The sequence below is a fragment of the Oscarella lobularis genome, chromosome 19 (genome assembly GCF_947507565.1).
Source record: "Oscarella lobularis chromosome 19, ooOscLobu1.1, whole genome shotgun sequence".
In the NCBI taxonomy this organism is placed as follows: Eukaryota; Metazoa; Porifera; class Homoscleromorpha; order Homosclerophorida; family Oscarellidae; genus Oscarella; species Oscarella lobularis.
Genome location: NC_089193.1, coordinates 63,721 through 327,989, shown reverse-complemented (window position 1 = coordinate 327,989; position 264,269 = coordinate 63,721). Strand labels below are relative to the sequence as shown.

Sequence of the window (264,269 nt, the reverse complement as noted above, 5' to 3'; positions counted from 1 at the left end):
CAACGACTGCTCAATCTAAGGATAGCCAATTGGAATATCCTTGAGCGGAATAACAATCGCGCGTCTGCGGGCCTTACGTGCCGTTTCGCAAGCGGAGAACTGTTCGTGAGACCCCTTAGGGAGCCTCACTTTTTCGTAATAGCTACAGCGCCTAGAATAGGTACTTTGAACAGCATTCCACTATAGCCGAAACGTGTCTTGAGAAAAAATTCAGTCAGAACGCTAACTTTTCGATGAAGCAGGTGTCACGTGATCGCACACCCGGATCAAAATCGACATGGACGTTCATCTCAACACGCTGTCCGATTGGGCCGTCAAAAGCCTGTGCGAAACGTTCTTTGTTCCTTGTTTGTCTTCACTGGGCGAAATGCCGGCTCTTCCTTTGCCCTCCGTCGCCGAGATTCTTCTCTGCCAGGGAGATCCCACGTGTTCCGCCTATTTGCCTTCGCCTGTCGCCAACCGCATTATCGACGGACTCGCTCGACGCGGAAAGCTGACAGCAAGCATTCTCGATATTCTACTCGATAGAAATCGCGTTCGTTTGACGACTTTGCCTCCTCTCTACTGCCTCGCCAATGTCGACCCAAACGCAATCGTCAGCAAAATAGGAGAGTTGGTCGACGTGACGAGCATTGACATATCGTTCAGTCCGTGTCTGGCAGATCTGTCGACTCCTTTTTTGAAAATCGTCGAGGACAAGTGCAAGAAGTCGTTGATCAGTTTCTCTACCCGTCATGTCATCGGCGATATCGGATTGGTCGAGCTCCCGCACTTTTCGAATCTGAAACATTTGGACGTTGGATTCACGTCTCTTTCTCGTGAAGAGTTGGGTACTGTCGTTTCGAGTCTGCCTCTATTGGAGCGTCTATGCATTTCTGGAATTTCTGTTTCGCTTTTTGAAGTTTTCTCCACGGCTGACTGTCTCGCATGTGTTGGTCTCAAGCATCTTGGCCTAAATTCGTTGAACTTTGTTCCTGTCACGGATTCGGAATTCACTCAGGCGTTGCATTCTAAGATTTCGGCATTCTTTTCCAAGCTTGCTTATTTGAACAGTGTCGATTTCTCTTATGTGTCTTGGTGCGGTGACAGAGAATCAGGTAGAGCACTCGTGAAACAAGCTCTTTACGAAATTGTAACCAGTACTCCTTCACTTACTTACCTTGACTCTTCAGGCACTCTCTCCCTTTATTGCGTGTGCGACGTTCTAAGAGCCACTAATCGATTCAGTCAACTCAAAGTTCTCGAGAATTTAACTGAATGGGATTACGATCTTGGCGCTGAGAATTGTCAAATTTCTATTGGGAAGAACGTTGATGATTATCGCAGCAAGCATGCCTTGCGTAATTACGCTTCTTTCTGTGATGCTCTTACTCGATATGACGACACGATATTGTGGCGCCGCCTGTTTCGCCGCCGCGAAGCGTTTCCTGCTCCACTTTCTTCAATGCTTTACGCTGGACTTCTTCGCATGCAGACTGAAAAGGATTTTAAGATGGCAAACATCATGACTAATTTCTTTGACGCCCTTGATAAAAAAATGGCATTAGATTATGAGAGAAACAGAGAACCAGTTTTTTTAAGCCGCCAAGCTTGCAGCCTGCTAGAATTTGCTTTTCAGCATCTTCTCAATCCAAATATTTTCTCTCTGATTCGGGACTATCGTGATGGTAGTAGAAGGGACAAGGACCGTTTTGTTAAAGCTCTGTTGTCTACTGCCTTTCATTTACCGACGTCTTTTTGTTCGAATCCTCTTCTTTTGCATTTAGCTCTGGCAGTCATTGACAGTGTTCCGGATGACTCGGCTCTGAAGTGTAACACTCTTAGGAAATTTTTTAGGAAACTGCCAGCCGCCAGTCGTCAGCATTTGGCTATAAATAAAAGCTATCTTTCTAAATTGTGCGACCGGCTAAGCTATTTCCTCGGTTGCTATTGTGAAATTGAAAGAATTCGATATAAGTGGTTTTGCCTCTACGACTTTGTCTTCGAAGCCTATGCAACTGTTCGTGCTCTTGGTGCACTGTGCCATGGAGTTCCGAATCTGTTTCGTCATTTCGTCGGAGTCCCCGAAGCTGTGGACAATTTGGCGGAAGTCGCTCTGAGAGGTTCGTATTATTATCTATATCGCGAGTATACGGATGTTCGTGTGGATGAGATTTACTGGGCGGCTATTGAATGCCTCTCCTACATCGCAGAAATTCGCGACTTGGCGCATTCAGTTTGCTCGCCAAAGGTCATCAAGGCCATTGTCGATTCAGCGTCCTGCTCGCCAACTGAAAGAATGCGTTTTTCGTCTTCGTATTTGGTCGGACTCCTTATTGTCAACGACGAACTTGACTCAATCTGGCCTCACGATGTCCAAGCAAGAAATGCTCTGGTTGCTAAGGTGTTCGATAACAGTGAAAATAAACAAGGCTTTTGTGAACGCACAACTGAATACTGTTGCTATCTTTACACGACACTTATGCCCTTAGTGAAACTTTGCAGCTGCTCTCAATTCCCCGTCGTCTCTACTTTTGGCTTGAACCATCTAGCATACTTTTGCAGCAGCGCCTTTGATCCTCAAGAGTATTTCGCTCAAACTGGTTTGTGTCCTTTGTGCCTTATGCGAAAAGAAGTCGGTGTCGATGTGGTTTCCGGGCTCTCAATTCCGGCGGAGTTGAAAGACCAGTTCGAGGCAGTAATGATGGCATGTCCGGTGCACAAAGAAGGCTGAACAGGACGAGGTCGAATGACTAAAATGAATCGCGTTGAGTGTTTTGACATTGTTCTGTGTTGTGGTGGTGTTTGGTTTTAATTAACCAAATCAAAGTAGTAATAGAGCTTTCAATAATGAAAATCAATTTTCTTAAGCGGTGCCAGGCGTAATCGTCGCGTTATATGAAACCTGTTTGAGAAGCATTCCAATAACTACCTTCTTTACCTCTTGATTAGTAAAAGTAAACACGATTAGGCTTCATTCTCTTGGGCAACTTAACAGTGGAAACGTGATCAAAGTATGACTTGAGATCAGACGCAGAAAATGAGTGCATTGTATGTAATTATGTATTCGTACGACGACTATACGTAATCTACGGCCAGAGGAGCCATCCCTTTTCCTCTCACCATGCATTGTAACTATAGAGCAAATTTGAATTTTCAGATAATGTTTTAATTAAGTACATTTTTTGGATGTTGCTCTCGCGATGATATCAGATATTGTCCGTGTACTGTACCTGCACTAATTCGACCTCACGTGATTTGCCCTACTCGGATATAAGTGAGCATATCTCGATAACTACATGACGGACGCCGCTCGCTCATGGTTTGATCGAAAGCTAATAACGTTGCAATTCAGTGAATTATCAAGCCGTTTGCGAAAATGTTGTAATCTGAGCGCAGTAGGTTAATTTTCCGGGAAGTTGCCATTGTGTCCGGGATTTACCTTCACGTGCGTACCCTAAGGGCGTTTCGCTTATTGAGATCGTTTCGTCGTTTCTCCGCGTTTCTCGGCTTGCGCGCCCTCCAAGTAGGTTGAGGAGAGCGTCATTTCGCCATGTTGTGCTACGCAAATAGTAATCTATCTCGATATAGAGCGTTTCGCTGCACGATCGCAAAACTCAAGGAACACAACAAATTCCGCCATTAATTAAATGGCCAGCGCCGCACTACCAGATTCTCGATTCGATCACGAAAGCGCGTTGATCGGCGACGACTTGTACGTCTTCGGCGGCAAGACGGCTGACAACGGATATTTTTTTCCCCGGGAGGAAATCTGGACTTGTAACGTTCGCGATAAGAAGTGGATGTGTCGGGTTGCCGAAGGAGACGACATTCCTCCGCCCTGCAATGGAGCACAATGCGTGGTCATCGATGGGATTATTTATTCGTACGGTGGTAGACTAAATAATTCAGGCGATGATCTTGAAGATGTGTTTGGATTGAATCCCCAAGAAATGAAATGGCTTCGAATAGCCACGCCGCCTGATGAGAAGAAACCGTGGAAACGTCACGAAGCCTGTTTGTGGGCAATTGGAGGACGATTCATTATGTTTGGAGGAGGTTGCGACCGTATTCCTCGAGATCATCTTCAATTAGGAGCCGAAAGCGACTGGGACGTGAATGATGAGCTTTATGAATTTATTTTTGAGAAGAATAGAGAATAAGGTAAATCGCAGGAGTTGAAACTCGGAAGTTTTTTTAAGCATTGAATACTAGGATACTGGTTGGATCTTCGACTAGACGGCCTTAAACCTAGCGGACGCCGCCGGGCTGCCACCGAAACGATAGATCGACATCGGGGCTTAATTCATGGAGGGTACCAAAAATATAAATATGTGACCGATTCGTTTGTCATTGATTTAAGAGCAAAGGTAAAATTACTCTTTCAAGGCTGAAGATTAATTTTGAAATCTTTTAGCAATGGATTCCAATCAGATTTAATCCAGCCCCGTCCTATCGATCACATCATAGAATTTGTCGATTGCCAGATCCGGGACTGAAAGAAAGAAATCGCTTCATTTTAGTTGGCGGGGAGATGAAAGAGAACCAGTCTGACCACGCCTTTGTTCTTGACTTCGACAGCAGAAAATCTTACGAAGTAAGGAATTGGCGAGAGATTCATGAGCAATAAACTGGTCTCTAGATTCATTTATGCTCGGACATAAAACCTATTTGGCTTCACACTCTTCATTCCGTAAGCCACGGAGACGGAATTTTTCAAGTCTTCGTTGTGGGCGGAAGAGAGTCTGGTGGAAAATTTATTGATCTTTTGATTGACTTCACTTTTCGTAATGACATCAAAGTTAAGTGCAGTAGCAGTTGGTCTAACATTTTTCCTAGGCATATCAGTTAAAAAGGAAAGGTTTGAATCAAAGTACGTTCTTCGCGATTTGCCTTTCTTACGTAGAAAAAAAAATTATATTTAGACTAGCGATATCAAAAGTTCCGAATGAGACGACAAGTGAACGGTAGATACAAAAGGAAGATCTTCTAATTAATTATTTGTATATATGCACACAATTTCTAGGTCACAGTTGGAAGAGCGGCTCCAAGTTTTGCAACAGGAGGCTGCAAAAGCTCAAAGAGAAAATGTGCAACTCAAAAGCAATTTGGCTGCGCAGCGGTGCAAAAACACTAGAACCAGATAATCTTTTATCATTGTTATTCCCGCTAAACTGTAAACTCGCCATTGAGAGAGATACTGCTCGAGATCTTAGAGACTCTAATAAGCGCCTCACAGAGGACCTGAACGAGCAGAAGTAATAGTAACACCTGCAAAGAATGTTTTTAGCAATCGATTGAACTTCTCCGATTTTCAGAACTTTACGTTTTGTTCTTGAAGAAGAAAAGGCGAAGCTAGCTGAAACTCTTGAGGAGTCGACTCGCCAAGCGAGTCGACGCGCCAAGCAGAAAAAGAGCGGTGTGTTCTTTGCAACGGCTAACTAATCGAAATAAGGACTTTCTATTTAGTTCCGAGATGGAAAGGCATCGCGAGTCCCTTCAGGCACAAGTGGAAAGTTGGAGGTATATGTCAGACCGAAAAGAAGTAATTTTAAATAAAACAGCAATAACTGTAGAAACGAATGTTGTCGTCTTGAAACCGAAAAGACGGAAAAAGATGATGAACTTCAAGCTGAAATGTAAACTTTAATTTATATAATTGTCTGAACGTTAAACTTCTTTTTAGGAGAACAGCCGAGGAATTTAAAAAAGACCTTCGCGAGTTTAAGGACGTACTTAGCATTACTGCAGACCAAGTTACCCTAACGGATGAAAAACTCGGCTCTGGAGCATATGCAGGTGGAACGAAATTATCATTATTACAAGCTTTATCGTACGAGTTACACGTTAGACGTCATTATCGGTCGCTGGCACGGGATTTCAATCGCTGTGAAGAAATTCCACGCTCTCATCACTACCCCAGCAACAATTCCGTTATTTCAGAGAGAAGTTCTTGTGGCGAGTCGACTCCACCATCTCAACATTATCCGTGTATGCGGTGCTGTGACGGATGAAAGAATCCCATTTCAAATTGTTTCTGAATTGCTCGAGGGATCGGTGTGCGAAGTGATCACTGCAGCTCACTTATCGACATCTTATCTCTCTTCTTTCGAGCAGCTTTCCATCGTCGTTCAGATAACGTCTGCAATTGCTTATCTTCACGGACTCAAGCCTCGTCCCTACGTTCATGCTGACATTCGTCCGACAAATGCATTGGTGACGAAGGATATGAAAGTGAAAATAGCTGACTTGGGAGCTGCTCATTTGCTGGAGAGCTCCAAATCAGCCGGGCCACTTAGTCCCCAGTATCTTGCGCCGGAACGAATGCCACCCCACTATGTGGCGGGAAGAGAGTTTGAGACGGCGGAGGAATCCGATGATTGGCTCAGCTATGCGATTGTACAAAAGAGTCAAGCCATTGAAAAGGAATCAGGAGTGCGATGATAAGCGCGAACACAATTATATTTAAATTTGGCTGGATCCCTAGTGTTTCTTCGTGAGTCGATATTTCGAACGACCTATCGTCAAACAGAAGACGTACGTTCTCTCTTCACATGGAGCCCATATTCTCTCTTTGAAAAGGTACATGTATAGACACTCAGTATGGGGAAAAAACTACGCGATATCACTTCAGTCAAGTAAATTTTAGTACGCAGGAAAAGCTCCTATTCAAGATGCTAACATGTCTGATCGGGCTTGGGAGCTGAAAGTGTTCAAAGAGATGTTGCTGCAAGTTATCGGTGGTTTCCCGTTGCACGTATATTCGTCAAATTGTTGCATGATACTGCCCTACGCCTAAAATTACTCTACGGAAAAGAATGAACAAAAGCATAAAAAAATTGCAAAGACACGCAGAGATAAAAAGTCATGCCTTCAGCTGACACCAGATTAGATGGCAAAACGAAGATCTTCGGCTTTGTGCGCCTCATCTAAAGAAACAAAGCCAGCATCTATTCAAAACAACGAAGAACATAACAAAAAACGCCACATGAAGCGCGTCTGTGTTTGCGTGACCCAGGTCGTACCACGTGGAGGTCCAGACGCTTCGCGACCCTCACCAACGGCATGAATTGGATCAGAACCCACCATAAGTGAGCCTCCGAGGTTCGTTGCCACCCCGGGAGACGGCTATCGCCACCGACGAAGAGGCCCGCTCATCGTGTGCTCGACGTGGAGGAGAGCCGGCGAACGCCGACGCTGTCCCGTGTAAGACGGAGCGTGTTTTCCCGATGCGAAAGCCCCTAGAGGTCTTAGGGATGTGCCTCTAATCACTTTCGCACCGTTGCTCCAGGACCTTGCGTGGGAATATCGCTCGCCCCTGTGGCTCCCTGTCTTCCAACGACTAACCAAGCGTACGAGCGAGCTCTCAAGCGACGGGATTACGTAAAGAGGGAGAGTGCCGTTCACGACTTTACGTACTCCCTCGCGAACGATGACGCCAACTTTTCTCTCATTGGACGTCGGGTGTGCGTAATTAACCGCAGCGATGTCACAAGAGAGAGCGTTGCTTTTTGCACCTCTACGCGCAACCAAATAAGGTAATGATTGGAGCGATCACGAGTGTTTCTCCCAAAAAAAGGAAACAAGAGACGAGCACGTGCACGCGTGCATGGACAAGATGTCGGATATGTGACGTCAACGTTTCGTTCACGATCTCAACGAAACGAGACGAAACGCGACGCAAAACGCTCAAATGCATTCGATCGAACTGTTCGCGTTCCGAAACAAACGTGGTGAAATCGATCGATCGATCGATCGGCTTTTAGTGAGAGAGAACTCGCGAAATCCAGCTGTAGATTCGTGCAATGTGAGTTTTAAGGCTTAGAGTCAAAGCAGGGTACAACAATTTCGCTGTATTTGCTCGTAGAACCGAGAGGGATGAGCTCGCTTACCTGAGTTTCGCTTCGAATGCGTACATGAGCTGTCCGAACCGCTTCGACGAGGATTCCGGCGAATTGCGGTTTGTCTATGGTTGCGCAAGGATAAGCGATCGCCTACATCGCATAAAATTCGTAAAGAAGAGAGAAAACAGTTTAGGTCGAGCACGCTAACTAAGCCAAGATGGCCGATAGAGGGCGACCGAAACGAATTCGACATTTCCCGGCGTTCTGCGCTCCAGGCGGAGTCGAGTTTCCAACTGTAGGACAATTGTGTCACTATCTCAACGCTCGATTTTGTTTCGACGTTGTAACTGGCCTCAAATGGAATCCGACGTCGCCCGCAACGTAAGAAACGCCTTCATAAAGGCTTTTTGGCTATATTTTGTGTTTTGGAAAGGTTTACAAGTCATTGCCGCTCAGTTGGCAGCTCGAGGTGAAGCAGAAGTCATTCCAGAAACGATCTCTATTTTCACCTCCGTTTCGATCTTCAGGTTCTTCATTGTGGGACTGAGTCAAACGTCGAGGGTAATTGAAAACTGAGCAAGGTCCGTCTCCTAAACTTAGATATTGTGGAGAAGTCGAATGATAGTGAAGAAAACAAGGTAGGCCAGAATTGAAAATTCATTACTTTCTTATGGATGCTATATTTGTTTGAAACCTGGAGAGTCCAGTGTCTAGAATCAAATGGCACGCGTTCCTAAAGGAGTACACGATTTAATAGACGTATTCCTATACTCTCGTTTGGACGATGGTAGGTCACATGTAGATTGATTCGGTTGATGTCGCCTATGATTGATACAAAGGCGGTACCACTTAGAGCGCGCTGGCCAATTTGTTTCTCTCATGATATGTTGCTCTAGCAACGAATCGGCCTTGGGCAAACTTCCGCAAAGACGACTTGTGCTGTTTACGCCCTAGCGTTGACTTGGAGAAGATGTCATATCCAATATTAGAACATGCTGCTTCTTTAATTAACCCGTACAGAGATCGCTCGTTCTTTTCGTTGACACAGATGGCTCACGCGGAAGCGAAGGAGGATGACCCGACGTTTCTCTTCAGACTTAAACATTCCTAGGGGGTAATAATGTCGTCATTGGCGTGCAGGGGAGTCTTCGCCTTGGGGGTCCGGCCAAGTACAAGAGATCTACCGCGCCGTAAAAGCTTCCAATTGGCTATCTGCTTAGTCTAGCTACGGCGCCGCCTGGGCTCCTGTTGCAATGGCGTCCTTCTTGCTTTACTCGCTTGTTTTTCTTTTCGATAGTGGGGTGTTTCACTTGTCGGCAAGTCATCCGCTCGAAGACTTTGGCGTGAAAGGTATTGGTTGCTAAAAACGTCGATGCCCGTCCCCTAGCTGAAGCTATACCTACCCCATGAAGCGTGACTTTCTCCCTGCCGGTGAGAGAACCGCTTCCTATGTGAAACTTGTAATGAATTGCTTTGGAGTAAATGGCAGGTTGGGACTTTTCTGAACGCAATAGATTAACGTCGGACCGGGAGGAAGGTAGAAAAGATATCGCGCTGAACGGCCTACCTGTTCGCTAACTAAGCTGTTCTGCTGCACGCCCACGAGTGGCTCATATCGCAGACAATCGGCATACCAGACCGTTATCCCTCCCAGTAGGGAAAAGGGCCTGGTACCACTCGAGTGCGTCATGGCCTTTTATAGCTGGGGTGTGGCAGGATGTGGCTTTGTCTGGCCCGATTAAAGTAACGTTTATCCACTCCCACTGGTAGCCCATGCAAAGAGGCCCTACCGGGTTCATCCGAGAACAAGAAGAGTCTGGTCGTGGCGACTATTCAAACCGATTGCTGCGCTTCCTCTCTTGTTATCTCCTAGGGTCCTTGACTACTTTCGTTATTTAACTAACTAGTATTACGTCGAAAGTTCGACACGTGGCCCTCCTAGTTGTTATTTCTTGCACGACGTCATTTCTTTTCTTGCGTACGTCTTTCGCGTATTTCTTCCTTTAAATCTTCTCACTTGGAGATCCTCTTTAGATCACGATCGGCAATTAATACAATTGAAAGTTGCTTGCTTTACGTAGAGTAAAGCTGCATCACTTTATACATAACCTAGGCAAAGGCAGTCTATAAAATTAGTTTGTTGCTTTAGTAGAGTAACCTTAAACGCGCTCTACCACTTGCCGTTTCAAAGAGAGCGTTCGACAAGATAGAGTAATATATACAAAGTTAATTCTAGGGGAAAAGGGAAAATTGTTTTTTCCTAGAGTACTTAGAGTAGTAATTGAGGCATTAAATATCTTGTGTTACTAATTAATATTGTTACTTTAGCTAAAGTGTCATCGTGCAGCTTCATTGCAAGCTTCATTTCCTGCAAAGCAGCGTTATCATCTGGCGAGCGCTGTTCTCTATCTCAATCCAGTTGCAATGTTTCCGGCTGCAATAGGTAATTTAATCTTTAACTAAATGTTAATGTCGTGGTTTAAAAGCAGTTCATTTTCATAGGAATGGCCCACTTTCCGCACCCGCTCTTCATCGATTTGAAGAGTGCTGTAAGTCCGGACATTCACCACTTTCAGAGCATCGCGAAGATCAGGTGAGCAACTGTCAATCTTTTCCTACTTTTTCACGTTAAAATTTAGTTTGCGCTATATTACCGAACTACAAGCGAAAAACACGACGGCGACGCCAAGTCCGCTTCCGATTTCTATGCGTATTGCGCTTTCGACGCGTCATTTCAAGGTTAGGACTTAGAAGTCTTTTTTCAGCCTTAATTCTAGCTTCTCATATTGGCATGTTTTGGGTTTAATTCGCCTCTGCAGAACCCTCTAATATTTACGTGACAAATAACTTTAGTAATAGTACATGCAGTAGTATTATTATTTGTGTGTCTTCTCTTGTAGGTTCTAATGACGATGCTCTTTCTCACGTGGCACCTACAGCGCCCGTTACCTTTGCTTTTCTTGTCTTCTTTCTACTTGTTTTCATTGTCGGTATGTTTTTCACCCGCAATAATCGTCAAGTGCATCTTCCGTCAGAGAGTCGTCAACCGAGTTATTCCGTTGGAAAAAGCGAATTTAGAAAACTTACAATTTTTCCGTTCGAGGGTGACCGATTACTCGTCGTTGCCTTCGTTGTTGCAGTCGTATTTACAAGCTCCACTCATGCAGTCGAATTCTCTCCTTCGTTTTGTAACGGTGAGAATTACCTGCTCTGACCCATATTTATAGTCTAGCAAGCCATGTTTGCGTCATTCCCAAGCCCGGCGTTAGTTGTTCTAATCAGGAAAGGAACGCCCTTTCCTGGAGACAGTGGCCACGCCCCTAACTTCCTCTGATGGCGGCGTTAATACTTCTCAAATTTAACATAAAGAATGCCAATAACGCGAATAATGAATACTAGCCGTTCCACGTAATCCTAAGATTTTTTTAGAGTGCAACCATGGCTGGATTTGTTATTTTTCTTCGTGCCTGAAAGTTTCGATACAGTCTTTGAGTTGGTCTGAAGCAGCTGAAATGTGCTCTGAACAAGAAGCCCATCTATGGTCAATTGATAAAGAGGATGTCGCACTCCGGGATTATTTAGATTATCACTATCGACACAGAGCATTTTTTGTCGGATTAGTTAGCTCGCCAATAACAAGAAGTGCCTACAGCTATCGGTGGTCGGACGAATCGCCGTTTGTCTACTCAAACTGGGAACTTTTGAACGCGCGCTGCGAAGACGATCTATGTACAACCATCGTTCCTAACCGGAAAATAACCGGTTCCATCATTAATTGGATCTCCGTTGCCTGTTCGTCTCCAAATGCATTCATCTGCGAGAAACCAAAAAGTGAGGCTGGATTCTTATCGCCGCTTTTGATGCATGTCGTTTCTCTATTCTCAGGACTGACAGCCGATGTGCGACTTGTCGACGGCGTTACATCCAATCGCGGTCGCCTTGAAATTTTTCTAGACGGTGTTTGGGGACGCGTGTGTATGGCGAAAAGCGGTGTCGATGTCAGTCAAACGGCGTTTGCAGTCTGTCGTCATTTGGGGTACCCTGATGTTTTCTTTGCGCGTGCTTTGAATTTCTCCGGAGAAGGCAACAAAGCAAATACTTCGTTTTTCGTCGACTGTATGTGGAATGAAAATGCTATAAGTTGTTTATACGAAAGAGCGACGTGCGATTTGGATTTATTTGTTTCTTGTCAATCCAGTAGAACGCATTCCGTTGGGTTGCGACTCGTGAATGGCTCATTGCCCAGCGAGGGTATTTTACAATTTTTGGTAGCTGGAATTTGGAAGGAAACTTGTACATCGAACCTCGCAGATTATTTTGTTAATTCCTCTTGCAAATACTTGGGCTACGCCAAAGGAATTCTATCTAGAGCATACCTAGAAAAGGTTTTTAAATCTTTTTTCTTTCCATCATGTTTTGGAAATCCACCGTTGCCCAAATGCTATTTCGCTGAAATATATTGCTTGAGTTCTTTTGCAATCAAGTGCTTCAATTCCGAGTGGCAAGTGCGACTGGTTAATACTGCTGATAAGACACACGAAACAGAGGGAAATGTTGAAGTCTTTCTTAACGAAACGTGGACCAGTATCTGCAGCAACGACGACAACAAATGGGAGTTAACAGGAGCTAACGTTGTCTGTCGCCAATTGGGTTTTACAAAGGCAGTCTTAGCGTACTCGGAGCGCCTACAATTAACTCCAAGAAGCCTAAATCAAAGTCATTCGTTTCTCACAGTTGCTTGCGATGGAAGCGAATCGTCGCTCCGACATTGTGAGCACATGTTAGCGCGAAATAAATCTTGCAGGAATGCCGTCGCAGTTTGCAAGAAAAATGAATGTGAACAGTGCGGTGTTATGATAACAGTATTAACTAAAATTATTCCCTGTTTTAGATTGTCCGTCAGGATGGCTTCTCTATGCAGACTATTGCTACGTTATTTCGAAGGAATCTTGGTACATGGATGAGACAGGCTTTGAAGAAGGTTTTTGCGGACCTACTAACAGCGCTAGCATCAGCAGTCCACACGAACAGGCATTCGTGTTTTCACTTCTTTCTGACTATCCGTGGGAGAAAGACGTTTGGATTGGATTGAGGCGAGAAGATTATGGTGCATTCGAGTGGATCAATGAAGAACCTCTGAGGTGTCTTTAATGGGGCTTGCAGTGGTTTATTCTATATTTCATGCGTTTTCAGGTACGTCTTGTGGGCTACTGAAGAACCAAAGACTATTTTTAAGTGCGTTGTGATGGACGTCCGTACTGGCTACTGGAAGACCGCCGATTGTTCTGACACTAGACGCGTTTTATGCAAGATTTCTCTCCGTAAGATAGCGCGATACTATTTTATGGAAGACGTCATCTTTTTGTTTTCTTCTTTCATCCTAGGGGATATAGAAAACAGATTTCGTCAGAAATCTGCTCCGTCACAAGATGATCGGTGTAGAAAGGACGAACTCTACTTCAAGAGCGCATGCTATTATATGTCCAAAGACGGAAATGAGCCGGTTTCACAAGACGTTGCTCAGAATGAAAAGTGCAGTAGTCGCGATGCTGCGCTAGTTTCAATAAGCACCGTGCGCGAAAACGCTTTTGTTGCAAAAGAAACGTCACCTGTTCAGGGATCACTCTATTGGACAGGCCTAGTTTACAATGATTCGTCTGCGCAGAAGGCTTTTACGTGGCTTGATACTTCTCCTGTCATTTTCACAAAGTGGGGAAAGTATGAGCCAGCGTACCCAAAGGGAATAAACCAACGCTGCGTTTTGTTTGGATCAGACGGGCATGAGTTCGTCTGGTCTGTTTCAAACTGCTCTGCTAGGGCTCAATACGTCTGTAAAAGTAATCTGATGGTGACGTATGGGAAATAAATAATTACTTATCTTCGTTAGGATTTCTGAATGAATCATCTAATGTTTTGGCATGGTGGTTATTTGAAACTTTTGTGCCAAATAGCTGTTAGTGCTTAAATCACTTTAAGATCCTTTTTCTGATTTTCATTTCTAGATGTCTATTCGTGTCCAAACGGTTGGACAGAGCTTGGCATTCGGTCTTGCTTCAAACGTGTATCTGACAGAAAAACATGGCACGATTCTTTGATGGACTGCGAAGGCATGGGGACGAGAAGCTCCCTTGCCAGAATTCTTTCGATTCAGGAGCAGAACGAGCTAAGTTTTTATCTTCTCAAAGAGGAGGATGAGGCTTGGATTGGACTCAATGATGTATCGATTGAGGGATTTTATGTTTGGTCTGACGGTTCACCTTTTGTCTATGTTAACTGGACTTTGTTTGAAGATGATACAAACTCGTCTTTACAGAACATACAAGATTGTGTGGCAGCGACGAAAAGTCTTTGGAAATCAGACATTTGTTCTAAGGAGAAGGCTAGTGTCTGCTTTACGCCAGCAACTCCAAGTACGTCAAGCAAGAGTTTAGCAAATTGTGATCTCTTTTGACGCTATTTCTTTAGATTTTGATGAATGCTCCAACAACGCTGATAACTGCCACGTCAACGCGACATGTGAAAATACAATTTTCTCGTACACTTGCACTTGCAAACCTGGATTTATAGGAAATGGCACTAACTGCGAAGGTAACTCAGATTTTTAATTTTAACTGATCATGGGGTTTACTGCTCAGGCAAGAATTTAGCAAGCTATAGAGTGTTCTCTTTAGATTACGATGAGTGCTCCAATGACGCTGATAACTGCCACGTCAACGCGACTTGTGAAAATACAATTTCTTCGTACACCTGCACTTGCAAACCTGGATTTATAGGAAATGGCACTTACTGCAAAGGTAACTCAGATTTTTTAATTTTAAGTGATCTTGGGTTTTACCGCTCAGGCGAGAGTTTAGCAAGGTATTGCGTATTTTCTTTAGATTACGATGAGTGCTCCAATAACGCTGATAACTGCCACGTCAACGCGATATGTGAAAATACAATTTCTTCATACACATGTACCTGCAAATCTGGATTTACAGGAAATGGAGCAAAGTGTGAAGGTAACTTAGATTTTGGTTATTCTAGTGATTAGGAGGGTATACTTCTGCGTTTCTGGGATTCAGATGTAGACGAATGTGAATACTTATGTAGAGAGGAGAATCAAAATTGTTCGAATACAATTGGATCGCACGAGTGCGGTTGCGTACGTGGCAGGACTAGGAATGGCAGTCGCTGCGTCGATATAAACGAATGCAATATATGTGATTCTCACGCAGTGTGCATAAATGAGCCTGGCTCTTATCAGTGTGAGTGCCTACATGGCTGGACGAGAAACGGTAAGATCTGCGTCGATGACAACGAGTGCGAGCTGAATAACAATAACTCATGCCATTTGGGAGCAAATTGTACGAATTATGAAGGAGGGTATAACTGTACGTGTCGAGAAGGCTGGATTGGGAACGGTAGTTATTGCGAAGACGTCAACGAGTGCGAGATGAACGACTCTTGCCATTCGCAAGCTTATTGTACAAATCAAAACGGCACCTACATCTGTACGTGTCTACCTGGCTGGAGCGGAAACGGAACCTCTTGCAGCGACACTGATGAATGTCAACAATCAGAAATCTGCCACCACTTGGCAGACTGTACAAACACTAACGGATCATATGAATGCGAGTGCCGCCGCGGCTATGCCGGCAATGGAACCTATTGCGAAGGTGGGACAAAGCTAAAAACCTTAGAAAATTTATACTTTTCTATATCTTTTCTTAACTTCTTTCAGTTTCAGCAGCCCAGTCAAGCTCTCAATTGAAAATTGTCATTTCAGTCGCTTGCTCGTTTACTTTCGTCGCTTTTGTTTTTATCGGTATTGTTGTTTATGCCCGCCGCAATAACGGTTTTGGATCAGACTTCGCCGAACCGTCAGACGAATGGGAAGTTAACTCTGGTGACATGACTCTTCTCGAAAAGCTGGGCGGCGGTTTTTTCGGCGTTGTGTACAAGGCATATCTTTACCATAGTCCATCTGGACGTATGTCGATGCTAGCTCGAAAAGAAAGAAGTTCCTTCGGCGATGAGAAGTCTGTGGTCGCATGTAAAATGCTCAAAGGTGCGTTGTGAGCGTGTGCTCTCGCGCTCCTGTCTCTTTTTTTTTTCTTTAAGTATGCCAAATTATATAAATAATTTCGATTATTTTAGAATCGCATCTGGAAGAAGAAGAGTTATTGGAGGAAATAAAATTGATGAAACGCATCGGGCAGCATCCACACATCGTTGGCCTGTTAGGATGCATCACAACATCTAAGCCCTTCTGCCTCATTGTTGAATACTGCATGAATGGCGATTTACTCAACTATCTCAGAAAAGGAAAAATCAAGGTTTGTTAGCTATCATCTTTAGATGGACGCACCCACATGTCATAACGCATAGAGTCGTGCCGCATAGAGTAGGGCATTTTTTTTTAATTTTAGTGTGCAGATGATGCTGAGCAGCATTCAAATGAAAGCGTTTTGAAGGGTGAAAGCTTAAGCGAGGCGTGTGATTTTTCGTATATCTTATTTAGTCACGTAACCTTTGTTGTTCTAGGATGACCCTCCAACGCCGTCGCCTAGTTTTAGCGCACATAACCATCAGTGGCGGGAGATAAATGAGGAAGATTCGAGTGAAGTGAAAAACGTCGTTGATGGTAAGGATTTTGAGTAATATATGAGTCAAAAGAAAGCAGTTAATTAAATATACAGATGAAGAAGGTGAGGAGAAGAAAGGTGAGCAGAAATTTAGTGCTCGCGAGATCATGTCGTTCGTTTGGCAAATTGCATCCGGAATGGTATAAAATTGCTTGTGTAGTTAGTCGCGCTACTTAATTTCTGTTTAATACCCCTACTCTTAGGAATATTTGTCTGGAAAAGGTTTGGTTCATCGCGACTTGGCCTGTCGGAACGTTCTCGTTTGCGATAATAAACTACTCAAAGTGTCTGACTTTGGTCTAACGAGATCAGTCTATCACGACGGCGCTTATCGACAAAAGACCACAAGACGTCTCCCACTGCGTTGGATGTCTATTGAAGCCATTACGCAACGTCTCTTCTCCGAACAAAGCGATGTGTAAAATTAGTATTCATTCTACTATTAAAATTAAAGTCTTCCACGTTTCAGATGGTCTTTCGGAGTTGTTATGTGGGAAATATGTACTCTTGGTGAGCTTAACTCTGCAGTTTTCTATCTTCCACACTTCTGTCTTTTAGGTTCTTTCCCCTATCCTTGCATTTCGAGCGGAAAGCTTTTGTCGCATTTGCGTACTGGCAATCGATTAACCTGCCCAGAGAACTGCTCCGCTCAGCTGTTAGTACTTGTGATAATAAGAATGATTTTTGCAGATTTCTCTCAGGTACAAGATAATGTCTTCGTGTTGGCGCGCCGATCCGGAGAATCGCCCTGTGTTCAGCCGTCTTACACAGCTACTGGGCAAAATGCTTGAAGCCGAAAATCATAGCCAATATATCGATTTTGATGCTACCGGTTCACTTTTTTCTTACGACACGGAATCACGTTACGGAAGGGAGGAGTCGGAAAGCGGTGATGAGGATTGGTGTCTCGATAGTATGACACAGGTAATGGCCTGTGGCGAAGGCGATGAAGTCAGCTATGTTGTTGGTTCCGCTACTTCGTCAGTTGCGGAGGAAATCGTGTGAGACCCATAATTTTCTTTATGGTTGGTGATACATAGGTGATGATGTTGCATGGCTGGATTACTGTTTGTTGTTCTTGCATTTATAGCTAATTTTTGTCTTTTTCGTTGTTGTTTTCGTGTTTTTTTCTTGCGTTTGTTCATAGATCTTAGGTGAACGTTCTAAGTGATGCAGAGGGAATCAGATCGACGAATGACGTGTTGAAGGATTAAATTATTACCGGCTGGTAAGGAATAACACTCCTTCGTATATAGGCGGTAAAAAGTTCTTTTTAACTAATCGATTGCGCTTGGGTCGCCAGACTAGTCAATGATGAAGACTGAAGTAAGGAGTTCACAATATACATATAATGTAAAACAGATGTAAAACAAATTGAAAAAACTTTAAGCACATCAATTAAGAGACGGAACAAATTTCTGAACTACGTTTGGATCAGTGAACTCGATTTTGGTTACGGGTGAAGTCTATCTCTACATAGGAAGTCTGAAATTGATATCTGAATAGAAAATCTGGATTGATCTGTGATGGATGAGATCGATCTCTGCAATGAAAATCTGGGCGAGATTGATGTTCATATCAGTTAGTTTGCGTATATGGCAATCGATTTGAAGCACTATTTCAATCAAGGATCTGTGTGATTCAAGATATGCAAAGTCATACTAGAAGCTAACAATCTTTATAGTTATTAGTAATTTTGTCTTTTTCCCTTGTACGGTTTCCTGGAAGATCGGCCCATGCGCTTAAGGATTTCCGTATTACAAATGAAACTGTGAACTGAACTGAACTGAATATGGTACTACGTACGTATTGATTTATTTGCAAATGCCTTTGCTCGTTATATTCTGTTTCACAGCGTTGCATGAACAAGTGACACATTTAAGTACCTTGAGCTGCGAGCCGGATAGTGCAAAGATGTTTGTCACGGATTAGACGTGCCTGAAAGATGATCCGCAAAAACTCTTTTGAAGACGCGATGGCGACGTTCTGCTCATACGTGTTATATATTCCCGAAGACTTCCGAGGCCAACGACGTGAAAGAGGCCATAACCTCTGTAGCAAGGGCCGATAGAGTTGGCTTCCCCGCGAGACACGGTGGGGAACAATAGCGTTCACGTGTCTAATAAAGCTTAAGAATGCGCAAAGATATTTCACTTCCACGCTATACGTCGTTCCCGGCTGCATGTTTATATATCAATTCTTTCGTTACTACCACTATACGCCTAAAACCTATTGAAACTACAGTACGGAAAGACATAAAAACAAAAAACGCAAGTGCAGTGTGAGTCGAAGCAAGAGGTAGTGAAAAAAATTAGAGAGAAAATGTCACACCTCCAACTGACACCGTATCGGATAGCAAAACGAAGTTCTTCGTCGAAGCCTTTTCTCGAGCCGAAATCTAGAAAAACAAAGCCAGGATCCGTATAAAATAACTACGTACCTACCAAAAAAGCCGAAATGAAGCGCGTCTGTGTTTGCGTGACTCAGGTCGCACCACGTGGAGGTCCAGACGCTTCGCAACCCAGCCGACCCTCACCAAAGGCATGAATTGGATAAGAAACCACCATAAGTGAGCCTCCGAGGTTCGTTGCCACCCCGGGAGACGGCTATCGCCACCGCCGAAGAGGCCCGCTCATCGTGTGCTCGACGTGGAGGAGAGCCGGCGAACGCCGACGCTGTCCCGTGTAAGACGGAGCGTGTTTTCCCGATGCGAAAGCCCCTAGAGGTCTTAGGGATGTGCCTCTAATCACTTTCGCACCGTTGCTCCAGGACGTTGCCTCGGAATATCGCTCGCCCCTCTGGCTCCCTGTCTTCCAACGACTTACCAAGCGTACGAGCGAGTTCTCAAGCGACGGGGTTACGTAAAGAGGGAGAGCGCCGTGAACGACTTTATGTACTCCCTCGCGAACGATGACGCCAACTTTTCTCTCATTGGACGTCGGGTGTGCGTAAATAACCGCAGCGATGTCACGAGAGACAGCGTTGCTTTTTGCACTTCTGCGCGCAAGGAAATATTTGGAACGATCACGCGCGTGCAGCGTTTCTCCCAAAAAAGAACAGGAGACGAGCACGTGCACGCGTGCATGGCCAAGATGTCGGACATGAGACGTCAGCGTTCGGCTCACGATCTCGACGAAACGCGACGAAAACGCAATGAAAGGCGACAAGAAACGAACCTACTTATTTGATCGAGTTTGCGTTTCGATAGGAACGCGGCGAACTCGATGTAATCGTTGTATAAAATAGAGGACTGGCGATATATCCAGTCGTAGATTCGTGTAATATCAGTTTAGGGCCCTAGAGTCGAAGCAGAGAGCAACAGTTTCTTAGTATTTGCTCGTAGAATTGAGAGGGACGCTCTCGCTTACCTGAGCTTCGCTTCGAATGCGCAAACAAGCTGTCTGAACCGCTTCGACGCCGATTCTGTCGCTTTTTGATAATTCTTTGGTTGCGTAGGGACAATCGATCGACTAAATCGCACAAAAATCTGAGACAAGCGAGAGAACATTTTACATCGAGCACGTACGCTAAACAAAGATGGAGGTCGAAACCTAACGAGTTCGAGCTTTCGCGCGATCGCGATGTTCGGCGCACCAGGCAGCGTCGAGCTTTCACCTGCAAGTCGGCGTTTCGACCTCATCAACGCTGGACTCCTTTACGATGATGTTGCGTAAGGCGATTTCCTCGTAAACGTAAGAAACGTCATAGGAAAGCGTTAGAGCTACGTTTTGTGTTCTGAAAATTTTTTCTAGTATATTTAGTGCACTCAAAAGACAGCAAAAACAGGGGATGTCATTCGATGTGCAATCTCTACATGAATTTCACCTCATGCAGCCATAGATAGAAAAGAGATGATGATGCAGATTTTTCAGGCACTTGGGAATCAGTCAGAAATTTAACTGAACAGAGTAGGACAGGTAGGGAAATACTAAATTTATACATTAGGGTGCATGATTTGAAAGGACTCTATTCGTTCTTTCATTTGGATGATGCACCAATGCCGTGCCAAGGTCTCAGGACTCTCACAATGATTGTTATATATATATATATATATATATATATCTTTAGTCAAGGTACGCGCGACGCTGCGAGATTTAATAGCATTCTGGAATGACATACATAGTCATGGAGAGATCTGAAGTTCTGTGCAAAATGCGTCTGTCTCACACAAAATGTATTATTCCCCCCGACCACACAGAAATACCGGTATGGAAAGGTCTCTCAAGCGGAGCGTCATTTTGGGTTGTTGCTTTTGTCGACGCTCACGTCAGATCCCGTACGTACACGCATACACCTACACAGATGCGTAGGTATGACTTGGCACAATCCAGTTCATTCACATGTACACATGAACGCTAATACAAATACATACACAGATAAACATAAAGGCAGAAGCACATAACATAAAACAGTTAGGTCGCAGTTCTACGTCAGGCGGGTTCGATTGATATCCGTTTTACTTTCGAAATACTTTCCTGAGATATTCGTTGAAAAATATTCCGTCCGGATCTGCCTTAGAGTCTTTCAGCTGACGCAAAAACTTCTCCATATTCTCTTTGTTGTTATCCCAAAGGTATTCCACAAGCTTTGCTGTGGATCCCAATTCAGCCGCTTTGCCCCAGTGAGGTAAAGGCTTGACGCCCGGAGTATTCATCCATTTCTAAAGCAGTGGTTGAGTCACATTATAATTAGAGAATTCAGGCATTCATTCTCACGTCAGCTACTTCTTGCGCAAATTTTGTCCAAGTATCAATGCTGTCTTTGCTTGCAAGAGCCAATATTCCAATGTAAGCCACTTTTAGCTCCTTGTCCCTGTCCTTCGAATTCCCCACAACTGCCGGGCACAGAAAACTGTTACTGTCAGACATAAACCTCATATCGAAACACATGGACATGGGATATTCGGATTCTCTATGAAACTTCTTGACAACATCAACAACGTCCTATAAAAGCATGCACCGGACAAAATATATATAAATGTCACTGTGAGGTTGTCATTAGTCAACGAGTTACCTGGCAAGCCTTAGCAATATTCTCGTAGTCATCATCAATCGCGAAGGCAAACTCTAGACTAAAAACGGGGAATCCTTCAGTGACCCAAAGTTTGTAATGGATTGCGTGAGGCAGTTCTTGGACAACCCTAAAATTGGCTGATGACTACTACTGAAACTTAACTGTTATGAATCACTTTTTAGGCTCTCCAATTTCAAATCCACCTATTTTGAAAGAGCTCATACAGTAGTGTGCCAAAGTGGTGAAAAGTGGAGTGAATTCCGGAAATGCAGCTATCCTTTCTGGAACTTCTTTAAAGAGAGTTGCCTGAAGAAATTCTTTAGCAATTTTTTTCCCATAATATAAAGGGCCTTTTAAATCCATTCCTTCTGCTCAAAAGACAATTTACGACAAAAACAGAGTTTTTTTAAAAGCAAACCTTCGTGTGTTGCGTTTCGAACTGTTTTAACAAAGAGTTTGTCGTTTTCTGGAACCCAACGCGAGAAAGCACCGGGAGAATTTTTGCAACAAGGAGACTGATCCATGAGATGTTGAAGAAAGATTTTTATTGGAAGTATGCAGTCCAGGCCTGAATCGGTGTTCTTCATGGCTCCGATTGCATTGCTGTTGTACGGAAACCACAATACTTCAGTCGAGTAGTTGTCTTTCTTTTCCGCTAAAGCCTAAGCAGTTTTGAGTTTTAGGAATTGGATGACTATAAATACAGTATTTACGTGTTACTATGCAACGAAATTGTACACGTACGCATAGATCATAATTACTATTCTTTGCTCAATACGTAGATAAAACTCCAAGCACTTGCAGGGAATATTTAAACTAACTACTAACCTTTAGAGCTGAAGCAGAAGTCAGTGTGTCGCGCACCGTATAGGATTCGTTGTCATTTTCCGTTACAACAATTCTCTGCTTCGATAAAACGCGGAATGTAATTGTGCAGATGAAGCCAAATAGACCCATGCTGGTTGTAACGGCTTTCAGCCGTTCTTCGTTTTCCGATTTTGTGTACGTAACCTCGTCTCCATTACCGTCAATAAGTGTTATTTCTTCGACCAAGTCAGGATGAGCTTGGCAACCCTTCCCAACACCCTGTATACAAAGATGTGTACACCAAAACTATATAGATATGCACTGACTATTTTTACATGACAACCGGTTCCAATGATTCCACCATAGGTTACTCCTCCAAGAACAACCGTGTTAAAGGGAAAGTTGAAATTTCCTAGTAGCTGGTAAAATAGGCATTCAGCCGTGGTCACGCTGCAAACGATAGTGACAAGAACACTTTCCTCACTCTTATCTTTGAGAGTAATTCGAGGAGGAAATTTCATAAAGTGTTCCGTTCGGATAAGTATTTGATTGGGATCGGGGTAGAGATTGGTCCAGCTGTGAGTTGTACCGCACACGCGAACTTTCATTGAGGCTTTCTTAACGTTTTTGATAATTTTCTTCACATGGCTGCGATTCCTTGGATAGAAGGCACGGACGCTCACTTCACTGACGTTTCCTCCCCAGTTTGAAAACGATTCCAGAATTCCTGAAATGAAAAGCGGTGTATAAATAAATGTACGTAGTCAAAGATGACAACTTCTTACCGCATTTCTCTAAAGCTTTCTTCGCTTCTTCAGCTGTTGCAGGATCGTCACTCATGTCTGAAAGGTCTCCCTGCTTGCTGGACAGGGGTATATCTTCAAAACGTTCGCCTTTGGTTAAACGCGACAGTTGCGAATCGGGTATAACTATAAGTGCAAATGACGTTGCCTCATTCCTCACTCGACGGAGAGCATATATATATATATATATAAATACGTACTCTTTCGATCAAGGAAAGAACGGGACTGCCGGCAATCGTCTTTGCTGTGAGAGAACCAATCGTTGCAAGGAAAGTGGTAAGCCCTTTTGGAAGACGTGTCTTCAATTGTAATAGATTCCAGGCGCCAACTCCGATCAAGCAGAGGATTGACGTTATGATCGACCTGCACCAAGTTGATATATCCAACACTCTTCTCGTTTTCAACTTCAAAAACATTCTCCTAACAATAAAATCCGTTCATCTGTCACACACTTCAGGATGAACGAGCACCAGTTACACTGTACCGACTGAGAAAGAAAAAGGCTGACGCTGCCATCCACTGCATGACTTTTTCGTGGATAGAATTTGAAAGAACCGTTTTCTCCAACGATTTTCACGGAGACATCCGTGTCTTCGCATTCTTCGCACTCTCCGGTGTGAATACGAATACGATATATGACCTTGTCTGCAGCACTGCTCATGCCTATATATGAAAGCTGAGTTTAGTTCTATTAGTCGGATAAATACACAGATAGTAAATATTTGCGTCGCACAAACATCCTAGCTCCATACGAGTTTCCATTCTAATGCAAGACTAGTGTGTACACTATACGTCCGATATCTATGGTCCGAGCTTTGCTTTGCCAAAATATTTACTATCACGATCGAATAACCTCTTCTAGCTGAAACAATGACCTTCGAGAAGATTGACTCTCTCAATCAACAGAAGACTACCGAGACAAAGTCTAGCTGTGTCGCGGTTAATAATTAGATTATCTTCGAAACGAACCTCTGCGGTACGTATACAAGCTTGCAGGTATGAGTTGTCGTTACCGACCGGCTTTTACGAAGTACCCCATGCCAAACTTCATGCAAATATAGTGCATGTATGACGGGTCGAAACGTTGGAATCCGGAGCGCTATTCCCGGGTTACACATGATGATCTCATGCAGTTCTTACTCTTTCTCGCCATCAAATGCTCGCAAGAAAACCTTATTTATCCTTCCGCAGAAATAAATTCTCTCAACTGCAGGCATAGAACAGATTATGAAAGACGAAGAAGACCGTTTCTTTTTATACTGTTAGCCCCAATTGGTTGCTCGAATCTTTGACCATACATGGTCTACCTAAGCGGTTTTCTACGAGGCGCCGCCGTTTGACCATACATGGTCTACCTAAGCGGTTTTCTACGAAGCGCCGCCGTTCCTAGTCTCGTCCCCAGCCCCTCCCCCTCCGTTAATATCACTACGGGGAGGGTCTGGGACTACAGCTTCAGTTGGCCTCCGGATGTTATTATTAGATGAGCGTAATTGTTTGCATACCCGTCAATCACTGCGTCCGTCGTACATATCAATTTAAGATGGGTGAGCGATGTTCTTGGAAGAGGCCTGGCTAGTATCCATGCCCGTCGATATTAAGTAAACTGTAGCTGGACGTTTGCCATTGTGAAGGCAACGGAATGTGTCAATCGTATTAATAACTTCCTATTGCAAACAGGTGTTTGCAGTCAGCAAACAGGTGTTCGCAGTCAGCGTAACTTTGAACTTCATCGGAAGCGATAGCTGCATGCCGCGACTGCCCAAGATCTTCGTTTGCTTCTCTCTCGTGAACTTCGTTAGCTGGTGACTAACGCAGTTTGTGGGAAGCCTGCGTGGGTAACGAAGTTGATTTCGTGTTATGTTTGTGTGAGTGGCGTGACTCGATCGGCCCCAGGCCCCAGGCCTCTCCCAGCTAACGAAGTTTGCGGTAAACGCCTGGCTTCGTTCAAACGTGCAAGTGATTAGGCTCTTTTATAATTGACGAGTTTGCCGCTAATAGATGAGGAAGCTATAATGAACGCTATTTGAGAACAAGCTAAAAACATTACGCTCAGATGGAAGCGAAGCTAGTTAGGTCATCAATTCGTATAGGACTCGTACGAAAAGAGCTGTGGTCTACGAGGCGACGACGATCTTTGTGCATTATTGGCTCAGCTAGTGCAGCGTCCTGTGAGTCCTCTTAAGTACAAGGGTCACTGCCTCAGCTAAAAAGATTTTATTCAATCGGTGACAACCTCATCCGGCCGATTCAATGACGTTCTTCTTGCGTTGGTCTCTACTGTTTTATTTTCCACAATGGGGTCTTTCAACTGGCAGAAAGTTTTTCGAAGGAATACGTTCACGGTACCCTAGTACATGTAGCTTAGAACGTCTTTATCGATTATCGCGCAAAGTGTAGTTTTTAAAACGGTACTATCCCAAGACAGAACAAGAACACTTAGTTGTGACGATGAAACTAAAGGTGTCACTCTGGCTATTCTGTCCTCAGGCGGAGTCGCATCACTTTACAGAAACTTGCGTTAATTAGATCTTAGCCTCAAAACACGGCTTTTGTCTTTTACCTTCTGTGCATGATTAGTTTTTGAGCTCGAGGTGTACGTTCATCAATAAAGCATCGAATGTTTTGGATTCTTTGACCAATTCTACAGTCACAAGCTCTTTCCATTGACAAATTCTGAGTGTACTGCTATTATTTTTTAATGCGACGCCACCTGACTAGGAGAGGAAGCGACGGTTTCGACTGTTGAAGCCATTTATCCGTTACTTTCACCTCAACATTTGAATATATTCATGTACTGATATTGCTTCTACCTTCGTCTGCAGTGCGCCAATAGTGCGTCTATGGAGAGTAAAGGCAATGAAGATGCTCATAATAGACTTCTTTAAATTTTGGAAAATCACAGTTTCTTTTGCATGCATGGTCGCATGGTCATCTGTATAGGGCAAAATTTCCACATACAAAATGAGATAAGTTTCACAAACTGACTCGATGTAATATAGAAACAACCTGTCTTTAATCCTCGATGCATTACTGAAGGCATAGAAATGAGCAAAAGAAATCTCTCTGAAACTCTATTTGAAATTATTAATGTGCCATTTAGTTGATGCGCCAAACAAAACGAACGAATACTCTTTCAACGCTAAGCCCCTGCCTGATAATTCTACCTTTAGCCTCTTCGTCGAGTTCACAGTGGAACTTTTCTACAACGACGATCTGAAAGTTACAATCGATGTTGCTGTGCTGGAGGAGAACGCAAACGTCTACCGGGCGTTTGCTGTCGTTCCCTCGCAGGGACTATATGAGGTGCTGAACGAGTACGAGTTTGAATGAGTTCATACCGAGAATCTGTCTTCGTCATGTTTCCGTCTGCTTTTATGGTACGTACTCACTATTTGGGTTTGTTTGTTTGTTTGTTTGTTTGTTTTGTCTCTCTCAAACAGTATAGGTCTTCATGGTGTTTATGTTTTCTTCTTTGATGCATGCACATAAAAAGAATTTTGACGTATGTGCGTCCGGACGATAGCAGGTCGTTCATTCGCGCGACTGCATATGTATGATACGGGACATCTATTGGTAAAAGCTCCGTTATTTGCCTTTCCGAGCCGTTGATGCACTCTTTTCCCGTCTAAGCGTGAAGAAACTCGCAATTAGAAGGTATTCGCCAGCTGAGAACACCAACGATCGCCGCGATGCGAGTGGATTCGGACGAAATAGGAGAGCTTGTTGTTGGGATGTGAGCCAAAGGTGAGGCTTTCTTTATTCTCTTAGCGTGCTCTAACCTAACTGCCCTTTCGTGCGCATACGTGTGAATAATGGGGGCCGCTTCGACGAAAGAAGAGAAGAACGCCGTGGATCCGCCTCTTGTAAGAAGCCGCGGTGGACTATCAAATAGAAGAATAGTCGTTTCGAAGACGAACTTCTTTTTGTCGCGAAACTAAGTCGTTATTCATTGAATATGTCTGACAGACGCCGATCCCGATCGATCGATTGACGACGATAATTGAGAAGGAAATGCTCGCTGATTTAGCGATTTTTCTGTCTACGGAAAAAGGATTTCGGTCTGAGCAGGTATGGAATGGATGCGTTTTTCGTTGCTGCAAACAATTGCATTCTCATTTTCGTTAGAACGAGTCTCATTTGTCATTAGTTCACTATGTGGCGGGACGAGTGTTTGAGTCGGCGGAAGAAGCCGATAAATGGCTCAGTTACGCGCTTTTGCAAAAGAATCAACACATTGAAGCGAAATCAAGAGGGGTATGAATACGTTATGAATTGGTAAAATAATTAATTATTTTATTGATGCGCGGTTGCAGTTTCAAGTTCGCCCACTTCACTGTGCGTGCAAGTGGGGAAATATTTTTGGCGTTGAATGGCTCGTCAGTCACGGTGCATATGTCAACGTGAAAGACGGCACATCAGTACGACTTGGAATTGATTTCAGATGATTGCACTAATCACTTCCCTTTTTTTAGAATGGACGTACGCCATATTTTCATGCCTGTCGAAGTTCCGTTGACGGAATGCAGAAAATGCTCTATCTCGAAGAGCATGGCTACATTTTGTCAGCAGATGATATTGTAGCAGAATTAATATCATCACTCTGGCAAAAATAATTTTGATTTATAGGTTTGGGCAGCTGGAAATCAATTTTTGTCATCAGGAAAAGCAGACGAGATTTTAAATTATCTTGTGAATGAAAAGAAATTGAGTGTAAACGCTATTGATAAGGTGAAATATTATGTGCTGTTGTTTGCTACATTTGGAATATATGTAATAGTTTGGGAACACTCCCCTGCATCGTGCCTGCGAGTATGGAACCTTTTTTGGAACGAAATGGCTTTTACAACACAACGCTGATATCAATAACGTCAATAAGGTTGGAGAATTTCACTTGTGGTTTCTTTTTTTTCTTATTTCATCTCCAGAGGGGCATAACGCCTTTTATGATGGCGTGTGAAAGTTTCATTGATCGTTCAGCAAAAGTTCGCTACTTGAGTGAAAAAGGAGGTGACTGTCGTGCGAAAGATCACGTGAGATATCCTTTATTTGCTAAAAAGTCAATCAACATATTGGCGTCTTTTTTATTCAGTTTGGGAAGACGGCTTTGTTTTATGCGACCAATCTCACACAGTGGGGAGATGACGTGAAAGATGTTCTTCAATATCTTGTTATTGAGAAAGGCGTTGATATCGAGTGTGTTGATGAGGTTCTATTCTTTCGATATTTATCATTTTTATCTGCTATTCTATATTTAGGTGGGAAGGACGCCCTTATTGTACGCATGTGATGAACATCTTTCTTTCACCGTCATTCAGACTCTCATTGAATTAGGAGCTAATCTTTTTGCTAGAGACAAGGTTAGTAAAATATCTTATTTCTCTCAGTCAATTTCTTATCAGATATTGTAGAGAAAGCGAAATGCTTTGCATATGGCTGCAAATCATTATTTAAACCAGACAATAATTATAGATCTATTGATTAAGAACGGTGTTGACGTCATGTGTCACGATGAGGTGACAATTTATTCTAGTGAATTCATTAGAATCTATAGATGTTAACTCCAGGACGGAAAAAAGCCTCATGAAGTTGCGCATAAAGGTGAAACAAGAGCTCTCCTTCGACGACATTACGTACGTCATCGTTGTGATTCAGTTTCACTATGTATGTACTGTATGTAATAGGACGGCGTCCGATTTTCCGTTCTTCAACGAGAAATGGTTCGACCGGATTCGATAAAAGTCTGCATAGTTGGGTACGAAAGGGCCGGAAAGACGACGTTGGTGAATTCTCTTCTTCAACTCAATCAACCCCCGCCCAAAGAAGAAGATCGCACACCCGGTGTCGATATCCATAATTGCGAGAAAGAGGACGTTGGCAAAGGATCGTGGTGGGACTTTGGTGCTCAACCGACATTCCACAGTGCACACGGTCTCTTCTTTCAAAAATCAAATACAATATTCATTCTTGTCCTACCAATTCGAGAAAAAATTTCATCAGAATGCGTTTGTCGTCTTTTAGAAGAAGGACAATTTTGGTGTGCGTTCGTCAAGGCTTCATTGCGGACGCTTCCTACTGACTTGAAATCGCGCATTCGTCTCGTCGTCATCTTCAATCTATTTGCTTTAAAAGAAGAGGCGGGAGTCGAAGTACGCTTCGAACTGGAACAAGTCGCAGAGCGTCTTCAGAAAAAATTCGAAAACACGTTTGAAATTTCCCACGTTATCGAAATGGATTGCAGCACGAGCCAATCAGATCGCATGAAAGACTGCCGAGAAAAAATGAAGCGAATTCGTGAAGAAATGCTCAAGGTAAATGACAGCTAGAGAAGTCTCTTTTTCACTTGAGCAATATTTTCTGTCCCCAGACAGCGGATGATGTTCCCAAACTGTGCCACGCCATTGAACGGTATCTCTCTCTTCCTGACGAGAAGAGAGAAAGTCAATTGGCGCATTTTCTTACGAGAGACGAATTTGAGAAGTGGGTCGCTGAAGACGTCGGCCTAACTTTAAATGAAGACGAGAAAAAAGTCGCCGTTGAATATCTCGAGTCATCTGGAATAGTAAGTAAATACTTATCGGTTAATAATTTTAATTATTTTGACGTAGATAATTAATTTGGGTCGTCGTATTTGCATTCGACCCGTCTGGCTTTGTCGCAACGTCATTGGTCCTCTTCTTGCTCCTCACTATTTCCTCTTCGGCATGCCACGTGAAAAATTCGGCAAAGCGTCAAAGGAAGACATCGAATCAGCTCTAAGAGCATTCGAATGTTATCTGAGTAAGAAAGGCACGCCCTCTCCATTCGTCGTGGCAGCCGATGAAGCAATTGAAGTTCTTCTCTTTCTCGAACTGTGCCTTTCCCTCGAAGGAGGAATGTATCAGATAATCGCTCTTCTTAACGACAAAATACCCTACGTCACTTGGATTGAAGATTCGACGTTTGACGTATATCGTGGCCAACGATACGAGTGCACTGAGTCTGTCGACATAATCTCGCCCTCGTCATTCGTCATTCTCCAGTCTCGCTGCTCTCGCATGGCTAACGTCAGCCATATCGTGTGGAAAGACGGCATCAGATTGATAAAGATTGTCGGTAGCAAAGTGATCCAGTGTCTCATCACAATGGGCATAAAGAAAGGGCATCACTGCATTGACTTAGTCCTCCGCTGGTCGAGCAAAGACGACTGTGAAGCCGTGGCGAAGGAATTCGTCCACGAGCTCCAGTCCAAGATCGCTACAGTGTGCGACAAACGAAGTCCGGGAGTCATTCTCAACTGGTTCTATTTGGACAGTTATCATCTAAAGCAACTAAATGCAGACCCGGCTCTGTATTCATCAAGTGAAGTCGATCAGAAAGTCGGTAGCAGCTCTCTCGATCACAAGATATTTTCCATTCGACCAGAAGGAGATAACGTTTGTTGCGTCCGAGACTTAGTAATCCTTGCCGCTGAATTGGAGTTTCCTTCAGGTCTTCGTCCTTTTGAAAAAGAAAGGAAATTAATATTCTTTATTTAGGCTCTTTTCCCGCCAATGACGAGCCGGTGTCGGATGGGTTACTAAAGGCTTGCGCTGTTGTCGACGATACAGATCTGGGTGAGATCTGTCTACATTTTCATATCAGCGGGAATGAGCGTAGTAACATTTGCGAAGAGACAAAGGACGTTGCTGATCGGCGATTTAGAGCGCTGAGGTTGTGGAAGAAGAGGCGAGAAGAAGAACCAAAAGTAAGTCTACTTCTGGGGTTGTTTGGTCAAATGAACGTCGGGCGATATATTATTCAAAAGAAGTATGAAGAACTGTGTCCACGTATGTAGACAGTCTTTTTTTAAATTTTAGTATTTTCATTTGTTTCTCACAAGCTAAGCAAACTGTGAGATTTCTATGGGGTTCTCATAACATTCTTTTTAGAAGTATTTGGCAAAATTTACTTCTCTACGTTTTGGTAATTTAATAATAAAAGTTTAAAAGGCATTTTCATTACCGCAGTGACCCGTATGTCTGGGTAGAGTAAACGGTTTTTCTCGTTTTTTTCTTGAAAAGTGGCTTACCCTACCCGGACATACGGGCTCCCAACATAAGGCAATGCACGTATTCTCCTAGTAATAAGTTCAATTTATTGGGAAATTATAAAAATTGGCCAAAAAAACCTTTAAAAAAAGAAGACGTTCGAAACAGACGAGAAAATAATTTTTTGTCAATAACGTATCACAGAAAATAAACTTCCGTGGTAAAACAGCATTCATCAACAAAAACAAACCCAAAAAGTACAGGTAAGAAGAAGACTCATCAAACATGTGCCAAAGTACCAACATAAAATGCTAGAGAATTAGTTGCACGCGATACGTGATTCCCGGCTGCATGTTTATATAGCAACATGTTCTTCACTAATACTATACGCCTAAAACCTATCAAAACTACAGTATGGAAAGACAAAAACAAAAAAACGCAATTGCAGTGTGAGTCGAAGCATGAGGTAGTGAAAAAATAAGAGATAAAACGTCACACCTCCAACTAACACCGTATCGGATAGCAAAACGACCTTCTTCGTCGAAGCCTTTTCGCGAGCTGAAATCTAGACAAACAAAGCCAGTATCCGTACAAAATAACTACGTACTTACCAAAAAAGGCTAAATGAAGCGCGTCTGTGTTTGACCCAGGTCGCACCACGTGGAGGTCCAGACGCTTCGCAACCCAGCCGACCCTCACCTACGGCATGAATTAGATCAGAACCCACCATAAGTGAGCCTCCGAGGTTCGTTGCCACCCCGGGAGACGGCTATCGCCACCGCCGAAGAGGCCCGCTCATCGTGTGCTCGACGTGGAGGAGAGCCGGCGAACGCCGACGCTGTCCCGTGTAAGACGGAGCGTGTTTTCCCGGTGCGAAAGCCCCTAGAGGTCTTAGAGATGTGCCTCTAATCACTTTCGCACCGTTGCTCCAGGACGATGCGTCGGAATATCGCTCGCCCCTATGGCTCCCTGTCTTCCAACGACTAACCAAGCGTACGAGCGAGTTCTCAAGCGACGGGGTTACGTAAAGGGGGAGAGCGCCGTGCACGACTTTATGTACTCCCTCGCGAACGATGACGCAAACTTTTCTCTCATTGGACGTCGGGTGTGCGTAATTAACCGCAGCGATGTCACGAGAGAGAGCGCTGCTGTTTGCACCTCTGCGCGTAACCAAATAAGGAAAGATTTGGAACGATCACGCGCGTGCAGCGTTTGTCCCAAAAAATAAAGGAAACAAGAGACGAGCACGTGCACGCGTGCATGGGCAAGATGTCGGACATGTGACGTCAGCGTTTGGCTCACGATCTCGATGCAACGCGAAGAAAACGCGTTGAAAGGCGACAAGAAACATTCCTCCTTATTCGATCGAGAACGCGTTTCGAAAGGAACGCGGCGAACTGGATGGAATCGTTGTAAAATAGAGGACTCGCGATATCGAGTCGTAGATTCGTGTAATATCAGTTTAGGGCCTTAGAGTCGAAGCAGAGAGCCACTCTTACATTGTTTTCGCTCGTAGAATCAAGAGGAACGCGCTCGTTTACCTGCGTTTCGCTTCGAATGCTGTCTGAACCGCTTTGACGCCGGTTCCGTCGGTTTTCCATCAATATTTAGTTGTGTTTAGGGACAATCGATCGCCTTAATCGCAGAATCGTCGGAGACTAGCGAGAAAACATTTTACGTCGAGCACGCTAAACAAAGATGGACGTCGAAACCAAACGTGTCCGAGCTTTCTTGATGTTTGGCGCACCGGGCAGCGTCGAGCTTCCAACTGCAAGACAGCGTTTCGACCTCCTCAACGCTGGATTGCTTTACGATGATGTTGCGTTAGGCGATTTCCTCGTAAACGTAAGAAACGTCTTAGGAAAGCGTTAGAGCTACGTTTTTTGTTCTGAAAATTTTTTCTAGTATATTAAGTGCACTCAATAGACAGCAAAAGGCAGGAGATGTCATTCGATGTACAATCTCTACATGAATTTCACCTCATGCAGCTTTTTCAGGCACTTGGGAATCAGTCAGAGGTTTAACTGAACAGAGTAGGACGGATAGAGAAATACTAAATTTATACATTAGGGTGCATGATCTGAAAGGACTCTAGTCATTTGGATGGATGCACCAATGCCGTGCCAAGGCCTTAGGAGTCACACTCTAACCAAGATTATTTAACAACATTCAAATCGACGTACATCATCCCACAATTCAGTAGGTCTGTATGTCTAGATTAATTAAGGAGCTACTGTATGGAGTAAAATAGACCGTTACTTAAGGAGCCGTTTTTCTATGACGTAAGAGCAGCATACAGAAGAATTTTTTGCTGTCCTTGAGGCTGTTGCACCCCCCATTTCTAAATTCTCTATCTAACTGTGTATATCAAATTTTCTCCCTAACATTCTTTCACTAGTCTATATGAAAGACCAACCCTTAGGCCTATCGCTATCAAAAACAGAGATAGTTCCTCTGAAATGAATGTGGCTGTGGGGGTGTGGTAAGGGCGTGGCAGACGTTGCTAGGGAAAGGCGTTCCTTCAGTGATTAGAGTTCGATACGTAAGAATGACGTAAACCATCCTGTGCGATAGGCCTTTTAGAGACCTCTGCCGCTGGTATCTATCGAAACCAGCGACAAAGCCGCCTTTCGCGGCTTACGCTCGCAAATTTTCTTTTCCACGAGTCCCGAAAGCGCGGCGATCGTTCGAGATCCCTATCATCTCTCGAAGCAACTACGGGAGCTTTTGTCGTTTCGTTTCGAAATCTCTGAAATACGGCTCCGTTTTCGGTCGCGAGGGCCGAAATCTGGCGTAAAATGGCGATATCTTCGTAAGGAATTAGAGACCGCTCGACAAAAGCTCTCGTAGTTTGTTCGAGTAATGATGCGGGATCGCGAACGTTTGCCGCTTTCGGGTGTCGAAGAAAATCTATCCTACGAACATCAGCCGCGAAGGCGGTTTTGTATAGCTATAGTTTCGATATCGGCAGCGGCCGATCGAAGTCTTACGGCACTTTCGAACGCGTCGCGGTTCCTTCGATCGGAAGCGCGGATCGGGTTGTAGACCTGCGTTCCTTCACACGTCTCGAGCTCTATAGAGACAAACGCGTGCATTTTCTGAATCGCAGAAACGCCCTTCCACTCCAGATTTGTCCGTCACCGTTGCTTAGGTAATAGGAAACAAAACAGTCCACCGCGAAGAAGATCAACAGGACCTGGATGTGACCGTGTTTGTATACGAATAGTAAGTTCCTATTCGATTACGTTTCCTAAGCGACCGCAGGAACTTGCAGATCCCTGGAGTAAGACTAGCTCAGTACAGAGCTATCAGCTAGCCGAAATGAAGTGCGTAATCTGCAACGGACATGCATGGTGTACGCCACACGTTGCCCCAATGGCTATCTAGCTGTGGACGACCGGACTCGACAAATTGTGTCCACGGGAAAGAACTGCCCGCCGCAGAGAGAGACGCGCCAACGTGCCCGACTGTTAGTCCATACAAGATACTGTTTGTTTCTAAACCGCGGTTTTGCAGGTCTGCAAATCACGATGGTGGACTCTGTCAGTGCTATCAAACTTAGTCGAGCCCTTGGCGACGACGTTGACCCTACCGCCACGGGCGGTCCGCCAAGTCCGAACGCGTGGACAAGAAACATCACGAATCAAATAGGAAGGCTGCTTTCGCGTTCTGGGCGACGCAAACGTTACCCATTCTCTCCCTGCACGTGTCCTTGCTCGGAAGGCGCCAGTCCGGTCGAACGCGTTTTGGTTGTCGTAGTCGACAGCTCTTGCAGCATATCTGCCGACGAGTCTAACAAAGCTGTTGACGCTATGGTCAAGTTGCTCTTACATCTATGTCATTTCAGCAGCCCTTGCAATGGGAACGACATTACCAGGCTGGCTTCTCTTCAGGAGTACAAGTCGTTGTTGACTTGAATGCGTTTGAGAAAAATTATAAGGACGTGAACAAGCTTGAAGATCTATTACGATGTTTACCGCACATACGCGGAGGAGCAGCAACAGGTGAAGCCCTCGAAATGGTCAGAGATCAAATTCTGAAGGTGAACGCGGGCATGCGCTTGAATAGTCAAAAACCAATAATTGTTCTTAATTACTGGTGGACAAAGATATTGGAACTCTAGACCAGGACCGGTCGCGGACAGCATTGCTGAAGCAATTCCTGGGATTAAAATAATAGCACTTGGCATAGGCTCGGGGGTAAACAATGACGAGCTTGAAAGCATGACTGAACACACGATATAAAAATCTTTTTTTTAAGGTGCCACATGACTATATCAGTATTAATTTCAACCGAAGAGGAATATAGCCTAAGACGTTTCACTCACAGAGAGAGGAACTGTTTGTTTTCCCTTTATACACTCTTATAATGCCGCCTTCGACTAATTTATTTCGATACTCTTCTTCTTCTTTCAGCGGGTGGAAACTGACGATTTTCAGCGCTCTCTCTGGAGCAATTTCTCTGTCATAATGCGAATACAAACCCTTTTCATTTCGACCAAACCCAAAAACGTTTACCTGGATAGAACGAGAACAGTACATGTAGAGCAGGTACACGGCAGCTGTTATGGAGCTAAGCTCACTTCATTGCAAAGGTGAACAGCCAAGGTAAGAAGAAGGGCACCTGATGTAATTGTGGCCTTCTTTTCTCCAAGTACTTCCATTGTCACTGCACGGACAAACGCTGGATGCACTAAATACACCTAGAGACTTGAGATTAATATGAATTGCTTTCAGTATATCGGTTTTCAGGAAAGTATATACGTCAGACGGTGTCAAGTGAAGATTTCCTGCGGCACGTGCAGCCCATCTGAGTTCTTTAGTATGCACAGATACAAGAAGCACTTTGTTAGGCTTTTTATATTCCTTTTCTATTCGCTGATAAAGCGACTGAAATGTCGTCCTGCTGCCTACATCCTTTTCGTAACCCTTGGTTGCAGCCGCGTTCATTCTAAGTTAGAAGATTACTATAGATAACAAAAAGATGCACGCAGAGTTGCCTTATCACTACGTCGTTCTGATCAATGACAGGACCGCACCGCGAATTGAGTAGATTAGCGGAATTACCGACGACTGCACAAGTCAGTTTTTCTCTTGTCCGTCTCAATTGATCAAAGATGTTTTCATTAGAAACGGTACTCGCAGCAGCCGCTGCTGCTGCTTTGGCAGCAAGCGACGTTGAGCCTTTCCTCTACAAACATAGTCATATTTCGATGCAACAGACAAACAATGCGATTATACTGCAATGAAACTGGCTGTTTCGCTTGATATAGGCGGATCACCCGGGGTAAGGAATATCTTTATTTTACTCGTTCTGTTCATATAGATGTCACAAAACCACTTGGATTTTGTTGGCACGCCCACTCGATCTGCCAATCGATTACCGGAGGAAAGAAAAAATAAGGGAACAACTCTTTACTCATAGGAACTTTTAGCTGCGGGTTGAAACTACATGCAGTGCATGGAGTAATAATAATTGAGCGTACAACCCTTACTTAGCCTCGGTTCCAGACCCTCTCTCCCCCGGATGTTACCGATCCTTGGAGAGAGGGTCTGGTACGGTCCCGTCCCTAACCCCGCCTATTATGACGTGGGGGAACAGTATGTTGTAACCGACCTGTAAATCCTCCGTTCGCACCCATTTCGCCCTCAGAAGCTATCTCTGATCTTCCGATCTGTGTTGAAAGGGGCCTCGATCGGATAGAAGTGGCTTTTACTACGAAGTGTAAGCGGCCAACACAGATCGGATAGCTTCTGAGGGCGAAAATGGGTGCGAACGGAGGATTTACAGGTCGGTTACACCATCGTTACCATACAGTTCCCTCACGTCATAATAGGCGGGGTTAGAGGCGGGACCGTACCAGACTCCAAGGATCGGACGTACCAGACTCCAAGGATCGGTAACATCCGGGGGAGAGAGGGTCTGGAACCGAGGCTAACGCTTAGTGCGTGTCTTATAAAAACGTAAGCTTAGGTAGAATTGCAGGCAACCGTATATCTACTTGCTTTTATAGAAAGCATTCTCAGAAATTGCTTTGTGCCCGTTCTGGCATGGGAAGAGCCAGGCACTCTGCTTTACAGAGGAAGGACTGTACTTACAGCAAAGCGCTTCGTTACTTGACTGCGTCGAACTAACGGACGTGCAGTCGCCATCAGTGGGAACCCATTTTGCTATCAATCGACTACGATACAGCATTGCGTTGAGGATAACAGAAAGGATGACGGCGTAAGCGAAAAGGAACGAAAGCCTGGTTGCCATCTACATATATATGGCGAACACGCCTCCGGGGACTCGACGGGGGGGTACCCGGATACCCTGCGTGTCGCCATCTTGATTGCGTCATCGAAAGGGGCGTCGTCGATCGGACATCGCGAAGGAGACGTCGCGACGAGCTCGCCCACCGCGTTCCAATTGCGCGATCGTCGATCGGACCTCGCGAAGGTCGACGAGCTCGACCGCGTTCCAATTGCGTCATCGACAATTGCGTCGTCGATCGGCGCATGCGCATTGTCTTCGCTCTGTAGCTAGCCGCAATCTTTGAGCGGAGGTGTTACTGTTATAATCTCGGGAATGCGCATTGTCTTCGCTTTGTAGCTAGCCGCAATATACCCGTTCTTCGAACGGGTGCTTTTCGATATAAGTGTACTGTATGTATGTCGAGAGAGAGGTTTGAGGTGTAAGTGTTATATAACCTCGGGAATGCGCATTGTTTTCGCTTTGTAGCTAGCCGCAATATCCGTTTGAGGTGTTACTGTTATAACCTCGGGTACGCGCATTGTCTTCGCTTTGTAGCTAGCCGCAATATCCGTTCTTCGAACGGGTGCGTTTGAATATATGTATACCACATGTCGAGAGAGAGGTTTGAGGTGTAAGTGTTATATAACCTCGGGAATGCGCATTGTCTTCGCTTTGTAGCTAGCCGCAATATACCCGTTCTTCGAACGGGTGCTTTTGAATATAAGTGCATATCGAGAGAGAGGTTTGAGGTGCTACTGTTATAACTTCGGGAATGCGCATTGTCTTCGCTTTGTAGCTAGCCGCAATATCCGTTCTTCGAACGGGTGCTTTTGAATATATGTATATGTCGAGAGAGAGGTTTGAGGTGTAAGTTTTATATAACCTCGGGAATGCGCATTGTCTTCGCTTTGTAGCTAGCCGCAATATACCCGTTCTTCGAACGGGTGCTTTTGAATACACGTGTATATCGAGAGAGAGAGGTTTGAGGTGTTACTGTTATAACCTCGGGAATGCGCATTGTCTTCGCTTTGTAGCTAGCCGCAATATCCGTTCTTCGAACGGGTGCTTTTGAATATAGGTATATATCGAGAGAGCTAGAGGTTTGAGGTGTTACTGTTATAACAGTTGTACCAGACATCTCTGTGGTCACAGGTATACCAGAGAACAGTGGGGCCACAGTCACAGGTGTATACCAGATACCTCTAACTACAGGTATACCTCTGTTCGCTGTGTTCACAGATGTACCTGTGATCACTGTGGCCACAAGTGTACTTGCACTTGGGCCACAGGTGTACACAGGATCACTTTGGCCACAGTTGTACCCGTGATCACTGCATGTGGCCAGAGGTCCACCACTACAGTGATCACACGTACACCTGTGACCACAGTGATCGAAGGTACACCTGTGGCCAAAGAAATCTCTGGTACACCTATTTCACTATAAACCTTACACCTCCAACAATTGTACAGAAACATTTTGTGGTTATCCTCATCCTCGCGGTGCGATCTGGGTATCTCCGGTGCGGGTACCCATGCCAAACCAGCGGAGAGGTTCTCTCCGCTGATGTGGTCTGGGGATATTACAAAACGCGCGCAGTACTTCAATTGCTGCGTGAACACATTCATATACCCGTCCAAGACGGGTATACACTCATTCGCTATGACGATCAATAAATCGCAAGGCTAAACCCTACGCACATGTGGCTTAGACCTCCAAGAACCGTGCTTTTCTCAGGGACAGTTTTACGTTGAGTGGTCACGTGTATCGACTCCGGGAAACCTTTTCATTTTAGCAGACACTACAACTAAAAACATTGTTTATCCCGAGGTTATAACAATAAATGAATAACTCTTCAAACCTCTCTCTCGATATATACTTATATTCAAAAGCACCCGTTCGAAGAACGGGTATTGCAGCTAGTACAAGATATAGAGAGGAGAGGGATGTCCCCCTTATCACGTGACTTTCCTGGTCAGAGGAATGAAGCCGTCCCGTATAACCTTGTACAAGCGCCTCATTTCGTCTATTTCTGTTGCAGTCAGTAGGAGAATTATTTTCAAAAACTGATACTTTGGATATAAACTGACGCTTATATGACCGTTCATAAGTGTTCGGTCTCCGCATAAGGCACCAAACACCTGCCCGGTGCATAAATTTTACTTTGCACCCTCTCGCTTTTTGCCTTTGTGAATTTTTCCAAACCAATGGGTCTACTAAATTGCCAAGACGTTCCGCTATCGAATGCAGGAGATAGTTTGCGAAATTAAGCTGCCGTTCCGACGTAATTCGCTAAAAGGCGCCTTCCTGGGCGTGTCTTCATGGTCGCGTTTTGCACCCTCCCACACTCTAACGAAAACTCCGATTGCCATACAATTTGGTTTGTTTGAGAGCGCATCGCTTTACGGAGCGAACGGTGTTGTGGTCGGCCATCGCCGTGTTTCAATGTCGTCATAAGATCGCATTTTGTACAACCAGTGACGACGGAAAAAAAATCGTAAGCAAGGTCAAACAGAGGTTTTCTGGGCACCCTATTGTCATACGGAGATAGCACAGCAGCCAGGCAAAGGAGAGAAGCAAGTATCAACCGCTGCAACGATCTCGCTATACGCCTAGTGGCAGCCTTTTCAATTGAGGAATTAGATTCTACGCATTGATCCTTCTATATTTCCTACAGTTGCAAGTAAAAACCCTCGCGCCTTGTACAGCGGCGCGAACATCCTGCGATCGAAAGGGCTTCAATCCTGTGACCAGAAAAAGTCACGTGATAAGGGGGAGTTTCACATCCCTCTCCTTCTCTATCTCTCATTGGTAATGCAATTATCAAGCGCCTGCGCAGTACCTACGCTCTGAGATTCTGTATAGCTTCTTCAGAAGGACTACAATCCAGCCTCCTTTGCTGTATAGTCTGATGCGTCTGAAACAAAGAAGGGCATTTGCAGTTGGCTTCGGTCACTCTAAGTCAGGATCTACACAGACGTCATCGAAGGCCCTTATATCCATGCCAGTGCAAGCAGAGAGGTCTTCTCAACACAATGAGCTGACGCAAGACTGTCAATAGACAGCAACTCGTACAGAGAGTCGGAGTCAAGCAGCATGTGGCTCACAAATAAATACAGGAAGTATAGAGAGTGGGAGACGAGCAGCCTGTGACTCATATTTAAAAAAAAAGGGAGTGGGAGACGAGTGGTCTGTGACTCAAAATTAAATAAAGGAAGTATAGTGAGTGGGAGTCGAGCAAACTGTCATTCATAAATAAAAACAAGAATTATGGGGAGTGGGAGTCGAGCAGCCTGTGTCTCATAAATAAATACAGGAAGTGTAGGGAGTGATAGTTGAGCAGCCTGTCACTCATAACAAATATATAGGAAGTATAGGGAGTGAGAGTGGAGCTGCCTGTGACTGATAATTAAATAGAGGGAGTGGGAGTGGAGCAGCCTATGACTCATAAAAAATATAGAAAGTACAGGGAGTTGGAGTGCAGAAGCCTACATGTATGACTCATAACAAAATATAGGAAGTATAGAACACTTGCACGGTGACATCACGTGCAAGTGGTCTATAGGGAGTGGGATTGGAGCAGCCCATGACTAATAACAAAAAAATAGGAAGTATAGAGAATGAGAGTGGAGCTGCCTGTAACTGATAATTAAACACAGGAAGTATAGGGAGTGGGAGTGCAGAAGCCTGTGAATGATATTTGATACAGGAGTGGGAGTGGAGCAGCCTATGACTCGTAAAAAAATATAGAAACTACAGGGAGTGGGAGATGAACCCCTGTGACTCATATAATCATAAAGAGACGATGATGGCCATCGATCTCATAAAAAGAGACGAACGTTTTAAAGTGGAAGTAAAGAGCCCCAATAACAACGCCTGCACGTTTGGATGCACCTGCGGACCGAGGCTTCTCCCATGAACCTTGCTAGCTGAGAGCGGCCTGGATCCGAGGCTAGGCTTCTCCCAAGAAATTCATTTCATTACCTATGCAGACGCGTCCCACGATTGAAATCGGTTAGCTGCCCGCTAACGACGTTTTTGGGTGAGAGGTGCATGATTACGAGACGTACCTGTGATCAAATGCTTCAACTGAGGACGATCGACGTAAGCCAGTCTCTGGTTAGTCTCCAGGGAGGAAAGTACATATAACGCGCGCATCGTCTTTAGTCACGTGGTGTTTCAAATAGCCTTCTTTCTCAACCGAATGCGGCAATCCACGTCTCGTTTCTTATAGAGGGTGAGCGAAATACAATTATTGTTTTTTCAATTTTCTCTGACGTTTATCAACGCGTAGTCAGAAATCAGTCATTTTCAACTTCATCATTTCGAAAAAAATACTTTTTTGTGGTGTTTAGCGCTTTGATCACACCAAAGCCAAACTGCTTCAGTTATACACTGAAATAGCTACACATTGATATACGACCTTTCATAGCCTCTTACCCAGACGCTTTCTCGGATGCCTCGCAACAACAGTCGACGGTTGCGGAGCATCCGGGACCGAGAAAGTGTCTTAAAAGCATGGCATGAGTCTCATGAGCCAAGCAAACATTTTTCTTTATGGAGCCACGCCTACCTACGCTACCCTACCCTTCTCTGACGAATCACTCATAAACAAGACACACTACTATCCGTCCTTCAAGCAGAGCAGCAACGACCGAACCTATGACATGACACTCGACGTCACTGTGCATGGACAGAATCGGACAGATTCGAGCAAATTCGTCTCTTCACTTGGCTCTCTCATGATGTTTCGTCGGTGTTTGATCGAAGTCGAGCAGCGCTTCAGTCTTCGAAGGCTGCGCGAGTACTCTCTCGCCGCGGACGGTCGCCTCGAGCTCGCCGCAGACCGTCGCCTCGGTAAAAGAAAAGAAGGCGGTGATCCATTCGAATTCGTTTCGAGCCACCTGTATTGCCACGCCTCTTGATAATCAAATTGTATTGTTAGTGCACAAAACATAGACAAGACACATAAACAAAGAAAAGACGAGCGTGGAAGAAATCGCGTCTTCTCTTACACTGGCATCACCAATAGTCTCCTCTCAACCGAGCACTTCCCAGTGACTTCAGCCCAATGGCGTCACAATTGGGATAATCACCGCGGGCTTTTACCGCAGATAGCCCTGTAAAGAAAGGTTCGGTGAAAAATTCGTACGGCCTGTACAAAGTGTTAACGATTGCCGAAGAAGCAGTTTCTTTCATCGAATAGCCAAACATCACTCTGTCAAAGGGACAGTCTTCGTTGAATTGGCACGATTCGCCTCCGTAGTTTTGCTTCTCGAACACTATCAGCGACGCAGAGACTTCTCGCATTGACTTGACGCTATATTCGACTTCGCCAGACGTCTCGTCGATGATGCGGTGATTCGAGGCGTCGTCTGATCCTTCGTCTTGGTTGAATCGCCGATATCGGTAAAGAATCCATCGTTTACGTCCTATGACTTGAAATGCTTTTATGCCATCTGGTAGATCGTCCCTCATGGAGTTGACAGTGTCTGAGCTGATAACGTCTGAGCGGCCGCTATGGAAGATGAACCTAACTTGATCATAATCCGTCATTGTGTTGAACCCGTGGAATGAGTCGGTTGGAAGTCGTTTGCGGCGAAGTTGCTCTCCTTTTATAGGTATCCACCGTATCCCTAGCCCCTTGCGCTTGCGCTCTGCGATCGCTTCCTGCATTTGTCTATTCATCACTTTATGGAAATTCTTAACCAAAGCTACGCGCCACGGACGAATATAGAACTTAAATCAACGAAGCTCTATCTGGAATGGAAGCCCCATGCGCATATACATCGTTACAAAAGCATTTTACGCGACATCACAACGCTGTGCGCGAGTAACGGAAAACTCTGCCTTTTGAGAAGAAGGGTTTTCCGATAGACACCTCGGCGTTCTCACGTATAAGCGTCGCTTTAGGGAAATTCTAGCCACTGTGAAGCACGCCGCGGATGTGTACTCAAGAGAAGCTGCACTTAGAACATTTCTCATGGGATGTCATAGAAAGTCTCTCTACGAGCCTAACGACTTTTTTTCAAAGGCGAGAGTGTCTCAAATAAAAACATCGATCGCCTCTACTACCTGGCGGCTATACCATCCGGCGCCTCCCCCTGTCTTGTCCTCTCCCCTCTCTCTCTCCCCCCTGCTCGAAAACATTACGTTAGACATTCGTGGAACGTGCGATTACTGAAATATTCGATTAGGTGGCGCACTTACCTAAGAGATACGAATATAGCCACCCACGTCAGCGAAACCAACAATTGACACGACGTTTTTTTTAAACGCAAAGGTGACGACAACCTGCCTGATGCGACCGGTTCAGGAATTTTCGGTAGAGTGCTAATGGCCTGTGGTAATAGCGCTAAAACAAATAAAGAGCCATTTCTCAGTAGTACCAGTCAGAGACGAAGCGAGTGCGCCGAGTGCATGTTCCGCGGGCCGCTTCTATTTTCTGTCGTCTCCTGAAGATGGCAATTGTGAATGCTCTCCCTGAAATGCTTTTAGATAAGCGATTCGTCTCGCCGCAACGCTAATTTACATATATTTATATTACTGTATGCGGTCACTTCCTTGTTTTACGCCACAATCATGCACTGCATGAACCACGCAGGCTTTCGCCTGGCTTCCTCACTGAAAGGTAATTGTTCTATATAATTAAATTAAATGCGTTGTGGCTGTCTTATCCACGACCTCAGGCTCTGACACGGCCTTTTTACATCTTCTCGTTTGGGCTTTGCCCGCATGGTCTCACTAGTGAACTATCCATTGGAATTTTTGTCTACTTGCTGCGATGGCTAGCCGTGCAAAAGGTGCGCATCAACAATGATGATCCTCTAGACGGGTTAAACAGCGTGTTCATGAACGCCAATCGAGTCATTTTCCTTCGCTTTAAAGCCTTTCGCTTTCTTGAACATGCTGATTAACACTACGCCGACGTATATACTCCTGCGAGTCTGCAGATCCGCCGAGTCTGATCGGAGGCGTCATCTACGGCGTCTTCGTCGTGACGTCGCTTACAAAACCGTCAATAAATTACCGGCTCTTCTAACCGTACAAGCGAGTCTACCACGAAAAAAGATCTAGGGACGAGGCTAGATTAAAGCAGCACAAAGCGAAATAGAGATAAAAGAACTTTTCTATACAAGAAATACAGGGAGTGGGAGTGGAGAAGCCCGTGACTCATAGAAAGTATAGGGAGTGGGAGTATGACTAATAAAGAAGTAAAGGGAGTGGAAGTGGGAGTGGAAGAGCCTGCGAGTGAAAATTAAATACAGGAAGTATAGGGAGTGGAGGTGGAGGAGCCCAGGCCCTACGCGCGTGACCTGGTGGGCGTAACCACCGCTCACGTCCCGGGTTTATCCGGGATAAGAGGTGAAGGGCCCGCACGCGAGACTGGTAATTAAATAGAGAAAGTCTGGGGAGTGGGAGTCGAGCAGCCTGCGACTGATAATAAAATATAGGAAGTAAAGGAAGTGGGAGAGGAGCAGACTCATAACTATATATAGGAGAAATAGCGAGCGAGAGTGGAGCTGCCTGTGACTTATACTCAAATACAGAAAGTATAGGGAAAGGGAGTGGAGCAGCCTGGAGCAGCCTAAGACTCATAAAAAATATAGAAAGTACTGGGAGTGGGACATGTATGACAACAAGAAGTGGGAATGGAGCAGCCTATGACTCATAGGAAAATATAGGAAGACTAGGTAGTCAGAATGGAGCTGCCTCTGACTGATACATAAATAGAGAAAGTATATGGAGTGGAAGTGGAGGAGCCTGCGACTGATAATTAAATACATGAAGTATAGGGAGTGGGAGTGGAGCAGCCTGTCACTGATAATTAAATACAGGAAGTATAGGGAGTGGGAGTGAAGCAACCTGTTACTAATAATTAAATACAGAAGTGAAGGGAGTGGGAAAGGAGCAGCCTATCACTCGTAACAAAAAATTACAGTAAAATTACAATGGACTGGCCAACTGTTCTCTCCTGTAATTAATTACGTATATCCTTGTTGTTCTCAATCGTTTGACTGCTCTATCTCACTGAGTATGCCAATACCCTTTCCCTCAGACCCTGTGATTTTTAGACAGGAAAAAGGTCTGGCAACGCGAGACTACTCGACGTGGCTCTAACATTATTTAAATGATACAGGACATGGACACGGCTCGCGACACGAAGTACCAACGTTTGAGGTCTATACGTGACGCCACGGTTAATTTATCATACGCAAATTGTACGTGTCTGGTATGGGCAATTTTCCTAAGAGTGACTACAGACTTGCCGCGATACGCTATGTGTTCGTTAATGCATAAGCGTGGGCCGATGTTGGCTCACCTGACCAACATGCAAAGCGCTATGGGCACTGTCTGGCCTACTTTAGTTGCTTTCCGCGATATCGATCTAAGCATAATCGTTACCTACTTTTTGGTCACCAAAGACTTCTCGTTGTCCGAGCAACGTCTACTTCTCGTCGTGAGGGTCTTCACCTAAGAACGTCGATTAGGACGCGAATTCGAACTGAAACGGGACACAGCGTAAGGACGGGGTAAATTTCTTGTAGATATGCTGCGATTGCGAGTCTGCAGAGTGGCTTGACGATGAGACAATCGGCGTTAATGCGTCCCAAATACGGGCTTCAAGAATATTCCGTAAATCACGGGATTCACCTCGTTTCGCGGCGAATAGACGCTGCCTATCTCACGCAGGACATAGTCTGGCTATGTGACAGCTCCGAACGACGAAGGATCGCTTCGCAAAAAAGAGATTCTGGCGACTCTACAGTGTGAACCTGTAAATGCAGTCCCGGATGCTAAAGAAACTCAAGAGGATAGAACCATAGATGTAAGAGAAGGATAGAACCACTGCGATCCCCCATAGATTCTAATAGAGAACCACTGCGATCCCCCATAGATTTCAATAGTGAACCACTGCGATCTCCCATAGATTCTAATAGTGAACCACTGCGATCCACCATGCATCCGTTCTTTTAATTGAAATATTATGAAATACAGTCCTGATTTGACGTAAATTATACCCATATGAAATATAGACATTGACCGGTTTGACCTTCGACTTTTAAGAGATTTTTCTCTACAGAAAATTTATGAAGACAAAATAAACGATCGATCGAATGTTAGAGAATTATGATCCATACTTAATCGAATTTAACGCGCGCGTCTTTAATCAAATTAATTTGAACAGGCAACGGTGAAAGGTCGTACTCAGGTCTGAGGAATGCCTTGCTGTACCAGCAAAATCGCTTGCGTTTTCTTCTGGCTATGCTTTGCATTGGCCGTCCTTACAGGTTAGAGTAGGTCGAAATTAACGCGAGTCCACATATAGCGTGCCTACAGCCGCGCTGCCATTTTTTTCATTGCCTAATTAACCTAAGATTTGTATCTACGCACTGCACAAGCATGAATAAAGCTGCCCGCTGTATTAACGAAACACTTCAGCGCTAAGTTGAAGCGTCACGCTCTGTATGCTTGACCACGCCCGACGTCGCTTCGAGACTAAGCTTGCCTGAAACTCCCAGAAAGAGCCTTTTCGAAAGAATTTTGCTTTATACTCAGCCAATGCCGGTTGAAAGCAATATTCGACGCTCAATTTTCTCGTACAGCAAAGTCTAGAAATAAACAATAAACTGATATCAACTAAAATACCTTGTAGTTGGTCTAGTGTAGACTTTTTGTAGACTTTTCCAAATTTTAGGCATAGGTAGCTGGCTTTTTAACGCAGTTACAGAGATGTCCCTCTCCCCTTCCTCCGTCCCATCCCCCCACTCAAGGTCAAGCGTGGGCGAACCGGAAATAGCTCCGCCTGCCAGATTCCTAAGCTTAACAACTGCGCACGAAGGCGGTAATAGCCAAGCAACGTCCTATTTTTAGAGAAAATTCTCTTTCCGTTCATATAATGTTGCCTACTTTTGAAAACGCTTTTAGGAAGTGAGGAATCGTCTAATCTGATCTATGATAATAAGCAAAGGGAGTTAGACAGTGCCTTTCGCTCAATATAATAGTTCAGCCGACTAATCGAGAAGAAATAGACTATGACTTTTATACGGCCAAGCAGCGGAGCCGACCCGGTTTTAAATTGCTCTAGCTAATCTCCTACCTATATATTTTGCTCGTTATTTGTTGAATTCTTGGTAAAATAAAAACATTAAAGAACAGTAAATGATTGAATAGAACAGTAGAATGAAATTTGCCTCTATTTATACTTTGAAACATTTTTGGGTAAGCTAGGTCTATCAAAGCTCACTCACTGCATGGATACGCCACTGGCAACGCGAGAGCTTAATAACTATTTTTTATGCATTAAGAGTAGTAGCATTTACGCTAATGCAACGCTGAAATAAAATGTGTCGCTTTCACAAGTTAACACTATTTTCTCGGGGTCACTTGCCGCTCAATGATAACCGTATATGACAACTTTCTATGACTGTCTTTGAGTGACGTCTCAACGGAGAACGCTAGGGATGTAGAAACTAAGGGGCAATTGCTCTTGCGCTTAAGTAGAGACAAGAGCTGTGTAACGTTAATTATTACTAAGAAAAGAACCAGCGTGGCAGCACAGTGCAATTATAGCAGAGCGCGCATATAGCCGACGATTAAGTAACATTGCCTTGATTTTCTGTGTAGGATTTGGGCTTATTACTTATGGTGTTGTCTTTGATTTTATTGGTTCCGAAAAATTCAATAGTGAAACCGAAACAGTCTATTATGTTTACATCGCACCTATTGTTTCTGACACGTTAGCGGTTTTATTTGCTTTCTTTTATCTGCGGGATTCCAAAATCTTCAAAGATAAAAATTCTCAGAAATGTCTTGTGCACCCTAAAGAAAATGAAAAAACAGTCTCTCAGAATAGAAGTTGTTCAAAAATGACTGGATTCTTGGTGTCAGTGTTTGTAGTACTCCTTTCCTTTACTTTTGGTAAAATTTGAAGTTAGAATTTGTTGAAAACTAATTAATTTTATCTTATTATTCTTTAGCATGCTACGGAATTACCGCCTACTTACATGTTGCTTCAAGTAGCTCAGACAGGCACTTTGAAGCGTCGGAGTATCGCCGAATACTGCTATCTTTCTTTGCTTCTATCGTTTCTTTTGCGTTTGCACTACCATGCCTAGGATACATTATTCACCTTGTTTCAGGGAGAGAGGAGCCAGTAGATAAGTTGCTTTTGACATTGCTTGGAGTTTCAAACCCTAAATTAACGGGCGAAGAAGGAAGGAGAAGAGGCAGATACTATTTTTGGTCTACTGAAACAAATCTTTTTATTTCAAATCAGAAAATTGAAGAAAATACCACGTATCAACTTAGAGCGTCAATCAACAAAGGAAAAAGCAGTTGTAAAGTTCGCACTGTTCGTGTTTGCATATGGATAATGTTTTTGTTTATTCTGAGTGGAGTTGCTTTTCAACTGTTGTACTACGGGTTAGCCGAAGTCAAGTTCAATGCTCCTGCAGGCAGTTGCGAGGAAGAATTTGACTGTTTTCACTCTTACCGTGATATTCTTACCGCAAAAAACGAAATAGGAGAGCGTTGTACTGACTCGCTTTATGATGAACCTGTTGTCTGTATTCGTCTCCTTACAAGCAATTTTGGCTTTAGCGGAATACTCTGGAAAGGAATGGCCATTGCGTACGCTTTATATTTGCTTATTACCAGAATGTATAATGTTGTGTTCAAAGTTGGCTCATTTTTTTGTTTTTATTTTAGCAAAACCAGCAAAAGCAGCGAAGGCGATAGCAGTGGCTGCTGCAAAAAAATGAAGTCAACAACCATTCTGGCCATCATCATTTTTATACTTACGGTATTATGTACCAGTCTGTACATTTTTACTGCCGTCGAAAGTTATCAAGGAAAGTTTCTTGGCAGTCAATTTGTTCCTCTTGTAGTGTTTGGTGCACTGTTTCTTTTCGCTTGCTTTGCGCTTTCGTTGACATTTTGCCTTGCTGATTTTGAAGACGAAAATGAACATCTAAAAAGCGAAGACGAAAATGAAAATCTTAAAAGCGAATGCACGTGCGGAGGAGAAAGAGGATCAAAATATGAAACGCATGAAATGCGCAGAATGGAAGTTGCTTCAACAGAGCAGTAACCTAACGCGCAAAGAAATTCACAATGATCATCAAAAGATAGTGAGTGAAAAAATGCTCGTGTTACATTTAAATGTTTTGGCTTGCTTTATCTTGGGCATGTGCTGACTATAGTAGCCGTTGTGTCTAAATGTTTTACAGCTGGTACAACTTGTTGTTTTTGGTCTCATTTTTAAACGTTTTGTCCTGCAATTATTTGAGCATTTGTGCGTGCTTTTTTTAACTTGTTGTGTATTTTTATGTCGTGTATGCAGCTTATGCAACTTCATACATTTATGCACATTTTTATGTTCTTTTGCCTCTTACGCATTTCTTACTTTTCAAAGCAGCCGCTTATTTATCATCGGTGTAGAAGTCAGTGTGCAATAGTAAAATAGATCCACCGCAAGATAGGAATCGAAAACTGTACCAGTTGCCCGAGTTATCACTTCTACCGGTCGAAGAGTACCAACTTGCGGCTTCCATGCCTTTCAGACAGAATTTGTACGAGCCAACTGCCAAGACTTCAAACATTTTTTGACTCAAGAATCACAGCAAGACTAGGCAGAGAACCTTCTAAGATACTTGAATACTACCAGATATTGGGCAACGACTTCGAATTCTGAAAGAAGGAAATGACTTCTTCGTCAGTGTCGTAAATGTGTAGCAGCAGGTGTTTCTATACAAACTAATCGTCTGAACCATTGAATAGCACCAAAGCGATTATTAGTTAATTCTTTGTGCAATGCAGTCGAGGCTACCCAACTTCCGGCGTGGGCTACAAGTCTAAATCGCATTTACAGCATGACTGGCATCTTCGACAGAACGAGCAGCAATAAAATGATCAAGACCAATAAAAGACATTTGTAATGGACAGAACAGAATCAGTACATCATTTGCTAAACCCAGCAGGGATGAAGAGTTTTCAAGAAATGAACAAGTTTTTGAAATCTTGACGATTTCTCGACCTGCGGCCAAACGACTGATATTCACTCCCGTAATCGTATAGAAATTCCCGAATTTCTTCTGGAGTTGCATTGCTGTTGACCTTCTCGTCGATGATGTCGACCTTCTCGTCGATGATGTCGTCATATCCATCCTCATAGACGTTTTTCATGGGTACGTACATGGGACAATTGCCGCCCGGACCGTGGTCAGAAAATGCCTTTAACAGCACGACGGTGTGATAATAGCCATAGGGAAAACCAATGCGTCAGCGGATGCACGGAGAGCTACGCCAACAAGAAACTTTTTCCCTAGGCCTTCCATTGACCGCAAGGCCGTTCTGCCATTAGATACGAAACATCATTATCTGCAGGAATAAAGTAGTATGGTAGTCTGGAAGCCTGAACGAACATCTGCAAGCTGACAAAGCTATTGACACCAGCTTAAATTTCTGACTGATTCCCAAGAGTCTGAAAAAGCTGAGGTAAAATACATGTAGCTATTGTATATGGAATGACTTCTCCTGCCTTTTGCTGCCTTTTGACTGCACCGAATACACGAGAAAAATATTTTCAGAAAACAAAACGTAGCGCTAACGCTTTCCTAAGACGTTTCTTACGTTTACGAGGAAATCACCTTACGCAACATCATCGTAAAGAAATCCAGCGTTGAGGAAGTCGAAAAACTTCTTGCAGTTGGAAGCTCGACGCTGCCCGGTGCGTCAAACGTCGCGAAGGCTCGGATACGTTTCCTTTACGAGGGGCTAGGGACCGAGACATGTGATTCTGCGCAGTAGACGCACGTGACGTAAACCCCACTTGTCTCTCGTTCTCTGTACAGAAGCAAGTGTGGAAGCTCGCATATGATGAAAAAAATCCCAATAATAGTTGTTAGAAACCCGTTTCTACTTTTTCAGGGATTCGTGTTTGCAATTAGGGGAAGGGTTCCTAAGTCCCGGACAAACTGCACCGACCGCAAACATCGTCGGTTTTTGTCCAGCAAGCTGGTTTCGACTTTCCTCTTTTTGGCCTCGCTAAACCGGCAGAGTCAGCGCTTTCGAATGCACCTAGCCTTGACCGCGTGCGTTGCTCTGACGATTTTTAGGAGCCCTTCGAATTCGATTACAGGAAATCACGTGCGATCAACAAGGTCTCCTAAATACCGGACACGTAATATCTCCCGAAATAAGAGGCTACTAAATACAACCAAACACTTACTTGGGGTGAAATTTATCGCTGAATCCATTGGTGCTAATGGTTCTTCTCTCAGACGCATTTTTACTGCTCAAAAGGGACTCAAAAGGCGAGGTCCTTCATCCAAGCAAAAACCTTTCCAACATCGCTGTTTTTGTTCAGAACAGTACCAGATCGTCTCTAAATCTGTAAGAACTGTTCGCGAAGGTATTGGCGGTAAAACCATAGCTGGAATACCTCATTTTCGCATCCAAAACGACTTTTTGCGAATCGTCATTAAAATCCTGAAATCGAGCTAAGCAAATATTACAGCAGAGCAATACACCATGCGTCTACGCTTGTTTTCTTGACAATTTTGTGTTACTTTCAGATGATTTTGTCAAGGTTTGGTATGCAATGACGAAAAAAACAGTGCTGGCTCGTCTTGCTGAAGCAAAGCACCCTGCATACCAAACCATGACAAAATCATCTGAAAGTAACACAAAATTGTCCAGAAAACAAGCGTAGACGCATGGCGTATTGCTCTGCTGTAATATTTGCTTAGCTCGATTTCAGGATTTTAATGACGATTCGCAAAAAGTCGTGTTGGATGCGAAAACGAGGTATTCCAGCTATGGTTTTACCGCCAATACCTTCGCGAACGGTTCTTACAGATTTATGGACGATCTGGTACTGTTCTGAACAAGAACAGCGATGTTGGAAAGGTTTTCGCTTGGATGAAGGACCTCGCCTTTTGAGTCCCTTTTGAGCAGTAAAAATGCGTCTGAGAGAAGAACCATTAGCACCAATGGATTCAGCGATAAATTTTACCCCAGGTAAGTGTTTGGTTGTATTTAGTAGCCTCTTATTTCGGGAGATATTACGTGTCCGGTATTTAGGAGACCTTGTTGATCGCACGTGATTTCCTGTAATCGAATTCGAAGGGCTCCTAAAAATCGTCAGAGCAACGCACGCGGTCAAGGCTAGGTGCATTTGAAAGCGCTGACTCTGCCGGTTTAGCGAGGCCAAAAAGAGGAAAGTCGAAACCAGCTTGCTGGACAAAAACCGACGATGTTTGCGGTCGGTGCAGTTTGTCCGGGACTTAGGAACCCTTCCCCTACCGTCGCCGTTTCAAAGCGACGACTATTATCGTTTCGACGATAACCAGAAAGCGCTCGAAAATGTTTCTGGCACATTCTAGGGTATCATTTACCTACATATACAAGGTTTCGGTTGAATTTCAGCATTTGAAGGAGGCTATAGACAAAGAAGAACAGTCTCTTTTTCATGTAATATGCTGAGAAACCTTTGTATGTAGGTACATGTTACTCTAAAATGTTCTAGAAAATTTTTAAAAGGTTTCTAGATTTTTGGAAATTTTTTCTTCGATTTGCGAGCTTCCACCCTAACACACAAACGAGACAAGTGGGGTTTTACGTCACGTGCGTCTACTGCGCAGAATCACATGTCTCGGTCCCTAGCCCCTCGTGATTCCTTTCGACGTCCATCTTTGTTTAGCGTGCTCGACGTAAAATGTTTTCTCGCTGGTCTCCGAATTTTGTGCGATTTAGGCGATCGATTTTCCCTATACACAACTAAAGATTGATCGAAAACCGACGGAATCGGCGCCAAAGCGGTTCAGACAGCTCGCGTTTAAGCATTCGAAGCAAAACGCAGGTAAACGAGCGCGTTCCTCTTGATTCTACGAGCGAAAACAATATAAGCGTGGCTCTCTGCTTCGACTCTAGAGCCCTAAAGTGAAACTACGACTCGATATCGCGAGTCCTCTATTTTACAACGATTCCATCGAGTTCGCCGCGTTCTTTTCGCAAGGCGAACTCGATCGAATAAGTAGGTTCATTTCTTGTCGCCTTTCAACGCGTTTTCGTCGCGTTTCGTCGAGATCGTGAGCCAAACGTTGACGTCACATGTCCAACATCTTGGCCATGCACGCGTGCACGTGCTCGTCTCTTGTTCCCCCTTTTTTTTGGGACAAACGCTGCACGCGCGTGATCGTTCCAAATATTTCCTTATTTGGTTGCGCGCAGAGGTGCAAAAAGCAACGCTCTCTCTCGTGACATCGCTGCGGTTAGTTACGCGCACCCGACGTCCAATGCGAGAAAAGTTGGCGTCATCGTTCGCGAGGGAGTACATAAAGTCGTGCACGGCGCTCTCCCTCTTTACGTAACCCCGTCGCTTGAGAACTCGCTCGTACGCTTGGTTAGTCGTTGGAAGACAGGGAGCCAGAGGGGCGAGCGATATTCCGACGCAATGTCCTGGAGCAACGGTGCGAAAGTGATTAGAGGCACATCCCTAAGACCTCTAGGGGCTTTCGCATCGGGAAAACACGCTTCGTCTTACACGGGACAGCGTGGGCGTTCGCCGGCTCTCCTCCACGTCGAGCACACGATGAGCGAGCCTCTTCGGCGGTGGCGATAGCCGTCTCCCGGGGTGGCAACGAACCTCGGAGGCTCACTTATGGTGGGTTCTGATCTAATTCATGCCGTTGGTGAGGGTCGGCTGGGTTGCGAAGCGTCTGGACCTCCACGTGGTGCGACCTGGGTCACTCAAACACAGACGCGCTTCTTTTTGTGTCCTTTTGGTATGTACGTAGTTGTTTTGTACGGATGCTGGCTTTGTTTTTCTAGATTGCGGCTCGCGAAAAGGCTTCGACGAAGAACTTCGTTTTGCTATCGGATACGGTGTCAGTTGGAGATGTGATATTTTATCTCCTCTTTTTTTACTACCTCTTGCTTTGTCTCACACTGCAATGGGGTTTTTAGTTTTTGCCCATTCTCAAGCCTTCTTAGACACGTGAACCTTTTCGGGAAGAGCTTTTTCTGTGTACTACAATAACGCCGTCGGAATTCAAACTCCTGCATGCTGCTTGGGGTTCATGACCCGCACTTAATTAGAATGAGTGACCAAATTTTAAGAAAAATTGAGGCTCCTTAAAGGGTATCACGAGCAGTTCTCCGCTTCTGAAACGGAACGTAAGGCTCGTAAATGCGAGATTTTTTGCTCAACGATACTCTAATGCATGGTCTATCCTTTGTTGGAGCAGTCGACGCGTCTATGCGGTTTCCGGTGGCCCAAGACGCGTGTTTATCCTTGTCTCTTTCGAAGCTCGTCTCTCCTTAGCCGTAAATTGATCTGTTCCCTCCGTTGTCTTCAGAGAAGCTAATAGGTTGCTCTTCTTCCTGGGTTAAAGTATAGAAGCTTGCGCTTTTCACAGCGGCCGCTGCGAGCACTAGTTCAGTGGCCCGCACACAACAGCAACCCAGTTACAATACATGGCTCGCTTAGACGCTCTTCTGGCACCATTCAAATCTCCTCTATCTATCCGACTTCGAACCTATGAAACGGTAGTCTTCATTACAAATTAAATTGAAGACGAGAGCTCTTTTTATTAGAATATGCCAAGCGAACCTGTTTGGAGTACGACAAGGCGATAAGACCAATAGGCCAAAAGCAGCACAGAAGGGTGAAAATCGTTAAACTACGATAGTCGTTGTAAAGTCCCTGATAATACGAGCATTTTAATTAAAGAATAGAAAGTGGTCATATAGCTGAGAAGACTCCGGGTCATACACAGTTTTCTAATTAGGCAGCATTTGAAATACAGTTCTTTTAAGGAAAAACGCAAACACTACATGTTTACCATGTCCAGACATAAATCTGATGTTATCACACGATAAAATCTAAACCCAGTACTTACTGAGTAGACGTTAGGGGAACTTTTATCGCCGCCAATGGCGACCACAGTAGTTGCTTCCGTCCCTTGCTTCATTTGATTGGATTCTGCAGGAAAATCAGAGGATGCTTTAGTAAAGGAAAACGGAACAAAGTCATGCGAGGTGAGAAGGACCATGAGTGCGATCAGGGCGCAGGGCGACGGACCAAGATCCTTCTTTATGTATATATTCCTATTGTTTACTCAAAACCAAGTGACATTTAGAGATAGGAGTTAGACGCTTTTCAATCAAAAGTCTACAGCATCAGCATACGCCTGTGCCAGTGTCCGCACTACTGTGGCACATTTCACAAGGCGACGCGAAAGCGGACAAGTTCTGACGCGATGAAATGAATAACGTCGGTATGGATATTCCTAAGGATCACACGGCGCACTCAGCTTTACGTCGCAAATGGTAAGAAGAGCAAACCATCATTGTCCTAACCTGACGGGATGAATTGCGGAGAACTGATTTCTGACTGCATAAACGGTCGAGGGATCAAAATCGGAGATGAAAATGACGCACAGGCAGATGAGGCAGCTGCCTATACAATGCGAAAATGTGCAAACTCGGGTTCTAGCGGAGGATGGGCCTGTAGACTGGACTATGAAGTTCAAAGTAAATGACGCACGGAGAAGCCAGGTGAATGCTGCTATAAAGGGAGTAGTAGGCCTGTCCCAGTTGAAGTTCTACCGTTACCTGCATGGCATAAACAGTCGCACAACGACCAGCGCCGAAGGTTCAGCTCGAGTAGCACCAAGAGTAGTCCCAAAATATTTACTACAGGTGCATTTAATACAGGTGCGTAAAATACCGTGTCGCTGATGCTGGTTATTATTTGCGTCGATCGCTCTATTACCACTTTCTCTAGATTATCTAGTTTGCCCCCAACCAAGTTGAAGTTCAATGCCTTTGAAGCGCTTCTTTTCAAAATATTGAGCAGCTCTCTGTTCTGCGACTTCCAAATTTTTACCTCTTCGTCACAGTCTCTTTTCACCACATAGAAGATGCTCTCCTTATCTGCAAAGATAGTTCTAACTACTTGTTCTTCAGTTTCACACTATGTAATCACATGTCAAAGAAAAATTTTATTGCGACATTTTTTTGGTTCCCAAAGCTCCGGAGCCTCACCCATTTGAAAGGATGCAAACGCCAGGAAAAAGATCGGTTTCAGAAATCCCTATTATGAAAAGATAGATCTACCCCTTCCCTTAACATCAATTAAAAAATTCGAACTATAGGGTACGCTGACATAGAAAAATCGCGAAAACGAGGAGGACCTAATTGGAGAAAAATTGCCCTTCCGAGAGAACGATCGCATCAATCGCAAATCGTAATTACGAAAATATAAATAGCAAATACAGAAAACAATAGGCGGGGTTTGGCGCAATGCTCATAGAAAGCCAAAAAGTTGCAAAATTCAAAACGACTCGCAAACTCAGAAATCATCTTTTTTCTGACGAATGGGAGAAGCGATTTAATTCGCTTTTCTACTAAAATGCTTGCGTGAAGTGTCTTTTTTTTAATAACGGGTAACAAAACCCAGAAGTTAAAAAAATTTAATTTTCGGGAGGATTAGCGCGAGATGGTCATTTTGGAAGTTTAGTGACTCGGTAACGGTCGCCCGGATATATGTCGACAAGACGTACGTCACTCGACATCAGCGACGCGGATTTTCTAGCCGAAATGAGCTCATGCCGCTCTCCGAACTTGCTGTTCGTGAGTCGAATTCGGTAATGACATGACTCGATAAAAAGTGAGGTCCCCTAAGAGGTCTCACGAGCAGTTTTTCGAGTGGCAAAACGGAAGGAGAGGCTGGAAGACGCGAGTTGATCGATCAGTTTAAAGGTACTGGTACAGGCTACACTGCACAGTCGCAGTCGACGCGTCTCAACCGTTTCCCATCGCGAAAGAGCCTAATTTAATTAAGCTTGACTCTTTCGACGCTCGTCTCTCCTCCTTTGTCAGTCGAATGCTTTTCTCCGACGACTGAGGGAAAGCTTAGGGATGTTTCATTTCGGCTAGAGTATATTCGCGCGGGCAATACTCTCAGGGGCCGGTGCGAGCAAAAGTTTAGTGTCCCGGGCGGTACTGATCCCTCAAAAGGGGCCTCACCTACTGTCGGGGTCTGAGGGAAAGGGTATGGGCATACTAGGTGAGATAGAGCAGGCAAACGATTGAAAACAACAAGGAGATACGGAATCAAACAATCGCCTATGATCATCTCTCCGTTTATAATATGATCACGGTCGGTTCCTAAACGCCTAATGGACAGATCACGCTCTCACGTGTTCGTTGCCCAATGAAAACTTCGGGCTCAAATGTGATACGCGTGAGGCATTGGTACCAAGCGGAGCGATTGCCTCTGTTTACTCACCGAGTAGGGCTATCGCACTCGCGCATTGGAATAGTCAAAGCGATCGAAGGAAGTTAGCAGAGGATCGAGAAGATGGAATTTTCTTGTCGTTGGCGAGCCTTTGCCACTCTCTTCGCTCTCTTTTGGGCAAACAGTAAGAAATCAAAACCCGTGTGTTTTTGGCGAAATTGAACTGTCTGATTTTTAATACCTGGTTACCTGTGTGATAGATGAGAAACGTTTTTCAGGGGCTTATGTATAGTATAACGGCGAGTGGAATACGCTAGTTAGAGCTAGAGGGTGGGGCAGTGCCTGAGGCGAAATGCGGCGAGCGTTGGTCGTAGTAGTGTGATTCGCCTATATAATGGCACGCGATCGCAAGCCAATAGAAGCGCGAATTCAAAGGCCACTCTTCGCGGCCAGATGGTACATGGCCGGAGGAGTTTTGAAACCCGATACACACAACTCTAATTAGTGCTCCTGTGATTGGCTTTTGATCACGTGTGTGTGTTCCTTCGGTCTTTTTCCGGCCATCTTTGTTAGCGTGCTAGACGTCAAATGTGTTCTTTTCTGCGATGTAGACGAACGATTCTTCCTAAAGGCGACCGCAAATGGATGGAATTAGTATGAAATCGACGTCAAAGCTGTTCAAACAGTGTCTGCTCACTCAAAGAGTAAAACGCACAGGTGAGAGAGCGAGTTTCTCTCCATTCCCGCTATTAAATGCAGCAAAAACTTACCCCAAACATCATATTGCACATATCTATCTGCCTTCAGTGAAGCTTTGCAGGTGCTCTGAGAGCTAGGTTCGTTATCTTTCATTCTTGGGTACGCAATAGATATATTAGAAAGCTGTTTATCATTGATTCTAGGCACGCACTTGCTTGTATTGGAGAGCTGAACCTCAGCGACCGCTCTGATAAAAAGTCCCACGGCCCGGGTGTAATGAACTCTCAAAGAGGGCCCCATCTATTTTGTCGACTATTGTTCTTTGAGAAAAGAAATGCGATCTTTGCCTGTCAATTTAAACGGCGCTGTGAAGAATCAATTACGGCTCCCTCAAGGAACGGCACGTCACTAACTTATGACGTCACGTACGAGAAAGAATCCCGCAGTGTGCGTCAGATATATTAATTTTCTCTGAGCGTGCAAGCTTCTTCATACATCCAGTATCCAATGGACCATGTGTTATGATGTGGAAATCTGAAAGTCGAATGTCGTTCTTATTTGGATCAAGTGAGATTCTGTACTACTCATTCCGTTGTGGTTCACCGGTTTCTCATACTAATGTATATTGCCGTTCAGGAGCAAGTGACCGGTGGTTGCTGTTCATTACCTGAAGTCGTCTCTCACGTTGTGCAGGTGTCTGATCCCATTTGACGGCACGATCAAGTCGAAACGCGATTGAGCGTGGAGAAAGTTGAACGACCGTCTTGCAGTTGGAGGCTCGTCGCTGCCGGGTACGCACAACGCCGCATTCTCCTCTAGCTCTGTCGTCATCAACGTTAGCGCGCTCGACTATGCTCTCTCTCATCGCAGATATAACTGAGCCCATTTCACGCGATGTAGACGATCGAATATCCCTACGCGACCGAAGATAGGTCGAAATGCGCTGGAATCGTCGTCAAAGCGGTCCTGACAGTTCTCATGGAAGCAAAACGCATGGTGAATCGCGAGCGCGTTCCTCTCGATTCTACATATGCAACGAAAAGGTTTCTCTGCTTCGACTCTAAGCTCCTTAAGCGTTTTTCGTTGCGTTTCGTCCCGGTTTTGTTGAGATACTGCAGATAGCGAACGAAAATTCCAAACGGTGACGTCATGCACATATTCGATATCTTGCTGTTTGTCTAGATCTTGTTCCTGTTTTTTCTTCCAATCGCTGCACGCGGAGCATTTTTTGGTGGTGCGCGTAGATCTTGCTTTTCAGTTCAAGGGGGGAGGGGGGGATTTTTAATTAAGCGATTTAGACGATCGATTCTCTCCGGAACCGAAAATAGATGGAAATAAGCTGTAATCGTCGTCGAAGCGTCTCGGACAGTGACTGCATTTGTCGTCATTCGAAAATCGAAACGCGCAGGTGAGCGAGCGCGTTTCTCGTTATTTCCTACATGCAAAAATGCAGCGAGCAGTTGCTCCATAATTTGACGCTGTTCCTAAAAATTCACATTGCACAAATGTACATGTTTCAAAATCTCGAGTCATATCTATCGCACTGCGATTAATTCGACCGATCGAGTTCGCTGCGTTCGTTTCGAAAGGTGAACTCGATTGAATGAGATTGAGCGTTTTTCCCTTCCCGTTTCGTTTCGTTTCGTCGATCGTGAACGAAACGTTGACGTCACGTCGAACATGGCGCACGTGCATGCAAGCGTGCACGTGTTCGTCTCTTGTTTCCCTTTTTTTGGGATAAACGCTGCACACACGTAATTTCTCCTTTTATGGTAGTGCGTAGAGCATCGCCGTCTCTTTTGACATCGTACGTCTAAACTAGCCCCGTACCCATGGAGGCCTCTCCCACGAACTTCGTTAGCTGGATTTTTCCAAAAACTCCGTTTGTTGGCAGCTAACCAAGTTCGTAAGCCTTGTCAAAGGGCCTGACCCTTCGCGAGACTTGTGAATCTGCGCAGTAAAGACACAAATGACGTACAACCTCACTTGTTTTCTTCTTATGTGGAAGCTCGAAATCGAAGAAAAAATAATTTACCATGAACCTGGTTGCACCTTTTCAGGTGTTTCTGTTTTGCAATTACTACTTTCGTTTTGAAAAAGTCTAGAAAACCTTCTAGAATTGTTCTAGTACATCCTATAGAGTAACATCTGCCTACATGGAAGAGTTTCTATGGAGTTTCAGCATATTAGCCCGTTGAAGAAAGGACTGATCTTCTTCTTCAACTGCTGAAATTCAACCGAAACCTTGTATGTAGACGAATGCTACCTTGGAACGTGCCAGAAAATTCTCGAAGGCTTTCTGGATTTTGTCAAACAAATATCGTTTTAGCTTTGAAAGGGCGACGGTATTTCCAAAACACAAAGGTGGGACCGGGTTTCTAACACCTAATTTTAAGATTTTTCTTCATCAATTGCGAGCTTCCACACACTTGCTTCTACAGAGAACGAGAGTCATGTGCATCTACTGTGCAGAATCGCACGTCTTGGTCCCTAGCCCTCGTCGCTAGGAGAGGGACGGTCTGATGAAACGCGCACCCTCTAAAGTGTCTCAGGGCGTGTCCAGCAGTGCTCAATGAGCGAGCTTCCTTGAGGTCACGTGCCCACGTAATTAATTTGCGGTCTTCATTGCGTTAGGATGTCGCGTTCGATTCTAGGGCGAGTCGCCTCGCTTGTGCGACAGTTCGTCTCCCGCACTCATTATTTTGTTGGATTCTACTGTAGGCGGGGTCGAGGATCTTTTGTGATTGGCTCACTGCAACGTATTAGGAGTCTTCACAATTTAGAAGTACACTGCCTTACCTTGAAAGCTTTTAGTCGATTGGCGCCATCCTCACCTGATACAATGTCGTCCTTCTTTCTTTGGTTTGTACTGTTTCTTTGCCACAGTGGGGTGTTTCACCCGGCAGAAAGTATCCCGAAGGATTACTTTGAAGTGAAAGGTACAGAAGTAGCGTAAGACGTCTTTATCGTTTAGCGCGCGGAATCTAGATTTCGAAACGGTACTTATCCCAAAACATAATGTGAGCATGTAGTTGCGGCTATGAAGCGAAAAGCTACACTATGTCTTTCCTGTCTTCTGGCAGAGTCACATCCCTAGCTGTACAGTTGCCTCGCAGGCCAGTCCCTTCACCTCTGATCTCGGATGTCACGGAGAGGAGAAGGGCCTGGCCAGGACACACTAGTCTACTAGTCTGGAATCTAGCTCTTTCACCACGTGGTTGTGGGGGAAAGGGTCTGGTACCACGGCCTATTCTTCAACCAATCCGTTATGCGCCTAATTGCATTATGCACGGTTACGTAGTAACAGGGCAGTGCAGATAATTACGGTGCATGGTTCCGCTCAGCACGGGGAGACGGATTCCCAAGTGCAAGGACCGTTTCCACATCCGACACGAAACGCTGAGTCATTGCTGGGATGGATGAGACGAGAAGAGGGTGTGCGTGTGACGTGTGCGTAGGCTGACGCCATCTATTTGCAACATCGATCTCTGATTGGTCCGCACGCACTTTGCAGTGCGGGACCACCAGCTACAAAACCCTTTCCCACAATTACGTGGCGAAGGGGCTGGACTCGAGACTACTCGTCTACGTCATTGACGAGTTGCGTGAAATTGGGTGCAGTGAGTGAGGTTCAAGCAGTTTCTAGTATGTCTCATCCTAAACTCTCAAACTGCTAAGTCGTGATATTTTTGATCATATAACGTTGTTTAGAGTGACATTTTTTGAAGAAAATAAGTTCTCGAACAAGCCTAGTCAAATTTTAAATTTTTTGCGAGAAATTTCCAAAAATTATACTAAACCAAGAGAAAAGAGATGTGGTTTATAGTACTTTCAGGTAGAAAAAACACATATTACCGTTATAGCTTGAAATTGTGCAACCGGATTGCTTTCTCATATCTCATGATCTTCAATGGCAAATTCCTTTTAGAAGTTGATAACTACCTAACGGTCGAATCTTAGAGATAGCAATGCAGGAAGACTGCATGCACGATTTGGTGGCGTTTGAAGGCGTAGAAACGGTTGGCTAAGAAAAAACGTGCGTTCCAATCTAGATCACGCTACCCTTCTGTACTCTACTGGCGATATCTCAGCGAGAATGCAATCTACGACAATCGCGTCAATTTAGCGAGATGGAGGAGGCTTTAAGCTTTCCAACGGTATATAGCACGTATCTGTGCGATAACGGATAACAGAGTTAGAGAGGCTGTTCCAAAGCCGATGGGTGTGTTCGAAAGACCGATCACGTGACTTCCTAACTGCGCTTACTCCCATACACCATAGATAGAGGAGAAGGAGGGATAGGAAACTCCCCTATCACGTGACCGTTTTTGTGTCCCCATGACTGATGCGGTCATAGTGACAATTGTCCCGTACATATTTGCCTTTTCCGCGGGTTTCTGAATCGGTTTGAATAGCGATCTTTACGAGAAATTTGCAAAATTTATAGCTCCGCTAAAGGTACTTTTAGTAGCCCTAAGCACTTGAAGCACGCGCCTGTAAGTGTAAGTTATTACGGTCGGCGTGACAGCTTGCACAATATCGCTATTAGCTTCGCCAGCTTGCCTTTTCCAAAGCATGTTTTGCTTCAAGTACACGTCTAAAGAGTAGGAGAAGTGACAGAGACGGCTCTTATTCTTGCCTGCGCTCCCTAACTTTCGCTATAGCCGAGATTTCAGCGATGGCGACGCGCGCTACTACCCCTTTTGTCAGAGAGTACACTCCGCACTCGAAGGGTTTTTTAGATTAGAACGTTTACTACCCTGCGGGAGAAAGGCAAAGCTAATGCCAGAGGGTAGCCACTTCCCAAAACTCTGTCTAGTATAAGGGCTAAATATCAATCCAGATTGAATGAAGTCGAGTCATTCGGAGACTTTCGAATGACGAAATGGCATCTTCTCGCCTTTTTGCGCTCGATCGAAACTTTTTTGTGCTGTTGAAGCAGCCGAGGATATCATTTGGAGCTCTTGGGGACCGATTTTCCAACGGATTCCTCCGAAATGCGCTGCAAAAATGTCTTCGCGTCTTCACGAAGAAGTTCAAGCCGCGGAACATCCCGATCGACAACCTTATCTGAAATAATCTGCTCTAAAGCGCTCCGAAACGGATCAATAACTTGTGCATCAGTCATGGGGACACGAAAACGGTCACGTGATAGGGGAGTTTCCTATCCCTCCTTCTCCTCTATCTATGCATACACAACTGGCACTGAGCACGTGAGTCACGTGCTATCATATGCATGTTGGCAGGGATGGCGCGCGCGCTAGACAGAACAACAGGCTGGACGAGCCTATCAGGCTGGACCGAGCCTGTATAGATATAGACTGTCGTCAGACTGACAGAGAAGATCTCGACACAATTCGGAGAGACGCTTCGCCCATGATGCTTCTCGAGAATGTCCCGGAAGTGGTGACTGAGCGTTTAGGCGCGAAGCTGTCAAATGAGCTCGTTCTGCTGCGCGACGGATCCAGGATAAATCGAGGAGTTATTTCTTTTCATTACATCATTAAAGCTTGAAATTTCAGGTAGTACATGAATCATTTCTTTTGTGTTCTAACGGCTACAACAAAAAATGCTGATTCTAATTAGGGGATCACGGACTAACAGGAGGGAGTGCGAAGAAAAGACGAACAAAAAGGCCTAGCAGAACCAACAGTCCACACACAAAAGCAATCCAGTTACAATACATGGCTCGCCTAGACGCTCTTCTGGCACCATTCAAATCTCCTTTATCTACCCGACTTCGAACCTATGAAACGGTAGTCTTTATTACAAATTAAATTGAAGACGAGGGCTCTTATTATTAGAATATGCCAAGCAAACCTGTTTGGAGAACGACAAGGCGATAAGACCAATAGGCCAAAAGCAGCACAGAAGAGTGAAAATCGTTAAACTACGATAGTCGTTGTAAAGTCCCTGAAAATACAAGCATTTTAAAGTGGTCATATAGCTGAGAAGACTCCGGGTCATACACAGTTTTCTAATTAGGCAGCATTAGAAATACACTTCGTTTAAGGAAAAACGCAAACGCTACATGTTTACCATGTCCAGACATAAATCTGATTTTATCACACGATAAAATCTAAACTCAGTACTTACTGAGTAGACGTTAGGGGAACTTTTATAGCTACCAGTGGCGAACACAGTAGTTGCTTCCGGCTCTTGCTTAATTTGATTGGATTCTGCAGAAAATCAGAGGATGCTTTATTACAGAAAAACGGAACAAAGTCATGCGAGGGTGAGAAGGACAATGAGTGTGATCAGGACGCAGGGCGACGGACAAAGATCATTCTTTATGTATATATTCCTATTGCTCACTCGAAACCAAGCGACATTTAGAGATAGGAGTTACACGCTTTTCAATGAAAAGTCTACAGCATCAGCATACGCCTGTGCCAGTGTACGTCCGCAATACCGTGGTTCATTTGACAAAGCGACGCGAAAGACGACAAGTTCTGACGCGACGAAATTAATAACGTAGGTATGGATATTACTAAGGATCACACGGCGCACTCAGCTTTACGTCGCATGATCATTGTCCTAACCTGACGGGATAGATTGCGGAAAACTGATTTCTGACTCCATAAACGGTCGAGGGATCGAAATCGGAGATGAAAATGACGCACAGGCATATGAGGCAGCTGCCTATACAATGCGAGAGTGTGAAAACTCGGGTTCTAGCGTAGGATAGGCGTTTAGACCGGACTATGAAGTTCAAAGGAAATGACGCACAGAGAAGCCAGGTGAATGCCGCTATAAAGGAACTAGTAGGCGTGTCCCAGTTGAAGTACGTTCTACCTGGCATATGCAATTATGGAGTTCATTTATATAGACAAAGTGCAGTTTAACTGAACGCAGGAACATCTCAAATATTTCGAGAATAATTTTCGATCTGTCAGTCTGTTTCGAAAACAAAGAATATTGCGATCGAGCCTCGGAGTCCCTAGCCTCGGGATCCCAGACTAGCCACATCCGAGGCGTGTGCTCGGGAGAGTTGGGGGTTTCTGTAAATAAGTCGGTACGTTTTATGCAATTAAGTGTAATTGTTGCACTAGGCGCTTCGCCAAGAGCTTCTCCGATGCAACATTTCTGCTCCGCGAACATGGTTACGCCGAAAGGTTTTCAATCCTTTCGTGGCGCTTTGTCGAAAGAAAGGCCCATTCTAGACAAAACGGCTCGCGGTCTTCAAGTAAGCGCTGTGAAGCTTAATCTTATTACTACGTCACTAATGTGATAGGGCAACCAAATACATTGCTCGTGTGTTCATTGGCCAATGACGCAGACAAGCGTACCGCCATTAGGCTCTCTACTCGAATCCGGCTCCGATATCGAACATCTGTTCACTCCCTCGAACGGCGAAGCGACGAGCGAACGAAACGCGAACGAAATATGGTTCGCGATCTGTTGCCCGAGAACGATTCGAACGTGTTCGCGCCGTCGCGACTCGCCACTCCGGAACGAGACGAGCCGTCGCCTCATCGCGACGCCGAAAGCTGAAAGTGTCTCGATGACGTCCCGGTTGTCGCAGCGGAAATCTTGGCGCTCGACGATTTCGTGCGTACAAGGTGAAAAACTGGTCGATCGCGTTTGATCGACTTTGCCCCGTCACAGTCGACGCGCGCTGTTATACGTCGATCCGCTCATCGATTTGATCCGTCGCAATCGGTTGCAGTATGAGACTCTCGACTTCGACTATCCCGTAGCGTCGTTGAACGCCTTTCTCGGTCGATCAGTTGCCGGCAATCCGTGCGGCGACGGCTGACGCCTGCGACGCGTGTCCGCCCTCTCCGTTACGCACTGGCTTCGATTGGACAACACTAGCTTGCTTAGCAGGGTTTGGCTCAAGGACTTTGTCAGTGAAATAAACGCTTCGAGTCGAAGTATATCCAAGTGCATGTTGCTAGGAGGATTCTTGGGCTTTCGGCGTGTTTTTCTGAGACTGGGCAGAATTCCTTTTTGTTACGCCCGCGGAATTTTCGTTTTCTCTTGCTCAACAAGTCGCACAGTGGATATAAAGCCCAAGAAGGTAAGCTTTGGAGTTCGTGTCGTTTTGGACAAACGCTGCACGCGCGTGATCGTTCCAAATCTTTCCTTATTTGGTTGCGCGTAGAGGTGCAAAAAGAAACGCTCTCTCTCATGATATCGTTGCGGTTAATTACGCACACCCGACGTCCAATAAGAGAAACTTCGGCGTCATCGTTCGCGAGGGAGTATACATTTTGTCGTGCACGGCGCTCTCCCTCTTCACGTGAGCCCGTCGCTTGAGAACTCGCTCCTACGCTTGGTTAGTCGTTGGAAGACAGGGAGCCAGAGGGTCGAGCGATATTCCGACGCATCGTCCTGGAGCAACGGTGCGAAAGTGATTAGAGGCACATCCCTAAGACCTCTAGGGGCTTTTGCACTAGGAAAACACGCTCCGCCTTACACGCGACAGCGTCGGCGTTCGCCGGCTCTCCTCCTCGTCGAGCAAACGATGAGCGGGTCTCTTCGGCGGTGGCGACAGCCGTCTCCCGGGGTAGGACGCTCACTTATGGTGGGTTCTAATCTAATTCATGCCGTTGGTGAGGTTCGGCTGGGTTGCGAAGCGTCTGGACCTCCACGTGGTGCGACCTGGGTTAAGCAAACACAGACGCGCTTCTTTTTTGCTTTTTTGGTATGTACGTAGTTGTTTTGTACGGATGCTGGCTTGGTTTGTCTAGATTTTGGCTCGCGAAAAGACTTCGACGAAGACCTTCGTTTTGTTATCGGATACGGTGTCAGTTGGAAATGAGATGTTTTATCTCTTTTTTTATAATCTCTTGCTTTGTCTCACACTGCAATTGCTTTTTTTGTTTTCATGACTTTTGGTATGGTACAGTAGTTTTGATAGGCTTTTAGGCGTATAGTAGTGGTGAAGAACATCTTGATATGTATAAACGCGCAGCCGGGAACTAAGTAAAATTTCTTTGCGCGTCAGTAACCGTCGCCCGGATGTTCGTCGCCAGACTTCACTCGTCATCAGCTCAGCAGGGGGGAATATCGTTGCGCATGCTCGCCGTTAGATGCGGTAACAATAGGTATCAGCCAATCAGAACGCAAAGATCCCTTTTTCCAAATATTTTTGTCTGGGCCAAGGTGTAGAGGCTTTAGGAACATACCACTATCACCTAATCGTGCGGGACAAAGCAAAAGCTTTCATTTGAGGACCCACGAATTTTTGATACATGCTCAGCGTTAGCAGATAATCGGCCGGTAAGACAAAAACCCGACCGCAGCCAGAGAAGACGGTCTTCTATCTTCGCGAATAATAGCTGAAATTTCACGTACGTTTAGGATGATGTTTACTATCGCCCGCCCAACTGGTTTGGCGCATCAATTCAGTAAAACAGGCCCTAAATGTCATTTTAGCGCGTTCGCGTTCTCCGCGGCTAACGCCGACAGTTCGCCGTCTTTAACCGCGAGACTCACACAGTATGTTTAGCATCAACGTGCACTACCGTGGACGGACAGCGGAGGACTCACATTGCCTGACTTGGGCACAGGGAAAGGAAACAGATTATTCAAGCCGGTAACGGCTGACTCTGTACATGTGAGTTCCTCCGCTGTCCGTCCACGGTAGTGCACGTTGATGCTAAACATACATGTGTGAGTCTCGCGGTTAGAGACGGCGAACTGTCGGCGTCAGCCGCGGAGAACGCAAACGCGCTAAAATGACATTAAGGGCCTGTTTTACTAAATTGATGCGCCAAACCAGTTGGGCGGGCGATAGCAAACATCATCCTAAACGTACGCAAAATTTCAGCTATTATTCGCGAAGATAGAGGACCGTCTTCTCTGGCTGCTGTCGGGCTTTTGTCTTACCGGCCGATTATCTGCTAACGCTGAGCATGTATCAAAATTCGTGGGTCCTCAAATCAAAGCTTTTGCTTTGTCCCGCATGATTAGGTGATAGTGGTATGTTCCTAAAGCCTCTACACCTTGGCCCAGACAAAAATATTTGGAAGAAGGGATCTTTGCGTTCTGATTGGCTAGTACGTATTGTTACCTCACCAACGGCGAGCATGCGCAACGATATTCCCCCCTGCTCATCAGCTCACGTAGCCGCCCACGTAGCCTCGGAAACCCAGACTGACTAACGCGCGTGCGGCGAAGCCGCCTAATTACGCGTTACGAAAGACCGCTTGGGCTGATAACCAAACCTACTTTGTTAGCGAAGATCTTGCTCTACTTTAGGCGCGAAACCGTCGCTCTAAACGAATCCTCGTACAGCCACGCGCTTCACGAGTCGAATCGCATCCGGGATGCCGCAACAACAGACGTGTGTACCAGAAAAAGTCACGTGATAGCGCGAGTTACACATCCCTCTCCTACTTAATCTCTGCTCTAACAGTAACCCTTTCTCGCCGCTTTAGCGCGCGCGAGAAGGGTCGATGGCTACAGCTCACGCTGATTTTCTAGCCGAAATCAGCTCATGCCGCTCTCCGAACTTGCTTCTATTTTCTGTTTGTAAGTCGAATTCGGTAATGACATGACTCGATAAAAAGTGAGGTCCCCTAGGAGGTCACGAGCAGTTTTTGCGTTGGCGAAACGGAAGGAGAGGCTGGAAGACGCATGTTTATCGATCAGTTTAAAGGTATTTGTACAGGCTACACTGCACGGTTGCAGTCGACGCGTCTCAACCGTTTCCCATCGCGAAAGAGCCAAATCTAAGCTTGGCTCTTTCGACGCTCGTCTCTCCTCCTTTTGTCAGTCGAATGCTTTCTCCGACGACTGAGAGAAAGCTTAGGGATGTTTTCACTTCGGCTAGAGTATATTCGCGCGGGCAATGCTCTCAGGGGCCGTTGCGAGCAAAAGTTTATTGGCACGGGCTGTACTGATCCCTCCAAAGGGGGCCTCACCTACTGTCTCGTTTTGGGTTCCGATTTGCTATCATCCTTGCTTTACTTCTTATGCTAACGATAATCAACGTAGCTTTCTAGTAGTCTCTCGCTGCCAGACCTTTCTCCGAACTGTCTAAAAATCACAGGGTCTGAGGGAAAGGGTATGGGCAGACTCGGTGAGATAGAGCAGGCAAATGATTGAAAACAACAAGGAGATACGGAATCAAACAATCGCCTATGATCATCTCTCTTTTAATAATATGATCACGTTCGGTTCGTAAACGCCTAAAGGCAGTCTGGACAGATCACGCTCTCACGTGTTCGTTGCCCAATGAAAACTTCGGGCTCAAATGTGATACGCGTGAGGCATTGGTACCAAGCGGAGCGATTTCCTCTGTTTACTCACCGAGTAGGGCTATCGTACTCGCGCATTGGAATAGTCAAAGGATCGAAGGAAGTTAACAGAGGAGAAGATGGAATTTACTTGTCGTTGGCGAGCCTTTGCCACTCTCTTCGCTCTCTTTTGGGCAAACAGTAAGAAATCAGAAACCCGTGTGTTTTTGGCGAAATTGAACAGTCTGATTTTTAATACCTGGTTACCTGTGTGATAGAGGAGAAACGTTTCTCAGGGAGTTATGTATATGTCAGAGTATAACGGCGAGTGGAATACGCTAGTTAGAGCTAGAGGGTGGGGCAGTGCCTGAGGCGAAATGCGGCGAGCGTTGGTCGTAGTAGTGTGATTCGCCTATATAATGGCAGGCGATCGCGAGCCAATATTAGCGCGAATTCAGAAGCCACTCTTCGCGGCCAGATGGTACATGGGCCCGGAGGAGTTTTGAAACCCGATACACACAACTCTAATTAGTGCTCATGTGATTGGCTTTTGATCACGTGTGTGTGTGTGTGTGTGTGGAGGGGGAAGGGGGAGGGGCAAAGCAATAATGAACCTACTTGGATTTCTTGCCAAAGTCTTGGGTCCTCCCTAAGCAGTTTTTCCTTGACGCATGCACTCACCCCCTACAATTCGTTAATAATGGGAAAAGATGCCTTCTTTCTTATTCTAATGTTCCTTAGGTCAAGCGGAAGTACGTGGTAAGAACATCACTTGTTGCGGCGGCAGCAAGGCGAAGAACCAACGAAGGGAGAATGTCAAACGATTTTAACGTTGGTCTTGATTGCACAGGTCCGGTTACTGGTGATTGCACTTTTGAAACTGGCTCTTGCTTCTGGAACAACGTCATTTGCGATGACGACGATTGGCTTATCAACAAAGGCTTGACTCCCTCGTTCAGTACGGGTCCCTCTGTGGATCACACGAAGAGTACCAAAAAAGGCAGGCTGCTTCAATCAATAAATCTATTGCAATTATTATATCTTTTTTCAGGTCACTACCTTTATTACGAAGCGGGACGTTTCTTCTCGCAGCTGAAGAAGGGACGAAGAGCTATACTCGAAAGTCCCAACATCAAAGCGACGCCGTCGTCGTGCATTATAAAACTTTGGTATCACATGTTCGGCAATCAGATGGGCTCTCTCCTCATTTATCTCAAGAGCGACACGGGTTTCCGACTTCTGACGAAGATCGTCGGTAATCAGGGCAACGTTTGGCAAATGACCAACCTGACGCTGATCAGTTTCACCGACTTCCGCGTTCACATTATCGCGAGTCGAGGCGAGGGCGAGAAAAGCGATATAGCGATCGACGATATCTCGTTCAGTGGATGCAGATTTGACAGTTCAACGTCGAACACCTATTGCTCGCAAGGTGCACAAAAAAAAATTATTACTAATTAAAGATTTTCTTTTAGTTCTTAAAACGGGTTGCGCTGACGGAAGTCGCGAAGGATTTTTCAGTCAGGCCAACGTTGCCGGTTGCCTCGGCGACTGGGACGGCTTAAAGAGTCTGCGCGATCGACCGACGCGCCGTCACTGTGGCAACCAATTCGACGACGGAACGAGCGTGGAATGCGTCGCTCCCGCCGACGTTTGCGATTCAGCTAACGGATGGCAAGTGTGCGGCTACGGCGGAATTGCCGGCGAAATTCCCGGGTTAATTAACAGTGCCGCATGCAAGACGGCCGGCTACGTACGCTTCAGTGCCGGAATCAATCACTGCAGCATGCGCCAAAATGTGTGCGAAAAGCCACGAGCTAACATAGACTACGGTTGCACGCATTATGACGTTGATTGCGACGAGCCGTTGTGCTGTGGGCTTTCATGCACCGATCAGTCGAAGGTTAGGTGTGATGGGGCTTTCTGGCCCGGCGCTACTTCGTACACGCATCTTTCCACTTTTTCCGGATGCTCGCGTTTGACGTCGAGCGACGCCGGTGGCGTCATGTGCTGCTGTAATTAAAGCGCACAGTATATTGTATTCGTAATTAATTATTGATTTTTTAGATAATAAGACGTTCGTTCCGCCGACGAAGTCTCCCGGTTTGTGCGCAACGTGTGCGTTCGATCACGACATGTGCGGTTTCTATGAAGAGAACGAGGACAATTTCAACTGACAGCGCAATAACGGGGGCACTCCCGGGTTCAATACTGGACCGGATAGCGATCACACTACCGGCACGTCATCTGGTGCGAGCATATAATCGATTTCATCATTTTGTGACGTTGATTTGCTGCGCGTAGGGTTTTACATGTACGTCCAAACGGGCTTCTTTGTCAGTGTTAATCCCAATGACGTGGCAATTCTAAGAAGTCCCGAGTACAATAAGACCGAATTGGCCTGCGAGGCATGCATGCTCGAATTCTGGTACCATATGTACGGATCAACAGTGGGATCTCTTGAAGTAAGTAACCTAACCTAAATATATGAATATATTATATGGGTGTCTTTGTTGCAGGTCTACGTTGAGGAGACTTTTGACAAAGGCGTCGTCTCTCGTTCTCCCGTCTGGAGTCTCTACGGTGACCAAGGCAACAGCTGGAAACTCGCCCAAATCTATCCAATGAACGTCACGTCGCCGACCTTCCACTTTCTCTTCCTCGCCCGAGCGACGGGCGGCATATACGGCGACACTGCCATCGATGACGTCACAATCAAATCGTGTCCATCGTCGCCGCCGCCGCCTCTGTCGTGTCCACCCAACGAGTGGCGTTGCGCAAACGGACGCGAATGCATTCCGATGATCCAGCGTTGCAACGGAACGAAGAACTGCAAGGACGGTTCGGACGAGCTCGGCTGCTTGACCGAGTGTCACGATCTCTTTTGCGTCAGCGGGGGAACGTGCTACATCCAATTTGGCGAAGCCTATTGCCATTGCCTTGTTGGAAAATACGAGGGACGACGATGCGAGAAGCCGATTCCAATGACGCCGGCTTTGACGATGAGGCCGATTCCAATGACGCCGGCTTCGACGATGCCTGTAACGACACGAGCACCGACTTTGGCGCCGACGGAGCCTGCCTGTATAATAAAAGCGTGTAATGCGGCGGCGAAAGATTGCTTCTGCAGCGTTCTCCGTGAACCGTCTTTGTGTCTAACGTGTGAGACAGATATATGTCGCCACTGCGTCTGTCAGGTGATAGTGCTTGGGAAATGGTGCAGCGTCACACAGATTCTCGTTAGCGGTCCAAATCCTTCTTCAAAGCCGAGACCTACGGAATTGGCAAGAAGCACCCATCACGGTATTCTCTGTGTAAACATTAATAATGATCGCTACTTTTTTCATTCTTTAATGTAGCTGGTATGTATGCTGCTATTGGAGTGATCATTGCCGTTGTGAGCATCATTGTTGTCCTTCTTATTATCTATCTTGTTTTGTCTAAGAAGTACGTCGTATATTTTCGCGCGATTTTTTGTCCTTGCCACTTTTAATTGGGCGTTTAATAGGTATCAGACTCAGAAGGACGTCGGCGCGAGCCGAACTTGTACCGGGGTTTTGCCTGAAGCGGCTTCCCGTACTGGTAATCCTATAAACGGCGCTGAGGACGGCGAAACGGACGGCATTGACGATAATGACTTAGTGAGTCTTGTTTGATGCTAATAGGGTTTGAAAATAGGCGTTTAATTAGGAGGCTAAAGCCAATCCTCATGCGAAAATGGATCAGTGACGTTGTTTATTCACGCACAGCCGTTTCGAGTTTTTGTGTTGGAGAACTTGTATGGTACTCGTATGCTGCGCCTTGTCGCTTTTATAATTTTTGGTTAGACGCCTATGCTGCTTATTTAGAACCTCCCATAATTGTAATTCGCCAGAACCTTGTGTGTTACGTTCTTCAATGGATATCGAAAACGAAAATACCAGTGTCAAGGTGAATTTCTTTTTTGAGATTTTTCATTCTGATATGCTTTTCAATTATCCTGACCCAAAGAGGCAGATCCTATACAAACCAGACTAATATCCTTATTTTTAGATGAGCTGTCTCTGTTTTTGATAGCGATAGGCCTAAGGGCTGGTGTTTCATAGACTAGAGTGGCAGAACGATAATGATCTCGCTGGAGAATATGAGTTGTGGATATGCACAGTTAGCGAGAGAGTTTGGAGACAAGGAGTGAATAGGCCTCTAGGCCAGCTAAAAAAGCCTTAAATATGCTGGTCTTACGCTATTGAAAAACGGCTCCTTAATTAATTGTCTATTTTACTCTATATCGCGTTGTCCGGGATATGATGATGTCAGGCCGAGATTAGATGACGCGAAAGAAAACAAACAAACCCTTCTTGCTCCTATGTGCGACACGATGGCTCCGCAACTGCTATGTGCCAGAGATGCTAATCACCTAAGCTTTGAAAATAACAGACGCGCGTTCGGCCCTGTCAAGCAGGGAACGCGGAAGCGGTTCGAAATTCGACTATTGATACGGGACTCTACTCGCGATGGATAATAATTAATTTCGAGACGTCACGGTCGTTTTCTACAGTGTGAGGTTTGGAGCTCAGTGCCGTGATATAGAGAAACAGCATTTGATCGTCGGAATCGAGAGAAACTCACTCGCGATCTTTGCGTTTCGATCGGGCTTCGAATGCGCAGACACTATCCGTACCGCTTCGACGACGATTCTCGGTTATTTCAATCCTATTTGCGGTCGCATAGGGAGAATCGATCGTCTACATCGCACAAAAAGCGCCCAGTAGAGAGAACACATTTTAGGTCGAGCACGCTAACAAGATGGTGGGCGACCGAACGGAGTTCGTTCCCTCTTTCTCGCGATCTGGCGCTCTTTCCACCGTCGTCTCCTGTATTGCACATTCTTAATTCTCTCTGACGGACGTCGATTCGCCTTCCTGCATATGCATGCTGCATAGTCTACGTGCCCGAGGCAAATTCGAAGACGTTCTCGACTTCGTCGTTGCCCGCGATCGGTAGGAAACCTTAGCAAAGACCTCTTATAAGCGAACCAGTGTGTCGCTTCGAAGCGAGGCCCCTCAAGGGGAAACATCTTTCGAAATAAACGGAGTCTTACGCGTCCGATCACTGGCATGCAGAGGATCGTTTGCAATTTCAACGCCACGCGAGTCCAAGTCTGAAGGGGCCATCTGTTGTTCATTTTCGAAGCCGCGCACGAGCGGATATTTTATAATATTTAATATACCGTGCGTCATCAAATTTGGAAGTTCCCTGGGGCGCTCTTCATTTCGTGCCAGGCAGCAAGAGCATATACGCAGAGTAAGTCAATTACGATCGTACTGCTCAGTGTCTCAATAACCGCGGTAACGAATATCAAAGAATCGCGGTATTCCAAGTCACTGTTGAGAAATCCGCTAAATAATCTACGCGTCCGCGATCACTGGCATGCAGAGGATCGTTCGCAGTTTCAACGTCACGTGAGTCTGAATCTGAATAAGCCATCTGTTGTTCATTCTCGAAGCCACGCACCAGCGGATAAGAATATTTCATTTGACGCGCGTTTTCATATTGGGAAGTTCCTTCGACCGCTCTTCATTTCGTGCTAGGCAGCGCCAGCATATACGCGGAGTAAGTCAATTACGATCGCTCTGCGCAGTGAGTGTCTCAATAACCGCGGTAACAAAAAATCAAAGAATCGCGGTACACCCCAAGGAGAAATCTTTTATATAGGCAAAGGAAGATGATTCTCCTGAACGTGTGCTTGGTGCTGTTTTCTCTGCTCTGCGTTGCCCTGTTCGCAGTTCTTGGTCAAGGCAAGTGTCGAATAATTTGCCTACTCGCGTCGACTAGCGCCCTAAGTTTCCCCGATAGACGACTTTCTCTATCGATCTCCCAGATTGTGTTAACTAGTGCACGTCTCCTTTTTGTGTTCAATTCCTTCTTTGGGGATGGGGTGGGGGTGGGGGTGGGGGTGGTAGTGGTGGGGATGGGGGGGGGAGTTAATTAAGTCTCATTGCGAGCTTGAGGGGAGAGTTAATTAAGTCTCATTGCGAGCTGGACTTCCATGCATGCGTGTATTTTTAGGTAGATTCCCAGCTGTTGTTTCGCAACATGCCTTGAAAGTGGTGTATTGAGGGCGTTCGTCTATCACATATCTTTTTTTGTGCACGCGCTGCTTAGCCGCTCCAAGTGCAGGGTGCGAACCACAATTCAGAATGAACAGACGCACGCGTGCATGTATTATTTGATCATTTCCTTTTCATATTATTTCCGCTCTCTCCGCCTTGCGTTTAGGAATTCGCACGGCTCCGGGGGATGGTTGGGAACTATTTTAGTCAAGATCGAATATTCATTTTCGTTATAGTACGGTCTCTTTCAGGAGATTCGAATCTTTATCCGTTTGGCTCAAGTCAAGGCGACATTCAAATGCGAAGAGTTGACGACGGTGTATCTTCTGTCATTTCTATACCAACCTGCTTTTACGTTGGGAGAACGCGCCATCGTGACGCTTACGTACTACCGGCATACTATAGTGGTCCATGCATTCTCTTGATTCGTTTTTCGGTTTGCATAGATTTCCAGCAATGGGCTTGTAGCGTTCGACGATGAGTTCAGAAGCTTTAGGTCAGTGTTATTTCCCGGGTCAGATCTCCCTTCCATTGTGGCGCCATTCTGGGACGACATTAATACGAATGACCGCGGCAGCATTTTCTATCAAGCCTACACCGACGTTTCGTCAGAAATATTGCAGCAAGCAAACAACGACGTGAAAAATTTCACCAGCACATCGTTCGACGCCACGTGGGGTCTTGTTGCGACGTGGGATCGCGTGTCACGCTTTGGCAATTCTTTACTGGTAAGCGTAAGGAGTATATTACTCTATGACATTAAACAATGCCTTTGCTTTATTTTCTTGTTCTAGGTCAATACGTTTCAAGTTGTGATAGTCTCAGACGAGCGTACGTCGTACGCATTGTTCAATTACCCGAACGCCGATCAATTTCAATGGAGCGGTTCGGCGGTGATCGGATACGTGGCGAGCGATTTGAGCACTTTCGAAAATCATGTTTTGTCTCATAATGACTCTATTATTTCGGTCGTCTCCTCGTCTAACGTCGGCGTTCCTGGTCGGTATCTTTATCGTGTCTCAGGAACCGTTGGATGTGAGAGTCGAAGAATTCATCATTTTGTTTGTGATTATTATTCTTTTAAGGTAATGACGAATGTGTGCGTTTGCAGTGTGAAAACGGTGGAACGTGCACTTCGGTCAATTTCCCGTGCAGCTGCCGTCCAGGCTATACTGGCACTTTCTGTGAAACTGGTGAGAATAGGCACTTGACTTATGTTTAATTAATAGGTTTGAATTGCAGAAATTGATAAATGTTATTCAAATCCGTGTCTGAATGGTGGAACATGTTCAGATCAAATCGCTAGTTTTACCTGCGACTGTCCACCAGATTTCAGCGGACTACGATGCCATATAGGTAAATGATCAAGACATTCATTTTGGTTTCGGTGCGATATAATGCCTTTCTTTATAGCCGAACCTCGCTGTTCGTCGCGCATTGAAAACTGCACCGATTTTGTTCAATGTGCAAAACGCGTCTTTCCTTGCGATTCACCCAATTATCTCGATACGTTCTTCTCACGCGCTTGTGGCACAAAGGGCAATAGCAGCTTCAACACGTGGTTGAGCGAAGTCTTAGTCTGTCTAGCGAATCTAACAAGCAACACCATTGCTGACGTGTACGGTCTGTATCGCAACGTTGCGCCGTTTGGCGAAGAATGCCGTCTTGTCGACCATCGTCTATTCAATGGCCTCGGTAACTGTGTGCGGAGAGACAATCTATGCAACGTTTCCTTCGATCGGGACGACGCTATATTTTTGCGAGACGTGTTGGAGTCATCATCGTCATCGTATCGAGATGTCAATTTCGATATAATGCTCGACGTCGTGCGATCTTGTCCCAGTCCAGCTACTAACGTTGATGAACTTAGATCTGTTTTGGAAGCGAGAGACTTCGTGATATGTGGGAGAATCGAAGAATCGTTTTCGTCTATTATTCAGTTGCTGAGAACTGTAATCGATGGTTTGATCAGCGGAACCGGTTCGTCTTTACGTCTAAGCGACGATGCGTTGCTCGAGTGCGAAAGTCGTTTAGTCAACAAAACGTCCGGTGTTTTTGGAGTTACTAGCAATGGTACCAATTCAACAAGTTTAGTCGATATCTGCCTAGCACTAAATAGCAGTGACAGTTCCAGTGACGTCGCGTTTGATTGTCCTCTTTGTGGCGATGGCATTGTCCAAGTTGATTCTGAAGAATGCGACGACGGCCGTAACGACGATGGAGACGGATGCTCAGCCGCTTGTTTGCTCGAAGATGGCTTTGGCTGCCGGGTTCCAGTGGAAAATCGAACGATCTGCTTTAATCAAACTTGCGGCGATGGGTTACGAGTTCCTGGCGAAGATTGCGATTCTGGTTCAAGCGGCTTTGGCTGCGATTTGCACAGCTGTCTGATACTCGACAGTTTTGAGTGTCCGGTCAACAACGAGTTCGACGGTCCGAGTCGGTGCTTTAATTGCGGGAATGGAATTCGAGAGTTCTTTGAAGAGTGCGACACGCCGAATGACGGTTGCAACAACACGTGTGGTATTGTCGACTTATTTGCGTGTGCGGGCGAGCTTGGAGAGGAAAGCGAATGCGAGCACGCCGCCGTCGATTTCGACTTCGCCGATAACACGACACTCAATCGTACGGTCGTTTACCGCAAGGCCGTTACGGTCGTTCTGTTGGCGCCCATGCAGAACAACTTAGACGCGTCCGCCTTTGGAGATCAGGTTTTTAGTTTCTCCTGAGAAAAAGATCTGAATAATTTTTTTTGAAGAGCTGGAGAGAAGTTGTTGTTGAATTGACAAACGCTTTGAATGGTCTAAGAGAAAGGGTGCGCTTGTTATATAGTGTAGTAAATTTCCTAATTGATTGCTCACAGGTGATTTTCAGCACGGACACTGCAGTATTGGCCAACAGACTGACTGTTGAGGAAAGCGCTAGAATTACCGGTATTTCTACGAGTCAGTTTTTAACTATTTCTGGCACGTAAGTGAAGCAAATTATTCTTCTTACTTTGGTTAAAATGACTGTTGTCTTCTAGTGAGGGGTTAAGAGTTTTACGCGGTTCAACTCCAGTCAATTTGTCTCACGTTCTTTTAAGCATCGGCTACTTTAGCTCAATCTCTACTCCTGATTTCAATCCGAGGTACGTTATGTGGTGTACTAAAGCTATATGAGCTAACCTCATCCTATTATATAGGCATCTTTTAATTAAAGTCATCGATTCGAATGGCTATCCAACTCCTGTTGTTGGTGTGACGGTTCAGTTTGTCGGGGAGAATGACAACGCTCCTGTCTTGACGATAGGAAGTGAGAACTGAAACGTTGTCAATATAAATTCCTATCTTTTCTTTTAGCCCCTGTCACAGAATACGAAGAAGGTCTTCGAACACCTATTGACGTCACAAGCAACTCTCTTAATCTTTCAGACTCAGATCATCAGTTGTAAGCATACGTTGCCTTAGCTGTGTACACCCATTGTTGCGATCTTTTTCAGCCATCTTCTTCGTTCGGCTACAGTGAAAATTTGTTCAGGTGGAAGTGGGTCATTAGCCGTCAAAAATTACCCAACTATCGTCGAGATAGAAGTAGGAGCTCTAATTAGGATCTAATTTCTAGCGTCAATTTTTTAATGTGCCAGGTCAAGAACACAGGAAAGGAAATTGTTCTCACAGGAAGCGCAACTACTGATGTTTACAAGGCACTTCTTAATAACGTCACCTACGTCAATTCGTAATTACGCAAAGTTCTAACGTTTTTTTCCAAAAAAGAAAAATTTAGTGAGCCCGATTTTGAAGGCCTGGCTGACGTCTTTATCGAATTTAACGTTTCGGATGGAAAATTTTGGACTATCAAACAAGTTCGGTGCGCCTCAACTATGCATTCCTGTTATATTTATTGGTTATCGTACTCTTTGCGCAGTGTCCGACTGATTGACTTTAACGTCGCTCCGCTTGTCAACTTTTTTCAATCTGATGAGGCTACAATTACTTACATCGAAGGACACCCACCCAGTTTCTTATCTGCCAGGGTAAACATAACGGACCTCAACGATGCGTCGATGGCGGGGTAAACTATTCTCTAAATAAACTGTTCTATTGACATGCTTATATCTCTCCACAGAGCAACGGTTTCTCTTCTAGACGGTCATGTTGGTGACGCTTTGGTTTTTGATAGTTCAATAGCTGAAAAATCAGGAGTAACAGTGCATAGTCGACAGAACCGTCAGAATGTCGTAGGTTTATATAGCGTTTTCATTAATTGACTTGCAGTTATTAGATGTTTTGCAGACACTGTCTGGTAGAGCAAACATCACCATTTACGAGATGATTTTGTCGTCGTTTGGCTTTGTCAATAATTACGGGCGGCCCGTGAATCTTTCATCGGACTCGAGGTAGAAACATATTTTTAGCTCGCCTTTAGCTACGCGCATTTTCTTGTAGAATTATTTACGTCGTTCTTTACGACGGCCAGAGTCGCAGTGTTCCGGCAAAAATTCGCGTTGTTGTTATTCCAGTTAATGACGAGCCTATTCTTCGATTTACGCCGACGGGTCAACCTGTGCGATTTGCTCCGCTTGCAAACAGATCTCATTCAATCACTTACACTGAGAACGGGTCGCCTGTAAAAATATTACCATCTCGTACCATTCTTGTCGATGTGGATAGTTTTTATGCTGGCAATGCGACGATTTTATTCAACGCTTCTCGCAGTGGGGACATCGTCTTGGTCAACATGAGCACTGCTGCTAGACACGGAGTCGTCGTTATAGGACAGGGCACGTCCAGTGTTCTGTTGAGCGGCATTGCGTCGCTTGACGCGTATCTAGAGGTAGAAATAGAGTTTTATCTGTTCTTTTGTTTTATTTGTTTACTCACAGATCTTATTCACCGCCACGTACAACAACACAGCTTCAGAGCCTGATCAAACTGTTTCTCAAGTTATCATTAGGGTGTGGGACGACGACGGGGCTTCGAGCTTACCAGTCTTCATATTCGTATTTACTGAATTCGTGAACGATGGTCCGAGCTTGGATTTGGGCGTCGGCGTAGGAAAGGACGATCGCATAAGATTTATTGAAAATCAAGAAGCTGGCCAGCGTATTGTAAGTCGGCCCCTCGACGTCTCTATCAGTGATTCGATTGAGGGCAACAGCATTGAGAGAATGACAGTTGAATTGACGTAAGAATACAACGTACATAGCAGATAAACTCTTAGTACAGTACATGTATTGTGTTTTCGCTTATTTCTGGGCAGCGCTGATTACCCCGACAAGCTTGATGACGCTGAGTACATCTACTTGCTAAGGCCTTGTGATGGCCTGTCTGTGAGTGAAAGCTATTCATGTTCTCTCGTTTCTTATCAATGTGTTTCAGTATCAACCGGATCCATCTGGCAAACTCTTAACTTTCACCGGCTTAAACGACGGCCAGGTTTATATAGAGCATTTTGGCAAGAATAGCACTGCAATTACTTGTACGTATAGCTCTATGCTTGCACCATCAGAGAAGTGTTCTACGCTTCTTCGGCTGACGAGCCAACAAATTTTCTTAACGGCACATCTAGGAGAACAATTGGTCGCAAGGTATACAGACATACAGGCTATGCGTTGCAGCGTTGTGAAATTTACTCTAAGATTGTGGTAACTGTTTTTGACAACGGGCATCCTTCTGCAAGCAGCAGTGCCGTATCTCATGTTGACGTCGTCAACGTCAATGACAATTCGCCTCAGATTGTTTTTCGAGGAGAGGGTAATTGCATTTCAGAGATGACAAGTCGTCGTCGTCGCCGTCGAGGCACAGAAGAAAAAGGGAAAATGGTAATACATGACGAGGAAAAAATGGAGATATATCACGAGGAAACGTTGGGTCGAAAGAAAATGGTTAGAATTGCCAGACAATTTTCAAATGTTCTTTATTTCTTTTTCGTTACTGCAGAGAGTCAATGTTACTTCGATTCAAGTCAAAGGAACGTCAAACGACAGACTGAACCCAGGAGCAACGATTTTCGTGAAATTTTCTCACGAAACAAACACGCCGCGAATACGGATGCCATCCAATCTGCTACGAATTGTCACATTTTCCCCTGAACACCTGAACAACGTTTCATCTATTGCATTGTGGGATGACAAACGCACTCTTGCTATTGTATTTCCAAATGGAGCCTATTACCCCAGAAGTACGACATCCTATCAAACTGACGACGTAAAACTCACTTTCAATAAATCTCCTCACAGTTAGTAAAGAGTACTTCGAGGCATTTACATAAAAGCTTTTTTAGTTGATCCTTGCAATGAAAGTCTGTCATGCGATGACGGCATTTGTCACTCGTCTGGAATTTCTTGCCGTGTTACTGGTACTTATGCTCTGACCTATGACGAAAAACCGTCGTCACCGTCGTCTTTTCCGACTCGTTTTTTGGCAATTGGAGTTGTCGTTGATGAAACGACAACCATCGTTAATTGGGCTGTTGTTGCTTTAGCGATCTTTACCGTTTTTGTCACGTCAGTGATCGTGGTGGCATTTGGCTGGCGTCACAAAAGGTTAGTCGATAGAACGCATCGTCATCCTCACTGCTGCTTTTCTCTTAGAACTCGTCGCACTTAAATGACAATGAACATCCCGATACAAGAGATGAAAAATGCAGCTGCTCTTAAGCTTCTTCAATTCTGTTTTCTCTTTCTCTTTCTATTGTCTGCATGCTTGCCTTAATTAAATTTCTGCTGTGTTATTGTTTGTAGAAAGGCTGCTAGCGATCTGCGGCAAATTACAAGCTATGGGGTATTCTTTACTTCTTCCACGTGGAAGAGTCGGTTCGCCAACGTCTGCTTTCTTCTACGAAAGTTTTGTGCGTGCGTCTACACTGTACCGAGCCCGCGCAGAAGAGGTTATATGTAGCAAACAGAGCAAACAGGTGGGCCTCTACGTCATTGACCTGTTACGTGAAATTGGGTGAGGTGAGTGCCAATTTTTGAATCGTAGCGGACGCTGAAACGCAGAAACGCAGGCACACTAACAGAGCAGAGATGTGTGGTCATTAGTTTCGTGGATCTGTCATTGCCTTTATCCTAGATGCGCCGAGATACCGCCCGGGTAGAGAATACACGTGTGTGGCTATCAATGTATTTATATCTGCGTTTTTGCGTAAGCTACGTTCCAAAAAAAAGGCCGACCACAGCAACCGACAATCACATGCACTACTTGGTCAATGACGTAACGAGTGCGCCCAGGCCCTTGTCCTCCCCGTGTGTTCACCTTCGATGAGTATACGAGTGCTTTGAAATCAGACACCTAGGGTAGTACTTTCGAAATAATTTCGGCCGTAAGTGAATTTTTAGGCGAAATTGAAGAAGATTCATCGTGCTTCCTTTCTTCCAAAGGAGCATTGATGCATGTATAGCGAACGCCGTTTTCTAGAACTCCTTTCTCAAAGTACTCTTTTTATCTGTGACTGCAACTATAGGTATCGTTTCTTTGTTCCTAAATTTAAGTTTATTACGGTAGGATTATGTACTTATGGAAATGAAAATAGAGCGCTTTCTGGACACGGGCCTCATAGACCTGATGGTAATGACTGCACTCACTTCGGACTCTTAGCAAAGGTCACACTATTAATTGGCATAAGATTTTAAGGCTTGTGGAGACTTATAATCGGCCTTCAAGTTGCGTAAGATGTCTCATCTTTTTTTGTAGGCATTTGGGAGGAATACCTATTAGGAAAAAAGTTCCTAAACGTTTTTTCTCTTTGGAACATATATACATACGTACATATACAAATCTTTCAAGGTTGTACGGGACATTTTTTTGTCGTTCGTCACGTGAAAAGGAATTTCTCTCAGCAAATGCGACGTTCTCGACTTCGTCGGGGCCTGCAATCGGTAAGCAGCGTTAGCAAAGACCTTTTTTAAGCGATTCAGTCGGTCGCATCGAAGCGAGGCCTCTCAAGACGAACTGAATCTTCTGGTGGCGATGAAAGCAAGATGTCTACGGTCACATACATGCGAAAACCCTTTTCTGAGTTACTTCGATTTTGGTTCGACGAGAGACGGATCACGAAAGAGATTCATTATTGTTTCTTCGACGAAAAGATCATACTGGCGTTGGAAATTCAGATCTTGCCTTCAAGTAAGCTCTTAATTAAGTACGCTACATCAATCGTCTCATTTTATATGAGATCAATGGTCTTATCCCATTCCTAATTAGTCATAGATGAGATTTTGCTCTGAATTTGTCGATCTAGTCTTCCTTTCCTAATGAGTCATAGATGAGATTTTGCTCTGACTTGTCCATGTAGTCTTCCTTTCCTAATGAGTCATAGATGAGATTTTGCTCTGAATTGTCCATGTAGTCTTCCTTTCCTAATGAGTCATAGATGAGATTTTGCTCTGAATGGTCGATCTAGTCTTCCATTCCTAATGAGTCGAAGATGAGACTGTGGGAGACATGTGGTCGATGTGTATCCATCGCTCTCTACTAAGCGGTAAACTGCTTTTGGAAAGGGTCTTTTTGCTTCAGAAGACTTCTCATTTCTTTGGGTATTAGTCGCTTCTGGAGTTTTCCGCCTCAAATATATGTTTGCTTTGATTTTTTTTATTTTTTATTTACAGCAGCACTCTGTAGCAGAGATCTCAAGCGGTAATTTCTCTAAAGTTCTGATAGACTTCTTTTGTCTCACTTTCTTATTTGTTTTGGTTTAGGAGAACGTCCTGAGCAAGACGTTATAAACTGCTCCTCCGGGGTCCTGAGCATGACCCCGTTACCAAAAACGGCTCCGGGGTCCTGGGCAAGACCCCCAGCGTATAAAAACTGCCTAAAACCGAAGAGGGGAGGGCTGTTGGTTTTTTTGTTTTATTCAAATAAAAATTGCTATACTTTATCCTTATCTCCATGACGGCGGCAGCACACGCGGGGGTGTGCCACCCCGCCGACGCCCTAACTAACATTAACCTAACTATTCCTCTAACGTACTCTACTGTATGCCTACTAGTAACCCTAAGCTCTCCTTCTAGAGCATGGAGAAGACACGTGTGTAAATCGTGTTGTGCGCCTAAGCAGATTCTAATCATGCATCTAACATACAAAAAAAACACACACACAAAAAATACAATTCGTTACGGTTTTCTTTATCTTCAAATTCGCTTCAGACATCATGCTCTTGCCAACCAACGTCCGCGGTTCCTGTGAACAGATAAATTGAGCCCTGCTATCCCTCTTAGACATGCCTATTACCTCGTGTCTCCTAAAGAATCTTGGGAAGAGTAGAAGTGAAAATAGGATTTCCATAACGAAATAAAAAATTACTTCAAAAAAATTAGATCACTCGCGCGTAAGTGTGCTTACAAATGAAATCGAATTATTTAAATAACATTCAATTTCCTTTCGTTCACGCAGCTTTCAGATCCGATCCAAGAAAAAGATTTTGATTTTTTGCACTCTTTATCATTGTCTTCAACTTTGATACCGCTTCATTAATTAAAACGAGTAAAATCATACGCGTGGTCGCCATTTTCTTTTCGGCGTGGATATTGGTCCGGCAGCCGGACCAATATAAATACGGCTACTGGTCCGGCAGGTAGCGTACGTGTCCCGCGCATGCCCTGGGCCACTTTTCTGGCACTTAGTCGCGGAGTCGTCTTTCGCGTAACCGGGAGATCTGAGAGAAAGTACTTACCCGGATGTTTCGCGCGAAGGAGTCTATTTCCTTCAGCGCAGGTGACAAATTTTCTTCGTATTCCGAGCTGGAAACGAGGATTCGGGCTTACGAAGCCGAGAATGCCGTCCAGCTCATCCGACGAGACTGCAGGCTCATGGAAGCGGCCCGGAAGCGAACGCCTAAGAGGGTGGAACAAGCGAACAAAGACCTGAAGTACTTTTCAATGCATTTTGCCTGCATTTTTGGCGGAAAAAAGTACACAGGGAAGGGAAAGGGTGTCCGGCCCAACCAAAGGTGCTACACTAGAAAAAAAATAAAATTTGTCTAAAATAGCATTTTACTCACCTAGTACTTTCAAGCAAGACTGTCCTGCACGAGTGAAATTCATTCTCTCAGAAGACGGACAGCATTTGGTCGTGAGCGAGTTCAACGATGATCATAATCATGTCGTTGATCGAGTAATTACACGACCTACTAAGGGCCCGGAACTAATATCTAATTTCTATTTTCTGATAAAAGGAGGTATACAATCATCTTCCTCGTCAGCGCAGGCTAAACGGCACCGAAAGAGAAGATGCCAAAGAGCTTTTGCAATTGAAAGCAAACAAAAAGCTGGTCCAAGGGCACATTGCAGCATTGACAGGCAAAACTGTCACCCTTCGCGACCTTAGCAATATACGTGGAAAGAAGAAGCAGTTTGATCTTACTCACTTAATCGAAAGGTTGAAAAGTATTGAAGGTAATACTGTATGGACTTAAAATTTATACATATGAAATACATACATTGTATATGTTGTATATGTATGTATGGATGGATGGATGTATGGATGTATGTATGTATGTATGTATAAGTGCATCTACACGTTGGTATCAAATATACATATACATACATATATAACTAGTTAGTTGCACGTACGGCGTTGAATAAAGCTTACAAGATTGTATGTAGCAATGATCGATTCTCTTACCTTTTATTTCCTAGGATCGATTGTTGAAGTATTCACCGACGGCGGAACAGAATTCAGCGGCTTGTTCTTTCAAGATTCTCTTATGGTATCTGCCTTTGCATCGTTCCCAGAAGTCCTCGCTCTCGATGCTACGTACAAGCTAAATAATTTGAGAATGCCTCTTTACGTTTTTCTCGCCGTTGATGGTGATGGCCAGAGTGAAATTGTCGCCATCTGCGTTACATCCAATGAAACACGGGCAGGCCTGAAAACAATCGTGGATAGTTTCAAGAAAAACAATCCCCATTGGGTCGATACGGGTGTCTTGATCACAGACAAGGACATCACCGAGCGAGAAGTTCTAAAGTACAAAGCTTTATATCAACTCTCATAATTGTAAGTTCGTCTCACTTTTAGAGAGTGCTTTCCTCAAGCACATCTCACTCTGTGTCTTTTTCATACTCTGCGTTCTTTCAAAAGAGAAATCACTACCGAAAAATTGAAAATCACAGCGGGGGAGCGAGATTTCGCTCTTGAGCTTATGACGAAATTAGCCTACGCACAGAGTGAAGAAGAATATCAGCAACACTATCAGCGACTAACTGAAACGAACTTGACATCACTGAAAGCCTACTTTGATGCAAACTGGCACGACATTCGTAATGAGTGGGTCGACGGGCTAAAGGGCGAGTCGTTTACGCTAGGTGAACGCACGAACAATCGACTAGAAAGTATGAACGCAAAAATCAAGAGCGTCTGCTCAGCTCACGCCGATTTGTCCACTTTCTTTGACGAATTTCTCAGCTTTCTGGCGACAATGAGGAATGAAAGAGACCACAACACGCTTATGACTATTGCTAAAAAGAGAGTATCATACGGAGATGAAGTTGTGCAAGAATTTGCGGCTTACCTCACGCCCTTTGCCTTCTCTCGCGTGTCGAAGCAGCATCGCCTTCTGACGAAAGTTTGTGTGCTGTCTACAGTTCCTCTTGGACAGCAAAGAATTATGCAGGTGCTGGGCGTCGGAGGCAACCTTTACAACGTTGAAGCTGAAAAAGGAGTTTGTGAATGCAAATTTAATCGAACACTTCGACTTCCCTGCTGCCATATATTTGCTGCGAAAGCCAAACTTGAACAGCCATTGTTTGGTACCACGGGCATCCCAGAACGTTGGACGATTGCGTACATGAAAGAGTACGTCTCTCAGCGAAAAGGAGAAATCGCGGAGTCGGCCTTCGACGTGAGTCATTATGCTTATTAATGCGGCCGTTATTAAAATTATTATTATAAGTAATATTATTTTGGTTACTTATCACTTACATAACGTTTACTTACGCAATTTTCTTACTTTATAGATAACAGAAGTGGATGGAACTGAAGACCATCCATTCAAGTTGCTGAGCCAACATGAAAAGTATCGACGAGCAGACAAAATCTCGAAGAAGCTGACTGAACTGTGCTCTGAGCCCGGCATGCAGGGATACATTGAACGTATCACAACTCTACAGCGTTTGGTTCAGCTCTGGTCTGCTGGACGGACGGCAATAGTATCTGAAGTCACTAATGACAGCAATGGAGAGGCTCCTGAAGAAAAAAGGTCCTCCTGTGACCAGAGCCCTGATCCTCCGGCATCTCCGGCATCGCACTCAGATGAAGAGGCCAATAAAGAAAATGAGTCAGAGGGCATAACTGAAGGTGCACTTTCAGTCATAAAGATAGGCACTCTGCAATGACAGGCGTTTAGGTCCCGCACAACCGGAAAAGCTGCTTACACTTCCACCAGTAATGAGAAAAAGAGGCCGTCCAAAAGGAATCGAAAAAACCGTGATTGGGCTCCCAAAGAAGAAGAGTCGACGAGACGGAAAACCCTTTCGGTTTGCTCTACTGGAAGGCAACGAAAAAGCTGCAGGTACGTTTGTTCTATTTCCTGCCAAATTTACATCTACATAGTTGTCTCAAAAGTGATGCTCCGCTGGTTCGTGGACGAGCAAGTCGTCCAAAAAGCCCTCAAAGGCAAAAAGATAGAAGAAAGGGAAATTGAGTCAAGGCCTGAGTACGTCTCACCCTCATGCCTCGACGACAATATATGCTTAGAAGAAGTACGAAGGTACTTCACTGAAGAAGGGTGGCTTCTTCTTCAAGACGTCGTCGCCGTACTGCAACAAAATCCTAAGTGGCACTGCGCAAGATGCCTCCGCGAAGCAAACGAAGGCACAATCTGTTGCGATTCGTGTCTTCAATGGTATCACTTCGAATGTGTGGGACTAAAAGACAGTTATAAATCTCGGCGTTGGTTCTGTCGACCGTGTCATTCGAGATAAGCTTCCTGAGACGGTGCGAAAAGTGTTGAACTGACCCTATTATAACCACGTTTGACAAGCTCGTTGTGCTAGTCTCGTTGTGCTAAGTAATGTTATAAAAAGTGGGACACGTACGCTAACTGCCGGACCAGTAGCCGTAATTATATTGGTCCGGCTGCCGGACCAATATCCACGCCGTTTTCTTTTTCTTTCTCTCACCGTCTGAAGCTTCGTGTAGAATATTGCTCGCCATTCGCAGCTTTTCGCTGTTTCTCTTTGCCTACAAGAGAAAACTGCGCTAAGATCGAGTTAGGAAAACGTTCGCGATGCCTCTAACTGACTGAGAGCGTGTCGGAATTCGCTTTCGAATCGTTTTTCACAAAATCGCGCCGTCTATTCGCTTCATCGAAGCTTCCAAACGCATCTCCTGTCCTAGATACACCCATTCGTACCATGTAATAGACGAAATCACTTCTCTACGCCGAGAAACGATGACAAAAACAGAAAGGAAGCCCGGATATAGAGATGACCAGGATGTGTACCTATGATGTCACCAGAGGACCAAGAGAGAGAAAAAGTTATTAGGAGTCGAACATTCAAAAGACAAACACGGAAGAGGAATACAGACAGAGACGAGAAAAAACGTCGTGCTAGCTACATTTCATTTGCGACCCCACTTGTTATCGCAAGTCCCAATTGAGCCATCGTCTAGTTCAAGGCAAACAGCCACTTGATGCGTCATCGCGTCGTTCCGCCGCAACGGTGCAATTTCTCAGCGGCTTCGTACCCAAATGAAGAAATTCATTCATCTCATTCGCTTTCTTTATCTCTCTTTCTCCCCAGCCATCATCAAACTCAATGCTTTAGGGCTCAAGTCACTGAAAGATTTACGTGGAATTTGCTCGAGTTCCTCGACGCTCAGCGACTGATAATCTCTGTGAACTTTGGCACCTTCTCTGTAGCAAATCTTTGTCCAAAATAGGAGAAGAATCTCTCAACCGATAGAGGGCCTTCGATAAGGTACATCTCCTTTATACGCAGAATTCGTTCTTTCCCAATCTTTCAGCAGTTTATCAATGAAGTCAGCGTGAAGCGAAAACTCCGGTGTACAGAAAGCGGAGTGAGAACATATTGTCCCTCCAATGAGACAGCGCACAGACCAGTCAAAATTGATGCGAAGACCAAGCTCCTAATCCTCGAACCTGTCAGCGAGCAGCGCAAGCAGACGAGCAATTTCGACCGGACCCGGAAACGTCCCGGAGAAGTTCCGCTCAACGCACCTTCCATAGCCAAACGAATAAATTTCGGCGCGAAAAGGTCCAGTTTGAACGCACGACGGTTTTCCCACGCCGTCGCCACCAAGCTGGTAATCTTCTCCGCCCCACACGGACGAGCTGTAAGGATCTTGACCCACGACGCTCCAGTCCCAGTAAGGTACTGTAACGCGGCAGTCGATTTTTCGTAGGAAGTCTTCGTATTTCGTGAGGAATCGACGCTGACTGAATAGAAATGTAAACTCGTAAAGACCTGGTAGGTAGCGTTCAAATATTTCATTAGTCGAATCTAGGTATTTGTTGAACGTTGGATCCGTTTTCGCGTTTAAAACTGTTTGAATATAGCGCCGTCTTTCCTTCACAGTCATCGACGTAAATTCCATGCGTTCGCGACAGCATGACAAACTGCTGTTTTAGCACGTGCACAGACGATTCCACTCGTCGCGTTTTGTCTCCCCTTCGCTGCAATTGGAAAGGATTTTTTACACGTTGCCATGGGACCGTTCCACGATCCATTAATGCAACGTCGAACGGGTTCGCCCACGATTTCGAAGCCGTCATAGCACGAGAATGTTTCTATGAATTTTAACGTTGGGCTTCTTTCAACGTTTCCGTAAGGAGAGACGTAATAGTCGTGAATGCATGACACTATAATCAAAGAGAGGCAAGCGTCAGGTGTGCTTAAGAAAAGTTATTGACTTTACATGGGACGCATCTTCGCTTTGATTCAGACTACTTCCTTGTTAGAGCATTGCAAGTAATCGCTACATCTCCTAACATGAAGAGTTTCCTATCACTGCAGGTGTACTCCGCCACGGATCCCAACTCTTCAACGAATTCGTTTGGCGAACGGGGCGGAGGCGGAAACACTAATAGGGGAAAAGCACAGCTTCCGTACTGATTCACAAATTCCATAATTTCTTGGAGTCGCATTGCCTTCGCCCTCCTTGATTGGGGTCTCGACGTATATCCTCCGATTGATCCTTGCAGTATTCACGTACCTGGGGATGTCGCCGCCCGGGCCGTGGTAGGCGAAACCCCTGAACAGGACAACGGCATGATTAATATAATAGCCGTGTGGCGTATTTAGGCGTCTGCGTAAGCACTGAGGAACGACGCCCATAAGGCGCTCGAGCGCAGAGTTCCCTGGCTTATCTTCGTTCATTGTCCGCAAGGCCGTTTCGACCATTACGCACGAACGATCATGATCTGCAAAAATAACGTTTACTGAATACTGTAATGTCTTTCACCTGTTCACCGTAATAACCGAGCAAAAAGAAACCAAACTAGCACTAGAACAGAACGCATGCCTTTTGCTTCGCTTGAATGCAAGCCTAGTAACCTACCTCAACGCATATGTGCGTATAAATGTAATAACGGATTTCCGTTCTACTTTCATAACGAAGCATGTGGGTCTGAAAAAGAAGGATGCTTCCTAAACAGGCTTTATAAAGCGACTCGTACGCTGGGTGCCGCTATAGAAGCGGAGTTAAAATGTTAGCGAAAATTGAGCTTCATCATTGAACATTTCATTACTATTTTGAGTTATAAAAAACGAGTAAGGTAATGTAGCGAGTAATCTTTACAAAAGAGAGAGCGTTATGATTGTTTGCTAACGAAATTCACGTGCAGTGACGGTACAGTAAGTATAATATGCTACATTCACCTACAGTGGACGAAAGAGTAAATAAGTCATTTCCTCTGTTGTGGTCAAATAAGTGAGGAAGTTTGTGTGGCGAAGCTCACAGATGCACTAAATACACGAGAAAAATATTTTCAGAAGACAAAACGTAGCGCTAACGCTTTCCTAAGACGTTTCTTACGTTTACGAGGAAATCGCCTTACGCAACATCATCGTAAAGCAATCCAGCGTTGAGAATGTCAAAACGCTGTCTCGCAGTTGGAAGCTCGACGCTACCCGGTGCGCCAAACGTCGCGAAAGCTCGGATACGTTTGGTTTCGACGTCCATCTTTGTTTAGCGTGCTCGACGTATAGAGCTTATGCAAAACGTCACAGACCAATGGTAGCGCGCGCAACTGAGTGGCAGAAGTGGCAGTAGCCTCGATACTCCAGACCCTCGCGCGTTAAGGGGGGTGTGGTTGGCGAGAGGGTCTGGAGTATCGAGGCTAAAGTGGCAGATGTTTTCTCGCTAGCCTCTGAATTTTGTGCGATTTAGGCGATCGATTGTCCCTACACACCTAAAGATTGATCGAAAACCGACGGAATTGGCGTCAAAGCGGTTCAGACAGCTCGTTTAAGCATTCGACGCGAAACGCAGGTAAACGAGCGAGTACGTTCGATCTTCTTGATTCTACGAGCGAAAACAATGTAAGTGTGGCTCTCTGCTTTGACTCTAGGGCCCTAAACTGATATTACACGAAGCTACGACTCGATATCGCGAGTCCTCTATTTTACAACGATTCAATCGACTTCGCCGCTTTCCTTTCGAAACCGGAACTCGATCGAATAAGTAGGTTCGTTTCTTGTCATCTTTCAACGCGTTTTCGTCGCGTTTCGTCGAGATCGTGAGCGAAACGATGACGTCACATGTCCGACATCTTGGCCATGCACGCGTGCACGTGCTCGTCTCTTGTTCTCCTTTTTTTGGGACAAACGCTGCACGCGCGTGATCGTTCCGAATATTTCCTTATTTGGTTGCGCGTAGAGGTGCAAAAAGCAACGCTCTCTCTCGTGACATCGCTGCGGTTAATTACTCACACCCGACGTCCAATGAGAGAAAAGTTGGCGTCATCGTTTGCGAGGGAGTACATAAAGTTGTGCAAGGCGCTCTCCCTCTTTACGTAACCCCGTCGCTTGAGAACTCGCTCGTACGCTTGGTTAGTCGTTGGAAGACAGGGAGCCAGAGGGGCGAGCGTTATTCCGACGCAACGTCCTGGAGCAACGGCGCGACAGTGATTAGAGGCACATCCCTAAGACCTCTAGGGGCTTTCGCGCCGGGAAAACACGCTCCGTCTGACCAAGGATTGTTTCTTTGGTCTTATACGGGACAGCGTCGGCGTTCGCCGGCTCTCCTCCACGTCGAGCACACGATGAGCGGGCCTCTTCGGCGGTGGCGATAGTCGTCTCCCGGGGTGGCAACGAACCTCGGAGGCTCACCCAAGGTGGGTTCTGATCCAATTCATGCCGTTTGGTGAGGGTCGACTGGGTTGCGAAGCGTCTGGACCTCCACGTGGTGCGACCTGGGTCACGCAAACACAGACGCGCTTCATTTCTACTTTTTTTGGTAAGTACTTAGTTGTTTTGAACGGATAATGGCTCTTTTTGTCTAGATTTCGGCTCGCGAAAAGTCTTCGACGAACTTCCCTTTTCCATCCGATACCGTGTCAATTGGGGGCGTGTCTTCGTGTTTTCTTTTTTCACTGCACTGCGTATCGGAACGTCATCAGCGCATTCGCGTGTAATTTTTCTGTTTGTTAGATAGGCCTTTTTTGCCGTCGTGAGAAAATAAAGATTGTTTAGCGATAAAATATGTAGCCGTTTCCAATCACGTGGAGCGAATATGTTGTTCGCAAATGGCTGCGAAGTTCACACAGGCTACTAACTGCTACACGTCATCTATCGCTTTTAGGTATCCCGATGAGTGGTCTTTGGTTTATTCGTACGAAGTCTTAAGTAATCTGCGGCCAGAGGAGCGATCCTCATTACTCTTACCATACGTAGAGCGATTTTGCATTAGATGTAAATGTAAATACCTTTTTTCATGTACAACATTGCCAGCGGTAGACCGAGCCAAAATTTTGGATTTATTAGGGTGAGAAACTGACGTTGGCGAAGCCATCCTTCTGATGAATTTACACGAGTACGTTGCCGTGTCATTTATTATGTGACCGTCGCCGTTTCGGGGAGGGCGTGGTCTGGAACATCATGTACGGAACATGAGATAACGTTGCAGGCTTTAGATCAGTTTGACGGCGTGTGAGATTAGGATGTACTCAGCGCCAGAGAACAGCCTATAAAGTAGCGGTGAGCATCAGGATAGGGATTAAAAGATGTCTATCTTGCACTCTTTGCCGTCTCGTTTTCTTCTCCGTCTTAAAACGCTATGAAAGTAAACAGAGAGAATTCAGGCCGTGAATAGGCTTCACTTCAGAACGATGCGATGATGTTCGAACTAATACTTCGTAGTTCTCACTAAGTCCTCCGGTTATTGTAAAGAAATGGTTACTTGATAGCATCTTTTTGTTTTTGATCGTCGTTTAAGCCTTCTACTTTCAATATTTATTTTTTCTTAAAATTTGAAGGTGAAGTTCATCGAGAGTTCAAATTGTATCTTGCTATGTCGCCAATATTTGTTGACAGGACTTTCACAATAGAATGCCTGTATATTGTAGGGTACGCTGGTTTTGGAGGAATAAGAGCGAAAAACCGTCTACCCTATAAAATACGGGACTTTCGGCGTCAAAGCTTTTGGCGTCGAAGGTAAAATTGAGAGCGCCAAAAGAGGAAGCGAACGATTCTTATGTCCGATATAACGCTCGATAAGGAGGACAACTGTCATGTGCTTTGCAAATGCAATTCTATTTAATATAAGGGTGACGTGCTAAAAACAATGCTGAAAATGACAAACTTCCCTTTCTCCTTTTACTTTGCGTCTTTTAGAAGTTCGATGAAACAAGACAATAGCTCAAAATAACATGAAAAAGCAAGAACATCAACACACGTACTCATCTAGCTATAAAGAATTATAGGCGCAAAGCTAATACATACATAGGCGACACGAGAAACAGTAATGCTGTAATGCACCTTAGGGGGAAATTTTGGCATCTCACAATTTGGTTTCCTTGACTGCTGAAGCAGAGGAACCGACCACATATCTGACTTCCTCGGCATCGTCTATCTGCGTGAAGGAATTGTGTTCACTATCCCAATTTTTGCAGTCTGACTCCCGTTTTCCGCTTCGCGATTCTATGCTGCAAGAAGAAAGTAAACTGATAGCATCAAAAACAATGTATTGGCTTTCATTTTCCGCTTCAAGCATTTGTCCCAGAAGCTGCGTAAGACGGCTGAACGTTGGCCGCTTTTCAGAATCGGAAGACCAGCATGCAGACATTATATTATACCTATAAGGAAAAACAGGAAAGAGCTAGCCGAAAAGCAAGATGATTGCGACCAATACTAACATCTCAGCGGAGCAGCTTTCGGGGCAGGCTAACCGGTTGCCGCTACGCAAATGAGACAGAAGTTTTCCAGTGGAAACGCAAGGATAAGGGAAAGAGCCTGCATGAAATTAAATCGTTTCGAACAGAGAAGACGGTAAAGATAAGCTAACCAAGAGTACATATTTCCCACAAAACAACTCCGAAAGACCATCTACATAGAAAAAGCGTTGAAGCACAAATTGCACCACCAGACTAAATTTTAATTTACACGTCGCTCTGCTCAGAAAAGAGACGGTGTGTTATGGCTTCGATAGACATCCAACGAAGTGGAAGACGTCTTGTGGTCTTTTGACTGTAGGAACCGTCGTGATAGACAGATCTTGTAAGTCCAAAGTCGGAAACTTTGAGTAGTTTATTTTCGCAAACGAGCAGGTTCCGACAGGCCAAGTCACGATGAACTAATCCTTTTCCAGACAGGTATTCCTAAAGGTTCGAATGTCACTAAAAAAGTATGACGTCTAATTTTCACACCATTTTTCACACCATTCCGGATGCAATTTGCCAAGCGAATGATAAAAGGTCACGAGCATTCAATTCGGGCTCACATCTCTTCTCCGCACCGCCCTCATCTATAAATATACAAAAACTGGCCTTCCGTCACTGCATGGATCACAAGCTCATACCACGATCAATGGCTTTCATATCACTAAAATCCTCATTCATCTCACGCCACTGATGCTTAAATGTGTCGCAATCAGGCGAGGGCGTGGGCGTACTAACCTGAATGCGACAAAGGCGAGTTATATTTTTTACAAAATTTGAAGAAATAACGTGCCTCGTTATCGCTTTCAACGTCTACGACCATTTCATTCAATTTCTGCTCAGTGAGGCAAACAATGAGGGGTATTAGTTGTTTGTCTGTTTGGATGCAATAGCTAAAACAACCTTATGATGTCCTTTTTTAAGATAGTTGAGCAAGTCGTCGTTCATGCAGTATTCGACTATGAGACAGAACGGCGTCGATACTGTTATGCATCCCAGAAAGTTGACAATATGTGGGTGCTGCCCGATGTTTTTCATGAGTTTGATTTCTTCCAGAAAGTCCATCTCCGCCAGATTCGATCCTACAAACATGAAAATTAGCAGAAAAAATTAGCGTCAATTCAAATAGACTGCAAATAAAGGTCGTCAAGAAACACGAGCGCGACGCACCTTTGAGCATTTTACAAGCGACCTCAGACCTATTGTCAAAAGAATTGCTCTCTTTTCGAGCTAGCCTCGACAAACTCCCAGATGGACGATGATAGAGATACGCCCTGTGCACAACGCCAAAAAATCCGTCGCCGAGCTTCTCTAGCAAAGTCATATCACCGGAATTTACTTCCCATTCGTCTGCCGGTTTGTCGAGGTCAGAGACGAAACCTTTTCTGCGTAAAACCCTGCGGCGACCATAAAAAACAAGAAAGATGGCAATAACCACCACAAAAACGAAGCTGATGACTGATATAATGATTTTCCAATGAGAGTTGGAGCTCGACTCGACTGTAATACCTGCACAAAAAACTCATAATTAGAAATTAGCATTTTCTCGGGAATTTACGTATATCAGCAACGCAGCAAGAAAACAGAAAACTCATTGCTTCTATCTATGTTACTTTACCTTCGCAATGGGTCCCATTGCCAACGTAGCCGCTGATGCACAAGCACTGAAATGATCCGTTTGTGTTTCTACAGTATTCCGAAGTTTGGCATGTTAGAGGCAGGAGGCATTCATCAATATCGCTGCACGAATATCCGTCGCCTGTCCAGCCTTGCGGACACCTACAAATAAAGGAGCCTTTCTGATTTGTGCAAATCGCTTCCGAATGGCACGGATTATCATTCTCGCACTCGTTGACGTCCAAGCAAAAAAATCCGTCCCCAGACCAACCTTCTCGACACGTACACTTGAACGTTCCTTGATGATTTGCGCAATTCGCTTCCGAATGACATGGGTTGTCATTAAAGCACTCATTAGTGTCTACGCAAAGAGTGCCGTTTCCAGACCAGCCTTCTAGACACGTGCACTCAAACGTTCCTAGATGATTCTCGCACTTGGCGTGCAAATGACACGCGTTAATCGTCTCGCACTCGTTCACATCCTCGCAAAAAGTACCATTTCCCTTCCAGCCTTTTTGACATCTACATTGATAAGAGCCGGGATAATTTAAGCAATTTGCATGAGAATGGCAGATGCTTGTCTCGTTGCACTCGTTCACATCGACGCAAACACTGCCATTTCCCGTCCATCCACTTCTGCAAGCGCACTCATAGTATCCAAATGTATTAGAACAATTTTGGCCCTCCTTGTTACAGGTATAGTTGCATTCATTTATATCTGAAACCAAGAAAATACACCATTGTTCAGTGCAATTACAGAAGATGCACGTTACCTTCGCACGAAGTTCCATTTCCGGTAAATCCTGGTTTGCAAGTGCAGTTGTACGAAGAGAGCGTATTTTTGCACGTTGCGTTTACGTGACAATCACTGAAATTGTTAAAGCATTCGTCAAAATCTGAAGAACTCACAACGTAAAAGATGAATCATCGTTAAAGTCGCTTGACATACCTGGAATTGCAAGCCTGAAGCAAAGGCTGGGCTTCATTTCAGAACAACCGAAAGACTGCCAAGAACTGTTCGTTGCAGCTACACAATCTTTCTCTCTTTGAAGGTAAGAGCTTGTTTCTACTTCTGACGAATTCCAGTTGATATAGATTAACTAAATTCTTCTTGGACTTTCTCTTTATAATTGTTATTTTTTGCGTTTGCCTTTGTCTGTAGAGAAGTTCAGATAGGTTTTTGGCGTAGTGTAGTGAAGATAAACGAACTACTAAATAAAGATTTGGCCGGGAACCAGAGCTCACGTGCAGTAATCTTTCTTGTTCGAAGTATATCAGAAACGTATAAACCTCTTGGTAAAAAGATTTCCTTGGTACTAGCGTTCAATACTACCTCGTTGTGCTGACTGAGTGTCCCTGTTATTGTAAAAAAAATTCATGCTTTTTGGCTTATTTTTTAAATAGTGACGAATGCTTGATCTCTTTTTTTGATTATTTTTCTGAATGTTTAAATGTGTTTTTTCTAAGAAATAGAATACTTTATCCTGCTCGGGCTCCAACATGTATTTAATTCCGTGCCGGAAGTTTTATATTGAATATGCCCGTATAGTGTGTAGGTGTGCTGGTTTTGGAGAAATAACGGAAAAAAACGTCTATCCGATGAAATACGGGACTTTTGTATTCGAAGATAAATAGCGCCAAAGTGGAAGCTTAGGATGCATGTCCAATAAAAAGCTCGATAAGGAGAATAACTGCAATGTGATTCGATAATGCAATTTCATCTAGCATAAGGATGCAGTGTAACGCGGTACAATAAAAGCTGAAAAATGACAGACTTCCTTTTCAAATTTTTTTGCGTTTCTTAGAACTCTCACCAGAAGTTTGACGGAACACGGCAATATAGCGCACAAAAAGCAAAAGAGAAAAACAGCACGTTACCTATCTATAGCTATACATCAACAGAAGCGAAAAGCTGAAACATACACTTTATATGAAGCACGTGAAGCGGTAATGCTCTAATGCACCGCGGGAGGAGAGTTTGCCATCTTACACGTTGCTTTCCTTGATTGCTGATGCTGCGGAACCGACCACATACCTGATTTCCTCGGCATCGTCTTTTTGCGTGAACGAATTTGTTCTAAGAGCTTCATTTTCGCTTTCTGACTCCATCGCTCGGCTTCTTGATTTTGTGCTGCCAGAAGGAAGTAAACTGATAGCATCAAAAACGATGTATTGGCTTTGATTTTCGGCTTCAAGCATTTGTCCCAGAAGCCGCGTAAGACGGTTGAACGTCGGTCGCTTCTCTGGATCGGCAGACCAGCATGAAGACATTATCTTGTATCTATAGAGGAAATAAGCCAAAAAAGCCTAAAAGGAAGTTCTTTGCGATTAATACTAACAGCTCAGTGGAGCAGCTTTCTGGGACTGATAAGCGGTTTCCACTACGCAAATGCGACAGAAGTTCTCTAGTGAAAACGCACGGATAAGGAAAAGAGCCTGAAATGCAATAGTCTCAAACTGAAAAGACGGTGAAGGTGAGCTTACCCAGAGTACATATTTCCCACATCACAACTCCAAAAGACCATCTACATAGAAACAGCGTTGAAGTATCAAGTACTCCAATCAACAGACTAAATTTTCATTTACACATCGCTTTGCTCAGAAAAGAGACGGTGCGTTATTGCCTCAATAGACATCCAACGAAGTGGAAGACGTCTTGTGGTCTTCTGACTGTAGGCGCCGTCTCCGTAGACGGCTCTTGTCAGTCCAAAGTCGGAAACTTTGAGTAGTTTATTTTCGCAAACGAGCACGTTCCGACAGGCCAAGTCACGATGAACTAAACCTTTTCCAATCAGATATTCCTATAGGTTCGAATATCAGTAAGAAAGTATGACGTCTAATTTTCACACCATTCCGGATGCAATTTGCCAAGCGAATGATAAGAGGTCGCGAGCATTCAATTCGGGCTCACATTTCTTCTCAGCACCCTCTTCATCTATAAAATAAAGCTCTTCTGTCATTGTATCATCTCAAGTACATACCATCAAAGAAGACTTTCAAATCCTCATTCATCTCACGCCACTGATGCGTAAATGTGTCACAAACAGGCGAAGACGCAGGAACACTACCCTAAATACAACCATTAACATTAAAGTGAATAGATTTATTCACGGAAGTTCAATTTATTTTAACGCACCTCGATTTCGCTTTCAAGGTCTGAGACGATTTCATTCAATTGCTGCTCAGTGAGGCAAAAAAACAGTTCTTAGATGTTTGTCTGTACAGATGTGATACGTAAAAACAACCTTATTGTGTCTTTTGTTAAGATAGTTGAGTAAGTCGCCGTTTTTGCAGTATTCGACTATGAGGCAGAATGGCGTCGATATTGTTATGCATCCCAGAAAGTTGACAATATGTGGGTGCTGCCCGATGTTTTTCATAAGTTTGATTTCTTCCAAAAAGTCTACCTCCGCGTTATTCGATCCTACAAACATGAAAATTAGTAGATGAAATTCGCATAAATGCAATAACACTGCAGATAAAATTAGACAATGAAACACGAGCGCGGCGTACCTTTGAGCATTTTACAAGCGACCTCAGACCTATTGCCAAACGAAAGGCTCTCTTTTAGAGCTAGATTCGAAACACTCCCAGATGGTCGATGATAAAGATACGCTCTGTGAACAACGCCAAAAAATCCGTCCCCCAGCTTCTCTAACAAAATCATATCACCACAATTTATTTCCCATTTGTCTGGCCGTTTGTCAAGGTTGTATACAAAACGTTTTTTGCGCAAAGCCCTGCGGCGCACATAAAAACCAAGAAAGATGACAAAAATCACAATAACGGAGCTTGTGACTGAGAAAATGATAATCGATTGGGAGTTGGATTTAAACTCTTCTGCAATACCTGCATAAAAGATTTATTAGGAAAACAAGTTAAAAATTAGCACTTTCATAGGATTTTGTGAATGTGCATGAGAAACGCAGCCTAACAAAGAACAGAATTTATTTTACCTTCGCAATGGCTTCCATTGCCCACGTAGCCGCTACTGCACAAGCACTGAAACGATCCGTTTGTGTTTCTACAATATTCCGAAGTTTGGCATGTTACAGGCAGGAGACATTCATTAATATCGTTGCACGAGAATCCGTCTCCTGTCCAGCCTTGCAGACACCTACAGATAAAGGAGCCGTTCTGATTTGTGCAAATTGCTTGGGAATGGCACGGATTATCATTCTCGCACTCGTTGACGTCAGAGCAAAAAGAACCATTTCCCTTCCAGCCTTTTTGACATCTACATTGATAAGAGCCGGGATAATTTAAGCAATTTGCATGAGAATGGCAGATGCTTGTCTCGTTGCACTCGTTCACATCGACGCAAACACTGCCATTTCCCGTCCATCCACTTCTGCAAGCGCACTCATAGGATCCAAATGTATTAGAACAATTTTGGCCTTCCTTGTTACAGGCATAGTTGCATTCATTTATATCTGAAACCAAGAAAGTATGCCATTGTTTAGTACAATTACAGAAGATGCACGTTACCTTCGCACGAAGTTCCATTTCCTGTAAATCCTGGTTTGCAAGTGCAGATGTACGAATAGAGTATATTTTCGCACGTTGCGTTTACGTGACAATCGCTGATATTGTTAGAGCATTCGTCAAAATCTGAAGAACTCACAACATTGAACATAAAACATCGTTAACGTCGCTTGACATACCGGGAATTGCAGGCATGAAGCAAAGGCTGGGCTTCATCTCAGAACAACTGATAGACTGCCAAGCCTTTTTTGTTGCAGCCACACAATCTTTCTCTCTTTGAAGGTAAGAGCTTGTTTCTACTTCAGACGAATTCCAGTTTACGTAGATTAAAGGCGATCCGTCAGCCCAAACATAATATCCCTCATCATTCATGTCGCTTAGTCCAATCCAAGCTTCTTCTTCGTTGAGAAGGATCAAACCTAGCTCCTTCTGCTCTTCAAGAGAAAGAATTCTCGCAAGAGACGCTCCTTCCCCCATTGACTCGCAGTTTGACAAAGAAAAATGCCAGGTCATTCTGGCAAAAAGTCGCTTGAAGCAGGACCAAGTGCCAATCTTCGACCAACCATCGGGACATGCGTAAACCTCTAGAAAGAAACGCAAAAATATTTGAAAAATAAAATTTTTGAAATACTCACCGCCAGTGGACAGAGATTCTCTTTCGTTATCAGAAGATCCACTTCCCAAATCATCTGAATATGATGTTATTTCATCTCCTAGAGAAAAGCGGTAAGTTTACATATCTTCACGTTTCTGCAACCGTACTTTTACAGACGTATCGAGCTTTAGCAGAGCAGTTTGAAACAGACCAAACAAACTCACGGCCGTCTGATCCAAACAAAACGCAGATGCTACTATCTTGCAGGTGTTTGGGCTCGTACATTCCCCACTTGGTGAATATGACAGGAGTCTCATCATGCCACCTGAAATTTCCATTGGCAAACGTTTCATTATAAACCAGGCCAGTCCAATAGAGAGATTCCTTTGAAGGAGAAGTCTCACTTGCAATGAATGCGTTTTCGTATGTGGTGCTTATTGAAGCTAGTGTGGCATTGCGACTTTTGCACTTTTCATTTTGTGCCTGCACTTGTGAAACAAGCTCATCGTCGTCTTTTGACAAATAATAGCAAGCTTCTTTGAAATAGAATTCGTCGCTCCTACACCGAATATTCGCTGCTGGAGCTGTTTCCTGACGCAGTTCGTTTGCTACATCTCCTAAATAAAGCAAAGAAAATAGAATTCTCTATTTGGGAGAGGGGAGCGCTTTCATACGAAGAGCAACTTTGCATAAAACCCCACTCCATTCTAAGCAATTTTTTGTCTTCCAGTAGCCAGCACGAGGATCCAGCGCAACGCATCTGTAGAAAGTCTTAGGTTCTCCAGGGGCCCACAAGACATACCTAGACAGACACGTAAAAAGATCAAATACAGCTACAAGCTTTATCATCGACACCTCAACGGATCCCCATTGATCCACTCGAACGCTTCATTTTCTTTTCGTCTCAATCCAATCCAAACGTCGGTTTTCAGGCTAGCAAGAAGAGATAGGACAAAAGCCTGTTCATGAGGACTGGTAATACTAGCACTGTTAGAAGCTCCACATCCACCATCGCCTAAGAATACGTCATCCATGATCGGTAAAGTGTCTGTAACAGTATAGCAATAGTCTGCGTAGAGAAACCAACCTAAGGGACAATCTAGAAAAAGAAGAAAATTATCTAACATCAATATTTCTTAATCGTTTTGTTCACATTCATTCATCTGGCAAACAGCTGCTGCAGTCGTGCAAGATTGATTGTGAATGACTTTATGTTGACACTCTCTAAGCGTCGTTTCGTTTCCGTTACATAGCACTTGCAACTGGGAATCCCTTTTGTCGCCTAACGCTGATTTAGATCGCGATAAATTTGCAGTTATTGCCTTTTTGAAGCCCAATTGGCGACAGGCAACTTGAGCCCCATTTATATCCCATTTGTCGTTGCAGACAACGGTCCACGCTTCGTTGAAAAAAACTTCAATAGTTCCTTCTCTTTCTTTTATTCTATCGGCAGTACTGTTCAATCGCACTTGCCATTGGGAATAAGAGCAATTAAGCCAGATAGAATGAAAACAATGCGAATTTTGATAAAAATAGCATCCGGCCAAAGTCAATGACTTTCTCAAACAATGAGTTGACACATACACAGAAGTCTTGAGATTTAAATCAAGTTCCCTAATAGCAGCTACTCCACCACCGTATCCCAAATGCCTACAATAAACAAGAGAATCACTATGCCTGCTGAAATAGCTGCCACAACCCTGTCTCGAAATTCCATTTACATCCTCAAATACTACAAACCCCTCGTTAGGAACATGGCTGTCCGTAAGCCGTATATCAAAGGAAAAGGTTCTACTGGACTGACATGAAACAAATAATTCCCAATTACACGCTGCTACTTCGTTTGCACAACCGCTGTTACCCGCTAACGCACAGCCGACAAAATCCGAAGTAATCTCAAAGTTTCCTTCTCTAGAGTGATTCAAAGCCGAAGCATAAAATACGTCAAGGTGACCCAAATGTCGACAGACTGCCGCCGCCGTTTGTTCAACATCGGAACCTGTTCCCGAAATGCAAACGCGTCTCCAATCACCGTCTAGAAAAATCTCGACGCGACCGCGGTTCGGTGTAACACCATCGACAAGCCGCACGTCGGCACTCTTAAGTTCTAAAAAAACAATCAATTTCAAAAGTTGCGATAAGGAAATGCGACTCGCTCACTTTTTGGTTTTTTGCAGATGAATATATTTTGTGACAAACAGGCAACGGGGTTCCAGTGAACGATGTAAGCTCCAGAAGAATAATCAGGAATGATGGTCGTACACAAATCCGCTTTGCAGTGGACATTCAAACGTTCCCAGTTTGAATAGACAAACGGTGATCCGTCTGACCACCGATATGTGTACAAGCCCTCTTCAGTAGACGAACCTAATAATCCGGTAAAAATTGGCTGCTGCCTATAACGTTCAAATAAGTATTGCCACAGATCTTTATCATCGTTTTCAATTGACAGTAGATGGGATCCATGATTAGAGCATGCTTCATCTGCTTGAGGCCAAGTCAAGGGTGTGTGCCACACTTTTAGGCACGAAGAATTGTAACAGAGCCAGCCATCATAGCAGTCTAAAAATTGCCAAAAGTTACATTGTCCGATGAGATCATTAATTCTTGAAACTCGTCATGTTTTGTACAGTTACGTATTTTGGATTGTGCAATAACGCGCATTATTGTACCGTGATGCATTATACTGTTCTGGTGTTTTTTGACGCGTTTGTTTCCGTTTAGCATGTATCTAAATGTGTAATTTTCGTCTTTAGGTAACACCTCCAATTATAACAATAGCAAGCATAAGCGAATGGTATTACTGTGGGGCAATGTGGAAGCATGGGAAGCCTCGACGCGAGGCGTCTGACAAACAAACACGTCAAGTAACAACAAGGTTGAAAAGAATCAGTTAATAGCACCATGCACCCTTGTGCATTTAAAGAAAGATACCTGAGTAGTAAAAAGTACATATAGGATTCTCACCTTCACAGGAGGGTACAGGGTATTCAGCATGAGTAGATGTTGCGAGGACAACAGCAACAAGAAAAAAGATTATAAGTACTCGGTCACCGTTAGGCGGCAAAATTACAACCCTTAGGTGTTCTCGTTTTCTGCACGAAGACGAGTTGATTCGTCTGCTTTTCAAGAAATGAAGCTCAAGAGAGAAAAGGTAGAAATAGCAGTAAGCGGAAATTAAGATCACAAGAAAGAAGACAGGTAGAACAAAGACGACCCAAAAGGTAGCTGAAAAAAAGACACGGCATATGGGTCAGAGAACACACCCAAGTAAATCGACTTTATGAGTCTTCACCTTGCAACGGTGTGCCCCAAATGATTAATTCTATATCATTGGCCTTAGCGTCGCCGATGTGTTCGCAATCGTTACGAAACTGTAAACACTGAGAATGGGAACTACAACGTAATGAAGATAATGAGTTGACATTGCTAAAACCTGTCCAGAGTGAGTGTACGCATAATCTTCGAGTCTATGCAACCGTTGTTCAGAAAGCGACTCATTTGCATTTCTGGAAAGCCTAAAATGTATTTTAATCAATTCTAATTTTATAAAGTACATCAACAATACCTATAATTGAAATCAAAGTTGCTACATAGCAACGCTCCTGTTGAAGAAGTGAGGCACGATAACTTCTGTTTAATTTCATCTAAATGAAAAATAATTACTAAAGAAATTATTTTGAAAAAACTACACTAAGAGTCTTTTTTCTTAGTTAATTCAAAGCGATCTCGCACACACTTGAAATGCAAAAGGTATAACAGCTCAAGATACAAAAGCTGAAACAAATGATAAAATTGAAGCCATTATATATGAAAATTTTGGCATGGTTAGGAATTGCCTCTTCCTTTATAAATAACTTTACACCATCTGCTGTAGTTTGCAATAAATGAACAACATAAGGTACTACACAGAATGACCCCCAAAACGGTCGGTTATGGATAAATAAGCAATTGAAATCAAAGCTTATATTTTAATTATTGTTGCCATCTAAGTTGAAAGAAAAGCTTGTCTGTTCTCATTTATTCATTTCATTTTATGAGCAAGCCTTTTTGGTACACCTTAGTAGGAATCGCTATATCTGTACGCGGAAGTATAGTAATTAATGCACGCGCAGGAAGTAAGAGACAGAAGCCTTGTCGAGGCTAAGATCTGATTAGCGCGAAGTCCCGTAAACGGATGCGACTGCCGCCAGACAATAGAAGAGAGTCAGAAGGCAGCATCTAGTCATGCTTCAGTTTCATCGCTACAACTAATAAGGGTGTCATTCCCTCCTAAAACTAGGATTAACAAACAAAAATGCAAAATATCGTAAGAACGTGTTCACATTCTGTCTTGGGCTAGGTACCGTTTTGGAAACTATACTTTGCACGCTAATCGATAGAGACGGTCTAAGCTACTTATGTACCTTTCAGTTCAGCGTATTCCTCCGGAAAACTTTCTGCCAGGTGGAAGACCCCACTGTGGAAAAGAAACAGAAGAGACCAAGGCAAGAAGAACGTCATATAATCAGATGAGGTTGGCGCCGATCGACTAAAAGCTTTTTAGGCGAGGCAGTGCCCTTGTACTTGAGAGAACTCACAGGATGTTGCACTGAGCGAATCACAAAGATCGTCAACGCCTCCAAGACCACAACTATTTTCTACGAATCCTAGGAAATGATAGGCCCGTCTAGCCTATTATTTGGGCGGCTCTTGCTGCGTGAGCCTGGATAACAGGCTGGAGACACTGCTTGTTTGTGAGGCGTAAACAACGCGTGGTTGGGCGTAGGTTGTTATGGCGTCGGCCAATAAGCAGCGAGCTTCGCCAAACTGGGATGCAGTCTCTGATTAGTCTCTTAGAGTAATGTGATCAATTGACGTCTTTCCCAACACTTACAATGACGTCTATTGATCACATGACTCTAAGTAACCAATCAGAGACTGCAGCCCAGTTTGACGAAGCCAGCTGCTAATTGGCTGACGCCATAGCAACCCACGCCCAACCACGCCTTATCCACGCCTCACAAACGAGCATGATATCCATGCTCACGCAGTCCGGATAATTAACAGGCTGGATACGGGCCTAAGGAAATGATGACCTAACGTCCTTCGCTTTTATCTGAGCGTAATGTGTTTAGCCCGTTACCGAATTGCGTCCAAGAGCGTCGGCGTGGGCTCGAGGCTACACAGAGACATCACTGTTTACGTCGAGTGGGCGTCTACGAAGAAAAGAATATCAATGAAAGGAAACGCATTGCTAGACGCTGCGTGCCATGACTAGACGAAAACTTAGTGCTCTCGTAAACGTGCCTCAGTGGTCCTAACGCAAATACATGTACCTTGCACCTAGATACTGAACGTACTATCCGTCAAGGTACTAAACGAAAAGACGAAAAAAAGAGATTTTTACGCGGTATAAAAATACCTCTGCTAAAAAGACAAATTGTAAAAGAAACACTGTAAAACTATTGGACAAAGCAATGGAATTCGAGGGAGGGGGAAGGGGAGGGGCATGAGATCACAGCCTCCTTTTCATTTGTGGCCGTGATTAAAAATTCTTTAATATATCATTTTGATTGTTAACGTATTAAATCGTAGTTGAACTGAGCTCTCCGTAAATCATGAAACTAAAGCTTTCCAAAGCCAACCAAATTTTTTTAACAGTGGTTCCTTTACGCAAAAAACTGAGAAGGAGAGGTGACTGTAAAAATGTTTTGACGCGGTTAGTGGCTCCTCCCACACCCTAGAGACTGTGAGCGGGCCTTGCGTTATATAGGCAAATATTATAGAGTATCAGCTGTCTGCACGTTTAGATACATACACATGTAATTATATATACCTGCATGAACGTCAACACGCTTTAGAGGCAAAGGCAAATCAATGTGATTGTCTCTGCACGCATATTAGGAACAATAAAATTATCTCATATGCTAATTAACGAAAAGGAGATTACCCAAGGAATAAACGACTTTCTTGAGAAACACGTGACAGGATCCTTAAGAACTCGAAAAAAGGCCTTTAGGATGAAGACGGTTTGACTTGAAGCGTTCTATTACCTGTACAAAACCACAAAAAGTACTTTATGGAACAAAGCGATGAGATATGACGGAGTAGAAAGCGGTCGATCTCTGACTTCTCCTGCCTTTTGCTGCCTTTCGAGTGCACTGAGTACACGAGGAAAATATTTTCAGAAGACAAAACGTAGCGCTAACGCTTTCCTAAGACGTTTCGTACTTTTACGAGGAAATCGCCTTACGCAACATCATCGTAAAGCAATCCAGCGTTGAGGAGGTCCAAACGCTGTCTTGCAGTTGGAAGCTCGACGCTGCCCGGTGCGCCAAACGTCGCGAAAGCTCGAATTCGTTTGGTTTCGACGTCCATCTTTGTTTAGCGTGCTCGACGTAAAATGAGTTCTCGCTAGTCTACGAAGTTTCTGCGATTTAGGCGATCGATTGTCTCTACACAACTAAAGATTGATCGAAAACCGATGGAATCGGCGTCAAAGCGATTCAGACAGCTCGTTTAAAAGACAGACGTAAGACAAAAAGCTATAGCAACAAAAACAGCACGTGCGCCCATATGGCAATCATGAGGAAGGTTCTCGAGAAAATACAGCCCTTTTCTGATTTCCTTCTACTTCCCATTCAACATATTGCCATGCGTCCGCGTCAGGTGAAGGTCCAACGGGCTTCTTTTTGACCGTTCTCGGCTGAACCGGGCGTCGGCTCAAATAGTGAATCACAGTCTCGAAGCGATGCCAAAGGCAAGTGAGGAACTGCACCCCTATAATGATCCCGTAAACGACTAGGAAAAGAAGACCCAAGACGTTGGTCCCGTCCACGTCGAGCACGGGGTGAATCTCAAGCAAGATCGTCGCTAGAATCCACAAGGAGTTGACGACAACGTAAACGACGACAACGTTGTTTCGAAGTTGAGTCAAGCTTTCTTCAGTTTGCATGTTGGTCGCCTATAGAAAAAAAGTTCAGGTTGAATTACAGTATTACATTTGTCTAATGCAAACCTTTGGAAATTGATCGGCATGAAGAGTTTCTTCACCGATTCGCTTCCAAAAAGTCAACTCTTCGCCTTCTTCGCCGTCTTCGCTAAGACGTCTTGAATTTCTGTTGTTCACATCCTGACAAACTCGGTACGTTTGCGTTTCCTGCTCATCCGTTCGCTGGATAGAGCTTTTGCCGCTTAGCAACTTTCTGACGTGACCTAAAGCAAGGGAGGCGCTGTTATTAAGCTTCTTCAAATCGTACATATAAGAACCTGGTTTTAGGACTTTAAGTTCATTCTTGAGTATGGTTTTGTTCAGATTAAGAAGGGCCCTGACGCCGTGTTCTGCAGGCGTTGTAACATAGCCAGCTTTTATGAAATCAGGCAAATAACACTTGAGATGGAGACCCTTCAACCAGTCTTCTACACTATTCTAAAAAACTCATTACATCAGAAAGGAATTCAAAGCAAGGAGGACAATTATCGCACAGGAATTGTACTAGGCACAAGCGTGCTGGGAATTTTCTTGCGGGCATTTTCAATTAGATCACAGCAGCCGCTAGATAATTTCAATTTCTCTAACATCTATATTAAAAACAAAGTTTAGAATCAGGTAGCTTAAAAACAGAAAAAGCAACGACTTTGCGGTCAATAAGGACGATGAACGACTCGTTATCGTATCCATATTTTTTCAATTTCTCCCCCACGGTTTTTGAAAGATCATTCTAAAAAAGAGTACACAAATAAAACTAAACGTAAATTTTCTAAAGAACTTACCGGAAGTCCGACAACATTTTTCAAAAAATCAAATGTGGAATTCCATTCAGCTACAAAAGAATTCGCACACTGCATTGACTCAAACAGAGTCTATTATAGATAAACTTACTTTTCTCCTCTGACTCTGCCACTGCCTCAGGCTCCGTATCAAGACCGTCCTCGGAATCGGGCTCAATCTCTGGCGTTACTTCGGTAGAAGACTTCTCTTCTTTATCAGGTGCACTGTTGAGTTCTTTCTCCAAGCGACAACAGGAACAGCAGTTGAAAAATCGGAGAACGCTCGAGTGAAGTTTTTTTGATAACTTTCCAATTGTCCATAAATTGGTTCCACCTCCTGCTGCCACTTCTCGCGTCCCCCAAGACTGGTTGGTCAGATTACACACAGAAAAAGTCGTCTGAAACACGTAACCAGCCGGCAATGCTGCCAAATACCAGATAAAGGAAAATATGCTAAGAAATTCAAGAGGATGAAGAACAGCAGCAACAGTAAAAACTCCGGAAAGAGCACCGATGTACCACGTGCTAATAGGAACCGTTTTCAGCCAAGAAGAAGAACTAGCACTATTTGAGGCAGTTCCATTATGTATAAGAGTCACTAATCCGTTCGGTTTTGCGGTACCAATAATTGACATAGGGACCCCTGGAGGCATTATTCTGAACGGTGCTTCAGTAGGCAGCTGAGGCTGTTCAAGACTAACGACAACTTGAACAATGACACCGATAATAACAGCAGTCATGATGAGGGCATAAATAAATGTCAATACTTTGGCGACGTCAAATTTCGTCTCTTCAGAGCAATAAACACAAACAAAACCGAAAAACACTGTGACAGCAATCGTGAGGATGAGAGAGGCATAAAATATAGACAAGCTCGCCTGCGGAGCAAGACCGTATTGAAGGCCAGCGGCCATAATAAGAATTACCGTTCCAGGATTAATGATTGTCGAAAAAAGCATGATGAACTGATATAGAAGAAAGAGAACTCCAACCGAGTTATTCTTGCTAATCACTTCACAGCCGTTTGAACAAAATTCGTACAAATTAGCCAAAGTCGACGGCACCCAGCGACGACGCTGCTTCCAGAACTCCTCAAACGTCGTTGGACAGTGCGTATAGCAGTCAGCGGCAGCGGCATATTCTAATCTCCAGCCAGCGTAGTTCAGGAGAGTCGACAGCCAACGATCTTCTCCCATGTCCTTCTTCAAAAATTCCGCGCCCGTGACGGCAGTCGACGAGTAGTCGTCTACGACGTCACGCAGAGCTCCAACACGATAAAGCGTAAAGCAGCCCGGACAGCAGAGAACCGAGCCGAGAACGTGTTCAGCAGCTTTCTGAAACCAGTGACCAACCAAGTAATCGAATGTCTGATACCAAACCAAAGGCCCACTTCCTAGGGTATGGGTTCGACCGCAGACGGCACCGACTCGGAGATCGCGTGCGAGGCGATCGATGAGTACGTCAACCGCGTCGTACGTAAACTCGACGTCGCCGTCGGTTGCCAGAATGTATGTGTCTTGATCAAACGCTTTTCGCTTTGCGTCTGCTTCATCTGCCGCAGCATTATTTACCAGCTGCTCGCGACGATAGTCGAGAACGTATTTCATGTACATGACTTGACTCCACCGTTTCTTCTTTTTGACTTTCGTCGGATCTTTCAGATGAACATAAATAGGTACGTCGCCAACAATTTTCCAACTCAACTGAATGCCATATGGTGTCAAGAGCTGCCTTCTTTCCTTCAGCTTCACGTTGAAAAGTTTTTCAAGCAGAGTGATGAGTTGCAGAGGAAATTTCGTAGCCAAATCGTTCTGAGCTCCATCGTCAAAACAAATATGAAATTCAAATTCTCTTCGGTAATTTGGATTTTCCAGCATTTTGGAATGATTGTTCGCAATGTCCTTAATAGAGCCTAATATGGACATCATCTCTTCAACCGTTTCATGATACATTGGAGTGCAAATGAAAATTCGCTTGTTGCGCGCTTTCAAGCACGGATCGCTAGCATAAAACTTCTCGTCGTCGACAACAGTACGCCGATTGAGCATGAGATACTGTTCAATAAACGGACCGTTGTACAGGGGCTGAATGAAGATGTGAGACTCCTGCATGAGAGGAGCCAGGCGCGTCCGGTAGACATAAAAGAGACAGCATAAGAGCTGAGCAAGCCAAAGCAAAACAACCGATAAAATCGTAAGAGCGTGTTTGTCGCCGCTGTCACTGCATGCTGGAACATAAATGTAGGGTAAAACGGAAAAACGTCTTGTTGACGCAAAGCATGGGATTAGCACTATGATCACAGACACGGGAGTCGCAAAAACTAACGGCCAAAAGAATCCTGCTTTGTGCATTTTGACAGTGCAGGCAAGCCAAGCGACCAAATAGGCGCCAAGCGTTGTAAAAATGTTGACGAGAAAGGGGACGTTGTAAACTTGATCGCGGCCCATGTACTTAAGACCATCGCCGAGCTTGTCAAAGTCGACCCTGCCTTCGACTTTTGCCCAGATTAGAGAGAAGACGACAGTGAAGACAAGGCGAAATAAATTTGTTATGATTCCCGCTTTTGTTCTTCTGTTTAATCGCAGTTCCTTGGGACTCTCGTCGTTTATGGACTCCTGAACGGGAGAGGTCCACACGATCGAAAGGACGAGAAGGACAATAAGAATCACTACGATGACAGCCACATTCGGTAAATTGCTGAAGGATTTTTCATAAACGTCCAAATCAATTAGAAATAGAGTTATTGCTGTGATTTCCATCAAAAACGCCAAAAAAGTAAAGAAAATCCTGGCCTTTCGACTGCGCACGACGTTGTCCCAGCATCGAGTAAAGGGAGTGAAAAACGATTGAATGCAGCTAAAACAAACTTGCAATAATCGGAAACAAGAGCAACAAGGCGGCCCACTGACAGATTTCGATGAATCAGCAATACCTGAAGGCGGTTGTGCATCGCATCCTTCTCTTCGTCCACATAAGCCAAGAACAAAAAAAAGATGATAAATAATTGTGAACGTGAAAACTCCACAGCACAAACACAAAATCAAAGCGCCGTTCGGAATTTTCGGTGTAATGAAGAAGACAAATGCCGTTATAGCAGCGCTTTCGAGCACCGTAGCCACCAATCCCTAAGAGAGAACGTGAGCACAGAGTGATCAGCACGTGATCGAAAGCAGAGAAACAAGGAAAAGGGCGTTACCCTCTCCCTTTTCCTGGTTCCTCATGTCTCGACTATACCTTTCCAATCGCTCGAAGCGAAGGCCACGGGTAGTTTTTGCAGCACGACTTTAAACATCGCAAAAATCCAAATAGATAAGGCACAATAATAACGAGAAGTAATCGCCAGAAATTGCTTTCGACGGCGGCAGAAACGGCCTCCTTAGGAAGGAGACTCTTCTCGTCGACAGACGTTGTAAAATTGTACGTCGTAGCCATAGTGACAAACGAAACTTTGCTGGCAACGAGACAGAGAAGCAGCATTGCAAAGAGAAGAAGGCGGAAAAAGCATTGCAAAACGTTGATAGCGTAGAACCGATAGAGGGAGGACATTTTCTCAGGCATTTCGGCCTCTCTGAGACTTGATTGCTTTTCCACCATCACGAATGACGAAGTCCTACTCCTACACTCATTTTGAACGCTTAGCAGAGGTTCGTTATCGCCCATAACGATATACCGACGGCGAGACCGCCTTACTAAGGTAATGAGCAGCAACACCGATCACGTGGTCCTGAACGGCAATATACATAAGTATGAGAAACCGGTGAACCACAACGGAATGGGTAGCACAGAATCTCATTTGATCCGAATAAAATGTATAGGAAAGGCATTCGACTTTGAGATTTCCACATCATAACACATGGATGCTGGATGCATAAAGAAGCTTGCCCGCTCAGAGAAAAATAATATTGGTGATGTACACTGCAGGATTCTTTCTCGTCCGTGACGTCATAAGTTAGTGACGTGCCGTTCATTGACGGAGCCGTAATTCCTTTGCGAGTCTTCACAGCACCGTTTAATAGACCAGGCAAAGGTCGCACTTCTTCTCTCAAAGGACAATAGTCGACAAAATAGATGAGGCCCTCTTTGAGGGTTCATTACGAGCCATGGGACATTTGATCAGAGCGCGTTGCAATTCTGTAGGAGAGAGAAATCCATCACTGACGTTTTCTTCAAGACAAAGATTAAATAGAGAACCTCATTGATGAGATCGTGGCATTGAGCGAAACACATCGTTCTAGTTTCGACAAACTGAGTGACGTCAGACGGTGGCGGTGGTGAACCGAGAAATCGACCGCGAGACGAAATGACGGTGAGTAGAGAGAGGCAAATGCCGAGAAGCAAAACTCGTAACATCCGACGATTCTACGAGCACCAACGAGTACGAGTAAGGAGAGACTGCGCAACAATTCCCATTCCCTAATAGGCTATTGTCTTAACCGGATGTGCACAATCTTTCTCGTCTCGAAGAACGTATTCACCACTGACCCTGATCAAGTTGGGCAAAAAAACGGGCCCGTTTATGCTACGGCAAATCTGAAATGAGAGTGAACGCATGGGTAAATAAATCGATACCGTATCTTATTAATTGAATGACCTCAGCTGCTATAAATAGCTTTCCGCCTATCAAAGAAGATAATGCACACGCATGTGTCTTCCAAAATGAAGCACTATTCACGTACAGGCTTCTTCTGCTTTCACCTAGGCTGTTTTGAAACACTTCACTGGATCACTAAAAACGAATAGAGACCTTTCAAATCATGCACCCATAGGACTCTTGAGCCTTCGGAAAAAGATGCGTCATTGAGAATTTGATTTCATAAATTTAGTATTTCTCTAACCGACCTACAATGTTTAGTTAAATTTCTGACTGATTCCCAAGAGTCTGAAAGGCTGAGGTGAAATACATGTAGCGATTGTATATGGAATGACTTCTCCTGCCTTTTACTGCATTTCGAGTGACCTGAATACACGAGAAAAATTTTCAGAAGACAAAACGTAGCGCTAACGCTTTCCTAAGATGTCTCTTACGTTTACGAGGAAATCGCCTTACGCAACATCATCGTAAAGCAATCCAGCGTTGAGGAGGTCAGAAATCTGTCTTGCAGTTGGAAGCTCGACGCTGTCCGCTGCGCCAAACGTCGCGAAAGCTCGAATTCGTTTTGTTTCGACGTCCATCTTTGTTTAGCGTGCTCGACGTAAAATGTTTTCTCGCTAGTCTCCGAAGTTTCTGCGATTTAGGCGATCGATTGTCCCTACACAACTAAAGAGTGATCGAAAACCGACGGAATCGGCGTCAAAGCGGTTCAGACAGCTCGTTCACGCATTCGAAGCGAAACGCAGGTAAACAAGAGCGTCCCTCTCCTGTTCTACGAGCAAATTCCAAGAAACTGTAGCTCCGAAGCTTTCAATGTAAGCCCTAAACTGATATTAGACGAATCTACGGCGCCACGGATAATAAAATAGATCCGTGACGGCGCCATATATCGCGAGTCCTCTATTTTCTACAACGATTCCATCGAGTTCGCCGCGTTCCTTTCGAAACGCGAACTCGATCGAATAAGTAGGTTCGTTTCTTGTCGCCTTTCAATGCGTTTTCGTCGCGTCGAGATCGTGAGCCAAACGCTGACGTCACATGTCTCCGACATCTTGGCCATGCAGGCGTGCACGTGCTCGTCTCTTGTTTCCTTTTTTTTTGGGAGAAACGCTGCACGCGCGTGATCGCTCCAATCATTGCCTTATTTGGTTGCGCGTAGAGGTGCAAAACGCAACGCTCTCTCTCGTGACATCGCTGCGGTTAATTACGCACACGCGACGTCCAATGAGAGAAAAGTTGGCGTCATCGTTCGCGAGGGAGTACATAAAGTCGTGCACGGCGCTCTCCCTCTTTACGTAACCCCGTCGCTTGAGAACTCGCTCGTACGCTTGGTTAGTCGTTGGAAGACTGGGAGCCAGAGGGGCGAGCGATATTCCGACGCATCGTCCTGGAGCAACGGTGCGAAAGTGATTAGAGGCACATCCCTAAGACCTCTAGGGGCTTTCTCACTGGGAAAACACGCTCCGTCTGACCAACGATTGTTTCTTTGGCCTTACACGGGACAGCGTCGGCGTTCGCCGGCTCTCCTCCACGTCGAGCACACGATGAGCGGGCCTCTTCGGCGGTGGCGATAGCCGTCTCCCCGGGGTGGCAACGAACCTCGGAGGCTCACTTATGGTGGGTTCTGATCTAATTCATGCCGTTGGTGAGGGTCGGCTGGGTTGCGAAGCGTCTGGACCTCCACGTGGTGCGACCTGGGTCACGCAAACACAGACGCGCTTCAGTTCGGCTTTTTTGGTATGTACGTAGTTGTTTTGTGCCGATACTGGCTTTGTTTCTCTAGATTTCGGCTCGCGAAAAGGCTTTGATGAAGGACTTCGTTTTGCTATCCGATACGGTGAGAGTTGGAGGTGTGACATTTTATCTCCTCCTTTTTTACTACCTCTTGCTTCGACTCATACTGCAATTGCGTTTTTTTGTTTTCATGTCTTTCCGTGCAGTAGTTTTGATAGCTTATAGTAGTAATGAAGAGCAAGTTGATATATAAACATGTAGCCGGGAACCACGTATCGCGTGCGTGTAAAATTTCTTTGCGCATTCCCAAGCTTTATTAGGAACCTCTTAGGGAAGAGCTTTTTCTGTTTACTACAAAAACGCCCACGGAATTCCAACTCCTGCATGCTGTGTGCGGTTCATGCCCCGCACTTGAAAGACAGACTTAAAGTAACCAAAGTAGAAGGAAGAGTTACCGGATTAAAAGAGGTTTTATCTCTTTCATGAGCGTTCAAAGAGTCAGCAAAAATCAAGCGCAGTGCAGAAAAAGAATGCAGACGGACGTGAGCAAAAAACATGGAAACATCATGCTAGTAGCTACATTGCAGTTGCGACCCCATTTGTTATCTCAAACAAGTCCCAATTGAGCCATCGTCTCATTCAAAGGCAAACAGCCCTTCGATTCGTCAGAGCGTCGCTTCGTCGCACCGGTGCAATTTCTCATCGGTGTCGTACCTAAATGAAGAAATTCATTCATCTCATTTGCTTTCTTCATCTCCTCCTCTCCAGACTTCATCAAGCTCAATGCTTCAGAGCTCAAGTCACTGAAAGATTTACGTGGAATTCTCTCGAGTTCCTCGACGCTCAGCGACTTCAAAACTCTGTGAACTTTAGCTCCTTCTCTGTAGCAAATCTTTGTCAAAGAGTCAGACACTATTAAAGAAGAATTTCCTAACTGATAGACAGCAATTTGAAACGGTTCATCTCCTTGATACAGAGAATTGTTTCTTTCCCAATCTCTCAGCAATTTGTCGATGAAGGCAGCGTGAAGCGCAAACTCCGGTGTATAAAAAGCGGAGTGAGAACACATTGTTCCTCCAATAAGACAGCGCACAGATAAGTCAAAATTGATGCGAAGGCCAAGCTCCAAATCCCCGAACCTGTCAGCGGGCAGCGCAAGCAGACGAGCAATTTCGACCGGACCCGGAAACGTTCCGGAGAAGTTCCGTTCAACGCACCTTCCATGGCCAAACGAATAATTATCGGCACGAAAAGGTCCAGTTTGAACGCACGACGATTTTTCTACGCCGTTGCCACCAAGCTGGTAATCTTCTCCGCCCCACACGGACGAGCTGTAAGGATCTTGACCCACGACGCTCCAGTCCCAATAAGGTACTGTAACGCGGCAGTCGATTTTTCGTAGGAAGTCTTCGTATTCCGTGAGGAATTGACGCTGACTGAATAGAAATGTAAATGGGCTAAACAGGTTAAGACCTGGGAGGTCGCGTTCAAATTTTTCTTTAGTCGCCTTCAGGAAGTTGTTGAACTTTGGATTCGTTGTCGCGTTTAGAACCGTTTGAATATAGCGCCGCCTTTCCTTCACAGTCATCGACGTAAATTCCATGCGCTCGCGACAGCATGACCAACTGCTGTTTTTGCACGTGCACAGACGATTGCACTCGTCGCGTTTTGTCGCCCCTTCGCTGCAGTTGGAAAGGATTTGTTTACACGTTGGCAAGGGACCGTTCCACAATCCATTAATGCAATGTCGAACGGGTTCGCCCACGATTTCGAAGCCGTCAATGCACGAGAATGTTTCTATGAACGTTGGGTTTAGGCTTCTTTCAACTTTTCCGTAAGGAGGGACGTTATTGTCCCAAAGGCATGACACTATAATCAAAGAGAGACAAGCGTCAGGTATGCTTAAGAAAAGTTATTGACTTTACATGGGACGCAACTTCGCTTTGATTCAGACCACTTCCTTGTTAGAGCATTGCAAGTAATCGTTGCATTTCCAAACATGAAGAGTTCCCAATCACTGCAGATGTACGTCGCCCGGGATCCCAACTCTTGAACGATTTCGTTTGGCAAACGAGGCGGAGGCGGACACACTATTAGAGCACAATTTAGTTTAAGCATAGCCACAACCCTATTTTTAATTCAAGCAAACCTGAACAGAACGGTACTGGCGCAAGCCATTCGCCGTCCGAGCAATAGTTATCGGATATTCCGACCAATCGGTAGCCGTCATTGCAGGCATACTTCACCCCTAAACTAAAAGGAAAGGATTCGCCTAGGATTTCGACCCGACCGTTCACCAGGTCAGGTGGCGCGGAACAGCCTTAAAACAAACTTAGACAATAGCTATAGTAACTTGGGATGATTCTTACTCGTCGGATGACTCATACTCGTCGGATAATTCTCCCTCAAGCAAACAGGAGACTCGCCTATCCACTGCCGCGTGACCTTTGAACACAGCCGCTCCTTGTTTCCGTATAGTATAAACGGAGCATGGCACGAGTATACTGCTCGCGATCCATTGACCAGAACTTCTCCATTTCGCGGATTTGAGAGAGACGGGCACGCTGCGGCAAAGTGGTTCAACTTAATCTATGATCGATAAGCGTATACCTACTTGATAAGCACGATGGTTCGAACGATGGTAACCAGTAATTCAATGAAGAACTGCACTCTTGTGTATTACGCGTTTCTTTCAATCTGAAGCCGCTGTCGCAGATGTATTTTGCCACGCGTACGCCTTTTCGTGGAGATGTTAGGACTACCGATCCATTAGGTGGTTTAGGAGGAGAGCAGCATGTTAAGTAGAAGTCTTCTTCAGACGCGTCACCTGGGCCATCTTCTACAAAGCCACTCTATAATATGTTATTTCACAATTATCAAATACCAGAGGAATTAGAGCAAACAGGTGGACATCCACTCCATTCTCCGGAATATTTGCCGCACGTTCTAGTTCGACTTCCATCAAGTCTGAAACCGACGTTGCAAGAATACGTAGCACTGACGCCATCCTGAACCACGTTGCCGTTGTCAAGTTCCAAAATAGGGCAGCCTACAAAAAGATGCCATTTGATACGTGACTAAATCGACTGCAAGATGAGATTCGCACGTGAACATGTAGGCAATTGAACGTCAAAGTTTGAACCACGCCACCGCGTGTCGTTCCCCTTGCAGAACTTCTTTTCATCTCCAAATAAATTCTGACCATATCGACATGTGAACGTCGCTATCCAAGTTCCATTAAACTCTGAGTAGGCTACTTGCTGAGTATAATCTCTTTTTACTAAACCGCACTCTAAAATATTAATTAACAGACAATAACGTGATCTTGATTTTACAATAAAAATTTACTTGGCTTCTTGCAAACAGGAGCAGGAGCCGACCACTTTCCTGATTCAGTGCAGGTGAGAGTTTCTGCGCCGAGCAAAGCAAATTTATAATCGCAATCGTACGTAGCTTCATTTTCTCTTTCCGTTACGCGTCCATAATTAGGTGCAACCGGTTTTAGGCAGCCTAATGTATAACAAATTAAAAGTAACTTGCAAAGCTCTATAAATCGCTAAACACGTACGAGTGCACCAAGGCTCGCGTAAAGAATCCCAGTAAAAAGAATCTCTCCAGGAAATCTTTTTACAGTGTCGTTTGCTTTCCTTTGCGAGCCTGTAGCCAGATTTGCAGCTGTACACTGCAACCGACCCGTTGATGTAGACATTGCCGTTCTCTATACTAAGATCAGTTGAGCAACCTATGCAAGTTATACTGTAAGCATGTAACATCGCAAATCTATCTTCCTTTACCTTACCTAGAACACAACAGGGAGGATCAGACACCCATCTTCCTGATACACATCGTATTGATGATGGCCCAACAAGTCGGTGTCCAGAAATGCATGAATAGTTGGCAAAGAAACCGTCAATCAAAACTGATCCCTGACGCGGAGAATTCGGTTGACGACAGACTAGTTGAATTAATAAAAAAGAGACATCACTAGTTATGTTAGAAGTACTTATGCCCTCACAATGCTTGCAACGTGGAGGCGAATTAGACCAACGGTGCGTGCGTAGATTGCATCGCCGATTTGTACGCCCTTTCAAATTGTAACCATGATCGCAGGTGTAGTTCGCACGATTCCCTGAAACTGTCACGCGACCATTTCTCAGAGGCTCGCTTATGGGAGGACAAGCTAGACACTCACAATAAAAGCTACTCAATTAAACTGTTATCTTCACACGCACGAATGCATTTTGCGGTAGAGCCTGACCACTTTTGCTGATAGCTTATGCAAACTCTTTTTTCGTTTCCATGACGGAAAAAGCCAGGATTGCAGGTGTACGTCGCTTTGAGTTTAGTATAGCTGACTTTGTCGAAAGACACTTGCCCATGAAGAGGATGTTCCAAAACACCGCAGTGTTTGAAGCGCCTCATACTTGTAGCTATAAAAAGAAGTACAGTTGGGTTCTAAGTAAGAATTTTCTGTACCGTCTGATGTGGTGCATGAACGCCTCGATCCTGACCATTTGCCCGTTGTCTCATTGCAAGATCGGTACGGAGAGCCAAACAAAAGATATCCCCGGTTGCAAGTGTAGTGCACCTGCGATAACTTCTTGTTATAGTGCGCAACACCGTTTAAAGGATGATGCAGATTAGGGCAAACTAACGAAATAAACGATGTAGCACTTAGATGAAAGTCTTCAAAGGAGAACTTACCTGTCTTCACACACGTTGGAGGAGACGCCCATATATTCGATGACGCATTACACAATGTTGTCGAATTTCCTATCATAGAGTGACGACGCTTGCATGCGTACTTTGCCGTCAGCACGTCCTCCTCAACCAAAAAACCACGTTTCACCGCCGGAGGAGCAGGGCAAGCTGAGGGTAAAAATCATAACACTTAACTAAGGATATTAATTAAAAGCCTTACGCGAACACCAAACAGGCGAACCAGACCAATGCGCAGCGCTAGTTCCATTATGTAGGCAAGTTCGATTTCTGCTTCCTACCAGCCTAAAGCCGTCCTGACATCGAAAAAACGCTAAGTGACGCGTCAAGTTCAAACATCCGTTCTCTGGTTCAAGCAGACGAGCGCAATATCCTAATTAAACAACACTCTAGAGCTGCGAGGTACATTCTTATTGTTCAACCCATACGTTTTCTGCACTTGGGGACTTTGCTTGACCAGGTAAATCCATACCACGAGCCCGGTTGACAAACTGACGTTGGCGAACCCGAGAGAACGTAACCTTCTGACGATTTACACGAGAACGTCGCCGTATCATTGACAACGTGAACGTCGCCGTTTCGGGGAGGACGTGGTCTGAAACATCCTGCATGGAACAAAAGATAACGCTGCAGGTTACAGATAAGATTAACTGGGTGTGAGAAAGGATGTACTCAGTGCCAGAGAACCGCCCAAAGTAGCGGTGAGCATCAGAACGAGACAGAAAAGATGCATCCTTTGTCGTTACTTATTCTTCTCCGTCTTAAATCGCTACAAAGATAAACAGAGAGAAAGATTTCAGGCCCAAGCACGATGCGATTGATTCATTCAGCGTTTCATATAGTCAGTGTCGTATCACAAAACGTACCTATACGTTGTCGCACCTCAAATGTAGAACTCTAAAGTCGAGACTCGAGGTTGGATTGAGAACTTCAATTTGACTGTGCTGATCGATGTACGTGCTTCAACCCGATAAGACTGTTTGAAGCCAAGTAAGGATCTCTGATATATACCAGCCCGCATGCGTGTTGAGCACTTTTTGCTAAATTTCTCCTGGCGCCATGCATGTAGATAAAAATAGCTGAAAGAATGAATAGAAGCATTGTAATAGGTGTCCGATCATTCGTCGACGAAATGAGCCCTATAAAGCGTAAGTCACACGAATTTTGTCAAACTGCTATCGCCCTACTTCCAAGAGAACGGGTAACCGCAACAGCAGAAGGCTAACCATGAAGAGTTAGGATTTAGAGAAAGCAGCGCCTAGAAAATTAAAATAGGAAGATGTATCGGTCTGCAGACACAGCTACATATGCTGACAGCGCGCTCTCGTGAAAAATATTTATATACAAGCATCTCTGCATTTGTCTCAATGCGCAGTTGCCTTTCAGGTTGGCTCCCTAGCTGAGTAGTATATAGTAAGCGCCTCATTGAACACGACTTCGAAAGGGTCGCGATCGTCGATGCGACGAGTTTCTGCAAGCCCTGTACGAAGTGCAATCGAGTTATAATGCACATCTCGTTGCGAAATTGGTGATGAGGTGGGGTTTGGCACAATTTCGCGCTTTCATAGACGTCTTGACTTTAATGCGTCGCAGGATTCCTAAACGAAAGGCGAGGTTGCGCGGATAAAGGGTATAATGCCTCGGAAAGGCGTTTGGGGAACCCGTTCAACAGTAGTGCATGCATCTGTCGCTCCGGTAACAAGACAGACGACCATCTTACCATTCTCGTCAACAGAACTCATTGTAGACAGAAGCGAGCAACGAACGATGAACTAGGGACAATCCCGGATGTGGAGATTTTTATCTCTGTACTGCGCGATCTTTACGCGATGTCGACAATCAAATCTTCCTCTGGAGCCTGAAAATGAATGACAATAATCTTAAATCGTTGTTGAATCGGCCCTGAAAGTGACTGCATTCGCTGCATTCGTCTCCACGCGCAGGTGAGCTTTCGAAACCATCAGGTGAGCGAATGCGCTTCTCTTGATTTCCACATGCAAACAGCTGCTCGATAATTCGACGCTGGGTTCCAAAACTCACATTGCATGTATTGCTCGATCTAACACCACGGTGCGCGTGTAGGCGTGGTCAAAAAGAATGTGTTGGAGCTTGAATGAGGCAGCCACCATGCATTTGATTATCTAGAACAATTACCTGTCACTTTCAGTGACGAAGTCATGCAGTCGAGTAAAAGGGGGCGGGGCGTAAAGCAAGAGATCGAGACCGCAAACTTCATGATGAATATATGTAAATTAGCATTGCAGCGAAGCGAACTTAGCTGAGGGCAACTCAGAAGAGAAGACTCGAAATTATAATAGAAGCCTCCCGCGGAACATGCCCGTAACGCGCCGCACTCCCTTTGTCTCTGACTGCATGGTAGTACTGTTGAGCAATGACTCTTTATTTATTTTAGCGCGATTACCACTGACGTTAGCACTCTACTGAAAACGCCTAATCCGGTCGCCGGGTGGTACAGGCCGATCGACGCTTTTATTTGAGACACCCTTGCTTTTGAAAAAAGTCGGTAGGCTCGATTGCACAGAGACTTTCTATGACACCCTTGAGATGTGTTCTATATATATGCATGTGCGGCTTCTCTTGCACACATCCGTATATAGCGATCGTCGCGGTGGCGTTTCCCTAAGTGAGAACGCCGAGGTGTCTATTCAAAAACTCTTTTTCTAAAACAGTCAGAGTTTTTCTTTAGGCGCGCCTGCACAGCGTTGTCATGAAGTCGCATGTATATGTGACGCTTCTATTCGCGATAGAGCTTTATTGATCTAAGTTCCACATGCATTCGTGGCACGTTAATGTGTCTAAGAATTTCCATAAAGCAATGAATAAACAAATGCAAAGTTCGCTACCCTCGCAACCTGAATTACTATATTGAGTGGCCGGCGAGATCGCACGATCCGATCCACTATACTCACGACGCGTTCATGTTATGAAGTTCAGATAATTAATGTGACATTGAAAGCGTGCTGCAAAATTTGTTGTACATGTTGTACATGTATGTCTCTTAATCTGTTCGACGCTTGCTTTGCTTGATTTGCTATACGGTCATCAGGTCAAACTGTGAGCCCTCCGCCCTCTGACTATAGGGGAAAATATGTGAAGATCCAGTAAGGGCCCGTGCGTGCCATGCCCGAAGGCCATGAGGCAGCTACATCTCCTACGAGGAATTAGATCCATCTTATTAGAGTGTTTTCAGATTTGCAGGCACGTGGGTCTAGTCTGTTGGAAGAACACTGACTAAAATTTCACGTTCGTTACCATTATTTTTAAGGGAGAGGATCATGAAGATACTATAAGAGAACATGAAGACGACAGCTATTCATGGAACAATAGTTGAGGTGAGGCTCCTTTTGAGGGTTCACTGCCACCCGGGCCACAAGACTTTTGCTCGTGGCGATCGCTGTGAACATTGCACACACGTATAAATACAGTTGAAGACAGACATACCTCTAAGCTTGCTTCTCGTCATCTGAGAATAGCCTCCGACGCACGACAGAGGAAAGACGAGCTTCGAAGTAGCGAAGGACAACTTTGAGTGTTGCTCGATGGAAAGCCAATGAGACCCGTCGACTGTCAGTCAGAGTTTAGGCCTTTGGTTTGCCTGCAAACAGAGCGATTACCTTTTGCCTGCAAGGCTTTCGTTCTGGTTTGCAACTCGAAAAACTGTTGGCGAGACCTCTTAGGGGGCCTCACTTTCGTGAAAATAGTTCCTGTCGCGCAAAAACACTTCGAATCCCTTTCGAATCCCATTCGAAAAGTGGCAGTGCCGTTAAAAGGTCGCTCGTCGAAGACTTTAGAACGAAAGCAGCTCAAACGTTTACCCGGATAAAAACAGAAAGAGCCCTACTTACTCTCGCTCGCGTCCGTATATACGCTCAGCAGTACGTATTACGGTATATACGTGCAGCTGTGTCTTCAAAGGACTAAGCAGGTAAGCTTCAATGCTCCCTGGTACCCAATGGTAGCGGCGTTCATCCCTATCTTACCTTGCAGCTTGCAGCTGTCTTCCGACTCTATAGGTAATTTAATTAGAAAGACCTTTTCTAATTAAGCGATTCTGTCTGTCGCTTCGAAGCGAGGCCCCTCAAGGAATTATCCTGTGCAATGATTTGAAGGACGGCGCTCGGAGTCCACGCTGCCGATCACCGGCATGCAGAGGATCGTTCCCAATGGCAGCGTCACGTGAGTCTGAGTTTGAACGTTCGTATGATGGCTGTTCTTGGCCGGATCATCTGCTCGAATACACTGTTGCCTGTTCGAAGCCGCGCACGAGCGGATATTTAATTAATAAGAATATTTCATTTGCGGCGCGTTTTCATTTGCGGACGTTCCTTGGAGCGTTTGTCATTTCGTGCCAGGCAGAGAGAGAATACGCACAGTAAGTCAATTTCTCTCCGCTCAGTGCCTCAAAAAAACCTGGGAACGAAAATCAAAGAATCGGCACACTGTTGAAAAATCTGCTGAAAAGAAGAAGAAAGATGGTTCCCCTGAACGTGTTGTTTGGGCTGTTTTTGCTCTGCCGTGCCCTGTTCGCACGGCCAAGGCAAGTGTTGATTAGTTAGAGTCCTAACGCGCGTCTACTCGTAGTTTCAAAGATGCAAGTTGCCATGACGATAAAGACAAACACAGATGGCATTGAAAGAACATTGACTCAACGGTTAGCCGGATTCGCAGAAAAATAGGTGTGGTGTCGGTGGAAGTTATTTTATCACTGTTGATGCAGTCGAGGATCGTTCGTGATTGGCTAACTGCATCGTCGTGTGACGCCGGACAATCACAAAAGGGCTGCATCACCTGAAGAGCTATTAGTCGATCGGCGCCACCCTTACCTGCAGCAATGGTAGCAGTGGTGCTCTTCGCGCTTTTTTCTGTAGTTTGTCTTTGCTACAGTGAAGCGTTTCACCTCGCAGAGAATCTTCCGCGCGAGAACTTTGATCTGCAAGGTAGGAGTACCTGAAGACGTTTTTATATTGTGGTTAAGCTTTTCAGGCTACTCTCCTCCTCCCACCAGTACAATGTGAACGCGTAGTCGTAAAACTAGAGACAATGCTACGTCTACCCTCCTCTGTGCTGGAGATGCTTCTGAGTTCCATTAGAGGACTTTATCGCACAGGATCTCTCTACTTCCTGCTCGTCAATAATTAATAAAGTTATCGCATACCAATTTTTCGCGTAATGCATTATTCTATACACTGTTAAAATGCATTTGCTTTCTATATGTCACACAACTACGGCGAGTGGGATCACGAGGGCGGGGTCGTGGGCTGAGGGTCAGTCCCCGCCCGAGTGCCTTAAATAGTAGTTGTGTAATTAGTTTATATAATGGGACGCGATTGCGAGCCCATCAGGAGCGCCAATTCGAACGCGATCAACTACTTTTAACCCGGATGAGTGGTGTATAGACCGGAAGTGTGGGATAACAGAGATATACCACTCTAATAAGCGCTCCTTTTCGGCTCGCAGTCATGTGCCATGATAGAAGGGAAACTATTTGTTCTACGAGCAGAAAAGTGCAATTCTCTTTACTGCATGGTCTAAAGTTAGTCTGCTAATTTTCTATAGTATATCGAAACTGATGCGCTCTACGCTCAACGTTGCAGAGGAGAATGTGATTTTTTAGTAAATAAACGTGACGTTCCTGTAACACTCAAAGTGGCAAAGCAGCAATATACGACAGTAACAAACTAATTTCTTTTCATCTTTTAGCTATTCGTAAATGATAGTCATCGTACAGTTTATTTCTTGTTTCTGCTTTATTTAAAAATATTGTCATCGTAAAGTTTATTTCTTGTTTCTGCTTTATTTAAAGGAACGTTAAAATGCAGCGAACGCAATTTTCTTAAACTTCAGTCTCAAGTAACTGGCTGTGTCTATGACTGCAATGATAGGTTTGATGTTGAAAATTTTTTAAGTGTTTTGCATATAGTTGAATTCAAATTTTTAGGAATATGAATGGCCCCTGGCGGCCTCAACTTTTAAGTCACGGGGGAGAGGTGCTATTTTTAGAGCATTACAATTATCAGGTTTTAGCCTCTCTCACAATTTCTCTTAATTTGTACGTTGCAATGTCATCTTGTGCTTCTTTGGGTCCGTGCAAATAAGGACAGACGCATTCTCTACGATGCAGATGCTTTGGAATGCCACGCCAAAGAGAAGTTAAGTTCTTTCGACTTATCTGTTCAAGGTTATGCCGATTGTTTATATTTGTATCGCATAGCATTTTCTTTTTTTCCAGCTACGACGTCCTTTACCTTAACCATGATTGGCTTCTTTTCGCTTCTATTTACTTTTGTCTCTTTTTCTTGTTACCTTTATCTACGGAAGCTGGACTCCTCTATCAACTGTCGCCTAACCGCTTCTTCGTCCGATAGACGCCGGCGTCGAAAAATTGTTGTGAATTTGCCTTTTCATTGTGACCGATTACTCTTCGTCTCCTTCCTTGTTGCAATCGTTTTTGCAAGTTCTACTGATGCAATTGATTCCGCCTTTCAGGAGTCTTGTGTAGGTCAGTATTATGTCCTTTTCTTGTTTTTACAATGCGTTATTGCCGTATCTTTTGATACATTCAGTAGCTACGCGAGGTCTTTTTACTCATGTACTTTAGTGTCTTAAAATATATGCATGGTTCTACTAACTAAATCTTATTAACTTGTGTTCATAAGCTACGTCTTTTGCTTCTACTAAGCACCTTCTTACAAAATATTTATTTATGTATTCAAATGAATATTATATACAAATATTTACTAATTTTTAAGTGGAGTTATGTTGATTAAACGTTCATGTTCTTATGTAACGTGTTTAGTATACCTCTTGTTTTTGCTACTTGAATGCGAGAAAGCTGGGAGAAAACTTGTCAACAAAACTTTATCTACGTCTTGCAACGGAATGCTAAAAACTTTCTGTAAATTGCAGTGCTACACTACAATTTTAGAAAGAGAAAATACTAACCGTTGCTCAAATTTAATATAAAGGATGCCAAAAACGCAAATAGTAGTTACTATAAATGTCCCACGTAATTCTAAGAATTTTTTAGAGTGTGATTCTGGCTGGATTTGTTATTTTTCTTCGTGCCTGAAAATTTCGACACAGCCTTTGAGTTGGTCTGAAGCAGCTGAAAACTGCTCTAAACAGGAAGCACATCTATGGTCAATCGATAAAGACGATGTAGCACTCAGGGATTATTTAGATGATTGGCATCGACACACAGCATTTTTTATCGGATTAGTTAGTTCGCCTATAGCAAGAGGTGTCTACAGCTATCGGTGGTCGGACGAATCGCCGTTTGTCTATTCGAACTGGGAACGTTTGAACGCACGCTGCGAAGACGATCTATGTACGACCATCGTTCCTAACCGGAAATCAACCGGTTCCATTATTAATTGGCTGTCCGTACCATGTTCGTCTACAAATAGATTTATCTGCGAGAAACCAAAAAGTGAGGCTTGATTGTTGTCGCAGTTTAATTTTAATGCATACCGTTTTTCAATTCTCAGAGCTGATGACAGCTGATTTGCAACTTGTCGACGGCGTTACCCCCAATCGCGGTCGCCTTGAAATTTTTCTTGATGGTGCTTGGAGACGCGTGGGTATGGCGAAAAGCGGTGTCAATGTCAGTCAAACGGCAGTTGCAGTCTGTCGTCATTTCGGGTACCCTGATGTTTTGTTTACTCGTGCTTTGAATCACTCTGGAGAAGGAAACAAAGGGAACAATTCTTTTTCTGTCGACTGTATGTGGAATGAAAATACTATCGGTTGCTCATACGAACGAGTGACCTGCAATTCGGATTTATTTATTTATTGCCAATCCAGCAGAAAATATTCTCTTGAGGTGCGACTTGCAAATGGCTCAGTGCCCAGCGAGGGTATTTTGCAGATAGGGATAAGTGGAAATTGGAGATTTGCTTGTGGCTCGTATTCTAATATATTTTTTCCAAATTTCTTTTGCAAGCATTTGGGATACAGCTCAAGACGTTCATCTGAAGAAAGCCTTCGTTATTCGCATTCTGAATCTATTCTCCCAGCCTGTTTTTCCTTGGATTCACTGTTGGCAGAGTGCACTTTCTTTTTCTCCTTCTGTAATTATGTTTTAGCAATGAAGTGCTTCAACGCAGAGTGGCAAGTGCGACTGGTTAATACTGCTGATACGACAAAAGAAAAAGAGGGAAATGTTGAAGTTTTTTACAAAGACACGTGGACCAATATCTGCGGCGGCGAACGCAACAAATGGGATTTAACAGAAGCTAACGTTGTCTGTCGCCAATTGGGCTTTGCAAAGGCAGCCTCAGCGCAATCGGAGCGCCTAGAATCAACTCCAAGAAGCCTAAATCAAAATCATTCGTTTCTGACAGTTGCTTGCAACGGAAGCGAATTGTCGCTCCATGATTGTGAGCACATGTCACCGCAAAATCATTCGTGTAGGAAGGCTGTTGCAGTTTGCAAGAAAAATGAATGTAAACCATGCAGTTTTATGATTTAGTTGATAAGTAAAATTATTGACTTTTTTAGATTGTCCCTCGCAATGGGTTCTCTATGGGGAATATTGCTACGCTGTTTCGTCTATGTATTGGAATATGTATGACCAAGATTTGGAAGAAGCAGGATGCGGACCTATTAACAGCGCTAGCATCAGCAGTCCACACGAACAAGCTTTTGTATTTTCACTTCTTGTTGACTATTCGTGGGGGGAAGATGTTTGGGTTGGATTGAGACGAGAAGATGATGGTGCGTTCAAGTGGATCAATGAAGAACCTCTGAGGTGTCTGTGATGGAGCTTGCAGTGAATTATTTTATAATTCATGCGTTTTCAGGTACGTCTTGTGGGCTACTGAAGAACCAAAAACTAATTTTAATTGCGTTGCGATGGACGTTCGTACTGGGTATTGGAAGACGGCCGATTGCTTTAAAAGAAAAGACGTTTTATGCAAAGTTTCTCTCCGTAAGATATAGCGCGATACTCTTATAATGATAGACCTTGCCTTGTCAATATCTTCTTTCATTCTTATTCTAGGGGATATGGATAACGGAATTCGTCTGGAATCAGATCCGTTACAAGATGATCGGTGCAGAACAGATGAACTCTACTTCGAGAGCGCATGCTATTATTTCTCCAAAGATGAGCCGGTTTCACAAAAAGTTGCTCAGATTGAAAAGTGCAGTAGTCGCAATGCTTCACTAGTTTCAATAAGAAACGCATTCGAAAATGCTTTCGTTGCAAAAGAAACGTCACCTGTTCAGGGATCACTCTATTGGACAGGCTTGTTTTACAATGATACGTCTGCGCAAGAAGCTTTCATATGGCTTGATGCATCTCCCATCAGTTTCACCAAGTGGGGAAAGTATGAGCCAGCATACCCAAAGGGAGAAAACCAGGGTTGCGTTTTATTGGGATCAGACGGGCGTGAGTTTGTTTGGTCTGTTTCAAACTGCTCTGCTAAGGCTCAATACGTCTGTAAAAGTAATCTCACAGGTACGAAAATCCATTCTTATTTACCGTATTTACTCTCATAAAAGCCGCGGCGTTAATATGTTTCGGGATTGCGTTTGAAAACCATTCTTTCACGCTCTTACACGCTTTAGCAAGGGTCTGTCACAGAGCGGCGTTTATTAGAAGGCGGCTTCTATTAGAGTAAATATGGTACTCATCTTCTTTAGGATTTCGGAATGAATTGGATATATTGGCGTCACCGTCACCTCAAACTTTGTCCCTTCGTTGTCAGTACTTTAATCACCTTAGGGAGGATTTTGTTTCTGATTTTTTTTATAGATGTTTACTCGTGTCCAAACGGTTGGACAAAGCTTGGAACTCGGTCTTGCTTCAAACGTATATCTGAAAGGAAGACGTGGCAGGATTCCTTGGCAGACTGCGAAATCGCGGAGACGAGAAGCTCTCTTGCCAGAATTCTTTCGATTCAAGAGCAGAACGAGCTAAGTTTGCTCCTTTTTAAGGAAGAGGATGAGGCATGGATTGGACTCAATGATGTATCTAATGAGGGATTTTATGTTTGGTCTGACGGTTCACCTTTAGTCTATGTTAACTGGACTTTGTTTGAAGATGATAAGAATTCGTCTTTGCAGAACGTACAAGATTGTGTGGCTGCGACCAAAAGTGTTTGGAAATTAGACAGTTGTTCTAAGGAGAAGGCTAGTGTCTGCTTTACGCATGCAACTCCAAGTACATACTGCCAAAGTTTAGCAAAGTAGTATTTTTTTCTAAGCACTCTTATTAGATTTTGATGAATGCTCCAACAGCAGTGATGGCTGCCACATCAACGCCACTTGCGAAAATACAATTTCTTCGTACATCTGCACCTGCAAGCCAGGATTTTCAGGAAATGGAACTATATGTAAAGGTAACTCAGTTTCTTTATTTCCAGTGATCATGGGGTTTACTGCTCAAGCAAGAGTTTACCGCAAACTATTGCGTATTTCCTTTAGATTACGATGAGTGCTCCAATAATGCTGATAACTGTCACGTCAACGCAACATGTGAAAATACAATTTCTTCATACATCTGCATGTGCAAATCTGGATTTACCGGAAATGGAACAAATTGTGAAGGTAACTTATATTTTGGTTATTCCGGTGATCAGGACGATATACTCCTGCGTTCTTGGAATTCAGATATAGACGAATGTGAATACTCATGCAAAGAGGGAAATCAAAAATGCAGGAATACACTTGGATCGCATGAGTGCGGTTGCGTAGGTGGCACCTTGAATAACAGTCGATGCGTTGATATGGACGAATGCAATTCAAGAGACATATGTCCTTCTCACGCAGACTGCATAAATGAGCCTGGCTCTTATCGGTGTAAGTGCAAACATGGCTGGGAAAGAAGCGGTAGCATCTGCGTCGATGTCAACGAGTGCGAGCTTAATAGTAATAACTCATGCCCTTTGGGAGCCTATTGCACGAATTATGAAGGAGGGTATAACTGTACGTGTCGAGAAGGCTGGACTGGGAACGGTAGTTATTGCCTGGACGTCAACGAGTGCGAGATGAACAACTCGTGCCATTCGCAAGCTAATTGTACAAATCAAAACGGTTACTACGACTGCAGGTGTCTACCTGGCTGGAGCGGAAACGGTACCTCTTGCAACGACACTGATGAATGTCAACAATCAAAAATCTGCCACCACTTGGCAGACTGTATAAACACAATAGGATCACATGAATGCAAGTGCCACCGCGGCTATGCCGGCAATGGAACCTATTGCGAAGGTGAAAAACCGTAGCAAATTCATACTTTTTATATCTTTTCTTAACATCTTTCAGTTTCGACAGCTCAGTCGAACTCTCAATGGAAAATTGCTATTTCAGTCACTCTCTCGTTTTCTTTTGTCGCTTTTGTTTTTATTGTTGCTGGTGTTTATGCCCGCCGCAAGGCTTTCCGCAAAAACGGCTTAGGATCAGACTTCGCCGAACCGTCTGACGAATGGGAAGTTAACTCTGGTGACATGACTCTTCTCGAAAAGCTAGGCGACGGTTTTTTCGGCGTTGTGTACAAGGCGTATCTTTACCATAGTCCATCTCGACGTACGTCAATGCTAGCTCGAAAAGATAGAAATTCCTTCGGCGATGAGAAGTCGGTGGTTGCATGTAAAATGCTCAAAGGTGCGTTGTGAGCGTGTGATCGTCTCTCTTTTTATTTTTTTAAATGCGATGATATCTATAAATAATTGCGATTCTTTTAGAATCGAATCTGGAAGAACAAGAGTTATTGGAGGAAATCAAATTGATGAAACGCATCGGGCAGCATCCACACATCGTTAGCCTTTTAGGATGCATCACAACATCTAAGCCCTTCTGCCTCATTGTTGAATACTGCATGAATGGCGATTTACTCAACTATCTTAGAAAAGGAAAAATCAAGGTTTGTTAGCTAACATCTATAGACGGACGCATCCATATGTCGTAACGTATAGAGTCGTACTGCATAGAGTAGCGTTTTTTTTAATTTTAGTGTGCAGATGATACTGAGCAGCATTCAAATGAAAGCGTTTTGAAGTGTGAAAACTTAAGCGAGGCATGTGATTTTTCGTTTATCTTCTCTTGTCAGCTAATCGTTGTCGTTCTAGGATGAAACGCCCACGCAGTCGCCAGGTTTTAGCGCACATAACCATCAGTGGCGTGAGATGAATGAGGAGGATTTGAGTGAAGTGAAAAACGTCGTTGATGGTAAGGATTCGAAATATGGAGTCAAAAGAAATCAGTAACATATTACATGCAGATGAAGGAGGTAAGGAGAGTAAAGGTGAGCAGGACTTTAGTGCTCGTGACCTCATGTCGTTTGTTTGGCAAATTGCATCTGGAATGGTATAAAATCGCTTGGATACTTATTGTCGTGCTACTTAATTTCCTCTTGAATTCCTACTTATAGGAATATTTGTCTGGAAATGGTTTAGTCCATCGCGACTTAGCCTGTCGAAACGTTCTCGTTTGCGATGATAAACTACTTAAAGTGTCCGACTTTGGTTTAACGAGATCCGTCTATCACGATGGTGCTTATTGTCAAAAGACCACAAGACGTCTCCCACTGCGTTGGATGTCTATTGAAGCCATTACACAACGTCTCTTCTCCGAACAGAGCGACGTGTAAAATTATTGTTTATTTCACTAATTGAAAGTAAAGTCTTCCACGTTTCAGATGGTCCTTTGGTATTGTTATGTGGGAAATATGTACTCTTGGTGAGCTTGTCTCTGCACTTTTCTTTCTTATACACTTCTGAGTTTTAGGCTCTTTCCCCTATCCTTGCGTTTCGAGTGGGAAGCTTTTGTCGCATTTGCGTAGTGGCAATCGATTAACCTGCCCAGAAAACTGCTCCGCTGAGCTGTGAGTATTTTTGATAATGAGAATGTTTTGTTGCAGATTGATTTTTTAGGTACAAGATAATGTCTGCGTGTTGGCGCGCTGATCCTGATGATCGCCCGACGTTCAGCCGTCTTACACAGCTCCTGGGGAAAATGCTTGAAGCCGAAAATCAGAGCCAATATATCGATTTTGATGCTACCAGTTCACTTTTTTCTTACGACACGGAATCACGTGGCGTATGGGAGGAGTCGAAAGGCGGTGATGAGGATTGGAGTCTCAATAGTGTGACGCAGGTAATGATCCGTGGCGATGGCGATGAAGTCAGATACGTTGTTGGTTCCGCTACTTCGGCAGTTGCGGAGGAAATCGTGTGAGACTTTCTTTAGAAGTGATGACGTTTCATGGCTGAATTGCCTGTTAATGCTTGTCGTTGATTTCTGTTGTTTTCATTGTTGTTTTTGTTTTATTTCTTGCATTTGTTTATAGTTTTTAGGTGAACGTTCTATGTGATACAGACAGAATCAGATCTACTATAATCGTTAAGGATTGAAACACTCGTTTGCAGGCGTTAATTGTAAAAGATCTTTTTGACTAATCGAGCTAGTCAATGATGAAGACAGAAGTAAGGAGTTCACAATATACATATAAATGTAAAATGTAAAACAAATGTAAAACAAATTAAACAAATGAAAAAAACTTCAAACAGATTAATTGAGACAGAACAAATTTCTTAGACTACGTTTAGATATGTGAACGCGATTTTATCCGGGTAACCGAAAGAAGCAAACGCCAAACGTTTCACTTTGGTACTATTTTTCCGCGAGCCACCGGTACCTCTTTTGGCGACAGCGGCAATGTCCGAAGGGGGTGTGAAGTGCTTCTAACGTTCTTGCGAAAAGTGAGGCCTCCTAAGGGGTCTCGCCAACAGTTTTCCCATTGCACAACCGAAGGAAAGCCTGGCAACCGAGATTTGACTGTTTTGTTTGGAAACGCTGCAAAGGACTACGCTGGGACGATGAAGTAAACGCGTCTCAGCAGCTCTCTATCGAACTAGTCCCGAAAATAGCCGTCGCTCTATCGATGTTCGTCTCTCGTAAGTCAAATGCTTACTCTCGAAAGGGAGGTTAGAGGTGTGTCTTTTTTTGTCTAGAATTGTCCAAGCGGGCGATGTTCAAAGCGGTCGCTGCGAGTAAGTCTCGTGGCCCGGGCGATGATGAACCCTCAGAGGGGTCCTCACCCATTGTCTTACGTCCTGATTTGCTATTATCTTTATTTTTATATCTCTTTTGTGTACCCACCGCGACAGCTCGAGATCCTGTTAGCGTAAGAAAAATCAGTTTCTTGAAGCAAACAAGGCAATATTTTTATTGTTTCGTGCGGGGGGGGTCATTGCCTTCAGCTAGCCTACCAGCTCTGTCTTTGATCCACGCGCACGATAGCGTCGGTTCTCAATCGAGATCGTAGAAAAGGCAATCTACGAATACGTCAGCAAAGACGAAAGGTAAGCAGATAGTGATTAATTAACAACTATATAAGGTGATGTTTGAGAGGCGACCTTTTGTTGCTATTGAGCCTCTGATAGTATGATATGTTCTTTTTCTTCTACGTTAGCGTATCTTTGTCTTCTCTCCAAAATCAATCTAATTAAAAGTATAGAACATTCACCTAAGATAATTGATCAACCTAGAGTATAAGTTAAGATATATAATCAGAGATATAATTTAGACATAGACCTACTAAATTATACTGGATGATGTTTTCGATTTGAATGTTGTAGATTAGTCTTGGTGAGATAGTGACTTCTGAGATTTTGGTACGGCATTGGTGCGTCGATCCAAATGACAGAACGAATAGAGACCTTTCAAATCATGCACCCCTAACGCATAGGACTCTCAAGCCTTCGGAAAAAGATACGTTATTGAGAATATTATTTGATAAATTTAGTATTTCTCTAACCGACCTACAATGTTTAGTTAAATTTCTGACTAATTCGCAATAGTCTGAAAAAGCTGAGGTGAAATACATGTAGCGATTGTGCCGTGGAATGAATTCTCCTGCCTTTTGCTGCCTTTCGAGTCCACTGAGTACACGAGAAAAATATTTTCAGAAGGCAAAACGTAGCGCTAACGCTTTCATAAGACGTTTCTTACTTTTGCGAGGAAATCGCCTTACGCAACATCATCGTAAAGCAATCCAGCGTTGAGCAGGTCAAAACGCTGTCTTGCAGTTGGAAGCTCGGAGCTTCCCGGTGCGCCAAACGTCGCGAAAGCTCGAATTCGTCTGGTTTCGACGTCCATCTTGTTTAACGTTTAGCGTGCTCGACGTAAAATGTTCTTTCGCTAGTCTCCGAAATTCTGCGATTTAGGCGATCGATTGTCCCTACACAACTAAAGATTGATCGAAAACTGACGAATCGGCGTCAGAAGCGGTTCAGACAAGCATTCGAAGCGAAACGCAGGTAAACGATCGCGTTCCTCTTGATTCTACGAGCGAAAACAATGTAAGCGTGGCTCTCTGCTTCGACTCTAGGGCCCTAAACTGATATTATGCGAATCTACGACTCGATATCGCGAGTCCTCTAATTCACAACGATTCCATCGAGTTCGCCGCGTTCCTTTCGAAACGCGAACTTGATCGAATAAGTAGCTTCGTTTCTTGTCGCCTTTCATTGCGTTTTCGTCGCGTTTCGTCGAGATTGTGAGCCAAACGCTGACGTCACATGTCCGACATCTTGGCCATGCACGCTTGCACGTGCTCGTCTCTTGTTCCCCTTTTTTTTTGGGACAAACGCTGCACGCGCGTGATCGTTTCAAATATTGCCTTATTTGGTTGCGCGTAGAGGTGCAAAAAGCAACGCTGTCTATCGTGACATCGCTGCGGTTAATTACTCACACCCGACGTCCAATGAGAGAAAAGTTGGCGTCATCGTTCGCGAGGGAGAACATAAAGTCGTGCACGGCGCTCTCCCTCTTTACGTAACCCCGTCGCTTGAGAGCTCGCTCGTACGCTTTGTTAGTCGTTGGAAGACAGGGAGCCAGAGGGGCGAGCGATATTCCGACGCATCGTCCTGGAGCAACGGTGCGAAAGTGATTAGAGGCGCATCCCTAAGACCTCTAGGGGCTTTCGCACTGGGAAAACACGCTCCGTCTTACACGAGACAGCGTCGGCGTTCGCCGGCTCTCCTCCACGTCGAGCACACGATGAGCGGGCCTCTTCGGCGGTGGCGATAGCCGTCTCCCGGGGTGGCAACGAACCTCGGAGGCTCACTTATGGTGGGTTCTGATCTAATTCATGCCGTTGGTGAGGGTCGGCTGGGTTGCGAAGCGTCTGGACCTCCACGTGGTGCGACCTGGGTCATGCAAACACAGACGCGCTTCATTTCGGCTTTTTTTGGTAAGTACGTAGTTGTTTTGTACGGATAGTGGCTTTGTTTCTCTAGGTTTTGGCTCGCGAAAAGGCTTCGACGAAGAATTTCGTTTTGCTATCCGATACGGTGAGAGATGGAGGTGTGACATTTTTTTCTCTTATTTTACTACCTCTTGCTTCGACTCACACTGTTATTGCGTTTTTTTCCTTTCATGTCTTTCCGTACAGTAGTTTTGATAGGTTTTAGGCGTATAGTAATAACGAAGAACGTATGTATATAATCATTCAGCCTGGAACTACGTATCGCGTGCAAGTAAAATTTCTTTGCGCATTCTCAAGTCTTCTTAGACACGTGAACCTCTTCAGTAAGAGCAGAAAATTCGACGAAATTTAGCTGCCTCGCTTCCTGCCTCGATTCGACTCAATGAAGACAATGTCACCTTTGTTCGTGCATTGGAAAAAAGGTTACCTCGTTTTTCTCGCCGAGATGACAAATGAAACCGGTATCAAGGCAGACGTTGTCAATTCGTCGACTGTCGCGACGGCACTGCGACACTGCGCTGGCGGTCACTTTGCTGCCTAGCTTCATCATTTTAGAATTGGTGACGGGAAATTTCGATTGGTTGTAATGGAATATTGTGCTGGCTTTGTCACTGTTTATGAGGCCAAAAAGAATTCCTGCATGGTACAACGCCGACTTGTCGGCCCAAATGAAGAAGAATGCTACTGCGCCAATTGAATATTTACACAGCGGGCGGCCTTGTCCATGAGGACGTCAGAGAATACAATCTGTTGACGAACGAAGCAGGCGACGTCAAACTGATCGACTTCGACTGGGCTGGCAAAGCAGGGACAGTTCGCTACCCTCACAATCTGAATGACGGTGTTGAGTGGCCGGCGAGATCGCACGATAAAATCCACTATACTCACGACGCGTTCATGTTGGGCAAAATCGAATCAAAATAATTAATGTGACATTGAAAGCGTGCTGAAAAATTTGTTGTACATGTATGTCTCCTTATTTGTTCGACACATGTTTTGCTTGATTTGCTATACGATCATCAGGTCAAAGTGTGAGACCTCCCCCCTCTGACTATAGGCGAAGCGAAGGAAAATATGTGAACAGTAAAGGCCCGTGTGGGCCATGCCGGAAGGCAATGAGGCAGCTACATGTCCTACGATGAATTAGATACATCTTATTAGAGTGTTTTCAGATTTGCAGGCACGTGGGTCTTGTCTGTTGGAAGAACACTGACTAAAATTTCACGTTCGTTACCATTATTTTTAAGGGGGGGATCAGGAAGACACTACAAGAGAACATGAAGACGACAGCTACTCATCGAACAATAGTTGAGGTGAGGCTCCTTTTGAGGGTTCACGACCACCCGGGCCACAAGACTTTTGCTCGTGGCGATCGCTGTGAACGTTGCACGCACGCATAAATACAGCTGAAGACAGACATACCTCTAAGCTTGCTTCTCGTCATCTGAGAATAGCCTCCGACGCACGACAGAGGAAAGACGAGCCTCGAAGTGGCGAAGGACAATTTTGAGTTTTGCTCGATGGAAAGCCAATGAGACCCATCGACTGTCAGTCAGAGTTTATGCCTTCGGTTTGCCTTCAAACAGAGCGATTACCTTTTGCCTGCAAGGCTTTTGTTCTGGTTTGCAACTCGAAAAACTGTTGGCGAGACCCCTTAGGGGGCCTCACTTTCGTGAAAACAGTTCATGCCGCTCAAAAACACTTCGAATCCCATTCGAAAAGTGGCAGTCCCGTTAACAAGGTCGCTCGTCGAAAACTGTAGAACGAAAGCAAAGCAGCTCAAACGTTAACCCGGATGAAAACAGAAAGAGCCCTACTTACTCTCGCCCGCGTCCGTACATACGTGCAGCTGCAGATTGCTCGTGGCTGCTTGCGTCTTCAAGTAGGTAAGCTTCAATGCTCATCACTTGTACCAAATGGTAGCGGCGTTTATCCTATCTGACTTACCTTGCAACGCTACAGCTGTCTTTCGACTCGATAGGTAATTTAATTAAGCAACCGTAGCAAGACCTTTTCTAATTAATTAAGCGATTCTGTCTGTCGCTTCGAAGCGAGGCCCCTCAAGGGAAATTATGTCCTGTGCAATGAATTGAAGGACGGCGCTCGGAGTCGACGCTGCCGATCACCGGCATGCAGAGGATCGTTCCCAATGGCAGCTTCACGTGAGTCTGAGTTTGAACGTTCGTATCATGGCCTGTTCGAAGCCGTGCACGAGCGGATATTTAAAAAAATAAGAATAATTCATTTGCGGTGCGTTTTCATTTGCGGACGTTCCTTGGAGCGGTTGTCATTTCGTGCCAGGCAGAGAGAGAGAGTACGCACAGTAAGTCAATTTCTCTCCGCTCAGTGCCTCAAAAAAAACCTGGGAACGAAAATCAAAGAATCGGCACACTGTTGAATAGTCTGCTGAAAAAACGAAGAAAGATGCTTCTCCTGAACGTGCTGTTTGGGCTGTTTTTTCTGCTCTGCGGTGCCCTGTTCGCAGTGAACGGCCAAGGCAAGTGTTGATTAGTTAGAGTCCCAACGCGCGTCTACTCGTAGTGTAGAATTGTGTTCATCGCGCCTTTATTCTTTCCGACAGACGACTTCCTCTTTCCCAGTTCATTTCACGATCGATTGTACATGCGAGCTATCTAGCGTACGTTTCCATTTGGCGTTCAGATAGCGAACCATTCTTTTGGGAGTTAGGTCCTCATTGCGCACTCAGCTTCCGTGTATATTTAGTAGATGTGAAGCTGACGCTGTGATTTGATAAACGGAAGTGGTATATTAATTAAGGGCGGCTATAGCTCGTCTTGTCTATCACCTTTTCTTCGTGCACACGCGCGCTGCTTAGCCGCTGAAAGTGCAGGGTTTGAACACAATTCCGAACGAACAGAAGCATTCATGTATATTTATCATTTACTTATCATATTTCCGCCCCCCCCCCCCCCCCCCCCCCTGCGTTTTGGAATTTGTTGAATATTCATATTCATTATTGCGTTTCTATTCTTAGATATTAACTCGAATCTTTATTCGTTTGGCTCGGGTCAAGGCGACATTCGAATGCGAAGTCTTGATGACGGTGCATCTTCTGCTATTCCTTTACCAACGTGTTTTTACATTGGGAAAACACGCCATCGTAACGCCTACGTATACTTCCAGCATAATATTATAGTGATTCTTTCTGTCGATTCATTTCTCCTTTTCTCGTAGATTTCTAACAACGGGCTTGTATCATTCGACGTACCGCACACAAGCTTTACTCCGATTTTTTTTCCAGATTCAGGTCTCCCTTCCATTGTGGCCCCATTCTGGGCCGACGTTGATACTAGTGAAGGCGGCAGCGTTTTCTATCAAACCTACACCAACGTTTCGTCAGAAATTCTTCAGCGAGCAAACAACGACGTGAAAAATTTCACCAGCACGTCCTTCACCGTGACGTGGGGTCTCGTTGCCACGTGGGATCGCGTGCCAGGCTATTTCTTTTCTTTGTCGCTGGTAAGCATAAGAGCTATAACAATAGTACGTGTTAATTCTTAGTTCTAGCGCAATACGTTTCAAGTTGTTATAATCTCAGACGAGCGTACGACGTACGCATTGTTCAATTACCCGAACGCCGATCAACTTCAGTGGGCTGGTCGAGTTGTGATCGGATACGTGGCGAGCGATTTGAGCACTTTCGAGAATCATCCGTTGTCCGGTACGAACTCTGTTCTTTCGATCGCCAGCTCGTCTAACGTCGGCGTTCGTGGTCGGTATCTTTATCGAGTCACCGCAACTGTTGGATGTGAGTCGAAGATTTTATCGCTTTTTGGTAATTTTTATTTTTTTAATTAAGGTAATGACGAATGTGCGTCTTTGCGGTGCGAAAACGGTGGGACGTGCACTGATGACTCAACGTGCGCCTGTCCACCAGATTTCAGCGGCATACGATGTCAAATAGGTAAATGATCAAAACGATTTTTTTTGCTTCGTACTTATATAGTGCCGTTTCTTTTCAGCCAAACCTCGCTGTTCGTCGCGCATTGACAACTGCACCGATTTCATCAAATGCGCAAAACGCGTCTTTCCTTGTGACTCACCTAACTATCTCGATACATTCTTCTCTCCCGCTTGTGCTACAAAGACCAAGGGTAATAGCAGCTTCGACACGTGGTTTAGCGAAGCCTTAGTCTGTCTTGCGAATTTGACAAGCAACACCATTGCCGACGTGTACGGTCTGAATCGCACGTTTATGCCGTTTGCCGAAGAATGTCGTCTTGTCGACCATCGTCTGTTCAATGGTCTCGGAGATTGTCTACGTAGGGACGATCTTTGCAACGTTACCTTCTCGCGCGACGATGCGTTATTACTGCGACAAATTTCGGAGGAATCATCGTTATATCGAGATGTCATCTTTGACTTAATTCTAGACGTTGTGCGATCGTGTCCAAGTCCAGCTACTTCGCTTGGTGAACTTAGATCTGTTTTGGAAGCTAGAGGTTTTGTGATATGCGGACAGATTGAACCTGCACAAAATTTAAGATCGTCCTCTGCCAATATTCATTTGCTAAGATCTGTATTCGATGGATTGATTAGTGGGACCGGTTCTACTTTACACTTAAGCGACGATGCGTTGTTGGAATGCGAAAGTCGGCGAAAGAACGGCGGCAATCGGCATCGACGTTCGGTCAACGAAACGTGAGGTGTTTTCGGGGTTATCATCAATGGAACCAATGCTACCAGTCTAGTAGATATTTGCGAAGCACTAAATAACAACAGTGACAGTAGCCGTAACGTCACAGTCGATTGTCCTGTGTGCGGCGATGGTATTGTCATAGTTGATTCTGAAGAGTGCGACGACGGAGGTAACGAGAATGGAGACGGATGCTCAGCCGCTTGTTTACTTGAAGATGGATTTGGCTGCCAGGTTCCGGTGGGAGGACGGACGATCTGCTTTAATCAAACGTGCGGCGACGGACTTCGAGTTCCTGGCGAGGATTGCGATGCCGGTTCGAGCGGCGTCGGCTGCGATTTGTTCAGTTGCACTATACTAGACGGGTTTGGGTGTCCGGTCAACGATGAATTCAACAGATCGAGCCAGTGCTTCAATTGCGGGAATGGTATTCGGGAGTTCTTTGAAGAGTGCGATACATTGAATGGTACGGGAAACGACGGCGACGGTTGCAATGACACGTGTGGAATCGTCGACTTATTTGCGTGTTCCGGCAAGCTTGGAGAGGAAAGTAAGTGCAATCACGTCGCCGTCGATTTTGATTTGGCTGACAACACGACGCTCAATCGTTCGGTCGTTTACCGCGAGGCTGTTACTCCTGTCCTATTGGCGCCGATGAAAAGCAACTTAGACGCGTCTGCATTTGGAGATCAGGTTTTTAGTTTTTTTTGCTAGACGATTGATAAAGGTAATTTACTAAAGGACTGGAAAGAAGTTGTGGTTGAATTGACCAATCCTTTGAATGGTCTACGAGAAAGGGTGCGTTTGTTTTTGTATTCCGATTATTTTATGCTTCTAATTTCCCTCTAGGTAATTTTCAGCGCTGATAGCGCCGTTTTGGCCGGCAGGCTGACAGTCGAGGAAAGCGGTAGAATTACCGGTATTACTACGAGTTCGTTTTTCAAAGATTCGGGCGCGTAAGTTATGCAGAAATATGAAGGTTATCCGGTTGGTTGAAATGAGTTATGTCTCTTTAGTGAGGGGTTAAGAGTTATACGCGGTTCAGCTCCAGTCAATTTGGTTCATGTTCTTCTCAGCATCGGTTACTTCACCTCTTTAACGACTCCTGATTTTAATCCGAGGTACTTTATGTGGTACCGTGATGCTATCAGCCAATCTCATCTTTCTTAGGCACATTTTACTTAAAGTCATTGATTCAAGTGGGTATCCGACTCCCGTCGTAGGTGTGACGGTTCAGTTTGTTGGGGAAAATGACAACGCCCCCGTCCTGACAATAGGAAGTAAGAAGTCATATATCTGTGTTGGTTAATTGCTTCAGCGTTCTTTTAGCACCCATTACAAAATACGAAGAAGGTCGTCAGACACCTATTGACGTCACGAATGACTCTCTCAGCATTACAGATCTGGATCATCAATTGTACGCATATTTTATTTTCACTCTATAGATAGATTGTAGCGATTTCTTTCCAGCCACCGTCTTCGTTCAGCTACAGTAAAAATTAATTCAGGTGGAAGTGGATCATTAGCTTTGAAAAATTACACAGCGACAACCATCGTCGATATAAAAGTAGAAGTTCTGAGCTTTGTTTTTTATTGTTTTTATTAATCTACCAGATGAAGAATTCGGGAAAAGAAATGTTGCTGACCGGAAACGCGAGCACTGATGTTTACCAGGCTGTTCTTAACACTGTTACTTATGTCAATTTGTGAGCAAATGTCTGATGCTTCTTAAACTTAAACTCTATTTTTTGAAAATTAGTGAGCCGGATTTTGAAGGCCTGAACGACGTCTATGTTGAGTTTAGCGTTTTTGACGGAGTATTTTGGGCAAGCCAACAAGTTCGGTATGCGCTAACGTTTTAGCCCTATTTAGTGATGGTTGATCGTGCTCTATCAAGCGTGCGACTGATTGACTTTAATTTCATCCCGCTTGTAAAATTTCTTGGAACTGTCGAGGCGTCAGTTTCGTACACCGAAGGGCAGCCACCCAGTTACCTATCTGTCGGAATCAATATAACGGACATGGACGATTTAATAATGGCAGGGTAAATATTTCTAGAGCGTTTTATTAAACTGCATCATTTTCACTTTACAGAGCATTTATTTCTTTGGTTAATGGTCATAGCGGTGACGCTTTGGTTCTCGATAATTCAACTGCAACAGCAGCGGGCGTAACTGTGCATAGTCGAGACAACAATCAGAATTTAGTAAGTTCAACGTTGTCATCAATAATTAACTTGCATCTATTTGATGTTATGCAGACACTGTCTGGTGCAGCTAACATCACCATTTACGAGGCGATTCTGTCGTCGTTAGGCTTTGTCAATAATTTAGTGGCGCCTGCGAATCTTTCATCGTCCTCAAGGTTGAAAAATATAGTTTTATCTCGCTGCTACGTGCATTGTCTTATAGAATGGTATACGTCGTTGTTTACGACGGCCAGAGTCGTAGTATTCCGGCAAAGATTCGCATTGTTGTCATTCCAGTTAATGACGCGCCTATTCTTCGATTTACGCCGACGGGTCAACCTGTGCGATTTCCTCCGCTTGCAAACAGATCTCATTCAATCACTTACACTGAAAACGGGTCGCCTTTAAAAATATTACCATCTCGTACCATTCTTGTCGATGTGGATAGTTTTTATGCTGGCAATGCGACGATTTTATTCAACGCTTCTCGCAGTGGGGACATCGTCTTGGTCAACATGAGCACTGCTGCTAGACACGGAGTCGTCGTTATAGGACAGGGCACGTCCAGTGTTCTGTTGAGAGGTATTGCGTCGCTTGAGGCTTATCTAGAGGTAAGAATGACGTTTTCTCTAGTTTATTTGCTATCTTTTGCCACCTGCAGATCCTATTTACCGCCACTTACAACAACACAGCTTCAGAGCCGGACCAAAGTGTTCCTCAGATTATGATTAGGGTGTGGGACGCCCAAGGGGCTTCGAGCTTGCCGGTCTTCATTTCTGTGTCTACCATATTTGTAAACGATGGTCCGCGTTTGGATTTGGGCGTCGGCGTAGGAAATGCCGATCGCATAAGATTTATTGAAAATCAAGAAGCCGGCCAGCGTATTGTAAGTCAGCCCCTCGACGTCTCTATCAGTGATTCGATTGAGGGCAACAGCATTGAGAGAATGACAGTGGAATTGACGTAAGATTGCAACGTATAAAGCAGATATACATATAATATGTTTGCGTTCACTTTTGCGCAGCGCTGATTACCCAAGCAAGCTTGATGATGCTGAGTACATCTACTTGCTAAGGCCTTGTGATGGCCTGACTGTGAGTGACAGCCCTTCATGTTTTGTTATTTTTATCAATGTATTTCATTCAGTATCAACCGGATCCATCTGGCAAACTTCTAACTTTCACCGGCTTAAACGACGGCCAGGTTTTTTTTAAAGCGTTTTGGCAAATGCATAGCCATGCAGTTAATTTATACGTATAGCTCTATGCCTGCTCAGTTGGAAAACTGTTCTACGCTTCGTCAGCTGACGAGCCAACTATTTTTCTCAACGACACATCTACGAAAACAATTGGTCGCAAGGTACAAACATATAGGCTATGCGTGTCAACGTTGCGAAGATTTCCTATTAGATTGTTGTAACGGTTTTTGACAACGGGCACCCTTCTGCAAGCAGCAGCGCCGTATCTCATGTTGACATCGTCACCGTCAATGACAATTCTCCTCAGATTGTTTTTCGAAAAGAAGGTAATTGCATTTCTCAAATGACAAGTCGTCATCCTCGTCGTCGAGACACAGAAGAGACAAAGGAAATGGCAATATATCATGAGGAGGCTTTGGATCGAAAGGAAATGGTTAGGGATTGCTAAACAATTTGCAAATGTCTTATACTTTTTTTTTCGGTACTACAGAGAGTAATTGTTACTAAGATGCACGTTGAAGGATCGTCAAACGACAGACTGAACCCAGGAGCGACGATTTTCGTGAAATTTTCGCACGAAACGAACACGCCGCCAATACGAATGCCGTCCAATTTGCTACGACTTGTCACATTTTCACTTAAACACTTGAACAACGTTTCATCGATTGCATTGTGGGATGACAAGCGCACTCTAGCTATCGTATTTCCAAATGGAGCCTATTACCCCGAAAGCACGATATCCTATCAAACGCACGACGTAAAACTTACTTTCAATTCATCTCCTGACGGTTGGCGAAAAGTAATTCTACGCATTTTTTATGACTGCTTATTTAGTTGATCCTTGCGATCCAAGTCTGTCTTGCACTAACGGCATTTGTCACTCGTCCGGAATTTCTTGCCTCGTTACTGGTACTTATGGTCTTACGTGTGAAGAAGAACCAGCTTCTCCTTCCTCTCATGCGTTTCCAATTGGAAATGAAAAGGCAACCATCACTAATTGGGCTATTGTTGCTTTAGCGATTTTTTGCACTTTTGTCACACTGATCGTGGTGGCATTTGGCTGGTGGCATTTGGCTGGCGTCGCAGGAGGTTAGTAGATGGATGTGGCTGCATTGAATGAGACGATGACATAAATTGGAATTACTCAATAAGGACACCCGCCAATGTCTTTTTTGTCCTTTTTTTGTTTTTGATGTTAGTGACCCGCATGTGCTCGCCGTTCCTGCTCTTCTGTCGCACTATAATAGACTTTCTTTTCAGTGTGTGAAGCACTTGAGAGCACGTAAAGGACTGCCTAATCAGACATGCCAAAAAGCGCGCGAAAAAATTGACCACGTCCTTTTAAAAAAGAGCCACGCCTACTAAACACAGTAACCACGCCTTAAAACAGAGCCACGCCTACTAAACACAGTGACCACGCCCTTTTAAAAAAGAGCCACGCCTACTAAACACAGTGACCACGCCCTCTTAAAAAAGAGCCACGCTTACTAAAAAAGTGACTACGCCCTCTTAAAAAAGAACGGCTTTTCCTTGTATTCCTCTAAAAAGCTGGTTACCCTTTAAAATCCGCGACATTGTTAGTATAAGTGAGCCCGGATATTCAGCAGTAAAGTGTAAATAGACGAGTCGCTACAGCGCATCACCACACAAGATTTAATAATATAAGCACAGTTACACTTAAAACAATAGGAATAATCAATAAGTAAATGATTCTGAGCAAAAAGTAACAATAGTGTTTTTCATGTCTACACCGCACAGGTAGCGGAACCAGCAACATAGTACCTAACTTCAGAGCCTTTGCCGCGATTCATATCATGCGCCAAATAGTTGAGCGGACAAGTCTCATCATCGATCTCCGACTCTTTTGTTTCGATTCCTGATTCCGCGTCCCAAGCATCAAAGACGATGTACTTGCTCTGTTGCTGTGCTTCGAGCATTTTTCCTACTTGCTGGGTAAGACTGCCAAATAATGGGCGCTTTTCGGGTTCGGAGCGCCAACACGCAGTCATTATCTTGTACCTGCAAGAGCATGTCAGTATATATATTGCGATGAATCGTAAAAAAGACGAACATGTCAATAGAGCAGTTCTCTGGGCAGGTCAGCCGGTTACCGCTACGTAAATGCGACAAAAGTCTTTCACTTAAAACGCAAGGATAGGGAAAAGAGCCTAGAAAAAAGAACATCAAAAGAGAGGGAGAGCACACACACATCTTGCTAACCAAGGGTATATATTTCCCACATGACAACTCCAAACGACCACCTAAATTGAAAACACTGTTAGAGCAGGACGCGGAATAAGTAAAGATTAATATTACACGTCGCTCTGTTCAGAGAAAAGACGGTGCGTCATGGCTTCAATAGACATCCATCGAAGCGGTAGACGTCTTGTGTTCTTTTGACAATAAACGCCTTCTTGATAGACGGATCTGGTTAGCCCAAAGTCTGACACTTTGAGAAGTTGATTTTCGCAGACGAGCACGTTCCGACATGCCAAGTCGCGATGAACCAAGCCTTTCCCAGCCAAATATTCCTAAAGCCCCATTCAGGCAAATGAACTTAGATGTCTTATAAACTATTTCACACCATTCCGGATGAAATTTGCCAAACAAATGACAGGAGATCGGAGGAACTCAAATCGTGACCAACATCACTGCTCTCGCTCTCACACTCACCTTTTAATTACATTCCTGCATGCTGATACAATCCAAATTTCTTGAAACTTACCGCTACCAAAATCTTTAGCTTTACACAAATCCTCATTTATCTCACACTGTGTGAGTGTATCATCCTAAAAATGGGCGCGATGGGCACAATGTTTATACGGTGATCAATGACTAAATCATAAAAAAGGTTTATTCACGTACCTCGTCCAAACTGTCAGGGTTTGAGCAACTTGTATTCGATTGCTGCTTTTGACTGACTCTCTAAAGCAAAGACTAACAGAGTTCAGTGTACAGGTGTACTGATGCAAACTTGAGATCTTTTCTTTCGAAGATAGTTGAGTAAATCACCATGCATGCAGTATTCCACAATGAGGCAGAGCGGCTCGGATGTCGTTATGCATCCAAGCAGGCTGACAATGTGTGGGTGCTGACCGATCCGTTTCATCAGCCTGATTTCTTCCAAAAAGTCTTCCCTTTCCACATTCGCTGCTGGAGAAACACGACAGGTACTCATTAGACTGAGCCTAAATAAATCTAGCTGACAAAAGAGTAGGTATACCTTTAAGCATTTTACAAGCGACCACCGACTTCTGATCGCCCAAGGAATTTTTTGCCTTTCCACGTCGCCTCGATCTCGACGATGGACTGTGATAAAGATACGCCCTGTGCACAACGCCAAAGAAGCCATTTCCCAGCTTTTCGAGCAAAGTCATATCGCCCGCGTTGACTTCCCATTCGTCAGGTGGTTCGACGAGGTCTGGTCCAAGAAGCGACCCACGGAGAAGAGCCTTTCGCCGAGCATAGATAACAAAGACGATGACAGAGAACACAATTAAAATTAACGAGCTGATGACGATTGGCAAAATGATTTTCAATTTAGAACGAGATGTAATACCTGCAAGGCAATGAGGAGAAATTAGAAGTCAGTTATCCTGCCTAAGTGCCACTAAATTTAGTGTTTTTACCTTCGCATTGGAATCCATTGCCCTTATAGCCGCTGCTGCACAGGCACTCAAACGATCCGTTTGTATTTCGACAATTTGCCCAACGGTGGCAAAGTCCTGGTAGGAGGCATTCATTGGTGTCGTTGCAAGAGAATCCATTTCCACTCCAGCCTGGAAGACACATACAGCTGTAGGAACCGTCCTGATTCGTGCAAGTGGCTTGCGAATCGCATAAATTTTCTATCTCGCACTCGTTGACATCGTCGCAATAAATACCGTTTCCACTCCAGCCCGGTTGACACGTACACTGAAACGTTCCTTCGGTATTCGTGCACTTCGCTTTCGAATGGCATGGATTCTTCATCTCGCACTCGTTGATGTCGATGCAAACGCTACCGTTTCCAGTCCAGCCAAGTGCACACTCACAGTCATAGGAGCCATCTTTGTTGATGCACGTCGCGTGAGTATGACATGTGTCACTCAAATGGCACTCGTTCACGTCAACGCAAACGCTTCCATTTCCAGTCCAGCCACTTTCGCATAGGCATTCATATGATCCGTATGTATTTAGGCACCGTTGACCTTTCTCGTTACAGCGGCGATCACATTCGTTCAAATCTGTGACAGTTACATTAAATATACATGTATATAAGGCTGTTGTGCTAAGTATAAACATCTAACCTTTGCAGGTAGTCCCATTTCCGGTGAATCCCGGCTTGCAGGTGCAGTTGTAGGAAGAAAGAGTATTTTCACACGCTGCGTTGACGTGGCAAATACTTGTGTTGCTGTAGCATTCATCATAATCTAAATAGCGGACGATGTTAGCGATGGACGATCGTTCCTCTCGTCTGCCATACCCAGAATTGCAGGCCGAAAGCAGACGCTAGGCTTCTTCTCAGTACATGTCTTTGTCTTCCAATGACTCGTTGAAGCCGCTACACAGTCGTGTTCTCTTTGTAAGGAAGCATTCTTCACAACTTCAGATGGACTCCAGTTTACATAGACTAAGGACGAACCGTCAGCCCAAACGTAAAAGCCTTCATTGAATCTGTCATTCAGTCCAATCCAAGCCTCTTCGCCATTGAGAATTTTAGAATTTAGGAGGTTCTGCTCTTGAACTGACGTTATTCTGGCAAGAGAGCCTCCCATCATCTCACAGTCAATCAAAGAATCATCCCACGTCTGCTTTGCGTGAACTCGTTTAAAACACGAGCGGTTGCCTAACTTCGTCCAACCGTTCGGACACACGTAGACATCTAATAAAAAAAGAAATAAATCAGATATTAGCATATGAAAACGTCTGAAGCACTAACAGCCACTCGAAGTTTCAGGCAAAACTGATGTAGTTTCATTTGATTCATTAACAACTCCTAGAAAATAGCGCTAATATTTGAAATACTCCCACCATGTTTGACGAGATTACTTTTGCAGACATATCCAGCCTTGGTAGTGCAGTTTGAAACAGACCAAACAAAGTCACGACCGTCCGATCCAAACAAAACGCAACTGTGATTACTTTCAGCTTCGAAAACTGGCTCGTACATTGCCCACTTGGTAAAAGTGACGAGAGGGCCATAAAGCCATTCAAAGGCTCCGTGAACCGAGTCGGTATTTTTGTAAGCTAGACCAATCCAATAGAGTGATCCCTCGATAACGGACGTTTCTTTTGCAATGAAAGCGTTTTCGTGCACCGTGCTTATTGAGGCGAGCGCAGCATCGCGATTTTGACAATTTTCATCAGCGCGTTCTTGCGATACGAGCTCGTCGTCTTTAGACCAATAATAGCAGGCGTTCTTGAAGTAGAGTTCCTCCTCTCTACACAAACCATTCGCTGACGAATCTTTAGCTTCACGAAGTTCGGTATTTATGTCGACTAGAAAAGCAAATAATGATTCAGAAAATTCCAATGTCGGTTTCTCACCAAGAGCAATTTTGCATATCATTTGTCTACGTTGAGAGCAATCCGCTGTTTTCCAGTAGCCACTAACAGCGTCAAGAGCAACGCACCTATGAAAACTTTTTGGTTCTCCATTGGCCCACGAGACGTATCTGAAAACGCTTGTAAAGTCAAAAAATTACTACCTAGTTTCATGGCAGCTACCTCAAAGGTTCTCCGTTCAGCCATTGAAATACTTCTTCCGCTTGCCTTTTTAAGCCAATCGAAACATCTCCTCGAATGTCAGCAAGAAGAGAGAGAACAAAAGCTTGTTCATGAAGACTGTTAATGGTAACACTGTTCACTGGACCGCATCCTCCAGCTCTCATGTTCATTCGTTGCACGAACATGAGACGGGAAACTGTGTAGCAATAGTCGGCATAAAGAAACCACCCTGAGGGACAATCTAAAGGAATAGGTATCTTAAAGCACATGATGCATGCAGACATCGTTTAGCTCACATTCTTTTTCTTTGCAAACGACTCTAGCTGCTCTGCACGATTGCCTGCTCGTCGACATAAAATGATTACACTGTCTCAACGCCGTTTCGTTTCCTTGACAAATAACTTTGAGCGGCGCCAGTCTTTGGCTGCTTGAGGTTACTAAATCAGAGCTTAATCGCCTCGACGAAACTGCATTCTTATAGCCCAATTCGCTGCAGACAACTTCAGATGCATTAATATTCCATTCGTCCTCGCAAACAGCGGTCCAATTTCCGTTGAAAAAGACTTCAATTGCACCCTCTCTTTCTGTCGTTTTTCGAGTAGTATTGACCAGTCGCACTTGCAACTGGGAATTTAAGCAATCGACCCGAATGAAGTCAAAACAACGGCTAGAATATCCAAGAAAGGAGCATCCTCCAATTGAATTTGATCTACAGAAAGAGTGAAGAGATCTCAACCTTCCCCTACGAAGACCTGTAAAACTCATGTTTCCATTGTCGTATCCCAAATGCCGACAAGTGGCCCGAGGTAGACTTGACAGTACGTTTCGCTCAAGTCCGCAAACCTTTCTCCAAGTGTTACCAATTCCAACTTCTAATGTACCACTGCTTGGCACAGGGCTGTTCACCAGCCGTACTTCAATTGAAAAGGTTCTAGCGGATCGACACGATAAAAATAACCCCAAGTCGCACGTCGTTTTCTCGTATGTACAGTTGAGAACGTTATTCCACGAACAATCAACAGAGTACGAATAATTCGCTCTGAACTTTTCTCCGAAGCGTTTTATAGCTCGTACGAACAGAAGTGAAGAATAGCCTAACTGCTTACACACTGAAGCCGCCGTTCGACTAGCTCCCTTTCCCAGGCAGACGCTGTTCCATGCACCGTCGAGAAAAATCTCGAGGCGACCACGATTTGGGGTTACGCCGCCGACAAGTTGCACGTCCGTTTTCATGCAATCTTGAAATAAGAAATATGGTCTGTTTAAAATGTCTATCATAAAAACAAGCGTTACTTACTTTTTGGTTTTTCGCAGATGAATCTGTTTCGAGACAGACAGGAAACTGCCGACCAACTCACATGATAACCACGAGCTGCGTTCCATCGAGGAACGATTACCGCACATAATTCCCTTTTGCAGTGACTGTTCAAACTTTCCCAGTCTGAATACACGAACGGCGAGCCGTCCGACCAACGATAGCTGTAGCCGCCCTGAGGAGCTGGAGTGCCTACTAATCCGATTAAAAATTTCTTTAAGCGATAGTTTGAATACAGGAAATGCCAGACGAGTTTGTTTGCTTTTTCAATGGAGAAAAGATGGGCTTCGTGTCTGGAGCACTCGTCTGCTGCTTGAGGCCAGGTCAACTGCTCGCTGGAAATCTTGAGACACGAAGAATAGAAACAGATCCAGCCAGGGTCACATTCTAAAACCCAAGATTACTGACATGTGTTGTTTAACAGAAAAAGTCACAGAACAGAAAAAAATCAGTACTGTATGACATGTACAGTATGCTACTAGTGTAATGCGCAATGAAGCCCTCTGCACTCCAAGGTGTAATAGCATAGTGGACAAAACGATAGCCTCATACGCTATATTCAGAGATTCAACTCCTCTTTGCACCTCTAATTAATTTTATAGAATAGCTAATACAAATACGAATGTGCAACTGAATTATATACATACATCTTAATTAACTGCAGTTCTCACCTTTACAAGAAACAGAAGTGAAATCGACGGCTTCAGCCGATCTTGCAAAAACTATTTCCAAAACGATGGCGACCATAAGCAATCGAATGCCTTGAAAATTCACGACGCGTCTTTTGGAAGAAGAGGAAGCGGAACAGGTCAAACCACGCCTCTTCGAGAAGAGATAAACGTAGAAAAATGCGAAAACGACGAAAACGACAAGCAGAGAGAAGACATGAGAAGAAAAGATGACGAACACTTTAGAGGTGACATGGGAAACATGATCGCCGTTAGCACCTACAGAAATAAGAGAAACACATTACAGCTGTATGAATCAATTCTTTAAGCCTTCACCAAGAAAAGATGTGCATAAGTCAGAACAGACCGTTTTGTCTCCGACGTGCCTGTCATCATTAACTCGAAAAAACGGCAACAATAGCTAAGATTGCGACGTAACAAGTTATGCCGATATTTAATTAATTAATTAATGGCTGTTGCTGAAACCTGATCTTTGTAACGTTCGAAAAACGGCGCGTTTCCAAAGTGAGTGCCCTCTTCAAGTCGAAGCAAACCGGGTCCCGGGCGTTGACCATGTCTATGAACGCAAATCAACCACAAAAAAATAAAATTTAGCAACGGTAATCGTACCTATTACGGCAGGCGGAAACATGGCAAGTCGATTGCAAGATACTTTGTAGCGAACTGTATTCGCCGTATGACAACGACTCTTTGAGAGGAAAACTTGAAAAGGTGCTGCCTAAAATAATTTAAAGATAAGTAAGTAGTAAGGGAGTGCAGAATGTCGGAAAAAAGACCCCGTGTGTCGAGACAAAATGAACATATTATTAACACTATTTCGAGTACAAAAGAACGAAGGCATCTAGCGAACCTTTCATCGCGCCACGACTACGCATGCATACTCTATTTAGGAAGTCGACCAGCCACAAATTAGATTAATTACTTCACTCAGCAGTTAAGAAGAGCTTCCGGAAGCCCAGCGACAGTTAGCGGATGCCTTTTGTCAGAATCAATATTTGTGTAAGGAATATTCGTTCCGCTCTACCGACCCCTGCTAACGTAGAGCGCCCTCTGTCGTCAATTACGAACAAGATGGGGAGGGCGGAATAAACGTCGCTCCTACCAAAAAGCGTCCGCTAGTCGGGTTTCGTTGTGCTTCAAGAAGCCATCACGTCATTGATATACTTAGTGTCAGATCTAATACGCCTTTACACGCTTCCCAGTTGGGTATATAACGCGTTTGGAAACCGCAATATGCGGAAAAAAGGAGAACGCCTTAAGATGCTCGGTCACAGTTCAGAGTTCTAGCCACGAGAATCGATCACGGAGACTCGAGTCGACGTACAGTCGCCGGCTTCACGACCCCTCAGTGTACTCCTACCTTTCACTTCGAAGTATTCCCGCGGACGATTTTCCGCCAGAAGACTGTGGCAAAGAGAAATTACAGACCAAAGCATGATGGACGTCATTGCAGCAGGCGAGGGTGGCGCTGATCGACTAAGAGATTTATAGATGAGGCAGTGCTCTTGTAATTGTCTGGACTCACGCAACGTTGCAGCTAGCCAATCACGAACGATCTTCAACCGGATGAGAGGGATTTACTTAATTTCTACGAATCCGTCAAAATGTTGAGTCAACTTCCGCCGCTTCCGTCACAGCCATCTGTGTTTATGTTCCTCGTCGCGCCCTTTGGGGCAAATGCGAGTGCGTACACTGGTAAAAAAGATGTTCATGTGACCCCACGGCTTCAACTCACCTGAGGGATCCATCGCGTGCGAATTAATCCTGATAGAGGCAAAGTACGTCTTCCAGCGCATTTCGATCTTGTCTGTCTATCTTTGGTCGTGCAAAAAATGCTTGATCGTCTAAATTCGCAAATAAAAGAGAGATCGAGCACGTTCGCTATAAGATCTGATCGATCGAATGGAGAGGCAACGAAAGGAAAACGACCTTTCGCGACGTTTGGCGTGCCACGTAGATTCTAGAGTCCAACCGCACGACATTTGTTCAACGAACGGTTGCGTTTCGACGTTGTACTCCCTCTGGCCGAACACAAATTGGAAGAGGGAGGGAGACTACATCCGGGTGTCTGTGATGACGTTAACGAAGCCTCGTTCTGTAAAGTAACGTTTTTTGACCCATTTTCTCGTGAAGCACGTATTAAAGCAGTGAAGCGCTTCACTTTTTCTATACGCTGGCATCTTTACGAAAAGTGAGGCCTCCTTAAGGTGTCTCACTAGCAGTTTTTCGCATTGCGAAACAAACACACAAAGTCTAGCCGGCTCGATTTGCATGCTGCGTTTAAAGGTACGACTAAGGCATACGGCATGATACGCAAAGACGGCGCAGTCGACGCGTCTCAGTTCATCCCCATGGAGCAAGAGCCGTAAATATCTATCGCTCTATCGAGGCTCGTCTCTCCTCGATCCTATCCTGAACTCTTTTCGACGACCGAATGCAAGCTTAGAGGAGTCTTTCGCTTTGGCTAAAAATGCACGTGCAAGCGATATTCACAGCGGCCGCTGCGAGCAAATTTCTCGTGGTCCGGGCGGTACTGAACCCTCAAAGAGGGCATCACCCATCGATGTCTTGTGTTCCGATTCTTGTAATCCTGTAATCGACTAATGACGTGTAGAAAGGATTGAAGCACTCGTCTGCTAACATTTTGTCGACTATTCACCTGTATGTTATCAACGTAAGAAATATTATTCGACCAGCCACGTGAGAAAGAAGTAAACGTTTGATCAACGAGCTGTAGTAATTGCGGTAGCCTTCTCTCCTAGTTTCACATTCTATGTTTCAATTACGAAGCAAACTAAGCTAAACACAGACAATTGTCTTTTTTTCTCCGTTTTCCTCTTCATTACTAGAACGTTCGGCTAAAACATGAAAGAACAAAAAAACGACATTTTGAGAACATCAAGAAAGTGTAATTTAGCCATGCATGAACCTATGCGTCACCATTACGATATTTTGGGGTCTCACACGTTGTCCTCCGCAATTGTCGATGCAGGGGAGCCAACAACATATCTGACTTCATCGCCATCGTCGCGAATCATTATCTGGGTCATACTATTGAGACTCCAAGCCTCATCATCGCTTTCCGACTCTCTCCTTCCGCTTCGGGATTTTTTGTCGTAAGAAGAAAGTGAACTGGTAGCATCAAAATCAATATATTCGCTCTGATTTTCGGCTTCAAGCATTTTGCCTAGCAGCTGGGTAAGACGGCCGAACGCCGGGCGATCTTCCGGATCAGCTTGCCAACACGCAGACATTATCTGGTACCTAAGGAACATCAGCATAAAAGCATTCTCATTGCAATAAATACTAACAGCTCAGCGGAGCAGTTTTCTGGACAGGTTAACCGGTTGCCACTACGCAAATGCGACAAAAGATTTCCACTCGAAACGCAAGGATACGGGAATGAGCCTAAAATGCAAAAGTCTCGAACTAAGAAAAATGTAGGGATAAGCTCACCAAGAGTACATATTTCCCACATAACAACTCCGAAAGACCATCTAAAAAGACGAAAGACAGGTGAAATATGATTGCATTTAGTGGAGTAAAAACTAGGTACACGTCGCTTTGTTCGGAAAAGAGACGTTGCCTTATGGCTTCGATAGACATCCAACGCAGTGGGAGACGTCTTGTGGTCTTTTGACAATACGCACCGTCGTGATAGACGGATCTCGTTAGACCAAAGTCAGACACTTTGAGTAGTTTATCATCGCAAACAAGCACGTTCCGACAGGCCAAGTCGCGATGAACCAAACCGTTTCCGGAAAGATATTCCTTAAAGTAGAGTAGAAATTTCAAACTGGAAATAGCACGTCTAACTACCCCGGCAATTATTTACCATTCCGGATGCAATTTGCCAAGCAAATGACACAAGGTCGCGAGCGCTCAACTTTTGCTCACATTTCGTTTCCTGACCCCCGTCTGCAATATAAAACTGTTTTTTTGACTCCACATATCACGCATATCCCTACCATCAACTACGTTTCTTATTTCACTAGAATCTCCCTCATTCATCTCTCGCCACTGATGGTTATGAGTGCTAAAATTAAGTGACGGCGTGGATGTGTCATCCTAGAACGACAATGGTTAGCACACTAGTTGTATTTACAAAAGATAAATAAATAATCACACGCCTCGCTTAAGCTTTCACACTTCAAAACACTTTCATTCGAATGCTGTTCAGAATCATCTGCACACTGAAAATAACAGAAATGTCTTGCATGCGTTATGACATATGAGTGCGTCTATTTATATGTTAGATAACAAACCTTAATTTTTCCTTTTCTAAGATAGTTGAGTAAATCGCCATTCGTGCAGTATTCAACAATGAGGCAAAACGGCTTAGATGTCGTGATGCACCCAAGAAGGCTTACGATGTGTGGGTGCTTCCCGATGCGTTTCATCAGTTTGATTTCTTCCAATAACTCTTCTTCAGCCAGATTCGATTCTAAAAACAGCGCAATTGAAACTCAAACTAAAAAGAGAAACAAACGCATGCAAGAGTACACGCTCACAACCCACCTTTGAGCATTTTACATGCGACCACCGACTTCTCATCGCCCAAAGAATTTCTTTCTTTTCGATCTAGCCTTGACAAACGTCCAGAAGGACTATGGTAAAGATACGCCTTGTACACAACGCCGAAAAAACCGTCGCCCAATTTTTCGAGTAGAGACATGTTGCCAGAGTTAATTTCCCATTCATCAGACGGTTCGGCGAAATCAGATCCAAAGGTGTTTAAGCGAAAAGCCTTCCGACGGGCATAAACAATAAAGACGATAGCAACAAGGACAACAATAGTAAACGAGCTGACGACTGAAACAGTGACTTTCAATTTTGAGTTCGACTTGACTTCTAAGAAAGCTGAGAAAACATACACATACAATTTTGCTCAAATACGCGTATGAGACTCGTTGTTAGAAAAGAGCACTTTTTTGCACCCATTTTACCTCTGCATTGGGTATCATTGTGCACCTGGCCGTGGCAATCGCATTCATATGATCCAATTGTGTTTCTGCACGTGCAGTTGTAATCCTGATTTGTGCAATTTGACTCGCTACAGACGTAATACTTACATTCGTCTATATCTAAATCCAAGAAATCAAAAGAATAGTCTGCTCTTAATCAGTGGAATAACGAAATATGTCTGTTACCTTCACACATAGTTCCATTGCCTGTAAAACCTTGCTTGCAGGTGCAGATGTAAGAAGAGATTGTATTTTCGCAAGTAGCGTTGATGTGGCAGCTATCACTGCTGTTGGAGCATTCATCAAAATCTAATAAGAGTGAGTAGAAAAAAATAGCAATTAGCTAAACTTCGGCTGTATGTACTTTGAGTTGCATGCGTAAAGCAGACACTAGCCTTCTCCTTAGAACAACTGTCTAATTTCCAAAAACTTTTTGACGCAGCCACACAATCTTGTACGTTCTGCAAAGACGAATTCGTATCATCTTCAAACAAAGTCCAGTTAATATAGACTAAAGGAGAACCGTCAGACCAAACATAAAATCCCTCATTCGATATATCATTGAGTCCAATCCATGCCTCATCCTCTTCCTTAAAAAGGAGCAAACTTAGGTTGTTCTGCTCTTCAATCGAAAGAATTCTGGCAAGAGAGCTTCTCGTCTCCATGATTTCGCAGTCTGACAACGAATCCTGCCACGTCTTTCTTTCAGATATACGTTTGAAGCAAGACCGAGTCGCAAGCTTGGTCCAACCGGTTGGACACGAGTATACATCTAGAAAAGATAATGAAGAAAAATATAAGTAGGTGATGATCCTAGAATGTTTGAAGTACTCACTGCAATTGGGCAAAGGTTCAGTACCGCTACTCTCCAATTCATCAGAGTCGCAAAATTCATCGTGATCTGATTCTTTCAGAAATCCTAAAGATGATTAGTAAATAGGCGTTGCCTCTCGTATCTGTGAGATTACTTTTACAGACATATTGAGCCTTAGCAGAGCAGTTTGAAACAGACCAAACAAATTCACGCCCGTCTGATCCCAATAAAACGCAACCTTGGTTTTCTCTCTTTGGGTATGCTGGCTCATACTTTCCCCACTTGGTGAAACTGATGGGAGATGTATCAAGCCACGTGAAAGCTTCTTGCACAGACGTATCATTGTAAAACAAGCCCGTCCAGTAGAGTGATCCCTGAACAGGTGACGTTTCTTTTGCAACAAAAGCATTTTCAAATGCGTTTCGTATTGAAACTAGTGCACCACGACTTTTGCACTTTTCATTCTGAGCAACTTCTTGTGAAACCGGCTCATCTTTGGAGAAATAATAGCATGCGCTCTCGAAGTAGAGTTCATCTGTTCTGCACCGATCGTCTTGTAACGGATCAGATTCCAGACGAATTCCGTTATCCATATCCCCTAGATTGAAAATGAAATAAGATAATGACAAGACAAGGTCTATCATTATAAGTGAATCGCACTATATCTTACGGAGAGAAATCTTGCATAAAACGTGTTTATTTTTAAAGCAATCGGCCGTCTTCCAATAGCCAGTACGGACGTCCATCGCAACGCAATTAAAACTAGTTTTTGGTTCTTCAGTAGCCCACAAGACGTACCTGAAAACGCATGAATTATAGAATAATTCACTGCAAGGTCCATCACAGACACCTCAGAGGTTCTTCATTGATCCACTTGAACGCACCATCATCTTCTCGTCTCAATCCAATCCAAACATCTTCCCCCCACGGATAGTCAACAAGAAGTGAAAACACAAAAGCTTGTTCGTGTGGACTGCTGATGCTAGCGCTGTTAATAGGTCCGCATCCTGCTTCCTCCCAACCATGATCATACATCCTCCAATAAAGACGCGAAACAGCGTAGCAATAATTCCCATAGAGAACCCATCCTGAGGGACAATCTAAAAAAGTCAATAATTGTAATTAATAATTAACTAAGTCAGAACCTGCAGGGCTCACATTCATTTTTCTTGCAAACTGCAACAGCCTTCCTGCACGAATGATTTTGCGGTGACATGTGCTCGCAATCTTTGAGCGACGATTCGCTTCCGTTGCAAGCAACTGTCAGAAAGGAATGATTTGTATTTAGGCTTCTTGGAGTTAATTCTAGGCGCTCCGAGTACGCTGAGGCTGCCTTTGCAAAGCCCAATTGGCGACAGACAACGTCAGCTTCTTTTAAATCCCATTTGTTGCGTTCGCCGCCGCAGATAATGGTCCACGTGTCTTTGTAAAAAACGTCAACATTTCCCTCTTTTTCTTTCGTCGTATCAGCAGTATTGACAAGTCGCACTTGCCAATCTGCATTGAAGCACTTGATTGCAAAAACGAGATCACAATGACTCAAAAGGAAATAGCACTCGGCCAACAGTGACTTCAGAACTGTCCAACAGAATAGAAAAATATATTCAGAAGGTGGACCCCTAAATAATTCTTTTGATGCACGTCCTCGGCTGTATCCTAAATGCTTGCAAACCAAATTAATTTGAGAAGACGAGACACAAGCATTTCTCCAATTTGCATCTGTCCAAAGCGTCTGCAAAATACCCTCGCTGGGCTCTGCGCCACTTGCAAGTCGCACCTCAAGAGAATATTTTCTGCTGGATTGGCAATAAATAAATAAATCCGAATCGCAGTTCACTCGTTCGTATGAGCAACTGGTAGTATTTTCCTTCCAAATACAGTCGACAGAAAAAGAATTGTTTCCTTTTTTTCCTTCTCCAGAGCGATTCAAAGCACGCGTAAACAAAACATCAGGGTACCCGAAATGACGACAGACTGCAACTGCCGTTTGACTGACATTGACGCCGCTTTTCGCCATACACACGCGTTTCCAAGCACCCTCAAAAAAATTTTCAAGGCGACCGCGATTGGGGGTAGCGCCGTCGACAAGTTGCAAATCAGCTGTCGTCAGATCTGAGAATTTAAAAACGGTACGCATCAAACTTAATTAAACTGCGACAACAATCAAGCCTCACTTCTCGACTTCTCGCAGATGAATCTATTTGTTGACGAACAGGGTACGGACATCCAACTAAGGACGGAACCGGTCGTTATCCGGTTAGGAATGATGGTCGTACAAAGATCGTCTTCGCAGCGTTCGTTCAAACGTTCCCAGTTCGAATAGACAAACGGCGATTCGTCCGACCACCGATAGCTGTACGCACCTTTTGCTATAGGCGAACTAACTAATCCGATAAAAAATGCTGTGCGTCGATACCGACCATCTAAATAATCCCTCAGTGCTTCATCGTCTTTATCGATTGACCATAGATGGGCTTCCTGTTCAGAGCACATTTCAGCTGCTTCAGACCAACTCAAAGGCCATCTCGAAATTTGAAGGCACGAAGAAAAATAACAAATCCATCCAGGATCACACTCTAAAAAAATTATCAGCATTACGTGAAACATTTATAGTAACTACTATTTGCGTTATTGGCATCCTTTATATTAAATTTGAGCAACGTTTAGTATTTGCTCTTCCTAAAATTGTAGTGTAGGGCTGCAATTTACAGAAAGTTTTTAGAATTCCGTTGCAAGACGTAGATAAAGTTTTGCTGACATGGTTTCTCTCGCTTTGTCGCATTTCAGTTGCAAAAACAAGAGGTATACTAAACACGTTACACAACAATATGAACGTTCAATCAACATAACGGTACTTAAAAACAAGTAAATTTTTGTATATATTATTTATTTGAATACATAAATAAATATTTTGTAAGAAGGTGCTTAGTAGAAGCAAAGGACGTAGCTTATGAACACCAGTTAATAAGGTTTAGTTTAAGAGTACCATGCATATATTTTAAGACACAAAAGTACAGGAGAAAAAGACAGCGCGTAGCTACTGAATGTATCAAAAGATACGGCAATATTGCATTGGAAAAACAAGAACAGGACGTAATACTGACCTTCACAAGACTCCCGAAAGGCAGAATCAATTGCATCAGCAGAACTTGCAAAAACGACTGCAACAAGGAAGGAGACAAAGAGTAATCGGTCACAATGAAAAAGCAAATTCACAACTATCCTTCGACGCCAGCGTTTATCGGACGAAGAAGCGGTTAGAGGACAGTTTCTAGAGGAGTCCAGCTTCCGTGGATAAAGGTAAGAAGAAAATGAGACAAAAATAAACAGAAGCGAAAAGAAGCCAATCAGGGTTAAGGCAAAGGACGACATAGCTGGAAAAAAAGAAAATGCTATGCGATACAATTATAAATAAATATTCGGCATAACCTTTAGCTGATAAGTCGAAAGAACTTAATTTCTCTTTGGCGTGGTATTCAAAAGCATCTGCATCGTAGAGAATGCGTCTGTCCTTATTTGCACGGACCCAAAGAAGCACAAGATGACATTGCAAAATAAATTAGAGAAATTGTGAGAGAGGCTAAAACCTGATAATTGTAATGCTCTGAAAATAGCTCCACTCCCCCGTGACTTAAAAATCGAGACCGCCTGGGGCAATTCGTATTCCTAAAAATGTGAATTCAACTATAAGCATAATACTTAAAAAAATTTAAACAACAATTTCGTACCTATCATTGCAGTCAGAGACACAGCCAGTTACTTGAGACAGGAGTTTAAGAAAACTGCGTTCGCTGCATTGTAACGTTCCTTTAGATAAAGCATAAATAAGAAATAAACTGTAGGATGACTATACTTTACGTATAGCAACAAAATGAAAATAAATTAGTTTGTTACTGTCATCAATTGCTGCTTTGCTACTTTGACTGTTTTAGGAACGTCACGTTTATTTACTAAAAACTCACATTCCCCTCTGCAACGTTGAGCGTAGAGAGCATCAGTTTTGATATACTATAGTACATTAGCAGACTAACTTTAGACCATGTAGTAAAGAAAATTGCACTTTCTGCTGGCAGAACAAATAATTTTCCCTTATATCATGGCACATGACTGCGAGCCGATCACGAGCGCTTTTAGAGTGCATGGTATATCTCCGTTATCCCTCTCTTCCGGTCTATATACCCGGCGTATTCATACTTATACGGGTTAAAAGTAGCAGATCGCGTTTGAATTCGCGCTCCTGATGGGCTCGCAATCGCGTCCCATTACATAAGCTAATTACACAACTACTAATTAAACTAAAACCTATTATTGCAGTTGGAGACACCGCGAGTCACTTGAGACAGGAGTTCTAGAAAACTGCCTTCACTGTACGGTAAGATAGGAGAATCACAACAAAGAAAGAAGCCGTGCGATGACTCCTCATTAATTTTGGCTACAAAAAAAACAGCAGGCGAATTAGTTTACTACTCCGTCAATTACTCTAGGTGCTTTAAGAACGTTATGTTTGTTTACTAAGAACTGATATTCCGCCTAGCAAAGTTGAGAGCAAAGCCCATGTGTTTCGATATACTATATTACATTGGCAGACTACCTTCAGGCCGTGCTGTAAAGAGCATTAGCGCACTGCTCTTTTCGTGTACGTAGGGCAAATAATTTTTGCGCATTACCATGTTATATCACAGACCTAGTGCTTTCAGTATCAGCACCATCAGGTTCCCTTACGCACTTGTGCCTTCAACTACGAAGTAGCGTGCCCTAATTAAGTACGGAAGGGCACGCAAAACGGTGAGGCATTAGGAGAGAGAAAGACCTCCTATCAATAATGTCATTACAGCTAAGTGTCGTTAAGGAGGGACTCTGAGAAAGTCATCCGGTTCTACCGCCAGAAGACAGAATAGACATAGCATATAGTCTTTCCTCTAGGAGGACTACGTGTTTATTCCTTCTGTCGTTATGCGTACAGATTGGGAAACCAGAATCAGCGAGTTACACTACAAGACGTCGTTACGTACTATTCCCTTCGAAATATTCATGCGGAAGATCTTCACACCGGTAAAACACTCCACTGTAGCAAAGAAAAACGATGGTGTAGAGCGGGAAAGACGACATTGCAGACGAGCGCCGTCACTTGAGGACGGAGATGATCGACTAAAAGCTTCCTAGGTGCGGTAGCGTTCTTAATCCTAAAACGTCCCCGAGCTATATATAAACCCCCGTCACTGTCAGCCAATACCGAACGATCCCCTGCATGCCCTTCTGGACGATGTCTCTGCGTCTCTGCACGCCAGCGAATTATAAACTTCCTCCTCGACGATATCAAGGCTAAGTCAATATTCTTCGCATCCGCGCAAACCATATGGCTGCAATAGCCATCTGCGTTATAACGCGGCTCGTCGCCGCGGTATGCGGCACCGCTGGCGATATCGCCATCGATGAAGTTCCAAATTGCAAGCAATAGGAAGCTAATAGTAAAAATAGAACATTCCATTGCCTTCAGAACGATAACCCCAGCCATCGATTCTTTCACGGATAAAGAGAACTAAGACCCCAGCCTTCGATTCCTCGTTTCCTAAAGAAACGGCATCCTCAGATCATCGTCTCTATAAGAGACGGCATCATCAGATCACTTGCCTTGCTGACGCATCAACTGTACGACGATGTGCGCTTAGGGTCCACGACTTGAAGCCCGTGACGACGTATAACTTTTCTGGGCACTGATGCGCGGCAAAACTTTGGATATTCGTCAATGCAAATTAGAGCGCTCACCTCGTACGTCGATTTTGCGGTAGATTGATGTATTCGTCAACGTCGACTTTTCCTTAGGCATATCGGCATATTGTTGCCTTTTTCTCACGACGATTGAGGACGTGAACTTGAGGAGGAGTACGTTGGATCTACAGTATATAATTATTACATTGAGTATATATAATCGTTAGACATATGTACAGTACGAGTGGTCATCACTTACGCAAACAGATTTAAACGTTCGAAACAAGACCCGAACTTGCCAGGAGACCTATCAAACAGAATAAGAACGATTAGGAGAAAAAAAGATCGAGGGAGGGTCCCCGTCAGATATAATATTCTATAGGTAGGACCGTACCTTCTAGGTCGTCGAACGAGTTCAGAAATTATGTCTCGAAGCGCCGATCGCGATCCGGCTCCTTTCGTTCGCGGAAGTACGACGATCGATCGTTCGCACGCTTCCAGCGAGGCTTTTCTCGCATTTTCTTCCATCGATCACCGCCTCGACGCTGTTTAGCGATGGAATTCTTGCCGTTCGCCGAAGAAAAGTCGTCCGTTCGTCTCAGACACGATAGTTTATCGATCACGTGCATAAGCGAGATCGGACGATGCACTTTCCCGTACGTAGAAAAACCGCCGAAAACGAGCACGTGCATCAAGTGCGTCACTGTTAGTCGAAACTTTTCACGTGAGGCACAATTATTTCCTTTTATGGTCACGCGTAAAACCACCAAGTTTCGCAACTTCGTCATCTGGCCTCCCGAGCCTATCAGAGCTCGCCTCCCTCGCTCTTATACTGGCGCACGGCGCACACAATTCTTTGCGTAACCTCGACGTCGATGCAGCGTGCAGTACAGCAGGTTAGTCGTGGAATGGGAGCAAAAAGTCGTCGCCCACAACGTCACTCCCCGGGACAACGATGGCGCAGTGATTGCAGGTCGCCGCTCACGCGGTTCTAATCCCTGTAGGGGCTGCGTCATCGGACCGATCCAGTCGTCCCGCTCTATAAGCTTCGCTACGTGCAGCTCGTACAACATGGGGAGTTGGCGGCGTCGGCCGGCTCTTCATCTCCACGCCGACTACACTACTGCATTCTGCTCGCGGCGGGTGCGACAGCTCCTCTGCGGCAGGGCTACGACTGTCGACAGGGACCGGTCTAGTTGTAGGGTTCTCTTCCCTATGCTATGATCGGCTCATGGGCTCATGCTGCTCATGGGTGAGCGACCCCTTCTACAATTGGCTCCATTTTTTGCGGCCTCTCCAGCGGTGCGAGCCCACCGTCCGTATGGAGGCCTAAAAGCTAAGTGGACAATACGAAGCGAGCACGTTTTATGCGCCATTTTTTAGATCGAAGACGTCGATAAGCGCCTACTGTGACATAAGATATGGAGAAGTGGCGTCATCATGCACGTGCATTGTAAGCGGAGCCGCGTTATTGCGTCCTCGAATGGAAACTAAAGCCGACGCTTTTCTGGACTCGTTTTGAGAAGAAACGACTGTGAGGTGCATGATCGAATGCGCGTTCGCGTTGCATGAAATTTCGGTGCAGAGTTCACACACAAACCACGGTCTGTCACATTCAAACTTACGTGTCTGCGTTGTCTGCGCTCGTGTCTTTCGTCATGTCCGGGATCTCTAGAAGACTCTAAGGAAGACTGTTTTTTGGGGGGCTCTTTAGTTCGCTACCGAAGACAGGCTGTTGGCGCGTCCAAATCCAATGGACAGAGAGCAGGAGAACGATCCTGATAGGCTGGTGGAGTTCAGCAAAGACAAGCGATCGCGTCGATCAGCTCGTTTTTCCGTTTCCGAATCGCTCAAACTCACCGCACGTCAAAAAATGTACTGAACTGACTTCGCTTGGTCTAGTTTAACCTTTTCGTCGTCTCTTTTCCCTTCTTTGAGCGGTTTGAGCGATGGCTTTAGTTTAGAGCAGGCGCACATGCAGACACATAAAGATTAGGAAACCACGTGACTCACCCACTCGGGTAATCATTCTCCGAAGAAATGCCATCGTCCTCAAAGCTAAAGCAAGCTTACAAAGCCCTAGAGACAAGCTAATAAAAAGTTTTTTACGTCAAGTCATTCCTTCACAGCTACAAGGCCTTCAAGACCACACTGAGGAACACAACAATAAATCTAGATAACAGAATTTAATCCTAAACATATCTCATAGGTATTTGAACTTGTATAGATCCTCAATCTAAGCACATGACTCTCAAATATTTGAACGTACATATAGAGCCTTAATTAATCCTAGCACATGACTTTTAGAAAATCTCGATGGTATTTAATTAAGGGATTTGAACCTAAAAGTTATGTGCTACGATTAATTAAGAATGTACAGACGTGATTTAAACGTCTACAGATCCCTAATCCTAGTATATGTCTCTTAGGTATATAGATCCTCAATCTTTGCACTGAAATGATAACCATTCTCAGTGAGCATCACACAGACAGTCATTGAATCACCACCAGAAAATGAATAAAATTTTTCACTGCTGCAGAGAAAACTCGTAGATAGACAATTACCGGTTCTATTAGATTTGTCCAAACACTTTGTTCTTAAATAATTAATTAGAAAATGCATAAGTGTCGTGTAAAGATAGCAGCAGGGTTTAGTTGGCGTTCACGTACGAAAGCCTTCTTTACTGTAGCTAAAAAGAGAACAAGAGAGCGTGATCGGACGTCCCTACTAATTCATAAGTTTCTATAAATTAAACTGTCGCTACTTGGGCCAGCTCTTTGGGCCAGCTGACTCCCTAGGCACGTAAAAGGATCGTGAAAGGGGCGTGTCTTAGACAATAAACTAAAACACTAGCGTCAATACTCTACAGTACGATAGGGAGGGCGTTGCTGTAGGGCGCGGCCTACACCCACGCCCCCCTTATAGAGCGCGGTAGCTAGGTCTCGATCGCCTCGCTTCAGCCGTACTTAGAGGATGACGTCTCACGCTTCCAACTACGATCGCTTCTCCCAGTACGTTCAGCAATTTCATGGCGCAGATTTCCTCGACAACGCTGTGAAGCTGGCGTCAGGTGATCGCGTTCTCGACTTCGGCTGCGGAACTGGAAATTGGCTCATCGACTTGGCACGTCGAGTCGGTTCTAGCGGCTTCGTAGTTGGAGTCGATCCGGACGAGGATCGAATCGCAATTGCTAAAAGTCGAATAAACGATCACGCGCACGCTAACATCCAAGTCCATCGCGGGTCAATTGACGAAACGGCGAAATTCGCGCCTTACGACGTCGTCATCGCAAACCATGTCATTCACTGGATTCCCCGGGAAGAACAAGAGAAAATCTTGAAAGGAATCTACGGACAACTAAAGCCGGGGGGAAAGTTCGGATTCACGACGGCACGTGTCTTAATGGGATACGTTCGTGACGTGTCGGCGATTCAGTACAAAAATTCCTACGACGATTTTCTAACCGCTGTCGGTTGGGCTTTGCGCCCTTTGTCTGATTGGGAAAAACTTCTTAAGAACGCCGGGTTCGAAATCGTTCATGGCATTGAAGAGGAAAGAGGATTTTTGCTTCCGAATTACGAAGCTTTTCTGAAGTGGTGGGAGGCGACGTGCCTTGGTTGCTTTAGCGCTGCTCACGTGATTGAAGACAGGGTAGGCGACTACGAGAGGCTCCTAAAGAAATATGGGTGGAAAAAGGACGAGCCTATTAACCCTAGCGCTATCCTGATCGAAGTGATAGCGAGAAAGCCTAAAGGAGACTGAATTTCTCGTCGATCGCATGTTGTGAATAAGGTAATTGTAGGGGACAATATCTCTACAAAAAATTCGGGTAGATAGAATAAACAATCACTAGTTCGTTCAGTGACAGTTCCATCGGACTTTTTCGCCGACTTGGACAAACATTCGTACTTCGAAGAAGACATATATAGAGTAGATGGTTCTTTAACGTAAAGAGGACAATTCTACGGGCCAAACCGACTGATCGAACGGGCGAGCGTTCTTTCTAATCGGAAAAAAGTAGACTGCGACTATTCAGGATTGCAGCAGAGAGCGCCGTTCAAACAAAACCAGACTATTCACTATTCTATCGTTTCTAGCGGTTTTCCGGCTTCCTATTGCGAATCTCTATTGAGAAGATCGACGTTTTTATTGTCATTTGAATACGGCTCATTTTCTGAAAAGGAAATGATCAGAAGTTCAACACACTCGCGTGTTCTACTATAGGACTAACCATTATCTTGCCGATCGAGCCTTCTCCCTCACTTGACCGCATAAACGACGACGGCGTTGAAGCGATTAGATAGCAACATGCATCCGTGATGCATCGGAGCCGAGAATGCATCAACGATATACGGGACACTTGCCGTTCAGTCAAGGGGAATAATGTCAGTCTGCAGCCGCCGGCCGGCATTTTGACCGCGATCGTGCTGTCTCAGTGCCTGGAAAACACCTTAAATACCGTCTTCAGGTGAGTTATGGCCTTCTCTGACGAGAGGAAAGAGTCACAACTGCGTCGCCTGTTTGCAGCTCGTTTTGAAGCCGTGACTCGCCCAAATCCGCAACAGTGGTTTTTACCATCCTTGTCTTTCCTGTACATCTATTGTCCTTCTTTCTCGACTAAGAACCGAGCGTCAGCTTGGACTTGGAATCACTGTCTATAATTAGCTCTGCAATCTGCATGTCAGCAGGCTTCCACCCAGCTGCTGTTTTTCTACCGAGATCAGAGTGCATGAGGACTTCGTTCACTACTCATAGATTTAGGAAAGATCTTCGGAAGAGCCAATCTAGGCCAAGTTCGATCTCATGCAGGTGGAAAGTGGGAGGAGCAAAACCTAGGGTAATCGGATTAGTAGATTCATCATTCATTTTACGCAGCGCCAGCTGACACAATGACGGTCGAACGAAGCCGTCACGTATGAACTAGCCCAAGGCCATGCATATGTCCGGCGTCATCTTTAATGCTCATTCGTATTTAGGCTATGAGTGGGTTTCTTTTTGATCAGATACCCCAACACGAGCCCTGAAAAACAAACTATCGTTCTCTAACTCGGTTTCTTAGCCACAACGTCCAGAAGAGAAGAGTAGACAGGAATCGGTCCGTCTCTTTTCAATTTGTATTTTTTCAGCAGTTCCTCCGGCGTTTTAATAGCGGCGTTGAAGTAGCCCACAGTCGTCGCTTCCCACCAATCGAGTAATGTCCTTTCGTCCGGGAAGACGCCACTCTTGTCCTCTTTCGAGCTGTATACGATTTCGAAGCCGGCGTCTCTGAAAAGCGATTCCCAGTAGGAAAGCGGAGCACGACTCCATCCCGTAGCAGCTATAAACGATTCGTAGGAATTTCCATATTGACTTGCAGAGAGCTCTCGTATGAAGCCTTTGTGATCATTCCCCGTCGTGAAGCCGACACGTCCACCTGGTCTCAGCAAATCAAAGATCTTTCCAACGTACTCTTCGTGGTTGTCGCGAGGTATCCAGTGTACCACTTGGTTTGAGTTGATAACATCGTAAAGTGCAAACGGTTTTGCTTCGTCTATTGAACCATGAACTATTTTTACATTCTCGTAGCTTTGGAGTCGGCTTTGGGCGATTTTGATTCGCTCTAAGTCGGGGTCGACTCCTACGAGGAAACCTTTTGGCCCGATTTTCTCTGCTAAGTGAAGCGTTAGGTTTCCTGTTCCGCAGCCAAAGTCGAGAACGCGATCGCCACGTTGAGGCTGCAGAATGTGATCGAGGAATTTCTGGCCTTCAGATAATTGAAAGTGCTTCGAAAACTTGCTATAGGTTGAAGCGTGCACTCCAGATTCGTTTGTCTCGGCTAGTGCCATCACTACTACGAAGCAGCTGACTGTGGAAGTGACTTGCTTGCAAAGCATTTTGTATGATAATTAATTAATTCAATTTGCACTCATTACGAAACCGGACGATCCTTTGTTCCGCCCGCGAATCACTGCTACCCCGCTTTAAGGGATTCTCAGGTTTATTATCGGATATCGCTCAACGCTCATGCAGCCTAATATGAGACGACTAAACATGTGAATCGTATTTGTGCTTAAAATCAGAAAAGTAGGCAAGTTCAGTCAAACTCACTCAGTACCTGAGAACGACAACAATAGCCCAGTTAATGTTTTAACTTTCAAGTCAAAGCTCTTGGGGCAACATATTACAGAAGAATTATTTTCGAACAACACTAGCTCCGCCCATTGGCGGATCCTACTAGTGTGTGGCTCTGATTTACCGAAAATCTTCGTTTGTCGCCACTCTTTGTTTCACGCACAATATTTTTCCACGTATACGTGCTTGGGCACACATCCATGTGGCTTAATAAAAATCCTGTCTCTGACTGTCTACCTATCACAAGTTTTATACGAGCTTCGTGTTTCCCATCATTGTCGAGGGTATTCGGAATAGTGTGAGAGCATTTTATCAGCATAGGGCAAAAGAGTTCAAAGCAGCGCTCTACCCAAAAACTGTTCAAAGGAAAGAAAGCAAAGCTTCATACGTCAAAAATATTTTACTTGAATTTCGCCCGGGCGTTGACCCCAAGTTTTATTGGCAGTTCTTTTAATGTACCCGGTAAAGTCGTCATCGGAAAAGCCTACGTAGACTCGCTGATCAGGTGTTCTAAGACATTACTGTTACAGGGGCAACAAAACGTATTGAAATAATTCTGAAAGCCGTCCTTTTTTATGAAAATTCTTCTTCTTTTATTGGACATCGTTGCAAAAAATGAAACGAAAGGCACGTCAGCTGATGATGCAGCAGCAAACGTCTGGTGCAATCTGCTGCCAAAAACATCGTGGCCATTAAACCAGCATATTACAGAAAATACCACGCAATGGCAGCTCACACACGATTCCCGAATACAACGAACGCAATTAATCGTATATTATTGTTTGGAGGCAAGACCGTTACTGGAGATTTAAATTCGGGAATCGACGCCGCTAGCTCGCTGAGAGACACTTGGACTTACAGCACGCACGCACTCGTGGACTCTACTCGAGTTGGAAGTTTTGCCAACTGCGAGACATAGCCATTCTCTTACTGCAGTATGTGGCGGTCGTGTCGTCTTAAAGACTGTAGTGAAATTACTGGAGATTGAGATCGTAGCTAGTAGGAACAACACGGTAAAATCATCTGGTATATCATAATTATTTGCATTCTCTTTTACAATTAGGCTATGCCAAAGAATCAGCCGTACGTCTTTTCCTTTCAAGCGCTGAAACGCATACCTCACGTGCAGCTAATGTTTTCGCACCAAACGTGCAGCACGTGATTGTCCGGAACTTTTCGTGACATCAATGACACGTGTCAAACTACCGTAAAGATAGTCCGGAGCAGCACGACGACGAAACGGCTCTAGGAAAACCCGCTCCAGCTAAATTTATCGCTGCTGCCTTTAGTTTAACATCTCATTGCAGCCTCTACCCGATCGCGAAGGGAAAAACTCGCTTCTACGTCGTACGAGTCTTCTTCGAGGCTCGATCGTTCTGCTTTCCTTCGTCAATGGTAAGCCGAACGATTGTTTTCCTCAGATAGTCGCTGCCGGTCGTCTATTGTTCTCCAGTTCGTCGAACGAAGACTCTACATGACACGCGAAGATGGCGGTGTTGCGGGGGCGTGACGCAGTGTGCTTTCGCGTTTCGCTATAGTGTCTCTTCTTAGCCTTCAAGGACGTTCTTTGGACGATCGAAGCTCTTCGGATTTGTTTCGCTTGCAAAAACGACTTTGCGTAAGTGAGGGGTCCCTTTTTTTCGACCAGGCACTTCAAAAAATCGAAGCGAATTCTCATTGGTTTAGGCTCTAACGATTGTCTCCTTAGGCAAATGTTTCGCGCTTGCGCTTTCTGCGTCCGCAGTTGCAGCTAGAAGCCGTATCATGCACGTTTTCGCTAATTCCTTTTGTTTTTAGCACTTTTGAAGGCGCCCTTTCAAAAGTAAACAACTCTTTGAAGCGTTATTGGTCGGTTGTTCTCACGTCGCAAAGGAATCGTGCTGCTTTAGTGAGTGGGGCCCCTTTCAAGGAACATTGAAAAGATTAGGTGAAGGTAATTTTTCCTCGATCCTAACATTTGTTTCCTTAGGTATAGATTTTTAATCGTGAACGGTCCAATTTTTCAATGCTTGGCGTTGTCAAACGCTGGTGGTATGACTCTTTTTATTTATTTATTTATTGCTATTTTTATTAAAAGACTTCGTTTTATTTAGGTGTACTGTACTTCCGGACCTGTTTTCCTTTCATCTTTCTTTATCTTTTATTTGAGCATAGGTTCACCACGTAATTAATTAATTAATGGGGCGAATTTCTTCAATGCTGGGCGTGGTCAAACGCCAGTGGTATGACTCCTTTATATTTATTTATTGGCGTTTTCTTATAGACTTGTTTGATTTAGGTGTACCTACGTACCTGCCCTTCTATAATTAGTTTTTTATTAATCTTTTGTTTCATTGTAGGTTCTTCCTGTATTTTCACTTCATTTTTCTTCATCATTTACACGTCATCTTCTTACACTTCACCGTCACTTAATCTTCACCTCGTCAATCATCTTATTTTAGCCATCTATAGAGGAAATTAGAGGCAGTTAGGGTAGAGGATTATTAAATAGGGTAATTAAATAATTAATTAATTAGATAAATAGATAATTAGTATTTTTCTATAATTTTTGACTAATTTTATTTATCTTGCAGGCGTCCTGATGAAGATCGTCGCCTCAACGGAAGACGACACTCAATTAAAGGTTTCTGTATTAGTCGATCGTCTTTTTCCGTACTGCTTCTTTCTTTAGGGTGCCTAGGTGCGGACAGGATTGTGCTACGCCAATTGAAGACGTCTTATACGGTACCTGTATGTTTTCCTTGCGTTTTCGTTTGTTTTCTTTTTTTTTAGATTTAGGACGGATGCAAGACGGGAAGGCAAGGGAACGACGTTGACGTAAGTGAGGGACGAAGATTGAGGTATCTGTATGTAGTGCTTCCTTTTTCACTTGCTGGCTTTTTTGAATAGATAATGCTGACATGAAGAGGACGAAGACGAAAAGGAAGTGGACGAAAAAATGCAAGAGGTATCTGTATGGATTGCTCATTTTTTCTTTTGCTTTCTTTCTTTGAGATTTAGGTTTTCAAAGACGCAGGGATGAAGAAGAGGGACGAAGACGATGGAGACGAAGATGATGGAGACGAAGATGACGTTGACGAAGAAATGGCACAGGTGTCTGCATGGGTTGATTATTTTTTCCCTTGCTTGCTTTCGTTTGAGTTTTAGGTGCGTCAGGATGATAAAGATGATGTAGACGAAAACGAAGTCGACGAAGATGATGTCGACGAAGGAAGTCCTGAGGTATCTGTATGGATTACGTAGTTTCTCTTTTGCTTTCTTTTCTTTGAGATTTAGGTTGTCAAGGACGAAGGGACGAAGTGGAAGTAGACGAAGTAGAAGTGATGAAGACGATGTCGACGAAGAAATTGCAAAGGTATCTGTATGGATTGCTTAGTTTTTCTTTTGCTTTCTTTTCTTTGAGATTTAGGTTGTCAAGGACGAAGGGACGAAGTAGAAGTAGACGAAGTAGAAGTGATGAAGACGATGTCGACGAAGAAATTGCAAAGGTATCTGTATGGATTGCTTAGTTTTTCTTTTGCTTCCTTTTTTTTGAGATTTAGGTTGTCAAGGACGAAGGGACGAAGTAGATGTAAACGAAAGAGATGTTGACGAAGATATTGCTGAGGTATCTGTATGGATCGTTTTGTGTTTCTCTTGCTGGTTTTTCTTTGAGCTTTAGGGATGAAGAAGAAGGGACAAAGATGATGGAGACGAAGATGACGTCGACGAAGAATTGACAGAGGTATCTGTATGGGTAGCTTATATTTTCTCCTGCTTGCTTTTGTTTCAGTTTTAGGTGCTGAAGGCAGATGAAGTAGAAGGGACGAAAAAGACGTGGACGAAGATGATGCAGACGAAGAAATATTATTACAGGTATCTGTATGGATCGTTTACAGTTTCCCTTGCTTGTTTTTCTTTGAGCTTTAGGAGGCCTCAAGCAGGATGAAGAAGACGGGACGAAGCCGGCATTCGCAAAGGTACTGTATGTAGCGCTCAGTATTCCTCTGGCTCGTTCTTTTTTTTGAGTTTATAGGTACTCTATGCAGGGACGGGACGAAAAGACGACGGGACGACGGGACGACGAGACGACGAGACGACGAGACGACGGGACGAAAGGACAGCCCCAAGGACGACGACGCAACGACGGTTTTTCAACGATCACCTTTTTAAGGTAGAGATCAATAGATTAATAAAAAATAAGTAATTAAATTAAGTAGGTCTAAATAGTCTGGTAGCTAGGTAACTAGGTAGCTAGGTAACTAGGTAGCTAGGTAGCTAGGTAGCTAGGTAGTAAAATCATCACCAGCAGCAGCAGCAGCAGCAGCAGCAGCAGCAGCAGCAGCAGCAGCAGCAGCAGCAGCAGCAGCAGCAGCAGCAGCAGCAGCAGCAGCAGCAGCAGCAGCAGCAGCAGCAGCAGCAGCAGCAGCAGCAGCAGCAGCAGCAGCAGCAGCAGCAGCAGCAGCAGCAGCAGCAGCAGCAGCAGCAGCAGCAGCAGCAGCAGCAGCAGCAGCAGCAGCAGCAGCAGCAGCAGCAGCAGCAGCAGCAGCAGCAGCAGCAGCAGCAGCAGCAGCAGCAGCAGCAGCAGCAGCAGCAGCAGCAGCAGCAGCAGCAGCAGCAGCAGCAGCAGCAGCAGCAGCAGCAGCAGCAGCAGCAGCAGCAGCAGCAGCAGCAGCAGCAGCAGCAGCAGCAGCAGCTCCTTGCAGACCCAGCAGCAGCAGCAGCAGCAGCACCGGAAGCAGCAGCACTAGCAGCAGCAGCAGCAGCAGCAGCAGCCCACTGCAGCACAGGCCGGCAGCAGCAGCAGAACTAGCAGCAGCACCGGAACTAGCAGCAGCACCGGAAGCAGCAGCACTGGCAGCAGCAGAAACAGCAGCGGCTGCAGCAGCACTAGCGGCAGAAGCAGCAGCAGCAGCAGCCCCCTGCAACATCAGCAGAAGCAGCAGCACCAGAAGCAGCACCAGAAGCAGCAGCAGCAGCACCGGAAGCAGCAGCAGCACCGGAAGCAGCAGCACTAGCAGCAGCAGCAGAACCGGAAGCAGCAGCAGCAGCACTAGCAGCAGCAGCAGCAGCGTCACTAGCACCAGCAGCAGCACCGGAAGCAGCAGCAGCACCGGAAGCAGCAGCAACACCGGAAGCAGCAGCACTAGCAGCATCAGCAGCTGCAGCAGCAGCAGCAGCAGCAGCAGCAGCCGTCTCTTATAAAGACGATGATGAGCACTACGAGTGAAGGTTCTGCTTTCATTAAGAGTGATTTAATATTTAGGCCCTAAGAATTAAATATTAGGTTCTCAATTTAACAACTAGGCCCTACGAATTAAAGATTTGTCCCTCAATTTAATATCTAAGACGTGAGAATTAAAGATTAGGCGATGTCGATATCTGGAGCGAACAGACGGTGTAGAGCTACCACTGTGTGGAATTTCGGCTCATTTGACGCGAAAGATTTTTCTATTTTGTTCGGAAATGCTTTTCAAATCCTTCCCGCACTATTATAGATTGTAAATAGTGCGAAATTTTGATTTTTAATAATTGTTTTTACTTCAGTATTGTACTCCAGCCGAATCACGTGCGTATGATAGCGCGCTTTGCTCATTTCGTGAATGAATTGGATTTGGCTTAGCTCTGATTTGGCTCGAATGCAACGTTTCCGAAGCTCGGGCGACGTCGAAAAAATGAATAGGTAAGTACTTATTAGGTAGTTTAGAGCCTTGGCGATAGCGCGAAACGGCCGAAATCGCGGCGTCGCGTCGCCAATGTGTGACGCGCACCTCGAAATTCGATCGGATCATTTCGATTCGATGCGAAACAATGTTTGCGCAATGTTTTGAAACGTTTCGCTACGTTCCGTTTCGTTTTCTGAGCCATTTACGACGTTTTTCTATGCTCGAAAAGGGGGCGTGGCCCTTTTATTTCGCGCTCGCTGTGCGTCAAACGGCGTGTCGTACGCCGTTGACAAACGGCCAATCGAAAACTAGATGATATGGGCTTTCGATCGAAGTATCGTTCGTCGCCCTACGTCGCGCCGTAGCGGCGCGGCGGCGTCGTAAAGGTGGGGTTGTTTCCGCGCACGCAAGTAGGCCTATTTGTATGTTCGACACGTTTTCATGTCGAAAATTTGCGTATTTCGACACGGCTCTCAACCAATCTTGTAGAGTCGTTAATGACGATTCGATGGGTCTTGGTCCGGTCGCCGTGCGATGTTTCGTGTCGAAACGGCACGCATTTAAATGTATTTCGTCGCGAATGAGAAAATTCGAAAATGTTTTTCGATTTTCTCCGTCCCGTGATGGAATTCTCCCCGTTTTTTCGTGGAGCGGAATTCTATTAGGTAGTATGTAGGAGACGAAAAGGTTTGGTGGCCATCGGCCAAAATTTTGGTTGAAATTCCAACCCAAAAACTTTTTTGGCTATGGTGCATGTTTGCATTGTTCGCAAAGTTCCTTCCCCTGTTCCGATCGAGCTAAGATTCAATATGTGGTCTCTCTGACCCTGGAGTTGTTGGTAGCCAAAGTTTGGTTTCTAAGGCAACCAATTTTTTATAATTTTTATTTAGATGTATGTTCCCTTGTATCAAGCGGGCCCTGGGGGCCGCGACGGTGTATCCTCCGGGCGTGCGGCCATCACATCTGACAAATGGTACGTTCAAATATTGGCTCATTGGTCCCTTTTGAACGCTCGAGAAGCGAGCGGAACGTATCATGACGTGTTTGTTGTCGGTATAGCTCGTCGTACGAATGGACGGACGAACGAGCGAACGAACGGACAAGGGAAGAAGAAGAGGAGGAGGAGGAGGAGGAGTTTTGAAGGGATGATTGGAGGAGAGCGCACAAAAGAGATGATTCACGGGGAATCGAAACATAGATAAGTGTCTTTGAAATTATTAGTAGTGAAATTACTCATGGACCCGGTTAGTAATTTTCTATTTCTAATACAATTACTCGTGGACCCTGTGAGTAATTGTTTTTAAATTTATCAGTTGTGAAATTACTCTATGGCCCTGTGAGTCATTGTCTGAATTTATTAGTAGTGAATTTACTCATGGACCCTGTGAGTAATTTCTATTTCTAATACAATTTCTCATAGACTTTGAGAGTAATTGTCCTACAAATTATTTGTAGTTAATTTACTCATAGTCTCTTTTTTGTAATTTTCAATTTCTTATAAAATTACTTATAAAATTACTCATAGACCTTATATTTGAGGCCAGCCAGCCATTCCTCTGTGGCCAAGAGCGAAAAACAGGCCTTTTGTTGTTTTATCTGCTCGAGACTTTGGCGGACGCCAGGTACTTTTCTTTGTTTTCCCCTTTGTCAATTGTTTTACCGTGTAGTTGTTCCTCCAATCCGACGAGGCAGACGCAGCCATCCCTCTGTGGCCAAGAGCGATAAATAGGCCATACCTCTGCAGAGGCTATAGAGTTGCCTCCCCGCGTAAGGCGGAGCACTGGCGGGTAAATCAGTGACGCCCCTTGGAATTGCACCTGTGAGTGGACTGACATCCCAGCTGCCACTTTCACAGTCCAAGGCTCGGAGCCAGGAGGTTAAACGGGCTCACCCTCCGCGGGGGAGTATGGAGTGACCCCACGAGTCCTTTGACTCACAGCAGGTGCCCACCTGGCCTTGCCTCCCATTTGGGGCGAGGGGGTGAATGGAGGAGAGGGGAAACTACGTTCGTTTTTATGCTGAACATCCGGGACATTAGCGCCAGATTTAATTAACTTTATTGAACATCATTTACCGAGCAAACACGCAAACGACAAAAACACACGTTTCATTACTTACGAGCGCGTTTGGCGTGATATGACGTCATCATTATCTGATGTCTTTTGCGATTACCGGAATTTAACTGAATTCTTCTGCGCCGAGACGCGGCATTTTCGCTTGGGGCTCGTCCGCATTCCCGCCCGGCCTCCGTCTCCGACGATGCATTGCAAGCTGGCGTTCAACGTCCCGCAATTGAGTCTCGGCTTCCCTCAACTGACGACGCGTTTCTCGCATAGTGTCACCGTCCAATGTTTCTTGATGCGACTAAACGAAACGTTGTCACTACAACATCAATCATTAGGGAATTAATTACGCGAAGCTCTCTTCTCGTTTCATTGAGACGATAATTCGCCTGTCGAAAGCCTTGGAGCAATTCTAGAAGGGATACTCCCCTGACTTCGAGGCGCACACCCTCGCGGACCCCACGAACCTAATACGCGATGAATGTTAGCCAATTCTGGCGGTTCAGGAGCGGAAAACATGATCCCTCTCATCATGCTCGGCCGCGCTCGATTCTGCGCACCCCCGAAAGTTCCTTAATGAAAAAAATCTATATCTCCAATACTTTGTTCCCTCCCCGGCCCCCCGCTACCATACCTTGACTGCGAACTCTCTCGCCCGTCCGCGTGAGAATAGTCGGACAGGACACGTGTTTGACGACCATCTGGCGATACGTCGTCGCCGAATCGAGATCATCGAGAATGAGAGTATCACCCAATAGCAGTCCGAAGACTAAGGAGAGGAAAAAATCGAGTTTCTCTACTACTACTATAAAGAAATCTCACCCTTTTTGGCTCTCTCTCTTTTCTCCTGATCGTCCGGAAGAATGAGAAGACTTCTTGCGTACACTGGATTACCAGGAACTTTTTGGAGTTGAGCTCTCTGGTGAGGCAGCGGTCTAGAATGACGTGAGTAAACGTTTCAAATAGGTAGGAGACCAAAGGAGCTTACTTTCTCCAATCAGGTAAACCCTTTTGAAAAATCCCGTCGAGTGGGAGAACTTGCTGAGCTCCGCCGCTCTTGCGGACTATCTCTTTCGCCTGCAATAGAATTATATTTTTATTTATTTATTTATTCAGTTTTTTTCTCTGTGACTTTTGCTGTTGTTGTCGTCACAATGCAGTCCATATCGGACGACATGTACCAAGACAGAGCTGACGCTACTTTGTCGTCTTCGACTTTCGCCAAAAGCCCGATCTTCAAAGAGGAGAAAAAAATACGACTGAATATTATTGGGTCAGCCCCGCGATCACCTTTCCCACAACTTCCGGTTCGAACGGGGGATTTTCCAAAAGGCAATTTCGTCTTGGTCGACATTGAATTTTCTTCTTTCGCTGTTGACACTCAGACGCGAATTTATCAATAGATTCCAACTAGAAAGAGAAAAGAACGAGTTAGACTCTGCGAAAGCAAAGGAAACGCCTATACATTTTCCAACTGTTCGTCACTAGCCCCACTCTGTTTCAATTGCTGTCTGAGCTTCAAAACATTCGCATCGCCTTTAGTTATTTTTCCTAAAATAGAAATCAAGTTTTTTAAAGAGCCGTTTTTCTTCCCCTTTCCCCCTCGCCTTGGAGGTCTGACACAAGTTTCTCCGTCGCCTCAAGAGTTCTTCGCCTCTCGGACGCCGTCCTAAGAACTTCGTCCCTACGCTTCGCCAACTGAGCGAAGTCCCTCCTTTTGCCCACATCTATAGGAACATAGTCTATGTCTGCGTGTCCATAGTTATTCAAAAAACACTACATTGCGTGTCTAATAGAATCTATGTGTATATGCTTATCCATTCCTACTCCGACTCCTATTCCTATTCCTTACCGTCACAAAATAAAAAGTCGATGTCGTACGGCGCCACTTGCGACTCTGTATCCGATACGACGGCTTCGAAACGAAGCACGTAGCTCTGTCCGCTCTTTCCCGGTGATCCTTCGGCGATGAGCAATCGCTTGACGTGACACTCGCCGTTTTCGAAGTCAAACGTCGTCATCGTTCCGGCGTCGAGAATCGGCGTCGGATTCTCGTCCTTATCCGGTAGAATAGTCGCCGTGACGGACCCCGAAACGCTGCGCGTTACATTACCAAACGCATCCTCAAAAAAAGATTCCTTCAAAAGGATCCCCCCCCCCCCCCCCCCCCCCCCCTCCACCCCTCTCTCTAAATGATTTCTACCTCGAGACAAAGAGACAAATCATTGACTAACGTTCGACTTCGAACCGGACTCTGATTGGTTACGGTTGCCATGGCAGGCGTAACCATGGGTACAAGTTTTTCCGGGTTCGCCGGTAGAACGGTAACCCGGAACTATAAGGAAATAAATATCGACGTCAAAACAATAGGAAAGTTTTCTTCTTACCGGACTACTAATTAATCGCGTGTGACCGCTATCGTAGTTGACCAAGACAGTGTAGTTAGCTGCCTTTTGCGGGGCCTCGTGATTCCTGCAAAGAAAAACGTTTCAATGCCGAGATAAGATATAGAAAAGAGATACCGGAAGTAACAGCTTCCGCGTGTTCGTCCGGAGTCGTCCGCCACGGGAGGCGAGACGACTTTAAGCTAATAATAATAATAATAATAAATTGTTTATTAGAATTGATATCTATTAAGCACGTTTTCGACTGTCGCCTCCAGCGATTCATCCTTGATTCCCATAGCAATGTGCGGTAGAAGAACGTCCTTTATAACGCTACTGTCCTCAGCTTGAATCTGAACCTCAACATCTGAAAAAATGAAGATTTTCGCCTTATTTGTACTGCTACTACACCAAACACGTACCCGGCATTGTGGTGCCGGCAATGCATTGCTGTTGACTCAAAAACGCCACAGCGATTTTGGCGGGAACCGATGAATTCGGCTGAATTCTAAACTAGATATTGTCCCCCCCCCTCTAACAACTCTACACTTCGAATAGACACTCGCCTTATCATTAGACTGCTTCCATATATAATACTCTTCCTTTCGTCCTTATCGCCTTTATCGTTCGTTTCGTCTCTCGGCGCGAGACACGCTCGCGGGGTCACATTAAAGCTGCCCAACCTGTGCAAAGAAAAAAACAAACAAACAAAACAAAAGCCTTATATCAAGTGACGTCATAAAAGAAAATTCGCTCACTCGTCGCAGCTTGCGATAAGAATGCCGAAATCCACTTGTCCCAAATCGTTCGTTCGTTCGCCCTGCGTCTGCGGAAGAAGCTGCGAGCGTATGACGTCAGAGAATCATGATTTTTTTCTCCTATATAGCCACGTTTCCTTACGTTGAAGCCTTTCGTTCGTCCGAGCGATATGGGAACGCCAGCTATTTCGGCCGGATTGCCGGAAGTGTCGCAGAGCTGGACGACGAGCGGCGACGGAAGAGCGGTGTTATTGTACACAGTAACGACCTATCAACACAGAATTAAATACATAGATTATTAAATATTTAATTACTTCGTTTGTATAGTGAAGAAACTTGATGGTCGTCGGAGGACCAGCAACGATCTTTGAAAACTTAAAATAGACCCCTCTTTTTTCCCCCTAGTGTTGTTTCTTACATTGACTGAGAGATTTGCTGCCATCGTAGCGCAATGAAAGCGCAATTGCGTCACTCCCAACTTGTTCGTCTTGAAGAGAAACCCGTTCACGAGTACGTGATCTTTCTAATAAGAAAACAAAAAAGGAATGTGGAGTTTTCTATATTTGCTTTTGTCGACTCTGCCTTCGTTTCCACGCAGTCCTCTTGCAAGTCAGCTCCCTTAACAGTCAACCCAGTGGCCAATAAAGAAGGCAACTCCAAGGAAACAAAACCCTGTATGAGGCCGACTTTTTCCTCTTGATTTGTTACCTTTGGTAATTTATTTCCAAACTGGTCAGCACCGTAGACTTGCACGCAGAACTCCTCCGCGCACGTAAGCGGAATGTTCTCCCGATTCGGCGAACAGACGAGCCGCACCACTTCCCCGGCAACGGGCCTAAAGAAAAAAACTCTGAAGTCCCCCGCCTCAAAAGTAAATTTAGTTAAAAAACTCACTGCACAACGAAGGCGCAATTGCAGTCAATACTCACGCCCGTAAGAGACACTTCGCAGTACTTGGATTCGGCAACGGACTGAGGAACCTAACGAAAGAAAAAATCTCAGGGCCCTAAAATTCGACCCAGCGGTTTTCGTACCGGAATCGAAGGGAGGAAACCCTTCCGAACGTCCGCCGCGTCCAATCGATTCGTCCAATTCACTTTCACTTTCGACGAAGCGTCGGATAAACTCAACTCTCGTCCGGCTTCGTCAAAAACGGCGAATCCTAAAAAGAGAAAAAACTCTTTTGGAGTCCTTGTATGCATAATAATATAAGATTTTACTCAAATTGCTGATTAGGCTACCACACGCGACGGCAATCTCGCTTTCGTGCTCAATCCGAACGACACTCTCATCTGCTTTATGCCACTTGACGTCGATAACCGACGGTAGAGAACTCTGCGTCAGTTTCACGTTTCTCGTGACGGCGGTGAGGCGTTTGAAACCCTAAAAGAAATCGATTTGTACTCTTTTCGCGACAAGAACGCCAACCACGGTTACCGGAGCGGTGAATTTCGCTAGTAAACGATTGGAAATGTTCTTCACGTAGACCGGTTTGCCCGTCAGAATCGCCTTTCCCGTTCTGCTGCAATAAGCCGTGTATTTTGGCAATGAAGAAGCGCCAGACAACTAAGCACGATTATTGAATATTCCTCTATATTATTTTCTCTTGATTTACTTCGCAGACGACGTTTAGTCCCGGTTGTGACGTCACATTTCCACCGACGTCTCTTACCTCGACCTCGACGCTAATTCGGGTGCCGTTCTCGATTGTTATATCGCCGTTGGGAACAAAAATCGACGCGGGAATACCTTGAGATTAATTAGACAAAACCCCGCCAAAACCCGGCACCCCTTTTTTTGAGTACCCTTACCCGGCAAAAAGCGAATTTTCTTGACACAAGAACCGAATCCTTCCACGGAAACACTTAGGTCAAATAACTGATAAAAGAAAAAATACCGAATTTTTGATTTATTCAAAAGAAATGAGGTCGTTTTTACGTCGCCTGTGCTCGTGCTGACTCTCCCCTTCGCAACGACGCTGGCGATGGAGAAAAGTTTCAATTTTGGAATGACGCCGGATTTGCAGAAGGATAGCGTCAGTCCTTCCGCCGAAATAACCGGCAAAATGTCGGGAGGCGGACAACAGAGATTCTTGGACTCGTCGAAGAAACCCAACTTAATCTGGGGACACTTAGAAGGGAGGAGAAAAACGATACGTAGACTAAAAGTACCGTAAAGGGTTCCCCAATGCGAAAGGGCCCGCTTAAATTCTTGATTTGAAAACTAGACGGAGGACCCTCTAAAACCAAAATATAAGGCTTTATCTAACTAGGGACTATGATTACTCACCAACAACAGTGAACTTAATTGTGTGAATAGGAAGAACGATTTTAGCCGGAGGATCCATCGTCGCTTTGAGAGAGAGAACGTACTGCCCAGGCAACTTAAGATCATCTAAAAAACATATGAAAATAAACAAATATATACATACTCCTTATCCTACTTATAGGTGTGAACAAGTAGCTCCATCTCGTGAGCTGAGCCACGTGGGAGAACATCACTTTGCTTTCGCACGTCAATTTTCGTTCGACTGACAACTTTCGTTTCGTTACCGGCATCACGTCGATCGGCGAGCCAAGTCCGTTCATGATTTGAACGTGCATGTCGCCCACCGTCAAACCGGCGACGAGTTCTGCGCCGCTTTTCAATTCGTTGCCGCGCGGAAATGTCACGTCAAAGCACTTGGGAAGTCTACGCGAAAATTCGATTTTTTCTCCCCCGGATGCGAGTGAAAAATTTACTTTTTCTCTTCTTCGTTTATTAATTTTTCGATGGCTTTTCCGATTAGAGATCGGTCGATTTTTCGAATTGAGAAGGTTTTCGTTATGTTGCTGAAAACCGACGCCGGTTCCTTAGCAACACGTCAATCGTCGTTTTTTTTTCTCTTTAATTAAAAGGAACTGAATTTTCCAACCTGGATCAACTCGACTTCGCCCGTGTGAGCGTACGTCGGTCCGTCGTGCGAGCCAAAAAGCCAGAATTTCTCAACTCGACCCAAAACGACGGGATTCGTGTGACACGTCCTCATCTAGAACAATAACAAAGTCCTAGATATCTAAAGATTTACGACGTCTTTCTCTTTCTCTATCATATATAATAGGTATATAGCAGGGTTCTGCCGAGAATTTTTTCAGTTTGGGAAGGTCTGGAAGGATAGACATAATACACAATTTTAAAGGTAAACGAAACCAATAAGAATCTACCTATACAGAAAGCTGTACAGGTAACGAAACCAAAGAATCTGCCTATACAGAAAGCTGTATAGGTAAAGAATCTACCTATACAGAAAGCTGTATAGGTAACGAAACTAAACAGTCTATTCCTACAGAAAGCGGTAGGGGTAACGAAACTTAAACAGTCCACCCCTACAGAAAGCTGTAGGAGTAAGGAAACTTAATTCGTAGGGCCTTAATTTTGTTTTGGACGATGTATCCGGCTGTAATTATTGCAAGCTACGGGCTTTCATAACGTTTTAGTAGTAAGTATGAGTCGGCGATAGACGAGTGGGGGATGGGGCCGACCCATGTGGGCAGAACCCCGATATAGACATAACCAGAAACTTCTATCCAATCTTCCAACTTCACGTGTCTACTTTATTATGGGTACCGTACTCACGCAAATAGAGAGCTTTTGGGCGTCTTAAAAACATAGGGCACTCTCTTGAATACTACAGTACCCGGAATGCTATACTCTAAAGCAAACATTCCATTTAAGCTGTACACTCTTTAAAAGAGTCCTGGCTTTTTATCTATTTATCTATTTTCCTGCTGGACATTTTATCTAATGAGAACTTGTGAGGGTTTTTCTTACCAGAGTCCCTTTCTTGAGTGTGATCGTTCCCAATCGTATCTTTTCGTAGGAGCTCCACGGATAACGATACTTCTTGATTTCGACTTTCTCTCGTCGCACGTCATTTTGAATCAAGTCGAGAAACTGCACTTGCTTGTCGTGTTTCTCGTGGCACTCCTTTAACCAAGCGTTAAACGTTTTCTTCAACTCGCGCGCACGATTGCCACAATCCTAAATTAATAAAAAAAATAGATTAAAAATCACAATGAACGCGCGCGCGCGTGCGCAGGGAAGAAAAAAGAACGCTCACTTTGCCGTCAACTCGCGTCACCGTAAAAAGAACGTCATCTTCCTTCATCTTCTCGTGAAGGTCGATGAACGTGAGTTTGTTAGTGCTAACGTGAAACGCATCTCCAGTGAATAGAGCACCGGAAAGGCTGCATCCAAAAACGAAAACAAACAATTTCAAGAAAAAAAATTAAATAAGATTAATTAATTAATTAATTAATTAATTAATTAAATTCCCACCGCCTGTAGCATTCGTCCGGCAAAGCGTCGGAACGTTTTCCTCGCTCATAAAACTCAAAACTGAAAAAGAAATAATATATATATAAAGAGAAAGTGGATTCCTTCCCGGAAGTTACCTTGGTATTTTTGTATAGGGAATCAATCGTCCATTCCAAAAGCATTCAAAAATGATGTGATTACGAGCTCGCACTGAAGAGGGTTCCATTTCGTCGTCTTCGTCATCCGAATCTTCCCGGCCTAAAAATACAAAAAAAAAATAATTAAGAAATAATCTATATCTTATTAATAGGCTCACTCTTTGGAAGCGTTTCCTGATTGTACTCAAAAGGATGATAGCGAATTATTCCCTCTACTTCCTAAAGCGTTTTATATCTCTCTCGATCCCAACCTTGGAATATCCCCCCCCCCCCCCCCCCCCCTCCCTAGAGAGGGACTCTTACCTTAGACGACTTTTGAAATTCAATTTTGAATTCGAACGTGGATTTCGCGGATCGAACAATGCGAGTTTGCAAATCGTCGTCGACGTCACGCAAACACAACGTCTTCACCGTCTTGCCGTACTCCATGCGAACCTACAAAAATTACTAATAAATAGAATTAAAATTATCGAAGCTCACAGTGATGTTAATATTTTTGAATTTATTGACAATTCGAGCAACTGCTTGTTGTTTCTCCGGTGCAACGTTCCCATCCGGGCCATGTAGGTAGTAATGATACGTGTGCCTAGGGATTTCGATATTGGAAGGGAAGGTACAATCCCCTTCTGTGCGCACGCTAATTGGTTTGTCCACGATTTGAAATTCTCAGTGAGATATTCGACCGTTTCGCTTGAAATCCCGGAAATTATGACGGAAGTGAAATGTTCTTTTCCCTTCTCATTTTCAACGAGTTTCTGCAGGAAGGAATTCGACTTGGATAGATGAGAAAAATCGCCAGGCTACCAAAATAAATAAATAAATAATTTTAATAAATAATAATTAGTACATACCTGTCTATTTAGAATGTCATTCTCGTATATGCTCTGATGTTCCGATTCTCGTCGTTTGAATTCCTGTTGCGAAATCGAAAGCTCGTGGACGTCGCCACAGTGACGCGTCTTCGTCACCATCTAATTAATTATTTTTAAATAATATTGATTTTTGTGGTTACTTTGTTGCACTCACGCGACAGGCGTTTCCCAAGAAGAAAATCGCTTGTTTTCCGCCGACTCCGAAATACGAAATGTCGCTGTTTAGCGACCGAGCGACCGGTTGCTGGGAAAACGACGAATTCAGAGCGCCAGGACTGAGGAAACGTCTACACGTACACATATAGAAATAATAATAAATATTTCTCACCCTTCTTTGCTTTGATGGAATTTTGATAGACGATAAATAGCCCAATAATTAAGTTGTCTCGACGTCATTCCTCGACCGTTGTCGAGGACGCAGACAAACGGAGAATCACGAAAATGCTTAAAACGAGAAAACAATTACTCCCAAATTCGAAATTCCTACAAAATCTTCACCAAAAGCAATTCGATATTTCTCAATCCTTTATTGTCCGCCGTCGCGGCAAGCGCGTTATCAATAAGCTCAGCGAATGCGTACGCTAAGAAAAAAGCACGCGAAATCAGACCCCTCCCCCTCCCACCCCCCGAGTGACGTATGTGAGAGAAACTCACGTGCAGGACTGTGTCCTTCGATCGCGTAATATTCGTAGATTCCGCTTTTGACGAGCGTGTCGTAGTGGGGCGTGAAGTCGATTCGTTCATCGGTCGGCGCGACGAGGACGTCATCCTTCGCGTTGAGGACGTAGAGGGTTACGTTCGGTTTTACGAGATCGCCTGCGAAAAAAATGAGACGATGTCGCGTCGAGTTTTTCGTCGCGATTTCTTACCATAGCTCGATCCGTCGGCGATTTCCTGCCGACTTGTGTTTGTCACGACGATTTTCTTCGTCTTGGCGACGTCGAACGCCTAAAATCGCGGATTATCGCGATCGACGAGCAAATCGAGCTTACGCGCCACTTGCCTGGTCGACGCGCCGCCGAAACTCCTCGTAGCGAGTGTCGCGATCGAGCTGGATCGCTTTTCGAGCTCCATTCGAGCTCCGGCGATCGTACACGAAGACTTCGAAAGCACGAGACATTCAAGGGTTTTTTACGCATGCGCGTAGCCTATAAGGGTGAGGAGGTTAAACCCGGATAGGTACTGGAAGAGGGGACGGTCTCTTTTTCTACCATCAAACCTTGGGATTATCAAGAAAACACATCTTTTCTCAAATGTTGCTTGAATGGCTCTTGGATTGAAAGCGGAAGAGCTCATCTGGCAAAGGAGCTCGTGCACATGTGACCAAGACTGCAAAAAAATATTATTACCATCCCAATTTACTACATCAAACGAATGTTCACTACTTTGTTTTTGTTTGTTGATGAATAGCTCCAATCTTAGTCTATACTGTACCATAGCTGACTTTTGCTCAATAATAAAACACAAACATATAATGGTGATGTCAATTTTTAATATTATGAAATAAGATGGAAAACACGCATTAACTTTGACATTGATTAAAAAATCGCGACGACCAATCTAAGACTCAAAATGAAAGAAAAACAAGATTTTGTTAGGATTGACCTTACAAAACAATGAAATTGACATACAAAGACAAGATATCTTGTTCTTTTCTACACGAAAGGTTCCCAAAGCTCTTCTCGCACACAAAACAAAAGTTGATGACGTCAAGTGACCTTTGTACATATACATTAATCTCGTGCCCTCGAAAGAGGACTCCCCCCGAACCCATTCTTATTGCGCAATTCCCCGCGCTTCTCCCCATTGTTCCGTCACTTCCGTGTTCCCCTCGCCGCGGAGAGAAGAGTCTACGATGGATAAACGATGGTGAAATCGCGTCCACGACAATCTTCCGTCGATCGTCGAAGTATTCGATCCCATGTCCGTTCTAGATCGTCTTCTCGCGGAGAGACTCGTCTCTCGAGAGCAATACGCAATGCTGCGCCATTCGTCCAAGACGAACGAAGACAAATCGCGCATGCTCCTTGTCGACATTTTGCCGCGAAAAGGTGAGACGGCCTTCGACGAGTTTGTCGACGTTCTACGAGGAACGGAACGACAAGAACACATTGTTCGGCAGTTATTGGAGCCACGAAAGAGAAGTACTATTGGGGAATGTGCTTGGATGGCATTTGACTAGATAGATTCTATGTAGAGAATGAAATTGATCGACTTGTGGATGAGAAAGTGAAGAAATTGAAGGGAGATCTCGTTCGCGCCGAAATGGCTGTTGTCGGATTGAAAAATAAGGTTGTTAAATTGGGATGATAGAAATGTGATTGGGAGTTACGTATATTTAGATTGGTCCTTCAATGGGAAATCCAAGTCTCAAATGGGAGACAAACATACCAAACATGCCCATTGGTTCTTGGCCATGTGGACGTGTGGCTGAAATCAATGGAATGCTACATGTTGGTTGTGGGGATAGAATGTTTCAGTTTAAGAAAGGAGCGTGGGAGGGAGAGGAGCATCATCTGCCAGGGATTAAGCGTACCACTGTTTCTTTCATTTTTTTTCGGTGTTTTCGCGCTCTAGGTTGTCTAATTTTTTTCTGCTCATGTGTGACAGTGTGCGAGATCGTGTTTGAATAGTTTCCGTATTTTTCAATATATGCGAAGAATGTTTATTCATGTTGAAGATAGAGTCCCGTATCTAGTTTGGAACACATCAACATTGGAACAAGCGGTTTACCTTTTAGAACGGACTACCGTTAAAACAGTTAAAGGCAAAAATGTGGCGAAATAACTCGAGAAACTCGTTGTAAAGTTGCAGCTTGTTTCGTTGCGTTTTATAGGAGTAAGCGAAGTTAGAAGAGGGACGAGTCACGTAATCTGTCTTTCGAACACACCCATGCGCTTTGGAACAGGCTCTCTAACTCCGTCAGCTTTTATCGCACAGAGACGTTCTATATACCGTTTGAAAGCCTAAAGCCTCTTCTATCTCGCTAAATTTATGCGATTGTCAGAGATTGCATTCTCGCTGAGATATCGCCGATTGAGTAAGGAAGGGTAGCGTGCTCTAGATTGGAACACACGTTTTGTACAGCCAACTAGTGCCTAAGCATTCAAACGCAGCCAAATCGTTTACACAGTCTTCTTTCATCATTATCGCTAGGAGTACGCCGCAATTAGATCGTTTTGTAGCCATCAAGTACAAAAATGGGAGGGCCATATCCTGGACGTAGGGTCTTTAGCCATTTAGCCTCCTTTGTTCGAGTACGTACTGCGATGAATCCGTCGAGCAGACCCAAACTGTCGCTTCGAGGCCGAATAGTTCGACCGACGATCATTTCGAGACGATCCGCAACGTAATTGGCGGCTAGCAGTGATAAATACATTGTTTATTAAAAGCTCCAAACAATTTTATTAAAACTAAATATTTGCTGATATATTGGCCTGAAGGCAAATTTTGATTTGATAATCTTACTTCTACCGAAAAGGCTTGCCTAACAACTAAAGAAGTTTCTCTTTCTTGCACTTAATTAAACTAGTAAAACACAAACTCACTGTCTTCGTTATCGGATCTTTTCTTCCTAGCTGCTCTGACTGGTCTTTCAGAAGCCCTCGGTAATTTTTCTGGAACTGTTCACCAAAAATCACAAATAAGACAAAAAAATTCATTGTTAATACCTTTCAGCTTCTGAATTCTCTTCTTTTCTTTTTCAGCTTTTTCCTTTTGTCTGGTGACCCTAAGGATCTCCTTTTGCTTCTTTCTTTCAGCAGCTTCGTCTTTTTTCCTCTCTTTCATTCGAATCTCTTCCAGAACAGAAGAGCGTGTAAGAACTTTGGCAGCTGAGTTTTTCTCACGTTCTGGAGGAGGAGGAGGAATGCTGGATGCACTAGAAGAAATACGGTAATTAGAAAGTAAGGTCCATATGACTTGAAGTAGCGTACAGATTCGTCAATTTCGTTCTCGCTTCTAGTCGTTGCTTCTGCGGAGCGATGAATTTTACTTTGATAGGTTTGCCAACAATAGACAGCGGCAAAGCTGAAGCAGTGATAGATTTGCTAGGATGATTTAGCCGAATCCATTCAGAATATCTGGGATCGCTCAGGTTGTATCCCTCCTCTAGGCGTCGTTGGAATCGTTTCTCTTCCGACATTGTGAATCGAGGCTCTTCCAAAATGCTCACTGACGAAGATTCATCAGGGCTTGAAAAATCCTGAATTGAAAGTCGAAGAGGTGAGGCTGATCTTCGACGGTGTTCAGGGATAGGCGTGAGTATTGGAAGAAATCGTATGGCAGGATTTTTCGCTGCTTCTGCACATTGTTCCACGCTATCCTCGGCAAGCGCAATTGCCTGTCTGTTGAAAGGATAGATGCCCGTCATCTTAAAGGACGAAGAAATGTTGCCAACATTCATCGCACTTTTCCAAGCTTCAGCAAAGACAAAATTAAAATTTGTCTTAGTGACGAACTTTCCTCCCGTTCTTGTACTGAAATTGTGGCAGGCTGTTGTCCAATGAGCTTTCAGTGCGTGGAATACGCTTCTGTCTAAAGGCTGAGTCAAATGCGTTGTGCTTGGAGGCAACAGAAATAAAATAATCCCTTCTTGTGCTGCAGTTTTAATAACAGCCGGATTGTAATGAGTTGAGTGACCATCCATTATTAGCAATAACGGTCGCTTTGCTGGAGCGTAGGCAAGAAAAAGCTCAAAAAACCATCCTTCAAAAACCGCACTAGTGCTCCATCCTGAATCAGTAACAGTGTACCTCGTATCCGGTACCTGTCCTTCTACCAATCTCTCATTCCAACCAAAACTTTTCTTGAAAAGTATGTGAGGTGGCAAAGCAAATCCAGAAGCGCAAACACAAGCTAAAACAGATATTTGTGTTTTGTCTCCGCAAGTGACGGAAAACACATGTCTCTGCCCTTTTCTTGCTATAATTTTGGGAGGTTTGAATTCCAGCGGTATAGGAGTTTCGTCAAAATTGAAAATTCGGCTAGGCTCGTTCATGATATCGTTTTCTTCAAGAAGGGCAAAAAGCGTGTCGTAATACTTGTCCAAGACACTTCTCTTTGTGGCAGTTAATCTCGCTTTCGACAGCGATTCAGCAGTTTTTAGTACAAGTTCAGGATGTCTCTTCTTAAATTTTTCAAACCATCCATGAGTGATAATATCCCTCACAATGCCTTTGGCGGACAAAATTTCTTGGGCTACAGCTAGTGCCTATACAATTAGATAAAAATATTTTTTATTAGGCACGAGCATCTACCTGTTTTATTGTTCGCCCGCAGCCCACTTCCGCACTTCTAGTAAGGAAAGAAGCTAACTCGTCTTCCTCTTTATCGGTAAAGTAGCGGCGACTGTCACCAGACAAGTGGGGGTTGGTCAAAATTTTGTGTCGATTGTAGAGAGTGGTTGGCGGTATTCCCCACTCACGAGCAACCACACGGTAGCTACGAGCGTTTTCGCTCTCGAGCTCATCGATCGCCTTCTGCAAGCCGTGTGGGTTCCACTGCCGATACGTTGACGTTCGTCCATCACTGCTAGCCGCCAAGAACGTTGCGGATCGTCTCGAAATGATCGTCGGTCGAACTATTCGGCCTCGAAGCGACAGTTTGGGTCTGCTCGACGGATTCATCGCAGTACGTACTCGAACAAAGGAGGCTAAATGGCTAAAGACCCTACGTCCAGGATATGGCCCTCCCATTTTTGTACTTGATGGCTACAAAACGATCTAATTGCGGCGTACTCCTAGCGATAATGATGAAAGAAGACTGTGTGAACGATTTGGCTGCGTTTGAATGCTTAGGCACTAGTTGGCTGTACAAAACGTGTGTTCCAATCTAGAGCACGCTACCCTTCCTTACTCAATCGGCGATATCTCAGCGAGAATGCAATCTCTGACAATCGCATAAATTTAGCGAGATAGAAGAGGCTTTAGGCTTTCAAACGGTATATAGAACGTCTCTGTGCGATAAAAGCTGACGGAGTTAGAGAGCCTGTTCCAAAGCGCATGGGTGTGTTCGAAAGACAGATTACGTGACTCGTCCCTCTTCTAACTTCGCTTACTCCTATAAAACGCAACGAAACAAGCTGCAACTTTACAACGAGTTTCTCGAGTTATTTCGCCACATTTTTGCCTTTAACTGTTTTAACGGTAGTCCGTTCTAAAAGGTAAACCGCTTGTTCCAATGTTGATGTGTTCCAAACTAGATACGGGACTCTATACGGGAACTGCATTTTCAGTCACTGCGCTGGGATGACTGAAACCGGCTCAAAACGGGGCGACCGCGATGAAAGGAGGGGAAGATCTACAATCGCGAAAGGTTAGGAACGTTTTTACGTGCTTCTCGTCACTCGCGATCGCGTTGCGGGGCCTCTGCGTACGTTCGGAGGTGTTGTCTTCGCGTTTATTCGCTCTCTCCGCGGTTTTTTCGGTTTTCGGCGCTTTGCGGTGATGTTACGAGCTTGCGCGAGGGTTTGTTGGCGTTGCGCGGAGGAAATTGGTGGCCCGGGAGGGCAGATCGATTCGTCTCGTGTGAGTCGAACGGTTTTAGGCGTCTATTTCGCGTATTCGGGTCCTAATCGTGGTTCTCGACGTAGTATTGCTGTTGAATCTCTCCCGGTTCATCAAATTTACCGTCGAGGCCGTCTATTTTAGGGTGATATTTAAAAAAAATTATTTTTAAGGGGAGGGGAGTTTTTCAAACAATGGGTTTCTGGAGGATGTCAGATAAGTGCCGTGCAATTTTGATGAGTTGTGTGGGCTTTGGTTAATGTGTATAGGGGCAGTGTTAGGGCAGATTCAATACTCATAGGTATATATTGGGTCCTAATTGTGTTACATATTTCCAATCAGTTTTTTTAGGTGCATAGGAATGGGAGGAACGAGGACAAGAGCAAGGGACGCGAGGGAGAAGGAGGAACAAGCAATCAAGAAGAAGAAGGAATATCAAGGGATTGACGGTATGTGATGTAGGTAGAGTTTTAGCAATTATGGAGTTTCTAATTCGTTTTCTAGATGTGGAAGAGTGTAAGGAAGAAGGATATGAACAAGGGACGCGAGTGGGAAGGACGGAAAAGTGATCAGGAGGAAGGATGACTATCGAGGGATCAAAGGTAGGTGATGTAGGTAGAGTTTGAGCAATTGAGGAGTCCCTAATTCGTTTCTTTGGATGTGTAAGAGTGTAAGGAACAAGGATACAAGTAAGGGACGCGAATAGGAACGAAGGAAAGTCAATGAGGAGGAAGGACAACTATCTAGGGATCAAAGGTATCTGATGTAGGTAGAGTTTTAGTTATTGAGGGGTCTCTAATTCGTTTTTTTAGATGCGTAAGAGTGGAAGGAGGAAGGATACAAGTAAGGGACGCTAATGGGAAGGACGGAAAAGTTATCAGGAGGAAGGACGACTTTCTAGGGATCAAAGGTGTGTGATGTAGGTAGAGTTTGAGCAATTGAGGAGTCCCTAATTCGTTTCTTTAGATACGTAAGGGTGTAAGGAAGAAAGATACGAGCAAGGGACGCGAGTGGGGTGGAAGGAAAAGCAATCAGGAGGGAGGATGACTATCGAGGGAGCAAAGGTATGTGATGTAGGTAGAGTTTTAGCTATTGAGAAGTCTCTAATTAATTTTTTAGGTGTGTAAGGTTGTAAGGAGGAAGGATACGAGCAAGGGACGCGAGTGGGAAGGAAGGAAAAATGATGAGGAGGAAGGAGGGATGTCTAGGGATCGATGGTAAATGATGTAGTTTTAGCTTCTTGAATCATTTCTAGTTAATTTTCTCTAGGTAGATTATATGTAATTTTTAGTTTTTGGATTGTTTTTTACTCTTTTTTATTTTTTTTATCTAGGAAGACCCACTTGGAAGGAGGAACAGAGGACAGAAAACACGCACAGGGAGGGGAAAGGGATCGACATGGAGAAAGGAAGGAAGGGAAGTGGAGAAAGAATATCCACCGGTACCCAAATATTTTAAATTTTGTTTATCACATTTCATTTCTTTTATTTAGGAACACTCAATGGGATGGAACAAGGATGCAAGGGAAGGACATAGGACATTCACAGACAGGAAAGGAAAGGGATCGACACGGACAGAGGAAGAAAAGTGGAAAAAGAATATCTAGATGTACCAAATAAATTTTCATTTGTTTATCAAAGTTCATTTTTTTTATTATTTAAGAACATTCAATGGGATGGAACAAGGGTGCAAAAGAAGGACATAAGACACTCACAGGACAGGAAAGGGATCACACGGACGGACAAAGGAAGAGAAGTGGAAAAAGAATATTTACAGGTACCAAATTATTTTACGTTTGTTTATCACATTTCATTTCTGAGGTTTTATTTTTTTAATTTCTTTTGGTTAGGAGAAGGCTATTGGAAGAGAGAGGAGAAGGAGAGCGTATGAGAATGGATATGGGATAAGAAACAAAATAGAAAGAGCTCGGATCGATGAAAGGAGTTACAGTATGTGGAACGGATTCTATTCATAGGTTTTATTTTTAAGATGTCTTTAGTTGTTCCAGACGTTTATTCGCTCGAGACTTTGGCGGACGCCAGGTACTTTTCTTTGTTTTCCCCTTTGTCAATTGTTTTACCGTGTAGTTGTTCCTCCAATCCGACGAGGCAGACGCAGCCATCCCTCTGTGGCCAAGAGCGATAAATAGGCCATACCTCTGCAGAGGCTATCGAGTTGCCTCCCCGCGTAAGGCAGAGCACTGGCGGGTAAATCAGTGACGCCCCTTGGAATTGCACCTGTGAGTGGACTGACATCCCAGCTGCCACTTTCACAGTCCAAGGCTCGGAGCCAGGAGGTTAAACGGGCTCATCCTCCGCGGGGGAGTCTGGAGTGACCCCATGAGTCCTTTGACTCATAAGCAGGTGCCCACCTGGCCTTGCCTCCTATGTGGGGCGAGGGGGTGGATGGAGGAGAGGGAAAACTGTTTCATTTTTGTATGGACATCCGGGACTTTATTCAAATATAATTTGACAGGACTCGTCCTGGTTTATTGTGTGTACGGCCCTATCTACTTTCCACGCGCCTAACTAGGATCACGTGAGACGACAGCGCGCGTGATTGTATTATGCGCCTAGTGCTAATCGAAAAATTATTACGTACGCAAAGTAAGACAATTAAAGTCATTTTCCATTCTGCTGAATCTTTTCTTTGTCATCTGTGTGCCATATGAATGAAGACATATAATCAATTTTGATGGTGGTGACGGTGATGACGTACCTTTAATTAAAAATCCAGCTCCTCGCCTTCTATCAATATCTCTTACACATAGCAATCATATAGAGATAAGAGCCTAAAAGAAAGAAAAGAAAACGCCCAATTAGAAATAATAATGCAATGATCGCAAAAAAACGAAGGCCATGGTCAATCGTTCTTTATGGAAAGCGAAGGCTATCATCCATTGTTCTCTATAGAAAACGAAGGCTATCATTCATGATTCTCTAAAGATAACGAAGGCTATCATCCATCGTTCTCTAAAGAAAACGATGGCTGACTAAATGTCTACCTCCACTCCACCTGTAAGTCTCTCAAACTGATGACAGCTATAAGACAGGCGACAATTTGAAATAGATCCTGCTCCACATCTGCTGCGGGGACGGGTCTTCTATAAATTAGGAAAGAAGCAGAAATCGCGCGCGAGGCAACAATTGTCGCTCTACTCACTTCTAAGCGTCGCATGATCGCTTTTTTCGATCTCCGGGCCACGCGGCCCCCAGAGTCCGCTTGATACAAGGAAAGATACATCTATTTAGAAACAAAAAATTGTTGCCATGGCAACGAAACTTTGGCTACCAACAATTCCGGGGTCAGAGAGATCAGATATCGAATCTTGGCTCGATACGACAACGGGAAGGCCCTTTGCAAACAGAGCAAAGATGTACCAAAAGCGAAAAACTTTTCGAGTGCAAATTTCACTCAAAATTTTGGCCAATGGCCACTAAACCTTTTCGCCCCTCACATACCACCTAATAGAATTCATCTCCACGAAAAAACGAAGACGAATTCCATCACGGGACGGAGGAAATCGAAAAACAATTTCGCCTTTTCTCATTCGCGACGTAATTATTTAAATGAGTGCAGTTTTGTCACAAAACATCGCACGGCGACCGGACCAAGACCAATCGAATCGTCATTGACAACTCTACAAGATTGGTTCAGAGCCACGTCGAAATTCGCTAATTTTCGACATAAAAACCTGTCTAATATACAAACACGCCTACTCGCGTGCATCGAAATCACTCCACATTTACGACGCCGCTGCGCCGTTAGGACGCGACGTACGGCGACGAACATACAATCGATCGAAAGCCCATATCATCTAGTTTTCGAATTTCGGTTTGTCGACGGCGTATCGTACGCCGTTTGCCGTAGAGTGAGCACGAAAGTTAAAGGCCACGCCCCTTTTCGCATAGTGGAAAACATCGTAAATAGCTCGAAATACGTCCCAGAATGCAGCGAAACGCTTCGAAACGTTTCGAAAACACTATTCCGCGTTGGATCGAAACGATTTGATCGTACTTCGAGATGCGCGTCGCCACGACGGCGCGATTTCGACCGTTTCGCACCGTCGCGAACAGCCGAAAAGGCTCTAAACTACTCAATACTCACTTTTAACACTATTCTGACGTCGCTCGAACTTCGAATTCGTTGTTTTGAGACATTTTCCATTCATTCGCAAAAGCGAGTCAAGCGCGCTAACGTACGCACGTCCCTCAAGCGAATTACAATACTGACGTCATATATAATTATTAAAAATCAGGGTTTCGTACTATTTACAATGTATAATAGTGCGGGAAGGGTTTGAAAGGCATTTCCGTGCAAAATGAACAATGTTTTCGCATGGCCGTACATACACACTGATACATACATACATACATACATCCTTCCAAACCCTATTCCATTCCTATAGGCTCTTTCCTTCCATACACTATTCCTATAGGCTCTTTCCCTCCATACACTATTCCTATAGGCTCTCTCATTCCATACACTATTCCTATAGACTCATTCCTTCCATACACTATTCCTATAGGCTCTCTCATTCCATACGCTATTGCTACGTCGTCTTCACAGGTCGAAAATGATTGAAGTGCCCTGTCCTGACACTCTTATATACCACGCGTGAGTATATAACCCCACAGTCTACAAAACAATAGCTAGGAAGAAAAGAGACCAACCCCTCACCCTGTATACCGACCTCACCTTTTTCGTATCGCGCACCCCTACAAATCACACGAAAAACAAAGCTTCCAACAGTTGTACGACTGTAAAGCACTTATCTGATACTAGCCGTAGATCCAACTGGTGTTATGTCTGACTATTGTGAGGATATCCCATTGGAGACGGCTAACGATGGTGCTCTCCAATTGCCTTAAATTATTCCTAAAAATAAAAAATATTAATAAAAATTCTGAACTTTCCCTATTCCCTATTACTCAATTCTGAAGAGCGATGCGCTTCCCAAAATGCCTGAAGAGTGTCTTGGGCTTGATTCTGGAGATACACTTTTGTTCGTCGGACATCCTGATTTGACGTTTGATGTGAGATATTCGTGTTGTTTGATATAGCGTCGTTTTCGTTTTTGAGAGCATTTCTAGCTGCTCTTTACGTCATAGTGTGATAAGAAGGTTGTGTTATAAGTGTTTGGTAGTGTAGGAGGTGTGATTTGTGAAATTCGCGTGAATTTTTGAAATTCTCACGGTATTTATCCGCGGTTGCGTGTATACGGGAGCCGCGCTTTCATTCGGCTTGAGGAGGACGGAAAGGAAGGAATCGGTCTTCGCGAAGGGTACGTCACACGTTTGCGTGTCATTCCGCTTCTCGCGTTGCGGTTTCGGGGCCCGTGCGTGTTCGAAGGGTTTTACTATTGTTTCCCTTCGTCCTTCCAGTGTTTGAACGCTTAGCGACGGGGTCTGGAGCGCGCTTGAGAGGCCATTAGTGTTGCGCGATGGCGGGTGGCCCTAAGGGGGAAATAAAGTGTTTTTTCGCGGTCCTTGCGATCTCGGGCGTCCTATAGTGCGCGGTTAGGTTTGGAAAGCAGTATATGCGTATGGTAATCCTTCGGTTTTATCACGAGTTCAGCGTCTTGTTTGGGGGAGAGAGGTTTCCTCAATTTCGGACAGGGTTATTTATTTTTCTCTCGTTTTTTTAGGGGGAGGTTCTCTGAATAGTGGGGTCTGGGGCCATCTGCGTGTGGGGGAGAAGGTTTATCATTCATTGGGGTTCGTTAAGGTACGTTTTTAGAAGGACAGATAGATAGCATTATATAATTATTTATTATTTTATTTTTCAGTGTTAGTCTATTCGTACGGGTTCTTCAGAGGGTTCTGTCAGATAAGTGCATCATAGTTTTACGTGTTATAGGGGCTTTGTGGTTTGTGTGTTGTATAGGGGGAGGAGGTCGAGCAACAGAAGGTGGCTTAATTCATTAGCATTACTCAGCAAACGAGATTCGTACCAGGCCTGACCGGCGGTTCTCCGCCGGGGTTGGTTTGGTCAGATGAGCCGTTGCAACGACAACCACTTGCTCCGGCTTCGAACACCTATTCCCTCAGTCATTAGTTGGTCAGGTCTATGATTAGGGTATGAGTACATGTTGCGGGCTGGATCCCAATTGAGATTGCACGTCCAGTCATCAGTAAACTTATAATCAAAGTTCTTCGTCGAAAACGGAATCTTTCTCCATTTAAGGCACGCGTCTATATAAGAAATGCAAAATTCCGACGATCAGTACAGCAGTAACTTTGACGTACCGCACTGCATCTCCATCTGAACTTTCCCACGTCTGATTTTCGCGTATTTGGACTTGTTCGAAGGCAAATCGGTCCACGGCTTCGACGGAGAATAGCCATAGCGACTCCTTATGGTAAATAAATTGGCCACAGCTTAAGTAACTGTAGAATCTTACCAGAACTCAGTCAAATTGTCTTTACCGGAATTTCAAATTTTAACTTTGGCCCAATCTATACTAATGCATCTGAACTTACTTATTTTCATGTCCCGCCAGTATTGCTGAAGATGTTCGTTCATAGCTTTAAGTAAAAAGCGGTACTCCTAAAAAAAATGGCCAACTCAAGAGAGGCTCTTCTCAAGTTTCAATAACATGCTTGGGGATCGGCAATGTCCTGCTTGTTGTGGGTAGGCTCCAATACGACGTTAGGAACATTGACAAATCCTATTATGAGCGCACATAGTCCACGCAGTAAAATATGCACGCAAGCCTACCAATAACTCCGCTATACTCTCTAAAGGAAGGAGTGATGTAAAAAAAGGAGCATTCTGTAGCCGACAGCTTACGGTCTGCCGTCCAACTGATGTGGACTTCGTTCAAACATTTTAATGAGACTATAACAAAATCTCGATTTCTCTCCTCCGCGTTTAGTGACCTATCTTATTCTTACCGACTGCAATTGTAATTTCTCCTCATCACCACTCCTAATTACCTATATTTACCCCTATTTTTACTATTTATCCGGTACCCCGGATACAAAAATAATACATATCCGATAAATTTCGAATATAAAATTCGTCTTCAAACGACGACGCTCTATAGCGTCCAAATATGTCTTTTACTTTTTCTAATGAACGTGTCCCACGGACACTGGGAAGAAAGGGATTGATTTCTTCAAATAATCGAGATTGACGAGCTGCGAGCATTGAACAAACATTTCTGTCTTCGATCCGGTGCTTTCCAAGAAGGCCATCGTTGCAAACTGAGCCGCTAAAGCCTTGTATGTCAACGCACGAAAAACGTTAATGCACAATACAATGAATAACATGCAGTTAACGCAAAACAAAAGGTAACGCTGCTGAAACCTAAAATCACGACGTTGCTTCAACCGGTAAGCGATTCTAAAAGGGTAGAAATTCAAATTTAACAACACGTTTACGTTACTGTAGGGGGGGGGGGGGGGGGGGGGGCGGAGGGTAACCTTACTTCGATCACCTGACCAATAGTCTTGCCAGGCTCCTTGCGTAGGCGCAGTCTCTCCACATCGCCCTTCTCACCTAATCTCGCGCGGACTATATCAATTTAAGATGATATAGGTCAGACTGGCATTACCTTTGAGTAAGTCTCCGATGTAAGGATCACTCGATGATGATTTTAGGTCGGACGGCTCCAGTTTGTGATACTTTTCGATAGCAACATCTTCATGGCAGAAAGTGAGAAGTATTCCAAGTTGGCGCCAATCCAACATTTCATTGGTCACGCCACGTACGTCTGGCAATGTGTACATTACACCGGCTTTTCTATACTCGAGTGGCCTTTTCCGTCCAATTGGTTCTGATCGATCAAGATCTATTAAAACCGCGTAATACGTTCCCGTGTCACCTATTTGACCCAAACACCAAGTTTAGTTAGACTCTTTAATGTGCCATTTCACATTTCTAAGTTACCTTTTTCTTTGAAAACGATGTTTTCCATGCGCACGTCGCAATGCGCATATTTCAGAAGGTCGTGCATCGATGACAGAGCTTCCGAAACACTCTTGGCATAGTCGGGAAAGCATTCTTGAACTTCTTCCTTTGACATAGGGTCGGCGGGCAAACGTGAATACCTGAAGAAGGACTTGTCAGAGATGAGGAAATCCTCAGGATCTGGAAGCAGGAACTGACAGTCATAAACATCTATTTTCTTTTTCTCTGATAATTTTCTTAGGTCACGAATCGTTTTTTCCTCAACCACCGAAAAGATGTACTTGAATACCCAATGCTTATCAGCAACAATAATCGACGTTAGAGATGGCCACTGCTCTAATGGCAATAACAATTTCGCTTTTTTGGCAGTCGGATTATGGGCGTCGGCTTGACGATCGGCGATTTGAGAATTGGCGGCATCAATTTCCTCGTTGATGAAGGTAATCGACTCTTCTGATAGTGGAATGCCAAACAGCAAAGGTGGTATTCCAGCTTCTTCATAAGGCCTAAGATTGTTAATTTGCTTCTTCAAGTGCTTCTTCAAGTCTGCCTTGTACTCGTCAAGTTTCAGTGGCTCAAAAGTCACCTTAAATGCTAATTCTTCATCATTCCACTTGATATCAACGCGGGTTACGCAACCATTGACTCTTTCGGAAGCCTTTGCATAAAGGTAACCACTCCACTCCTTCAAAGTCGTGCTGATATTGCGCACATATCGAAAATGATCAAAAAGGTAAAAGCAGGTTTGCTGAATTGCGTGCCAATACTCGCCGAGAGACTGCAATTCCATGATCATAACCGGCATCCCACAATACGTGACAGTAAAGTCCGGCCTTGACTTTTGAGATGCACATACAGCATGAAGAGTGTTTGCACCAGGAATTGTTCTATCTCTCATGACGGAAAGTCCACGGTCCTCAGGGTTCATCGGATCTCCTGCCGGAACAATCTTGACGGGAAGTCCAATTTCACCACCCAGTTTTTTCATCGTCGTTTCAAATTCAGAATAAATTTCCTCTTTGGAACCCCCAACAGCGTACAAATCAATGCTGCTACTATTCCATTCCTCTAAGTCGTCATCAATATTCAGTAGGCTTTTATTAAGAGTAGCAACGAATAGTGATGTTGATTTTGCAGCTGCTCCAGCTGAAGGATGCGGCCGTGCAAAAGCGACGGTTCGTTTCTTGGGAAGAGAGTCGTTCATTTTCAATTCACCCTAATAAAAAAGACACATAAAAAAAAAACAAGAAAGACACTTTCAACTACCGTTGTTACGAATGCACTTGGGGGAAATAATAACGAAAACTACTGAACGAAAAAGGCACACTCGAAAGAGTCCTGTTTTCATATGAATTAATACGCTCACTTACAACGGTCACTATTGCGTCATGAATGTGACCGTGTGCTTAGAAAGGGACCCCACCCACCGGCTTTCCGGACAGCAAGCCAGGTAGTGACCAAAAAACGCGACCGGGTGCCCGCGACTCGCACGAACGACGCGCGCGGCGAATTCAAAGCTCAAAGCTCGAGTCGATGAGAGCCTACAAGCCTACAAACCTACTTGTACGTCTCTTAGGAGAATACAAACTGACGAACGGAGTAGCGGATGTCGCAACTTCGGGCGATCGGCACAGCACGACAAAGAAGCGTCGCAAAGAGTAAACACACCGCTTAGGAGAATACGGGATAGAGCACTTGACTTGCGCCTGACGTCACAAAGCTAAAAGGAACCCGTATTTCCGGGACTAAAACTCAACCCGGAGAAGACGTAACCCTAATTACTACACTACACACTGTTGGCATACTAGAAAAATCTGTTTATGAAGAAATAGTAGGTCACTCCGTTTCCATACAAACAAATGGCTTTGAGAAACAGCACAAAAATAGAACAGTTAATTAAAATCAAGTAATAGAGTCTACAAAACAGCCCCAATAGACAACATAATTCAAAATATGACTATCGCCGCCATGGTGAATTTATGGTTGTCACTAGGGAAATAATGGGCTCTGATAAGAAACAAAAGGCAACTTTGGCTAGCAACAAATGCGAGGACGTTTGGTACCCTCTTTGACGAACTACTTGTGATTCTGCTTTCGTTCATGAACAGTGGCCCAACAATGCTTGCAATAGTACTGAAGACACTGGACGTGGCCACAGAAAAACCGAGCAAACAACCCGTTGCATTCGTCACACATCTGATCATTCAGAACGTAAGGCTTGATCTCAACCTGGAATCAAAGATAAATATGAGAGGGAAGCCCCGCGTGAGGCGTCTCCTAAACCCCTAATCTATATTAGATATCGCCCTTCAATAATGACATCAGAGGGGAGCAGGTCCTACTCACTCTCTTATCGATGTCAGTCAACTGAAGCTGCACAAAACGAACGTTGATGGCGGCAATGTAGCTCTGTTGACTCGAAAAGGACACGCGTCCAGCACCTACAAAAAACAGAGATTCAATTGTTTCCTGAATTACATTCTTTCCCCTCCATACTTCAGTTGGGGATCAACGTCGATTCCAGCATAGCAAACGTTACCGAATCGTTCGTTCATGATTCTCGCCAAGTCGGACGAACGAAGCGTACGCGGCACGCCTCCGACGAAGACGGTCTTGCGCGGTTCGACCGACTGCTGTTGTCGATCCATGACAAAGTCGCTGTCGGCGAGACACCACGGACGAATGTGAACCTGAATCAATGGGAGACAGAGAACGAGATGTATATGAAAAAGGTAGGAAACGAATGTGGCGCCCACCTGTTGACAAAGTAGAAGAGTTTCTCGTCCTCTTCAACGCACGAAGCGATGAGTTTCTGAACGGAGAATTCCTCGCGAAAGAGCAGGAAAGCGTAACCTTAGCGCGAAACAAAAAAAAACAGTAAACGAACGAAAAATCGAGTTATGTATTCGTTCACCTTTAGGCGGATAACACGACATGCTGTTCGCCTTGTGACGCCAATCGACGGAGAGCGCGCCGAAACGACAAAAAGCGGCGTGAATGTCGACTGTACAGTAGAGAAGAAAAAAAAGCGGAAATCGTTTCGTGAGAAAGAATTTGTTTACGGATTGCCACCTTTGTCGATGTCGGGGAGCAATCCGCCAACGAAGACTTTTCGCGAGAAGCACTCGGTCAATTGGGAGACTGCTTTGGCGCGCGACCCGGACAAATGACTCGGTATATGGAGTTAATTAATATTATAGAAAGTCCTACAGAACGAACTTTCTACGTATTCTTCTCCCATCATAGGCGATCCGATCGGCATCCCAATTAACCACGTCGTCGTCCAATAGAACAACGATATGACACTCTCTCTGCTTCAAACCTTCGCTAGTCAGTCGTTGCTTGAGACAGACGACGATTCACGAGAATCAGCATGTCAGATAGAGAGACATGCCCTCCTTGGCATACTCATTCAGCAGTGTGCAGATATACTTTGTCGTCAGTTGCTGCCGACGTTGGAGAAACGTGTTCGAGAGTTGCACTTGGAAGGTTTCGTAGAATATTATCGTCGATGTCGAAGCAGTTCCGCTGCGTGTCTTCCTCTCTTGTATGCTATCCGTGTCCGAACGGTGTGCCTGGGGTAAAAGTTCAACAATTGCATGACTGGTATTTCGTAGCTGGCTTCAAGTCCCAAGTCCCAAGTTGTGAATTGGGAAAATCGCTTGCAGTGGTGCCAGTGCTGCGTTAGCAAGTGGGAACATCGCGTGCTCTAATTGAGAGGTCCAGGCAGAGCCATAGACGTTGTCTTCGTCATTTTTGTCAGAGAGTTTGCACTACTGTTGTTGTAGCGTTTTGAGTAAACGTGCATGTTACTGTAGAGTCAGATGCTAGTGATTAGCAAGCCATACTTGAGCTTTGCTTGAACTCTACATACATGTAGTCAGCTAGCAGAGAATCAGATAGGCCTGAATTCATGAGTATCCTCTAGTTGTTTTAATTCTGTTATCTAGATTTATCCTCAGTGTGGTCATGAAGGCCTTGCAGGTATGAACGAATGACTAGACGTAAAAATTTTTTTATTAGTTTGTCTCTAAGGTTTTGTTAGCTTTTGTTTTAGCGTTGAGACCGCCGATGGCATTTCTTCGGAGAATGATTACCAGAGTAGGTGAGTCACGTGGAATTTCGTCCTCTTTCGACTGAAGACATGTCTTCCAGTGCTGCTTTTACGCTGTGAAGCTGAATTTCGTACGGTTTTCTTTCGTGCTCCTTTAGGCTCGTCTCTTGGAGCAGTTCGTTGATTTTCAAGCGGAAAAGATTGGATTTGAATAGGTTTTCGGTTTCTTTGAGCTCGTTTAGCTCGTCGGCGGTCGGTGGCTCGTAGATCGAGGCGTTTCGGTTCTTTTGCGGGAGGCATTTTCTTCGTCTCCAGCTGCGTGAACAATCTCGTCTCCAAAAATGTTTCTTTGACATTACTTCGTCGCTTTTGGCGTCGACTTGGCCTCGCGATCGTTTCATTTCGAGCGTGGTCCAAAATATGTCCGGGTGCTTTAGAGAAGAAGAGCATCCCGTAGAACCCGTGAGCGCAGTACAAACGGCACGTCGATTCAAACCCCTCATCTTGCCTCATCTCGTCCCTAGGCAAGCAAAAGCGACCATGCTACGCCGTGAAACACTCGGAGAGATTCAAAACAGAACAATTGAGCCTGTAAGAATCGCATAATTAACCGAAATGCCTCGCTAGAAACAAACGATCTAAAGGGCCGCGGCTTTGGCAAAGCGCATATCAGATCGCTCCAGCCGATATCTAAACCCCAATCCGTCTTGAAAGAAGAAGCAGATGAAGAAGAAATGGAAAGGTCGCGCTCGCACGAAGAACCGATCCCGCCCCTTGACGAAAACATCGACGAAGACGACGCCGATAATCCGCAACTCTGCTCCGAATACGTCAACGACATTTACAAATACCTGCGCGAACTCGAGGTAGGCTCTCGCGCCGACAGTCGAAGAAATCGAAATGGGGGCCCCTCCTTCGTTTAGGTCAAGTACACAGTTCCGTCGACTTACATGACAAGTCAGCGCGACATCAACGCCAAAATGCGCGCAATTGTCGTCGATTGGCTCATCCAAGTTCACCAGCGCTTTCATCTCTTACCAGAAACCCTCTACACAGCCATAAGCCTTCTTGATCGCTATCTAGCCGTAAGTTCGCTTTGCCGTGTAGTTAGTCCGTAGTCTTTCTTCCCCAAACTTCGTTTTCTGTCACTTTGCGCGATCGATCGATCGATCGGTCTTTTTTAGGTTCAAGCCGTTGCCAAGAATCGTCTTCAGCTCGTCGGCGTCACTGCCATGCTCGTCGCTTCGAAATACGAGGAGATCTACGCGCCCGAATTGCGAGATTTCGTTTTTATCGTCGACAACGCGTACACGGCAGCGCAGATTCGCGCAACCGAGCGAACGATGTTGCGCCTTCTCAAATTCGAACTCGGAAAGCCGTTGCCACTTCACTTTCTCCGACGAAATTCAAAGGCCGGACAGGTAAAATCATAAGATTGCCAGCTTATGATGAATTTGATTTTTTATAGCTGTTGTCTATTTGGCTAAATGTTCTTTTTTTAGGTCTGGGGTCCTGGGCAAGACCCCGTCATCAAAAACTGCCTTTGCATGAGGGGAGGGTATGTACAATTTTTATAGATTTATTTAATAAATTATCTGTCTCTCCCCTTTTGTCTACGAGCAGTTTTTGATTTCTGATACGGGGTCATGCTCAGGACCCCGTAGTGAGCAGTTTTTTATGACTGGGTCATGCCCAGGACCCCAACTCCTAAGAAAAAAGACGCTAAAACCTTTGTACAAAAGGTATACATATGCTTACCTAGTTGTTGAGCTGCAATTCACGTAAAATGACCCACGTGCGCTAATGGTACCATGCACTATAAAAGTAAATCCTCTAAAATTAATACGTCGACACTGCGATTCAGAACGGCGCGCCTCTCCATGATCCACTGGAAATGATGACGTCAGGAATACATTCGGATTTAGGTGCACGTGATTATTTACCGTTCATGGACTCTTTCGCCGCCACGGCGTCCTCGCGCGTCGAATAATGAACGAAGGCGTAATCGCGTATCTTTTTCACTTTCTTCAGGTTGCCGAATTCGACGAACTTCTGATGAATCTGCTCTTCAATGGTCGACACGATTCCGAACGTAGAGCACTTTGACCTAAAAACAGAAAAGAGGAGGATGCACACAGTGGAAGACAGACCTCTAACCTCCTGGGAAAAGGCGCTCCCGTCTTATCAAAAACTAATCTATGCGTAGGGTGTGTCCGCGACGCCCTCCCCACAAAACCAAAAACTCGTCCCGTCAACGCAAACATGCTTCTCGAGACAGAGGAGCTCCACTAATATGATTCTACGCATAAAGAATAAATAAATAACTCTTTCTAACGAATAAAATATTCACTACGACATAGAGTTGAGTCAGTCAGTACTTTCATCAGTAAGACTGTTTGTGTACTAAGACATGCTGCACTGCTAATCCTAACGTTGGAGCGTGTATCTATCTATCTATCTCTAACCCCCCTCATTTCTTACGGCGTCTTGAAGGCTCAATGCGATCGCTCTCTGGAGATCGTCGTCGCCGTCTTCCGTCGACGTCAAATCGGTGAAAGTCGGCTTCACCTCCGATCCGCCACCGTTCATCTACGAGACCGACAAAATAAAAATAAAAAATCATCAAAAGTTCGTCATTTATGCGTCGAACGTACGGAAGTGGCTGTGGCGCAAGGACGGGGCACCAGGCCCATTCCCTTGCAGAATATGTACTTGGCTTGATCTGGAATAAAAGGAACTCAAACGTTGCAAAAAGTCACAGCAGATCCCTATCTGGACACGCTTAGACGCACGCTTCGGCGGTGGCCCGCATGGAAATCTCACGGGTTCGCGTAAGGAAAAGCGTCCGTCCAACTCAAGAGGGACGAATTCATTAATTAAAGACATTAAATGTACTGTACCCCATATTTGGTTATCTCTAGAATCTAGAAATACGAACAAGGATTCCACTTGAGAGACGAATTGATGTTGCATCTTCTTGAACCGCCTATACAAGCTTCTATTAATTTATTACTTTATTAATTATTTCTGCCGCCGCCGTACTCTCGCTGGTCCGTCCGGAAGAAAGAGATAGGCGCCACTTCGGTCTTTAGCCTTTGTCGTCCCGTACGTCAAAAATTGCATGCCAATGTGAACGGAATCCTTTTCTCGTCTAACGAGCTTCTAGAAGTTAATAATATGTATGGAAGAAAATTGATTCATTGTCCATTGTCCCCTTTACTTCAATTAGTCCTTGCTCAGTTCTAAAATGGACCAGGTCTACTCTCACAATATTCATCTAAGATATTCTTATACGGTTTTTGAATGTCCGTTGTCCCTTTGTATATATGAAACGGTGGAGGAGGGACGAGTGTACTGCTTCTCCATAGGTAACCAGAATCTTTAGTAAGATAATAGACTTGAAATCCAAAGGCAGCAACTTCAACTGGAAAGCAAATCTATAGATAATAATAATCATAGATGTCTAATTAATTAGTTAGCGCTCTACTTCGTATTTATCTCTTCTTGATACAGAATTTGGAGTGGTCCAAACCAGATTGACTTGACTCTGAATAGGATTCATTTTTTTCACATTATACCTAAACAAAAATTAAGGTCGAAAAATTGAATTCTTCTACTTTCTTTGGTACAATAGCGTGAAAATCGGAAATTTGAAGACAAAGAACTTGGTTGCGTTTTTGCTCCAATGAATTATAAAAGTAGACAGCTCTAGAGAGAGAGAGAGAGAGAGAGAGAGAGAGAGAGAGAGATGACGTCATATACTCTAAAAATATATCTTTGTACTGTGGAGATTCCGAAATTTGAATTGTTCTTGATTCTTGCAAAGAGTCTAGATACTCTCTGACGACGCGTCCCCCTAAGAAAAGATAAGAGAAGAGTTACGTATATAAGGAGGAGATTATCTATTTTACCATTTCAAAATGTAATGAGTCTAGGAAGGACGACTTATCTTTAGCCAAAAGAAATTGTGCTGATTGCTTGATAACGTTATGCGCTCCATTGAGCGCACTGATATAAGCTAATAAATAACAAATAAATAAATATAGTTGGATAATTGATGGTGTGCACTGACTTGTTTCCGTAGTCAATGACAACGGCAGCTTTTGCCGTTCCCGTGACGGCGTTATGATGCTGAAAAATTCAAGAAACTGTAGATACTGATAGCACCTTTTTCTGCCAAAAAATTAATGAATACAAATAGAATAAGTGTCAGTGATTACCTTCGCTGTCCCATCCTGCAACTACGTTGTAAAAATAATGGCATGTAATAGAGAATCGTCGAAAGCATGTGAGCAACGGCACGACAAACTCATCAATTCATGAGGGGGGCATCTATACACGGACGATTAACGTGGTGATGGAGCGAGTGGCCCGTTCTTACCTCAAGTCGTCATGCAAAGCGCTTGTCTAACGAACACAGCAGCCGAAAATCGTCGAATCAGTCCTAAAATGCACACAAACAAGTCGAATTGGCACCTTTATCGATAAATTCCGACGTACAGCGTGTAAATCTTCGGCACGTAACGAGAACGAATGCGAAATCCTTCGCTGAGGCGCGTGTCGATCGCGAAAAGAGCGAAATCGTCGCTCGAAACGCCGAAAGTCGTTCTACATCGATCGCTGAGTAGCGAAAACGTCCCAACGAGTCATTCTTCGTACCCGCCGTTGAGAACGTAAGGAGAAAACCTCGCTGTCTGCGATTTTATCGATGAGCACGCGCAGTGCTATTAGGTGATCACGCGCAGCGATAAACGGAACCAAAGCGGAAAGAAGACGTCGAAAGGAAGACGAAGAACGCAGCGCGCTAGCACCATTAGCAAGTGGGGCCACCAATGGGGTACTCGAATGGAGATGAGGCCCCTCGTTGGGATCTTCGCTGCTATATGAAGAACGATGAAGAAACGAAGCTCAACGCCTATTTCGCAGTGCCGGCAACAGCGCAAAAGGTAAGAAAATGCCCAAGAGTCACGCGATCACGCAGAAAGATCACCCGCGCGCCGCGAAAACGAAAAAGCAAAGAAACGCCTTCGCTCTCCTAGCCTAAGTTAGTACCATACGACAGATATTGGAGGTCACTCTAATACCATACGACAGATATTGGAGGTCTCCCTAGTACCATGCGGAAGATATTTGAGGTCTCCTTAGTACCATTCGACAGATATTGGAGGTCTCTCTAATACCATAGCACAGATAGTGGAGGTCTTTCTAATACCATACGACAGATATTGGAGGTCTCCCTAGTACCATACGACAGATATTGGAGGTCTCTCTAATACCATACGACACTTATTGGAGGTCTCCCTAGTACCATACGACAGATATTGGAGGTCTCCTTAGTACCATACGACAGATATTGGAGGTCTCCCTAGTACCATACGACAGATATTGGAGGTCTCCTTAGTACCATACGACAGATATTGGAGGTCTCCCTAGTACCATACGACAGATATTGGAGGTCTCCTTAGTACCATACGACAGATATTGGAGGTCTCCCTAGTACCATACGACAGATATGGGTGGTCTCCTTAGTACCATACGACAGATATTAGAGGTTTCTCTAATACCATACGACAGATATTGGAGTTCTCCCTAGTACCATACGACAGATATTGGAGGTCTTCCTAGTACCGTACGGTAGATACTTGAGGTCTCCTTAGTAACATACGACAGATATTGGAGGTCTCTCTAATACCATACGACAGATAGTGGAGGTCTCTCTAATACCATACGACAGATATTGGAGGTCTCCCTAGTACCATACGACAGATATTGGAGGTCTTCCTAGTACCGTACGGTAGATACTTGAGGTCTCCTTAGTAACATACGACAGATATTGGAGGTCTCTCTAATACCATACGACAGATAGTGGAGGTCTCTCTAATACCATACGACAGATATTGGAGGTCTCCCTAGTACCATACGACAGATAGTGGAGGTCTCTCTAATACCATACGACAGATATTGGAAGTCTCCCTAGTACCATACGACAGATATTGGAGGTCTCTCTAATACCATACGAAAGGTATTGGAGGTCTCTCTAATACCATACGACAGATATTGGAGGTCTCTCTAATACCATACGACAGATAGTGGAGGTCTTTCTAATACCATACGACAGATATTGGAGGTCTCCCTAGTACCATACGACAGATATTGGAGGTCTTTCTAATACCATACGACAGATATTGGAGGTCTCCTTAGTACCATACGACAGATATTGGAGGTCACTCTAATACCATACGACAGATATTGGAGGTCTCCCTAGTACCATGCGGAAGATATTTGAAGTCTCCTTAGTACCATTCGACAGATATTGGAGGTCTCTCTAATACCATAGCACAGATAGTGGAGGTCTTTCTAATACCATACGACAGATATTGGAGGTCTCCCTAGTACCATACGACAGATATTGGAGGTCTCTCTAATACCATACGACACTTATTGGAGGTCTCCCTAGTACCATACGACAGATATTGGAAGTCTCCTTAGTACCATACGACAGATATTGGAGGTCTCCCTAGTACCATACGACAGATATTGGAGGTCTCCTTAGTACCATACGACAGATATTGGAGGTCTCTCTAATACCATACGACAGATATTGGATGTCTTTCTAATACCATACGACAGATATTGGAGGTCTCTCTAATACCATACGACAGATATGGGTGGTCTCCTTAGTACCATACGACAGATATTAGAGGTTTCTCTAATACCATACGACAGATATTGGAGGTCTTCCTAGTACCGTACGGTAGATACTTGAGGTCTCCTTAGTACCATACGACAGATATTGGAGGTCTCTCTAATACCATACGACAGATAGTGGAGGTCTCTCTAATACCATACGACAGATATTGGAGGTCTCCCTAGTACCATACGACAGATATTGGAGGTCTCTCTAATACCATACGAAAGGTATTGGAGGTCTCTCTAATACCATACGACAGATATTGGAGGTCTCTCTAATACCATACGACAGATAGTGGAGGTCTTTCTAATACCATACGACAGATATTGGAGGTCTCTCTAATACCATACGACACTTATTGGAGGTCTCCCTAGTACCATACGACAGATATTGGAGGTCTCTCTAATACCATACGACACTTATTGGAGGTCTCCCTAGTACCATACGACAGATATTGGAGGTCTCCTTAGTACCATACGACAGATATTGGAGGTCTCCCTAGTACCATACGACAGATATTGGAGGTCTCCTTAGTACCATACGACAGATATTGGAGGTCTCCCTAGTACCATACGACAGATATTGGAGGTCTCCTTAGTACCATACGACAGATATTGGAGGTCTCCCTAGTACCATACGACAGATATTAGAGGTTTCTCTAATAGCATACGACAGATATTGGAGGTCTCCCTAGTACCATACGACAGATTTTGGAGTTCTCCCTAGTACCATACGACAGGTATTGGAGGACTCCTTAGTACCATACGACAGATATTGGAGGTCTCTCTAGTACCATACGACAGATATTGGAGGTCTCCTTAGTACCATACGACAGATATTGGAGGTCTCTCTAATACCATACGACAGATATTGGATGTCTTTCTAATACCATACGACAGATATTGGAGGTCTCTCTAATACCATACGACAGATATGGGTGGTCTCCTTAGTACCATACGACAGATATTAGAGGTTTCTCTAATACCATACGACAGATATTGGAGGTCTTCCTAGTACCGTACGGTAGATACTTGAGGTCTCCTTAGTAACATACGACAGATATTGGAGGTCTCTCTAATACCATACGACAGATAGTGGAGGTCTCTCTAATACCATACGACAGATATTGGAGGTCTCCCTAGTACCATACGACAGATATTGGAGGTCTCTCTAATACCATACGAAAGGTATTGGAGGTCTCTCTAATACCATACGACAGATATTGGAGGTCTCTCTAATACCATACGACAGATAGTGGAGGTCTTTCTAATACCATACGACAGATATTGGAGGTCTCCCTAGTACCATACGACAGATATTGGAGGTCTTTCTAATACCATACGACAGATATTGGAGGTCTCCTTAGTACCATACGACAGATATTGGAGGTCACTCTAATACCATACGACAGATATTGGAGGTCTCCCTAGTACCATGCGGAAGATATTTGAAGTCTCCTTAGTACCATTCGACAGATATTGGAGGTCTCTCTAATACCATAGCACAGATAGTGGAGGTCTTTCTAATACCATACGACAGATATTGGAGGTCTCCCTAGTACCATACGACAGATATTGGAGGTCTCTCTAATACCATACGACACTTATTGGAGGTCTCCCTAGTACCATACGACAGATATTGGAGGTCTCCTTAGTACCATACGACAGATATTGGAGGTCTCCCTAGTACCATACGACAGATATTGGAGGTCTCCTTAGTACCATACGACAGATATTGGAGGTCTCCTTAGTACCATACGACAGATATTGGAGGTCTCCCTAGTACCATACGACAGATATTGGAGGTCTCCTTAGTACCATACGACAGATATTGGAGGTCTCCCTAGTACCATACGACAGATATTGGAGGTCTCCTTAGTACCATACGACAGATATTGGAGGTCTCCCTAGTACCATACGACAGATATTGGAGGTCTCCTTAGTACCATACGACAGATATTGGAGGTCTCCCTAGTACCATACGACAGATATGGGTGGTCTCCTTAGTACCATACGACAGATATTAGAGGTTTCTCTAATACCATACGACAGATATTGGAGGTCTTCCTAGTACCGTACGGTAGATACTTGAGGTCTCCTTAGTAACATACGACAGATATTGGAGGTCTCTCTAATACCAGAAGACAGATAGTGGAGGTCTCTCTAATACCATACGACAGATATTGGAGGTCTCCCTAGTACCATACGACAGATAGTGGAGGTCTCTCTAATACCATACGACAGATATTGGAAGTCTCCCTAGTACCATACGACAGATATTGGAGGTCTCTCTAATACCATACGAAAGGTATTGGAGGTCTCTCTAATACCATACGACAGATATTGGAGGTCTCTCTAATACCATACGACAGATAGTGGAGGTCTTTCTAATACCATACGACAGATATTGGAGGTCTCCCTAGTACCATACGACAGATATTGGAGGTCTTTCTAATACCATACGACAGATATTGGAGGTCTCCTTAGTACCATACGACAGATATTGGAGGTCACTCTAATACCATACGACAGATATTGGAGGTCTCCCTAGTACCATGCGGAAGATATTTGAAGTCTCCTTAGTACCATTCGACAGATATTGGAGGTCTCTCTAATACCATAGCACAGATAGTGGAGGTCTTTCTAATACCATACGACAGATATTGGAGGTCTCCCTAGTACCATACGACAGATATTGGAGGTCTCTCTAATACCATACGACACTTATTGGAGGTCTCCCTAGTACCATACGACAGATATTGGAGGTCTCCTTAGTACCATACGACAGATATTGGAGGTCTCCCTAGTACCATACGACAGATATTGGAGGTCTCCTTAGTACCATACGACAGATATTGGAGGTCTCTCTAATACCATACGACAGATATTGGATGTCTTTCTAATACCATACGACAGATATTGGAGGTCTCTCTAATACCATACGACAGATATGGGTGGTCTCCTTAGTACCATACGACAGATATTAGAGGTTTCTCTAATACCATACGACAGATATTGGAGGTCTTCCTAGTACCGTACGGTAGATACTTGAGGTCTCCTTAGTACCATACGACAGATATTGGAGGTCTCTCTAATACCATACGACAGATAGTGGAGGTCTCTCTAATACCATACGACAGATATTGGAGGTCTCCCTAGTACCATACGACAGATATTGGAGGTCTCTCTAATACCATACGAAAGGTATTGGAGGTCTCTCTAATACCATACGACAGATATTGGAGGTCTCTCTAATACCATACGACAGATAGTGGAGGTCTTTCTAATACCATACGACAGATATTGGAGGTCTCTCTAATACCATACGACACTTATTGGAGGTCTCCCTAGTACCATACGACAGATATTGGAGGTCTCTCTAATACCATACGACACTTATTGGAGGTCTCCCTAGTACCATACGACAGATATTGGAGGTCTCCTTAGTACCATACGACAGATATTGGAGGTCTCCCTAGTACCATACGACAGATATTGGAGGTCTCCTTAGTACCATACGACAGATATTGGAGGTCTCCCTAGTACCATACGACAGATATTGGAGGTCTCCTTAGTACCATACGACAGATATTGGAGGTCTCCCTAGTACCATACGACAGATATTAGAGGTTTCTCTAATAGCATACGACAGATATTGGAGGTCTCCCTAGTACCATACGACAGATTTTGGAGTTCTCCCTAGTACCATACGACAGGTATTGGAGGTCTCCTTAGTCCCATACGACAGATATTGGAGGTCTCTCTAGTACCATACGACAGATATTGGAGGTCTCCTTAGTACCATACGACAGATATTGGAGGTCTCTCTAATACCATACAACAGATATTGGATGTCTTTCTAATACCATACGACAGATATTGGAGGTCTCTCTAATACCATACGACAGATATGGGTGGTCTCCTTAGTACCATACGACAGATATTAGAGGTTTCTCTAATACCATACGACAGATATTGGAGGTCTTCCTAGTACCGTACGGTAGATACTTGAGGTCTCCTTAGTAACATACGACAGATATTGGAGGTCTCTCTAATACCATACGACAGATAGTGGAGGTCTCTCTAATACCATACGACAGATATTGGAGGTCTCTCTAATACCATACGAAAGGTATTGGAGGTCTCTCTAATACCATACGACAGATATTGGAGGTCTCTCTAATACCATACGACAGATAGTGGAGGTCTTTCTAATACCATACGACAGATATTGGAGGTCTCCCTAGTACCATACGACAGATATTGGAGGTCTTTCTAATACCATACGACAGATATTGGAGGTCTCCTTAGTACCATACGACAGATATTGGAGGTCACTCTAATACCATACGACAGATATTGGAGGTCTCCCTAGTACCATGCGGAAGATATTTGAAGTCTCCTTAGTACCATTCGACAGATATTGGAGGTCTCTCTAATACCATAGCACAGATAGTGGAGGTCTTTCTAATACCATACGACAGATATTGGAGGTCTCTCTAATACCATACGACAGATATTGGAGGTCTCCTTAGTACCATACGACAGATATTGGAGGTCTCCGTAGTACCATACGACAGATATTGGAGGTCTCCTTAGTACCATACGACAGATATTGGAGGTCTCCCTAGTACCATACGACAGATATTGGAGGTCTCCTTAGTACCATACGACAGATATTGGAGGTCTCCCTAGTACCATACGACAGATATTAGAGGTTTCTCTAATAGCATACGACAGATATTGGAGGTCTCCCTAGTACCATACGACAGATTTTGGAGTTCTCCCTAGTACCATACGACAGGTATTGGAGGTCTCCTTAGTACCATACGACAGATATTGGAGGTCTCTCTAGTACCATACGACAGATATTGGAGGTCTCCTTAGTACCATACGACAGATATTGGAGGTCTCTCTAATACCATACGACAGATATTGGATGTCTTTCTAATACCATACGACAGATATTGGAGGTCTCTCTAATACCATACGACAGATATGGGTGGTCTCCTTAGTACCATACGACAGATATTGGAGGTCTCTCTAATACCATACGACACTTATTGGAGGTCTCCCTAGTACCATACGACAGATATTGGAGGTCTCCTTAGTACCATACGACAGATATTGGAGGTCTCCCTAGTACCATACGACAGATATTGGACGTCTCCTTAGTACCATACGACAGATATTAGAGGTTTCTCTAATACAATACGACAGATATTGGAGGTCTCCCTAGTACCATACGACAGATTTTGGAGTTCTCCCTAGTACCATACGACAGATTTTGGAGTTCTCCCTCGTACCATACGACAGATTTTGGAGTTCTCCCTAGTACCATACGACAGATATTGGAGGTCTCTCTAGTACCATACGACAGATATTGGAGGTCTCCTTAGTACCATACGACAGATATTTGAGGTCTCCTTAGTACCATACGACAGATATTAGAGATTTCTCTAATACCATTCGACAGATATTGGAGGTCTTCCTAGTACCCTACGGTAGATACTTGAGGTCTCCTTAGTAACATACGACAGATATTGGAGGTCTTTCTAAAACCATACGACAGATATTGGAGGTCTCTCTAATACATTACGACAGATATTGAAGGTCTCTCTAATACCATACGACAGATATTGGAGATCTCTCTAATACCATACGACAGATACTTGAGGTCTCCTTAGTACCATACGACAGGTATTGGAGGTCTCCCTAGTACCATACGACAGATATTGGAGGTCTCTCTAATACATTACGAGAGATATTGAAGGTCTCTCTAATACCATACGACAGATATTGGAGGTCTCTCTAATACCATACGACAGATTTTGGAGGTCTCCCTAGTACCATACGACAGATATTTGAGGTCTCCTTAGTACCATACGACAGATATTGGAGGTCTCTCTAATACCATACGACAGATATTGGAGGTTTTTCTAATACCATACGACAGATATTGGAGGTTTTTCTAATACCATACGACAGATATTGGAGGTCTCCCAAGTACCATACGACAGATATTGGAGGTCTCTCTAATACCATACGACAGATAGTGGAGGTCTTTCTAATACCATACGACAGATATTGGAGGTCTCCCTAGTACCATACGACAGATATTGGAGGTCTCTCTAGTACCATACGACAGATATTGGAGGTCTCCTTAGTACCATACGACAGATATTGGAGGTCTCTCTAATACCATACGACAGATATTGGATGTCTTTCTAATACCATACGACAGATATTGGAGGTCTCTCTAATACCATACGACAGATATGGTGGTCTCCTTAGTACCATACGACAGATATTGGAGGTCTCTCTAATACCATACGACAGATATTGGAGGTTTTTCTAATACCATACGACAGATATTGGAGGTTTTTCTAATACCATACGACAGATATTGGAGGTCTCCCAAGTACCATACGACAGATATTGGAGGTCTCTCTAATACCATACGACAGATAGTGGAGGTCTTTCTAATACCATACGACAGATATTGGAGGTCTCCCTAGTACCATACGACAGATATTGGAGGTCTCTCTAATACCATACGACACTTATTGGAGGTCTCCCTAGTACCATACGACAGATATTGGAGGTCTCTCTAATACCATACGACACTTATTGGAGGTCTCCCTAGTACCATACGACAGATATTGGAGGTCTCCTTAGTACCATACGACAGATATTGGAGGTCTCCCTAGTACCATACGACAGATATTGGAGGTCTCCTTAGTACCATACGACAGATATTGGAGGTCTCCCTAGTACCATACGACAGATATTGGAGGTCTCCCTAGTACCATACGACAGATATTAGAGGTTTCTCTAATACCATACGACAGATATTGGAGTTCTCCCTAGTACCATACGACAGGTATTGGAGGTCTCCTTTGTACCATACGACAGATATTGGAGGTCTCTCTAGTACCATACGACAGATATTGGAGGTCTCATTAGTACCATACGACAAATATTGGAGGTCTCTCTAATACCATAGGACAGATATTGGAGGTCTCCCTAGTACCGTACGGTTGATACTTGAGGTCTGCTTAGTACCATACGACAGATATTGGAAGTCTCTCTAATACCATACGACAGATATTGGAGGTCTCTCTAATACCATACGACAGATATTGGAGGTCTCCTTAGTACTGTAACGTAGATACTTGAGGTCTCCTTAGTACCATACGACCGATATTGGAGGTCTCTCTAGTACAATACGACAGATACTGGAGGTCTCCTTAGTGCCATACGGCAAATTTTGGAGGTCTCTCTAATACAATATGACAGATATTGGAGGTCTCCCTAGTACCATACGACAGATATTGGAGGTCTCTCTAATACCATACGACAGATATTGGATGTCTCTCCAATACCATACGACAGATATTGGACGTCTCCTTAGTACCATACGGTAGATATTGAGGTCTCTTTAATACCATACGACAGATATTGGAGGTCTTTCTAATACCATACGACAGATATGGGTGGTCTCCTTAGTACCATACGACAGATATTAGAGGTCTCTCTAATACCATACGACAGATATTGGAGGTCTCCCTAGTACCATACGACAGATATTGGAGGTCTCTCTAATACCATACGAAAGGTATTGGAGGTCTCTCTAATACCATACGACAGATATTGGAGGTCTCTCTAATACCATACGACAGATAGTGGAGGTCTTTCTAATACCATACGACAGATATTGGAGGTCTCCCTAGTACCATACGACAGATATTGGAGGTCTCTCTAATACCATACGACACTTATTGGAGGTCTCCCTAGTACCATACGACAGATGTTGGAGGTCTCCTTAGTACCATACGACAGATATTGGAGGTCTCCCTAGTACCATACGACAGATATTGGACGTCTCCTTACTACCATACGACAGATATTAGAGGTTTCTCTAATACAATACGACAGATATTGGAGGTCTCCCTAGTACCATACGACAGATTTTGGAGTTCTCCCTAGTACCATACGACAGATTTTGGAGTTCTCCCTCGTACCATACGACAGATTTTGGAGTTCTCCCTAGTACCATACGACAGATATTGGAGGTCTCTCTAGTACCATACGACAGATATTGGAGGTCTCCTTAGTACCATACGACAGATATTTGAGGTCTCCTTAGTACCATACGACAGATATTAGAGGTTTCTCTAATACCATTCGACAGATATTGGAGGTCTTCCTAGTACCCTACGGTAGATACTTGAGGTCTCCTTAGTAACATACGACAGATATTGGAGGTCTTTCTAAAACCATACGACAGATATTGGAGGTCTCTCTAATACATTACGACAGATATTGAAGGTCTCTCTAATACCATACGACAGATATTGGAGATCTCTCTAATACCATACGACAGATATTGGAGGTCTCCCTAGTACCATACGACAGGTATTGGAGGTCTCCCTAGTACCATACGACAGATATTGGAGGTCTCTCTAATACATTACGAGAGATATTGAAGGTCTCTCTAATACCATACGACAGATATTGGAGGTCTCTCTAATACCATACGACAGATTTTGGAGGTCTCCCTAGTACCATACGACAGATATTTGAGTTCTCCTTAGTACCATACGACAGATATTGGAGGTCTCTCTAATACCATACGACAGATATTGGAGGTTTTTCTAATACCATACGACAGATATTGGAGGTTTTTCTAATACCATACGACAGATATTGGAGGTCTCCCAAGTACCATACGACAGATATTGGAGGTCTCTCTAATACCATACGACAGATAGTGGAGGTCTTTCTAATACCATACGACAGATATTGGAGGTCTCCCTAGTACCATACGACAGATATTGGAGGTCTCTCTAATACCATACGACACTTATTGGAGGTCTCCCTAGTACCATACGACAGATATTGGAGGTCTCTCTAATACCATACGACACTTATTGGTGGTCTCCCTAGTACCATACGACAGATATTGGAGGTCTCCTTAGTACCATACGACAGATATTGGAGGTCTCCTTAGTACCATACGACAGATATTGGAGGTCTCCCTAGTACCATACGACAGATATTAGAGGTTTCTCTAATACCATACGACAGATATTGGAGTTCTCCCTAGTACCATACGACAGGTATTGGAGGTCTCCTTAGTACCATACGACAGATATTGGAGGTTTCTCTAGTACCATACGACAGATATTGGAGGTCTCATTAGTACCATACGACAAATATTGGAGGTCTCTCTAATACCATAGGACAGATATTGGAGGTCTCCCTAGTACCGTACGGTTGATACTTGAGGTCTGCTTAGTACCATACGACAGATATTGGAAGTCTCTCTAATACCATACGACAGATATTGGAGGTCTCTCTAATACCATACGACAGATATTAGAGGTTTCTCTAATACAATACGACAGATATTGGAGGTCTCCCTAGTACCATACGACAGATTTTGGAGTTCTCCCTAGTACCATACGACAGATTTTGGAGTTCTCCCTCGTACCATACGACAGATTTTGGAGTTCTCCCTAGTACCATACGACAGATATTGGAGGTCTCTCTAGTACCATACGACAGATATTGGAGGTCTCCTTAGTACCATACGACAGATATTTGAGGTCTCCTTAGTACCATACGACAGATATTAGAGGTTTCTCTAATACCATTCGACAGATATTGGAGGTCTTCCTAGTACCCTACGGTAGATACTTGAGGTCTCCTTAGTAACATACGACAGATATTGGAGGTCTTTCTAAAACCATACGACAGATATTGGAGGTCTCTCTAATACATTACGACAGATATTGAAGGTCTCTCTAATACCATACGACAGATATTGGAGATCTCTCTAATACCATACGACAGATATTGGAGGTCTCCCTAGTACCATACGACAGGTATTGGAGGTCTCCCTAGTACCATACGACAGATATTGGAGGTCTCTCTAATACATTACGAGAGATATTGAAGGTCTCTCTAATACCATACGACAGATATTGGAGGTCTCTCTAATACCATACGACAGATTTTGGAGGTCTCCCTAGTACCATACGACAGATATTTGAGTTCTCCTTAGTACCATACGACAGATATTGGAGGTCTCTCTAATACCATACGACAGATATTGGAGGTTTTTCTAATACCATACGACAGATATTGGAGGTTTTTCTAATACCATACGACAGATATTGGAGGTCTCCCAAGTACCATACGACAGATATTGGAGGTCTCTCTAATACCATACGACAGATAGTGGAGGTCTTTCTAATACCATACGACAGATATTGGAGGTCTCCCTAGTACCATACGACAGATATTGGAGGTCTCTCTAATACCATACGACACTTATTGGAGGTCTCCCTAGTACCATACGACAGATATTGGAGGTCTCTCTAATACCATACGACACTTATTGGTGGTCTCCCTAGTACCATACGACAGATATTGGAGGTCTCCTTAGTACCATACGACAGATATTGGAGGTCTCCTTAGTACCATACGACAGATATTGGAGGTCTCCCTAGTACCATACGACAGATATTAGAGGTTTCTCTAATACCATACGACAGATATTGGAGTTCTCCCTAGTACCATACGACAGGTATTGGAGGTCTCCTTAGTACCATACGACAGATATTGGAGGTTTCTCTAGTACCATACGACAGATATTGGAGGTCTCATTAGTACCATACGACAAATATTGGAGGTCTCTCTAATACCATAGGACAGATATTGGAGGTCTCCCTAGTACCGTACGGTTGATACTTGAGGTCTGCTTAGTACCATACGACAGATATTGGAAGTCTCTCTAATACCATACGACAGATATTGGAGGTCTCTCTAATACCATACGACAGATATTGGAGGTCTCCTTAGTACTGTAACGTAGATACTTGAGGTCTCCTTAGTACCATACGACCGATATTGGAGGTCTCTCTAGTACAATACGACAGATACTGGAGGTCTCCTTAGTGCCATACGGCAAATTTTGGAGGTCTCTCTAATACAATATGACAGATATTGGAGGTCTCCCTAGTACCATACGACAGATATTGGAGGTCTCTCTAATACCATACGACAGATATTGGATGTCTCTCCAATACCATACGACAGATATTGGACGTCTCCTTAGTACCATACGGTAGATATTGAGGTCTCTTTAATACCATACGACAGATATTGGTGGTCTCTCTAATACCATACGACAGATATTGGAGGTCTCTCTAATACCATACGACAGATATTGGAGGTCTCTCTAATACCATACGACAGATATTGGATGTCTTCCTAGTACCATACGACAGATATTGGAGGTCTCCTTAGTACCATTCGACAGATATTGGAGGTCTCTCTAATACCATACGACAGATATTGGTGGTCTCTCTAATACCATACGACAGATATTGGAGGTCTCCTTAGTACCATACGACAGATATTGGAGGTCTCTCTAATACCATACGACAGATAGTGGAGGTCTTTCTAATACCATACGACAGATATTGGAGGTCTCTCTAATACCATACGACAGATATTGGAGGTCTCCCTAGTACCATACGACAGATATTGGGTGTCTCTCTAATACCATACGACAGATAGTGGAGGTCTCTCTAATACCATACGACAGATATTGGAGGTCTCTCTAATACCATACGACAGATATTGGAGGTCTCCCTAGTACCATACGACAGATATTGGAGGTGTCTCTAATACCATACGAAAGGTATTGGAGGTCTCTCTAATACCATACGACAGATACTGGAGGTCTCTCTAATACCATACGACAGATAGTGGAGGTCTTTCTAATACCATACGACAGATATTGGAGGTCTCCCTAGTACCATACGACAGATATTGGAGGTCTCTCTAATACCATACGACACTTATTGGAGGTCTCCCTAGTACCATACGACAGATATTGGAGGTCTCTCTAATACCATACTACACTTATTGGAGGTCTCCCTAGTACCATACGACAGATATTGGAGGTCTCCTTAGTACCATACGACAGATATTGGAGGTCTCCCTAGTACCATACGACAGATATTGGAGGTCTCCTTAGTACCATACGACAGATATTGGAGGTCACTCTAATACCATACGACAGATATTGGAGGTCTCCCTAGTACCATGCGGAAGATATTTGAAGTCTCCTTAGTACCATTCGACAGATATTGGAGGTCTCTCTAATACCATAGCACAGATAGTGGAGGTCTTTCTAATACCATACGACAGATATTGGAGGTCTCCCTAGTACCATACGACAGATATTGGAGGTCTCTCTAATACCATACGACACTTATTGGAGGTCTCCCTAGTACCATACGACAGATATTGGAGGTCTCCTTAGTACCATACGACAGATATTGGAGGTCTCCCTAGTACCATACGACAGATATTGGAGGTCTCCTTAGTACCATACGACAGATATTGGAGGTCTCTCTAATACCATACGACAGATATTGGATGTCTTTCTAATACCATACGACAGATATTGGAGGTCTCTCTAATACCATACGACAGATATGGGTGGTCTCCTTAGTACCATACGACAGATATTAGAGGTTTCTCTAATACCATACGACAGATATTGGAGGTCTTCCTAGTACCGTACGGTAGATACTTGAGGTCTCCTTAGTACCATACGACAGATATTGGAGGTCTCTCTAATACCATACGACAGATAGTGGAGGTCTCTCTAATACCATACGACAGATATTGGAGGTCTCCCTAGTACCATACGACAGATATTGGAGGTCTCTCTAATACCATACGAAAGGTATTGGAGGTCTCTCTAATACCATACGACAGATATTGGAGGTCTCTCTAATACCATACGACAGATAGTGGAGGTCTTTCTAATACCATACGACAGATATTGGAGGTCTCTCTAATACCATACGACACTTATTGGAGGTCTCCCTAGTACCATACGACAGATATTGGAGGTCTCTCTAATACCATACGACACTTATTGGAGGTCTCCCTAGTACCATACGACAGATATTGGAGGTCTCCTTAGTACCATACGACAGATATTGGAGGTCTCCCTAGTACCATACGACAGATATTGGAGGTCTCCTTAGTACCATACGACAGATATTGGAGGTCTCCCTAGTACCATACGACAGATATTGGAGGTCTCCTTAGTACCATACGACAGATATTGGAGGTCTCCCTAGTACCATACGACAGATATTAGAGGTTTCTCTAATAGCATACGACAGATATTGGAGGTCTCCCTAGTACCATACGACAGATTTTGGAGTTCTCCCTAGTACCATACGACAGGTATTGGAGGTCTCCTTAGTACCATACGACAGATATTGGAGGTCTCTCTAGTACCATACGACAGATATTGGAGGTCTCCTTAGTACCATACGACAGATATTGGAGGTCTCTCTAATACCATACGACAGATATTGGATGTCTTTCTAATACCATACGACAGATATTGGAGGTCTCTCTAATACCATACGACAGATATGGGTGGTCTCCTTAGTACCATACGACAGATATTAGAGGTTTCTCTAATACCATACGACAGATATTGGAGGTCTTCCTAGTACCGTACGGTAGATACTTGAGGTCTCCTTAGTAACATACGACAGATATTGGAGGTCTCTCTAATACCATACGACAGATAGTGGAGGTCTCTCTAATACCATACGACAGATATTGGAGGTCTCCCTAGTACCATACGACAGATATTGGAGGTCTCTCTAATACCATACGAAAGGTATTGGAGGTCTCTCTAATACCATACGACAGATATTGGAGGTCTCTCTAATACCATACGACAGATAGTGGAGGTCTTTCTAATACCATACGACAGATATTGGAGGTCTCCCTAGTACCATACGACAGATATTGGAGGTCTTTCTAATACCATACGACAGATATTGGAGGTCTCCTTAGTACCATACGACAGATATTGGAGGTCACTCTAATACCATACGACAAATATTGGAGGTCTCCCTAGTACCATGCGGAAGATATTTGAAGTCTCCTTAGTACCATTCGACAGATATTGGAGGTCTCTCTAATACCATAGCACAGATAGTGGAGGTCTTTCTAATACCATACGACAGATATTGGAGGTCTCCCTAGTACCATACGACAGATATTGGAGGTCTCTCTAATACCATACGACACTTATTGGAGGTCTCCCTAGTACCATACGACAGATATTGGAGGTCTCCTTAGTACCATACGACAGATATTGGAGGTCTCCCTAGTACCATACGACAGATATTGGAGGTCTCCTTAGTACCATACGACAGATATTGGAGGTCTCCCTAGTACCATACGACAGATATTGGAGGTCTCCTTAGTACCATACGACAGATATTGGAGGTCTCTCTAATACCATACGACAGATATTGGATGTCTTTCTAATACCATACGACAGATATTGGAGGTCTCTCTAATACCATACGACAGATATGGGTGGTCTCCTTAGTACCATACGACAGATATTAGAGGTTTCTCTAATACCATACGACAGATATTGGAGGTCTTCCTAGTACCGTACGGTAGATACTTGAGGTCTCCTTAGTAAAATACGACAGATATTGGAGGTCTCTCTAATACCATACGACAGATAGTGGAGGTCTCTCTAATACCATACGACAGATATTGGAGGTCTCCCTAGTACCATACGACAGATATTGGAGGTCTCTCTAATACCATACGAAAGGTATTGGAGGTCTCTCTAATACCATACGACAGATATTGGAGGTCTCTCTAATACCATACGACAGATAGTGGAGGTCTTTCTAATACCATACGACAGATATTGGAGGTCTCTCTAATACCATACGACACTTATTGGAGGTCTCCCTAGTACCATACGACAGATATTGGAGGTCTCTCTAATACCATACGACACTTATTGGAGGTCTCCCTAGTACCATACGACAGATATTGGAGGTCTCCTTAGTACCATACGACAGATATTGGAGGTCTCCGTAGTACCATACGACAGATATTGGAGGTCTCCTTAGTACCATACGACAGATATTGGAGGTCTCCCTAGTACCATACGACAGATATTGGAGGTCTCCTTAGTACCATACGACAGATATTGGAGGTCTCCCTAGTACCATACGACAGATATTAGAGGTTTCTCTAATAGCATACGACAGATATTGGAGGTCTCCCTAGTACCATACGACAGATTTTGGAGTTCTCCCTAGTACCATACGACAGGTATTGGAGGTCTCCTTAGTACCATACGACAGATATTGGAGGTCTCTCTAGTACCATACGACAGATATTGGAGGTCTCCTTAGTACCATACGACAGATATTGGAGGTCTCTCTAATACCATACGACAGATATTGGATGTCTTTCTAATACCATACGACAGATATTGGAGGTCTCTCTAATACCATACGACAGATATGGGTGGTCTCCTTAGTACCATACGACAGATATTGGAGGTCTCTCTAATACCATACGACACTTATTGGAGGTCTCCCTAGTACCATACGACAGATATTGGAGGTCTCCCTAGTACCATACGACAGATATTGGACGTCTCCTTAGTACCATACGACAGATATTAGAGGTCTCCCTAGTACCATACGACAGATTTTGGAGTTCTCCCTAGTACCATACGACAGATTTTGGAGTTCTCCCTCGTACCATACGACAGATTTTGGAGTTCTCCCTAGTACCATACGACAGATATTGGAGGTCTCTCTAGTACCATACGACAGATATTGGAGGTCTCCCTAGTACCATACGACAGATATTGGAGGTCTCTCTAATACCATACGACACTTATTGGAGGTCTCCCTAGTACCATACGACAGATATTGGAGGTCTCCTTAGTACCATACGACAGATATTGGAGGTCTCCCTAGTACCATACGACAGATATTGGAGGTCTCCTTAGTACCATACGACAGATATTGGAGGTCTCCCTAGTACCATACGACAGATATTGGAGGTCTCCTTAGTACCATACGACAGATATTGGAGGTCTCTCTAATACCATACGACAGATATTGGATGTCTTTCTAATACCGTACGACAGATATTGGAGGTCTCTCTAATACCATACGTCAGATATGGGTGGTCTCCTTAGTACCATACGACAGATATTAGAGGTTTCTCTAATACCATACGACAGATATTGGAGGTCTTCCTAGTACCGTACGGTAGATACTTGAGGTCTCCTTAGTAAAATACGACAGATATTGGAGGTCTCTCTAATACCATACGACAGATAGTGGAGGTCTCTCTAATACCATACGACAGATATTGGAGGTCTCCCTAGTACCATACGACAGATATTGGAGGTCTCTCTAATACCATACGAAAGGTATTGGAGGTCTCTCTAATACCATACGACAGATATTGGAGGTCTCTCTAATACCATACGACAGATAGTGGAGGTCTTTCTAATACCATACGACAGATATTGGAGGTCTCTCTAATACCATACGACACTTATTGGAGGTCTCCCTAGTACCATACGACAGATATTGGAGGTCTCTCTAATACCATACGACACTTATTGGAGGTCTCCCTAGTACCATACGACAGATATTGGAGGTCTCCTTAGTACCATACGACAGATATTGGAGGTCTCCGTAGTACCATACGACAGATATTGGAGGTCTCCTTAGTACCATACGACAGATATTGGAGGTCTCCCTAGTACCATACGACAGATATTGGAGGTCTCCTTAGTACCATACGACAGATATTGGAGGTCTCCCTAGTACCATACGACAGATATTAGAGGTTTCTCTAATAGCATACGACAGATATTGGAGGTCTCCCTAGTACCATACGACAGATTTTGGAGTTCTCCCTAGTACCATACGACAGGTATTGGAGGTCTCCTTAGTACCATACGACAGATATTGGAGGTCTCTCTAGTACCATACGACAGATATTGGAGGTCTCCTTAGTACCATACGACAGATATTGGAGGTCTCTCTAATACCATACGACAGATATTGGATGTCTTTCTAATACCATACGACAGATATTGGAGGTCTCTCTAATACCATACGACAGATATGGGTGGTCTCCTTAGTACCATACGACAGATATTGGAGGTCTCTCTAATACCATACGACACTTATTGGAGGTCTCCCTAGTACCATACGACAGATATTGGAGGTCTCCTTAGTACCATACGACAGATATTGGAGGTCTCCCTAGTACCATACGACAGATATTGGACGTCTCCTTAGTACCATACGACAGATATTAGAGGTTTCTCTAATACAATACGACAGATATTGGAGGTCTCCCTAGTACCATACGACAGATTTTGGAGTTCTCCCTAGTACCATACGACAGATTTTGGAGTTCTCCCTCGTACCATACGACAGATTTTGGAGTTCTCCCTAGTACCATACGACAGATATTGGAGGTCTCTCTAGTACCATACGACAGATATTGGAGGTCTCCTTAGTACCATACGACAGATATTTGAGGTCTCCTTAGTACCATACGACAGATATTAGAGATTTCTCTAATACCATTCGACAGATATTGGAGGTCTTCCTAGTACCCTACGGTAGATACTTGAGGTCTCCTTAGTAACATACGACAGATATTGGAGGTCTTTCTAAAACCATACGACAGATATTGGAGGTCTCTCTAATACATTACGACAGATATTGAAGGTCTCTCTAATACCATACGACAGATATTGGAGATCTCTCTAATACCATACGACAGATACTTGAGGTCTCCTTAGTACCATACGACAGGTATTGGAGGTCTCCCTAGTACCATACGACAGATATTGGAGGTCTCTCTAATACATTACGAGAGATATTGAAGGTCTCTCTAATACCATACGACAGATATTGGAGGTCTCTCTAATACCATACGACAGATTTTGGAGGTCTCCCTAGTACCATACGACAGATATTTGAGGTCTCCTTAGTACCATACGACAGATATTGGAGGTCTCTCTAATACCATACGACAGATATTGGAGGTTTTTCTAATACCATACGACAGATATTGGAGGTTTTTCTAATACCATACGACAGATATTGGAGGTCTCCCAAGTACCATACGACAGATATTGGAGGTCTCTCTAATACCATACGACAGATTTTGGAGTTCTCCCTAGTACCATACGACAGATTTTGGAGGTCTCTCTAGTACCATACGACAGATATTGGAGGTCTCCTTAGTACCATACGACAGATATTTGAGGTCTCCCTAGTACCATACGACAGATATTAGAGGTTTCTCTAATACCATACGACAGATATTGGAGGTCTTCCTAGTACCGTACTGTAGATACTTGAGGTCTCCTTAGTACCATACGGAAGATATTGGAGGTCTTTCTAATACCATACGACAGATATTGGAAGTCTCCCTAATACCATACGACAGATATTGGAGGTCTCCTTAGTACTATACGACTGATATTGGAGGTCTCTCTAATACCATACGACAGATATTGGTGGTCTCTCTAATACCATACGACAGATATTGGAGGTCTCCTTAGTACCATACTACAGATATTGAAGGTCTCCCTAGTACCATACGGCAGATATTGGAGGTCTCTCTGATACCATACGGTAGATATTGGAGGTCTCTCTAATACCATACGACAGATATTGGTGGTCTCTCTAATACCATACGACAGATACTGGAGGTCTCCTTAGTACCATACGGTAGATATTTGAGGTCTCCTTAGTACCATACGACAGATATTAGAGGTCTCTCTATTACCATACGGTAGATATTGTAGGTCTCTCTATTACCATACGGTAGATATTTGAGGTCTCCTTAGTACCATACGAACAGATATTGGAGGTCTCCCTATTACCATACGACAGATATTGGAGGTCTCTCTAATACAACACGACAGATACCGGAGGTCTCCTTAGTGCCATACGGCAAATTTTGGAGGTCTCTCTAATACCATACGACAGATATTGGATGTCTCTCTAATACGATACGACAGATATTGGAGGTCTCTCTAATACCATAGGACAGATATTGGAGGTCTCTCTAATACCATACGAAAGATATTGGAGGTCTCTCTAATACCATACGTCAGATATTGGAGGTCTCTCTAATACCATACGTCAGATATTGGAGGTCTCCTTAGTACCATACGGTAGATATTTGAGGTCTCCTTAGTACCATACGACAGATACTAAAGGTCTCTCTAATACCATACGACAGATGTTGGAGGTCTCCCTAGTACCGTACCGTTGATACTTGAGGTCTCCTTAGTACCATACGACAGATATTGGAGGTCTCTCTAATACCATACGACAGATATTGGAGGTCTCTCTAATACCATACGACAGATATTGGAGGTCTCCTTAGTACCGTAAGGTAGATACTTCAGGTCTCCTTAGTACAATACGGCAGATATTGGAGGTCTCTCTATTACCATACGGCAGATATTGGAGGTCTCCCTAGTGCCATACGACAGATATTGGAGGTCTCCCTAGTACCGTACGGTAGATATTGGAGGTTTCCTTAGTACCATACGACAGATATTGGAGGTCTCCCTAGTACCTTACGACAGATAGTGGAGGTCTCTCTAATACCATACGAAAGATATTGGAGGTCTCTCTAATACCATACGTCAGATATTGGAGGTCTCTCTAATACCATACGTCAGATATTGGAGGTCTCCTTAGTACCATACGGTAGATATTTGAGGTCTCCTTAGTACCATACGACAGATACTAAAGGTCTCTCTAATACCATACGACATATGTTGGAGGTCTCCCTAGTACCGTACCGTTGATACTTGAGGTCTCCTTAGTACCATACGACAGATATTGGAGGTCTCTCTAATACCATACGACAGATATTGGAGGTCTCTCTAATACCATACGACAGATATTGGAGGTCTCCTTAGTACCGTAAGGTAGATACTTTAGGTCTCCTTAGTACAATACGGCAGATATTGGTGGTCTCTCTATTACCATACGGCAGATATTGGAGGTTTCCTTAGTACCATACGACAGATATTGGAGGTCTCCCTAGTACCTTACGACAGATAGTGGAGGTCTCCTAAGTACCATACGACAGATATTGGAGGTCTCTCTAATACCATACGACAGATATTGGAGGTCTCTCTAATACCATACGACAGATATTGGACGTCTCCTTAGTACCATACGACAGATATTGGAGGTCTCCCTAGTACCATACGTTAGATATTGAGGTCTCCTTAGTACCATACGACAGATATTGGAGGTCTCTCTAATACCATACGACAGATATTGGAGGTCTCTGTAATACCATACGACAGACATTGGAGGTCTCTCTAATACAATAGGACAGATATTGGAGGTCTCTCTAATACCATACGACAGATTTTGGATTTCTCTCTAATACCATACGACAGATATTGGAGGTCTCTCTAATACCATACGACAGATATTAGATGTCTTCTTAGTACCATACGGCAGATATTGGAGGTCTCTCTAATATACAATACGACAGATATTGGAGGTCTCTGTAATACAATAGGACAGATATTGGAGGTCTCTCTAATACCATACGACAGATTTTGGATTTCTCTCTAATACCATACGACAGATATTGGAGGTCTCTCTAATACCATACGACAGATATTAGATGTCTTCTTAGTACCATACGGCAGATATTGGAGGTCTCTCTAATATACAATACGACAGATATTGGAGGTCTCTCTAATACCATACGACAGATATTGGAGGTCTCTCTAATATACAATACGACAGATATTGGAGGTCTCTCTAATACCATACGACAGATATTGGAGGTCTCTCTAATATACAATACGACAGATATTGGAGGTCTCTCTAATACCATACGGCAGATATTGGAGGTCTCTCTAATATAAAATGCGACAGATATTGGAGGTCTCTTTAATACCATACGACAGATATTGGAGGTCTCTCTAATACAATACGACAGATATTGGAGGTCTCTCTAGTACCATACGAAAGATATTGGAGGTCTCCCTAGTACCATACGGTAGATATTGGAGGTCTCTCTAATACCATACGACAGATATTGGAGGTCTCTTTAATACCATACGATAGATATTGGAGGTCTCCGTAGTACCATACGGTAGATATTTGAGGTCTCTCTAATACCATACGACAGATTTTGGAGGTCAGCTTATTACCATAGGACAGATATTGGAGGACTCCCTAGTACCATTCGACAGATATTGGAGGTCTCTTTAGTACCATACGACAGATATTGTAGGTCTCTCTAGTACCATACGACAGATATTGTAGGCCTCCCTAGTACCATACGACAGATATTGGAGTTCTCTCTTATACCATACGACAGATACTGGAGGTCTCTCTAATACCATACGACAGATATTGGAGGTCTCTCTAATACCATACGACAGATATTGGATTTCTCTCCAATACCATACGACAGATATTGGAGTTCTCTCTTATACCATACGACAGATATTGGAGGTCTCCTTAGTACCATACGACAGATATTGGAGGTCTCTCTAATACCATACGACAGATATTGGAGGCCTCTTTAATACCATACGACAGATATTGGGGGTCTCCTTAGTACCATACGGAAGATATTGGAGGTCTTTCTAATACCATACGACAGATATTGGAAGTCTTCCTAGTACCATACGGTAGATATTTGAGGTCTCCTTAGTACCATACGACAGATATTGGAGGTCTCTCTAATACCATAAGACAGATATTGGAGGTCTCCCTAGTACCGTGCGGTAGATACTTGAGGTCTCCTTAGTACCATACGACAGATATCGGAGGTCTCTCTAATACCATAAGACAGATATTGGAGGTCACTCTAATACCATACGACAGATATTGGAGGTCTCTCTATTACCATACGTGAGATATTGGAGGTATCCTTAGTACCATACGGTAGATATTTGAGGTCTCCTTAGTACCTTTCGACAGATACTAAAGGTCTCTCTAATACCATACGTCAGATATTGGAGGTCTCCTTAGTACCATACGGTTGATACTTGAGGTCTCCTTAGTACCATACGACAGATATTGGAGGTCTCTCTAATACCATACGAAATATATTGGAGGTCTCTCTAATACCATACGACAGATATTGGAGGTCTCTCTAATACCATATGACAGATATTGGAGGTCTCCTTAGTACAGTAAGGTAGATACTTGAGGTCTCCTTAGTACAATACGGCAGATATTGGAGGTCTCTCTATTACCATACGGCAGATATTGGAGGTCTCTCTATTACCATACGGTAGATATTTGAGGTCTCCTTAGTACCATACGACCGATATTGGAGGTCTCTCTAATACCATAGGACAGATATTGGAGGTCTTTCTAATACCATACGACAGATATTGTAGGTCTCTCTAATACAATACGACAGATATTGGAGGTTTCTCTAATACCATACGACAGATTTTGGAGGTCTCTCTAATACAATACGAAGGATACTTGAGGTCTTCTTAGTGCCATACGGCAAATTTTGGAGGTCTTTCTAATAATATATGGCAGATATTGGAGGTCTCCCTAGTACCATACGACAGATATTGGAGGTCTCTCTAATACCATACGACAGATATTGGATGTCTCTCTAATACCATACGACAGATATGGGACGTCTCCTTAGTGCCATACGACAGATATTGGAGGTCTTCCTAGTACCATACGTTAGATATTGAGGTCTCCTTAGTACCATACGACAGATATTGGAGGTCTCTCTAATACCATACGACAGATATTGGAGGTCTCTGTAATACCATACGACAGACATTGGAGGTCTCTCTAATACCATAAGACAGATATTGGAGGTCTCTGTAATACAATAGGACAGATATTGGAGGTCTTTCTAATACCATACGACAGATATTGTAGGTCTCTCTAATACAATACGACAGATATTGGAGGTTTCTCTAATACCATACGACAGATTTTGGAGGTCTCTCTAATACAATACGAAGGATACTTGAGGTCTTCTTAGTGCCATACGGCAAATTTTGGAGGTCTTTCTAATAATATATGGCAGATATTGGAGGTCTCCCTAGTACCATACGACAGATATTGGAGGTCTCTCTAATACCATACGACAGATATTGGATGTCTCTCTAATACCATACGACAGATATTGGACGTCTCCTTAGTACCATACGACAGATATTGGAGGTCTTCCTAGTACCATACGTTAGATATTGAGGTCTCCTTAGTACCATACGACAGATATTGGAGGTCTCTCTAATACCATACGACAGATATTGGAGGTCTCTGTAATACCATACGACAGACATTGGAGGTCTCTCTAATACCATAAGACAGATATTGGAGGTCTCTGTAATACAATAGGACAGATATTGGAGGTCTCTCTAATACCATACGACAGATTTTGGATTTCTCTCTAATACCATACGACAGATATTGGAGGTCTCTCTAATACCATACGACAGATATTAGATGTCTTCTTAGTACCATACGGCAGATATTGGACGTCTCTCTAATATACAATACGACAGATATTGGAGGTCTCTCTAATACCATACGACAGATATTGGAGGTCTCTCTATTATACAATACGACAGATATTGGAGATCTCTCTAATACCATACGGCAGATATTGGAGGTCTCTCTAATATAAAATACGACAGATATTGGAGGTCTCTCTAATACCATACGACAGATATTGGAGGTCTCTCTAATACCATACGACAGATATTGGAGGTCTCTCTAGTACCATACGAAAGATATTGGAGGTCTCCCTAGTACCATACGGTAGATATTGGAGGTCTCTCTAATACCATACGACAGATATTGGAGGTCTCTCTAATACCATACGATAGATATTGGAGGTCTCCCTAGTACCATACGGTAGATATTTGAGGTCTCTCTAATACTATACGACAGATTTTGGAGGTCACCTTATTACCATAGGACAGATATTGGAGGACTCCCTAGTACCATTCGACAGATATTGGAGGTCTCTTTAGTACCATACGAGAGATATTGTAGGTCTCCCTAGTACCATACGACAGATATTGTAGGCCTCCCTAGTACCATACGACAGATATTGGAGGTGTCCTGAGTACCAGACGACAGATATTGGAGGTCTCTGTAATACCATACGACAGACATTGGAGGTCTCTCTAATACCATAAGACAGATATTGGAGGTCTCTGTAATACAATAGGACAGATATTGGAGGTCTCTCTAATACCATACGACAGATTTTGGATTTCTCTCTAATACCATACGACAGATATTGGATTTCTCTCTAATACCATACGACAGATAATAGATGTCTTCTTAGTACCATACTGCAGATATTGGACGTCTCTCTAATATACAATACGACAGATATTGGAGGTCTCTCTAATACCATACGACAGATATTGGAGGTCTCTCTATTATACAATACGACAGATATTGGAGGTCTCTCTAATACCATACGGCAGATATTGGAGGTCTCTCTAATATAAAATACGACAGATATTGGAGGTCTCTCTAATACCATACGACAGATATTGGAGGTCTCTCTAATACCATACGACAGATATTGGAGGTCTCTCTAGTACCATACGAAAGATATTGGAGGTCTCCCTAGTACCATACGGTAGATATTGGAGGTCTCTCTAATACCATACGACAGATATTGGAGGTCTCTCTAATACCATACGATAGATATTGGAGGTCTCCCTAGTACCATACGGTAGATATTTGAGGTCTCTCTAATACTATACGACAGATTTTGGAGGTCACCTTATTACCATAGGACAGATATTGGAGGACTCCCTAGTACCATTCGACAGATATTGGAGGTCTCTTTAGTACCATACGAGAGATATTGTAGGTCTCCCTAGTACCATACGACAGATATTGTAGGCCTCCCTAGTACCATACGACAGATATTGGAGGTCTCCTGAGTACCAGACGACAGATACTGGAGGTCTCTCTAATACCATACGACAGATATTGCAGGTCTCTCTAATACCATACGACAGATATTCGAGGTCTCTCTAATACCATACGAGAGATATTGGAGGTCTCTCTAATACCATACGACAGATATTGGAGGTCTCTCTAATATACAATACGACAGATATTGGAGGTCTCTCTAATACCATACGACAGATAGTGGATTTCTCTCTAATACCATACGACAGATATTGGAGGTCTCTCTAATATACAATACGACAGATATTGGAGGTCTCTCTAATACCATACGACAGATAGTGGATTTCTCTCTAATACCATACGACAGATATTGGAGGCCTCTCTAATACCATACGACAAATATTAGAGGTCTTCTTAGTACCATACGGCAGATATTGGAGGTCTCTCTAATATACATTACGACAGATATTGGAGGTCTCTCTAATACCATACGACAGATATTGGAGTTCTCTCTTATACCATACGACAGATATTGGAGGTCTCCTTAGTACCATACGACAGATATTGGAGTCTCTCTAATACCATACGACAGATATTGGAGGCCTCTTTAATACCATACGACAGATATTGGGGGTCTCCTTAGTACCATACGGAAGATATTGGAGGTCTCTCTAATACCATAAGACAGATATTGGAGGTCTCCCTAGTACCGTGCGGTAGATACTTGAGGTCTCCTTAGTACCATACGACAGATACTAAAGGTCTCTCTAATACCATACGACAGATGTTGGAAGTCTCCCTAGTACGGTTGATATTGGAGGTCTCTCTAATACCATATGACAGATATTGGAGGTCTCCCTAGTACCATACGCCAGATATTGGAGGTCTCTCTAACACCATACGACAGATATTAGATGTCTCTCCAATACCATACGACAGATACTGGACTTCTCCTTAGTACAATACGACAGATTTTGGAGGTCTCCCTAGTACCATACGACAAATATTGAGGTCTCCTTAGTACCATACGACAGATAGTGGAGGTCTCTCTAATACCATACGACAGATATTCGAGGTCTCTGTAATACCATACGACAGATATTGGAGGTCTCACTAATACCATACGACAGATATTGGAGGTCTCTCTAATACCATACGACAAATATTGAAGGTCTCTCTAATACCATACGACAGATATTGGAGGTCTCCTTAGTACCATACGCTAGATATTTGAGGTCTCCTTAGTACCATACGACAGATACTAAAGGTCTCTCTAATACCATACGACAGATGTTGGAAGTCTCCCTATTACCGTACGGTTGATATTGGAGGTCTCTCTAATACCATACGACAGATATTGGAGGTCTCTCTAATACCATACGACAGATATTGGAGGTCTCCTTAGTACCATACGCTAGATATTTGAGGTCTCCTTAGTACCATACGACAGATACTAAAGGTCTCTCTAATACCATACGACAGATGTTGGAAGTCTCCCTAGTACCGTACGGTTGATATTGGAGGTCTCTCTAATACCATACGACAGATATTGGACGTCTCCTTAGTACCATACGACAGATATTGGACGTCTCCCTAGTACCATACGACAGATATTGAGGTCTCCTTAGTACCATACGACAGATATTGGAGGTCTCTCTAATACCATACGACAGATATTAGAGGTCTCTGTAATACCATACGACAGATATTGGAGGTCTCTCTAATACCATACGACAGATATTGGAGGTCTCTCTAATACCATACGACAGATATTGGAGGTCTCTCTAATACCATACGACAAGTATTTGAGGTCTCTCTAATACCATACGACAGATATTGGAGGTCTCTCTCATATAGAATAAGACAGATATTGGAGGTCTCTCTAATACAATACGACAGATATTGGATTTCTCTTTATTACCATACGACAGATAGTGGAGGTCTCCCTAGTACCGTACGGTAGATACTTGAGGTCTCCTTAGTACCATACGACAGATATTGGAGGTCTCTCTAATATTATACGACAGATATTGGATTTCTCTTTAATACCATACGGCAGATATTGGAGGCCTTTCTTACCATAAGACAGATATTGGATGTCTCTCCAATACCATACGACAGATATTGGACGTCTCCTTAGTACCATACGACAGATATTGGAGGTCTCCCTAGTACCATACGACAGATATTGAGGTCTCCTTAGTACCATACGACAGATATTGGAGGTCTCCCTAGTATCATACGGTAGATATTGAGGTCTCCTTAGTACCATACGACAGATATTGGAGGTCTCTCTAATACCATACGACAGATATTGGAGGTCTCTCTAATACCATACGTCAGATATTGGAGGTCTCCTTAGTACCATACGGTAGATATTTGAGGTCTCCTTAGTACCATACGACAGATACTAAAAGTCTCTCTAATACCATACGACAGATATTGGAGGCCTCTTTAATACCATACGACAGATATTGGGGGTCTCCTTAGTACCATACGGAAGATATTGGAGGTCTCTCTAATACCATAAGACAGATATTGGAGGTCTCCCTAGTACCGTGCGGTAGATACTTGAGGTCTCCTTAGTACCATACGACGGATATTGGAGGTCTCTCTAATACCATACGACAGTTATTGGAGGTCTCTCTAATACCATACGACAGATATTGGAGGTCTCTCTAATACAATACGACAGATACTGGAGGTCTTCTTAGTGCCATACGGCAAATTTTGGAGGTCTCTCTAATACCATATGACAGATATTGGATGTCTCCCTAGTACCATACGACAGATATTGGAGGTCTCCCTAGTACCATACGACAGATATTGGAGGTCTTCTTAGTACCATACGACAGATATTGGAGGTCTCTCTAATACCATACGACAGATATTGGAGGTCTCTGTAATACAATAGGACAGATATTGAGATCTCCTTAGTACCATACGACAGATATTGGAGGTCTCTCTAATATTATACGACAGATATTGGATTTCTCTTTAATACCATACGGCAGATATTGGAGGCCTTTCTTACCATAAGACAGATATTGGATGTCTCTCCAATACCATACGACAGATATTGGACGTCTCCTTAGTACCATACGACAGATATTGGAGGTCTCCCTAGTACCATACGACAGATATTGAGGTCTCCTTAGTACCATACGACAGATATTGGAGGTCTCCCTAGTACCATACGGTAGATATTGAGGTCTCCGTAGTACCATACGACAGATATTGGAGGTCTCTCTAATACCATACGACAGATATTGGAGGTCTCTCTAATACCATACGATAGATATTGGAGGTCTCTCTAATACCATACGTCAGATATTGGAGGTCTCCTTAGTACCATACGGTAGATATTTGAGGTCTCCTTAGTACCATACGACAGATACTAAAAGTCTCTCTAATACCATACGACAGATATTGGAGGTCTCCCTAGTACCGTACGGTTGATACTTGAGGTCTCCTTAGTACCATACGACAGATATTGGAGGTCTCTCTAATGCCATACGACAGATATTGGAGGTCTCTCTAATACCATACGACAGATATTGGAGGTCTCCTTAGTACCGTAAGGTAGATACTTTAGGTCTCCTTAGTACAATACTGCAGATATTGGAGGTCTCTCTATTACCATACGGCAGATATTGGAGGTCTCTCTATTACCATGCGGTAGATATTTGAGGTCTCCTTAGTACCATACGAACAGATATTGGAGGTCTCCCTATTACCATACGGTAGATATTTTAGGTGTCCTTAGTACCATACGCCCGATATTGGAGGTCTCTCTAATACAATACGACAGATATTGGAGGTTTCTCTAATACCATACGACAGATTTTGGAGTTCTCTCTAATAGAATACGACAGATACTGGAGGTCTTCTTAGTGCCATACGGCAAATTTTGGAGGTCTCTCTAATAATATATGACAGATATTGGAGGTCTCCCTAGTACCATACGACAGATATTGGAGGTCTCTCTAATACCATACGACAGGTATTGGATGTCTCTCTAATACCATACGACAGATATTGGACGTCTCCTTAGTACCATTTGACAGATATTGGAGGTCTCCCTAGTACCATACGTTAGATATTGAGGTCTCCTTAGTACCATACGACAGATATTGGAGGTCTCTCTAATACCATACTACAGATATTGGAGGTCTCTGTAATACCATACGAGAGACATTGGAGGTCTCTCTAATACCATACGACAGATATTGGAGGTCTCTGTAATACAATAGGACAGATATTGGAGGTCTCTCTAATACCATACGACAGATTTTGGAGGTCTCTCTAATATAAAATACGACAGATATTGGAGGTCTCTCTAATACCATACGACAGATATTGGAGGTCTCTCTAATACCATACGACAGATATTGGAGGTCTCTCTAGTACCATACGACAGATATTGGAGGTCACCTTATTACCATAGGACAGATATTGGAGGACTCCCTAGTACCATTCGACAGATATTGGAGGTCTCTTTAGTACCATACGACAGATATTGTAGGTCTCCCTAGTACCATACGACAGATATTGGAGGCCTCCCTAGTACCATACGACAGATATTGGAGGTCTCCTTAGTACCATACGACAGATACTAAAGGTCTCTCTAATACCATACGACAGATGTTGGAAGTCTCCCTAGTACCGTACGGTTGATATTGGAGGTCTCTCTAATACCATACGACAGATACTGGAGGTCTCTCTAATACCATATGACAGATATATGAGGTCTCCCTAGTACCATACGACAGATATTGGAGGTCTCTCTAACACCATACGACAGATATTAGTTGTCTCTCCAATACCATACGACAGATACTGGACGTCTCCTTAGTACCATACGACAGATATTGGAGGTCTCCCTAGTACCATACGACAGATATTGAGGTCTCCTTAGTACCATACGACAGATAGTGGAGGTCTCTCTAATACCATACGACAGATATTCGAGGTCTCTGTAATACCATACGACAGATATTGGAGGTCTCACTAATACCATATGACAGATATATGAGGTCTCCCTAGTACCATACGACAGATATTGGAGGTCTCTCTAATACAATACGACAGATACTGGAGGTCTTCTTAGTGCCATACGGCAAATTTTGGAGGTCTCTCTAATACCATATGACAGATATTGGATGTCTCCCTAGTACCATACGACAGATATTGGAGGTCTCTCTAATACCATACGACAGATATTGGATATCTCTCCAATACCATACGACAGATATTGGACGTCTCCTTAGTACCATACGACAGATATTGGAGGTCTCTGTAATACAATAGGACAGATATTGGAGGTCTCTCTAATACCATACGACAGATATTGGAGGTCTCCCTAGTACCATACTGTAGATATTGAGGTCTCCTTAGTACCATACGACAGATATTGGAGGTCTCTCTAATACCATACGACAGATATTGGAGGTCTCTGTAATACAATAGGACAGATATTGAGATCTCCTTAGTACCATGCGACAGATATTGGAGGTCTCCCTAGTACCATACGGTTGATATTTACGTCTCCTTAGTACCATTCGACAGATATTGGATGTCTCTCTAATACCATACGACAGATATTGGGGCTCTCTGTAATACCATACGACAGACATTGGAGGTCTCTCTAATACCATACGACAGATATTGGAGGTATCTGTAATACAATAGGACAGATATTGGAGGTCTCTCTAATACCATACGACAGATATTGGAGGTCTCTCTAATACCATACGACAGATATTGGAGGTCTCTCTAATACCATGCGACAGATACTGGAGGTCTCCTTAGTACCATACGGCAGATATTGGAGGTCTTTCTAATACCATACGAAAGGTATTGGAGGTCTCCCTAGTGCCATACGACAGATATTGGAGGTCTCCCTAGTACAGTACGGTAGATATTGGAGGTTTCCTTAGTACCATACGACAGATGTTGGAGGTCTCCCTAGTACCGTACCGTTGATACTTGAGGTCTCCTTAGTACCATACGACAGATATTGGAGGTCTCTCTAATACCATACGACAGATATTGGAGGTCTCTCTAATACCATACGACAGATATTGGAGGTCTCCTTAGTACCGTAAGGTAGATACTTTAGGTCTCCTTAGTACAATACGGCATATATTGGAGGTCTCTCTATTACCATACGGCAGATATTGGAGGTCTCTCTATTACCATGCGGTAGATATTTGAGGTCTCCTTAGTACCATACGAACAGATATTGGAGGTCTCCCTATTACCATACGGTAGATATTTTAGGTGTCCTTAGTACCATACGCCCGATATTGGAGGTCTCTCTAATACCATACGACAGATATTGGAGGTTTCTCTAATACCATACGACAGATTTTGGAGGTCTCTCTAATAGAATACGACAGATACTGGAGGTCTTCTTAGTGCCATACAGCAAATTTTGGAGGTCTCTCTAATAATATATGACAGATATTGGAGGTCTCCCTAGTGCCATACGACAGATATTGGAGGTCTCTCTAATACCATACGACAGATATTGGAGGTCTCTGTAATACAATAGGACAGATATTGGAGGTCTCTCTAATACCATACGACAGATTTTGGATTTCTCTCTAATACCATACGATAGATATTGGAGGTCTCTCTAATACCATACGACAGATATTAGATGTCTTCTTAGTACCATACGGCAGATATTGGAGGTCTCTCTAATATACAATACGACAGATATTGGAGGTCTCTCTAATACCATACGACAGATATTGGAGGTCTCTCTAATATACAATACGACAGATATTGGAGGTCTCTCTAATACCATACGGCAGATATTGGAGGTCTCCCTAGTACCATACGGTAGATATTGGAGGTCTCTCTAATACGATACGACAGATATTGGAGGTCTCTCTAATACCATACGATAGATATTGGAGGTCTCCGTAGTACCATACGGTAGATATTTGAGGTCTCTCTAATACCATACGACAGATTTTGGAGGTCACCTTATTACCATAGGACAGATATTGGTGGACTCCTTAGTACCATTCGACAGATATTGGAGGTCTTTTTAGTACCATACGACAGATATTGTAGGTCTCCCTAGTACCATACGACAGATATTGGAGGCCTCCCTAGTACCATACGACAGATATTGGAGGTCTCCTGAGTACCAGACGACAGATATTGGAGGTCTCTCTAATATACATTACGACAGATATTGGAGGTCTCTCTAATACCATACGACAGATATTGGATTTCTCTCCAATACCATACGACAGATATTGGACTTCTCTCTAATACCATACGACGGATTTTGGAGGTCTCTCTAATACAATACGAAGGATACTGGAGGTCTTCTTAGTGCCATACGGCAAATTTTGGAGGTCTTTCTAATAATATATGACAGATATTGGAGGTCTCCCTAGTACCATACGACAGATATTGGAGGTCTCTGTAATACCATACGACAGACATTGGAGGTCTCTCTAATACCATACGACAGACATTGGAGTTCTCTCTAATACCATACGACAGATATTGGAGGTCTCTGTAATACCATACGACAGATATTGGAGGTCTCCTTAGTACCATACGACAGATATTGAAGGTCTCTCTAATACCATACGACAGTTATTGGACGTCTCTCTAGTACCATACGGCAAATATTGGAGGACTCCCTGGTACCGTACGGTATATATTGGAGGTCTCTCTAATACCATACGACAGATATTAAAGGTCTCTCTAATACCATACGACAGATATTGGAGGTCTCCTTAGTACCATACGGCAGATATTGGAGGTCTTTCTTATACCATACGACAGGTATTGGAGGTCTCCCTAGTACCATACGACAGATATTGGAGGTCTCTCTAATACCATACGACCGATATTGGAGGTCTCCCTAGTACCGTACGGTAGATATTGGAGGTTTCCTTAGTACCATACGACAGATATTGGAGGCCTCTTTAATACCATACGACAGATATTTGAGGTCTCACTAGTACCATACGAGAGATATTGGAGGTCTCTCTAATCCCATACGACAGATATTGGAGGTCTCTCTAATACCATACGACAGATATTGGAGGTCTCCTTAGTACCATACGGCAGATATTGGAGGTCTTTCTTATACCATACGACAGGTATTGGAGGTCTCCCTAGTACCATACGACAGATATTGGAGGTCTCTCTAATACCATACGACCGATATTGGAGGTCTCCCTAGTACCGTACGGTAGATATTGGAGGTTTCCTTAGTACCATACGACAGATATTGGAGGCCTCTTTAATACCATACGACAGATATTTGAGGTCTCACTAGTACCATACGACAGATATTGGAGGTCTCTCTAATACCATACGACAGGTATTGGAGGTCTCTCTAGTACCATACGACAGATATTGGAGATCTCCTTAGTAACATACGACAGATATTGGAGGTCTCTCTAATACCATACGACAGATATTGGAGGTCTCCTTAGTACCATACGACAGATATTGGAGGTCTCTCTAATACCATACGACAGATATTTGTGGTCTCTCTAATACCATACGACAGATGTTGGAGGTATCCTTAGTACCATACGACAGATATTGGAGGTGTCCCTAGTACCTTACGACAGATAGTGGAGGTCTCTCTAATACCATAAGACAGATATTGGAGGTGTCCCTAGTACCGTGCGGTAGATACTTGAGGTCTCCTTAGTACCATACAACAGATATTGGAGGTCTCTCTAATACCATCCGACAGATATTGGAGGTCTCTCTAATACCATACGACAGATATTGGAGGTCTCTTTAATACCATACGTCAGATATTGGAGGTCTCCTTAGTCCCATACGGTAGATATTTGAGGTCTCCTTAGTACCATACGACAGATACTGGAGGTCTCTCTAATACCATACGACAGATATTGGAGGTCTCCCTAGTACCGTACGGTAGATACTTGAGGTCTCCTTAGTACCATACGACAGATATTGGAGGTCTCTTTAATACCATAAGACAGATATTGGAGGTCTCCTTAGTACCGTAAGTAGATACTTGAGGTCTCCTTAGTACATTACGGCAGATATTGGAGGTCTCTCTATTACCATACGGCAGATATTGGAGGTCTCTCTATTACCATACGGTAGATATTTGAGGTCTCCTTAGTGCCATACGAACAGATATTGGAGGTCTCCCTATTACCATACGGTAGATGTTTGAGGTGTCCTTAGTACCATACGACCGATATTGGAGGTCTCTCTAATACCATACGACAGATATTGGAGGTCTCTCTAATACCATACGACAGATATTGGACGTCTCTCTAATACAATACGACAGATATTGGAGGCCTCTCTAATACCATACGACGGATATTTGAGGTCTCACTAGTACCATACGAGAGATATTGGAGGTCTCTCTAATCCCATACGACAGATATTGGAGGTCTCTCTAGTACTATACGAAAGATATTGGAGGTCTCTCTAATACCATACGACAGATATTGGAGGTCTCTCTAATACCATACGACAGATATTGGAGGTCTCTCTAATACCATACAACAGATATTGTTTGTTTCCCTAGTACCATACGACAGATATTGGAGGTCTCTCTAATACCATACGACAGATATTGGAGGTCTCTCTAGTACCATACGAAAGATATTGGAGGTCTCTCTAATACCATACGACGGATATTGGTGGTCTCTCTAATACCATACGACAGATTTTGGAGGTCTCTGTAGTACCATACGACAGATATTGGAGGTCTTTCTAATACCATACGACAGATATTGGAGGTCTCTCTAATACCATACGACAGATATTGGAGGTCTCCCTAGTACCATACGACAGATATTGGGTGTCTCTCTAATACCATACGACAGATATTGGAGGTCTCACTAGTACCATACGACAGATATTGGAGGTCTCTCTAATACCATACAACAGATATTGAAGGTCTCTCTAGTACCATACGACAGATATTGGAGGTCTCTGTAGTACCATACGACAAACATTGGTGGTCTCTCTAATACCATACGACAGATATTGGACGTCTCCTTAGTACCATACGACAGGTCTCTCTAATACCATACGACAGATATTTGAGGTCTCACTAGTACCATACGACAGATATTGGAGGTCTCTCTAATCCCATACGACAGATATTGGAGGTCTCTCTAGTACTATACGAAAGATATTGGAGGTCTCTCTAATACCATACGACAGATATTGGAGGTCTCTCTAATACCATACGACAGATATTGGAGGTCTCTCTAATACCATACAACAGATATTGTTTGTTTCCCTAGTACCATACGACAGATATTGGACGTCTCTCTAATACCATACGACAGATATTGGAGGTCTCTCTAGTACCATACGACAGATATTGGAGGTCTCTCTAATACCATACGACGGATATTGGTGGTCTCTCTAATACCATACGACAGATTTTGGAGGTCTCTGTAGTACCATACGACAGATATTGGAGGTCTTTCTAATACCATACGACAGATATTGGAGGTCTCTCTAATACCATACGACAGATATTGGAGGTCTCCCTAGTACCATACGACAGATATTGGGTGTCTCTCTAATACCATACGACAGATATTGGAGGTCTCACTAGTACCATACGACAGATATTGGAGGTCTCTCTAATACCATACAACAGATATTGAAGGTCTCTCTAGTACCATACGACAGATATTGGAGGTCTCTGTAGTACCATACGACAAACATTGGTGGTCTCTCTAATACCATACGACAGATATTGGACGTCTCCTTAGTACCATACGACAGGTCTCTCTAATACCATACGACAGATATTTGAGGTCTCACTAGTACCATACGACAGATATTGGAGGTCTCTCTAATACCATACAACAGATATTGTTTGTCTCCCTAGTACCATACGACAGATATTGGAGGTCTCTGTAGTACCATACGACAGATATTGGTGGTCTCTCTAATACCATACGAAAGGTATTGGAGGTCTCTCTAATACCATACGATAGATATTGAACGTCTCCTTAGTACCATACGACAGATATTGGAGGTCTCCCTAGTACCATACGGTAGATATTGGAGGTCTCCTTAGTACCATACGACAGATATTGGAGGTCTCCCTAGTACCATACGACAGATATTGGAGGTCTCCTTAGTACCATACGACAGTTATTGGAGGTCTCTCTAATACCATACGACAGTTATTGGAGGTCTCTCTAATACCATACGACAGATATTGGTGGTCTCTCTAATACCATACGACAGATATTGGAGGTCTCCTTAGTACCATACGACAGGTATTGGAGGTCTCCCTAGTACCATACGGTAGATATTGGAGGTCTCCTTAGTACCATACGACAGATATTGGAGGTCTCCCTAGTACCATACGACAGATATTGGAGGTCTCCTTAGTACCATACGACAGTTATTGGAGGTCTCTCTAATACCATACGACAGTTATTGGAGGTCTCTCTAATACCATACGACAGATATTGGAGGTCTCCTTAGTACCATACGACAGATATTGGTGGTCTCCCTAGTACCTTACGACAGATAGTGGAGGTCTCTCTAATACCATAAGAGAGATATTGGAGGTCTCCCTAGTACCGTGCGGTAGATATTGGAGGTCTCTCTATTACCATACAACAGATATTGGTGGTCTCTCTAATACCATACGACAGATATTGGACGTCTCCTTAATACCATACGACAGATATTGGAGGTCTCCCTAGTACCATACGACAGATATTGGAGGTCTCTCTAATACCATACGACAGATATTGGAGGTCTTTCTAATACCATACGACAGATATTGGAGGTCTCTCTAATACCATACGTCAGATATGAGGTCTCCTTAGTACCATACGGTGGCTAACCCCCTGTAATTTCGCTGTAATTTATTACAGGAGAGACCCGTTGGCTAACCCCCTGTAATTTTGCTGTAATTTATTACAGGAGAGACCCGTTGGCTAACCCCCTGTAAATTTGCTGTAATTTATTACAGGAGAGACCGGTTGGCTAACCTCCTGTAATTTTGCTGTAATTTATTACAGGAGACACCCGTTGGCTAACCGGCTGTAATTTTGCTGTAATTTATTACAGGAGACACCCGTTGGCTAACCCCCTGTAATTTTGCTGTAATTTATTACAGGTGAGACCCGTTGGCTAACCCCCTGTAAATTTGCTGTAATTTATTACAGGAGAGACCGGTTGGCTAACCTCCTGTAATTTTGCTGTAATTTATTACAGGAGACACCTGTTGGCTAACCCCCTGTAATTTTGCTGTAATTTATTACAGGAGAGACTCGTTGGCTAACCCCCTGTAATTTCGATGTAATTTTTGGGAGTACGTACACCGCCTGCCAGAATATCTACACCGCCTGCTGGCGGAGTACTTACACCGCCTGCCGGAATATATACACCGCCTGCTGGCGGAGTACTTACACCGTCTTCCAGAATATATACACCGCCTGCCTGAATGTATACACCGCCTGCCAGAATATATACACAGCCTGCAGAAATATATAGACCGCCTGCAGGAATATATACACCGCCTGCCGGCGGAGTACGTACCCCGCCTGCCAGAATATATACACCGCCTGCCGGCGGAGTACGTACACCGCCTGCCGGAATATATACAACGCCTGCTGGCTGAGTACTTACAGCGCCTGCCGGAATATATACACCGCCTGCTGGCGGAGTACTTACACCGCCTGCCAGAATATATACACCGCCTGCCGGCTGAGTACGTACCCGCCTGCCAGAATATATACACCGCCTGCTGGCGGAGTACGTACACCGCTTTCCGGAATATATACACCGCCTGCCGGAATATATACACCGCCTGCTGGTGGAGTACGTTCACCGCCTGCCGGAATATCTACACCGCCTGCAGGAATACATACACCGCCTGCTGGCGCAGTACTTACACCGCCTGCCAGATTATCTACACCGCCTGCTGGCGGAGTACGTACACCGCTTTCCGGAATATATACACCGCCTGCCGGAATATATACACCGCCTGCTGGCGGAGTAGGTGCACCGCCTGCCGGAATATATACACCGCCTGCCGGAATACACCGCCTGCCAGAATATCTACACCGCCCTCTGGCGGAGTACGTACACCGCTTGCCGGAACATATACACCGCCTGCCGGCGGAGTACGTACACCGCCCTCCGGAACATATATACGCCGCCTGCCGGAATATCTACGCCGCCTGCCGGCGGAGTACGTACACCGCCTGCCAGAATATATACACCGCCTGCCGGCGGAGTACGTACACCGCCCTCCGGAACATATATACGCCGCCTGCCGGAATATCTACGCCGCCTGCCGGCGGAGTACGTACACCGCCTGCCAGAATATATACACCGCCTGCCGGCGGAGTACGTACATCGACTGCCGGCATAGTACGTACAATGCCTGCCCGCGGAGTACGTACGCAGCTTGCCGGAATATATACACCGCCTGCCGGCGGAGTACGTACACCGCCTGCCAGCGGAGTACGTACACCGCCTGCTAAAATATCTACTCCGCCTGCTGGCGGAGTACGTACACCGCTTTCCGGAATATATACACCGCCTGCCGGAATATATACACCGCCTGCTGGCGGAGTAGGTACACCGCCTGCCGGAATATATACACCGCCTGCCGGAATGCACCGCCTGCCAGAATATCTACACCGCCCTCTGGCGGAGTACGTACACCGCTTGCCGGAACATATACACCGCCTGCCGGCGGAGTACGTACACCGCCTGCCGGAATATTTACGCCGCCTGCCGGAATATCTACTCCGCCTGCCGGCGGAGTACGTACACCGCCTGCCGGCAGAGTACGTACACCGCCTGCCAGAATATATACACCGCCTGCCGGCGGAGTACGTACCCCGCCTGCCAGAATATCTACACCGCCTGCCGGAATATATACACCGCCTGCTGGCACAGTACTTACACCGCCTGCCAGAATATCTACACCGCCTGCTGGCGGAGTACGTGCACCGCTTGACGGAATATATACACCGCCTGCTGGAGGAGTACGTACACCGCCTGCGAGAATATATACACCGCCAGCCGGCGGAGTACGTACACCGCTTGCTGGAATATATACACCGCCTGCTGGCTGAGTACTTACACCGCCTGCCGGAATATATACACCGCCTGCTTGCGGAGTACTTACACCGCCTGCCAGAATATATACACCGCCTGCCGGAATATATACACCGCCTGCCGGCGGAGTACGTACACTGCCTGCCAGAATATCTACACCGCCTGCAGGAATATATACACCGCCTGCTGGCGGAGTACGTACACCGCCTGCCAGAATATCTACACCGCCTGCAGGAATATATACACCGCCTGCTGGCGGAGTACTTACACCGCCTGCCAGAATATCTACACCGCCTGCTGGCGGAGTACGTACACCGCTTGCCGGAATATATACACCGCCTGCCGGAATATATACACCGCCTGCCGGAATATATACACCGCCTGCTGGTGGAGTACGTTCACCGCCCTCCGGAATATATACACCGCCTGCTGGCTGAGTACTTACACCGCCTGCCAGAATATATACACCGCCTGCCTGAATATATACACCGCCTGGCGGAATATATACACCGCCTGCCGTCGGAGTACGTACACCGCCTCCCGGAATATATACGCCGCCTGCCGGAATATCTACGCCGCCTGCCGGAATATTTACACCGCCTGCCGGAATATATACACCGCCTGCTGGTGGAGTACGTTCACCGCCCTCCGGAATATATACACCGCCTGCTGGCTGAGTACTTACACCGCCTGCCAGAATGTATACACCGCCAGCCGGAATATGTACACCGCCTGCCGGAATATATACACCGCCTGCTGGCGGAGTACGTACACCGCCTGCCAGAATATATACACCTCCTTTAATTTCCCTGTAATTTATTACAGGAGTGACCCGTTGGCTAACTCCCTGTAATTTCGCTGTAATTTATTACAGGAGAGACACGTTGGCTAACCCCCTGTAATTTCCCTGTAATTTTTTGAGAATTTGTTTTGGGACAATTTGTCCTGGGGACAATTTGTCCTGGGGACAATTTGTCCTGGGGACAATTGGTCCTGGGATAATTTGTTCTATGACAATTAGTTTTGGGGACAATTTGTCCTGGGGAAATTTTTTCCTAGGACAATTTGTCCTGGGACAATTTCTCCTTGGGACAATTTGTGCTGGGGACAATTTGTCCTGGGACAATTTGTCCTGGGGACAATTTGTCCTGGGGACAATTTGTCCTGGGGACAATTTGTCCTGGGGACAATTGGTCCTGGGATAATTTGTTCTACGACAATTTGTTTTGGGGACAATTTGTCCTGGGGAAATTTTTTCCTAGGACAATTTGTCCTGGGACAATTTCTCCTTGGGACAATTTGTGCTGGGGACAATTTGTCCTGGGACAATTTGTCCTGGGGACAATTTGTCCTGGGGACAATTTGTCCTGGGACAATTTGTACTGGGGAGAATTTTGTCCTGGGACAATTTGTCCTGGGACAATTTTTCCTTGGGACAATTTTTCTTGGGACAAATTGTCCTGGGACAATTTGTCCTGGGACAATTTGTCCTGGCACAATTTGTCCTGGAACAATTTGTCCTGGGACAATTTGTCCTGTGGACAATTTGTCCTGGGACAATTTTTCCTGGGTCAATTTGTCCTGGGACAATTTGTCCTGGGGCAATTTGTCCTGGGGACAATTTTTCCTGGGACAATTTGTCCGTGGACAGTTTGTCCTGGGGACAAATTACACTCGTCCAATCTTCGCGAAACCGCTTTGTACGTGTTGCCGTGCCATTCTATAGGCGTAGCAATTTGAAACCCTGATTTGTAATAGTTTATTTATGACGTCACATTGTTAAACCCGTGAGGTCACGTGCTCATGTTAGCGCGCGCGTCCCCTTTCGAAGAAACACTGTTTCTGGCTCGTTTTCTACGATGCGAAGGTCCGAGCGACGTCAAAATGTAAGTAGTAGATAGTTACGAAGCAGTTTTAGAGCGTTCGTCGCCCGCGGAGCGCGCGTACGAACGCGTCGCGTCGCCAAGTTGTGGCGCGAGCTTCGAATAGTGAATTTTTCGTTTCGAATGGCTTCGAAACGAAGGATTCGAGACGGTTTAGAACGTTTTGCGACGCGAAGCGTCGCTTTCGGCGTCGTTTTTGCCGAATTAATGTGTCCGTAAAAGGGGGGCGTGTTCCCTTTCTTTCGCACGTGCTCTACGGCAAACGGCGACTCGGATGCCGTCGAGTGGCGGCAATTTGTAAACTGCACCATATGCCCTCTCGATCGAAGTGCCGCTTATCGTCGTACGACGCGCCGTCGCGGAGTGGCGGCACGGTTAAGGTGGTGTCGTTTACGGTGTACGCGCGTAGGCGTATTGTTGGTTTCGCTTAATTTTATGTCAAAAATTGGCGAAAATTGGTAAACGTGGTACCAGGTTTTATTTGTCAGACCACGACGAATCGAATGGCACCGGTGCGGTGTTCGTGCGACGTCTCCTTGCAGAGTTGTGCGCTTTTTCGCGAAACGAGTCGCGAATTGGAAAATCGATTTTTGTCCTTCGATTTTCTGCGCCGTGCAGTCGTTTCTGCAGCCGTTTTTCGGTTTTTTTAAGAAGGATTTGGGATGGCTGAAAGGCGCGAAAAGGTTTTTTTCGCGTGCGATCGAAATTTGGTCAAAATTTCGCTAAATCCAACTTTTGCGTTTCGGACTCGTTTCGAACGTCTCGTAGACGTCTTTCCCTTCATCGTAGAGCATTGTGGTTTGGAATTTGGCGACAATTTGTCCTGGGGACAATTTGTCCTTCTCCTATGCCTTTTGCCTTCTCCCTTTGCCTTTTGCATTCTCCTTTGCCTTTTCCCTTTGCCTTTTGCCTTCTCCTTTGCCTTTTGCCTTCTCCTTTGCCTTTTGCCTTTTCCCTTTGCCTTTTGCCTTCTCCCTTTGCCTTTTGCTTTCTCCTTTGCCTTGTGCCTTCTCCCTTTGCCTTTTTCCTTCTCCCTTTGCCTTTTGCTTTCTCCTTTGCCTTGTGCCTTCTCCCTTTGCCTTTTTCCTTCTCCCTTTGCCTTTTGCCTTCTCCCTTTGCCTTTTGCCTTCTCCCTTTGCCTTTTTCCTTCTCCCTTTGCCTTTTGCCATCTCCCTTTGCCTTTTGCCTTCTCCCTTTGCCTTTTGCCTTCTCCCTTTGCCTTTTGCCTTTTCCCTTTGCCTTTTGCCTTCTCCCTTTGCCTTTTTCCTTCTCCCTTTGCCTTTTGCCTTCTCCCTTTGCCTTTTGCCTTCTCCTGTGCCTTTTGCCTTCTCCCTTTTTGTAAACAGAGGGTTTCTGGAGGATGTCAGATAAGTGCCATGCAATTGTTTATGAGTTGTGTGGCTTTGTTAATGTGTATAGGGGCAATGTTAGGGCAGAGTCAATACTGATAGGTATATAATGGTTCCTAATTGGGTTACATATTTCTAATTAGTTTTCTTAGGGGCATAGGGATGGGAGGAACAATGACAAGGAGATGGGGCGCGAGGGAGAAGAGGAACAAGCAGGCAGGGAAGAGAAGGAATATCAAGGGATCGATGGTATGTGATGTAGGTAGAGTTTTAGTTATTGGGGGGTCTCTAATTCGTTTCTTTAGATGTGTAAGAGCGTAAGAAAGATGGATATAAGCAAGGGACGCGAGTGAGAGGGGAGGGAAAGGAAGGAAAAACAATCAGAAGGAACGATGGCTATGGATGGAGCAAAGGTATGTGATGTAGGTAGAGTTTTAGTTATTGAGGGGTCTCTAATTTGTTTCTTTACATATGTAAGGAAGAAGGATATAAGCAAGGGACGCGTGTGGGAAGGGGAGGAAAGGAAGGGAAGGCAATCAGAAGGAAGGATGACTCTCGAGGGGGCAAAGGTATGTGATGTAGGTAGAGTTGTCCTGGGGACAATTGTCCCCAGGACAAATTGTCCTGGGACAATTTGTCCAGGGACAATTTGTCCAGGGACAATTTGTCCTGGGACTATTTGTCCTGGGAGAATTTCTCCTGGGGAGAATTTGTCCTGGGACAAATTGTCCTGGGACAATTTGTCCCCAGGACAAATTGTCCTTGGGACAATTTGTCCCCAGGACAAATTGTCCTGGCACAAATTGTCCTGGCACAATTTGTCCCCAGGACAAATTGTCCTGGCACAATTTGTCCTGGCACAATTTGTCCCCAGGACAAATTGTCCTGGCACAATTTGTCCTGGGGACAATTGGTCCTGGGACAATTTGTCCAGGGACAATTTGTCCTGGGACTATTTGTCCTGGGGACAATTGGTCCTGGGACAATTTGTCCAGGGACAATTTGTCCTGGGACTATTTGTCCTGGGAGAATTTGTCCTAGGAAAATTTGTCCTGGGAAAATTTGTCTTGGGGACAATTTATCCTGGGGACAATTTGTCCTTGGACAATTTGTCCTGGGACAATTTGTCCTGGGGACAATTTGTCCTCGGACAATTTTTCCTGGGTCAATTTGTCCTCACAGGAGAGACCCGTTGGGTAGCCCCTGTAATTTCGCTGTAGTTTATCACAGGAGAGACCCCTTCTCTAACCCCCTGTAATTTCACTGTAATCTATTACAGGAGAGACCCGTTTGCTAACCCCCTGTAATTTCGCTGTAGTTTATTACAGGAGAGACCCGTTGGCTAGCCCCTGTAATTTCGCTGTAATTTTTTACAGGGAAACCCGTTGGCTAGCCCCCTGTAATTTGTCTGTAATTTTTTACAGGAGAGACCCGTTGGCTAGCCCCTGTAATTTCGCTATAGTTTATTACAGGAGAGACCCGTTAGCTAACCCTTGTAATTTGGCTGTAATTTTTTACAGGAGAGACTTGTTGTCTAGACCCTGTAATTTCGCTGTAATTTATTACAGGAGAGACCCGTTGGCTACCCCCCCATAATTTCGCTGTAATTTATTACAGGAGAGACCCGTTGGCTAACCCCCTGTAATTTCGCTGTAGTTTATTACAGGAGAGACCCGTTGGCTAGCCCTGTAATTTCGCTGTAATTTATTACAGGAGAGACCCGTTAGCTAGCCTCTGTAATTTCGCTGTAATTTATTACAGGAGAGACCCGTTGGCTAACCCCCTGTAATTTCGCTGTAATTTATTACAGGAATACCCGTTGGCTAGCCTCTGTAAATTCGCTGTAATTTATTACAGGAGAAACCCGTTGGCTAACCCCCTGTAAATTCGCTGTAATTTATTACAGGAGATACCTGTTGGCTAGCCCCTGTAAATTCGCTTTAATTTATTACAGGAGAAACCCGTTGGCTAACCCCCTGTAATTTCGCTGTAATTTATTACAGGAGATACCTGTTGGCTAGCCCCTGTAAATTCGCTTTAATTTATTACAGGAGAAACCCGTTGGCTAACCCCCTGTAATTTCGCTGTAATTTATTACAGGAGATACCTGTTGGCTAGCCCCTGTAAATTCGCTTTAATTTATTACAGGAGAAACCCGTTGGCTAACCCCCTATAATTTCGCTGTAATTTATGAGAGGAGAGACGCGTTGGCTAGCCCCTGTAATTTCGCTGTAGTTTATTACAGGAGATACCCGTTGGCTAACCCCCTGTAATTTCGCTGTAATTTATTACAGGAGATACCCGTTGGCTAACCCCCTGTAATTTCGCTGTAATTTATTACAGGAGATACCCGTTGGCTAACCCCCTGTAATTTCGCTGTAATTTTTGGGAGAATTTGTTCTGGGACAATTTGTCCTGGGGACAATTTCTCCTGGGACAATTTGTCCTGGGACAATTTTTCCTGGGTACAATTTGCCCTGGGTACAATTTGTCCTGGGACAATTTGTCCTGGGACAATTTGTCCTGGGACAATTTGTCGTGGGACAATTTGTCCTGAGACAATTTGTCCCAGGACAAATTGTCCCAGGACAAATGTTCCCAGGACAATTTGTCCTGGGACATTTTGTCCCCAGGACAAATTGTCCTGCGACAATTTGTCCTGGGGACAATTTTTTCTGGGACAATTTGTCCTGGGGACAATTTGTCCTGGGACAATTTGTCCTGGGGACAATTTGTCCTAAGACAATTTGTCCTGGGACAATTTGTTCTGTGGACAATTTGTCCTGGGACAATTTGTCCCCTGGACAATTTGTCCTCGGACAATTTGTCCCCTGGACATATTGTCCTGGGACAATCTTTTATCCTGGGACAATTTATCCTGGGGCAATTTGTGCTGGGGACAATTTGTCCTGGGACAATTTGTCCTGGGACAATTTGTCCCCAGGACAATTTGTCCCCAGGACAATTTGTTCTGGGACAATTTGTCCTGGGGAGAATTTCTCCTGGGACAATTTGTCCTGGGACAATTTGTCCTGGTCAATTTTTCCTGGGGACAATTTGTCCTGGGGACAATTTTTCCTGGGGACATTTTGTCCCGGGACAATTTGTCCTTGGTACAATTTGTCCTGGGACAATTTGTCCTGAGACAATTTGTCCTGGGACAATTTTACCTTGGGACAATTTGTCTTGGGGAGAATTTATTCGTAATTAATGCGGCTTTTATTCGGAATTAATGCGGCATTTATTCGGAATTAATTCGGTATTTATTCTCAACAAGTGAAAGTTCTACCTTCACTAGGAGTGTAGGTTGTACCTTCACAGCGAGTGAAAGTTCTACCTTCACAACGAGTGAAGGTTCTACCTTCATTAGGAGAGATCATTCATTAGTAGTGAATGTTCTAATTTCATTAGTAGTACAAGTTTTACCTTCATTAGGAGTGAAGGTTCTACCTTCACAAAAAGTGATGATTCTACCTTCACTTCGAGGGAAGGTTCTGCCTTCACTAGGAGTGAAAGTTCTACCTTCACTATGAGTGAAGGTTATACCTTCACAACAAGGGAAGGTTTTACCTTCTATATTAGTGAAGGTTCTATCTACACTACGAGTAAAGGCTCTACCTCCACAACGAGTAAAGGTTCTACCTTTACTACGAGTGAAGGTTCTACATTCACAACGAGTAAAAGTTCTACCTTCAGGGTTCTGCCCACATGGGTCGGCATGGGTCGGCCCCGACCCTTACTCGCCTATCGCCGACCCATACTACTATAACGTTATGACAGCCCGTAGCTTGCAATAATTACTGCCGGGTACATCGTCCAAAACAACCGTCCAAGACAATTTTTAAAATGGTCCAAGACAATTTTAAAAATGGTCCAAGACGATTTTATAAATGGTCCAAGACAATTTTAAAAATTGTCCCAAGAAAAATTAGATGGTACGTAGATTGTAGATTTGTAGATTGTAGATTTGTAGATTCGTAGATTTTAGATTCGTAGATCGTAGATTCGTAGATCGTAGATTTGTAGATTTGTAGATTGTAGATTCGTAGATCGTAGATTCGTAGATCGTAGATTTGTAGTAGATTTGTAGATTTGTAGATTTGTAGATTTGTAGATTTGTAGATTTGTAGATTCGTAGATTTGTAGCTTCGATTTGTAGATTATAGATCGTAGATTTGTAGATCGTAGATTCGTAGATTTGTAGATTATAGATTGTAGATTTTTAGATTTGTAGATTGTAGATCGTAAATTCGTAGATTGTAGATTTGTAGATTGTAGATTCGTAGATCGTAGATTTGTAGTAGATTTGTAGCTTCGATTTGTAGATTTGTAGATTTGTAGATTCGTAGATTTGTAGATTCGTAGCTTCGATTTTGTAGATTTGTAGCTTCGATTTGTAGATTGTAGATTTGTAGATCGTAGATTTGTAGATCGTAGATTCGTAGATTTGTAGATTATAGATTGTAGATCGTAGATTTGTAGATTGTAGATCGTAGATTGTAGATTTGTAGATTTGTAGATTTGTAGATCGTTAGATTTGTAGATTGTAGATCGTAGATTCGTAGATCGTAGATTTTTAGATTTGTAGATTGTAGATTCGTAGATCGTAGATCGTAGATTTGTAGATTGTAGATTTGTAGATTGTAGATTCGTAGATCGTAGATCGTAGATTTGTAGATCGTAGATTTGTAGATTGTAGATTTGTAGATCGTTAGATTCGTAGATTGTAGATTCGTAGATCGTAGATCGTAGATTTGTAGATTGTAGATTTGTAGATCGTTAGATTTGTAGATTGTAAATATAGATCGTAGATTTGTACATTTGTAGATCGTAGATTCGTAGATCGTAGATTCGTAGATCGTAGATTTGTAGATTGTAGATTTGTAGATCGTTAGATTTGTAGATCGTAGATTCGTAGATTTGTAGATTATAGATTGTAGATCGTAGATTTGTAGATTGTAGATCGTAGATTGTAGATTTGTAGATTTGTAGATTTGTAGATCGTTAGATTTGTAGATTGTAGATCGTAGATTCGTAGATCGTAGATTTTTAGATTTGTAGATTGTAGATTCGTAGATCGTAGATCGTAGATTTGTAGATCGTAGATTTGTAGATTGTAGATTTATAGATCGTTAGATTCGTAGATTGTAGATTCGTAGATCGTAGATTCGTAGATCGTAGATTTGTAGATTGTAGATTTGTAGATCGTTAGATTTGTAGATCGTAGATTCGTAGATTTGTAGATTATAGATTGTAGATTGTAGATTCGTAGATCGTAGATTTGTAGCTTCGATTTGTAGATTATAGATCGTAGATTTGTAGATCGTAGATTCGCGATTTGTAGATTATAGATTGTAGATTTTTAGATTTGTAGATTGTAGATCGTAAATTCGTAGATTGTAGATTTGTAGATTGTAGATTCGTAGATCGTAGATTTGTAGTAGATTTGTAGCTTCGATTTGTAGATTTGTAGATTTGTAGATTCGTAGATTTGTAGATTCGTAGCTTCGATTTTGTAGATTTGTAGCTTCGATTTTTAGATTGTAGATTTGTAGATCGTAGATTTGTAGATCGTAGATTCGTAGATTTGTAGATTATAGATTGTAGATCGTAGATTTGTAGATTGTAGATCGTAGATTGTAGATTTGTAGATTTGTAGATTTGTAGATCGTTAGATTTGTAGATTGTAGATCGTAGATCGTAGATTTTTAGATTTGTAGATTGTAGATTCGTAGATCGTAGATCGTAGATTGTAGATTTGTAGATTTGTAGATTTGTAGATCGTTAGATTTGTAGATTGTAGATCGTAGATTCGTAGATCGTAGATTTTTAGATTTGTAGATTGTAGATTCGTAGATCGTAGATCGTAGATTTGTAGATCGTAGATTTGTAGATTGTAGATTTATAGATCGTTAGATTCGTAGATTGTAGATTCGTAGATCGTAGATTCGTAGATCGTAGATTTGTAGATTGTAGATTTGTAGATCGTTAGATTTGTAGATCGTAGATTCGTAGATTTGTAGATTATAGATTGTAGATTGTAGATTCGTAGATCGTAGATTTGTAGCTTCGATTTGTAGATTATAGATCGTAGATTTGTAGATCGTAGATTCGTAGATTTGTAGATTATAGATTGTAGATTTTTAGATTTGTAGATTGTAGATCGTAAATTCGTAGATTGTAGATTTGTAGATTGTAGATTCGTAGATCGTAGATTTGTAGTAGATTTGTAGCTTCGATTTGTAGATTTGTAGATTTGTAGATTCGTAGATTTGTAGATTCGTAGCTTCGATTTTGTAGATTTGTAGCTTCGATTTGTAGATTGTAGATTTGTAGATCGTAGATTTGTAGATCGTAGATTCGTAGATTTGTAGATTATAGATTGTAGATCGTAGATTTGTAGATTGTAGATCGTAGATTGTAGATTTGTAGATTTGTAGATTTGTAGATCGTTAGATTTGTAGATTGTAGATCGTAGATTCGTAGATCGTAGATTTTTAGATTTGTAGATTGTAGATTCGTAGATCGTAGATCGTAGATTTGTAGATCGTAGATTTGTAGATTGTAGATTTGTAGATCGTTAGATTCGTAGATTGTAGATTCGTAGATCGTAGATCGTAGATTTGTAGATTGTAGATTTGTAGATCGTTAGATTTGTAGATTGTAAATATAGATCGTAGATTTGTACATTTGTAGATCGTAGATTCGTAGATCGTAGATTCGTAGATCGTAGATTTGTAGATTGTAGATTTGTAGATCGTTAGATTCGTAGATTGTAGATTCGTAGATCGTAGATTTGTAGATCGTAGATTTGTAGATTGTAGATTTGTAGATCGTTAGATTTGTAGATCGTAGATTCGTAGATTTGTAGATTATAGATTGTAGATCGTAGATTTGTAGATTGTAGATCGTAGATTGTAGATTTGTAGATTTGTAGATTTGTAGATCGTTAGATTTGTAGATTGTAGATCGTAGATTCGTAGATCGTAGATTTTTAGATTTGTAGATTGTAGATTCGTAGATCGTAGATCGTAGATTTGTAGATCGTAGATTTGTAGATTGTAGATTTGTAGATCGTTAGATTCGTAGATTGTAGATTCGTAGATCGTAGATTCGTAGATCGTAGATTTGTAGATTGTAGATTTGTAGATCGTTAGATTCGTAGATTGTAGATTCGTAGATCGTAGATTCGTAGATCGTAGATTTGTAGATCGTAGATTTGTAGATTGTAGATTTGTAGATCGTTAGATTTGTAGATTGTAGATCGTAGATTCGTAGATCGTAGATTTTTAGATTTGTAGATTGTAGATTCGTAGATCGTAGATCGTAGATTTGTAGATCGTAGATTTGTAGATTGTAGATTTGTAGATCTTTAGATTCGTAGATTGTAGATTCGTAGATCGTAGATCGTAGATTTGTAGATTGTAGATTTGTAGATCGTTAGATTTGTAGATTGTAAATATAGATCGTAGATTTGTACATTTGTAGATCGTAGATTCGTAGATCGTAGATTCGTAGATCGTAGATTTGTAGATTGTAGATTTGTAGATCGTTAGATTCGTAGATTGTAGATTCGTAGATCGTAGATTTGTAGATCGTAGATTTGTAGATTGTAGATTTGTAGATCGTTAGATTTGTAGATCGTAGATTCGTCGATTTGTAGATTATAGATTGTAGATCGTAGATTTGTAGATTTTAGATCGTAGATTGTAGATTTGTAGATTTGTAGATTTGTAGATCGTTAGATTTGTAGATTGTAGATCGTAGATTCGTAGATCGTAGATTTTTAGATTTGTAGATTGTAGATTCGTAGATCGTAGATCGTAGATTTGTAGATCGTAGATTTGTAGATTGTAGATTTGTAGATCGTTAGATTCGTAGATTGTAGATTCGTAGATCGTAGATTCGTAGATCGTAGATTTGTAGATTGTAGATTTGTAGATCGTTAGATTTGTAGATCGTAGATTCGTAGATGTGTAGATTATAGATTGTAGATTGTAGATTCGTAGATCGTAGATCGTAGATTTGTAGATCGTAGATTTGTAGATTGTAGATTTGTAGATCGTTAGATTCGTAGATTGTAGATTCGTAGATCGTAGATTCGTAGATCGTAGATTTGTAGATTGTAGATTTGTAGATCGTTAGATTCGTAGATTGTAGATTCGTAGATCGTAGATCGTAGATTTGTAGATTGTAGATTTGTAGATCGTTAGATTTGTAGATTGTAAATATAGATCGTAGATTTGTACATTTGTAGATCGTAGATTCGTAGATCGTAGATTCGTAGATCGTAGATTTGTAGATTGTAGATTTGTAGATCGTTAGATTCGTAGATTGTAGATTCGTAGATCGTAGATTTGTAGATCGTAGATTTGTAGATTGTAGATTTGTAGATCGTTAGATTTGTAGATCGTAGATTCGTCGATTTGTAGATTATAGATTGTAGATCGTAGATTTGTAGATTTTAGATCGTAGATTGTAGATTTGTAGATTTGTAGATTTGTAGATCGTTAGATTTGTAGATTGTAGATCGTAGATTCGTAGATCGTAGATTTTTAGATTTGTAGATTGTAGATTCGTAGATCGTAGATCGTAGATTTGTAGATCGTAGATTTGTAGATTGTAGATTTGTAGATCGTTAGATTCGTAGATTGTAGATTCGTAGATCGTAGATTCGTAGATCGTAGATTTGTAGATTGTAGATTTGTAGATCGTTAGATTTGTAGATCGTAGATTCGTAGATGTGTAGATTATAGATTGTAGATTGTAGATTCGTAGATCGTAGATCGTAGATTTGTAGATCGTAGATTTGTAGATTGTAGATTTGTAGATCGTTAGATTCGTAGATTGTAGATTCGTAGATCGTAGATTCGTAGATCGTAGATTTGTAGATTGTAGATTTGTAGATCGTTAGATTCGTAGATTGTAGATTCGTAGATCGTAGATTCGTAGATCGTAGATTTGTAGATCGTAGATTTGTAGATTGTAGATTTGTAGATCGTTAGATTCGTAGATTGTAGATTCGTAGATCGTAGATTCGTAGATCGTAGATTTGTAGATTGTAGATTTGTAGATCGTTAGATTTGTAGATTGTAAATATAGATCGTAGATTTGTACATTTGTAGATCGTAGATTCGTAGATCGTAGATTCGTAGATCGTAGATTTGTAGCTTCGATTTGTAGATTGTAGATTTGTAGATCGTAGATTTGTAGATCGTAGATTCGTAGATTTGTAGATTATAGATTGTAGATCGTAGATTTGTAGATTGTAGATCGTAGATTGTAGATTTGTAGATTTGTAGATTTGTAGATCGTTAGATTTGTAGATTGTAGATCGTAGATTTTTAGATTTGTAGATTGTAGATTCGTAGATCGTAGATCGTAGATTTGTAGATCGTAGATTTGTAGATTGTAGATTTGTAGATCGTTAGATTCGTAGATTGTAGATTCGTAGATCGTAGATTCGTAGATCGTAGATTTGTAGATTGTAGATTTGTAGATCGTTAGATTTGTAGATTGTAAATATAGATCGTAGATTTGTACATTTGTAGATCGTAGATTCGTAGATCGTAGATTCGTAGATCGTAGATTTGTAGATTGTAGATTTGTAGATCGTTAGATTTGTAGATTGTAAATATATATCGTAGATCGTAGATTCGTAGATCGTAGATTCGTAGATCGTAGATTCGTAGATCGTAGATTCGTAAAGATTGTCCCCAGACAATTCTAAAAATTGTCCCAAGACAAGTCTAAAATTGTCTCAGGACAATTTTAAAAATTGTTTCAAGACAATCATTTAAAATTGTCTTGGGACAATTTTTAAAATTGTCCTAAGACAATTTAAAAAATTTAAAAATCGCCAAAACAGTTTTAAAAATGGTCCAAGACAATTTTAAAAATCGTTTTAGGAAATTTTTTAAATTGCCTAGGACCATTTTAAAATTGTCTTTGACGATTTTCAAAATTGTCTCGGACTTTTTTTAAAATTGCGTATTTTATCTATCCTTCCATACCTTCTTCCCACACTAAAAATATTCTCGGCAGAACCCTGTACCTTCATTAGGAGTGAAGGTTCTACCTTCATTATGAGTAAAGGATCTTTTCAAAATTGTCCTTGGGACAATTTGTCCTTGGGACAATTTGTTCTGGGACAATTATAAAATTGTCCTAGGACAATTTTCGAGAATACGAACGACGCGCCGTTCCAGTCGTCATAACAGGCGCAACGGACACGTGGAAAGCGAGAACCGCGTGGACAGATACTGGGGTGAAGGTTTAGAAGGTAGGGATCGGGTTAGGTACAAAGCGAACCGAGTTAGAGCGAACAGACTGTGTAGAGCTGCCGTCGAGTGGAATTCGGGCTCGTTTAACGCTTAACGTGTACCGTTTTGCCTCGAACACCCTCGCAAACCCCTGCTACACTATTATCGATTGTAAATAGTTTGAAATCTTTGTTTTCAATACTTTTTTTGACGTCACTTATATAATCCACCATAGTCACGTGCGTGCGTTAGCGCGCTTGACTCGTTTGTTACGAATGAATGGAAAATGGCTCAAAACGACAGATTCGAAGCTTGAGCGAAGTCAAAAGAGTGAAAGAGGTGAGTCTTGAGTAGTTTAGAACCCGTTCGACCGTTCGCAATGGCGCGAAACGATCGAAATCGAGGCGTCGGGTCGCCAAGGTGCGACGCGCCCTGCGAAATGCGCTGGAATCGTTTCGTTTCGACGCGGAATCATGTTTTCGGAACGTTACGAAGCGTTTAGCTGCATTCCGTGGCGTATTTCGAGTCGTTTGCGACGATTTCGATGTGCGAAAA

General features: G+C 44.0%; 29 protein-coding genes and 12 long non-coding RNA genes across 94 annotated transcripts in view; 19 read left to right on the top strand and 22 right to left on the bottom strand.

Moving 5' to 3' along the window:
- Positions 1 to 3,629: 3,629 nt before the first annotated feature.
- LOC136198628 (kelch domain-containing protein 2-like) lies at positions 3,630 to 4,142 on the top strand. The gene has a single exon (XM_065988634.1). It carries the CDS (start codon positions 3,630 to 3,632, stop codon positions 4,140 to 4,142), a length of 513 nt encoding a protein of 170 aa, XP_065844706.1.
- A 56-nt stretch (positions 4,143 to 4,198) lies between these two features.
- LOC136198601 (uncharacterized) lies at positions 4,199 to 18,313 on the top strand. Of its 13 annotated transcripts, none has more exons than XR_010672835.1 (39): positions 4,199 to 4,349; positions 4,397 to 4,576; positions 4,622 to 4,766; positions 4,819 to 4,852; positions 4,905 to 4,946; positions 5,006 to 5,237; positions 5,298 to 5,398; positions 5,449 to 5,502; positions 5,556 to 5,618; positions 5,666 to 5,778; positions 5,831 to 7,786; positions 7,847 to 8,204; positions 8,257 to 8,292; positions 8,351 to 9,173; positions 10,152 to 10,266; positions 10,326 to 10,416; positions 10,463 to 10,562; positions 10,724 to 11,017; positions 11,253 to 11,654; positions 11,709 to 12,659; positions 12,715 to 12,964; positions 13,017 to 13,144; positions 13,208 to 13,660; positions 13,711 to 13,776; positions 13,826 to 14,233; positions 14,289 to 14,411; positions 14,495 to 14,617; positions 14,702 to 14,824; positions 14,888 to 15,481; positions 15,547 to 15,873; positions 15,963 to 16,141; positions 16,235 to 16,297; positions 16,350 to 16,449; positions 16,505 to 16,590; positions 16,654 to 16,868; positions 16,920 to 16,960; positions 17,009 to 17,105; positions 17,152 to 17,678; positions 17,754 to 18,313. XR_010672835.1 is itself a non-coding variant. In XM_065988595.1 (39 exons), exons 15-39 carry the CDS (start codon positions 9,077 to 9,079, stop codon positions 17,453 to 17,455), a joined length of 5,730 nt encoding a protein of 1,909 aa, XP_065844667.1. In that variant the 5' UTR covers positions 4,199 to 4,349; positions 4,397 to 4,576; positions 4,622 to 4,766; positions 4,819 to 4,852; positions 4,905 to 4,946; positions 5,006 to 5,237; positions 5,298 to 5,398; positions 5,449 to 5,502; positions 5,556 to 5,618; positions 5,666 to 5,778; positions 5,831 to 6,414; positions 6,467 to 7,786; positions 7,847 to 8,204; positions 8,257 to 8,292; positions 8,351 to 9,076; the 3' UTR covers positions 17,456 to 18,313. The 13 variants fall into 13 exon arrangements, 11 of the variants coding, with proteins under 11 accessions (XP_065844667.1, XP_065844664.1, XP_065844666.1 ...); XM_065988595.1 differs by having other exon boundaries at positions 5,831 to 6,414; positions 6,467 to 7,786; positions 17,152 to 18,313; XM_065988592.1 differs by having other exon boundaries at positions 8,351 to 8,461; positions 8,524 to 9,173; positions 17,152 to 18,313.
- LOC136198627 (uncharacterized) lies at positions 5,456 to 6,423 on the top strand. Its single transcript, XM_065988633.1, has 4 exons — positions 5,456 to 5,502; positions 5,556 to 5,618; positions 5,666 to 5,778; positions 5,831 to 6,423. Exons 1-4 carry the CDS (start codon positions 5,456 to 5,458, stop codon positions 6,421 to 6,423), a joined length of 816 nt encoding a protein of 271 aa, XP_065844705.1.
- A 2,468-nt stretch (positions 18,314 to 20,781) lies between the features above and the next one.
- On the bottom strand, positions 20,782 to 24,246 carry LOC136198282 (uncharacterized). Its single transcript, XM_065988199.1, has 11 exons — positions 24,214 to 24,246; positions 23,558 to 23,736; positions 23,274 to 23,493; positions 23,056 to 23,199; positions 22,606 to 22,997; positions 22,292 to 22,549; positions 21,882 to 22,125; positions 21,639 to 21,831; positions 21,464 to 21,590; positions 21,166 to 21,393; positions 20,782 to 21,110 (listed from the first exon to the last, which is right to left on the bottom strand). The coding sequence occupies exons 1-11, from the start codon at positions 24,224 to 24,226 to the stop codon at positions 20,907 to 20,909; spliced, it is 2,202 nt and encodes a 733-aa protein (XP_065844271.1). The 5' UTR covers positions 24,227 to 24,246; the 3' UTR covers positions 20,782 to 20,906.
- A 2,428-nt stretch (positions 24,247 to 26,674) lies between these two features.
- On the top strand, positions 26,675 to 31,032 carry LOC136198351 (death-associated protein kinase 1-like). Of its 2 annotated transcripts, XM_065988274.1 has the most exons (17): positions 26,675 to 26,817; positions 26,911 to 26,936; positions 27,040 to 27,141; positions 27,199 to 27,327; positions 27,387 to 27,491; positions 27,546 to 27,650; positions 27,700 to 27,801; positions 27,851 to 27,949; positions 27,999 to 28,103; positions 28,163 to 28,279; positions 28,329 to 28,430; positions 28,482 to 28,586; positions 28,638 to 28,703; positions 28,755 to 29,381; positions 29,438 to 29,632; positions 29,679 to 30,540; positions 30,588 to 31,032. In XM_065988274.1, exons 3-17 carry the CDS (start codon positions 27,085 to 27,087, stop codon positions 30,884 to 30,886), a joined length of 3,075 nt encoding a protein of 1,024 aa, XP_065844346.1. In that variant the 5' UTR covers positions 26,675 to 26,817; positions 26,911 to 26,936; positions 27,040 to 27,084; the 3' UTR covers positions 30,887 to 31,032. The 2 variants fall into 2 exon arrangements, with proteins under 2 accessions (XP_065844346.1, XP_065844345.1); XM_065988273.1 differs by having other exon boundaries at positions 26,675 to 26,936.
- Positions 31,033 to 33,672: 2,640 nt separating this feature from the next.
- On the top strand, positions 33,673 to 35,618 carry LOC136198276 (uncharacterized). Of its 4 annotated transcripts, none has more exons than XR_010672724.1 (4): positions 33,675 to 34,304; positions 34,354 to 34,548; positions 34,596 to 35,278; positions 35,340 to 35,618. It is a non-coding gene; the product is annotated as an uncharacterized lncRNA (long non-coding RNA). The 4 variants fall into 4 exon arrangements; XR_010672725.1 differs by lacking the exon at positions 35,340 to 35,618 and having other exon boundaries at positions 33,677 to 34,304; positions 34,596 to 35,121; positions 35,188 to 35,333; XR_010672726.1 differs by lacking the exon at positions 35,340 to 35,618 and having other exon boundaries at positions 33,673 to 34,304; positions 34,344 to 34,548; positions 34,596 to 35,333.
- On the bottom strand, positions 35,308 to 37,331 carry LOC136198275 (CMP-N-acetylneuraminate-beta-galactosamide-alpha-2,3-sialyltransferase 1-like). Its single transcript, XM_065988194.1, has 6 exons — positions 37,178 to 37,331; positions 36,320 to 36,447; positions 36,079 to 36,269; positions 35,843 to 36,029; positions 35,662 to 35,781; positions 35,308 to 35,596 (listed from the first exon to the last, which is right to left on the bottom strand). Exons 1-6 carry the CDS (start codon positions 37,272 to 37,274, stop codon positions 35,399 to 35,401), a joined length of 921 nt encoding a protein of 306 aa, XP_065844266.1. The 5' UTR covers positions 37,275 to 37,331; the 3' UTR covers positions 35,308 to 35,398.
- Positions 37,332 to 42,231: 4,900 nt separating this feature from the next.
- On the bottom strand, positions 42,232 to 46,104 carry LOC136198356 (uncharacterized). Of its 3 annotated transcripts, XR_010672768.1 has the most exons (4): positions 45,970 to 46,104; positions 43,704 to 45,789; positions 43,525 to 43,655; positions 42,232 to 43,450 (listed from the first exon to the last, which is right to left on the bottom strand). It is a non-coding gene; the product is annotated as an uncharacterized lncRNA (long non-coding RNA). The 3 variants fall into 3 exon arrangements; XR_010672767.1 differs by having other exon boundaries at positions 43,525 to 45,789; XR_010672766.1 differs by having other exon boundaries at positions 42,232 to 45,789.
- On the top strand, positions 45,653 to 49,679 carry LOC136198355 (uncharacterized). 2 transcript variants are annotated; one of them, XM_065988279.1, is made up of 5 exons: positions 45,653 to 45,837; positions 45,889 to 46,144; positions 46,505 to 46,607; positions 47,944 to 48,237; positions 48,297 to 49,679. In XM_065988279.1, exons 3-5 carry the CDS (start codon positions 46,538 to 46,540, stop codon positions 49,406 to 49,408), a joined length of 1,476 nt encoding a protein of 491 aa, XP_065844351.1. In that variant the 5' UTR covers positions 45,653 to 45,837; positions 45,889 to 46,144; positions 46,505 to 46,537; the 3' UTR covers positions 49,409 to 49,679. The 2 variants fall into 2 exon arrangements, with proteins under 2 accessions (XP_065844351.1, XP_065844350.1); XM_065988278.1 differs by having other exon boundaries at positions 45,653 to 45,951; positions 46,009 to 46,144.
- Positions 49,680 to 65,617: 15,938 nt separating this feature from the next.
- Positions 65,618 to 67,105, top strand: LOC136198349 (uncharacterized). Of its 2 annotated transcripts, XR_010672765.1 has the most exons (4): positions 65,618 to 66,110; positions 66,163 to 66,284; positions 66,369 to 66,609; positions 66,664 to 67,105. It is a non-coding gene; the product is annotated as an uncharacterized lncRNA (long non-coding RNA). The 2 variants fall into 2 exon arrangements; XR_010672764.1 differs by having other exon boundaries at positions 65,618 to 66,284.
- A 1,544-nt stretch (positions 67,106 to 68,649) lies between these two features.
- LOC136198403 (MAM and LDL-receptor class A domain-containing protein 2-like) lies at positions 68,650 to 73,316 on the top strand. 4 transcript variants are annotated; one of them, XM_065988339.1, is made up of 8 exons: positions 68,650 to 68,743; positions 68,795 to 68,870; positions 70,192 to 70,209; positions 70,301 to 70,450; positions 70,502 to 70,882; positions 70,926 to 71,465; positions 71,518 to 71,700; positions 71,755 to 71,894. In XM_065988339.1, exons 2-7 carry the CDS (start codon positions 68,849 to 68,851, stop codon positions 71,625 to 71,627), a joined length of 1,221 nt encoding a protein of 406 aa, XP_065844411.1. In that variant the 5' UTR covers positions 68,650 to 68,743; positions 68,795 to 68,848; the 3' UTR covers positions 71,628 to 71,700; positions 71,755 to 71,894. The 4 variants fall into 4 exon arrangements, with proteins under 4 accessions (XP_065844411.1, XP_065844409.1, XP_065844410.1 ...); XM_065988337.1 differs by lacking the exon at positions 68,650 to 68,743 and adding an exon at positions 69,217 to 69,651 and having other exon boundaries at positions 68,850 to 68,870; XM_065988338.1 differs by lacking the exons at positions 68,650 to 68,743; positions 68,795 to 68,870 and adding exons at positions 68,937 to 69,478; positions 69,531 to 69,651.
- A 912-nt stretch (positions 73,317 to 74,228) lies between these two features.
- Positions 74,229 to 82,316, top strand: LOC136198306 (uncharacterized). Of its 3 annotated transcripts, none has more exons than XM_065988222.1 (28): positions 74,229 to 74,429; positions 74,484 to 75,090; positions 75,145 to 75,227; positions 75,794 to 75,927; positions 75,989 to 76,270; positions 76,337 to 76,577; positions 76,628 to 76,735; positions 76,785 to 76,898; positions 76,956 to 78,253; positions 78,301 to 78,357; positions 78,406 to 78,512; positions 78,568 to 78,672; positions 78,727 to 78,836; positions 78,884 to 78,971; positions 79,024 to 79,114; positions 79,168 to 79,259; positions 79,308 to 79,391; positions 79,449 to 79,595; positions 79,650 to 79,761; positions 79,817 to 79,920; positions 79,970 to 80,357; positions 80,407 to 80,708; positions 80,784 to 80,853; positions 80,903 to 80,959; positions 81,013 to 81,111; positions 81,163 to 81,408; positions 81,464 to 81,761; positions 81,807 to 82,316. In XM_065988222.1, exons 3-28 carry the CDS (start codon positions 75,155 to 75,157, stop codon positions 82,130 to 82,132), a joined length of 5,133 nt encoding a protein of 1,710 aa, XP_065844294.1. In that variant the 5' UTR covers positions 74,229 to 74,429; positions 74,484 to 75,090; positions 75,145 to 75,154; the 3' UTR covers positions 82,133 to 82,316. The 3 variants fall into 3 exon arrangements, with proteins under 3 accessions (XP_065844294.1, XP_065844292.1, XP_065844295.1); XM_065988220.1 differs by having other exon boundaries at positions 74,229 to 74,733; positions 74,794 to 75,090; XM_065988223.1 differs by having other exon boundaries at positions 74,229 to 75,090; positions 81,807 to 82,068; positions 82,117 to 82,316.
- Positions 82,317 to 84,368: 2,052 nt separating this feature from the next.
- On the bottom strand, positions 84,369 to 88,897 carry LOC136198405 (uncharacterized). The gene is made up of 4 exons (XR_010672796.1): positions 88,767 to 88,897; positions 88,645 to 88,705; positions 84,755 to 84,988; positions 84,369 to 84,703 (listed from the first exon to the last, which is right to left on the bottom strand). It is a non-coding gene; the product is annotated as an uncharacterized lncRNA (long non-coding RNA).
- On the bottom strand, positions 86,054 to 86,881 carry LOC136198406 (uncharacterized). Its single transcript, XR_010672797.1, has 3 exons — positions 86,729 to 86,881; positions 86,537 to 86,680; positions 86,054 to 86,486 (listed from the first exon to the last, which is right to left on the bottom strand). It is a non-coding gene; the product is annotated as an uncharacterized lncRNA (long non-coding RNA).
- A 118-nt stretch (positions 88,898 to 89,015) lies between the features above and the next one.
- On the bottom strand, positions 89,016 to 91,675 carry LOC136198819 (uncharacterized). The gene is made up of 5 exons (XR_010672877.1): positions 91,523 to 91,675; positions 91,370 to 91,452; positions 91,046 to 91,114; positions 90,404 to 90,991; positions 89,016 to 90,347 (listed from the first exon to the last, which is right to left on the bottom strand). It is a non-coding gene; the product is annotated as an uncharacterized lncRNA (long non-coding RNA).
- A 3,310-nt stretch (positions 91,676 to 94,985) lies between these two features.
- LOC136198626 (tyrosine-protein kinase receptor torso-like) lies at positions 94,986 to 96,457 on the bottom strand. The gene is made up of 7 exons (XM_065988632.1): positions 96,421 to 96,457; positions 96,033 to 96,371; positions 95,766 to 95,944; positions 95,504 to 95,600; positions 95,364 to 95,449; positions 95,089 to 95,303; positions 94,986 to 95,031 (listed from the first exon to the last, which is right to left on the bottom strand). The coding sequence occupies exons 1-7, from the start codon at positions 96,455 to 96,457 to the stop codon at positions 94,986 to 94,988; spliced, it is 999 nt and encodes a 332-aa protein (XP_065844704.1).
- A 9-nt stretch (positions 96,458 to 96,466) lies between these two features.
- Positions 96,467 to 97,465, bottom strand: LOC136198625 (adhesion G protein-coupled receptor E2-like). Its single transcript, XM_065988631.1, has 3 exons — positions 97,429 to 97,465; positions 97,253 to 97,375; positions 96,467 to 97,197 (listed from the first exon to the last, which is right to left on the bottom strand). The coding sequence occupies exons 1-3, from the start codon at positions 97,463 to 97,465 to the stop codon at positions 96,467 to 96,469; spliced, it is 891 nt and encodes a 296-aa protein (XP_065844703.1).
- A 788-nt stretch (positions 97,466 to 98,253) lies between these two features.
- On the bottom strand, positions 98,254 to 107,912 carry LOC136198484 (uncharacterized). 5 transcript variants are annotated; one of them, XM_065988431.1, is made up of 28 exons: positions 107,773 to 107,912; positions 107,595 to 107,702; positions 107,492 to 107,541; positions 107,378 to 107,430; positions 106,685 to 106,757; positions 105,966 to 106,208; positions 105,128 to 105,206; positions 104,996 to 105,077; positions 104,855 to 104,942; positions 104,527 to 104,787; positions 103,720 to 104,121; positions 102,713 to 103,666; positions 102,415 to 102,658; positions 102,234 to 102,361; positions 101,727 to 102,176; positions 101,600 to 101,677; positions 101,144 to 101,548; positions 100,968 to 101,090; positions 100,436 to 100,912; positions 99,993 to 100,328; positions 99,725 to 99,903; positions 99,616 to 99,657; positions 99,461 to 99,548; positions 99,329 to 99,414; positions 99,066 to 99,280; positions 98,964 to 99,004; positions 98,819 to 98,915; positions 98,254 to 98,760 (listed from the first exon to the last, which is right to left on the bottom strand). In XM_065988431.1, the coding sequence occupies exons 6-28, from the start codon at positions 106,060 to 106,062 to the stop codon at positions 98,466 to 98,468; spliced, it is 5,247 nt and encodes a 1,748-aa protein (XP_065844503.1). In that variant the 5' UTR covers positions 106,063 to 106,208; positions 106,685 to 106,757; positions 107,378 to 107,430; positions 107,492 to 107,541; positions 107,595 to 107,702; positions 107,773 to 107,912; the 3' UTR covers positions 98,254 to 98,465. The 5 variants fall into 5 exon arrangements, with proteins under 5 accessions (XP_065844503.1, XP_065844502.1, XP_065844505.1 ...); XM_065988430.1 differs by having other exon boundaries at positions 107,492 to 107,533; XM_065988433.1 differs by having other exon boundaries at positions 99,329 to 99,408; positions 107,492 to 107,533.
- Positions 107,913 to 107,968: 56 nt separating this feature from the next.
- On the bottom strand, positions 107,969 to 114,931 carry LOC136198486 (uncharacterized). Of its 7 annotated transcripts, none has more exons than XM_065988437.1 (13): positions 114,337 to 114,928; positions 114,155 to 114,268; positions 113,988 to 114,088; positions 113,903 to 113,928; positions 113,503 to 113,841; positions 112,546 to 113,442; positions 109,424 to 112,436; positions 109,315 to 109,364; positions 109,179 to 109,262; positions 109,027 to 109,122; positions 108,811 to 108,970; positions 108,560 to 108,756; positions 107,969 to 108,505 (listed from the first exon to the last, which is right to left on the bottom strand). In XM_065988437.1, the coding sequence occupies exons 6-13, from the start codon at positions 112,969 to 112,971 to the stop codon at positions 108,125 to 108,127; spliced, it is 4,407 nt and encodes a 1,468-aa protein (XP_065844509.1). In that variant the 5' UTR covers positions 112,972 to 113,442; positions 113,503 to 113,841; positions 113,903 to 113,928; positions 113,988 to 114,088; positions 114,155 to 114,268; positions 114,337 to 114,928; the 3' UTR covers positions 107,969 to 108,124. The 7 variants fall into 7 exon arrangements, 6 of the variants coding, with proteins under 6 accessions (XP_065844509.1, XP_065844510.1, XP_065844507.1 ...); XM_065988438.1 differs by having other exon boundaries at positions 114,155 to 114,252; XM_065988435.1 differs by having other exon boundaries at positions 114,151 to 114,928.
- A 1,218-nt stretch (positions 114,932 to 116,149) lies between these two features.
- LOC136198487 (sushi, von Willebrand factor type A, EGF and pentraxin domain-containing protein 1-like) lies at positions 116,150 to 121,717 on the bottom strand. Of its 4 annotated transcripts, XM_065988443.1 has the most exons (21): positions 121,701 to 121,716; positions 121,543 to 121,613; positions 121,390 to 121,494; positions 121,222 to 121,331; positions 121,028 to 121,124; positions 120,784 to 120,960; positions 120,558 to 120,728; positions 120,341 to 120,505; positions 120,113 to 120,286; positions 119,869 to 120,066; positions 119,652 to 119,816; positions 119,436 to 119,591; positions 119,205 to 119,378; positions 118,985 to 119,146; positions 118,743 to 118,928; positions 118,521 to 118,685; positions 118,251 to 118,475; positions 118,006 to 118,200; positions 117,786 to 117,956; positions 117,562 to 117,726; positions 116,150 to 117,505 (listed from the first exon to the last, which is right to left on the bottom strand). In XM_065988443.1, the coding sequence occupies exons 5-21, from the start codon at positions 121,086 to 121,088 to the stop codon at positions 116,244 to 116,246; spliced, it is 3,972 nt and encodes a 1,323-aa protein (XP_065844515.1). In that variant the 5' UTR covers positions 121,089 to 121,124; positions 121,222 to 121,331; positions 121,390 to 121,494; positions 121,543 to 121,613; positions 121,701 to 121,716; the 3' UTR covers positions 116,150 to 116,243. The 4 variants fall into 4 exon arrangements, with proteins under 4 accessions (XP_065844515.1, XP_065844517.1, XP_065844516.1 ...); XM_065988445.1 differs by having other exon boundaries at positions 118,251 to 118,472; positions 121,222 to 121,494; positions 121,701 to 121,717; XM_065988444.1 differs by having other exon boundaries at positions 121,238 to 121,494; positions 121,701 to 121,717.
- A 1,424-nt stretch (positions 121,718 to 123,141) lies between these two features.
- Positions 123,142 to 124,178, bottom strand: LOC136198489 (uncharacterized). 2 transcript variants are annotated; one of them, XR_010672820.1, is made up of 4 exons: positions 123,991 to 124,178; positions 123,818 to 123,940; positions 123,629 to 123,770; positions 123,142 to 123,527 (listed from the first exon to the last, which is right to left on the bottom strand). It is a non-coding gene; the product is annotated as an uncharacterized lncRNA (long non-coding RNA). The 2 variants fall into 2 exon arrangements; XR_010672819.1 differs by having other exon boundaries at positions 123,142 to 123,770.
- A 16-nt stretch (positions 124,179 to 124,194) lies between these two features.
- On the top strand, positions 124,195 to 128,931 carry LOC136198624 (uncharacterized; the record flags this gene model as incomplete). The annotated part of the gene is made up of 10 exons (XM_065988630.1): positions 124,195 to 124,301; positions 124,364 to 124,389; positions 124,446 to 125,313; positions 126,180 to 126,258; positions 126,315 to 126,393; positions 126,473 to 126,554; positions 126,606 to 126,875; positions 127,404 to 127,805; positions 127,864 to 128,820; positions 128,876 to 128,931. Coding segments are annotated over exons 3-10 (2,031 nt in total), but the record flags the coding sequence as incomplete, so codon positions are not given.
- A 7-nt stretch (positions 128,932 to 128,938) lies between these two features.
- On the top strand, positions 128,939 to 133,716 carry LOC136198488 (uncharacterized). Its single transcript, XM_065988446.1, has 17 exons — positions 128,939 to 129,125; positions 129,178 to 129,305; positions 129,378 to 129,836; positions 130,022 to 130,081; positions 130,134 to 130,541; positions 130,597 to 130,719; positions 130,805 to 130,927; positions 130,991 to 131,590; positions 131,645 to 131,983; positions 132,064 to 132,242; positions 132,333 to 132,395; positions 132,448 to 132,547; positions 132,600 to 132,685; positions 132,750 to 132,964; positions 133,017 to 133,057; positions 133,106 to 133,202; positions 133,252 to 133,716. The coding sequence occupies exons 1-17, from the start codon at positions 128,941 to 128,943 to the stop codon at positions 133,553 to 133,555; spliced, it is 3,510 nt and encodes a 1,169-aa protein (XP_065844518.1). The 5' UTR covers positions 128,939 to 128,940; the 3' UTR covers positions 133,556 to 133,716.
- A 5,022-nt stretch (positions 133,717 to 138,738) lies between these two features.
- On the top strand, positions 138,739 to 145,863 carry LOC136198623 (uncharacterized). The gene is made up of 27 exons (XM_065988628.1): positions 138,739 to 138,751; positions 139,585 to 139,710; positions 139,852 to 140,069; positions 140,118 to 140,358; positions 140,410 to 140,514; positions 140,573 to 140,872; positions 140,984 to 141,202; positions 141,257 to 141,939; positions 141,988 to 142,044; positions 142,096 to 142,202; positions 142,263 to 142,367; positions 142,417 to 142,526; positions 142,576 to 142,663; positions 142,717 to 142,813; positions 142,861 to 142,952; positions 143,006 to 143,089; positions 143,144 to 143,290; positions 143,341 to 143,452; positions 143,507 to 143,610; positions 143,658 to 144,045; positions 144,096 to 144,397; positions 144,459 to 144,528; positions 144,581 to 144,637; positions 144,695 to 144,793; positions 144,844 to 145,065; positions 145,123 to 145,420; positions 145,467 to 145,863. Exons 1-27 carry the CDS (start codon positions 138,739 to 138,741, stop codon positions 145,724 to 145,726), a joined length of 4,704 nt encoding a protein of 1,567 aa, XP_065844700.1. The 3' UTR covers positions 145,727 to 145,863.
- A 417-nt stretch (positions 145,864 to 146,280) lies between these two features.
- LOC136198483 (uncharacterized) lies at positions 146,281 to 154,408 on the bottom strand. 4 transcript variants are annotated; one of them, XM_065988427.1, is made up of 26 exons: positions 154,275 to 154,408; positions 154,081 to 154,189; positions 153,871 to 154,011; positions 153,706 to 153,821; positions 152,955 to 153,063; positions 152,811 to 152,901; positions 152,661 to 152,745; positions 152,328 to 152,603; positions 151,639 to 152,043; positions 150,638 to 151,579; positions 150,342 to 150,582; positions 150,162 to 150,289; positions 149,664 to 150,113; positions 149,554 to 149,610; positions 149,098 to 149,496; positions 148,922 to 149,044; positions 148,262 to 148,858; positions 147,856 to 148,191; positions 147,607 to 147,785; positions 147,498 to 147,557; positions 147,358 to 147,421; positions 147,217 to 147,305; positions 146,949 to 147,163; positions 146,853 to 146,893; positions 146,704 to 146,800; positions 146,281 to 146,651 (listed from the first exon to the last, which is right to left on the bottom strand). In XM_065988427.1, exons 4-26 carry the CDS (start codon positions 153,791 to 153,793, stop codon positions 146,378 to 146,380), a joined length of 5,346 nt encoding a protein of 1,781 aa, XP_065844499.1. In that variant the 5' UTR covers positions 153,794 to 153,821; positions 153,871 to 154,011; positions 154,081 to 154,189; positions 154,275 to 154,408; the 3' UTR covers positions 146,281 to 146,377. The 4 variants fall into 4 exon arrangements, with proteins under 4 accessions (XP_065844499.1, XP_065844498.1, XP_065844501.1 ...); XM_065988426.1 differs by having other exon boundaries at positions 154,081 to 154,385; XM_065988429.1 differs by having other exon boundaries at positions 147,607 to 147,782; positions 154,081 to 154,385.
- A 667-nt stretch (positions 154,409 to 155,075) lies between these two features.
- Positions 155,076 to 164,442, bottom strand: LOC136198344 (uncharacterized). Of its 5 annotated transcripts, none has more exons than XM_065988259.1 (28): positions 164,227 to 164,442; positions 164,092 to 164,139; positions 163,890 to 164,017; positions 163,755 to 163,837; positions 163,136 to 163,692; positions 161,852 to 161,930; positions 161,711 to 161,789; positions 161,553 to 161,634; positions 161,228 to 161,497; positions 160,544 to 160,699; positions 160,298 to 160,492; positions 159,282 to 160,235; positions 158,974 to 159,223; positions 158,794 to 158,921; positions 158,278 to 158,721; positions 158,145 to 158,228; positions 157,674 to 158,081; positions 157,496 to 157,618; positions 157,292 to 157,429; positions 156,864 to 157,205; positions 156,611 to 156,789; positions 156,476 to 156,538; positions 156,314 to 156,413; positions 156,181 to 156,263; positions 155,902 to 156,116; positions 155,802 to 155,842; positions 155,657 to 155,753; positions 155,076 to 155,609 (listed from the first exon to the last, which is right to left on the bottom strand). In XM_065988259.1, the coding sequence occupies exons 5-28, from the start codon at positions 163,230 to 163,232 to the stop codon at positions 155,306 to 155,308; spliced, it is 4,911 nt and encodes a 1,636-aa protein (XP_065844331.1). In that variant the 5' UTR covers positions 163,233 to 163,692; positions 163,755 to 163,837; positions 163,890 to 164,017; positions 164,092 to 164,139; positions 164,227 to 164,442; the 3' UTR covers positions 155,076 to 155,305. The 5 variants fall into 5 exon arrangements, with proteins under 5 accessions (XP_065844331.1, XP_065844329.1, XP_065844330.1 ...); XM_065988257.1 differs by having other exon boundaries at positions 160,298 to 160,699; positions 163,136 to 163,306; positions 163,357 to 163,692; XM_065988258.1 differs by having other exon boundaries at positions 156,864 to 157,196; positions 160,298 to 160,699.
- Positions 164,443 to 166,806: 2,364 nt separating this feature from the next.
- On the top strand, positions 166,807 to 167,595 carry LOC136198622 (demethylmenaquinone methyltransferase-like). The gene has a single exon (XM_065988627.1). It carries the CDS (start codon positions 166,807 to 166,809, stop codon positions 167,593 to 167,595), a length of 789 nt encoding a protein of 262 aa, XP_065844699.1.
- A 1,280-nt stretch (positions 167,596 to 168,875) lies between these two features.
- Positions 168,876 to 169,658, bottom strand: LOC136198621 (aklanonic acid methyltransferase DauC-like). Its single transcript, XM_065988626.1, has one exon. The coding sequence runs from the start codon at positions 169,656 to 169,658 to the stop codon at positions 168,876 to 168,878; it is 783 nt and encodes a 260-aa protein (XP_065844698.1).
- Positions 169,659 to 175,519: 5,861 nt separating this feature from the next.
- LOC136198314 (uncharacterized) lies at positions 175,520 to 179,478 on the top strand. The gene is made up of 3 exons (XR_010672746.1): positions 175,520 to 175,606; positions 176,480 to 176,562; positions 176,649 to 179,478. It is a non-coding gene; the product is annotated as an uncharacterized lncRNA (long non-coding RNA).
- Positions 177,617 to 187,264, bottom strand: LOC136198312 (structural maintenance of chromosomes flexible hinge domain-containing protein 1-like). Its single transcript, XM_065988226.1, has 50 exons — positions 187,124 to 187,264; positions 186,990 to 187,068; positions 186,775 to 186,936; positions 186,619 to 186,701; positions 186,449 to 186,564; positions 186,275 to 186,395; positions 186,100 to 186,219; positions 185,885 to 186,048; positions 185,729 to 185,834; positions 185,552 to 185,683; positions 185,407 to 185,467; positions 185,228 to 185,348; positions 185,112 to 185,171; positions 184,894 to 185,020; positions 184,605 to 184,814; positions 183,709 to 183,822; positions 183,536 to 183,645; positions 183,238 to 183,485; positions 183,084 to 183,188; positions 182,966 to 183,033; positions 182,733 to 182,915; positions 182,606 to 182,672; positions 182,410 to 182,543; positions 182,232 to 182,360; positions 182,015 to 182,177; positions 181,829 to 181,956; positions 181,689 to 181,774; positions 181,503 to 181,629; positions 181,373 to 181,448; positions 181,213 to 181,319; positions 181,109 to 181,159; positions 180,937 to 181,062; positions 180,795 to 180,874; positions 180,603 to 180,719; positions 180,459 to 180,544; positions 180,294 to 180,403; positions 180,175 to 180,239; positions 180,040 to 180,124; positions 179,856 to 179,987; positions 179,505 to 179,775; positions 179,260 to 179,379; positions 179,118 to 179,203; positions 178,943 to 179,062; positions 178,785 to 178,886; positions 178,641 to 178,729; positions 178,475 to 178,587; positions 178,287 to 178,421; positions 178,120 to 178,224; positions 178,003 to 178,064; positions 177,617 to 177,953 (listed from the first exon to the last, which is right to left on the bottom strand). The coding sequence occupies exons 1-50, from the start codon at positions 187,238 to 187,240 to the stop codon at positions 177,768 to 177,770; spliced, it is 5,865 nt and encodes a 1,954-aa protein (XP_065844298.1). The 5' UTR covers positions 187,241 to 187,264; the 3' UTR covers positions 177,617 to 177,767.
- Positions 187,265 to 187,942: 678 nt separating this feature from the next.
- Positions 187,943 to 188,777, top strand: LOC136198299 (uncharacterized). 2 transcript variants are annotated; one of them, XM_065988217.1, is made up of 4 exons: positions 187,943 to 187,989; positions 188,055 to 188,264; positions 188,318 to 188,412; positions 188,463 to 188,777. In XM_065988217.1, the coding sequence occupies exons 2-4, from the start codon at positions 188,099 to 188,101 to the stop codon at positions 188,751 to 188,753; spliced, it is 552 nt and encodes a 183-aa protein (XP_065844289.1). In that variant the 5' UTR covers positions 187,943 to 187,989; positions 188,055 to 188,098; the 3' UTR covers positions 188,754 to 188,777. The 2 variants fall into 2 exon arrangements, with proteins under 2 accessions (XP_065844289.1, XP_065844290.1); XM_065988218.1 differs by lacking the exon at positions 187,943 to 187,989 and having other exon boundaries at positions 188,011 to 188,264.
- Positions 188,778 to 189,648: 871 nt separating this feature from the next.
- Positions 189,649 to 191,747, bottom strand: LOC136198619 (uncharacterized). The gene is made up of 4 exons (XM_065988625.1): positions 191,379 to 191,747; positions 190,056 to 191,332; positions 189,792 to 190,000; positions 189,649 to 189,743 (listed from the first exon to the last, which is right to left on the bottom strand). Exons 1-4 carry the CDS (start codon positions 191,745 to 191,747, stop codon positions 189,649 to 189,651), a joined length of 1,950 nt encoding a protein of 649 aa, XP_065844697.1.
- Positions 191,748 to 192,363: 616 nt separating this feature from the next.
- LOC136198670 (uncharacterized) lies at positions 192,364 to 195,117 on the top strand. Of its 3 annotated transcripts, XM_065988675.1 has the most exons (13): positions 192,383 to 192,435; positions 192,800 to 192,927; positions 192,978 to 193,075; positions 193,131 to 193,228; positions 193,294 to 193,382; positions 193,439 to 193,536; positions 193,593 to 193,690; positions 193,746 to 193,843; positions 193,960 to 194,067; positions 194,119 to 194,234; positions 194,289 to 194,402; positions 194,476 to 194,575; positions 194,626 to 195,117. In XM_065988675.1, coding segments are annotated over exons 7-11 (345 nt in total). In that variant the 5' UTR covers positions 192,383 to 192,435; positions 192,800 to 192,927; positions 192,978 to 193,075; positions 193,131 to 193,228; positions 193,294 to 193,382; positions 193,439 to 193,536; positions 193,593 to 193,669; the 3' UTR covers positions 194,291 to 194,402; positions 194,476 to 194,575; positions 194,626 to 195,117. The 3 variants fall into 3 exon arrangements, with proteins under 3 accessions (XP_065844746.1, XP_065844745.1, XP_065844747.1); XM_065988674.1 differs by having other exon boundaries at positions 192,364 to 192,927; XM_065988673.1 differs by having other exon boundaries at positions 192,364 to 192,927; positions 193,294 to 193,391.
- Positions 195,091 to 196,824, bottom strand: LOC136198401 (uncharacterized). 3 transcript variants are annotated; one of them, XR_010672794.1, is made up of 6 exons: positions 196,734 to 196,817; positions 195,918 to 195,981; positions 195,789 to 195,869; positions 195,631 to 195,729; positions 195,345 to 195,532; positions 195,091 to 195,282 (listed from the first exon to the last, which is right to left on the bottom strand). It is a non-coding gene; the product is annotated as an uncharacterized lncRNA (long non-coding RNA). The 3 variants fall into 3 exon arrangements; XR_010672793.1 differs by having other exon boundaries at positions 195,922 to 195,981; XR_010672792.1 differs by lacking the exon at positions 195,918 to 195,981 and having other exon boundaries at positions 196,734 to 196,824.
- A 1,601-nt stretch (positions 196,825 to 198,425) lies between these two features.
- LOC136198363 (ATPase MORC2-like) lies at positions 198,426 to 199,350 on the bottom strand. Its single transcript, XM_065988286.1, has 7 exons — positions 199,347 to 199,350; positions 199,229 to 199,296; positions 199,109 to 199,175; positions 199,030 to 199,048; positions 198,875 to 198,981; positions 198,715 to 198,820; positions 198,426 to 198,664 (listed from the first exon to the last, which is right to left on the bottom strand). Exons 3-7 carry the CDS (start codon positions 199,149 to 199,151, stop codon positions 198,556 to 198,558), a joined length of 384 nt encoding a protein of 127 aa, XP_065844358.1. The 5' UTR covers positions 199,152 to 199,175; positions 199,229 to 199,296; positions 199,347 to 199,350; the 3' UTR covers positions 198,426 to 198,555.
- Positions 199,351 to 199,512: 162 nt separating this feature from the next.
- LOC136198362 (uncharacterized) lies at positions 199,513 to 202,220 on the bottom strand. The gene is made up of 5 exons (XM_065988285.1): positions 202,102 to 202,220; positions 200,520 to 201,756; positions 200,185 to 200,454; positions 200,059 to 200,129; positions 199,513 to 199,973 (listed from the first exon to the last, which is right to left on the bottom strand). The coding sequence occupies exons 2-5, from the start codon at positions 201,742 to 201,744 to the stop codon at positions 199,944 to 199,946; spliced, it is 1,596 nt and encodes a 531-aa protein (XP_065844357.1). The 5' UTR covers positions 201,745 to 201,756; positions 202,102 to 202,220; the 3' UTR covers positions 199,513 to 199,943.
- Positions 202,221 to 202,303: 83 nt separating this feature from the next.
- On the bottom strand, positions 202,304 to 203,682 carry LOC136198325 (uncharacterized). 2 transcript variants are annotated; one of them, XR_010672751.1, is made up of 7 exons: positions 203,613 to 203,682; positions 203,455 to 203,544; positions 203,297 to 203,393; positions 203,037 to 203,230; positions 202,887 to 202,981; positions 202,604 to 202,769; positions 202,304 to 202,547 (listed from the first exon to the last, which is right to left on the bottom strand). It is a non-coding gene; the product is annotated as an uncharacterized lncRNA (long non-coding RNA). The 2 variants fall into 2 exon arrangements; XR_010672750.1 differs by having other exon boundaries at positions 202,304 to 202,769.
- A 1,373-nt stretch (positions 203,683 to 205,055) lies between these two features.
- On the top strand, positions 205,056 to 206,188 carry LOC136198322 (G2/mitotic-specific cyclin-B-like). The gene is made up of 4 exons (XM_065988234.1): positions 205,056 to 205,185; positions 205,239 to 205,460; positions 205,518 to 205,679; positions 205,779 to 206,188. The coding sequence occupies exons 1-4, from the start codon at positions 205,135 to 205,137 to the stop codon at positions 206,025 to 206,027; spliced, it is 684 nt and encodes a 227-aa protein (XP_065844306.1). The 5' UTR covers positions 205,056 to 205,134; the 3' UTR covers positions 206,028 to 206,188.
- Positions 206,158 to 209,308, bottom strand: LOC136198323 (alpha-mannosidase 2-like). 2 transcript variants are annotated; one of them, XM_065988235.1, is made up of 17 exons: positions 209,254 to 209,308; positions 209,095 to 209,202; positions 208,976 to 209,038; positions 208,815 to 208,926; positions 208,667 to 208,767; positions 208,506 to 208,602; positions 208,378 to 208,450; positions 208,224 to 208,302; positions 208,082 to 208,172; positions 207,889 to 208,031; positions 207,815 to 207,836; positions 207,637 to 207,756; positions 207,533 to 207,580; positions 207,249 to 207,316; positions 207,076 to 207,183; positions 206,538 to 206,701; positions 206,158 to 206,482 (listed from the first exon to the last, which is right to left on the bottom strand). In XM_065988235.1, exons 9-15 carry the CDS (start codon positions 208,154 to 208,156, stop codon positions 207,180 to 207,182), a joined length of 480 nt encoding a protein of 159 aa, XP_065844307.1. In that variant the 5' UTR covers positions 208,157 to 208,172; positions 208,224 to 208,302; positions 208,378 to 208,450; positions 208,506 to 208,602; positions 208,667 to 208,767; positions 208,815 to 208,926; positions 208,976 to 209,038; positions 209,095 to 209,202; positions 209,254 to 209,308; the 3' UTR covers positions 206,158 to 206,482; positions 206,538 to 206,701; positions 207,076 to 207,179. The 2 variants fall into 2 exon arrangements, 1 of the variants encoding a protein (XP_065844307.1); XR_010672749.1 differs by having other exon boundaries at positions 207,249 to 207,580; positions 208,506 to 208,612.
- A 44,167-nt stretch (positions 209,309 to 253,475) lies between these two features.
- On the top strand, positions 253,476 to 254,051 carry LOC136198304 (uncharacterized). Its single transcript, XR_010672740.1, has 4 exons — positions 253,476 to 253,554; positions 253,605 to 253,701; positions 253,758 to 253,865; positions 253,931 to 254,051. It is a non-coding gene; the product is annotated as an uncharacterized lncRNA (long non-coding RNA).
- Positions 254,052 to 263,418: 9,367 nt separating this feature from the next.
- LOC136198303 (uncharacterized) overlaps positions 263,419 to 264,269 on the top strand; it is a 2,292-nt gene continuing 1,441 nt past the window's right edge. The window contains exon 1 of the long non-coding RNA XR_010672739.1: positions 263,419 to 264,269. This exon is cut by the window's right edge and continues 489 nt beyond it. This is a non-coding gene — a long non-coding RNA (uncharacterized lncRNA).

Coding starts and splice junctions, on each gene's coding strand:
- LOC136198622 (XM_065988627.1), top strand. CDS start 166,807: ATGACGTCTCACGCTTCCAACTACGATCGCTTCTCCCAGTACGTTCAG.
- LOC136198488 (XM_065988446.1), top strand. CDS start 128,941: ATGTATGACCAAGATTTGGAAGAAGCAGGATGCGGACCTATTAACAGC. Junction 129,306..129,377: donor TTTATGCAAAGTTTCTCTCC/GTAAGATATAGC, acceptor TTCTTATTCTAG/GGGATATGGATAACGGAATT. Junction 132,548..132,599: donor AGTGAAAAACGTCGTTGATG/GTAAGGATTCGA, acceptor TATTACATGCAG/ATGAAGGAGGTAAGGAGAGT.
- LOC136198351 (XM_065988273.1), top strand. CDS start 26,886: ATGGGGGCCGCTTCGACGAAAGAAGAGAAGAACGCCGTGGATCCGCCT. Junction 27,142..27,198: donor AAGGATTTCGGTCTGAGCAG/GTATGGAATGGA, acceptor CATTTTCGTTAG/AACGAGTCTCATTTGTCATT. Junction 27,950..27,998: donor ATATCAATAACGTCAATAAG/GTTGGAGAATTT, acceptor TTTCATCTCCAG/AGGGGCATAACGCCTTTTAT.
- LOC136198601 (XM_065988595.1), top strand. CDS start 9,077: ATGGCGTCCTTCTTGCTTTACTCGCTTGTTTTTCTTTTCGATAGTGGG. Junction 11,018..11,252: donor CTCTCCTTCGTTTTGTAACG/GTGAGAATTACC, acceptor AGATTTTTTTAG/AGTGCAACCATGGCTGGATT. Junction 16,450..16,504: donor AGTGAAAAACGTCGTTGATG/GTAAGGATTTTG, acceptor TTAAATATACAG/ATGAAGAAGGTGAGGAGAAG.
- LOC136198344 (XM_065988257.1), bottom strand. CDS start 163,232: ATGTCGTCTTTCCCGCTCTACACCATCGTTTTTCTTTGCTACAGTGGA. Junction 161,498..161,552: donor TTTCGACTTATCAGCTAAAG/GTTATGCCGAAT, acceptor CTTTTTTTCCAG/CTATGTCGTCCTTTGCCTTA. Junction 156,539..156,610: donor TTAGAAAAGGAAAAATTAAG/GTTTGTTATCTA, acceptor TGTTATTTTCAG/TGTGCAGATGATTCTGAACA.
- LOC136198621 (XM_065988626.1), bottom strand. CDS start 169,658: ATGGCACTAGCCGAGACAAACGAATCTGGAGTGCACGCTTCAACCTAT.
- LOC136198483 (XM_065988427.1), bottom strand. CDS start 153,793: ATGACGTCCATCATGCTTTGGTCTGTAATTTCTCTTTGCCACAGTCTT. Junction 147,164..147,216: donor GGCAAATTTCATCCGGAATG/GTGTGAAATAGT, acceptor ATGGGGCTTTAG/GAATATTTGGCTGGGAAAGG. Junction 146,652..146,703: donor GAGAACTGCTCTATTGACAT/GTTCGTCTTTTT, acceptor ATGCTCTTGCAG/GTACAAGATAATGACTGCGT.
- LOC136198670 (XM_065988674.1), top strand. CDS start 193,670: ATGACTATCGAGGGAGCAAAG. Junction 193,844..193,959: donor GGGATGTCTAGGGATCGATG/GTAAATGATGTA, acceptor TTTTTTATCTAG/GAAGACCCACTTGGAAGGAG. Junction 194,068..194,118: donor TGGAGAAAGAATATCCACCG/GTACCCAAATAT, acceptor TCTTTTATTTAG/GAACACTCAATGGGATGGAA.
- LOC136198312 (XM_065988226.1), bottom strand. CDS start 187,240: ATGTCTCGTGCTTTCGAAGTCTTCGTGTACGATCGCCGGAGCTCGAAT. Junction 180,240..180,293: donor TGGAGGCGACAGTCGAAAAC/GTGCTTAATAGA, acceptor TATTATTATTAG/CTTAAAGTCGTCTCGCCTCC. Junction 179,063..179,117: donor GTGACGAACAGTTGGAAAAT/GTATAGGCGTTT, acceptor TTCTCTTTCTAG/TTGGAATCTATTGATAAATT.
- LOC136198323 (XM_065988235.1), bottom strand. CDS start 208,156: ATGAATCCTATTCAGAGTCAAGTCAATCTGGTTTGGACCACTCCAAAT. Junction 208,032..208,081: donor CAAGAAGAGATAAATACGAA/GTAGAGCGCTAA, acceptor TATTATCTATAG/ATTTGCTTTCCAGTTGAAGT. Junction 207,757..207,814: donor CTGAGCAAGGACTAATTGAA/GTAAAGGGGACA, acceptor ATTAACTTCTAG/AAGCTCGTTAGACGAGAAAA.
- LOC136198487 (XM_065988444.1), bottom strand. CDS start 121,088: ATGCATCTTTTCTGTCTCGTTCTGATGCTCACCGCTACTTTGGGCGGT. Junction 120,729..120,783: donor AGTCCCCAAGTGCAGAAAAC/GTATGGGTTGAA, acceptor TTGTTTAATTAG/GATATTGCGCTCGTCTGCTT. Junction 119,379..119,435: donor TCCTCCCTGTTGTGTTCTAG/GTAAGGTAAAGG, acceptor TAACTTGCATAG/GTTGCTCAACTGATCTTAGT.
- LOC136198486 (XM_065988435.1), bottom strand. CDS start 112,971: ATGGGCGATAACGAACCTCTGCTAAGCGTTCAAAATGAGTGTAGGAGT. Junction 109,365..109,423: donor GGCAGAGTCAGAGGAGAAAA/GTAAGTTTATCT, acceptor ATTCTTTTGTAG/CTGAATGGAATTCCACATTT. Junction 108,971..109,026: donor TTGTGCCTAGTACAATTCCT/GTGCGATAATTG, acceptor TGAGTTTTTTAG/AATAGTGTAGAAGACTGGTT.
- LOC136198322 (XM_065988234.1), top strand. CDS start 205,135: ATGCTACGCCGTGAAACACTCGGAGAGATTCAAAACAGAACAATTGAG. Junction 205,186..205,238: donor AAAACAGAACAATTGAGCCT/GTAAGAATCGCA, acceptor AACGATCTAAAG/GGCCGCGGCTTTGGCAAAGC. Junction 205,680..205,778: donor TTCTTGATCGCTATCTAGCC/GTAAGTTCGCTT, acceptor GGTCTTTTTTAG/GTTCAAGCCGTTGCCAAGAA.
- LOC136198625 (XM_065988631.1), bottom strand. CDS start 97,465: ATGAAGCCCAGCCTTTGCTTCAGGCTTGCAATTCCAG. Junction 97,376..97,428: donor CTTCAGGCTTGCAATTCCAG/GTATGTCAAGCG, acceptor TGAGTTCTTCAG/ATTTTGACGAATGCTTTAAC. Junction 97,198..97,252: donor AAATGGAACTTCGTGCGAAG/GTAACGTGCATC, acceptor TCTTGGTTTCAG/ATATAAATGAATGCAACTAT.
- LOC136198626 (XM_065988632.1), bottom strand. CDS start 96,457: ATGAGTTTTCTGTTTTCTTGCTGCGTTGCTGATATAC. Junction 95,450..95,503: donor TATGAAAGCCATTGATCGTG/GTATGAGCTTGT, acceptor GTATATTTATAG/ATGAGGGCGGTGCGGAGAAG. Junction 95,032..95,088: donor TTTTCTGAGCAGAGCGACGT/GTAAATTAAAAT, acceptor TTTTCTATGTAG/ATGGTCTTTCGGAGTTGTTT.
- LOC136198306 (XM_065988222.1), top strand. CDS start 75,155: ATGATTCTCCTGAACGTGTGCTTGGTGCTGTTTTCTCTGCTCTGCGTT. Junction 79,596..79,649: donor AACGATGCGTCGATGGCGGG/GTAAACTATTCT, acceptor ATCTCTCCACAG/AGCAACGGTTTCTCTTCTAG. Junction 79,762..79,816: donor GACAGAACCGTCAGAATGTC/GTAGGTTTATAT, acceptor GATGTTTTGCAG/ACACTGTCTGGTAGAGCAAA.
- LOC136198627 (XM_065988633.1), top strand. CDS start 5,456: ATGGAAAGGCATCGCGAGTCCCTTCAGGCACAAGTGGAAAGTTGGAG. Junction 5,619..5,665: donor GATGAACTTCAAGCTGAAAT/GTAAACTTTAAT, acceptor ACTTCTTTTTAG/GAGAACAGCCGAGGAATTTA. Junction 5,779..5,830: donor CGGCTCTGGAGCATATGCAG/GTGGAACGAAAT, acceptor GTTACACGTTAG/ACGTCATTATCGGTCGCTGG.
- LOC136198362 (XM_065988285.1), bottom strand. CDS start 201,744: ATGAACGACTCTCTTCCCAAGAAACGAACCGTCGCTTTTGCACGGCCG. Junction 200,455..200,519: donor CATCGTTTTCAAAGAAAAAG/GTAACTTAGAAA, acceptor TGGGTCAAATAG/GTGACACGGGAACGTATTAC. Junction 199,974..200,058: donor CTATTGGTCAGGTGATCGAA/GTAAGGTTACCC, acceptor CTACCCTTTTAG/AATCGCTTACCGGTTGAAGC.
- LOC136198299 (XM_065988218.1), top strand. CDS start 188,042: ATGTCCGTTCTAGATCGTCTTCTCGCGGAGAGACTCGTCTCTCGAGAG. Junction 188,265..188,317: donor ATTGGAGCCACGAAAGAGAA/GTACTATTGGGG, acceptor GATTCTATGTAG/AGAATGAAATTGATCGACTT. Junction 188,413..188,462: donor TTGTCGGATTGAAAAATAAG/GTTGTTAAATTG, acceptor ACGTATATTTAG/ATTGGTCCTTCAATGGGAAA.
- LOC136198275 (XM_065988194.1), bottom strand. CDS start 37,274: ATGCTGTATCGTAGTCGATTGATAGCAAAATGGGTTCCCACTGATGGC. Junction 36,448..37,177: donor AAGTAACGAAGCGCTTTGCT/GTAAGTACAGTC, acceptor ATCGATTGGCAG/ATCGAGTGGGCGTGCCAACA. Junction 36,270..36,319: donor AAACAGCCAGTTTCATTGCA/GTATAATCGCAT, acceptor CTATGTTTGTAG/AGGAAAGGCTCAACGTCGCT.
- LOC136198628 (XM_065988634.1), top strand. CDS start 3,630: ATGGCCAGCGCCGCACTACCAGATTCTCGATTCGATCACGAAAGCGCG.
- LOC136198363 (XM_065988286.1), bottom strand. CDS start 199,151: ATGAACGAACATCTTCAGCAATACTGGCGGGACATGAAAATAA. Junction 198,821..198,874: donor TCAGATGGAGATGCAGTGCG/GTACGTCAAAGT, acceptor TTTCTTATATAG/ACGCGTGCCTTAAATGGAGA. Junction 198,665..198,714: donor TGGGATCCAGCCCGCAACAT/GTACTCATACCC, acceptor CTGAGGGAATAG/GTGTTCGAAGCCGGAGCAAG.
- LOC136198282 (XM_065988199.1), bottom strand. Junction 22,550..22,605: donor TCATTGGAACCGGTTGTCAT/GTAAAAATAGTC, acceptor CTTTGTATACAG/GGTGTTGGGAAGGGTTGCCA. Junction 21,832..21,881: donor TCGAAACGCAACACACGAAG/GTTTGCTTTTAA, acceptor TCTTTTGAGCAG/AAGGAATGGATTTAAAAGGC.
- LOC136198355 (XM_065988279.1), top strand. CDS start 46,538: ATGCCTTGCTGTACCAGCAAAATCGCTTGCGTTTTCTTCTGGCTATGC. Junction 46,608..47,943: donor TGCATTGGCCGTCCTTACAG/GTTAGAGTAGGT, acceptor TTTTCTGTGTAG/GATTTGGGCTTATTACTTAT. Junction 48,238..48,296: donor ACTCCTTTCCTTTACTTTTG/GTAAAATTTGAA, acceptor ATTATTCTTTAG/CATGCTACGGAATTACCGCC.
- LOC136198484 (XM_065988431.1), bottom strand. CDS start 106,062: ATGACGTTCTTCTTGCCTTGGTCTCTTCTGTTTCTTTTCCACAGTGGG. Junction 100,913..100,967: donor AAATGGAACTTCGTGCGAAG/GTAACGTGCATC, acceptor TCTTGGTTTCAG/ATATAAATGAATGCAACTAT. Junction 99,658..99,724: donor TTAACAAAAGACACAATAAG/GTTGTTTTTACG, acceptor CTCACTGAGCAG/CAATTGAATGAAATCGTCTC.
- LOC136198619 (XM_065988625.1), bottom strand. CDS start 191,747: ATGAATCCGTCGAGCAGACCCAAACTGTCGCTTCGAGGCCGAATAGTT. Junction 190,001..190,055: donor AGAACGAAATTGACGAATCT/GTACGCTACTTC, acceptor TATTTCTTCTAG/TGCATCCAGCATTCCTCCTC. Junction 189,744..189,791: donor GAGAATTCAGAAGCTGAAAG/GTATTAACAATG, acceptor TTTGGTGAACAG/TTCCAGAAAAATTACCGAGG.
- LOC136198623 (XM_065988628.1), top strand. Junction 140,359..140,409: donor AGTCACCGCAACTGTTGGAT/GTGAGTCGAAGA, acceptor TTTTTAATTAAG/GTAATGACGAATGTGCGTCT. Junction 143,453..143,506: donor GAGACAACAATCAGAATTTA/GTAAGTTCAACG, acceptor GATGTTATGCAG/ACACTGTCTGGTGCAGCTAA.
- LOC136198403 (XM_065988337.1), top strand. CDS start 69,591: ATGGAATTTACTTGTCGTTGGCGAGCCTTTGCCACTCTCTTCGCTCTC. Junction 70,451..70,501: donor CACGAAGAGTACCAAAAAAG/GCAGGCTGCTTC, acceptor ATCTTTTTTCAG/GTCACTACCTTTATTACGAA. Junction 70,883..70,925: donor GAACACCTATTGCTCGCAAG/GTGCACAAAAAA, acceptor ATTTTCTTTTAG/TTCTTAAAACGGGTTGCGCT.